Raw genomic sequence first — 268,099 nt, 5'->3', positions numbered from 1 at the left:
TTTCAGGTTTCCTCTATACAGTATCATGTCATCTGCAAATAGTGAAAGTTTTACTTCTTCCTTACCAATCTGGATGCCCTTTATTTCTTTTTGTTGTCTGATTGCTGCAGCTAGGACTTATAGGAGTACACTGAATAAAAGCAGTAAGAGTAGACATCCTTGTCTTGCTCCTGACCTTAGGGGAAATGCTCTCAGTTTTTCCCCATGTAACTCCCGAACACTTTTGTTACCCCAAAAGGTACCCTTTGCCCATTAATAGTCATTCCCTATTCCCTCCTTCCCTCAACCCCTGGCAACCACTAATCTACTTCCTGTCTCTATGTTTTTGCCTAATTTGGACATCTTATATAAATGGAATCATATACAGCATTTTGTGCCTCACTTCATCCATTTAGTATAGTGTTTTCTACATTTTTCTATGCTGTAGCATGTATCAGTACTTCATTCCCTTTTTTTTTTAAGATTTTATTTTTTTTATTTGTTAGAGAGAGAGGGAGCATGCATAAGCAATGGGAGCAGCAGGCAGAGGGAGAAGCGGGCCCCCCACTGAGCAAGGAGCCTGATGTGGGACTCAATCCCAGGACACTGGGACCATAACCTGAGCTGAATCTGAAGGCAGATGCTTAACCCATTGAGCCACCCAGGCACACTAGTACTTCATTCCTTTTAATGACTGAATAATACTGCACTATATGAATATATAATGGAATTTTATTTATCCATTCATCAGTTGGTGGACTTATGGGTTGTATTTCACTATTATAAGTAATACTGCTATAAATGTTCATGTACAAGCTTTTGTATGAACATATGATTATTTAAGAAGATTTATTTCTTTATTTTGAGGGGGAGGGGCAAAGGGAGAGAGGAGGGAGAGAATGTCAAGCAGACTCCCTGTTGAGTGCAGAGCCTGACACGGACATGATGTGGGGCTTGATTTCAAAACCCTGAGATCATGACCTGAACTAAAACCAAGAGTTGGATGCTTAACCAACTGAGCCACCCAGGTACCCCTGAACATATGTTTATCAATCCTCCTGGTTATATACCTAGGAGTGGAATTGCTGGTAGCTCCATATTTAACATTTGGAGCATTTCTGGACCATTTCAGAATGGCCAAATATTTATCCACCATAGCTGCACAATTTTATATTCCCATCAGCAATTGTCCTCACATTCTTGTCAAAATTTGTTAACTTTTGTTATTTTTTTCATTGTAGCCACCCTGGTGGGTGTGAGTTAGTATGTCATTGCTATTTTAATTCACATTTTTCCTAATGGCTAATAATGTTGAGCATCTTTGCATATGTTCCAGCTTACTGGAAATTTGTGGGTCATTTGGTGATCTACTCTGGAGAAATACCTATTCAAATTCTTTGCTCCCTTTTTTTTTTTTATTAATTGTAAGAGTTATTTAGATATTCTGTACCCTAGACTCTTATCAGATATATGATTTGCAAATATTTTTCCCATTCAGTTCCCATTCAGACAACTGTCTTTTCATTTTCTTGGTAGTGTCCTTTGCACATGAAAGTTATTAATATTGATGAAATTGATGAATTATCATTTTTTCTTTGGTTTCTTGTGCTTTTGATATCATATTTAAAATCTGTTGTATAATCCAAAGTCATGAATATTTACTCCTATGTTTCCTTCTCTAAGATTTGTAGTTTAACTCTTACATTTAGGCCTCTGATACATTATGAGTTAGTTTTTGTATATGATGTGAGGTAGGGGCTGAAATTCATTCTTTTGTATGTAGATAGATATCTAATTGTCTCAGCACCATCTGTTGAAAAACTATTCTTTCCCAGCTGCCTGGTCTTGACACTTCTGTCCAAAATCAACTGACCACAGATGTATGGGTTTCTCTCAATTTTTAATGGCCAACTGTCCAAAGAGGTTTCCCCTCTGTAATAGATATGTACTGGTCTAGTTTATTAAATGCTATGTAAATTATAATGCTCACACACATATTAGCACAAGTAAGCAAGTGAAAAAAAAAACTATTAAGAAAACACACTAGGGGGCACCTGGGTGGCTCAGTGGGTTAAAGCCTCTGCTTTTAGCTCAGGTCATGATCCCAGGGTCCTGGGATCAAGCCCCATATCGGGCTCTCTGCTCAGCAGGGAGCCTGCTTCCTCCTCTCTCTCTGCCTGCTTCTCTGCCTACTTGTGATCTCTGTCTGTCAAATAAATAAATAAAATCTTTAAAAAAAAAAAAAAAGAAAACACACTAGAGAATGGGATGGAAGATGAGAAGATGAGATGGGAGATAAATGCAGGTTTGGTTCATATAGAGCCTTTTAGGCCGGGGTATATCATTTGGGTTTTATTCTAAATGCATTAAGAAGCCACTGGACAGTTTTGAGCAGGAAGGTGAGATCAAATAATTTACATTTTTAGAAGATTATCTAGATGTCAGGTAAACTTGAAACAAAGTGGCAAGAGTAGAAGCAGGGAGATCTTTAGAATGGTACTATTAGTATCTAAGTAAGAGATGATGATCACTTAGACACATGTGGCAGAAGTGACAAATGGGAGAAGTAGATTCAGGATATGTTTTGGGGATAAAGATCTGGAGGTAGAGGTAATGGTTGGGATGCTGAGGAGAGATAAAAAGAGGAATCAAGGATGATTTCTAAGTTTGTGGTTTGAATAACTGGGTGGATGACTGCTCAATTACATCCTTTCATTTGCTGAGATGTTTAAAACTAGGAGAGGAGAGGAACCAGTTTGGGGGGTTGGGTGAGCTTACTGGAAATTCATGTACAGAACAGGCCTAGACCCTGAACTGCACAGAAGAAGTCATCATAGTTGTAATTAAGTTGAATGTGCTCAGATGTGTCTTGTATGTTAATAAACAAGACACATGACTCTCACACTGAGAAGGTAAACAAAAGATGACTTCAAGGATGGGAGAAAGGCTTCCAGGGTTGGGAGAAGAAGAGGAGGAGGACAAGGTGGGGAGGGGCAGGAGCTGAGGGATAAGGATGTGTCAAAGGTAGAAGAGATAATATGGGGGGTGCCTGGGTGGCTCAGTGGGTTAAGCCTCTGTCTTCGGCTCAGATCATGATTTCAAGGTCCTGGGATTGAGCCCCACATCAGGCTCTCTGCTCAGCAGGAAGCCTGCTTTTCCCTCTCTCTCTCTCTCTCTGCCCACTCGTGATCTCTGTCAAATAAACAAATAAAATCTTTTTTAAAAAAGGAGAAGCGGTGATATGGTATGTGTGTATATGTAGAAAGAATTGTGTACTTTTCAATTCTGCATTAGGAATGCTGTGACATTCTGCATTAGGAATGTTGTGGCGCATTGCATAATCAAGCTACTCTTCAGGAGCAAATGATATATTGAATGTAAAGGGACACTAAATTTGTTCCATTACTCCACTGGGTCCTGAGAAACATTATAGGTATTCTGATCAATGATATGAATAGATATTAGGTAAGATAGTTAGGATACATATTGACAGTGTTGGTGGGAAGATTAAATAAGAGTATTATCATTTATTTTACTGTTTGGCATATAATTAATATATTAATGAATGGTAATTATTAAATGTCAAAAATAAAAGATCAGAATTAGCATAAATTAATGATGATGACAGCAATATGTTAGGAGGTGCATTTAATTATTTTGAGTTTTGTTCTCAGTTCCTTCTCTACGAAATTGGTACTTAGCTACACAAACAAATATAATAGCTATAATAAAACTAAACTAATAATATTAGTTTACTCTATGTATATATGCTTTATTTCTTGCATTGCAAGAATGAAAAATGCCAGATTCCAGGGCACCTGGGTGGCTCAGTCAGTTAAGAACCTGCCTTCAACTCAGGTCATAATCCCAGGGTCCTGGGATTGAGCCCCTTGTGGGTGGGGTTCCTTGCTCAGCAGGGAATCTGCTTCTCCCTGTGCCCCTCACCCTGCTCATGCTTGCGTGCACTCTCTCAAATAAATAAATAAATAAATATTTTAAAAAAGGAAAAGAAAAATGCCAGAATCTTTAAATATTTGAATCTTGTAGTGTTACTTATAAGAAAACTGTAAATAGTTAAACAAAATGGGACTAATTTAAGATAAAAAAAAAGATTTTATGTATTTATTTGACACAGAGAGAGAGAGAGAGAGAGAGATCACAAGTAGGCAGAGAGGCAGGCGGGGGGCGGGGGAAGCAGGCTCCCTGCTGAGCAGAGAGCCCACTGCAGGGCTCAATCCCAGGACCCTGAGATTATGACCTAAGCCAAAGGCAGAGGCTTAACCCACTGAGCCACCCAGGCACCAAGTAATCTCTACACCCAATGCAGGGCTCAAACTGATAACCCCAAGAACAAGAGTCTCCTACTCTACCAACTAAGCCAGCCAGGCACTCAGAAGTGGATTTATTTTGATTAGTTATACTTAAAATTATCGTTTCCCAAACAATTATTTTGTGAACTGTCATATATAATACTTTTCAGTACTCTTAAACTAACAGAGACAAAAACAAAAACAAAATATAAAACTAAAAAAACCCTAAGGTTTTTCCTTCAAACAAGGACTGCCTTCATTTAAATTACTACTTACCTGCTAATGACAAGTATTTTCATTTAAAAATTGTCTTTGACAACAAAATAAAAAGAACTAAGCACTATTTCCCACTATACACTGAGAAAAGATACCTTGATAACTGAGAAAACCTTTTCTTTCTCAGCAGAAGTTTGGCTGCACTTTTCCCCCAAAGCAAAGTGTACTCTTTGCAAGGTGTCTCTGCTTAAGTGGACTCATCTACTTGTTAAAGGGACAGGCATTTATTTTTAAAGTGTTACTTGAAGTTCATTAACGATAATGAAGATAATTATACTTAATTTATATTTATTTCTCACTTTTCTCCCCACTATTTTCTGTCTGCCATATAAATGTCTGTTTGCCTATTTTTGTGGCTTTTTAAAAAGTTTCTTTAATATTTTTTCTGGAGAAATACATCATCTCTCACCATCATCAAAAACAACTGAGGGGACGCCTGGATGGCTTAATCTGTTAAGCGGCTGTGGGGTCAGGTCGTGAACCCAGGGTCTTGGAACCAAGCCCCACATTGGGCTTCCTGCTCACAGGGGAGCCTGCTTCTCCCTCTGCCTTTGCTGCTCCTTCTGCTTCTGCTCCCTCACTTGCCCGTGTGTGCTCTCTCTCTCTCAAATAAATAAATAAAATCTTTTAAAAAATTGAGAAATGTATGCTGTCTTATAACCAATTATTCTCTCTTGATAACAAAAAACAATTTCTTCATAAAGAATAATAAAACTTGGGGCACCTGGGTGGCTCAATGGGTTAAAGCCTCTGCCATGGGTTAAAGCCATGACCTGAGCCAAGGCTCAGGTCATGATCTCAGGGTCCTGGGATCGAGCCCCAAATAGGGCTCTCCGCTCAGCAGGGAGCCTGCTTCCTCCTCTCTCTGTGCCTGCTTCTCTGCCTAGTGTGATCTCTGTCTGTCAAATAAATAAATAAAACCTTAAAAAAAAGAATAATAAAACTTTATTAGTCTAATTAGGAAGAAATAACAGGGATTAGGAATGAGAAAGGAGACATACCAGAGATGGAGTTATTGAAAGAATTCTAAGAGAATACCACATACAACTTTATGTCAACCAATTTGAAAACTAGGATAAACAGATAAATAGATGATTTCCTATATAAACAAAACTGACCCATGAAAGATGGCAAACAAAATAGAACAATTACTACAGATGGAATTGAATATGTTAAACTCTAACATTGTAAAATAAAACAAACCTATTTCTTTCTCTCTTTCTTTCTTTCATTCTAAGTCTATACCCAAAGCGGGGCTTCCTCTCAAGAACTCAAGATCAGGAGTCACATGTTCCACTGACAGAGCCATCAAGGAGCCCCATGATTTTTATTTGTTCCTTAAAGAGCATAAAATTTCAATGTTATTTAAATTACTCCAGGCTCTATTAATGAAAAGACAAAAAAGCCACTAACTCATTTTATGAAGTCAGCCAATTTTAACATTAATATTATAGACCAGTCTCATTTATGAATATAGAGTCACATTTCCTAGCTTATGAATATTGATACACGATTCCAAATAATTACATTTAATACAGTAATGTAATCAGGGCTTTCTTTTTTTTCAGATGGTTCAGTAATAGGAACTCTATCAATATAACCATTATATCAACAAATTAAAGGAGAAAAACTATATCATCATGTCAATAGGTGTTGATAAATGTCTGATAAAATCCACTAACCATTCCTAATTTTTAGAAATCTACATAAAATAGAAGAAAGCTCTTAGTAGACTACTTACCAAAAGCCAACAGGGAAACAGAAACAGGAAAAGTAGAAAAACACCACACTTCATTAAAATCAATAACTAGTTAGGGATGCTATATCAGTATTATCATTTAACAATGGCTTGGACAGTCTAGTACATTCAGTAAGACAGGAAAAACAGTAGAAATTTTAGGAGGGAAAGCAGATAAATTTCAAGAGCTGTGGTTAAAAAATACCAGAATTTATAAAAGAATTTGGTAAGATGACTGAAGACAAGCTAAACATATAGGAATTAATGGCTTTTCTCTATTCTTTGATAAGTATTTAGAAAAGGAAATGAAGTGAAATACTCCATTCATAATAAGAGAAAAACATCCAAATCACCTAAAGATAAATTTGACAAGAAAAGCACAGAACGTAAATGAGAAAAATAGTAACATCACATTTCAGAATATAAAACAATCTCTGAGCAAAAGGAAATGTATTCAGGCTCTTGAATGAGAACATTAATATTATTAAAAAGTCAATTTTCCCAAAACAATGCATAAATTTAGTAAAATTCTAATTAATACTCTAATAGAGTATGGGTGCAGGTTGGACTTGGACAAAACTGTAAAAGCTACATGGAAAAATAAATGACTGAGTATAGAAAACAGTGAAGGGAGACTTAGCAGATATTAGAACACACTGGAAAGTAACTTATCAAATTATTACAGAGCTATACAAGTTAGACAAACACATCAGTGAAATGGAATAGGAATCAAAGAGATCTTTGCATACATATGAAAAGTAATATGTGATAAAGGTGGTGGTTGAAATCATTGTGGGAAAGATGAATTATTTAATAAATGGGCCTAGCACAAGTAGCTACGTATTTGAAAGAAAATAAATTTAATGTAAGCTCTGTGCCCAACATGGGGCTGAACTCGTGACTCCAAGATCAAGAGTTGCATGCTCCCCTGACTGAGACAGGCAGGCACCCCCTAAAGAAAATAAATTTAGATCTCTATCTTGTACCAGTTATAAAAAGAAATGACAAAATGGATAAAATTCTTAAAAATCAAACAACAAAATCCTTAGGGGAAAGGGGCACCTCGGTGGCTCACATGTTAAGCACCTGACTCTTAATTTTTGGCTCAGGTCATGATCTCAGGGTCATGAAATCGAGTCCCGCATGGATCCTGCTTAAGATTCTCTCTTTCCCTCTTCTTCTGCCTCCCCCGCACCTCCCTCTCCAGCCAATCAATCAATCAATCCTTGGAGGAAAATACATATTTTATCAATAGGCAGGAGACACTGGAAAGCCTGAAGGTATAAAAGAAAAAAATAGACATATATGCCTCTATAAATATTTTCAACTTTCATATGAATAAATGTGAAGGAGGTACTATAATTTAAACTAATAGTAGATTCAGAGAAAATATTTATAATAAAGAGGAGAGATATTCAATAACCATAATATATAACAAGTTCTTACAAACTCAGGCAAAAGAGAATAAGATATTAGTAGAAAAGTGGCAAAACATTTGAAGACAATTCACAGAAGAGAAAAATCTAATGACCAATAAACGCATAAAAATATAGGAAACTTGCTAGTGGTCAGGTAAATGTACTTAAAGAAATGTACTTAACAAGAAGATATCACTTTAAATCTATTTGTCAAAATAATGCCTGTCGTTGGCAAGAATGTGCAGAGAAGGAGAGTCTCTCATACTTGTTGGTGGAAATTGGATGCATTAGAGGCTTTTTTATAAACAATTGTCAGTATCTATTTAAATTAAAGTTGTTTGTACCTTTTTCAAGTAATGTCACATCTGCTTTATATCCCATAGGAGGAAAAGCATCAATGAGTAAGATTACACGTTAAAAGGGTATTTTCTTCAGCTTTGTTCCATTGTAAAAAAAAAAAAAAATATAGAGCTCTATTAGTTGGCTTTGAGAGATTGCTAGGTATTTTTGATATTACTGAGGGAGAAAACACGATGCCTAATGTCAATTTGCCACCAAGTAACCAATTGGTCTCCTCAATAAATGATGCCACATCTGGGGTTCACTGCTGGTCTCTGAGATGACCAGTTGGCAGCAGTAGTTAGAACAGCCCTGGCAATGGGAGGCCAAGGTATTGGGCCTATGCATAACCCCACCCTCAGCCACCATGGCCAATTTGCTCATGTGCCCAAAGTGTCAGCCCTGGGATGTCCTATGATGTAGACTGACTGATGTAGACTGGCCTAATCATTTGGTCTCTTTGGCTATTGAATGTCTTATCCATGGTGAGTGCTTCCTGGAGGACATGAACATTTGATATGGAGATCTGCACACTTTGTGCCAACTCTCCTGTGTCTATTCATAAGACCTGTCCCTAGATCTCCTTGTATCCAATCTGTCAGGCTTTCCATCCTAGGGCCCTCATCACTGACCACTGCACAAGAATATGCATATATTCTCATCTTGGCCCACTTTCCCTTCCCCACAAAGTGGGTAATCAGTTGTACCACTCAGCTCTGGCTGCTGGGAAGATTTTCCCTGCCAACAATTGTTTAAGGCCATCCCTAAATGTGGACATAATGCAACCATATACATATTCAGTTTTTACTTGTGTACCTAGCTGACACATCCATGAGCCAAATTTGGGCTTTTCCTTCCTTCTTTAGCTGGTTTTACAGAACCTTCTCCCACAACATGGCCATAGGTATGAGTGAAGAGAGGGGTACTTGTGTAATTGTGGTGGGTGACATGAAGGTCTAGGCTACCTGCTTCTGTCTTTCAGTTCTGTTCAAGCTTGATATCAAATATACCATTTCAATCTTTTGATGGAATGCTGTGGGACCCATCTGACTTTATAACTTGGCAGGACTGATAAAACCCTTAATGGGCATTTCTGGACTCACAGCCCCTTGGTTCTCCATGGTCAGATATTCTGTCTCCATCAGGGCCCAGTAATGCACCAAGAAATGTTTCTCAAGGATGTATAATTCTCTCCTTCAGATAGCATGGCCTCACCGCAGAATGGTCTGCACTGTGATTCTTCCACTGGAGTTTACTTTCAACTCCATACTGAACAGATTTAAATGAAATGTGACCCTTCTGCAGATTTACCTCAAAACTTGGGTATGAGTAAAAACTGCAAGAATGGAGAATAATCTAAATACAGATAATATCCTATTACCAGAATCACTCTATGCAACACTGGCTCATGGCCCTTGACCCATCTACAAGTCATTCCAAGCCCTCAAGTAAATGGGCTACTGGCAGGCATGTCCCACCAGTCCTCCAAATACACTTGAATCTGAAACACTGCTTAGACTCCAGCTGGGCCTCTGCTATAAGAGAACACAGCAATATCTGACAAGAACAGTATAAAACCAAGCAGCTAGGATTCCCAAATGTTATTAGACCATATGACTAAAATGAAGACATGTTAACTGAAAATTCAAAATCACAATGGTTTAAGTCCCTACCAGTTGATAGTTTGAACCTCAGCAGCCCATATAAAGAAGCCTGTAATTATTTCTGGGAGTCTCCCAAAGGAATGCTTCCCAGGACCAGGCAGCCACATTGCCCAATTCCAGGGGGTGTGACTGATATTGTGTCCTGGGTAAATGTCACTCCCTGAAGCACAACTGAGATTTATACTGAACAAAATATGAATGGTGTCCCTGCAATAATGTAACATTGACCCTGCACCTTCCAGGTGTTCACAAACCAGTTCCCACTTGGGATCTACTGTGTTCTTCCTCTTCTGTTTCAGTTTCTCCTAGCAATTGTCCACTGTTTTTGACTTTGTCTGAAGGAGAACAACTCGTGCTATTGTTGAGGGTGCCCTTTGCAGGTTCTCCACTACTCATGCCGAAGATGCAGCCCACTGGTAGTCCCAGAGTCACTGTCTACACATTACCAAAACAGGCTGGGTTCTGTGCTGATATGGGGAGAAAGGCCTGCTCTCTACATCCATGGGACTTTGCTTTCCAGATTCTCAAGCCCAGGACCACAAAAAGACTCTCACCAAAATATCCCATCAGCTTCTCTCCATTCATTCTTCATCTCCTTTAAGCAACTCTCAACACTATCTCCCACTAACTAAATCTTTCTTTGCCACAGAAATAAGCAACTGGTAGGTATAATTCACCTCCATGCATAATGCACCAATATCTCCATGTATCTTCTCCAGCTGTCATCCAAAAGGGCAAAGAAACACATAACTAAATCAGAACACTTAAGATCCGTGGTTATTTTAATTGTAACTTTATATATGTATGTATGTACGTAATGTATTGAGATGGAAAAAATGGGGTACTTGCTTTATATCTAGACCCATTCTAGAAATGCAACTTCATAACTTTTAATTTTTATTTCCCACAGAGGATAATTAAATAAATCATACCCAACGATGTGTAACTAACTATACGCTGTAAACTTCCCAGTGAAATAAATCTTCAGGGAAAGAGAAAGGAAAACTGATTTTACACCTCCCATTACTTCAAGTTTTCAACATCCAGCAAAGTCAAATTACAAGGACAAGTGTCTTGAGGAAATTATAATGGCCTTGAAGTAATTGGTCCAGTTCCACATTATTAAAAAACCTTTAATAGTGTTTATTGCTCACAAACACCTTGTAACAGGCATGTCAATTCAATGAAGGGAGTAGATACCTTCAGACCCAGTAAAAATAAACTAGCTATGAAAACAGGTGATCCTCACCCTGGATGCTTCAATACTCAGCCACCCGTTCTTGAAGCAGAAGCATTTTAAATTTCTTTATTGTGTCAATCTTGGCTTTAGCTTACTCACTTTTAGCTAGAGACATCTCTAAGCACATTTCCATACAAGGTTGGGAGTTTCAGTCTGGATCTATAGACCAAAAAACTTCTGAAGGTGGAGTAATATTATGAAGCTACTGTCTAGATTATTAATCTTCTGTAAATCAGCAGCAGTAATAGCATCTGGTTGAGTCCAGGCTGGCCATCTGCCACCACTGTGGCCCTGGCCCCACCCACGGTCTCCTGCTTACAAACTTTATTTTTTATTTATTTATTTATTTTAAGATTTTATTTATTTATTTGACAGAGAGAGATCACAAGTAGGCAGAGAGGCAGGCAGAGAGAGAGGAAGAAGCAGGCTCCCCACTGAGCAGAGAGCCCGACGCGGGGCTCAATCCCAGGACCCTGAGATCATGACCTGAGCCGAAGGCAGCGGCTTACCCCACTGAACCACCCAGGCGCCCCTTATTTTTTATTTTTAAAGATTTTATTTATTTGTTTGAGAGAGAGAGAATGAGAGCAAGCGAGCATGAGAGGGGTAAGGTCAGAGAGAGAAGCAGACCCCATGCTGAGCAGGGAGCAGGACTCAATCCCAGGATTCCAGGATCAGGACCTGAGCTGAAGGCAGTGGCTTAACCAACTGAGACACCCAGGTACATATACACCTAGTTATATATCAATATATTTATCAAATTGTTAAATTAACATTTGACTAAGCCCAATATTGATTCATTATAGTAACAGAGCAAGAAGTAATCCTGGCAGATGCCAAAACCAGAAACCAAGATCTTGGAAGAAAAAGTTTAAAAAGTAACCAAATAATAAATAAAAGAGTTTTAAAAAGGAAAAAGTCCAGTTTTCCTTCTGAGGAGGACACCCAACATGCAAAAGATATGAAGATGAGGGGCGCCTGGGTGGCTCAGTGGGTTAAGCCGCTGCCTTCGGCTCGGGTCATGATCCCAGGTCCTGGGTTTAAGCCCCACATCGGGCTTTCTGCTCGGCGGGGAGCCTGCTTCCTCCTCTCTCTCTGCCTACCTCTCTGCCTACTTGTGATTTCTCTCTGTCAAATAAATAAATAAAATCTTTAAAAAAAAAAAAAGATATGAAGATGAAAAGACATACATTTGCCAATCTGTTGTTAAAAAACTTCAAATGTAGCTGGATTCAAATATTTAAAAAGATTACAAGGATTACCTCAAAGATTTTTTGTTACATTAGTAACAGAGAATATGAAATTAGTATTTATCTTTTTCTTTAATTTAAAAAAAAGTTTATTGAGATAAATTTAATATACAAAAAGTTGCACATATTTAATATGTACATTTTGATGAGTCCCCTGGGCATAGGCATACAGCCGGGATATAATATAAACAAGGTAATAAACATATCCATCACCCCCAAAAGGTAGTTTGTTGTTCTCTTGCTTTTGGGGGGGATTAGTATTTATCATTTTTCTAACTTTTTTTTGTTTTTTAGAGAGAGAGAGAGAGTGAAAGAGGCAGAGGGAGAGAGAATCTTTTTTTTTTTAACATTAAAAAAAATTATTTATTTATTTATTTGACAGACAGAGATCACAAGTAGGCAGAGAGGCAGGCAGAGAGAGAAATGGAAGCAGTTGTGGGGCTCAATCCCAGGACCCTGGGATCATGACCTGAGCTGAAGGCAGAGGCTTTAACCCACTGAGCCACCCAGGCACCTCAGAGAAAGAGAATTTTAAGCAGTCTCCATGCTCAGTGCAGATCCTGATGCAAAGCTCAATCTCACGACTCTGAGATCATGACCAGAGCCAAAATCAAGACTCGATGCTTAACCAACTGAGCCACGCAGGTACCCTAGTATTTAGTTATTTATAAAGATTTTATTTATTTGACAGACAGAGATCACAAGTAGGCAGAGAGGCAGGTGGGGGTAGTGGAGAAGCAGACTCCCCACTGAGCAGAGAACCTGAGCGGGGCTTGGTCCCAGGACCCTGAGATCATGACCTGAGCTGAATGCAGAGGCTTAATCCACTGAGTCACCCTGGTGCTCCCGTCCCCGTATTTATTTTTAAATAAGAAAGTCAAAAGGTGGTGGCACCAACTAAAATTAAAAAAGAAAAATAGAGGTTGAGCAGCTGTTAGAGCATAAAGTGGGGAATGTAGGGCTCAGTCCGGGATCTGGGGAGTTTGTAATGCCTGTGACACATTCAGGTAGAGACTTGAAGTACGAAGTTGGATACTAGAGTTTGAGCCCAGGTGGAGTTATCTAGACTGTGATACATATCTAGAAGTCATCATTGTAAATAAAATCTATGGTATGGTACAAGGGTAAAGGAGTTCTGTGAGGAAAGAAATGGGTAAAGGATGGAGTCCTCTTTCCCCAGTGAAACTCCCAATGGTGAAAACTGAACCCAAGAAGAAGCCAAGAAAGAACTGACCTTTTTTGAGAAGAACCGGGAGCGTGTGGGATCATGAAATCTCAGGCATTAGAGATTTTCAAGAAAAAGTAAACAGCTAACAGTATCAAATATAGAAAGAGGAGCAACACCTCATACTGTCAGGTAGGGAAGAATGTAAGAATGGTTAAAATATGCATAGACGTTTGTATTGGGGGGAGTTAGAAGATAGAGAGTTCATGTCTTAATGCCTCTTTCTTCTCTGTGATTTAGGCAGCAAGATCTCACAGAACGGTCTCTATATCTCAGAAGAAGACATAAAACAAAACACAGATTTGAACATCAGCATTAGAGACCTTAAACATGACAGTGATCGTTGTGATGTCTGTAACAGTTGGGAACTGTTAGATATTTGCTCTTTGACAGTCTACTGTGGGGGAGCACGGGTTGTTCAATCAGTTTAAGCTCTGACTCTTGATTTAGGCTCAGGTCAGCATCTCAGGGTCATGGGATTGAGTCTCATGTTGGCTCTGCACTGGGCATGGAGCCTGCTTAGGATCCTCTCTCCCTTTTCCTCTGCCCCTCCTAGTCACTCTCTTGCTCTCTCTGAAAAATAAATAAATAAAAATTAACCGACTTGCCTTAAGAACAAAAAACAAGAAACAGTCTAATGTATACAAGGCTCTCCCAGAACAATGGTCAATGTTTAGACAAACCAACAAAAAATCCGAGACTCTCATTATTCAGATTACATAAAAGCTTAGCATATTTCCTGGCACTCAGTAGGTATCCAGTAAGTATTTGTTGAGTGAACGAAAGAAATGAAGAAGGAATGAACTATGAGACACCATAAATATATCTTAAGAACAAGAAGTTACCAGAGAGGTGTTGCTACAAATGTTTATAATAAAAGTGTATTACAAATACATATGTAGAGTAATATAACAACATTTAAGATAAGAGAAGATCCCTATCTGATATGTAGAGATACATTATAGGGTCTTATTAAAACCTGAATGAGACACACCAAAAATTTTTCTTACCATTGATGAATCACAACACAAAAAGGTTTAAGTCCACAATATCAGAAAATATAAAGCGTTATAAAACTAGATTTCTCAGGAATAATCCTATGTAAGAGGACAATAAAGCTAAAAAGTAGGTAAAACCTAATGTAATATTAATAGTAGTAGATGACTAGCAAGTTTTTAATTGCCTGAAAAAACATTCCTTTGGAAACTGATGACAATGTTTTATTACTGTAAGTATGCACTGCTTTTATATAATAAAAAAGAAATTTCCTCCAACATTTATAAAAGATTTTATGTATTTTTTAAAGATTTGTTTATTTATTTGAGAGAGAGAATGAGGGTGAAAGCACCAGGAGAGGAGGGGAAGGAGAGGGAGAGAGAATCTCAAGCAGACTTCCCACTGGGCACAGAGCCTGACATGAGGCTCTATCTCATGACCTGAGTGGAAATCAAGAGTTAAACACTCAACAGACTGAGTCATCAAGGCACCCCTAAAGATTTTAATTTTAAGTAATCTCTACACCCAACATGGGGGTCAAACCCACAACCCTGAGAGGAAGAGCAGCTATATGCTCTACCAACTGAGCCAGCCAGGAACACCCCTCCAACATTTTTTTAAAAATACCAAATATACAGAAAAGTCAAAATAATACTGCAAATGACCATATCCTTTATCTAGATTCCCTAATTGTCAATAAATTGTTGCCTTTTCTTTATCACCATTTCTTTCTGAACCATCTTAAAGTAAATTGCAGATATAACAGTATTTCAGCCTTAAACACTTCACCATTCATCTTATAAAAATAAGGATATCAACATTAATTCACATTCATTCATAATTATTTTTTAATATATAACTCATGTTTAAGTTCCCCAATTGTCCCAAAAATGTCTCTTCTAGTTTATCTTATCCAGTATTCAGTTAAATTTCATTGCATTTGGTTGTTAAAGCTCTTTAATCTTTTTTTTTCGTTAATGTCTTTTAATGTGGAACAGTTCCTTTGACTTTCTGCCCTTGACTTTTTTGTTTTTCATAATCTTGAATTTTTAAAATCTTTTTATTTATTTTTTATTTTTTTTAAAGATTTTATTTATTTATTTGAGAGAGAATGAGTGAGAGAGAGCATGAGAGAGAAGAAGGTCAGAGGGAGAAGCAGACTCCCCAAAGAGCTGGAGCCTGATGCGGGACTCGATCCTGGAAGTCCGGGATCATGACCTGAGCCGAAGGCAGTCGCCCAACCAACTGAGCCACCCAGGCGCCCTTAAATCTTTTTAAAAAAAGATTTTATTTATTTATTTTAGAGATGGGGACGGGAGAAATAGAGGGAGCAGGACAAGGAGGCTCCATGCCCAGTGCAGAACCTGACATGGGGTTCAATCCCACAACCCAAGATCGTGACCTGAACTGAAATCGAGTCGGATGACTAACCAACTGAACTACCCAGGTGCTCCCATGATATTGAATTTTTTTTTTAGATATTTATTTATTTATTTGACAGATCACAAGTAGGCAGAGAGGCAGGCAGAGAGAGAGAGGAGGAAGCAGGCTCCCCACTGAGCAGAGAGCCCGATTCGGGGCTCAATCCCAGGACCCTGGGATCATGACCTGAGCCGAAGGCAGAGGCTTTAACCCACTGAGCCACCCAGGTGCCCCCATGATATTGAATTTTTGAAGAGTTAGAGTTGTTTGTCTTCTCTAATCTCCCACATTCTGGATTTGATGGTTTCCTCATGGTTATGTTCAGTTTAACATTATTTGGCCCCAATACTACATAGAATGTGCACCACATCAGGACTTGTCGCATAATGTTGAATTATCCCCCATCAGCTTGGTTAATGGAGGGACTGCTATTGTAAATGTGCACTTCCCTCTTTATAATTAGTGAAGGGTCTGTGTGGTAGCATTACGAAACCATAGGACTCCCCTGATCCCCAACACTCTTTTACCCAGTAAGAGTTTCAGCAACTATTAATGGTCCCCACCTGGAGTAATTGTTACACTGGCAGTGGCAAAATGGTGATTTCTTCCTAATTCTATCATGCCCTTGCTCTGGAGTACACCAAGGTGCGTACTGTACAAGCTCAGTTTATACATTTCCTGTCCCAGATCTGGAATCAGCCATTTCTCAAAGGAGCCCTTATTACTTATAGTGGAGAATGGCATTTCAAAATCAAGAACCAGGCACCAGTATATCTACTGATAACTCCCAGGCACCTCTTCAGTGCACAGAGCTAATCTATATCTACGTCTATATATTTATATATACACACACACACCATATATATATAGTACACATATAAATACCTATATATATTATATCTAGGTATAAATGTAAATACAGATACAGATTATATAAGCATTTATAAGTATATATACTTACATGGCATATGTATTATATAGTATACATCTCTATCATCTTCTCTGTATAATAACTAGCATATATTCTTCTTAAACTATACATACACATATGTTCACAGACACATTATTTTTCTCTAAATCTTATATCAATACAATTATTACAATTCGAATCTAGCATCACAGGGTTCTTCTTCAATTTCTGTTCATAATGTGTTTCTAACCTTTTCTATTGTAAGAACCTTGATTCCCAACATCATCATATGTACTCATTTGTTCTACCCACAATAAATACAAATTGTTTCAGAATTACATAACCAAAAAAAAAAAAAAAAAGAATTACAAAACCAATGTCACTACCAATAATAAGCCTCCTAATAAAGTTAAAGATTCATTTGTAGTGCATTTTGCTCTTGGAACATATTCCAGTCAGTATTTAATCAGAAGCAAAAGTGTTAAGATACATAAATAATAAGAATGTGTTACAGAGGGGTGCCTGGGTGTCTCATTTGGTTGGGCGTCTACCTTCAGCTCAGGTCATGATCTCAGTGTCCTGAGACAGGGTCCCACAGCGGGCTCCCTGCTCGGCGGGGAGTCTGCTTCTCCCTTCCCTCTGCCCCTCCCCCTGCTTGTGCTCTCTCTCTTTCTCTCTCTCTCAGATAAATAAGTAAACAAATTAAAAAAAAATATTTAACAAAGGAATATATTACAGAGCTTTGGTCTCCGGCAACCACAGAGCTGGTTAAACAGTCTAGGTGAGGCTGGTGTTTGTGGGTCCGCTGCTGGATCCAGAAAGTCTTCAGCCAGACAGTCAGGAAGAGAAAGACAGAGGTAAAGTGGGAGAAACAAGGCAAAAATGAAATCTGTGAGGTTGAGCTAGAAGCTATGAGGAGGGACTGCAGAACAAGTTAGACTGTTACTACCTTGGGCTGTCATTACAGTGTCAGTGATGGGGGTCCTGCAGGAGAAGCCTATCATCATAGAGTTAAACATGCATTCCATAGAAATGGTAGCAATTATTGTTATTTCTGGCTTACCGACGAGAGCCAGCAGAGAGCTCTAAGAGTTCCCCTCACAAATGCATTATCTTACAGCGCTGGAGAAGAGAGTTTGCTCTGGACCATCTCAGGGGATATATTTTGGAGTGAGTGAGCAGGTCACACATGATGGAAGAGGATTCTTTCCGGCAAACGGTGCCAGTTTAGCTACTTTAACACGGCATAAGTTCATTATACTCTATAGTCAGAAAATGACATTCAAAAGCCACTTGAATTAATCACTTTTTCTGTGTGGTTGCATTATGAATTTGATATACCATTAGGTTCATTTGGTTAGATTTTACTTTTATTCACTTACTCACATGTCCCATAAAGTCAAACTATCTTAAAAGATATACTCAGAGAAGTCTCATTCTCCTCTACACCATTCTTACTCATCCCTTATCAGGTGCCCTTTTCATTATATATACAGCTTCCCCTTGCTTCTTGCCAAAAGGTAGCATACTGTATATAGTCTACTGTACCATGCAATAAAAGCAAACTTAAATTTTAATTATCCAAATTACCAAATTCACAAAGAATATTTCAAAGAACTCTGTATCTTATTAACACACGAAGGGTAGTATAAGCAAGATGTTATAACATGAAATAACATACTGATACAAATATCCTTTGGTAAATGTTAAAAATATAATATCAAGGGGTGGTGCCTGGGTGGCTCAGTGGGTTAAACCTCTGCCTTCAGCTCAGATCATGATCCAGGGTCCTGGGATCGAGCCCTGCATCAGGCTCTCTGCTCAGCAGGGAGCCTGCTTCTCCCTCTCTCTCTGCCTGCCTCCTTGACCACTTGTGATCTCTCTGTCAAATAAATAAATAAAATCTTTTTTTTTAAAGATTAATCTTTTAAAAAAAAAAAAGATTTTATTTATTTATTTGGGAGAGAGACAGTGAGAGAGAGCATGAGAGGGGAGAAAGTCAGAGGGAGAAGCAGACTCTCCAAGGAGCAGGGAGCCCAATGTGGGACTCGATCCCAGGACTCTGGGATCATGACCTGAGCTGAAGGCTGTCGCCTAACCAACTGAGCCACCCAGGCACCCAAGAAATAAAATCTTTTAAAAAATATAATATAAAAAAAAATAATATCTAGGGTACTTTTTGGAGTGATGAAGATGTTCTAAAATTAATTTTGATGATGGTTGCCTGACTCTATGGATATACTAAAAATCAGTGAATTGTCTATCATATGCTTTCACTCATTCGGGGAATTTAAGAAATGAAACAGAGGAGCATAGCAGAAGGGAGGAAAAAAATAAAACAAGACAAAACCAGAGAGGTAGACAAACCAAAAGAGACTCTTAATCACAGGGAACAAACTGGGGGTTGCTGGAGGAGAGGGAATGGGGGGAGGGGTAGTGGGGAGATGGGCATTGAGGACACGTGATGTAATGAGCACTGGGCGTTACATAAGACTGATGAGTCACTGAACTCTACCTCTGAAACTAATAATATATTATATGTTAACTAATTGAATTTAAATTTTAAAAAATGAAAAAAACAGTGAATTGTCTACTTTATTTATTTTTTAAATAGGCTCCACCCCCAGTGTGGAGTCCAACACGGGGCTTGAAGTCATAACCCTGAGACTGAGACCCTGAGATCAAGACCGGAGCTGAGATCAAGAGTCAGGCACTTAAATGACTAAGCCACCCAGGCACCCTATGAGTTATCTACTTTAAATCCATACTATATGTGAATTATATCTCAATAAAGCTGTTATTTTAAAAATTCAAAAAAGAAAGAAATATAATATCTAATACCATTCATGAATCTAAAAGGAAAGTCTTCCCTCAAGAATTAAAAAATCCTGAGGAATGTGAGTTCAGTAGAGGGGATGACAACAGTGCCTAATTCATGACATGACAACAGGGGATGAGAGAAAACCTAGACTTGATGCAATAGCATTTTATTAAAAAAAAAAACCACAAAGTTTTTTTTGTTAACTTCAACTTCATAGGTACCATTATTGGTACCTTTTGGTACCAATTGGTATGGTATTGGTATGATTTTTTATTTTATTAACAAAAGCATGGGACCTAGGTTATTGCAATCAGAGATTCTATTCTTTGTCAGTTGGAGCAAATCTGAAATGGTGTTCAATGCAAAGGACCATGTTTTTTTGTTTGTTTGTTTGTTTGTTTGTTTTTTAAAGATTTTATTTATTTATTTGACAGATAGAGATTACAACTAGGCAGAGAGTCAGGCAGAGAGAGAGAGGAGGAAACAGGCTCCCTGCTGAGCAGAGAGCCCGACGAGGGGCTGGATCCCAGGACCCTGGGACCATGACCTGAGCCGAAGGCAGAGGCTTTAACCCACTGAGCCACCCAGGCGCCCCCAGTTTGTTTTTTTAAAGATTTTATTTATTTTTCTGACAGAGAGCGAGAGAGCACAAGCAGGGGGAGCAGCAGAGGGATGAGGGACAAAGCCTCTGCTGAGCGGGGATCCAGACACAGGGCTTGATCCCTGTACTCTGAGATAATGACCTGAGCTGAAGGTGGACGCTTAACTGACTGAGCCACAGAGGTGCTCTGGGACCACGTTTTTTTGTTTTTTTGTTTTTTTAAAGATTTTATTTATTTATTTGACAGAGAGAGATCACAAGTAGACGGGGAGGCAGGCAGAGAGAGGGAGAGAGAGAGAGAGGGAAGCAGGCTCCCTGCTGAGCAAAAAGCCCAATGCAGGGCTCGATCCCAGGACCCTGAGATCATGACCTGAGCCGAAGGCAGCGGCTTAGCCCACTGAGCCACCCAGGCGCCCCCTGGGACCACGTTTTAAGAGGAAAATTGAATAGTACACAGGAAGATGAGAAAATGCTTTGAGGAAGAACTAAAGGAAACAGAACTCCCTTCAAATATTTGAAAGCAGTTACACAGAATAAGAAATAGACTTGTCCTGTGTTCCTCTAAAGGCAAAACAGACCAGAATATAGATATCATAAAGAGGAGGGTTTCAATTCAATGTCAAGAAAAAAAGTTACCATTTAATGTACTATTTTAGTGAGGTCCCCATCACATTTGGATAGAGTTTGAAATTCCACTGAGAAGATTCCAAGTATCTCTCTGCAGGAAGGCTGCCCTGCATCAACTCTATGACTCTGTTTTCTATTCATACCTAAATAGCTTCTGAGAATAGCCTTCTATTAATACAAGATGTGTAATTCACCATGATGACCTTGATTCATAAAGAAAACATTAAATTGTAATCAGCTATATATCACTGAATGTGGCTGGAGCTGTAGAAGCTTCCTAGAAGCTGCTTGCTTGTTTTCTAGGAGTTGACCACATTAATGTGGATCAGACCTGACTGGGCAGGTCCAGAGTGGGACTATCCAGTACCTATTAGAACGCAAGATTCAAGATAGAAACACAAGTCAGAAATAAACTGGAAGAGGGTCAGACATAGGAGCAAGACTTCTTGGGTGTCCCAGACATTAATTGGAGCAAAGGTCTGAGGAATGCCCCTCACGTAGATGTGTCTTTTAGCTTCCTGTGAATACAGGAATGCCTAAGGGCATAAGGGGACTGTGAACAAAACCTAAAAGAACTGCATTGATTAAACTGTCCATATGGGATAGCTGGGTGGCTCAGTCAGTTAAGCATCTGCTTTTTGGCTCAGGTCGTGATCTCAGGGTCCTGGGAGTACTGCATCAGGCTCCTTGCTCAGCAGGGAACCCACTTCTCCTTCTGCCTGCTGCTCCCCCTGCTTGTGCTCTTTCTCTGACAATAAATAAGTAAAATCTTTTAAAAAATAGATGTATTAAAAAATAAACTATAAAACTTTAGAATGCGAGATAATACTGATTTGATGCCCATATGATACACCATAGCACAAGGAGGAGGTGTTTTTTCTGTTTCTGTGCAGATCACAAACTGGCTTAGCCCATTACATGCTCCAAGAACACAGTACCATACTTTTGGGTAGAGAGTTTCAGCACAGCATCCTGCCTATGGAAGCACTGGGATTTGCAGGGGCGTGAAGTACCCAAGAGAAGACTGGCTGTATTCTATGGTCAAGGACCTGCATTTATTTTTGCATGCAGTGGTAAGAAGCTAACGAAAGAAGGTAAAGGCTTCTTCGTTATTATACTGAGATGGTTCTTATTGATTCCCAATAATAAAAAGGAGGAGAATTTGAGTATAGAATACCCTCTGGAGAAGGTGAGGATAAGTAACTATTTCTAGAATAGCTAGTTCTTTATTCGAAACACAACGTGTCTGTAAATTAAACACAACTGTAAATTCTTTGACACTTCTTCTGTATACGATCTCTACGCCTTTGCCTTGAATTTGGGCTAGACTTAATGACTTACTATATCCAAAATAAACAAAATAAGATAAAAATAAAATAAATAAATAAAATAATAAATAAATAAATAAATAAAATGCAACAGAAGTGATACTGTGTGATTCTGGAGGCTAGGTCATAAAATGCAATACAGCTTTCACCTTGCTTAGAGGAACACTAGTGTTTGGAGCCCTTACCTTGACTCGTAAGAAGTCTATTTTGAAGCAATCATGCTATAAGGAAGCTCAAGCCACGTGAGGAAAGAATGCTTGGATATTGTGGCTGACTGCCCCAGCTGAGGTACCAGCTTCAATCACCCGGCATATGAGGAAATATGCCCCCAGATTATTCCAGTCTCCATCCATTGAGACACCTCCAAGCACTGAGCCTTCCCAGCTGAGGATCCTAGACATCATGGAGCAGAGACAAGCCATTTCTGCTATGCCTTGTCTGAATTCTGACTGAGAAGGTATTGATATTTTGTTAAAGGAAAATCTATGTTTGATCTTTGCAATGATACAGTTAGGCAGGTTGGGCTGGCATTATTACCACCTTCTTTTTATAGATTAAGACAACAACAACAAACAGAGATTCGGACTTACCTTCTTTCAGATTATACAGCCAAGATGTGGCATGTTGATACTGATCTTTGTATTCCAAAGTTTATGCCTTTTCCATATTTTCCCATCCAGATCCTGTAGGGGCTTTAGAATAGCCTAGGGAAATCAAATAAGATATATCCAGAATTTAAAGACAAGGTCAGAGAATATTGAGTGAAGAGAAGCTAAGAAGAATCACTATTAAATGGATGAGATCAGTCATCCTATGGAGAAATAACTATGTAGGATATGAGCTACAGATTGTTGCTGATAAGGTTATAATTTAAAATGGAACCAATGAAAACAAATCTTAGAACTTTGAATGTTATGAGGAAGTGTCATAATGACATAATTTTTTAGTGTCTGATTTAAAAAAAAATGAAATAGGACTGTTGAAATGAAAGTGCTGCAAGTTGTTTTTGATAAAATCAAGGGTAAAAGGTGCCATGACTGGCTAGTGGTGCTATTTTGGTCACTTTAGAAGTATGTCCTTACAGTAAAGAAGAGTGCTTCAGAATAGTGTAGCTTGATGACATTAACCCTTATGATAATTTTCATTTACTCTACTTTTGCCATACCTCTTTAAAAAAATTTTTTATTAACATATAATGTATTATTAGCCCCAGGGGTACAGTTCTGTGAATCGCCAGGTTTACACACTTCACAGCACTCACCATAGCACATACCTTCCCCAAAGTCCATAACCCAACCCCCCTCTCCTTGCCCCCTCCCCCAGCAACCCTCAGTTTGTTTTGTGAGATTAAGAGTCTCTTATGGCCAAACCTCTTTTTGATTTATATTTAGTTCTTCAAGGAGACTTTTCTACTTGGAAGAAAAAGTACAACAATGCTAACAAATCTATCATGCCCGCTTGATAGTCTCTACTTTCCAATTTTCATTGTAGAGAAATATTAATATTCTGATTAATCAAGCAGCCTCACACACAATGCCTTACCTCTAGAGTACCTGGATTCACAGTGACTCTATCAATATGCAGACATTCAGCTTCAGGAGTCAGTAGGACAGCTTTCTATCTCTTTAATCATGGTGAATACTGTAACGTCACTGGTGACTTCCCTCCACATGGGAAGTAAAAAATGTAGTTCACTCAAAGCTTCTCATGACTTGATGTCTACTGTTACTTTGTACTTTGTACTTTGTACACCATCAGGAGCCCACAGTAACTGCCATTATATTCCTTTCCTCTATTCTCCATTCCTTTTTTCCCTGAATATTCCCTTTTCCTTTAAGATAAAAGTATTTTTTAAGATAAAAGTATTTTTAATAATGAATTGGGTTTCCTTAATTTCGTTTTGTAATTGGGCCTGACAAAGGGAATTGAACTCCCCTCTTGTTTTCATGCATATTTTGCACAGCTAACACCTTGGAATATTCTGTTCATGCAAGGCACCTAGTATTTAAAAATGTTTTGAATAATTATCTTGAAAATAAAAATTATTAAAGTTTTGATGCTCCAGATGTCTAGAATGCCGTGCCTTGTGTAGGCACTAGCATATGGAAAGTTTTCCATTTCCAGAATGACTGGAAGATGAAAAGCACACTTAAAGAAAACGTTTTATTTCTCAACGATGGGGATAAGCTTTGAGACTTCCATTTAGACCCTCTTTAACAGGCCAGATCCTTTAATGAAACGGATACAAAAATCATTCTGATGATTTAGCTGCTCTTAAATACATTTCTATCAAATTCTCCTTGAATGTTTCCACCTTGGGGTTTCAAATCTTATTTTTATGACACATTCGCTGTAATGGAAAAAACACAAGTAGCATGGGCTTTCCCGTCTTCCTCCCTCTAGGATTTTAACTTCTCCTCCAACACCACCCATGCTCTTCTAGTAAATCCCACATTACAGAACAGGTTTAAGACCGAGAAGAGAATGAAGTAGGAAATCGGAGCCATGGAAACCGCGGAGCCGAGGAAACGCGCGCGCGCGACGGTGGGCAGGAGGGGAAGGAACCCTCCCCTGACGACGGCGGGAGGGCGCTCCTACGATTACGTCACGCACCCCGGGTGACGTCACGGCCGTGACACGGGGGTGACGCCGTTGCCGCGGCGACTTCTAGTCGTCTCCGCCCCCTTCCCCCGCCCCCCGCCTAGCGTCCTTCCCCCAATCCCCTCAGGCTCGGCTGCGCCGGGGGCCGCGGGCCGGTTCCTGAGGTGGCCCAGGAGCCCTCCCGCCGCCGGCGCCGCCCCGGCCGTCCCTCCCCAACCGCCCCCCGCCCTCCGCCTCCGCCTCCCCCCGCCCCTCCGCCCTCCGCCTCCCTTCCCCCTCCCCGCCCAGCAGCGGTCGCTCCGGCCCCGGGTCTCGGTTATAAGATGGCGGCGCTGAGCGGCGGCGGCGGCGCGGAGCAGGGCCAGGCTCTGTTCAACGGGGATATGGAGCCCGAGGCCGGCGCCGGCGCCGCGGCCTCTTCGGCTGCGGACCCTGCCATTCCCGAGGAGGTGAGTGCCGGCGCACCCTACACACCTCCGAGCTCTGGGCTCGGCTGGCTGGTGTTTTTTGGGGGGAACGAGGTGGCGGTGGGGGCTCTGGTGCCCTCAGCCACCTCCTTCTTTGGGTTCTGCGGGGTGGGAGATGGGCATCCCCGCCTTGTCCCTCTCCGTCATGCAGCTCCTCGCTACGTAAACACACACAGTGGCCCAGGGGGGTTTCCCTGACTCGCACCCCAGCTTGGGGGATTCGGGCAGCATTGGTTGAGCAGGAGGCTATCAGTAGGGGGCGAGACTCAGGGTTGGTCCGAGAAGGTCACGGCTGGCTGAAGGTAGCCAGGCTCTCGTCTCTTCGATGTTTTCATTATTTTGGGGGTGGGGGGTAGGAAAGGGTGGTGGCATCCAGGTGCAAAGATACAGGTTAGTAGCCGGGGCCGGGACCCCAGCTTGAGTTGCTGTTGTAATTATTACATGGTCACGGGAGTGATGGGGCGCATCATACCCCTCCTCTCTCCCTGATGTCCCCCTTTTCAGGCCGCTGCCCTCCCCTCCACTTTTCCACTTGTTAAGGGGATGTCTCTTCACCTGTTTTACCCAGCGGATGGTTTTGATTTAATCTTTACTTTTTCAGCCTTAAATCCACTGTTTCCGTTCTCCTTTTTTATCCCGGTGTCAGGCCCCCAGTTCTGTGCTCTGTCGCTGAGTGGTAACCCTCCCCCCAACCCATTCCCATCTGCTGCTCTGCTCTCTTGCCGGTTGTCGGACCTGCCAGCCTTCTAGCCTTAGTTTCTACTTAAAACCATTTTTGCACTTCTCTTACCCTAGTTCTCTTCAGGCCCTCTGGATCATTCTACTGCTTCCTAACATTGTTATCTATTATCTTTACAAGTCCGTCTGGACGCTTTGGAGCTCCTTCCTTACTTTCTGAATCCTAAAGCTGTCAGGATTCCGTCAGGTTTCTTTTGCATTACAGGCACTTTCTGGTTAGTCTTACATTGTGTATTCACACCTCTTTATTTTTTCCTACCCATTTTTAAATAGATTTGATTGATTTCTTTCTGTTGTCCTCCTTTTTGTCCCAGTTTTTACCTTTCACTTTTCCCGCTTTGGCTTCTCTCGGCCTGTTTTTTGCAATATTCAGCCTCTTACCACTTTGTCAAATTACTTACGTCCGGTTTTTAGGGAAAATTTATTCCATTTAGTATTTGGCGTTGTACTGTATAAAATAACAACTTTATTATACTTTGCAAATTATGAGATAATATTTAATATAACTGTGCTTTGTAATTGATTAGATAACGTGAGTTATTCCGTTGACTTTGCTCAAAGTTCTCTTTCCTTCCTACTGCTTACATTTGGTTTCCCAATTCTCAACGCCTCATTCTTGTCTGTGCAATGCTTCTTTTCCTGCTTCATCATCTTTACTTTGGAAATTATCCTATATGCTTGCTCTAGTTTGTTCACAATAATAATTTTTCAGCCTCTTATACCACCTCCATCTATGCGCATCATGTGTTCTATATCATCATTTGATCTAAAGTTTTCATATCTTCTTTCTTTCTTTTTAAAAAATTAACATATAATGTATTTGCCCCAGGGGTACAGGTCTGTGAATCATCAGGCTTACACAATTCACAGCACTCACCCTCCCCAATGTCCATAATCCAGCCACCCTATCCCTACCCCCCCCCAACCCTCAGTTTGTTTCCTGGGATTAAGAGTCTCTTATGGTTTGTCTCCCTCCTGATCCCATCTTGTTTCATTTTTTCCTTCCGTAATTGCACGACTTTCCACTTAATTTTTAGTTTGCATTTTTGCTTGGATCAGTTTCCTCTAACATCTGTTCATTTTCCCCAACTTCTGGGATTCTAAGGATAGAGCTCTTCCCTTCTTCCATTTCCTAGTTTATTCTGATTTCCTAGTCGCCCGTTGCCATTCATTTGGCCTTGTTTCCTGGCTTTTGGTTCTTGACTTGCTGAAGCTTCCTCTTGTCTTCCCCACACCTCCACATTCCTTCTTATTTATAAACAGCTTTGTTCCGTTGACATGGAAATTTATTTTTAGGATACATTGTTTTTAATAGCTAAATACTAGGGGTCACATCTGCTGTCTATTTTTTCCATGAATCGGATATGCCTTTGTCTTACCAGGCACAGGTGCCTCTGGGCTTGCTTTACTCTGTAGTGTATGTGTGGTTTTGTTGAATTGTAACTTTGAAGACTATTACAGAGTAGAAGAATGGAGAAATTAATGGGTATGGTTCATGAAATTGTAATTCTCTGATTATAACATTGTTTACATTGAGAACTTTAAGACTTAGTAGAACAGTTTGCAATGATGTAGAGAAGTCTTTTGTTAAGTACAGTCGCTGCTATCTTATTTGAAAGGGCCAGATTGTTTTTGAGTTCTGTACTCAAGATTCTGATTCAGTAGGTGAGAGCGCCGTAAGTTTCAGTATTTTGGCACACTTCCTGGGCAGTTCTCATGTATCAATGCTTGAGAACCACTACACTAATGAATTTAAGTTTAAATTTGCCAATCATTGGAAAGCATATTGGTATCTCCTGAAACTACAAAGGATACTCCTAACTAAATTCAATTAGAAGTGTTTTGTACTGCCTCCTCCTCTAAGGTTTTAATGTTTAGTGATGAATAGTTTTCCCTCTATAATTTCTTATAGGAGCTGATAATAAAGGTATTCGCATCGGGGAGGAGGGGAATAAATGATTAAAAGTGGATCTTTTTTGAATATAGACATCAGTGTTATGGATGGCAGAAGAAATTCCTCCAAGAAATCATTTAAAATTTGAAGTTGTATTGTTAATCCGGTACAAACTGATATGTACTGTGGTCTTTTAATTTAACTATCTTCCTTCTGTGTACTTGAAGAGATATAATTGCCAAGTGCATGGAAACAAATGAAGTTATGCTTGTGTAAAATGACACATTTTATACTAAAGAATTCCCTTGCCTGACAGTAAAATAGTTTTTTGGTTTTGTTTTTAAAGTTTCTCAGAAGGGAATTTCAGCTGCATTAAAATTTCTGTCTATAGAGGGAAAGCACATTCATTGTTGAAAAATTAGAAAGCTATAAGTACAAAAAAAAAAAATCTGTAATCTTGCCACTAGGATATAATTAGTTTAAACATTTTGGTATGTATCCAAAACTTTTTTAATGTTTGTACAATACAGTATATGTGGTTTTATAATATTTTTAAACTTAATATAGCAAAATATTTTACATTTCATTAGGTAATATTTTGATTTTTTAAAACTAATCATTTTTCTTGGATATTAGAGTTTTTTTAACTATTTGTTATCAAACATTTTGAACATAGAATGTAGATTTTAGTTTTTAAATTGTTTTGGGAAGTGAACAGATTTCATGTCCTGTATTGTATTACTTTGTAGATGTCAAAATAGAATATTCTGGTAAATAATAGGAGCTTATTAGATATTTATGAAATGAATGTGCTTACACTTTGGGCATTACACCTTTACTTCTGATCATTTATATTTCCCCAATGTTTCTTTCCATGACCATATGGTATAATATGGGATAATATGACTATATGATATAATAAATACATTTATTTTTTTAAATGTGTTCTACCAGAGTGTGATATTTATTAACTATTCTTCTGCTGCGTTTCTGTAGAAGGAGCTTCTTGCAGTTGCATTACAATTAAAATTACATTGTTTTCAAGATCTCTTATCACCAGTCTTAGTTAAGTTGTGTAATTATAATCATTGACTAGGCAGTATTCTGGGATGGGATCTTCTTTATCTTGTGGTCCAGTGTATTAAAACACATCTTTATGAGCCATGTGAAACCAGGTTGGATTACCTCATACTCCTAAAAGGGGGTAGTCCCGTTAGCGTACTGTGTGCTTGTGGAGTTGTGGTTTTGCTGTTCATACTTTGTCTAGGTATTTTTGAAGGTGGAAAGAACATAGCTGTTAAGCATAAAAGAGCTGTTTGTCTTTAGCATTTCTGGTTGTCTCTTTGTGTTCTCTTTCTCTCTCCTTCACTGCTTCAGGCTTCCACTCCTTTTATATAGAAAACTGTCTGATATCAGTCACTTCCACATGCTGGCTGTTAAAGGAATCATTTATCAGTAAACAGATAAGAAAGGAATGTTGGTGCTGGATGCTCAGATCTTTGAATGTAGTAAACCTAAGAGCAAACTTGATTTAATCTTGTTTGGATAATAGGCCAGAAAAATTATATTTGGCTAACAGGCCAGAGAAGTTTGACTTTTCTCAATTCTCTGTCCTTTGCTTTCTTGATAAGGATGAATAGGAAGCTGTTGTAACAATTGTTAACCTATGTTCTGTGAATGGTGGGGAGGATCGGAAAGGAGCAGGCTGCATCGATATTTTTTGTGTTTTTGTTTTTAACGTTTTCTTAAGACCTCATGCTTACCTGTTGAAGAATGAGGCAGTTGCTTAGCTTTCTTCCTTTTTCCTTTCCCCCAGTAATAAAGTTGTCTTCTCCTTTAGAATTGAAAATGCATTTTGTTTTCTTAGACACCTTGATATTATTAATTTAGCTGCATACTTAGTGAAGATTTTGTATCACAATCCCCAACAATGTAGTATGTTGCTATGCTTCCTATATTTCTTCCTCAAATTGTCATTACTGTAAACCTTTATTATCAGTAATTCTTACTTGATTTTGTCTTCCTCAGAAGTTGAATTGAGTCTTCTACTCATTCTCTGTTTTACCTACATTGGTTATTCTGTGAGGTCAGGATCAGCAATAGTTAGAGAACTGAGTTCAAAATAGGTGAGCCTGTATAGGAGCTTTTCTGTTTTTTAAAGGTAAACAGTGCTTTTATAGTCATAATGTTATAGATAACTTAATATAAGAACCAAAAAGATAGTTTCATTTGTTCCATTCCTTTGTTAAATATTTGCTGGAGGCATTGACGTATTCTGGGAGGTAGTCTTTATTTTTTAGTTTCTTTTGGCTACCAACCTACTTTACTATCATACATAATTAGCATGGTAGAAGAAATGCTTAATACAGCCTACACCCTAACATTAAGCAATTATTTTTTCTACCCTCTACCCTCTGAGATTATTTTGGTTTCCATGTTTTCTCTTGGGCTTAAAAAACTATTAGTCTTGTTTCTTCTCATATCAAGACTATGCATATAGAGGGAAATTGATGCCCAGTAACATTACATTCCTTTCTGGGTCTTGGGAATATCCTTGATACAGAATATAAAAATTGCTCTGAACTCAATTAACTTTGTCTTCTGGAAGCTCTGTAACATCAAATGAAACATCATTTTCATTCTTGTAATGTGGCTGTAGTTATTGACAGCACTTTGGGGACAATTGTTCCATAGGATGATAGTTTTTACAGGGTAGCATACCACTGTGAGAAATTCAGGTTTTAAGTTCCTCTAATATGTGCGTAGGAGAAATAGATTTTGTCTGTTCTGCACATTTTTTTTTTATCTTCACCTTTTGCAATAGTATCTGGCATGTAGGTACCCAGATTTTAGTGAAAGAAATAGTGAATGGAACCTTAATACATATGATGTGTTCTGTTTTTCTGTACTTTGCAGTTCTCTTTTTCTTTTTTTTTTAAAGATTTTATTTATTTATTTGACAGAGATCACAAGTAGGCAGAGAGGCAGGCAGAGAGAGAGGAGGAAGCAGGCTCCCCGCTGAGCAGAGAGCCCGATGTGGGACTCAGTCCCAGGACCCTGGGATCATGACCTGAGCCGAAAGCAGTGGCCCAACCGACCAAGCCAACTGGGCACCCTGCAGTTCTCTTTTTCTATGCTACTTATAAGTCAGTTTACTAGATTGACAACCAGTTGGTTCCAAAGGGCATTTTTAAGAACACTGCTTTTGGGTTTCAAAGGCCTTCTTCAGAGGTTAACTGAAGGCTATGTTCAGTCCCCTTACATCTTAACTCTTGAAGTTCTTCATTTTTCTGCTTTACATGTTGGTTTCCTTGGAAAAAAAAAAGAAGTGTTTTATGGCTGTAGAAATTTTAGAGTTTCTGTGTATGAAGAGAGATGTGTACTGGCATGAATCTTCTCAGTTGTAATAATCTGCGTGGGAAATTTCAACAACATGTGCCTTGACAGTGTTCAGCAAACATTTTTTTTGTAAAGGGTCAAATAGTAAAATTTTATGCACTATGGGCTTACCTGCTTTGTCGCTGTCAAAATAACAGACTCAACAATGGCATTATAGCACAAAACCAGCTAGACTGTGTAAGCAAGTGAGCATGACTGTTCCAATAAAACTGATGGACACTGAAATTTGAATTTCATATAATTTTCACGTGTTGTGAGTACTCTTGATTTTTTTTCAACCATTTAAAAGTGTAAAACTAGTCTCATGGGCTAGTATTAAAATAAATGATGGCGCAGATTTAGTTCATGGGCCAACGTTTTCAGACTCCTGGTCTAGGGGAGACTGAATTATATTAGAGGTTCTGAAATTAAGGTGTAGGTTAGAGGTATATAGAAAGTTCATAATTGCTTTTTGAGGAAAATCAGGTTGATTTGGTTGTAATTTACATATATCATAATGTACCATTCTAACTGTACAGTTTGATGAGTTTTGACAAATGTAAATGATCCTCCAACTCCTGCCACAATCCAGACACAGAACATTTCCATCATCTCAAATGTTCCTAGTTCCTCCGCATTCTGTCCCCTTCCCTGACCCTTAGTTCCTGGCAGACACTGGTCTGATCTCTAGTTTTACCTTTTCCAGAAAGTTATATGAATGAAGTCATGCAAGTATGGGGTTTATGTATTTGGCTTCTTTCATTTAGTTTGATGTTTTTGAGATTCACCCATGTTGTATGTATCACCAAATAGTTTCTGCTTATTGTTTAGTAATATTCTGTTGTATGGATGTGTCCCAATTTATTTATACATTTACCTGTTGATGAGTAGTAGGGTGGCTTTTACTTCTCAGCAATTATAATAAAGATTGCTATAAACACATGGGTTCAGGTTTTTGTTCAGGGTTCAGGATATTTGTTTCCATTTCTCTTGAGGAAGAACCTAGAAGCAGGGTTGATTGATGGGTTGTATGGTAAGTTTATATTTAACTTTATAGGAAACTGCCAATCCAATTTTTAAAAATGGGCAGAGGATATGGACAGACATATCTCTACAGAAGACGTAGAGATGGCCAATAGACACATGAAAAGACGCTCAACATCACTCATCAGGGAAATGCAAATCAAAATCACAGTGAGATATGTCACACGACACCTTTCAGAATAGCTAAAATCAAAACTCAAGAAACAACAAGTGTTGGTGAGGATATGGAGAAAAAGGAACCCTCATGCTCTGTGGAAATGCAAACTGGTACAGCTGCTTGTGGAAGACAGTATGGAGATTTCTCACAAAAATAAAAAATAGAACTATCCTGTGATTCAGTAATCACACTCCTGGGTATTTACCCAAATAGTATAGAAACACCAATTTGAAGAGATATATGCACCCCTGTGCTTATTGCAGGATTATTTACAATTACCAAAATAACCAAACTGTGGGAGCACCACAAGTGTCCATCGACTGATGAATGGATAAATAAGTGGTGTGTGTGTATGTGTGTATATATAGTACACGGGTATAGTATTAATCATAAAGAAGAATGAAATCTTGCCATTTGCAACAGCACGCATGGATCTATAATGCTAAATAAGTCTGAGAAAGACAAATACTGTATGATTTCACTCATATGTGGAATTTAAAAAACAAAACAAATGAACAAAGAAAATAAAGGCAAGCCAAAAAAAAAAAAAAACAGACTTTTTTTTTCCATCTAAGATTTTATTTATTTATTTGTGAGAGAGAAAGCACAAGAGCATGCTTATGGGCAGAGGGAGAAGCAGACTCCCTGCTGAGGAGGGAGCTGATATGAGGCTTGATCCTGGGACTCTAGAATCACGACCTGAGCCAAAGGCAGATACTTAACCAACTGAGCCACGCAGGCACCCCCAAAAGCAGGCTCTTAACAATAGACAACAAACATGGTTACCAGCGAGGAGTTGGTACTGCTACCAACTCTTGATGAGCACTGGGTAATATTTGAAACCGTTGAATCACTATATTGTGCATTTGAAACTAATATAACAAGGTATGTTAACTACACTGGAATTAAAGAAAATGCCAAAGTAGGACCATTTTGTATTGTCACCCATAGTGAATGAGTGTTGTAGTTATTCTGTATCCTTGTCAGGATTTGGTATTGTCATTGTTCTTAGTTTTAGCCATTCAAGTAGGTATGTAATAGTTGTTCATTGTGGTCTTGATTTGTATTTTTCTAATACCTAATGTTGGACATCTGCTTATGTGCTTATTTACTATCCACATATTTTCTTAGGTTAAGTCTCCCATTTAAATCTTTTTATTCAATATTTATCTTCTCGTGGAGTTGTAAGAGCACTATATTTATATTCTGGATTTAAGTCCTGTATATCAGTATGTGTTTTGCACATGCTTCCCTGTCTGTGGCTTGTCTTTTTCATTTTCCTAATTACCTTGTCCATTTTATCATTTTTTTCTTTTATGTTTCCTGCTTTTTGTGTCCTATTCAGTAAATCTTTATCTAACTTAAGATCATAAAATTTTCTCCCTTGTTTTTGTTCTAGAAATGTTGTAGTTTTAGCTGTTACATTCAGGTCTGTGATCCATTTGGAGTTCATTTTTATATATGTCGTGAGGTAAAGGTTAAAGTTTCTTCATTCTTTTTCATATGGGTATCTGGTTGTTTCATAGGTGTTGAAGAAACTTTTTTCTATCAGGCTACCTTGGCACCTTTATTGAAATCAGTCGATTGATTACACTTGTAGTCTCTTTTAGTGACCTCTATGTCTCTTCTTTGGCCAGTACCACACTATCTTGATTACTGTAGCTTTATAGTTAATTCTTAAAATTAGGTAGATCCAATTCTTAGGTTTTTTAGAACTTTAAAATTTGATTTTTAAAATTTCTTGTGTTAACTATACTTTTGGAAGGAAAAGGTCCATAATTTTCTTATTCTCAGAGGTGTTTTCTACCCCAAGATTCACTACTATATATAAATAGTACACTCCTATCTTGAATTATTTGGTGGGGAGGTTCATGAAAAATGGCAGGTAAAGAAAACCTATTATATCCAAAATTAATTTCTCTATAAGAAATGAAGGGGATGTTTCAGTAGGTTGCACAAAAAAGTCAATACTGTCCTTTTTACCATATTGCAAAAATTTTTTTTTTAAAGATTTTATTTATTTAGTTGACAGACACAGTGAGAGAGGGAATAGAAGCTGGGGGAGTGGGAGAGGGAGAACCAGACCTCCTGCAGAGCAGGGAGCCTGATGGGGGGCTTGATCCCAGAACCCTAGGATGATGACCCACACCAAAGGCAGACGGCTAATGACTGAGCCACCCAAGCGCCCCCATATTACAAAAATATTAACTAATGAAAATACATACAGGTGAAAGTGACTATATTAAGATGTTTACTCACCAAAGAAGTCACTGAAAATGTCAGTTGGTGGAATATACTAGTTAATACTGTTATTCTCCATCTTCATTTTAAGAGTTCTTTCATTTGAAACCCATGTCATGTTCTGTGATCTTCCAGAATTAGCACCTTTATTAATCTTAGAGTCATCGTTAAATTGTTTTTACTAAGGATAATGCATATGGTAGTTGTTGGTCATATTTTACCTTTTTTCATTGGGGGCACATAGGATCCTTCATTTTTTGTTGTTGTTGTTGTTACACTGGTGAAAAGTTTTTATGGCTTAGCTTAAGGGGAGCCCCTACAGTAAAAAATATTTCTGGTCATGCTTTTCATTTAGATATTGAAAAGCAAAAACATCAGCAAATGTGTTCATAAGTCATAAATACCTGACTAGTACAGGGCAATGTGACAGTTGGTAAGGTAGATACCATCTAGACTTTTATCCATGTTACAAGGAGTGTTATTCCAGTTGTATTTGATTACCTTGCAAATTTTGAAACTGCCCTTCCAGGGAGAGAGAAACTCAGCATTTTGGCAGACCACTTTCAACTGTTGTTCCAAAATTAGTGGTTCTTAAGGTTTTTTTTTTTTTAAAGATTTTATTTATTTATTTGACAGACAGAGATCACAAGTAGGCAGAGAGGCAGACAGATAGAGAGAGAGGGGGAAGCAGGCTCCCTGCAGAGCACAGAGCCCGATGTGGGGCTCGATCCCAAGACACTGGGACCATGACCTGAGCCGAAGGCAGAGGCTTTAACCCACTGAGCCACCCAGGTGCCCCGGTTCTTAGGGTTTTTTGTTGTTTTGTGTTCTTTTAATGCTTTTCCTAGGGTGCCTGGGTGGCTCAGTTGGTTAAGTGTCCAACTCCTGATTTGGGCTCCGGTCATGATCTCAGGGTCCTCAGATGGAGGTCCCTGTGGGGTTCACACTCATTGGAGAGTCTGCTTTTCTCCTTCAGCCCCCCACCCCACCCCACACTGTCTGGCACTTATGCATATTCTCTCAAATCAATAAATTTTTTTTTAAGATTTTATTTATTTACTTGACAGAGAGAGAGATCACAAGTAGGCAGAGAGGCAGGCAGAGGGAGAAGGGATGCAGGCTCTCTGCCACGCAGAGAGCCTGATGGGAGGCTCGATCCCAGGACCCTGAGACTATGACCTGAGCCGAAGGCAGAGGCTTAACCCACTGAGCCACCCAGCTGCTCCTAAATATAAAATCTTAAAAATATATATTTTTAAAGATTTTATTGATTTATTTGATAGAGAGAGATATCACAAGTAGGCAGAGAGGCAGGCAGAGAGAGAGAGGAGGAAGCAGGCTCCCTGCTAAGCAGGGAGCCTGATCCGGGCTGGATCCCAGGACTCTGGGATCATGACCTGACCCAAAGGCAGAGGCTTTATTTAACCCATTGAGCCACCCAGGCGCCCCAATCTTTAAAAAAATATTTGAAAAAAATATTTGAAATGCTTTTCCTTATTGTAAAAGATACTTTGTGTTTAAATTGAGAAATACTCTATTCTTACATTTTTTCTTGTAGTAAATATATAGCTGTTAAATTAATAAAAAATGACTTTTTAGAACGGCTCAAATTAGTTGAAATTTTAAGATGCTTTAAATTAGTCACTTTGAGTATTTTGAAGCAGTTTAAAATACTGCTTGGGTGTGATCCTCTATTGCTGTAGGATTTTTTTTTTTAAAGATTTTATTTATTTATTTGACAGAGAGAGATCACAAGTAGACGGAGAGGCAGGCAGAGAGAGAGAGAGAGAGAGAGAGAGGGAAGCAGGCTCCCTGCTGAGCAGAGAGCCCGATGCAGGACTCGATCCCAGGACCCTGAGATCATGACCTGAGCCGAAGGCAGCAGCTTAACCCACTGAGCCACCCAGGCGCCCCTGCTGTAGGATTTTTAAACTGTATTTTCTACATTAGAATATTTGGAAAATACATTTCTGTTTGGTCTTATAGGTGGAGTTTTTGAGACAGAGTGAGTGTGAGGAGGGTGTAGGGACAGAGGGAGAGAGAATCTTAAGCAGACTGCATGCCTAGCATGGAGCTAGATGTGGAGCCTGATGCGGGGCTCCACATGGGGCTCAAGATGGGGCTTGATTTCAGGACTCTGAGATCATGACCTGAGCTGAAGTCACGTGGGTGGTTTAACTGACTGAGCCACCCACGTGCCCCTAGATGGAATTTTGAGATTAAAGGAGGATTCATAGCTCCAACAGTAACATTACAAATAGTTCTTTGAACCTGTATGTTTTATATTCAGCCTGGGTCTAATTGCTTTTCCTCTGTTTTTAAGTTTATATTTTCTACTTAGAAATCTTTGTGTAACTTAGAGGAGAAGAAACAAACAATTACTAATTTAAGAGTCTTACGTAGGTATTATTTTTTAGAGTTCTTAGCATAATTTCTGGTAATGTTATATGGAGGCTGTTTAATTCCCATTCATTATAAAAGCGTCTTATCTTCTGTGAATACCAGTTATTGCCTTTATAATTTTCTTTACTATAAAAAGGTAAAGTACTGTTGTTATTCCTAAATAGCTCAAAGTTGGTTTCTTACACGATTGTAATTCCATGGGTGTGGTATCAGAACTTCAGATAGGAGATGACAATTCAGTGTAGTTGTTATATTTCTGTTGTACAACCACTGAAAGTGTTCATTTTTTTTTTAAGATTTTATTTATTTATTTGACAGACAGAGATCACAAGTAGGCAGAGAGGCAGGCAGAGAGAGAGGAAGGGAAGCAGGCTCCCTGTTGAGCAGAGAGCCCGATGCGGGACTCGATCCCAGGACCCTGAGATCATGACCTGAGCCGAAGGCAGTGGCCTAACCCACTGAGCCACCCAGGCGCCCGAAAGTGTTCATTTCCCCTTAGTTTTTACATGCTTCTAACATTTGAAATATTCCACCTATATCTTCCTGCAGGTGTCTTCTCATATTAACATTAAATTATGTAATCTTAAATTGTTTCATTATGCATAAAAATTTAGTGTAGTGTAATCTTTTAGTACTCTATTACAGAGGATTTTTCTGCTGTTGAATTTGACACTTAAGTTTCTATATGTATTTATGAAGGAAGGGCGCTTGGGTGGCTCAGTCAGTTAAGCCACCCGCTCTTGATTTCTGCTCAGGTCATAGGATCAAGCCCTGGCTTGGCTTGGTAGAGCCTGCTTGGGGTTCTCTCTTCTCCTGCCCCTCCCCTACCTCTCCTGCAAGTGCACTCTCTCTCAAAGAAAAAAAAAAAGGAAATTTTTGGTTACTGGTTATCATGGATGGGTCTTTGAAAGAACGGTTTAAATAGTTACAGCAACTTTTCTGTGTCATAGCCATTCATACACTGCTTGATTTTCTCTCTGCCTCCCATATGGAGTGGTATGAGAATAAAAAGAGATGGTGAACATGTAAAAGCTTTCACAAAATTATAGTAGGGTTATTTTTCTGTTTTCAAGACAAAAAATATATTAAGATTTTCCTTTCAGAAGTCTTTATGGCATTTTTAAGAATGTTCAGTGACAGCCCATGGCTCTACTTGTTACAAACTTTTGGTGGTTCTTAATATAAGATTATTGATGGACTCTTTGATAGGACTGTTTAAATGTTGATTGTTTGATAGAACTGTTGACTGTTGATTTAAACCACTACTAAGTTAAAGAAACAAAGTGCCAACATATTGATTCTTTTACTAAGCATTTCATAGGAAAGAGGTATAATGTATTAATATGATAGTATGGAGACTGTCTTTAAAGTCTATAAATTCTCATGACTTTATAGGAAAAATATAAGTGTTACGACTTATGTTAGACTTTGGTATTTTTAAAGCTATGACCCACCATTTTCCTTGTCATCCTTCTAAAACTGTATTGATGACTTTTGTATTAAGTCATTTCATAGGCCAGTAGGTATTCAAGTATTCAATAAATATTTGAGTGCCTACAATATACTAATTAGTACTTTAGGTGCTTATGAGTACATTTGAATGATCTCTACCCTTATCTACCTTATCTAGGTTATATGCTGGTGGAGGTGTGTGTATGTACTGGGGGAGGGGCAGACACACACAAAAAGAAAATTATATAGTATGTTTGAAAGTAATAAGCATTATGGAAAAATAAAACAGGACAAGGTTTGCAATTTAAAATAGGAAGATTAGGGTAGGGCTTTAGTTGAGAAGGTTAATGTGAGTAAAGATTTTAGAAGGTAAAGGAAAAGCATTTCAGACAGAAGAACCAAATTCAAAGGTTCTGAGTCAGGAATGTGCCTTGCCTATTAGAGAAATAGCAAGGAGGTCAAAGTTGCTGCAGTGGCTTAAAGAAAGGATGCAAGTAGTAGGAGGTGAAATCTAAGTGGTGTTGGAGTAGGAGGGGGAACAGAAGCATGACCAACGGCCTTTGACGTTTGCTTTAAGTGAAATGGGTAGCCTTTCAAAGTTTGAGCAGTCAGAACAGAGTTACAGGAGTTAGTTACGAACAGAAATGTTCCAGTGGCTATATAGAGAACAGACTGTAAGTGGACAAGGGTAAATGTAGGGGAACTAGGGAGGAAGCCTTTGGAATTACCTAGAAAGTGGTTTAGACCACATTGGAAGCAGTAGAAGGATTGAGAAATGATCAGATTCTGGATGTTTTAAAAGTAGAGCCAACAGGATTTGTTGATAGGTTGAACGTGAGGTGTGCAAGAAAGAGAGGTGTCAAGGGGGAAAGGAGGGCACAGATTAAGAATTCAGTCTGGGCTATGTTAAGTTTGAAATATCTATAGTTTGGGAGTGAGGCCTAGTGACAGAAACTGTTTGCCATATATATGTCTTACTTTCTTCCTGAGTATACACTTAGACACTTCTCCTTAGTACTTAGGTGTCATGGTCATATGATTAAGTTCTGGCTAGGGTAATATAAGAACATGCAATATATACTAATTCTAGGTCTGGTCTATACAAACACCTTCCTTCCTGTTTTCCCTTCTAGTTGGTTGAAGCATGATGATCCCGAGGATAAGTTGGAAGCCCTGTGTTGTAAATGGTAGATTGACCATTAGCCTAGGTTTCTGAATACTGCATGGGTAAAGACCACCTTGCTAACCTTTTCAACAGCCTAGTACTATTAGATGGATAAGAAATTAGCTTTCATTGTATTTGAGTCCTTATGCCTTTTGAGTGTATTTGTCATAGCAGTTAGCAAACCCCAAATTTGGGATTTGGGTGGCATTTAAAGCTGTGATATTGATGTGATTATCAAGGGAATGAGCATAGATAGGAACAAAGAGAGCCGAGTTTGGAGAAAAGAGGAGAGCCTGAGAAGGAGCAACCAGTAAGGTAGGAAATTGAATGAAGAAAGTTCATTAGTAGAGAGTGGTCAGTCATGTATGCTGCTAGATGAAGTAAGATGCTAAGAATTCATCATTTGAGCTAACAAAGTAGAGGTATTGTGATCTGGACAAGAATAGAACATTGAGGGGTGCCTGGGTGGCTCAGGTGGTTAAGCCTTCGGCTCAGGTCTTGATCCTGGAGTCCCAGGATCGAGTCCTGCATTGGGCTTCCAGCTCCATGGGGAGTCTGCTTCTTCCTCTGACCTTCTCCCCTCTCATGGTCTTTCTCACTCTCTCAAGTAAATAAATAAAATCTTAAAAAAAAAAAAGTAGAGCGTTGAGATGAGGTTCCAAGGGAGATAATTCTGATTGAGTGATTTTTAAGGAAGAATAGAAGGGGAAGTGAAGGTAGTGAAGAATTTTCCTATAAAGGGGAACAGAGAAATGGGGCAATAGCTAGTGAGGGAAGTAGGGTCGTGGAATTTTTTTTTTAACGATTAAAAAAAATGAGGACATAGGGTGATAGGAATGAATCCTTACAGTGTAAAACATTAATGGTTTCTGGAGAGAGAGAAGGAAGGGTGAGGGAGAGAGGGACACCGCTGGAGTCCTCTCTGAAGGAAAGAGGAAAAGGGATTTAGTGTGCAGGTGGAAGGATTGGCTCTCAATAGGAGTGGATACTTGATGATAATAAGTGGTAAGGCAGAGTGTAGATACAATGTTGATGGGTAGGTACATGCGATGATGGGAGTCCATATGTGTTCTCTTCCAGTTGCTTTATTCTTTTTCAGTAAAGCTCAGGTTACCAGCTGAGAGTGAGTCATGGGGGTATGTGCATTAAGAAGAGAGCTGAAGGTCTTAGAGTTGTTTGGGGACACATGAGAGTGAATGGACTAGGGACAAAGAGTAAAATTGATAAGCAATATTAAATTATTTTTCCTGTTGTCCAGACACGGTATGGGACTTCTGACTTTGTGGTACAGGTCCTCAGATCAAAGTTAACTTGCCAAGGTAGTTTAAGAATTGATATGAGTCATTCTCATTTTGACTCACAGACATGGAATCATTGGGAAATAGAACATGAATTATTACTTCTTCATGAAGTACCTGTCATTATTATGCCATGAATTTAAACTAAATTTGGAGAAGTCTGGTTACTAATTTTCTTCCCAAAAACAATTCTTCTTTCTATACTGAAATTTTATTGAATGTTTATTTTGTCTACATAGAATAGCATCCTCATCATTGTGGTTTAATTTTTAAACTGTACAGTAAAGCACTTATTTTCCTGTTACTTTCTTTCAAATGCCCTCCAAGTTTGACTTGTCTTTTGCTCATGTTTTTCCTGCTGCGTGAAATATAAATTCCTTCCCCTGTCGTCACCCTATCCAGACCTTTTGGACTTAGCTCACTTATTGCAGGAAGCCTTCCTTTACCTTTCTTCAAGGCTTAGTTAGGTTCTTCTACTTTTTGCTTTCATAATATGTCAAAGTATACTTGGTATCGTTTTATTTACTGTATTAATATTTTTTTTGTCGGTATCTTTGCATTCCCTTAGACCATTGTCATTCAGTCAGAATTTCTGTCACAAGAAATGTTCGGGGCTGTCGAATATGTCCGCTGGTAGCTACTGTGCGCTCAGAATGTGTATAGGACTGAAGAGTTGGATTTTAAAATTTATCTGATTAAATAGTCACATATGACTACTGTCTACTTTGGACCTTTTTATTTATTTTTTTTAAAGATTTTATTTATTTATTTGACAGAGAGAGATCACAAGTAGACGGAGAGGCAGGCAGAGAGAGAGAGAGAGAGGGAAGCAGGCTCCCTGCTGAGCAGAGAGCCCAATGCGGGACTCGATCCCAGGACCCCGAGATCATGACCCGAGCCGAAGGCAGCGGCTTAACCCACTGAGCCACCCAGGCGCCCCTACTTTGGACCTTTTTAAAGTCGAGTCTTAGGTGGAATTCATATTTATTTTTCATTGCTTATTAGTACTTACTGCCTCTTAAATTACTGTGCTCTTTCTCAGTAGTCTTAGACCCGATAGTTATCCCTCACCTGGAATATGGCAGTTTTCTTCTCTACTTCTGTTCTTAACCATAACTTTCTGGTTTATGCAGCAGTAAGTTATTCAGTATTATAAAGCTAGGGTTTTTGTTGTCGTTCTGTTTTGTTTCTCTTTCAGACTGAAAAACTGGGTACTGTGAGGATACCTCAAAGAATTTCTGAGGGTTAAGAGTAGCAAGGAAGAGACTCACTGGGTTTGTGGAGGGTGGGAAGGCAATCTCTGCTTCAACCAAAGTAGTTCCATTTAATAAGTTGCTATATTGAAATTGTGCTGGAGATTTCATATGGTGGGGGAAAAGGCTTCTAAAAGATAACACCTTTTTTTTTTTTAAGATTTGATGTATGTATGTATGTATTTAGAGCATGTGGGCATGGTGGGTAGAGGGGGAGAGAGAGAATCTCAAGCAGACTCCCTGCTGAGTGCGAAGCCCAATGTGGACCTCAGTCCTACTACCCGTGAGATCATGACCTGAGCCAAAAACCAAGAGTTGGACACTTAAGCAGCTGAGCCACCCAAGCACCACTAGAAGATAACACTCTTGATGGAGGAAAGAGGGCATGCACATGGCAGTATGTGATTAAGTGCCTGAGTGGATGATGGAGGAGCTCAGAAATGGAATGTTTTTGTAGGCTAATGAGGTCTTCATAGAAGTTAGTGTTTAGGGGCACCTGGGTGACTCAGTTGTTAAGCGTCTGCCTTTGGCTCAGGTCATGATCCCAGGGTTCTGAGATCGAGCCTCGCATCGGGCTCCCTGCTCAGGGGAAAGCCTGCTTCTCCCTCTCCCACTCCCCCTGCTTGAGTCCCCTCTCTCTCTCTTTCTCTGTGTCTCTCTGTCCAATAAATAAAATCTTAAAAAAAAAAAAAAAAGTTAGTGTTTAACCTAGAAAGGTTGAAGGAAGGAAAAAATATAAAACATAGTGTGAATAGACTTTGCAAAGAACTGGAGTTAGAAATATATATGGTACTTTTGTTTAAGGAACAGGATCATCATGTTTATAGTTGAGTGACTTGTATGAAATAAAATTTGGCTATACTAGACAAGATTGCATTGTGGAAAATAGTTATAGACTGAAAAAAATTTTATAAATTTTTAAAAACATTTATTTATGAGAGAGAGGAGAGGGAGCTTGCACAAGGTTGGGTGGTGGGGGGACACAGAGAGAGGGGGAGAAGCAGGATCCCCGCTGAGCAGGAAGCCCGACTGAACTTGGAGCTTGATCCCAGGACCCTGAGATTATGACCAGAGCTGAAGGCAGTCACTTAACCGACTGAGCCACCCAGGCACTTTTAGACTGAAAACAATTTATCTTTGTATTATGTGCAGTGAGTTGAAATTGGAGGTCTAAAATAAATGATGAGGGACACCTGCATGGCTCAGTTGGTTTAGCATCTGCTTTCATCTGCTTTCGGCTCAGGTCATGATCCCAGGGTCCTGGGATTGAGCCCCGCATCAGGCTCCCTGCTCAGTGGAAAGCCTGCTTCTCCCTCTGCCTGCTGCTCCCCCGCTTGTGCTCTCTCTCTCTCTGTCAAATAAATAAAATCTTTAAAAAAAATTAAATTATGAAACCAGTGTTTAAGGGTGATTGAATTGGTAAGGGTTTATAGGATAGATAGATTTAATATGGGATAAGGTCAAACCACCAAAAATGTTTATGGAAAAACTTAGCAGTAAAATGTACTATGTCAGTGTTGAAGCTTGGGTTCTTTGATGGTAAATACTGAGACGCTGTTTGCAGTGCATGATATTTCGTAGGAATCAACGCCTGTGAAGGAATAGGCAAGTTACAGGATTGGGCACAGGATGAAATTGCGTTGTGATACGGGCCTCATAAATCTTTTGCCTATTAGTGTGGAGCTTTGGACTGAGGATTGCCTGTCAAAAGAACGTGAGCCAAATGGCTGAGCCTCCTTGCTTGGATGTGGGTTGCAGTTAAGGTGGGCTGTGAAGGAGGTGACATTTGGAAGCTGTCTGCTGACTGTCTTCATAGCTGGACAGTAATTCCTTCCATAAAGGTGGAGCTTGGTCATGCATCTCTTTGTCTTCTGCAGACAATGGGTCTGCGTGCAGGCAGTTCTTCCCCAGGGGGCAGTTTTTAAATACTTGGAGGTGTTTTGGTTGTTACCAATATGGGGGAAGAGGATGGCATTAGCCTTTAATGAGCAAGGACCAGGGAAGTCAGCTCTCTGAGTGTTCAGGACAGTCTGCACATTTAAGAATTGTTTGAATAACCACAGGACTTAGAGTTATTTTTTGGAATTTTTTGGTGAAAAAAGTGGTAATAATGATCTGATCTTAGAAACGAACTTTGTTTTAGGTATGAGGCATTGTTTTAATATACACAAGAAGTTGCAGGCATTTAGTTATCACATAAATTTTAGGAATTTTAAAATTTTTGATCAGAACTTTATCAGGAGTTCTTTACCGCTTCAGAAAATCACATAATCGGTGGCAGTGCCACTTGCACACTATTGGGTGACTCAAATACTTTCCCACTCAGTCTGTAGTTGTAGCCACTACAGTTGTAGTGATTCTCTGTATAGATATAAGCATCGGATACCCTCACTATATTTAATAATAGCATGTGCATTTTGAAATATCATTTTATTACTAATTTATTTCTTTCATATGATTAAAAGTATAATTGGGGTGTTACTGACTTTTAAAATTTCACTTAGGCAGGCCATCTCTGTTTAATTTTAGGATGGTATGGGGGTGTTACAAATAGTTGTCATAAAAAAGGGGAAATTGATTTCTGTTTTCAGTAATGGTGGATTGCATTATTTCAGATCAACCCTTTTGATGAAAACAACTAAAAATCTTGGGAACAATCTTTTCAAAATTTTTAAAGGAATTAAAGAGCTGAAGAGGGAGTACGCAGCTGCAAGGCTACATTCTAGGAAAAAGACAGGAACCTAGGGAAATAAGTAGAGGAGGAAGGAGCTTTTGTCTAAGGGCAGTTGCCAATCGATTTAGATTTGGGCTTTGGTTTTGGTATGCTTAATGGGTTATAGAGGATAGAAGTCAGGGCCTAGAGTTCATCCAAAGGGAGAGTCAAAAAGGAGAGGAACTCTCTTTTAAGATGGCATCCCAAGGACTCCGCTATTTGGTAAGGGTGAAATGGAACTAAACTGTCTGCCCATTCCCATAGCTAGGGGACTGTATATTTGGAGCAGGGGAAGAAAAAGGAAATTAAGAAAAATAAATCCTTCAAGTTGTGACCACAGTTTTAGCTCTCACACTGATTAACAGTTTAGATTTGTCTTGCCTGGGTGGTCAGGGACCCTCAAACCATTTATCATAATTCCTGGTTTCAAACTGGTAGTACTCACAAGGACTGTCAGAATGAAAGCAAATTATCTTTGGAAAGATTCTGAATGGGATTGCCACCAATAATTTTTCAAGGGCAGTAATTAGTGCACTGTCACAAGTAACCAAGTATAGTAAAACACACGCACAAGTTAAAATTAACATGATATATGTGTATCGAATTCCTCAAGTAATATAATTTAAGATTTCGGTAGTGTTTTAATGGAGATGTAATTGACATATAAACGTGTAGTTTGCTTTATGTTCATGTACCTCAAAATAAGTTTTTATTTTTATTTATTTATTTTTAAAAAAGATTTTATTTATTTATTTGTCAGAGAGAGCGAGGGAGAGAGAGCGAGCACAGGCAGACAGAATGGCAGGCAGAGGCAGAGGGAGAAGCAGGTTCCCTGACGAGCAAGGAGCCCGATGCGGGACTCGATCCCAGGACGCTGGGATCATGACCTGAGCCAAAGGCAGCTGCTTAACCAACTGAGCCACCCAGGCGTCCCTCAAAATAAGTTTTTAAAAAGAAAAATATAACATGCATGGAAATGCCACTGTGAATAAGAAACAGATCCAAAAAAACCTCAAATATCAGATTTAAAACAATTGCTACTTGTTATGTTTAAAGAATAAAAGACAAAATTGAAGACAAGCAGAGAACAAGAGACTATAACAAGTTCCTTAGTAAACTTGAGAAAACCAAATACAAAGTGCAGAAATGAAACTATGCCAAATATACCGAAGGGAAAGGTTGAGCAGATTATTTCTTTTTTTTTTTTTTTTAAAGATTTTTTATTTATTTGACAGAGAGAGATCACAAGTAGACGGAGAGGCAGGCAGAGAGAGAGAGAGAGGGAAGCAGGCTTCCTGCTGAGCAGAGAGCCCGACGTGGGACTCGATCCCAGGACCCTGAGATCATGATCTGAGCCGAAGGCAGCGGCCTAACCCACTGAGCCACCCAGGCGCCCGAGCAGATTATTTCTAACTGAAGAAGAATTAGTTACCTGGAAGATAAGACAGGAGAAACTTTCCTGACTGCACTGCTAAGAGTCAAAACAATAGAAAATATTGAAGAGAGATTGCATGATAAGAAAGAGTGAGATCTAACATATTTAAGTTTCATAAAGAGAGGAAAGAGAGAATGATGCAAAGGTAATATTTGAAGAGTTATTTCTGGCTGAAAATTTTCTAGTTCTGTTGAGAAAACAGTTGATAGGAAGCTCAATGAATTTCTGATAGTATAAATAAAAAGAAATCTGCACCCAGACAAATCAGTGAAACGGCATAAACCCAGATACAAAGAGAAAAATCTTAAAAGCAGCCAGAGGAAAAAAAGACTTCTTTCAAAGGAGGAGTTATGCACTGATAGCTAACTTCTCAACAGAAAGGTATGTCTTGGGGCGCCTGGGTGGCTCAGTGGGTTAAAGCCTCTGCCTTCGGCTCAGGTCATGATCCCAGGGGCCTGGGATCAAGCCCCGCGTTGGGCTCTCTGCTTAGCGGGAAGCCTGCTTCCTCCTCTCTCTCTCTCTGTCTGCCTCTCTGCCTACTTGTGATCTGTCTGTCAAATAAATAAATGAAATCTTTAAAAAAAAAAAAAGGAAGAAAGGTATATCTTTTTTTTTTTTTTTTTCAGAATAATTGCCAATGTATACTTATAAATTCTGTACTTAGTGAAACTATCCCTTAAGGATGAGGTAAAAGTTTATTTTAACAAACTCCATCAGTCCTTTCTAAGGGAAATTATGAGGGATGTACTTTAGGCAGAAAGATTCCAGATAAAAAGTCTGAGGTGTGAGGTGAAGTGTAATGAGCCTATTGAGGTGAATTAAAGAAGACCTAAGGGGGAAAATATCATGTACATGGATTGATAGACTCAATATTGTATAGATCTTATTCTCCAAATGGATTTGTATTTTTTTTTATTTTTTTTTTAGATTTTATATATTTATTTGAGAGAGAGAGAGAGAGAGATTGAGAGAGGAGAGAGGTCAGTGGGAGAAGCAGACTCCGTGCCGAGCAGAGATCCTGATGTGGGACTCCATCCCGGGACTCCAGGGTCATGACCTGAGCCATAGGCAGTCACTTAACCAACTGAGCTACCCAAGCAGCCCATGGGCTTATATAATTAATATAATTCCAGTCAAGGCATTAAGTTATTTTTTTGGTTGGTTGGTTCATTTTGTTTTTTGTTTTTGTTTTTGTTGTTTTTCGGGTGGAACTTAAAAAGCTGATTCTTTCTAAAATTCTCTGGAAAATCAATAAAGAGCCAAAGTAGCTAAGACATTTTCAAAGAGGATAGTTTGGGGAGACTTATTTTACCAGTTATTGACAGTTATTACAAAGTATAGTAATTAAGACACTGTCGTGAGTAGTCTAGTCTAGTGATAGATGGATGGACCAGTGGAACAAAACAGAAGAAAATCTGTAATTATAGTTTACCCATTTTACCTCTGCAGAAAATTAGAAGTGACTCCCCGTGCGGAGCTTGCAATGTATCCTTTATCTCCTCGCTCCAGTGGCTATTCCTGATTCTTAATCCTACCTTCCTTTTTTTTTTTTTAAATGTCCTTCTGGGGGCGCCTGGGTGGCTCAGTGGGTTAAGCCGCTGCCTTCGGCTCAGGTCATGATCCCAGGTCCTGGGTTCAAGCCCCACATCGGGCTTTCTGCTCAGCAGGGAGCCTGCTTCCTCCTCTCTCTCTGCCTGCCTCTCTGCCTACTTGTGATTTCTCTCTGTCAAATAAATAAATAAATAAATAAATAAATCTTAAAAAAAAAAAAAATAAATAAATAAAATGTCCTTCTGGGGGCGCCTGGGTGGCTCAGTGGGTTGAGCCGCTGCCTTCGGCTCAGGTCATGATCTCAGGGTCCTGGGATCGAGTCCTGCATCGGGTTCTCTGCTCGGCAGGGAGCCTGCTTCCCTCTCTCTCTCTCTGCCTGCCTCTCTGTCTGCTTGTGATCTCTCTCTGTCAAATCAATAAATAAAATCTTTAAAAAAAAAAAATGTCCTTCTGTATTTTGAATGACAACCATCTTAGTCTTTGTATTAAATGCCATTCTGGTTGAAATATCTAATATATAGCTTTTTCTTTTCTGCATTGAGACCTGATTAATAATTAAAAACAAAACAGGCTTAATGATTAAAACAGATGAATTAATAGGTTTATAAAGATTAATAAATTTTTATTGGCTCAAAGAATCTTTTAACATTTAATTATTTTGATTTTTAAAAACTATATTAATATTTTAACCATTTATAGATGGTACAGTTCAGTGGCATTAAGTATATTCAAAATGTTGTTAACCATTACTATCTATATCCTCAGTTTTTTCATCATCCCCAGCAAAAACTCCACCAATTAAAAAAAAAATTCCAGGGGCGCCTGGATGGCTCAGTGGGTTAAGCCGCTGCCTTCGGCTCAGGTCATGATCTCAGGGTCCTGGGATCAGGCCCAGCATCAGGCTCTCTGCTCGGCAGGGAGCCTGCTTCCTCCTCTCTCTCTGCCTGCCTCTCTGCCTGCTTGTGATCCCTCTCTGTCAAATAAATAAATAAAATCTTTAAAAAAATAAACAAATAAAAAAAATAAAAAAAAATAATAAAAATAAAATTCCACCACTTAAAAAAAATTCCTTCTTCCCTCCCCAGCCCCTTAACCTCTCTTCTATTTACTGTCTTTATGGATTTGCCCATTCTGAGTACCTCATATAAGTGAAATCATATAGTATTTGTCGTTCTATCTCTTATTTCACCTAGTGAAATGTTTTCAAGGTCCACCATGTTATGACATATATCAAAATAACTGCCAAATTGTTTTCCCACAAGTATTCCATTTATATCCCACCACCCGTCATCAAATTCCAGCTTCTCCACATCCTCCCCAGCATCTGCTATTTTCCTTTTCCTTTCCTTTCCCTGGATTATAGTTCTTCTCATGGGCGTGAATTGGAATCTCATTGTGAATTTTGTATTAACGTTATTCTAGTGGAAATTTCTCACAAACTAAAAGTAGAATAACCATATGACCCACAATTCCACTTCCAAGTATAAATACCCATAAGAATAAAAAACAGACTTGAATAGATACTTGCATACTGATGTTCATTGCAGCATTATTTATAATAGAGAAAAGGTGGAAACAGTCCAAGTATTTGAATAGATAAAATGTAGTATTAGTCATAAAAAGGAAGGAAGTTCTGGGGCACCTGGCTGGCTTAGTCAGTAGGGCATGCGACTCTTGTTCTCAGGGTTGTAGGTTTGAGCCCCATATTGGGCATGGAGCCTACTTAAAATAAAAATTTAAAAAAAAAATTCTATTACATGACATAACATGGGGAAACCTTGAAAACATTATGGTGGAGCACCTGGGTGGTTCAGTCATTGGGCATCTGCCTTCACCTCGGGTCATGATCCCAGTGTCCTGGGATCGAGTCCCTCATTGGGCTCCCTGCTCCCTGGGAAGCCTGCTTCTTCCCCCCAACCCCCGCCACTGCCCCTGGTTGTGTTCCCTCTCTTGCTGTGTCTCTCTCAGCATAAATAAATAAATAAATAGATAGATAAAATCTTAAAAAAAAAAACCAAAAACCATTATGGTGAGTGAAATAAGCCAGACACAGAAGGACAACTATTGTGTAATTACGCTTACATAAAATATATCTAGAATAGGCAAAATTAAAGAGACAGAAAATAGAATAGAGGTTACCAGGGACTGGGAGGAGGGGGAGTGGGAGTAATTCCTTAACCTGAGAAAGATCAGAATTTACTGTTGAAAGAACCTAGTCTTACCTCTGACACAGTACAAAATTTCTTCTATAGCATCCCTGACAAATCATGAAGTATTAAATTGAATTTCCTTAATAAAGCAGTTTGTTCTTTTGTTAAATATCTCTATTATTATTAGGTGCGCCTGGGTGGCTCAGTTGGTTGAGCAGCTGCCTTCGGCTCAGGTCATGATCCTGGGAGTCCTGGGATCGAGTCCCACGACTGGCTCCCTGCTCAGCAGGGAGTCTGCTTCTCCCTCTGACCCCTCCCCTCTCATGTTCTCTCTCTCAAATAAATAAGTAAAATCGTTTAAAAAATCTGTATTATTATTATCATCATCATCATCAAAGATTTTATTTGAGAGAGAGCGCAAGTGATAGAGAATGAGCTGGGTGGAGAGGCAGAGGCAGAGGGAGAAGCATCCTCCCTGCTGAGCAGGGAGCCTGATGCAGGGCTCGATCCCAGAGGACCCTGAGATCATGACCTGAGCAGAAAGCAGAGACTTAACTGACTGAGTAACCCAGGTGCCCTGAAATATCCCATAATGCGAAGCTAAAATATATTTTCTTGAACTTCTGTCTCTGGGTTCTAACATCATCCTAGTTTAGTCCTTTGGGACAGCACAGGACAATCTGTCTCTTCCTTTTATCTCATATCCTTACCCTCTCACTATTTGACATGCACACACACACACCCTTTAGATGTTTCTTTGACACTGGTTACTTGCTGTTTGCCTTCAGATGTATCCAGGTCATTCTATACGAAATCAAAAATACCTTCCCTGACTCTGATACCCCTGTGAGCTTTTGTTTTTTCTTTCTGGTCGCTACCTGCCTGTCTTAGGCATTCAGACCTTACTTCTTGAAAGTCAGTCTTCATTTCTTACTGCAGAACTGAATCTGTTCTTTCATAGGCCACTATGCATCCTTAACAATCAGGCTACCCTCTGAGCTAGTGTGTCCATCCTGCATTTCCAGTGGTCTCCTGAGTATTTTACTTTAATGTCTCACTGACATCACAAAGACAAGTCCTAAACTGAATTAGTTATCTTTCCCTTTAAATTACTTCTTCCCCTCTTGTAATAATATTTCCCACTTATCATAATTTATACTTGAAACCCCAGAGCGTCTTTCATTTCTCCTATCTCCTTACTTTTCCTGTGCATAGCCCTCATGATTGGGATTCTTGCTCCTATAGTTAGCACATCCCTTCCTGCATACAAGATTTTAGCTAGAAAGTACCATCAATGAACCGCAAAAATGGGTCTTCACCAGACACTAAAACTGCTGGCACTTTGATCTTGGACATCCCAGTCTCCAGAACTGTGACAGACTCTTTTTTGTTTGTAAGCTAACCCAGTTCATGGTGTTATTTTTATAACAGCCTGAATGAATGAAGACTGCTGCTTTTTTTACTGAGGCTTATGAGATTCTAGCCTCCAGGTGATTAAGGGCTATCACTACAGTATTCCTGATGCCCATTACATGATGGGACAACTAACATTAGGCTTTTATAAAAATATATGTCAAAAGGGTGATTTACTTTTAGAATTGGATGCTTATGCACGTAAGCATTCAGTATAGTATTGTGCCCAACACATAGAAGCTACTCAATAAACGGTAGTCCTTTTTCTTATCAGACAGTTTGTACTTTATATTCATTGAGAACATTTATTCATTTGCTTAAAGTTTAAAAATAAATATTGAGCTCCTTTGTGCTGGTTGTGTGGTAGGTACTGTGATACAGAAATGATCATCTCAGGAACAAATAAATCAAGAATTAAGGACACTGTGCTATGTTTAAAGTGTGCCCCAGGTACAGAGAAATCACAGAAGAGGAGTACATAATTCAGAATGGGTTTAAGTGTCGGAGGACAGAAAGATTTCCTAGGAAAGGAGATAATTAAAGTGAACTTTAAATATTTAAGATACACATGCCTTTATAAAAAAAAGTAATTACACTTTATTTAGACACATACAGGAAGACCTAAATAAATGAAGGTACATACTGTATACTAAGAATGAGTTAGAAGAGTTAGTATGGTGAAAAATGTCAGTTTTTTGCAAATTGATCAGTAGATGTATTGAAATCCAAATGTCTGTAGGCTTTTCTGTGGAACTTGAAACTTGATAAACAGTTTCTGTGGAAGTAAAAAGAGGCAAGAATTGACAAGTTATTATTAAAGAACAGTAAGATAAGACTTCCTTAACCTATTTTTTCAGTCAACAAATTTGAATGCTTGTTACATATGAGGCACTGCTGGGCCCTGGTTATTACCTTAGTGAACATGAGACGGACATGACTCTTACCCAAAGATCCATTTCTAGTGATAGCTAAGATTTTTAATATACCACTTTGCAAAATATCACATGAGTGCCAGGACAACCAACAAACTTATCACTTTAATTTTATTATTTGATTTTTATATTTAAAAATTTTCCTGATTATGGGGTGCCTGGGTGGCTCAGTCAGTCCAACTCTTGATCTCAGGGTTGTGAGTTCAAGCCCCACTTGGGGCTCCACACTGCGCGTGGAGCCTACTTAAAAAAAAAATTCCCACTTGTTTTTTCTTTATATTTTCTTTTATTATTTTTAATTTCTTTTAACAGTATGAAACTTAGAAGTGGGCAGGTTTTACTTTAAATAGATCCTTAAGAATGTCAATTGGATTATAGCCTTGTTAGAAAGGGAGGGAGGATCTGCTTTTGAATGATGTCTTGAGTAATTATGTGATCTTGAAGAGTGCATGAGGGAGGGTGACTTTGAGGGTCCCACAAGCCTGGTTTCTGAGACCTAGCCTGTGTGTCAGGTGTCTGAGGAGCCTACAAAAAGAAAAGGGAAGATGAGTAACAAAATGACAGGTGAGCCAAAATAGAGCTTGCTAATGAATTTTATATGCTTATTTTGAGGTTTATGGGTGAATATTAACTGGTGAATTAGTTGGGAAAGGATATACTTGTTTAGAACACTTGCTTACTGTATTAAATGAAGTTCAACTCCCTCTTACTATGCACAAAAATCAATTCCTGGCAGATTTAAGGTTAAATACAAAAAGACAAACTCAGAAAGCTTTTTAAAATCTTTTATTTTATTTTTGAAAAAAGATTTATTAATTCCAGAGAGATATAGAGAGGAAGTAGCAGAGGGAGAGGGAGACAAGTAGACTCCCCACTGAGCAGGGAGCCCAACGGGGCTTGATCCGAGGATCCTGAGATCATGACCTGAGGTGTAACCAGGAGTTGAACATTAACTGAACTGACTGAGCCCAGGTGCCCCCAGAAAGATTTTTTTTTTTTTTTTTTTTTTTGTAAAGGAGGATACATTTATGAGCTCAAAGCAGGGACGGATTTCTTAAGACTGAATACACCAGGGGCACCTGGGTGGCTCAGTTGGTTGAATATCCAACTCTTGGTTTCAAATCAGGTCATGATCTTGGGGTCCTGGGGTTGGGCTCATGGGGAGTCTGCTGGAGATTCTTTCCCTCCTCCTCCCTCTGCTCCCCATCCACACTCTCTCAAATAAATCTTAAAAAAAAAAAACTGAAAACCATAAAAATAAATAAATTTGACAACATTGAAAATAGAAACTTCTATTTATTCAGACCCCCCTAAGAAAAGACCAAGGTACAGAGTAGAAGGTATTTGTAATATACTGGTATTAATTACCTATGGCTATGTAATAAGTTATCCCAAAATTTAGTATCTGAAAACAGTAAACATTTATCCTACAGTTTCTGTGGGTCAGGAATCTGAGAGCAGCTTAGCTGGGTGGTTCTAGTTCATGGTCTCAAGAGGCTGAAGGCAAGGTGTCAGTCACCGAGGTCCTTAGTTTTCTCAAGGCTGGACTGAGGGAGAATCTCCTGTGCCTCCTCATGTGGTTGTGGCAGGGGCTTAAGAAGATCGACATCCAAATTCACTCACATGGGTCACCTCACTGAGTGGCAGCTGGGTTTTTCTAGAGTGAAAGATCCACAAGAGAATGAGAGAGACTTCCCAGCATAGAGGCCACAAATAACTTAATCTTAACGAATGGACAACTGGTATGAACTATATACCTAAGGAAGTATGAATCACTAAGGCAAAGACATAACACCGAATAGGAAAAAGGGCAAAAAACTGGAGCAGGCATTTAAATTAAAAAAAAATTAAACAACTAATAAGCATATGCAAAGATCATTAATCTCATCAACAGGAGAACAGAAATTAAAACCATGGGAGAACTTTATATACAGATTAAATGAGCAGAAATGAAACAGTTGAACAGTATCAAGCACTGGTGAGGATATGGAGCAGTGGAGCTCTTCCACTGCTGGTGGGAGTATAAATTAGAAGAACCATTTTGGAAAATAATAGGGCGTTCTACAACCAGCAATACCACTCCTGGGTATTTAACCTAGACCGGTGGTTGTCAAACTTGAGTGTGCATCAAAATTCCCTGGAGGGATTGTTAAAACAGGCTGCTGGGCCCCGCCCCCGGAGTTTCAGATTTAGTAGGCATGGGGTGGAGCCTGATAGTTCCCAAGTGATGCTGTGCTACTGGTACAGGAATCATAATTTGAGAACCAGCCATTGCCTTAGAGAAAATCTGGATATGTGGACCAGGAATCATGTGGATATAACTCTTCATAGCAGCATTATTCATTTTAATTCCAAAATACATAGAAAGAAATCCAAATGTCTATTAGCAGTGGATTATGTAGATAAATCATAGTGTATTCACTTATGGAATAAAAATTTGGTTCATCACTTCTTGGCCTTTTGGCTAAGATCAAGTGTAGTATCTGTTCTTACTAGTTTAATAAAAACTTAGTTCAGATGGACCAGGAAAAAACAGTTCCTTCACCAATGTGTATGATCCCACAAAGGTAATACTAGTCAAACAGTAGAAGTCACAAAAAATTAAATGCAACATGATTCTATTTATAAAAAGTTAAGCAACATGGGATTAACTGTATTGTTCAGGAATGCAAATATAGGTACAGAATTATAAGGAAAATCAAGAGAATAGTTATCATAAAAGTGAAGAGTAATATTTACCCCAGGAATGGCAAACAGTGGATGCAATTGAGAGGGGACACGTGGGAAGCCTTTAAGGTACTGGCAGTGCTGTTTCTTAACTTTATAGTCATTCTTTAAACTTTAGATACGTTTATCAACTCCTCTCTACATAGTTATATAACAAAATTTGTGATTTTAATGTAAATATATGTTTTATAGATGAAGAAACTGACACTTGGGAGTTAAGTACTTTGTCCAAGATTACAGCGCTTATAAGTGTCAGAGCTGAAATTCTGTTTTTAAAGCTTGTGCTCTAAACTATTATACTATACCATATATTTTCACAAGAGCCATAAGAATTAGATATTTTAATTCTCACTTGGTAGATGAAGTAGTAGGTTTAGAAAAGTTAGGCAGGGGCACCTGGGTGGCTCAGTGGGTTAAGCCTCTGCCTTCAGCTCAGGTCATGATCTCAGGGTCCTGGGATCGAGTCCCACATCGGGCTCTCTGCTCCACAGGGAGCCTGCTTCCTCATCTCTCTCTCTCTCTGCTTGCCACTCTGCCCACTGGTGATCTCTCTCTGTCAAATAAATAAAATCTTTAAAAAAAAAAAAAAGAAAGAAAGAAAGAAAAGTTAGGCAAGTTGGCCAGGGGTATATTGCTTATGTGGAAGATCTGGGATTTGGACCCAGACACTGTGATTAGAGAGGCCATGCTCTGTAATGCCTCCCCACTTGCTGTTGTATTATGTACAATTATTCTTCTTTGGGAGTTTATTAATCACAATTAGCAGCTCATGTTCTTTTTTTTTTTTTTTAAGATTTTATTTATTTGACAGAGAGATCACGAGTAGGCAGAGAGGCAGGCAGAGAGAGAGAGAGAGGAAGGGACGCAGGCTCCCTGCTAAGCAGAGAGCCCAATGCAGGGCTCGATCCCAGGACCCTGAGACCATGACCTGAGCCAAAGACAGAGGCTTTAACCCACTGAGCCACCCAGGCGCCCCTCCCTCATGTTGTTCTCTTTTATACTTTTGGCACCTTGGTTTTCAATCTGGATTATTATCTTGAATCAATTTAATATCCTAGGTTGTGCTTGTCCTAAAAAATAAAACATTTCTTCTTTTTCTTTAAGATTTTATTTATTTATTTATTTATTTATTTGAGAGAGCACATGCATGAGCAGAAGGGAGAGGAAGAAGCAGACTCCCTGCCAAGCAGGAAGTTTGATGAGGGACTCGATTCTAGGACCCTGGGATCATGACCCGAGCCGAAGGCAGATGCTTAACCGACTGAACCACCCAGGCAGCTGAGGATAAAACATTTCTTTACCAGATTCTTTTAGCCAGGAATTTAAATTAGAATTTTGATGAACTCTACTTATGTTAATATACTGATACCTCTTTATTAGCTTTCATTGTTTGAATCTTCAGACTAAAAATTTTTGTATTATCAGTAAAATTCATTACCCCCACTACATCTCTGTCAGTCTTATAAATCATGTGTGTTCTGTACAAAAATAAATTTTTAAAAGCTAAGTTAAAAATGAAGGGAATTTCGATGGTTTTGTTTATCTCTGGCTCATAACTCAGGCCATTACACCATTATGGCAAGGTTCATCATTAATGATAGTGGATACAAATATGTATTTTGAATAATCTGGAAAATTTTTTTTAAATGGCTAGTTTCTTATCAGATCCAGTTAGGTCAGGATTTCTCAAACTGGGCACTGCTGACATTTGGCCTGGATACTTCTTGGCTTGGGGAGCTGTCCTTCACATTATAGGATGTTAAGCAATATCCCTGGTCTCTACTTACTAGGTGCCAATAGTATCTTCCCCTCAATTCTAACAATCAGAATGTCTTCAGACACTGCCAAGAGTCACCCGGTGAGAACCACTGGATCAGATCATTGTTTTAGTCCTATATTGTGGCTGCCAAAAAGCTTGCACTAGGAGCACTCAACATGGCAGCTTTGCCTTTTCCTCTAGCAGCAGTAGTGTTAAGTTCAGTAGGAGGTTTGAGATGTTTTGGTACGAGTTCCTTTCAAGCTTCATGTCTATTTCATAAGGTTTACTTTAGTTAAAACTAGATAATAACCATCTACTTAACTCAGTATTTAAGCTGTAACATGTCACGGTAAGACAAATGTGCAAAGAAGAATGAGAACACCACCACCATCAAGTGCTCTGCTATGTGGAATGCCGGGTCTTCCACGTACTCTCAACTGTATCTGACATAGCTATCTATAGTAACCCTAAGTGAGGGTGGCTCTGGAAATAGTAAATATGAAAAATCCGGATTTTTCTTATTTTTCTTGATGAATACATTACTAAATAATGTTGTCTACCTACAACCCTCATAAAGAGTCTCCTCTGTGCCCTCCTAGGTGTAAATCATGCATTTGGCCATCACACTGTAAATTACTATTCACTTTGCGTCATTTCAACTATAGTATTCAAAAGGAGAAAATAGTTTTAAGTTCTCTTAACTGACTTACACTTAATCAATGCATCAGGTTAACTGGTAGTTCCCTTTTAAAAAAAAATACTTGCCATCAGATTAGGTGTGGGTTATATTTAAAGGAAGATCCCTTGCCCTATATCAGGATTGGTCAATAACTGTTCATTTTACAGTTTTGTTTTGTTTTTTTTTAAGATTTTATTTATTTATTTGACAGAGATCACAAGTAGGCAGAGAGGCAGGCAGAGAAAGAGAGAGGGAGAAGCAGGCTTCCCGCTGAGCAGAGAGCCCGATGCGGGGCTCGATCCCAGGCCCCTGGGATCATGACCCGAGCCGAAGGCAGAGGCTTCAACCCACTGAGCCACCCAGGCGCCCCTCATTTTACAGTTTTAAGTGAAATAAGTTGTTTAAGATTCTATACTTGCTTATGATTCTCTGATTTAACGAACATTTTCAGTTACCCAACCATAAGACTTTATTACATTGAATAAAGGGGTTTCTTTTGTACCCACTTCAGTATTACAATTGTGGTGATTTACTTTGTGAAGTTGGTCATCTAAACTCATAGCTGTATTATTATATGAAAAGTTTTAAAACTTTGTCTTATGGAATGTATATTTACTCCCTCAGAGCAACCTTAGCTTCCTCCTTGCTACCTTACAGGATTATTGTGAGGATATTAAATCTATCAGCAGTAGTTCAGACTCTCATTACTTCTTACCTATAATTGTGGCATGTTTTTAATGGTACTCTTTGCCTCTAGTGCCTCTCTGGCTTATTAGTTGACCTAAACATTGTTGCCAGAGTAAACATCTAAAATATATGTCTAATCAGATCAAAAGCCATTTATAACAATAAAAACTGCAATTTTTTTAAAAAATTACTATATGTGCTGGCTTAGATGTGGTCTCTGTAATCAGAAGATGTCCATTAAACAAATTATTAAAAAAATACATATGCCTAGATTCTGAATTGTGATTTTATGCCCAAAGGAAAAAATGCTAGGTACTGTGGAGTTAAATGTGTATCCAGTGTAGACTGGGGGAGAGTGATCATTCTTTGAGGAAGTGAGATCTAAAGATCTCTTCTATCTGGAAAAGCTGTGCTTGTTTTCAAAGTGCTTGATAAGAGTTTTCCAAGAAGAAGAAATAGCTTGTGTAAAGGCTTTCCTGCTCTGTTGGATGGTCAGTGTGGTTGAGTTTATTGAGTAAGGGATGGGAAGAATAGTGCCTGATAAGGCAGGAGGTAGGCACTGTGGCATCATTTAGGATCTTGTAATCTGCTAAAAAGTTTAGGTTTTATTTTGAGTCACTGGGGAGCCATTAAAGGTTTAAGCAGGGAAAGTAATGTGATCAGATTTGTGTTTTAGGGATTTCACTCTGACTATGGAGAATGGGTGAGAGAGGAATGGGAGTAGGACAGAGGAAATGGTTAAGATGCCTTTGTAAGTAGGGGTACCTGGGTGGCTCAGTTGGTTAAGCACCTGACTTTTTTTTTTTTTAAGATTTTATTTATTTATTTGACAGAGAGATCACAAGTAGACGGAGAGGCAGGCAGAGAGAGAGAGAGAGGGAAGCAGGCTCCCTGCTGAGCAGAGAGCCCGATGCGGGACTCGATCCCAGGACCCTGAGATCATGACCTGAGCCGAAGGCAGCGGCTTAACCCACTGAGCCACCCAGGCGTCCCAGCACCTGACTCTTGATTTAGGCTCAGGTCATGATCATGGGATTGAGCCCTGAGTCTGACTCTGTGCTTGATGTGGAATCTGTTTGTCCCTCTGCTTCTCCCCCGCAGCTTTTCTCTCTCTCTCTCCCTCAAATAAATAAATCTCTTATTTTTCTTAAGATGCCTTTATTAGTAGTAGTTCAGGGGGAAAGGATAATAGTTTAGAGTAATGACAGTAAACAAAATAACACATAAAATTATGATCTCTTAAATACATTACAATAGCCATGTAAAGTATGAGCAAAATTAAGATCTGGAATAAACATATCCAAGCCCATCTAATAAATAGTAGTATAAGGAATTAAACCATGGATGTTGACCATTTGGCTTTTGTCTCTAAAACAGAAGCCAAACTTCATTGAAGATTTTTCAACTTACCTTTATTACATATATCTCCTCCTAAACTCTTAACCTACGCTGTAGCCAAACCGTACTATTACAAGACTTATTATGAACATAACTTGTACTTAGATGCCACTGATGATTGTTTACTGTGGCTGGAATACTCTTACACCCACCCACACCAACCCACCTTTAACAAAATTCTAAGTATCCTTTAGGATCCAAGTCAAATAAGAAGGCTTCCAAATTTGTTTCCAGACACATATTGCCCATTTACCCTCTTTTAACCACAATGGTTTCTTTATATTATTATAGTATGATAATTCAGTAGATGTTTTTGTGACGACTAGGTGTTGGACACAGTGTGTAGACATCGTGGACATACTCATGTACAAAAACAATCACTGTGGAACCTATAATCTAGAGGTAACACAGACCTTGAACAAAATCTGTGCACACAAATGTAATTATACATTTTTGAAAAGTGCTGTGAAGGAATAGTAAAGGATGCCTTGAAGGGCCCTTGAGTTCAGAACTATTTTCATAATAATGCTAAGACGTTTGTTTGCCTCATTCTCTCATGAGGATCCAGTGATAAAATGTGTGATAGTGCAACAGACTGGATGCAGAAAATAAGAGAATCCAGATGTCTTCTGTTAAGACAGATAGTAATGATATTATAAAAAATATAAGAAATAGCACTTTCTCTTTTCATTATTTTGTTGTTTTGGAATTAAATATAAAAATTTCTTGGTTATAATTTTTAATATGGTAAACATTGAAAGCTATGACCTACAAGAATAAAGCTCTGAAAAGTCCTCCATACTTTTAAGATTATAGAGAGATTCTGAAACCAGGAAGTTTAAGAAGGGGCTCCTGGCTGGCTCGGTTGGTAGATCGTGCAACTCGATCTCATAGTTGTAGGTTCAAGCCCCATGTTGGTTGTAGATGTTACTGAAAAGTAAAATCTTGAAAGAAAGGAAGGAAGGAGAAGAGAGAAAAGAAAGACAGGAAGAGAAGAGAAGAGAAAAAAGAAAAAACTAGGAAAGTTTAAGAACTTCTGTAATGGGGAGCTGACTTAAATTGGGGTCTTCTAGAAAAGTAGAAGATAGCTTATATCTCCTTTTAAACTGTTACCTAAAAAATAGAGTCTGATTATCTCCATGTCTCCAAAGCCTCTAGTTCTTTGCATATAATGGCTGTATTGGTTAAATCCTGTTTTATTGTCAAGGTCTACTGTAAATGGTCATTGAATTTGTGACTTGTTTGAAGCCTTTATTGAAAATACCATATTTCTTTCTTATTACTGTGTGAGATGGATCTGGATTCAAATCCCTCTTGGTGTGAATGTAATGAATAAATGAGTCAGAGTGTGTGTGTGTGTGTAAAACTATAATCTGACTTACAACCTGATAGGCACAGAACAATAGAAATAAAATGGCTATCTTTTTATTTTACATACACAACATATTTGGATTAGTTCTAGTTAGTGGGCCAAGAGGTTTGTGGATAAATCAGTATATAATTAAGTAATCACCATTTGAATATATATAATAGTTTATCAGGAAGGGAGAAAGCCAGAATAATCCATTGTGTGGTTATTCATCTTTAGAAAAGGGAACTGGAACAAAATGTGGGCTTAGAATAGTTTAAATAAAAGTAACTCCAGTACATTGAGTTTTATATTTCTGGCACTCCAACAAGTGCCTCACGTTTACTGAGTATTTAAACAATGTTAAATAGTTAGAAATACCTAAAAATATTTTTAGAAGCCTTGAAAAAATGTATACCATAGTTTAAAGGTCAGGTCTTAAAATAACTTCACTTAGCTAACTGGAGAAGTAAATAAAGGAACCTGGAGGAAAAACAGAATTGCCCTGGGGGAATAGCATGGTGTTCTAAGGTGTGATTAAACAGGATCTAATAAGATGGTACAGAAGGGCATCTTGTGATGGATTCCAAATGTAGTGGTTAAAATCTTAACTGTACTCCTCAAGATTACAGTGCAGAATGTTTGCCAAGGGATGGCAAGGAAATAGGAAGATCACCTGACTGCTTTGCTTTGCTTTTTGTAGCATAGAGCTATAGGAAAACTATCCTTTACGTGTTCTCTTTTGAAGCAGGTGGTTCAGTTGTGCTAAAAAGGAAAAAAAACAAAACAAACAAACAAACAAACAAACCCAGTATGGTGACAGGTGGTAGCTACACTTGTGAATATAGCATAATGTATAAACTTATCAAATTGTTATGTTGCATACCAGCAACTAAGGTGACATGGTGTATCAGCTATACTCAAGAAAAAAAAATATATATATAATACTGTTATTCCTCATTTGAGATAAAAAACAAAGTTGACGAAAGCAACAGGGAGGTTTGGATCTAGAACTTGCTTATATTTTAAATAGAGCTATAGACATTCTGTTCTTTTTACAACTACTAGAAAGGTTTATAGGAACTACATGTGTAATTACCTCTTTTCTTTCTTGTTTGGATATTTTATCAATTTAAGGTTTATTTGAGTTTTCACAGATTATTAATATGTATTACCTCCACAGCTGTGATCTTTGAACTTGAGATGTCCTTTGTTTAAAGAGCAAACAAAAAGTATGTTGCTATTTACATTTGCTATTTAAGTAGATGCTTGTACTATGCAATCAGTACTAGCAGTTGGTTGTTAATTGAAGATGGTTAAAGTGGAAAAATTTCTAAGGAAAAAAGATATAAATACCATATTTTAATTTAAAACATAAAAATGTATTGTCCTATGCCTGTATTTTGATATAGGGCCAAAGCCTTTTGTTTGATTAAAATGCTCTGAGTGGAGTTCCATGTGTTTTTGCTTGTGTCAACCATACTTAAAATGCATTATCCACAATTTCCTGTTTTCTTTTTACTCTATTCATCTGTGAGTTCAGTGAACAAATCATTGGAGATTCTAGGGGAGAGATGATGGTCACTTGGGCTAAGGTGATAGCAGGGCAAGTGGTTAAGAAGTAATCTTATGTTTGAAATATGGACCCAGGAGAATTTTCTCTGGAACTAATCCCCAAATGTATAAATTTCAGAGACAAACTGAAAAAATGAAATCATGGCTAAGAACCAAATTTGTGTGCTACAAGATCAAGTAAGATCTTTTTTTCTTCATATCCAGGTACCAGTCTTTTAGTGAGTTCCATTGCCACTGCCTTTGAAATAGATCTTGAACTGCCACACCACTTCTCACTACTTCCCTTGCCACCGCCTTGGTCATAGCTACTTTCATCTGCCCAGTTACTGCAATAACCTTCTAAATGGTTTTGCTGCCTTACAGTCTCTTCTCTACATAGCAGTGGGAGTGATCATTTAAGATGTAATTTATGTTACTTCTTTGCTTAGAAGACCACATTTCAGGGAAGCCTGGGTGGCTTGGTCAAGTTGTTTTGGTGTCTGCCTTCGGCTTAGGTCATGATTCCCAGGGTCCTGGGATCCATTCGCATCAACCTGCTTCTCCCTCTCCTGCCCCTTCGCCCCTCATGCTCGCTCTCTCAAATAAAATCTTAAAAAAGGAGAGAAGAAAAAAGAAAACCACATTCATTTAAAACAGAACCTAGACCTTTTAACTGTGATTCTAAAGGTCTGTATAATCTGGCCCCTGCCAGCCTCTGTCATTTTATCTTCTAAACTAGTGATTCTTAAAATGTGGGGATAGTCAGCGGCCCTTAAGGCTCTTTCAGAGGATCCACAGGAATATAAAAATACCAAGATGTTATTAATATAAAACATACCATGATGTTATTTAATTTTTAGTTGGATTTTCATGAGTGTAAAATGGAGTTTCCACCTGTTTATTGATGTGTGGTTATTGCTGTAGATTAATGTAGAAACATTAGAGTTCAGCTTTCTATTAAGCTAGTCATTAAAAAGAATTGTAAAGATGTAAAAGTGTCATTCTTCTCACTAATTTTTTTTTGTTTTGGACAATGTACTTTAAAAAATGTTACATAATAGGTTTCTTATTAAGTTAATAGTTTGACTATTTCTCAGTCTTATTTTCTAGTATGGTAAATATCAATAAATGTAGCACACATAACCAAAAGCTTTTAGAGATCCTCAATAATTTTTAAGAGCATAAAGCGATCCCAAGACCAAGAGGTTTAAGAACTGTTGTTTTACACTATCTGCATTTTCTTAACACCAGCTACATTGGCTGTCCTGGGTTGTTTTTTGTTTTGTTTTGTTTTTTGGGTTTTTGTTTTTTTTTTTTTTTTTGTGATCTCCAAGGTACACTTCTAACCTAGGGCTTTTCTTAGTAGTTGCTGTTTTTTTCTCTGCCTGAGGGGTATTCTCCCAAGCTTCCCCAGGTCATTCTATCTGTTCAAGTGTTATCACCTCTGACAAAATCTTTCTTGACCACAAACTGCTCTTTCTAAAAGAGCCTCTCCTCTACTCTCTCTCCCTTACCTAGATTGAATTTTCTTCAAAGCACTGTTGGAAATTAAGTGATATGTTTATTTTCCTATTTGTCTGTTCCCCTACCTGAATTTATACTACTCTGTGAGGGCAGGGATTTTTGCTGCTATGTGTCTAGAGCCTAGAATAGTCTTGGGTACATAAGTGATTAATCATTAGTATTTGACAATGAAAAAAGAAAAAATACACAGAAATGGAATTCATAAGTAAAAATGTGAATGACTTAAAATATATACTCAGGAAATGTAATATATGAATGAAGGGACTTCTAGAAGGAAAAAAGCAGATAGAGAAGTAAAAAACAATAGAAGACTTAATCTCTGAGCTGAAGAAAGAAGAAATAACAAGTCAAAGTTACGTTTCCTGATGAGATTCCTGAAAATCAGGGTTACAGATGATCAGAAGCTTGTAGACAGACCAGAAAGGAGATACAAGTCAACATTGGCATTTCTCTCTTTGGAGAGAAGGAAAGGAAAAAAGTGCCTTTAAGAATTCCATATCTGGCCATGGTATTATCACATATAAAAGGAACCAATACAGATACATATCCCATGTACACTAAGGAGATGTAATTAAGTAAATTGGAAATCAACATCTATAGAAAAATGATCCCATATACTGTAACATTGATTTTTTAGAGATTAAGAAACATTCTTTTAATTCTGAATAAGCGGTTCTAAAAGGGAGGTGCCCACAATCAGCAGCAGCAGCATTACCTGGAGCCCTATTTTTAAAAATGCAGGCTCTCCTGCAGATATACTGAATCAAAACTCTGGGCATGCGTCTCTACAATCTATATTTTAACAAGTTGTTTAGTGAATTTGAGCATGGTAAAGTTTGAGGACCGTTGTTAATTCTAGGTCTCACGTAATAAAAATTTTGAGTAATTCTGTGTGTTCTGTCCTAAAGTTTTGACATAAATTAATCCCTCCCCTAACTACTTTATGAAGTAGGTACTTTCATCATTACCATTCCATAGTCGAGGAGACAAATTAGTAACTTGCCCAAGTACTCACAACTAGTTAATGGTGAAATAAGATTTTATTTATTTATTTATTTATTTATTTATTTATTTATTTTTAAAGATTTTATTTATTTATTTGACAGAGAGAAATCACAAGTAAGCAGAGAGGCAGGCAGAGAGAGAGGAGGAAGCAGGCTCCCTGCTGAGCAGAAAGCCCGATGTGGGGCTCGAACCCAGGACCTGGGATCATGACCTGAGCCGAAGGCAGTGGCTTAACCCACTGAACCACCCAGGCGCCCCTGAAATAAGATTTAATCCAAAGTATTATGACCACAAGAAAGCTTAGCCACTAGAAAGCTCTAGTGCTTTTCTCAATTTGGAGGATGGAGCAGAACTAATAAGCAAGTTAGGAAGGAAATCCAGGAAGTATAAAGGAAAAGATCGGCACATTTGAATATATAAAAATTCAGGATCTTTGTAAGAAAACAGTGTGCACATAAAAGCAGAAGATGTGACATACAATGGAAGACCTGACGCTTGGGCGCCTGTGTGGCTCAGTCAGCTAAGCGTCTGCCTTCCACTCAGGTCACGATCCCAGGGTCCTGGGATGGAATCCCACATCAGCTTCCCTACTCAGTGAGGAGTCTACTTCTCCCTCTACTCTTCCCCCAGCTTGTGATCTCCCTCTCTTTCTCTCTAAAAAAAGGAATCTTCAAAAAAAAAAAAAAAACAAAACAAAAAACCTGACACTTAACAAAGGGTTAACAGTTCTAAAATACAGAGCGCGCTCACAAATTGATAAGAAAATGGCACTACATTAGAAGTGGACAAAAGATACAAACCTATAATCCATAAAGCTAGACATGCAGATTCATAATATCTGAGTAGATAATCTCATTAGTAGAAAAGGAAGTTGGTTTTGGTTTTTTTTTTTTAAGATTTTATTGATTTATTTTACAGGAAAGAGAGTGCATAAGCATGGGGAGCAGCAGGCAGAGGGAGAGGGAGAAGCAGGCTCCCTATGGAGCAGGTACCCCGATGTGGGCCTCATGATTGCACAACCCTGGAATCATGACCTGAGCTGAAGGCAGACACTTAACCAGCTGAGCTGCCCAGGTGTCCCAGGAAGGTATTAACAGCAAGATTACCGTTTTGTCCATTGGTGTGTAGCAAAAAAAACTTAAAAAGTTAATAACATCACTTGTTAGCTGGAATGTAGGAAGATCAGCAACCTATCAGCACCTGTTTGGGTATGATGAGACTGAGTTGCTGATAGGATTGAGATACAGGTACTGGTTAAGGATGGGGAATTTCTAGGGATGCTCAGTGGGTCGCTCAGTCGGTTATGTGTCCTACTGTTGGTCTCAGCTTGGGTTTTCATCTCAGGGTGGGGAGTTCAAGCCCTGCATGCTGGGTATGGAACCTACTTAAAAAATTTAATAAAAAAGGATTAGTAATTTGTAAAGCCTTTTGCAAAAGTATATGTTAATGTTTATTACAAATTTTAAAAACTGTGTTTGTGTCCATCCTCTAATACGCAGTTACCCTTTAGGGAATCTATCTCACAAAAATAAAAGCCCTGGTAAATGTTTAAGTATTGTGTGTTGCAGCATGGTTGAGCAAAATGTTCCAGAAACCAGGATATGTATGTATGTCTTAATATATGGTTGAGTGAACTTGAACACAAAATTACCAGAACGATGATAGTTGCCAAGTAATAATATATCGAGTATAATCCTGGTTTTGTTTTTAAAAAGAACATAAAGGCAGAGAGAAAAATATGGAAGAACATGACTCAAAATGTTAACTTTGATTATTTGAGAGTCGTAGAATTGAGGGAAGGTGGAAGGGAAAATTACAAACCGATTTTTTTTTAATGTCCTTATTTGACTTTTGTGGAACGAGGTGTGTGTGTGTGTGTGTGTGTGTGTGTTTTAAGTCTGTGGATGAAATGGTCTTGGATTGGTCCAGTATCAGTATTTTGCTTGCAAAATATAGAAACTTTCAAGTTTAGAATGTTAGATGTAGAATGATGGTTATGTTCCTAGAAATTTCAGAACGTCTTCATTTGGGGGTTATTTTTTTGTTTTGTGATTCATAGTTAGCTGGCTTATTTCTAAAATATGGGTAAGATTACTGGGTGAGGGACATTAGGGAGGGCTATGTGTTGTAATGAGCACTGGTTTTTTGTTTGTTTGTTTGTTTTGTTTTTTTGGATATTTTATTTTTTTGTCAGAAAGAGAGAGGGAGAGAGAGCAAGCACAGGCAGACAGAATGGCAGGCAGAGGCAGAGGGAGAAGCAGGCTCCCTGATGAGCAAGGAGCCCGATGTGGGACTCGATCCCAGGACGCTGGGATCATGACCTGAGCAGCTGCTTAACCAACTGAGCCACCCAGGCGTCCCAGCACTGGGTTTTATATAAGACTGATGAATCACAGACCTGTACCCCTGAAACAAATAATACATATGTTAATTATGTTAATAATACATTGTTAATTAATTAATTAAATTCAACTTAATTGAATTTAAATAAAATTCACAGAATTATGCACCCAAAAAATATGTGTAAGATCATAAAATACACATGAGTGTGTATTACTATTGAAAATTCTCCTTAAATGTTAAAGTAGGATGACATAAACTGGATCCACCAAAAATGACCACAAAACATTGTAGATTAATTAGATTTATCTGATATGGGAATATCTCTTCAGAAATATTACTTTCTTATAATCTTATTTAAATAAGGAGATTTCAGGAGTTAAACGTTTTATCTTTAACCTTTCTATTTGAATATAAATTCTTTACGTGGTTAATACTTGGTCTTGATAAGCAAACAACAACAAAAAAAAAACAACAAGAAAAACTTAATAGAGTGACTACACTGATTCATTATGGCTTTAAATTTATGTATAACTTTTAAAATTTGTAACTAGTTTTTATTAAAAATTTCCAAAAAAAATTTAAAAATACAAAAGCATATGCAAGGAAGGGTGACTTTAACTTCCATTCTGATAGAGCTCTAGTCTTATTTCTCACATGTAACCACTGTTAGTAGTTCCCGAGTTTGTTCATATAAGCCATCTGTTGGTGGGCTTTAAATGACTGATAAAAAATCATTTTAAAGTGTGTACTAGTAGAGTTTAATTTGTTCACACAGTTGTCATGATGATACTGTCTTCCATTTTATTTCTCTTCAGCTATATTTACTGTCCATTATGTATGTTGGAGCTGGCAATAATCAAAGATAAGCAGAAAAGTGAATCTGGCCTTTTGAGCTGTTTGGTTCTTTTGCTGTCAACTTTAAAAATTGTATAAATTTTTGCTGTATTGATTATGTAAATTGTTTTGGCTTTAGTCTTTATTGGGAAAAAATCAACAACATTTAATCAGTGCCCAGAATATTTTTGATCTGGGGAACCCTTTGAATTTAACTTTAAATATATATGTATTTATTATTATTATTATTATTATTATTATTATTATTATTATTGACATATAATATATTATTTGTTTCAGGGGTACAGGTCTGTGATTCACCAGTCTTACACAATTCACAGCACTCACCAGGGCACATACCTTCCCCAATGTCTATCACCCAGCCACCCTATCCCTCCCACCCACCCTCTGCTCTAGCAACCCTCAGTTTGTTTCCTGAGATTTAGAGTCTCTTACGGTTTGTCTCCCTCTCTGGTTTCATCATGTTTTATTTTTCCATCCCTTCCCCTATGATCCTCTGTCTTGTTTCTCAAATTCCTCATATCATTGGGATCATATGATAATTGTCTTAGCATAATACTCTGTAATTCCAACCACGTCGTTGCAAATGGCAAGATTTCGATTTTTGATGGCTGCATAATATTCCAGTGTGTGTGTGTGTGTGTGTGTGTAAAATCACGTCGTCTTTATCCATTCATCTGTTGATGGACAGCTAGGCTCTTTCTATAGTTTGACTATTGTGGACATTGCTACTATAAACATTGGAGTGCAGTTGCCCTTCGGGCCACTACATTTGTATCTTTGGGGTAAATACCCAGTATTTAAAGATGGCTTTTATTTCTTTTTGTTGTCTGATTGCTGAGGCTAGGACTTCTAGTACTGTACTGAGTAGCAGTAGTGATAGTGGACATCCTTGACCTTAAGGAGAATGATATTCACTGTGGTTTTTTCATAAATGGCTTTTATGATATTGAGATATGTACCCTTTATCCCTACCCTATGAAGACTTTTAGTCGGGAAAGGATGTTGTACTTCATCAAATGCTTTTTCTGCATCGGTTGAGAATATCCTATGGTTCTTGTTTTTTCTTTTATTAATGTATTGTATCACATTGCTTGATTTGCGGATGTTGAACCAACCTTGAAGCCCAGGAATAAATCCCACTTGGTCATGGTGGATAATCCTTTTAATGTACTGTTGAATCCTGTTGGCTAGTATTTTGGTGAGAATTTTTGCACCCATGGTCATCAGGGATACGGGTCTGTAATCCTCCTTTTTGATGGGGTCTTTGTCTGGTTTTAGGATCAAGATAATGCTGGCCTCATAAAATGAGTTTGGAAGTTTTCCTTCTATTTTTTGGAACAGTTTCAGGAGAATAGGTATTAATTCTTTAAATGGTTGGTAGAATTGCCTTGGGAAGCCGTCTGGCCCCAGGCTCTTATTTGTTGGGGGATTTTTTTTTATTACTGCTTCATTTTCCTTACTGCTTATGGGTCTGTTCAAGTTTTCTATTTCTTCCTAGTTCAGTTTTGGTAGTTTATGCGTCTCTAGGAATGCGTCCATTTCTTCCAGATTGTCTAATTTACTGGCATATATAGTTGCTCATAATATGTTCTTATAATTGTTCGTATTTCCTGGTGTTGGTTGTGATCTCTCCTCCTTCATTCATGATTTTATTGATTTGGGTCCTTTCTGTCTTATTTTTGATTGAGTTTGAGCAGGGGTTTATCAAACTTACTAATTCTTTTAAAGAACCAGCTCCTAGCAGTGCCTGGGTGGTTCAGTGGGTTGGGCCTCTGCCTTCGGCTCAGGTCGTGATCTCAGAGTCCTGGGATTGAGCCCCTCATTGGGCTCTCTGCTCAGCTTGGAGCCTGCTTCCCTCTCTGTCTTTTTCTGCCTCTCTGCCTACTTGTGATCTCTCTCTCTCTCTCTCTGTCAAATAAATAAATAAAATCTTTAAAAAAAAAAAAAAAAGAACCAGCTCCTAGTTTTGTTGATCTGTTCTACTGTTCTTTTTGTTTCTATTTCATTGATTTCTGCTCTGATCTTTATTATTCCTCTTCTCTTGCTGGGTTTAAGGTTTATTTGCTGTTCTTTTTCCAGCTCCTTTAGGTATAGGGTTAGGTTGTATACTTGAGACCTTTCTTGTTTCTTGAGAAAGATTTGTATCACTATATACTTAGGACTGCCTTTGCTGCATCTCAAAGATTTTGAGTAGTTGTGTTTTCATTTTTATTTGTTCCCATGAATTTTTTAATTCTTTAATTTCCTGGTTGACCCATTCATTTTCTAGTAGGATGCTCTTTAGCTCCATGTATTTGAGTTCTTTCCAACTTTCCTCTTGTGATTGAGTTCTAGTTTCAAAGCATTGTGGTCTGAAAATATGCAGAGAGTGCTCCCAATCTTTTGGTACCCGTTGAGACCTGATTTGTGACCCAGGATGTGATCTATTCTGGAGAATGTTCCATGTGCACTAGAGAAGAATGTGGGATGGAATGTTCTGAATATATCTGTGAAATCCCATCTGGTCCAGTGTGTCATTTAAGGCCTTTATTTCCTTGTTGATCTGTTGCTTGGATGATCTGTCCATTTCAGTAAGGGGGGTATTAAAGTCCCCTACTATTATTGTATTATTGTCGATGTGTTTTTTTGATCTTGTTATTAATTGGCTTATATAAGTGGCTACTCCTGTTTTAGGGGCATAGAAATTTAATATTGTTAGATCTTCTTGTTGAATAGACCCTTTAAGTATAATATAGTTTCCTTCCTCATCTCTTATTATAGTCTTTGGTTTAAAATCTAATTGTCTGATATACGGATTGCTACCCCAACTTTCCTTTGATGTCCATTAGCATGGTAAATGGTTTTCCACCCCCTTACTTTAAATCTGGAGGTGTCTTTGGGTCTAAAATGAGTCTCTTGCAGACAGCATATCAGTGGGTCTTGTTTTGTTGTTGTTGTTGTTGTTGTTGTTTTATCCATTCAGATACCCTGTGTCTTTTGATTGGTGCATTTAGCCCATTTATATTCAGGGTAACTATTGAGAGATATGAATTTAGTGCCATTGTATTGCCTGTAAGGTGACTGTTACTATATATCGTCTCTATTCCTTTTTGTCTATGTTACTTTCAGGCTCTCTCTTTGCTTAGAGGACCCCTTTCAATATTTCTTGTAGGGCTGGCTTGGTGTTTGCAAAATCTTTTAGTTTTTGTCCTGAAAGCTTTTTATCTCTCCTTCTGTTTTCAGTGACAATCTGGCTGGATACAGTATTCTTGGCTGCGCATTTTTCTCATTTAGTGCTGTGAAAAATTGTGCCAGTCCTTTCTGGCCTGCCAGGTCTCTGTAGATAGGTTTGCTGCCAGTCTGATGTTTCTACCATTGTAGGTTACAGACCTCTTGTCCTGAGCTGCTTTCAGGATTTTCTCTTTGTCTCTGAGACTTGGAAGTTTTAATATTAGATGATGGGGTGTTGACCTATTTTTATTGATTTTGAGAAGGGTTCTTTGTGCCTCCTGGATTTTGATGCCTGTTTCCTTCCCCAAATTAGGGAAATTTTCTGCTATAATTGGCTCTAGTGTACCTTCTACCCACCTTTCTCTCTTTTTTTCTTCTGGAATTCCAATTCTAATATTGTCTCATTTTATGGTATCACTTTATCTCTTGAATTCTCCCCCTCGTGATCCAGTAGTTGTTTATCTCTTTTTCTCAGCCTTTTTATTCTCCATCACTTGGTCTTCTATATCAGTGATTTTCTCTTCTGCCTCATTTGTCCTAGCAGTTAGAGCCTCCCATTTTTTTATTGCACTTCATTAATATCCTTTTTGATTTTGACTTGGTTAGATTTGGGTTCTTTTATTTCTTCAGAAAGGGCTTCTCTAGTATATTCTATACTTTTTTTCAAGCTCAGTACCTTTTTTTTTTTCAGCTTGTCTCTTTATGATGGTCATTCTGAACTCTAGTTCTGACATCTTACCAATGTCCATATTGATTAGGTCCTTGGCAGTCAGTACTGCCTCTTGTTTTTTTGTTTTTTTGTTTTTTTTTTTTGTTTTTTGTTTTGTTTTGTTTTTTTTGAGGTGAGTTTCTCCATTTTGTCATTTTGTCCAGAAAAGGATAGAGGAATGAGAGAACAAAATGCTAAAAGGGTAACAGCGACCCCAGAAAAATATACACTAAGCAAATCAAAAGTGACACAAAACCGGGGAGAAAAGAAAGGGGAAAAAAAAAAAATGTGATCAGGTTGGTGAATAGAACAGAGCCACACAGTAGGTTTTTGGTGTATTTTGATCTAAGAAACTGCCTCCCAAATTAAAAAAAAAAGTAAGGGTAAATATGATGAACGGTTGGAATATGATTGTAAAGATGTAAATCAAAAAGAAGTTCGTTGAAAAAAGAAAGATAAAATTTTTTAAAGGAGAGAACGTGATCAGGCAGGAGACTAGAACAAAGCCATACACTAGAAGTAGGGTATATTTTGGTTTGCTAGAAGAAACTGTATCCCAAAATTTTGAAGAAAGAAAACTTACCTGTATACAAAAAATAAGGTTAAATACAATGAAGGGGTAGAATATGACTATAAAAATGAAAATTTAGAAAGATCTTTAAAAAGGAATTGATAAGGGGCACCTGGGTGGCTCAGTGGGTTAAAGCCTCTGCCTTCGGCTCAGGTCAAGATCCCAGGGTCCTGGGATCGAGCCCCATATCAGGCTCTCTGCTCGGCAGGGAGCCTGCTTCCCTTCCTCTCTCTGCCTGCCTCTCTGCCTACTTGTGATCTCTGTCTGTCAAATAAATAAATAAAATCTTTAAAAAAAAAAAAAAGGGGGAATTGATAAGATGTTGGTTGAAAAAGGAAAGATAATTTTTTTTAAAATAGGAAAAGAAAAAAATTAAGATTTAAAAAAATTAACTTTAAAAGACTAAAGAATCATGGGGGGAAAGCCATGAGTTCTATGTGGTGTATTCCTCTATCACTGGAGTTTTGCATTGGTCATTGATTAGTGAACTTGGTCTTGGCTGGATGTTCTTGCTGATATTCTGGGGGAGGGGCTTGTTGCAGTGATCTCAAATGTCTTTGCCTGATGTGGAATTGCACCACCCTTGCCAGGGGCCAGGCTAATTAATCTGCTTAGGTTTGTTCTCAGTAGCTTTTGTTCCTTGAAAGCTTTACAGTTTTGGAGGACTAGAGAGAAAATGGCAGCCTCCAATCTCTGGCCCTTTAGGAGCCAAGAACTCGGGGCCTCACTCCTCAGTGAGCCCTCAGAGAAAAGCAGTTAATCACTCCTGTCTTCCTAGTCTCTGGCCACACTCCATGCTCACCCAACCTCTGACAAAACATTTCTTTCTCTGGCACACGACCCTGTTTGGAGTTTCCAAACCCAGCTGATTCCTGCAATGTGCTCCCCTGCCATTCCTCTCGGGGGAGGAAGGGGAATCTCCCCAAATCTGCCACTTGTTGGGTCCCTGCTCAAAAGAACAGGGGCTCACCTGTGCCACAGATCACGCTTTATGGCAACCCCAAGGCAAGAGCCCACTCCTCAGCTCTGTCTTTGCAGCCAGCTTTCCCACGATGATTCTTGGGAGCTCTGTCACACTCAGGTACCCCTGGTCTTTCTGTGAACCTCAGGGTCCTGAGACCACACTGTCCCAGCTAGGGTTCCACCCCCCACTTAGCCACTGGAGTGATGTCCCTCAGTGGAGCAGACTTGTAAATGTTCTAATTCTGTGCTCCACTGTTCTATCCCTTGCCAGTAGCCAGGTGACAAAGGGTCCCACCCCCACAGTCTGTCTTTCTATATATCACCTCAAATTCACTTCTCCACACATCCTACCTTCCAGAAAGTGGTCACTTTTCTGTTCATAGAATTGCTGGTATTCTTTGCTTCTTTCTCCTGTTGAGTTTGTAGGTGTTCAGAATGGTTTGATAACCATCTAGCTGAATTCTTGGGACCAGATGAAATTTAGTTCTCCTACTCTGCCATCTTGCTCTTCCCCACTTTTAATATATTTTTTGAACATTTTATTTATTTATTTGACAGAGAGTACAAATGGGGGAGCAGCAGAGGGAGAGGGAGAAGTAGGCTCCCCACCAAGCAGAGAGCCTGATGGCGGGGTCTCGATCCCATGACCCTGGGATCATGACCTGAGCTGAAGGCAGGCACTTAACAACTGAGCCCCTATTTTGTTTTCTTCTAAGAGTTCATAGTTTTAGCTCTTATGTTCAGGTCATTTATTTAAGTTAATTTGTATATATGGTGTGAGAGGGGGGCATTTACAGTATAAATTTCCTACTGAGGACTGCTTTTGCTGTATCCCGTAAGTTTTGATATGTTGTGTTTTCATTTTCATGTCTCTGAAAGTATTTTCTAATATTCCTTGTGATTTCTTCTTTGACTTTGCATTTATATTCAAAAGTGATATTGGTGTGTGGTTTTCTTTTTTTGTACAGTCTTTCACAATGGTATAAGGGGATGCTGGCTCTATAAAGTGAGTTGGCAAGTGTTTCCTCCTGTTCTGTTTTTGGAGGACACTGTGTAGAATTAGTCTCATTTCTTATTTCTTTAAACATTTTATAGAACTTGTCACTGAAATCATTTGGATCTGGAGATTTCTTTTAAGGAAGGTTTTTAAAATAATCCATTTCCTTGATGGTTTTAGGAAATTGAGATGATCTCTTCCACCTTGTAGGAGGTTTTGTGCGTGTGTGTGTGTGTGTGTGTGTGTGTGTGTGGTTTTTGAGGAATTGGTTCATTTCTTTTCAGTTTTTGAATTTATGTACATTTTGAGTTTTTTATAGTATTCTCTTATCAATCTCTAAATGTCTTTGAGGGTCTCTAGTTTCTTCTTTCATAATTAGTGTTGGCAATTTGTGTCTTTTCTTTTTTCTTTGTATTTCTCACTAGAGATTTATAAACTTTTCTTGATTTTTTAAAAAGAACTAGCTTTGGTTTGTTAAACAAGATTCAACTGAGTAAGTTTTAGAAAATTTATTGCCTTTATTCAACCACTCATGCATTGGGCAGCATCACATCTGACAGAAAGGAGCTACAAAGAGCTCTGCAAAGGGAAGACTTTTATAGCAGAAGGAGGTAGGACAAGGAAATTATTTTGGCAGAAAGCTGATTTTTTTCAAGCAAGGTCAATTTTCTTTTGCTGGGGGGCAGGGACAGCGTGGGTTTATCGGGTAAATTACTGACTAGGTATTCCAGGCTGACCAGATAAGGTTACATTTCTGGGGCAGACCAAAACTGCAGCTGTATCAGGTATTAAGTCTCAGATGGTGCTGTGGGGTTAGCACAAGTGATTCCTCTTTGAGCCTGTTGTCTTTTTAATTTTTTAAATTAATTTATTTATTTGAGAGAAAGAGAGTGCAAGAGAGGACAAGCAAGGGGAACAGCAGAGGGAGTGGCAGAGGCAGAGGGAGAAGCAGGCTGTCGTGACCTGAGCCGAAGATAGACTTTTAGCCAACTGAGCCACCCAGGTGTCCCCCACTGTCTCTTCTAACAGTTTAATTTTTAAAATGTACTTTCCCCTCTTTAAAAAATTTAATTGATTTCTTCTGTTCTTTATTATCTGTCCTACTTTCTTTGGGTTTATTTTGCTTTTTCTCTAGTTTCTTAAGATGAATTTGAGACTTATTTTTCTTTTCTAATACAATGATATAATTTTAATGGCATAAAGTCCCCTTTAAGTACTACTTTAGCAGCATCCTACAAATTCAGTATGTTGTATTCACATCTTTACTTCTTTTTATAATTCCTGGATTATTTGCTAATACATTGTTAATAATTTTTGCATCTTTGCCTATGAAGGATAATGATCTCTGATTTGGGGGCTTTCTTTTTGACCCAAGGATTATTAAGAAGTGTGTTGTTTAATTTCCAAGGGTTTTGGAGGTTTTTGAATTATCTGGGTTTTTTTGTTTTGTTTTTTACAATTTTTATTTATTTATTTGACAGAGAATACAAGTAGGCAGAGTAGCAAGTAGAGGGAGAGGGAGAAGCAGGCCCCCCACCAAGGGGAGAGCTCACTCTGGGACTTGATCCCAGGACCCTGGGATCATGACCTGAGCGGAAGGCAGATACCTGACCAGCTGAGCCACCCAGGCACCCCAATTATCTTTGTTTCTAGTTTAATTCTTTTATGATCAGAGAACATAGTTTATGATCTTTTAAACTTGTCAAGGTTTGTTTTATGATTTTGCATATGATCTATCTTTGTGAAATTTCTGTGTGCACTTCACAAGAATTTGTATTCTGTTGTTAAGTAGAGTGTTATGTAAGTGTAATTTGATCTAGTGGATCGAAGATATTCATTTCTTCTGTATCCTACTAGTCTTTCTGCTAGTTCTGTTACTGAAAGAGGAGTGTTGAAGTCGAGTATAATTGTGACTTTGTTTTCCTTTCATATTTTGTGAGTTTTTAATTACGTTTTTTAAAGCTCTGTTAGTAGGTGCACAATAAGATACTTGTGTCTTCTTTGTGACATGACCCTTTCATCATTGTGTAGTGTCATTTTTTTCTCTACTTTCTTTTCCTTGAAGTCTACTTTATCTGATATTAACATAGTAAAGCTTTTTTTTATTATTAGTTTGCATGATAGGTATTTTCCCATCCTTTTATGCTATCTATGTCATTAAATTTAAAGTGAGTTATTTGTAGACACCATGTAGTTGGGTATTTTTTCATCTCTTCTGTCCGTCTTTACCTCTTAATTTGTATCTATAGGCTATTTACTGTAATGTGATGTAATTATTGATATATCTGGACTTAGGTTTACCAGTTTAGTTGTTTGTTTTATGTTAGTTTTCTCTGTTTTTCATTATTCTCTTCCTCCTTTCTTGCCTCCTTCTGGATTATTTGTACATTGTTTAGTATTCCATTTAAAACTTCCTTTGTGTGGTAATCCTGTGTATATTTCCTTAGTGATTGCTCATGAGATTATAATATACATACTAAAGTCTTCACTGTCTGCTTAGAATAAATTTTTTATCCCCTTAAGTGCATTATTAGAAATGTTACCATTATATAGGTCTCTTTGTCTTCCTGCCCCCTTTTGTTATTGTTGACGTGGATGTAACATTTCTCTTCATACAAACCCCCTTAGGCAGTGTTATATGTTTTCTTTTTCAACTATTATACATATTTAAAGAATGTAAGAGGTGAGGATTAATATATTACATTTACCATTTCTGTTAGTAATTCTTACAGAGCAGGTCTGTTGACAACAAATTCTCTCTGTTTTCATTTATCTGAAAATATCTTTGTTTTAATTGCTGAAAGATATTTTCACTGGATAGAGAATTCTAGGTTGTCAGTTCTTTTTTTTTTTTTGGTCCTTGAAAATGTGCTACTTTCTTTTGGTCTTCATGGTTTCTAGTGAGATCTGTAGTCATCTGAAATGTTGTTCCTTTACAGTTTGTGGGTAATTTTTATCTATCAGCTTGCAAGATAATTTGTCTTTGGTTTTCAGCATTTAATTATGTATTTGTGTTTATTTCTATGTATTTATCCATTTTGGGATTCACTGACCTTTCTGACTCTTCAGTTTTACATGTTTTGTCAAATTTGGGAAAGTTTCAACAATTATTTTTCCAAAAATGTTTTAAAGATATGTTTGTTTATTTATTTTAGAGTGAAAGCATGCAAGAGAGTGGAGGGAGGGACAGAGGGAGGGGAGAGAGAATCTCAAGTAGACTCCCTGCTGAGCGCAGAGGTGATGAGGGGATCAGTCTCATGACCCATGAGATTATGACCTGAGCCTGAATCACAAGTTGGATGCTTAATTGACTTAGCCACCCAGGCACCCCTCACTGTTCACTTTCCGTTCCTTTTGGAGTTCAGTGACACAACTCTTAATCTTACTGTTGTTCCATAGAACCATACAAGTTCTGTTTTTTTTTTTTTTTTTAATTTAAATTCCTCCCCTGCCCCCGCTCTTAAAATTGGATAATTTCTATTGATCTGTATTCATGTTAACTGACTCTTCTATCTTCAGTCTGCTGTGAAGTCCATCCATTGAGTTTTTAAATTTGTGTTATTTAAATTTTAAGTTGTAAAGTTTCTGTTGGTTCTTCTGTCTTTACTGTGCTGAGATTCTCTAGTTTCTCATTGGTTTCAAGAGTATTTTTTTCAAAGATTTTATTTGTAAGTAATCTCTACACCCAATGTTGGGCTCAAGCATATAATTCTGAAATCATGAGTTACATACTGTAGTGACTGAGGGAGCCAGGCACCCCAAAAGTATTTTTGATCACTTATTGAAGCATATTTATTATAGCTGTTTTAAAGTTTTTGTCAGATAACTTAAACATTTGGGTCATCTTGGAGTTAGTATCTTTTGGTTGTCTTTTCATGTGAGTTGGTCATTTTCCTGATTCTTTGTATGATCAATAATTTTGAATTGTTTCCTGTTCATTTTGAATATTATGTTAAGAGAATTACTCTGACTATGAAATGATAGCCATATAGGTTCACACTGAGGCATAGAAATATTTTTTGCAGCACTCTTTCTCTCTTTTTTTTGTTTTGTTTTGTTTTATTCAGGAAAGCAAAAATTTAGAGCAGTTGGAATATAGGCTAAAGCCTTTTTTTTTCTAGTTACCTGAGTCAGAAGGATGAACTCATTAGAAATTTGGAAGTGAAGAGAGCTACCTGTAAGGATTTACGAAGTTAAGATTTTCTGGAACCTTGGAGCTGAGCAAATTCTTCAGGTAGGGCCTTATAGTTTTAAGAAAAGTTAAGAAGTCTCAGAAACAAACTAAAATTAATAACATTAATGAGACAGTAGAGAATTGCTTTTTTTAATGTTTTAGCATATTTTAAAGCAGTTTTTTATTATGTTAGTAGCATATTTTAAAATGTAGTTTTGAATGGTATTTTTGAAATGTTCCCGTTTTAAATTTTCTTAAAAGTTAAAATAAGGAAGTCCATCAGCATATTACAGCTGTGGGTTCCCTGTCTAAGAAGAACAGTGCAAATCTTGCCAACACCATGTCTCCTTACCCACAAGTTTTGCAGAGCCTCAGTTTTGGTAGTCTGTGGTGGCATGCCCTGTAGAAGCCTATATTATAGCTCATGGAGAGGGCATATTGTTTTTTTAGTATATGTGCTGCTGAGGTGAGCACAAGGTGTATTGTTTTCTGGTTATCACAATAGATTCCTTTAGTATGTAGAGGAAAGAATTATTACTGTTTTTAAAGATTTATTTTAGAGAGAGATAGAGTAGGGTTTGGGGAGGAACAAAGAAGGAGAATCTCAAGCAGACTCCTTGCTGAGTTTAGAGCCTGACACAGGGCTCAGTCTCACAACCCTGAGATCACGACCCAAACTGAAACCAAGAATTGGATGCTCAACTGACTGAACCACCCAGGCACCCCCAGAGGAAGGAATTATTAACTTCATTTTTTTTTTTATTGAAGGGGATTTTCTTAAAAGTTTACATTGAATCACTATACTGTACATCTGAAACTAATATTACATTGTATTTTAACTAACTGGAGTTTAAATAAAAACTAAAAAGAAAAAAAAATTTGTGGTACACAAGAGAGGTTGGGAAGATGATACAGTAAGAGGACTCTAAGTTCATTTCACTGGTACAAGGTAATACTCACATCAGCATATGTAACCCAGGAAATGACCTGAAGACAGTAGAATAAACTCCACAACTAAAGGGAGAGAGAGGCCACAATGAAGAGGGTAGAAGGGTGGAGATGCAGTAGGAAGTTCGATGGACTGTGGCCATCTGTGGGTAGGGAGCCAATAGCTAAGAGAATGGGGGGAAGCAGAATAGGACATGGGGGAGGCTGCATGGGAAAGACAAATCCCCATAACTTGGTGTTGAAAGCAAGGGGCTGAGTTTCATGAATTCATACAACAAGCAGGACTTAATGCCTGGAATGTTAAGAACAGTGAGCTTTATGGCTCTGGGAGAGCTTGGAGGGTGATAGGATGCTGAATCCCTGCCCTTAAAGAGATAGCAGGACAGACAGCCCACAGATTTATAGTGTAGAAGCAATAGTTTGAAAAACACCAGGGATATACTGGGAGGGGAGAGTACTTTACTCATTTCAGAGTGTGTCCTTGAGGGATAGTGATGGTTAAGGAACCTCTCTAGGAACAAAGGAGCTGGCAGGTGCCATCTCCCTCCCCTGTCCCCAGCATAAACTATATATACAGCCGCCTGTGTGAACAAGCACTGCTCTCAACATTCACTTTCTAACCTGCTTATGCCGGGCCCCATTCGCTATGCTTCAGTGGATCTGTCTTTCTAGTCATGCCTCCATCCACCCTCTTACCTGTCTATATGCTGCTTATAAGACACTCATTTCAGACCTAAAGACACATACAGATTGAGGGGATAGAGAAACATTTATCATATGAATGGATGTCAAAAGAAAGCCAGGGTGGCAGTACTTATATTTGGACAAAACAGACATTAAAACAAAGAGAAGATTACTATATGGTAATAAAGAGGATAATCTAACAAGATGTAACAATTGTAAATATTTATGCACCCAGCATGAGAGCACCAAGATATATAGAGCAGCTCGTAACAAACATAAAGGAAATAATCAATAGTAATACAATAATAGTAGGGGACTTTTATACCCCTTACATCAGTGGACAGGTCATCCAAACAGAAAACCAACAAGAAAACAGAGGCTTTGAATGACACACTGGACCAGATGGGTTTAACACACATACATAGAACATTCCATTCTAAAACAGCAAAATGCACATTCTTTTCAAGCAAACACAGAATATTAGGCAACAAAACAAGTCTCAACAAACTAAAAAGGACTGAAGTTGCCATGCATCTTTTCTGACCACAATGCTGTGTAACTAGAAATCAAGTACAAGAAAAATATTCTGGAAAGACCATAAATACACGGAGGTCAAATAAGATACTCCTAAACAATGAATGGATCAACCAAGAAATCAAAGAAGAAATTAAAAATTATGTGGAGAGAGATGAAAATGAAAATAGGACAAACCAAAATCTTTAGGACAAAGCAAAAGGGGTTATAGGAGGGAAGTTTATAGCAATCTAGACCTATGTCAAGAAGCTAGAAAAAGAACAAACAAAACCAAAAAGCAGCAGAAGAAAGGAAATAACAAAAATGAGAGCAGAAATAAGTGTTATAGAAACTAAGAAGCAGAACAGATCAATGAAATCAGGAGTTGGTCCTTTGAAATGATCAGCAAAATTCTCGACTCATTAACAAGAGAGAAAGAACGCAAACAAAATCACAAATGAAAGGAGAAATAATAACTGACAGCACAGAAATATAATGAATTGTAAGAGAGTATTATGAAGGATTACATAGAAACAAATTTGACAACCTAGAAGAAATGGGTGAATTCCTAGAAACATGTAACCTCCTAAGACTGAAGCATGAAGAAGTACAAAATTTGAACAGAAACAGAAATTTGTCTGCAAAACCAGAACAGCAATGAGATTGAATCAGTAATTGAAAAACTGCCCATAAACAATTACCTGGGACCACACGGCTTCACAGGGTAATCCCTACCAAATACTTAATGAAGAATTGATACCTTTTCTTCTCAAACTTTCCCAAAAAATAGAAGGAAAATTTCCAAATCATTTGATAGGCCACCACTACCCTGATACCAAAACCAATTCAAGACACCACAAAAAAAGGGGAACTACAGGCTGATATCTCTGGTGAACACAGATGCAAAAATCCTCAACAAAACATTGGCAAACTTAATCCAATAATACATTGAAAAAATCATTCACATATCAAGTGGGATTTATTTCCAGGGTGCAAGTGTGGTTCAGTATTTGCAAATCAGCTGACATGATGCATAACATCAACAAGAGACAGGATAGAAACCATATGGTCATTTCAATAGATATAGAAAAAGAATTTGACAAAGTACAACATCCATTCATGATAAAAACCCTCAACAAAGTAGACTTATAAGGAACATACCTCAACATAATAAAGGCCACATGTGGAAAAACTCACATTTAAGATCATACTGGGGTTGGGGAATGGATTGACCTCTTCTGCGGAGGTCAGGAACAAGACAAGGATGTCCACCCTCACCACTTTTATTCAAATAGTACTGGAAGTCCTAGCCACAATAGATAAGAAAAAGAAATAAAAGGAATCCAGATTAGTAAGGAAGAAGTAAAACTTTCACTATTTGCAGATGATATACTATACATAGAAAACCCTAAAGACTCCACCAAAAGACTACTAGAACTAATAAATGAATTCAGTAAGGTTGCATAATACAAAATCAGTATGCATAAATTGATTCCATTTCTACACAGTAATAATGAAAGAGCAGAAAGAGAAATTAAGAAAACAATCCCTTTTATAATTGCACCAAAAATAATAAAATTCCTAGGAATAAACTGAGGAAATTCAGACCTGTACTCTTAAAAAGTATAAAACACTGATGAAAGAAATTGAAAGTAACACGAACAAATGGAAAGATACTGCATGCTCATGGATTGAAAGAACAGATACTGTTAAAATGTCCATACTACCAAAGCAATCTGCAATCCCTATCAAAATTCCAGTAGCATTTTTCACAGAACTAAAACAATTTTAAAATTCATATGGAACTACAGAAAACCCTGAATAGCCAAAGTAGTCTTGGAAAAAGAATGACAAAATTGAAGATACCATAATCTCAGACTTCAAGATATACTACCAAACTCTGTTAACCAAAACAGTATGGTACTGGCACAAAAGAGGACACATAGATCAACGGAACAGAATAGAGAGTCCAGAAATAAACCCATGATTATATGGTCAATTAACCTTTGACAAAAGAGGCAAAAATATGCAATGGGGAAAAGATAGTCTCTTCAACAAATGAGGTGGGGAAAACTGGACCACTTTCTTTCACCACACACAAACTCAGCATCAATCAAAGATGTAAATGTGAAACCTGAAACCATGAAAATCCTAAAAAAGAACATAAACAGTAATTTTTCTGATAATCGGCCATAGCAATATTTTTCTGGATATGTCTCCTAAGGAAGGGAAACAAAAGCAAAAATAAACTATTGATGCTATATCGAAATAAAAAGCTGTGTCCAGTGAAGGAAACAATCATCAAAACTAAAAGCTTATCGAAAAGAAGATATTTTCAAATGACATACTAGATAATAGTTTAGTATCTTTATATAAGAATTTATACACATCAACAACAAAAAAATAAATAATCCAATTTAAAAAACGGGTAGAAGACATGAATAGGCATTTCTTCCAAGAAGACATACAGATGGCCAACAGACAGATGAAAAGATGGTCAGCATCACTCATCATCAGGGAAATGCAAATCAAAACAACAATGAGATACCACCATCTCACATCTGTCAGAATGACTAAAATCAAAAACACAAGTAACGTGTTGACAAGGATCTAGAGAAAAGGGAACCATTGTACACCATTGGTGGGAATGCAAACTGGCACAGCCACTGTGGAAAACAGAATGGAGGTTCCTCAAAATTTTAAAACGAGAATTACCATGTGATCCAGTAATTCCAGTATTGGGTATTTACTCAAAAAATAATAAAAATACTTATGTGAAAAGATACTTGCACCCCTTTGTTTATTGCAGCATTATTTACAGTAGCCAAATTATGGAAGCAGCCTGAGTAGCCAATGATAGAAGAATGGGTAAGAAGAAGTGGGGGGTGTATATGTACATATATGTATATGCACACGTGTATATGCATACATATGTATATATGTATGCATATATGTGTGTTTATACATACATACATACATGTATATGTATATATACACACTGGAATATTAGTCATAAGGAGGAATGAAATCTTGCCATTTGCAACAACATGGACAGAGTAGAGGGCATAGTGCTAAGTGAAAAAGTCAGTTAGAGAAAGACAAATACCATATGATGTCACTCATGTGGAATTTAAAAAACCAAGGGAAAAAATGAGAGATAAACAAAAAAACAGACTTCTTTATAGAGAACAACCTGAAGGTTACCAGAGGGGAATTGGGTGGGGAGGATGGGCAAAATAGATGAAAGGGATTCATCGTACACTCATCATGATGAGCACTGAGTGGTTTAAAGAGTTGTGGAATCGCTATGTTGTACTCCTGGAACCCATATAATACTGGATGTTAACTGTACTGGAATTAAAGAAGGGGCAAAGGCTGTTAAATGTGGATGGTGTTTGGTAGATGTATGTAATATATTTCCTTATTTCTTCTATGACATGTAGTTATCATCAGTGTCAGGTTATCTTTCTGTAGTTTTCTTTTTTTTTTTTCTTTTAAGATTTTATTTATTTATTTGACACAGAGCAAATGAGAGAGAGAGCAAGCACAAGCAGGGGGAACGGCAGACGGGAGAAGGCAGCTCCCCACTGCGCAGAGAGCCCGATGCGCGGCTCAATCCCAGCACCCAGGGATCGTGGCCTGAGCTGAAGGCAGCCACTTAACAGACTGAACCACCCAGGCGCCCCTTTCTTTTGTTTTCTTATATATATTTCTAGATAAATCAGTCTTCTGTGGTAATCGTTATATCCAGTTTTCCTATTCTGGTTACGCAGAAGGCCATGTGACTAGTTTTCAGCGTGTTATGAACAGCAATGTCTTGTGTCTCCTCATATCTTATGTCTAATTGCCAATATTAGTTCCTCCAAAGCTTCCCCACCGCCCCCCTTCTGCCCAGCCTAGTGATTGACATTGTTCAAAATGGTGGCTGCTCTTTCAGCTTGAATTCCTGAATGACTGTAATAATCAGAGCTTCCCGGTCTCTCTGAAATGGACAGATAGCATGAACAAAAATAAACCTTTTTTGTTTTAAGCCATTGGGGATTCCTTAACACAGCATAATGTAGTCTATCCTGGCTAGTACACATTCTGTGGAAACTGCTCATTTGATAGAACTTCTGTTGTGGGCCTTTAAACATTTAATGGTGATATCAGTACCTAATGGTTGTGTTTTTAATTATGTCTTAAGCAGTCTGCATAGTGCTTTATAAATATCTCACTAAATTTTTGCAATTCTCCTATGACGGAAGAGCTATGATGAGGTAGGATCTTGCCCTGGGGTCTGTCTTTCCATTTTATAATCTTAAATATCATCTCTTATTTTTCACTGAATCAGAGATACATTTGGTTGTAAGATACACTGTTGTTTTATGTACCACAAAAAAATAGTAAATTAAACTTTTTCAGAACTTATTTTCACTTTTTAAAAAACTTACCTCTTCCACCCATATCAAATTTATCCTCAGCCATCTCTTGTTTTTGGCCTTTCTGCATACATAATAACTTTTGTTTCAATGGAGAAACATAATCTTTCTGGATATATTTTACAGTGGCAGTTAACGTCAACATATGCAATACCAACAATGCTCATAAGTTAGTTTACTGATGACCATCTGAATAGAGTTCATCAAGTTGTGCACATGTAGGCAATGAGAACTACATTGTGCTCACCATCTGGACAACAGCAATTTTAAGATGTCACCAGTTGTAAGATGCGTTCTGATTTCTGTTACAATGTAAAAGAAAAAGTGTCATTTAGAATGAGTGAAAATCATGTTATTTCTCAATTTCCAGATTTATATCTCTAGCCCAGGCCTTTTAATTTAATTCCAAATGTAGATATCTAGGTCTTATTTAAGTTACCTACTCTAATTATTTTAATAAGTACATTTTCAAGATTTGTTCATGTTATAGCATATATCAGTATTTTATTTCATTTTATTGCCAAATAATATTCCAGTGAATATTACCACATTTTATTTATTTATTTACTAGTTGATGAGTGGTTGGGGTTGTTTCCCCTTTTTGGTTAATTGTGCATAATGCATCTATGAAGATTCATGTATAAGTTTTTGTATGTTCTATTGTATATTGTTGTGCTCTTCTAACACAGTGCATTAATTATTTATGGTATAACAAACCACCCCAAAGCTTAGTGCTTCACACAACCACTGTGAATCTGTTAGCAGGACATGGGGCTGAGCTAACCTTTGCTAAACTCTTTTAAGTTTCTTTGACCAAACTGATGGTTTAAGAAGGCTAGCTGGTCTAGGATGGCCTTGAATGGCACAACTTGGTTCTAGGAGGCTAGCCCAAACGTGTTTCATAGCAAGGCATAAGTATATGGGCAAGCAAGTTCAATTGTGCAGGAAAGCAAGAAGTTTGTGTTTGCATTTTAAGCATCTGCTTGGGTCATGTTTCCTAAATCCTGTTGCCTGAAACAAGTCACTTGGAGAAGGATTAGAGTGGAAAAGGATTGCAAGTTATTGAACAGAAGGTATGCCTACAGGGAAACCATTAATTGGGGTCATGAATGCAGTCAGCCTGTCACCAATCCATTCTCCTATCTTAATGCCTTGCATTTATTTTCCGTCTGATTTTCTTTTTATACACCTACATGGCAAGTTTGCTCCCTCACTCCCTCAGGTCTCCATTCATATATTATCTTATCAGTGAGTCCTTCAACTCTAACTACTTTATAGAATTAATAGCCACCCACTTCCTTCCTGCTTTCCAGCTTTTTCTTAGAGCTTCTAATCACCATCTGACATATTATGTTTGTTTTGTGCTTATCTTTCCTCAACTACAATATCAAGGATTTTGGTTTAATTACCTGATGGTGGAATTTTTCTTCAAGTAGTCCACTTCCCCCCTTATCCATGGAGGATATGTTCCAAGATCCCCAGTGGATGCCTGAAACTGTGTATAGTACTGAACCCTATATATACTTTGTTTTTTCCTGTACATACATACCTGTGATAAAGTTTAATTTATTAAATTAGGCACAGGAAGAGATTAACAACATTAATAATAAAATAATTCATTATAACAATATACTGTAATAAAAGTTAAGTGTTGTCTCTTCTTTCTCTCTCTCTCTGTCTGTCTCACAATATCTTATACTGTACTTATCCTTGTGATGGTGTGAGATAAAATACCTCCATGGTGAGATGAAATGAAGTGACAGGCACTGTGATGTAGCTTTAGGCCACTAATGACCTTCTCACAATCTGTCAGAAGGAGGATTAGCTCTTTTCAGTCTGTGGTGGATCACAGGTAGCTGAAACTGGAAAGTGACACTGCAGATCGGGGGTGCCTTCTGGCCTTCTCATAGACACACAGGCCATGCAGTATATCACAGTTGTTCTACCACTGATTAGCTGTCTGACCTGGGCCAGGTTCGTTTTTTCACCTGCTTGCTTTTCTTTAAAGTAAGGATAATAATAGTTCCAAACTAAATAACTTGAGTTATTAGGGGGAGTTGAGCCAGTTTAATATATACTATGTGTGTTAACAGCGCCTGGTACAAAGTAAATGCTAGAAAAGTACAATATTCTATTGGCATAATATTCTTATCAACTCTTGTTATTAGAGTACCTGGCACTGGGAAAATGGAATTAGAAGCTGGAGAGATCTTATACTGAGAGAAAAATTGTAAGATTGTTGAATACTCGACAGTGTATTTTTTGCGGGAAGGGGAAAAGCCCATGAAGCAAAGGAAATAGGTGATGTTTTTCCAATGTGTGTATGGTAATATTGTATCCTGAAAACACTCACATACCATCAAGTGCTCTTCATAAAATATTATTCATTATTTCAGATTTACTAAAAAATACCTAAAATTTGTGAACATATTTTTTTAACTCTGCCTCTTCTGAGAGTCTCATAAGCATCATTCTCTGTACATCAGAGAGAATGCCTTGGACTCACACTTGGTACATTAGGACTGAATTCTTTCATGGAGCTCCATTTGAGAAAGATGGAAAATATTTTGACTAAGTTGGCTCCTACTTCTCTGACCTGTGAACTACCTGCTTCATGCTAGTGTTCTTAGGTGCTGGGAATAAAATAGTGATCAATGTGGTATTGATATTAATTTCACTGAGCTTACAGTCCTAATAGGCCACTATGCCCTAGTTATTTACTTATGTTTTCCCACACATCTTTTACTGTAGAATTGTAAGGCTCAGTGCTCTGGAATGGTGTTCCAGGGTTTTGGAGAAGTGAGAGTGACTTGTTTTTGAAGTTAAATAAATTTAGTGCATGATCTTATGGACAGTTTAAAAATAGTTATTTTGGGGGGCACCTGGCTGGCTCAGTTGGTGGAGTGTGCAGCTCTTGATCTCGGGATTGTGACTTCAGGCCCCAAGTTGGGCATAGAGACTGCTTAAAAATAAAATCTTTTAAAAATATAATAATAAAATAGTTCATTTTTGGTGCTGTTATGTTTTGTTTTTCCAGGATCCCTGAAACTACTAAGGTATATCTGCTTTTAATTAGCCAGGAAAAAAACAAAAACAAAAAGTCTTTCCTCCTTTTATTCCATTTTGGATAATTTTAGATTAATTTCCAAGTTTAACTGAAAAGCCAGGATACTTTCTGCTTATTGATTTCAGGAATACTACTTCCCTCTTTGTATTTCTCACTCACCTGCCCAAAGTTATTGTGGAACTATGATCAATAGACTCTTAAATCCTCGACCTCTTTTTTATTATTATTTTTTATTTTTTAAATATTTTATTTGTTTATCAGAGAGAGAGCATGAGCAGGGAGGAGATGCAGAAGGAGGTTCCCTATGAGCAGGGAGCCTGACTCAAGGCTCTATCCCAGGACCCTGAGATCATGACCTGAGCCACCCAGGCACCCCCACCCACCAACCTCTTTTTTAATCTTAAGAAGATTCCAGACACCTGTCTGGCCCCTGATTATAGCACTTCTTCAGCCGTGAAGTGAAGTGAAACTGTCTTTCACTTCACGACAGTGAAACTGTCTTTTCACAGCCCACCAACTTTAGGACCAGGGAATGACTATAACAATTACTAATATCCCTGACACTCTCCCCTTTCATTTTATGGGCCTAACAAAATACCAACTGTGTGCCCTCTGTCTGCCCACCCTCAGGCAGTTGTATGTACCACTTTAAATTTATGCCATAAACCTCAATAGGCCTTCACCTGTGTCTGCCGGCAGTGCTGCTGCTGCTGCTTCACTTTGCCTGTTAAGACTTCGTTTCCACTCATTGCGAACTTCTTACAGCTCACTCTCATCTGTGGGCTTCACCTCAAACTTTGTTGAGAAGTTAGATGCAGCTCTTATCTCACCACCAAATCTACAGACCTATCTGCATTGGGCTTCTTGTTCTCTGTCTTCCTTTCAGTTGTTACCAGAGACCTTCCCTGACAGTTTAATTCCTCTTCTTGTGACTCAGGTTGCATCTCTTCTTACTGTCTCTGGGACTTCTTTCCTGCAGTTAGCATCTCTCTTCCACATCATCAGTTTCTCCCTCTCTGTTGGATGTTCCTTTTAGCCTGCAAACATGCTGTGTTATCCCCCAGGTCAGGTATTTCTGCAAATGTGTGTAAATGTGATGACCAGATATATAAAATTCCATTCTTCTTAGTGTCTTCTTCCATTATTCTTGTTCCAGTTTTTGTCCAATAAATTTTCTTCTCTGAATAGTTTTTCACCTCCTTCAGTGTCTGTTTCTTCTCAACCATTTTTGTGGTTTCTGGTTTTTTTGTTTGTTTGTTTGTTTGTTTGTTTTACTAGTCCTCTAAATATTGGTGGGCCTTACGGTTTATTCTTTGCCTATACTCCCTTGGAAATCCGCTTATTACTGTGCTGTGACACCTGCCTGTATCTCCTGCCTCATCTCTCCTTCTAAGTTCTAAAATGCATGGCCAGCTTGCCTTCTTGATCATTTCATTGACCTCTGCTGTTGGTGACACATAATGCTTGCTAACTCTCCCTCTTGATTGCCCCACTTCAGTAAATGGCATCATTGTCCATCCTGTTGCTTATACCAAAATTTTGGCTCTTGACTCTTATTTTTCTCTCCCACCCCTTCCCCATATCTAATTTGTTAGTAAGTTTTATTTTCTCTACTTTTTTTTTTTTTTAAAGATTTTATTTATTTATTTGACAGAGAGAGATCACAAGCAGATGGAGAGGCAGGCAGAGAAAGAGAGAGAGGGAAGCAGGCTCCCTGCTGAGCAGAGAGCCCGATGCGGGCCTTGATCCCAGGACCCTGAGATCATGACCTGAGCCGAAGGCAGCGGCTTAACCCACTGAGCCACCCAGGCGCCCTATTTTCTCTACTTTTAAAATATATCCCAAATTCCGTTTTTCTGCATTGCTTCCACCGTAGTTCGAGCAATCATCTCTTGCTTAGCCTACAACCATAATCTCAACTGGTCTTCTTTGCATCCACTGTTAACCTTCCTATAATCCATTCTTCACTAGAGTGATAATTAAAGCCATTATAATATTTACTGCTCTGGATTTCATTATCTTGAATTAAATCCTGACTCCTTATTGTTTACCTGCTCTGTGGCTGTGAGCAAAATACTTAATACCTCTGTGCCACAATATTCTCATCTAGAAAATGGGATGATAATTGTCAATAATAAGATACCAGTCAGATTATGTCACATACACACTCATACACATGTACCCAGTTTTGAGAGTTTGGGTTTTCATTGGACCTAGTGTAAAATCCAAACTACTTACCAGTGTTTTCAGGACTTCTTCATAATCTAGCTTCTTGCTTAATTTTTCTGACTTCTTGTTTTCATGTGCCTCTTGCTTACCATACTTACTCTACTAAAACCACACGTCCTATCTTTTAACCTTTTACTCTGAAACATTACTTCTGATGGGGTATGTTTTCCTTTCTTTCTTTTTTTAGACCAGTTTTTTCATGTTCATGTTTTTTGTTTGCTTTGTTGTATGTAAAGGTAGTGCCATTTTAAAAAAATCAGTTGATGTTTTTTCGCCTGGTGACTTATCTTTTTAAAGGCTAGAACCAAGGACCTACTATGTTTTTCCAGTTTTGTAGGAGATTTGGAAATTCCTTGAAGTGGAATTGCTAAGTCAAAGGGTAGGAATATTTTCAGACCTATGATTCCTATTGAAGTAAGTTCTTGAGACTTTACATGTCCTATTACATATTGCTGCTGTGGTCTTTACTCATTCTGTTATTTACCCTTTCTAAAATTTTTTCCTATAACAGTATTTCCACTTTCTCCTTGCCTGGTCATTCTGTTCTTTGTGATCTTTTTCTTTCCTTCTGTTGGATTTTCGTGGTATCTTGTGATTCTTTTCTTTTTCGTCTCTTTTTTTTAAGACAGAGATTGACTTAATTAATTTAAATTTATTAATTAAAATTTTAATTAATTTTTATTAATTTAATTAAATCAATCAATTAATTAAATTTATTAATTAATTTAATTAATTTAAAGTAGGCTTCATACCCAACATGGGACTTCAACTCAGGACCTTAAGATCAAGGGTCATATGTTCTACCAACTGAGCCAACCAGGTGCCCTCCTTTTTTTTTAATGGAAATATAATAGACATATCAGTTTTAGGTATACAACGTGATTTGCCATTTGTATATATTGACAGATCATCACCACAGTAAGTCTAGTTAACATCCGTCACCACACATGGTCACAATTTTTTTTCTTGCGATAAGAACTCTTAAGATTTAGTCTTAGAAATTTTCAAATATGTATTACAGTGTTATTAACTGTAGTTACCATGCTGTTCATATCTTGTGATTCTTGACTATTCATATTCATGAATAAAGGACTGAGTTGATTAGAGGGTTTTGCAGTTAAATTGGTCTAGACTTTTGTAAATGAGAAGTCTGATTGTGAGTTCTCTTTAAGTTTTTGTGTATTCATTGGTTGGTTTTTTCTAGAACACAAGGATTGGAGTTGGCAGGTTTAGGGCTACCCTAATTATAAGTGGAAGGACAGCTTTTAGTATGAAAGGAGCTAAGCAACTCACCACCTCAGTTTCCTTCTTCATTCTCCCCTTCCTTTTTTCAAGCGTAAGAAAAGCATAAGTACAATAATGTTGATTTTGGGGGCCCTTGGGTGGCTCATTCAGTTAAGTGTCTGTCTTTGGATCGGGTCATGATCCTGGGATCCCAGGATGAGTTCCACATCCAGTTCTTTGCTCAGTGGGGAACCTGCTTCTCCCTTTCTACCTGCTGCTCCCTCAGCTTGTGCTCTCTCTCTGTGACAAATAAATAAATGAAATCTTTTAAAAAAGATAATGTTCATTATCCATGTACCTATAACCCAGTTTTTTTGAATTAAGTCTTTTATCATATTTACTTCAGATTTTCTAAACAAAATTACAGACACAGATAAAGTACCTTACAGACCATCAAAGGTAATTGGAGCTTATCCTTTATCCTGTTCCCTGCCCTCTTCATCTTCAGAGGTACCCATTATCCTGAGTTTAGTGTTTATCATACCCATGCATGTTTCTAAATTTTTAAGAAATTTTTAATTTAAATTCAGTTTGGTTAAGGGGCACCTGGATGGTTCAGTTTGTTGTATATCTGACTTTTGATTTCAGCTTGGGTCATGGTCTTGGGGTTGTGGGATTAGGCCCCACATCTGGCTCTGTGCTCAGCACGGTATCTGTCCCTCTCCCTCTGTTCTACCTCCCTCCCCAACTCATGCTCGCTCTCTCTGTAGAATAAATAAATAAAACCTCTAAGTAAATAAATAAATTCATTCAATTTAGTTAACATATAGTGTATTATTAGTTTCGGGGTAGAATTTAGTGATTCATCAGTTGCATATAACACCCAGTGCTCATCATATCAAGCACTTTCCTTAATGCCCATCACCCAGTTACTCCATTACCCACGTACTTCCCCTCATTTGTAAATTTTTGCCATGGGTGTATATCCATAAACAATATTAATTGCATATTTTAAAACTGTATATGCCTTGGAACTTGACTTTTTTCATTCAGTGTTACATTTTTTAGATGTATCCATGTCAGTATATTTAGCTCTAGTTCCTCATTTTGACTTACTATTTTACTTTTGGTTTTTTACCCATTTTTCTCTTAGTATTTAAGTTGGTCCTAATATTTTGCTATTATAAATGTTGCTGCAAAGAATACTTCTTATACATATGTTAGTAGTGATATAGTTAGATGATAGTATAATGCCCATCTTTTTTTTTTTTAAGATTTTATTTATTTATTTGACAGAGAGAGATCCCAAGTAGGCAGAGATGCAGGCAGAGAGAGCGAGGAGGAAGCAGGCCCCCTGCTGAGCAGAGAGCCCAATGCAGGACTCGATCCCAGGACCCTGAGATCATGACCTGAGCCGAAGGCAGAGGCTTAACCCACTGAGCCACCCAGGCGCCCCTATAATGCCCATCTTCAGCTTAACAGGATATTTCCAGTTTATTCTCATGCATTTATATTATAACCACATGTAGAATTGAAAAGCACCTATTGTTGTATGTGGTTAGACCTAAATTTTTTGCTGGTCTCATGGGTGTGAAATGATTTCTTATTTTAATTTGCATTTCTTTGATTACTAATTAGGTCACTTATTTTTTTTAATTTTTAAAAGATTTATTTATTTGAGAGAGAGAACATGATGAAGAGGAGGGGCCGAGGGAGAGGGAGAAGCAGATTCTCCACTGAGCAGGGAGCCTGACATGGGGCTCAATCCCAGAACCCCGAGATCATGACCTGAGCCACAGGCAGTCGCTCAACCGACTGAGCCACCCAGGGGCCCCATGAGGTCATTTATTTTATCATGTGTCTGTTGGATAGTCTGAATTCTCTTTAGTTCAGCTACCTATTCATAAATCCATTGCCCATTTTTCTTTTGGATTATTTGACATTTTCTGTAAGGATAGCCAGTTACCCCAGAATTATTTATTATATAGTCTATGAAACATGGATAGTCTTACTGTACATATGGTACATTCTTATTCTCATTATTTAAAGTAATTAAAAGGCTATCATTTTACAGTGCTTTTGTAAGAATTTTAGAATCAGTTTGCCAAATTCCATGGGGGGAAAAAATCTCAGGATTTTGTTTATTGTCTTTCACTGAATTAATTTGGGGGAAATTGAGATTATTATGATACTGAGTCTTCATACTAAAGGGCATTTATGTTAGTCTTTGTCACATGAAGGGTTGGGCCATGCACCTGCACACATGCATCACATAGCATAAATGTGAAATAAGATTTAGTGGGAAACAGGAAGTGCCAGAGCACACATAATCCTGAGCTCTATTATCTTCACATAGATGTGTACTTAGAGTAGACATAACTAGAATTAATATACCAGGGAAAGGGCTCCTCAGTAATAATTGGAACTTTGAGGTTGATGAAATGGCCTTATTAGAAAAGGGAGCTCTGTGTCTCTCATTAGTCTTTTCTTGCATCAAGTAAACTCAGACCTGCTGAGTCAACTTGTTGATAGGTACTGAGAGGAAGAAATTAACCTTCGGAGTCCTCTGAGTTTCTCTTCTCAATCTTCTTTTACGCATTTGGATATTATTTTCTTGTTCTGTCTACAAAGGTCTTGAAATTTTTTATTAGATTTATTCCTAGGGGCTCTAAGCTGGCTCAGTTAGTGGAACATGTGACTCTTGATCTTGCAGTTGTGAGTTTGAGCCCCACATTGGGTGTAGAGATTACTTAAATATAAATAATCTTTTTTTAAAAAGGATTTATACCTAGATTCTTTTTTTTTTTTTTAAAGATTTTATTTATTTATTTGACAGAGAGAGATCACAAGTAGATGGAGAGGCAGGCAGAGAGAGAGAGAGGGAAGCAGGATCTCTGCCGAGCAGAGAACCCGATGCGGGACTCGATCCCAGGACCCTGAGATCATGACCCGAGCCAAAGGCAGTGGCTTAACCCACTGAGCCACACAGGCGTCCCTATACCTAGATTCTTTGTGGTCTTTGTTGCTATTGTGAAGGCCATGGGTCCCACCCCCATTTTATTTATTTATTTATTTAGATAATTTATTTAAATTTGTAAATAAATATTTATTTATTTATTTTAGAGAGGGAGGTTGGCGGAGGGCAAAGGGAGAGGGAGAAGGAGACTCTTAGGCAGGACCCATGCTTAGCATAGAGCCCAGCGTGGGGCTGGATCTCATAGCCCTGAGATCATGACCTGGGCCAAAATCAAGAGTCAGACACTTCACCAGCTCAGCCACCCAGGCACCCTGAATGGCATCTTTTTTTAATTGGGTCTGGCCGATGCATTGGAATACTATATAATGTCTGTGTACTTCATCTTATATCCGGTCATCTTGATAAACGAATTCTACATTAGTTTTTATAGATACTAGTTATTAGTCCTAATGGTTTCTAGGTTCTCTTTGGCTTTTCTATAGATATCATATTTCCTACAAATAAATTTTTATCTCTACTATTACGATTTTTATGTCCGTTTTCATATGCTCTCCGTACTATTAACTATAACCTCCTCTGTATGATATCAGTGATAACAGGTACCTTTGTCTTACACCTGACCTTTCACTGTGATATTTTGCTGCAGGTTTCTTATAGATGTATTTTATTAAGTTAAAAGATCCCTATTTCTAATATCAAGATTTTTTTAAAAGATTTTATTTATTTATTTGACAGACAGAGATTATAAGCAGGCAGAGAGGCAGGCAGAGAGAGAGGAAGGGAAGCAGGATCCCTGCTGAGCAGAGAGCCCGATGTGGGGCTCCATCCCAGGACCCTGGGATCATGACCTGAGCCAAAGGCAGAGGCTTTAACCCACTGGCTTTAACCCAGGCACCCCTAATATCAAGATTTTTAAAATAAGTGAATGTTAAACTTCTCAAAATATATTCAGATTTTGTTACTGATTTCTAAATTAATTGCCTCATGATAAAGGAATATGGTTTGTCTGATAATAGTTATGAAACATGTTTTATGGTCTGGAATGTGACATGTACATAGAGGTAAAAAGAAAGAATAACAAAACTTGATCAGTTCTATAGAAGTCGAAAATCAAGAAAAAGCAGTGTAAGTGGAAAATACACAATATAAGATGGTAGAAATAAATCAGCCACAAAAATGTAAATGAACTAAATTGTTTAATTAAAACATAAATATGCTTAAAACAAAACAGGCTAGCAAAAAGAACTATGCATAATTCATTTATAGCAAACACACAGTGGTTGCAAGTAAAAAGATGAGGGGGTGCCTAGGTGGCATAGTCGGTTAAATGTCTGACTCTTGATCTCAACTCAGGTCTTGATCTTAGTGTTGTGAGTTCAAGCCTCATGTTGGGCTCCATGCTAGGCGGGGAGCCTACTTAATTAAAAAAATAAGGTAAAAAGATGAGAAAAGACATATCAAGCACATAGTGATAGAATGCTGGTGTACATAGGTTTGTATCACAAAATAGACTTTAAGAGAAAAAGCATTGTTAGGAAGAAATAAAGGAAAATGAAATAAAAAGTATAGGGAAAAACTCAAACCCACAGAAGAGTGGAAATGACAGTACAATGAACACTTACATAGGTATTACTTATACTGCCTAGCTTCAACAGTTAACATTTTGCTAGATTTATAGATCCTGGAAGATTATTTTACCTGTCTAAAATATTGTATTTAAGGAGATTAACAATTCCATAATTGCATGAAGTCCATGTTTAAATTTCCACAATTATCCTAAGTGTTTTTTATGACTGTCCTCCATCCCTGAACTAAGATCTCCTTTTTGTGCATGCATTGAATTAGTTTTTTTTTTAATAATTGTTGTCTTAGAGTCTTCAACTGACCACCCACCATTTTGTTTCCAATGACATGATTTATTAGGACACTTGTCCTGCAGTGTCTCATATTTTGGATTTCTTTGGTTTTCATGGCTTTGACTTTCAAAGAGAGAGATAAATGTCTTGTAGAATGTCCCATATTCTCTGTTTTCCTGATTATTTCATTTTGGTACTTTTAGCCTACTTATTATTCTGGATGTTCCTTCTAAATTTGAAGCTAAGTATAAAAGTTTGATTTGATTCTATATAAATGTTTTGCAGGTATACTTCATGGGTGATAGATAATGTGTCATTTATGTTGCATCACATTATGTCCCTCTATTAATGATTCTGAGCCACATCTCCTTGTAAAGGTGGTGTTTCCCTTTGTCTTTAATATGCGGAAATGCTTTAACATTATATGTACCCTGTTCATCAGCTTTTCACCTAATGTCTTTAGCCTCCTGTGATCTTTCCTGAATCAGTGATTTTTATATTAGCTGGCATTTTTTTTGTAAAGAGGGCTTCCCACATCAAACAGGAGTAAGTAGAATTTTTCCCCGCAAAAGGCAAGATAAATTCGTGATTCTTTTCTAGTAATGTTTAGTTTTCTATAGATGGAATAGTCACTAACAGTGGTGGCAAACGTTGCCCAAAACATACTTTCTTACTTTTATGGACTAGTGAGTTTTTATTTTATGTATGCAATCTGTTACAGCTCATTGTGGTTTTTACTCTTTTTGCTGATTATCTTCCGAATTTGGGCAGTACAACTCCCTTTAGGCTGACTCCTGTGTTGTTTTGACGTCTGTCTGGCACATGAAGATGTTCCAGGATCCCTCTTGTTGAATAATAGGTGGGTCTTAGAATGCTTTAGTGCTGGCCATTTTCCCCCAGTAGTTGTTATCATTGTTTTTGTTGTTTTATTTAGTTTATGCTTATTTAGATTTATCCTTGTGTTTATTAGTTTCTAGGTTCCCCATTTATATCAGTTTCCTACAGTTGCTGTACCAAATGACCACAAACCTGGTGTTTTATAATACCACAGCTGTGTTCTCTTAATAATTCTGAAGGCCTGAGGTCCAAAGTGGGTTTCACTGGGCCAAAATCGAGGTACCAAAAAGAAATGCTTTTCCTCTGGAGCATATTTCCCTGCCTTTTCCAGCTTCTAGAACTGCATTCCTTGGACTCTTTAATTTATAGTCCCTTCTTTCAACTTCAGGGCCAGCATTGCAGCATCTTCAAATCTCTCTGGTGGATCCTCATGTTATCTAATCCTCTGTAATAAAATCTCCCCCCAATTCCATTTTATAAAGATGCTTGAAGTAACATTTAAGGCCCATGCAAGATAATCTCCCTAACTCAAGATACTTAATTGCAAAAAGAGAGAGAGAGAGAGAGACTTAATTACATCTACAAAATTCTTTTTGTCATATAAGGTAACTTAGGTTCTGGGGTTTAGAACGTAGATATTTGGGGGCTGTTGATCAGTCTACCATACCCATTGCCATTCTTTCTTTTACATTATTCTGGGTTTAGTTCCTTTTTCTAGGTTGTCAGCTGTCTTCATTTGTATCTTGAAGTCATTTCATTATCTTCTGGCTTCTTTTATTGTTAAGAAATATGATGTCTGATATATTTTTCTTTTCTCTCTGGTTGATTTTAAGAACTTTTATGCACTTTAACTTCAACCTGTATGGTTGTGGATTTAGTTTTATCTGTCATGGTCAGAACACAGGACTCACTGTGCTACTCTTTTTTTTATTATTATTAATTATTTTTATTAACATATAATGTATTATTTGCCCCAGGAGTACAGGTCTGTGAATCGTCAGGGTTATACACTTAACAGCACTCACCATATCTCATACCCTCCCCAATGTCCATAACCTAACCACCCTCTCCACCCCTCCCCAGCTCACTGTGCTACTCTTGAGTAATTTTTATTTTGAACTGTTCTGGAAAATGACAGCCATCTTCTCTTCAGATATCTCTCCCATTGTCTGTTTAACCTTCTGAATTTACTTAAATTCCATTCTTTGTCGTTCATATTTTCCATTCATTTTTCTCTGCCTTTGGCTAATTTTCTCTGACTCTTCTAGTTCTTTAATTCTTTCTTCAGCTCTAATCTGTTTACTTCAACTGAAGTTTTATTTTAATGACTATATGATTAAAATTTCAAGTCTTTATCATTTTCTCATGCTTCCTTTTTATATGTGCTATCTTTAAGCTTGGAGATATTTTAGAATTATCTCAGTAGAAAACTTCCTTATGTCCTTTGGTCTGCAGTTTATTAGCTTTGATTTCTTTCTTAAGCTGATGTATTTTTTTTTTATTTTAGAGGAAGTATTCAGAATTTTTTTCACTGAATGTTGCTCTAGCTTTCTTTCTTACGGTACCATAATTCTTGTAGCGATTCTTCTGAAACTTTAGGACCATGTCTCTCTTTTTTAAATTATTTTAAATTTTTTATCTTTGGTAATAGTCATTTTTTTTTTGGCATCTATAATCTGTAATTTTCTCCTTCGACCTATTAAGGTATTATTTCACTGGATTTCTGATGAATGACTAGCATTAATGTGAGAGAAAGAGCGAGAGGGAGAGAAAGGTTGGGGGAAGGGAGAGGGAAGACCGTTTTTCCTATCCAGAGCACCTGGGTGGCTCAGTCAGTTAAGGGTCTGACTCTTAATTTCTGCTTAGGTCGTGATCTCAGGGTTGTGATATCGAACCCCTCCACCCCTCCATCAGGCTTCGTGCTGAGCGTGGAACCTGCTTAAGATTCTCTCTCCTCTCCTTCTGCTCCCGCCTCCTCTGCCTCTCTCTCTTCTTTTGCCTTTCCCTCTCTCTCTCCCTCTCTTTTAAAAAAAAAAAAAAAAAAAAAGGTTTTTCTTTCCTCACAGGTTGGATTATTGTGGTTTTCTTTTTCTTTTTGTATTATCTATGTCAGGTTTGGATATCTAGATTTTGCTAGTTTCATAAAATGAATTTGGAAGACTTTTCTTTTTATATTCTATTATCTATTAATAATTATTACTATATTTTCTTTAAAGGTTTTATAGAAACCGATCATATAATAATCTGGACTTGATGCCTTTTTATTGAGAGGAAGGAAGCCAGTGGCTGTAGTTTTTTGTACCATTGTTTCCCTGTAGTTCCTTCCTTAGTAGTTTGTCTGAATTTATTTTTTAACATAGGCATCTTCAGAGGTAGGCTTTTAAAAAAAAATACCAGCCATTTTTAGGGGGAGGAAAATTTGCCATTTGTAAAGTCACTAGACATGATCGATTGTTTACTGTAATTATTTAGTTGCTATGGTCCACTGAAGAGATCAAAACAGGAGAGTAAATCTAGTAAATCTAGTGCCTTTCTTGAATTTTGTTATTGTTTTTGTTTTTAATTCTTTCATTTTCCTTTTAGGATTGTTGAAAATAGATTTCCTTCATTTTTTCTAAGAAGGCATATTAAGGCCAAAACTTTATCTCCTTTTAGTTTTACAATATCTTATTCTACTTTTTAAAAAATTACTTATTTTTATTTTTTTAAATTTATTTTTATTTATTTTTTTAAAAGATTTTGTTTATTTATTTATTTGACAGACAGAGATCACAAGTAGGCAGAGAGGCAGGGAGAGAGAGAGGAGGAAGCAGGCTCCCCGCCGAGCAGAGAGCCCAACGCGGGACTCGATCCCAGGACCCCGGGATCATGACCCGATCGGAAGGCAGAGGCTTCAATCCACTGAGCCACCCAGGCGCCCCCAAAATTACTTATTTTTAGAGAGAGCACATGGATGCGCACACACATATGTGGCAAAGGATGAGGGGCACAGAGGGAGAGAGGGAATCCCAAGAAGAACCCCCTCACTGAGCACAGAACCGGTTGCAGGGCTCGATCTCAGGACGCTGAGATCATGACCTGAGCCAAAAATCAAGAGTCAGATGCTCAACCAACTGAGCCACCTAGGCGCCCCTCATTATACTTTTTTTTTTTTTAAGATTTTATTTATTTATTTGACAGAGCATGAGCAAGAGAGGGAACACAAGCAGGGGGAGTTGGAGAGGGAGAAGCAGACTCCCTGCGGAGCAGGGAGCCCAATGTGGGGCTCGATCCCAAGACCCTGGGATTACAACCTGAGCCGAAGGCAGACGCCTAATGACTGAGCCACCTGTGCGCCCTTCCTTATTCTACTTTTTAATATATTTTTATTTTATAAGTATCATCCAAGTTCTTTCTCTTACTCTTCTGGGGAAATCTGAAAGAATCTAATTTCAACTAGGGCTCATAGTGATTTTTCTTCATTTTTTGGATATAAAATTACTTTTGTTTGAGGAGATAAGTCTTATATCTGGACATTCATGGTCTGGCCCTGCCCTCTTGTCACCATACCAGTCATTTTCTACTGCCCAGCAAAAATATTTATTCTAATTAGTTTTGATCAGCTCCATTCCCTCATTTTCCTCATACTCATTCTCCTTTGCTAATCCATTTTTTTTTCCCCTTTCTTTCTCCCATCCCTTGGGGGAGTGGTTCTTTACCCTAACTGCATATGAGTTTTATCTATGGAGTTTTTAAAGGGGCGAGGGGACAGGTTGCTGTGGGTTATAAAGTCTTCAGTTTGCTGGACTGGAAAGAATCACTGAAGCAGGATTAATTTTTTCTCTCTTCCTATATTCTAAAGACAGCTTGAAATTTAGTACTAATTGAATACCTGTTTATGACTATGACTCAAGATTAGTTTTGAGACAAAAGATGAATAGAATATGTTTCTGATCTCAGAGCCGCTAGTTGACATGAAAAACATAATCAGTTTTAGGATATCAAATTCTGATCATAAAGCTGTTCTACCTGGGTGGTCAATGAACTCATCATAGAAGGAGATTACCATTTTCTGAGATGAAGAGACAGTAGGAAAAAGAAATTTGGGGAGGGTTGTGGGTTAGATCAGAAGTTAGTCTTTGAACATGTTAATTTTGAGATGTCTGTTCGTTTTCTTAGTAGAGATGGTCAGTAGGCATTTGGACAAAAAGAGTCTGGAGTTGAGGGGACAGAGCTGGATTTTAAAATTTGGACTGCATTTGGAGGAGGATAAGGATTAATATATAAAATATCTAGCCTAAAGGGTATCTGTACATCAACAAGGAAAAATGGAATTTAAAAAATATGGATAGGGAATTTACCAAAAAGCAATGTAAATGTCCAATGATCATGAAAAATGTTCAGTTTTCTGGGAAATAGAAGTTGAAGCGACAAGATCACCTTTTCCCCTTCAGATTGGCAGAAGTTTCAGAGTTTGATAATACCCAGTGTTGATGAGATTATGGGGGGACTTAGACCTTCCTAATGAGGCTATGACTTAGTACCTTTTTTCTTTTAGAAGACCATTTGACACATTTATTAAAATTTTTTAATGCACATAACTTTCAATTCAGGAATCCTATGCTGTGATATCTAAAAGGGAAACTTGTACCTTTTCCCAGAAAGGCAGCTCAGAACTATTCATTGAAGCATTGTTTGAAGTTGAGAAAAGTGGAATAATCTAAATGTCCTCTAGTAAGGGAATTATTAAATAAACCATCTGTCCTAAAACCCCCTTGTTTATCTGTCTATTCCCTCTTGTACCTTTTTAATTATCTCACATTTTAAAATTATAGCAGTTGTTTAAAAGGCCATAATTTCTAGTATGTATTGTATTTGTGCTGTTCATATTTAGTCACACCTTAGAATTCCAGATTTAGATCATAAAACTCATAGAGTACCTAGCATACAGTATAATTTGCAAAACATGTTCTCTACCCAGATAAATTGGACTCGTTCTTCATCAAGGAAAAAGAACTGACTTCTTTATCTTAAACATGTAATATGTGCATGTAGTATAACCACCTGACCTCTAAATTCTAGGCTGGCTGGCTGGCTGGCAGGCTGGCTAAATGAATAAGGCTTAGAACCCTGCCAAGAATTTATTTAATTGATAAAGGCCTGATTTTAATCAACCCCCCCCCCCAACTTGCTGTCCCTCAAGGGATTTTTACCTCTTGTTTGTTAGTTACTTTGAAGTTTATACATCTCAGAATAGTGCACCTTAATAGGATTCGAGAAGGATAAGAATTTTGCCTTTCTTTTATAGAGTGGAGAATTACAATGTGGTGATTTTAAATGGAGAGGAATAAAGGAGAAATGGTTCTCAAAACAGTTCAGTTAGAAAGAGTACATGTAGGGCGCCTGGGTGGCTCAGTGGGTTAAGCCGCTGCCTTCAGCTCAGGTCATGATCTCAGGGTCCTGGGATCGAGGCCCGCATCGGGCTCTCTGCTCAGCAGGGAGCCTGCTTCCCTCTCTCTCTCTGCCTCTCTGCCTCTCCATCTACTTGTGATCTCTCTCTGTCAAATAAATAAATAAAATCTTTAAAAAAAAAAAAAAAAGAAAGAGTACATGTAGACATCGAAGATCTGGAAATTGTTTCTCCTAAAATCGCCCATGTCTGCTCAATCTTAGGTTGCTGTTGAAGTTTGAAGACCATTGAGATAAGCAGTGTTGTAATATTACGAAATGAATGTATCTATACTTAACAATTTTAAGGAAGTGAGATTGTATGTCTTGAAAGAATTTTGAGGCATGTTGTTCACTGAAAAAAGTGTTAAAAATAATATTTTATATATAATGCTTATGTGTTTGTATACTTTGTATGTGTATATATTATGATATTTACTTGAATAAAAAGGAGATGTGGAAAGGATACATAATAAACTGTAAATTGTACTTAATGTTTTTGGGAACGTGAAAATGATTTTCATCATTTATTCTGAATACTTACGTATTGAGTTTTTTACAGTTGAGAATTTATTGTATTACTAGTGTAGAAAGAAGTTTTAACATGTTTAATAATAAATGGGGAAAATTGCTATATTAAACAGTTCCCTAAGCCCTAAATTTCAAAGAATACTGGCAGTTACTACAATATTTTGATAAAAATATTTTAATAAAAATATTCTAATTCATATCCTAAATGATTTTTACTTACATTCTTTTAAAATATTTTTCAGGTGTGGAATATCAAACAAATGATTAAGTTGACACAGGAACATATAGAAGCCCTATTGGACAAATTTGGTGGGGAGCATAATCCACCATCAATATATCTGGAGGTAAGCTATTGAGTATCCTATCTGTTGTAATTTTGAAAATAAAAACATGAACTTATCACAGGTATTTGTACTGGTATATTGTTTCTCTTAGGGGATGAGATGAGAAAGGGGAAGGTGAATTACCTTCATCTTTCTTAAGCTTAATATTTTTTCACTTGTTACAATCATATGCATATTTGTAATTTGGAAAAAGTCAACACTAAAGGAGAAGTCATGTATAAACTTAAAAATATTACCCTGGTGAAAAATTTATTTAAAAGAGAGAGAGAGGGAAGGCATGGAGGTTAAGAAACTAGTTACCATATTAGGAAATGGGGCAGATTTTGTAAAATACGTTTTTTCCTGGTAAAATATCTTTTTTCCAGAACAAATCCCTCCCCAAATTGGTTTTTCCTTTCTTAATAAGTAAAATATATAACATTTAAATTGCCTAGCTTTACTGTTTAATAGTGCTGTTAGGCTTTGTATCAAGCTTTGAGCATCACTGTAAATTTGTAGAGTAGTTAGTCATTGTTCTTAATCCTTTGAGGTAGTAGTTACTATTACTTATTCACAGATAAGCCTTCTTGGGATTGCTTCCTTCTGTAAGTCACTTGGGTTCCATGACAAGCATGCTGTTAGGGAATCCAGGTAGTGGGGCTTCATAGCCAACACTGCTCACCACTGCTCCTGCTTCCTGTCTGTGAAAGCTGGCTCCAGCTGTAATCGCTTGTCATACAGGACTATAACCCTAAATTACAAATGGTCAGATTACCATTTGCCTTCAGATGCCAGAGATTTTTAGGCATGGATTGATAGACTCCTAAACTAAATTTCTAATTTAGTAATCTAATTGCTTGTAAAGGGCACATTAAATCTAAGTTTGCATTTCTAAAATAAATTTGGAAGTTTAGAAATAACCACTAATAAACTGTTGTCTTCTTCATATGGCTTATCCCAGAGCACACTGACAGATGTTAGTACTAGGACTAGAATTCATACCTCTGAAGACTAGTTAGTGTACTTTCTAATATTCTGTGCTGATTTACTTTTATGTCTGAGGAGGACAGGAATAGGAGTCGTAAGGACACAGATCTGGTGAAAAAGGTAATTCTTTGTTAGTTAGAACTAGACAACTTAACCAGCAGATTTTCTGCCAGCCACTTAGTGTCTTGGGAGACTTCCCCCCATGCTTAGTTGTAATACATTTATATCAATAACCGTGTTTGAGTATAGTGAGGATTCACTGCCTCCTCCACACTCACACTCTTCAGGCTTTTTACTGTTGAAATTACATCTAACTAGGATAATACACAGCAGACCATACCTCATAGATTATATCATTAGCATGTAGATCCTTATTTACAGGGACAAACACTACACAATTTCTCTGTAGAAAGCACTATAATGTAGTAGTTAAGATGAACCTTGGAGTCACACAGGCCCTTTGGTTGAATCTTAGCTTTGTCTTAGTTTCTGCAGTTAGGTTACCCAACCTTCCTATACCTCACCTCATTGGTAAAATGGGAGTACTATCACACATGGGGTAATTGAAGGTTTCATTAAGTTTATAATTACAAAATAGCCTCATTCTTGATACATATGGAGTGCTCCATAAATTTTTGATTCATTCATTCAGCAGGTATTTATTGGGTGCCTGCTTATTTTTATGCTTTTCTAGCTCTGGCGATATAGGAAAAAAAATATTTGTCTTCATGCAGCTTTTATTTTTCTCAGGGGATGGGATTACAAACAATAAACATGGAACTTACACTACTTGATATACTATGAAGAGGAGCCTGCCTGGAGATGACAATATTTTTCCCTAAGGAAAGTTGACAAGGCCCAGGGAAAAGGTCTCTGGGTACTGATATGTGAAGGCCCTTCAGTGAAAAACCAAGTCTCCTAGTTATCCGCTGAGACCCACCATTCTGATGTCTTTATGAATTTGACTACTCAGATAAATAGAATTACACAGTATTTGTCCTTTTGTGACTAGCTTGTTTCATTTAGCATAATGTCTTCAAGGTCCATCTGTGTTGTAGCATGGGTTGAAATTTCTTTTCTAATTAAGGCTAAATAATATTGCACTTTTTTTTATCCATTCATCTATCAAAGCATACCATCAGTGGTTGGTCATTTATAACTTTTTGTTGTCATAAGTAATGTTGATTTTACTCCTTTTGACTATATACCTAGAAGAGGAGTTACTGAATCATGTGGCAATTCTGTATTTAATTTTTTAAAGAATTGCTATATTGTTTTCCACAGCAGCTGCCTTTTTCATTCCTATTAGCAATACATACAAGAGCTCCCATTATGCCACATTCTTGCCAACACTTACTTTCTGTATGTGTGTGTATGTTTGTGTATATGTATAATGGCCATCCTAATGAGTATGAAGTGGTATCTCATGGTTTTGATTTGCATTTCCCTGATGACTAATGATGTTGAGCATCTTTTCATGTGCTTATTGGCCATTCGTATTTCTTCTGTGGAGAAATGTCTAAGTCTTTTCACCCATTTTTTAATGGAGTTATTTACTTTGTTGTTGAGTTGTAGAAATTCGTTATATATTCAGAGTATCAGTCCTAATTGGACACATGATTTGCGGATATTTTCTTCTAATCCACGGGTTCCCTTTTCACTCTGTCGATTATGCCCTTAGTGCATAAGATTTTCTTATTTTGATGACGTCTGACTTACCTCTTTTTCCTCTTATTGCCCGTGCCTTCGGTGTTACATCCAAGAAATCATTACCAGATCCAGTGTCATAAAGCTTTTATTCAGCTGTCTTCTAAGATACATAGTTACAGTTTTAGCCCTTATGTTGAGGTCTTTGATCCATTTTGAGTTAATTTTTCTGTATGGTATAAGGTAAGAGTTCGGCTTCAGTCTTTTGCATGTGTATATCCAGTTTTCCCAGCCCCATTCGTTGAGAAGACTGTCTTTTCTTGTTGTATAGGCTTGACATGTGCCCTTGTCAAAAATCATTTGACCATGTATATAAGAATTAATTTCTGGGCTCTCTTTTCTTTTCCACTGGAAAAGTTATGTCCAACTTTATGCCAGTTTATACTATACTGATTTTATTACTATAGCTTTGTAATAAGTTTTGAAATCAGGAAGTGTGAGACCTCCAGCTTTGTTTTCCTTTTCAGGGTTGTTTTGGCTATTCAGTATTTTTTGAGATTCATATGAACTTCAGGGTAGATTTTTCTCTTTCTGAAACACATTGGGATTTTGATAGGGATTGCACTGAATTCAGAGATTGCTTTGGGTAGTATTGGCATCTTAAGAGCTCTTAAGTCTTAAATATAAATGGATAGCTAAGAATAACCAGATATTGGAAGAAGACTTTTAACAGGAAAACTAATAGCAAAAATGGCCAAAAGAAACTCAGAAACAGTGCAGAGAACAGATGAAAACCTGAAAATAGGGCACCTGGGTGGCTCAGTGGGTTAAGCCTCTGCCTTCAGCTCAGGTCATGATCTCAGGGTTCTGGGATCGAGTCCCACATCGGGCTCTCTGCTCTGCAGGGAGCCTGCTTCCTCCTCTCTCTCTCTGCTTGCCTCTCTGCCCACTTGTGATCTCTCTCTGTCAAATAAATTAAAAAAATAAAATTAAAAAAAAAAAAAAAAAAGAAAACCTGAAAATAACTAGAATTAACATCAGAGGTAAGAGAAGACAGTCCATTCTTGTTTCATGGCTGTTCTAAAACAAGTCTTAATGGAGCACAAGAAAGAACTCTTGCTATTAAAATAATTAAAATAGTATAATAGCAGAAAATATAAATATATGTGTGTTTGTATGTCTCTAGGCATATAAATAAATGTTGTAAGACAAAGTTAAGGAAATCTCTAGAAAGCAGAATAAGAACAAAGATGGAAGATAATTAAAGGAAAGATGAAAAAAATTAGAGAATAACTCTAGTAGGAGATCTGTAAAAATTACAAATGCTTTTAGCTATAGAAATACAAAAAACCACTTAGTCACAAGTTTCACAAACAAATAGGAGTTTTATTTTCCCCTCCAATAACAAGAAGCATGGAAGTAAACTATTTTAACCTTGGTTTTACAGCTCAAAGTTGTCAGATGCTGGGGTGGATCTCTATAGTCCTTTGGCTTTTTGGTCATGACTGCAGCAGATTTTTGTGTTCTCATAGGACACGTCATAGAGGAAGCTGGGATCACAGAGGCTCTCTTGTGTACTGAGTTCTTTCAAGGAAGAAAATTTTCCCTTCAAATCTCCTACAAGTCTTTTCCTTTACATCTCATTGAGTGGAATGGGGTCACATATATCCCTACACCAGGACTATGTTTACATTTCTTCAAATAAGAGGCTAAAAAGTCCATTTCCCCCCTTTTCACAATTCGGCTTTAGATTAGTTTGAGACTGGCGAGTAGAAGTTACGCTAGTTATGTCAATCCATAACATTTCAACGTAGGAAATAATGTTTCCTGTATGTTTGATGTTTCCATAGGAAACATCTTTAGCTATCCCTGTGTTTCTTCTTGTAGCAGAACAGAGTGAATTCAGTTATATTATCATCAGAAATTTTCTTATCTTTTTTCTTGTAGTAATTTATTTAAAAACTTTTAAGGTGTTTATTTAAGCTTTTAAGTTCTAGATTTTCTATTACTGGTGTGAATAATTAAAATTCTGTTGATTCCTTTGATGATAACTATAGTGAAATGAGCTGTAGTACTCTCAAGAGTTTTAAATTTGTCTTTTTAATCTTTGGTCCCCTTTTTAAATCATCGTCCAGAGGAAGAAAAGATAAGTCATTTCCCAGAATTTTTTCTTTTTCTCCCAGTTTTTCTTTCTTCACTTACTCACCAAATTATTTTAATGCTTTCTGTGTATAAGATACAATGCTAGATACTCTTCCAGTAGTAGATTCTTCTTTTTGGACCTGATATATATTGGATTCCAGAAGTGAAGGAATGGTGTTTGTGGAATCACCCTACTTATCTAGAGTTACAAACTAAGTCCTAGCTACCACAGAATTTACGTATATTCTGGGGTTCCCTGCAGAGAGAGAGATGGTAACAGTAGTAGCTCCTAACATTCATTGAGTACTTGCTGTGTACCAGGCACTGTTCCATGCATATAGTAGAATATTTACTCCTCAATCTACCCTATGGGTTATACTTCCTGTTCTCATTTTCATTTTATAAAGATGAAGAAACTCAAGCACAGAGAAGTTTAATAACATGGTTAAGGCTACACAGTTAGTAAATGGTATAGCCAAACTTTGAATTTAGACATTCTGAATTCAGATTCTGTTCTTAACTGCTCTATCATTATAATGATGCTGACAGCGTTTTTGACCTTTAGTCTGTATCTTTTTAGTAGAATCCAGGATAATGCAGAGAAATTTTATTAAAACAATTGAAAATACTGGAAGCAAGGTGCTGCCTGTGGAATGCAAGAGTGGCTCATTAAATACCACCTGGAATTTAATGGTCTTCAAGATTTCATTGTTATCTTTAATTTTTTTAATTTTTTTTTAAAGATTTTATTTATTTATTTGACAGACAGAGATTACAAGTAGACAGAGAAGCAGGCAGAGAGAGGAAGGGAAGCAGGTTCCCTGCTGAGCAGAGAGCCCGATGCGGGGCTCGATCCCAGGACCCCGGGATCATGACCTGAGCCGAAGGCAGAGGCTTTAACCCACTGAGCCACCCAGGCACCCCCATTGTTATCTTTTAAAATGAAGTTTAGTAAGAATAAATTTAATGAACTAATGACAAAAAAAATTTCAGGGTGCCTAGGTGGCTCAGTTGGTTGTCTGCCTTTGGCTCGGGTCATGATCCCAGGACCCTGGAATTGAGTCCCAGGTCTAGCACCCTCCTCAGCAGGGAGTCTGCTTTTCCCTCTGCCCATTCCCCTGCTTGTGATCTCTCTCTCTCTCAAATAAAATCTTTAAAATAAAAATTTTATTTCACTGCTTTTCCTGTTTGTCTAAAGTAAATCCATAGATAGTTTTCCTCCCATTTTTATTTTATTTATTTTTTTTTTAAGATTTTATTTATTTATTTGACAGACAGAGATCACAAGTAGGCAGAGAGGCAGGCAGAGAGAGAGAGAGAGAAGATGAAGCAGGCTCCCTGCGGAGCAGACAGCCCGATGTGGGGCTTGATCCCAGGACCCTGGGATCATGACCTGGGCCGAAGGCAGAGGCTTTAACCCACTGAGCCACCGAGGCGCCCCTTTCCTCCCATTTTTAATTGAGAAATGATTCACATACTATAAGATTCGCTTTTTTATTTTAAAGTGTACCACTCAGTGGTTTTTTAGTATATGCACAAAGTTGTGCAATCATCATCAATTCCATCACTAATTCCAGAATATTTTCATCACCTGAAAAGGAAACCTTTTACCCATTAGCAATCATTTCCTTCAGCCCCCAGCAACAACTAATCTGCTTTGTATTTCTATAGATTTGCCTTCTTGGATACTTTATGTAATGGGATCATATGTGACGTGGCATTTTGTGACAGGCTGCTTTCACTTAGTGTAATATTTACAAAATTCATCCGTGTTGTAGCATGTAGCATTCAGTGTAGCATTCATTCCTTTTTATTCCATCATATGGATATACACATTTTGTTTATCCATTTATCAATTGTTGGACATTTGGGTTTCTTCTTTTTGGCTGTCATGAATAAAGCTATTATGAACATTCATATATAAGTTTTTGTGTAACATATGTATTCAGTTGTCTTGGTTATATGCCTAAGGATTGAATTGCTGTGTCCTGTGCTAACTTGATGTTTTTAACTTTTTGAGGAACTGCCAGACTTGTATTCCAAAGTGGCTGTTTCATTTTACATTCCCATCAGCAGTGCATGAGGGTTTCACTTTCTCCACATCAGTACCAACACTTATTTTCTGCTTCATTTTTTTATTTGTTTGTTTTTTGAATAGTCATGCTGGTAGTTGTGAGTTGGTGTCTCATTGTGGTTTTGGTTTGCAGTTCCCTGATGACTAAAGATGTTATGCATCTTTTTTTTTTTTTTTTAAGATTTTCTTTCTTTATTTGCCAGAGAGCATGAGAGAGTAAGAGCACAAGCAGGGGGAGCAGCAGGCAGAGGGAGAAGCATACTTCCTGCTGAGCAGGGAACCTGTTGTGGGACTTGACCCCACGACCCTGGGAGCATGACCTGACCCAAAAAGGCAGACGCTTAAAAGACTGAGCCACCCAGGCGTCCTGGAGAGAGAAAATCTTAAGCAGGCTCCACGCCCAGCACAGAGCTCCATGTGGGGCTCAATCTCACAACCCTGAGATCCCTTTAAACAGCTTTTTCCTGTGCTTGTTAGCTATTTCTATATCTTCTTGGGAAAAATCTGAATTCATCTTTTTTGCCTATTTTTTAAACTGGGTTATTGTTGAGTTGTGGGAGTTCTTTGTATATTATGGATAATAGATCTTTATCAGATATGATTTGTAAATATTTTCTTTTATTCTGTGGGATATATTTTTCATTCTTTTGGTAGTGTCTTGAAGTACAGAAGTTTTAATTTTGAGAAGTGTAGTTTGTCTATTTTTTCTTTGGTTGCTATGCTTTTAGTGTATCATATCTAAGAAATTATTGCCTAATCTGGCATCATGATGGTTTACTCCTATGTTTTCTTCTAAGAGCTTTGTAGTTTTAGCTGTAAATTTTATGCATATGATTAATCCATTTTGAGTTAATTTTTGAATATAATGTTAGGTAGTAGTCCAGCTTCATTCTTGGGCATGTAGATTTTCGTTGGTACCAGCACCATTGTTGAAAATCAGTTACCCATAAATGTAAGGCTTTGCTTGTAGACTCTCATTTCTATTGTGTTGTTCTATATGTGTATCCTTATTCCAATATACATGTCTTGATTACTGTAGCTTTATTGTAACTTTTGAAATGAAGAAATGTGAATCCTCCAGTTTTGTTCTTTTTCGAAATTATTTTGGGTATTCTGAGTACCTTGCACTTACATAAGAATTTTAAGATCAGCTTGTCCATTTCTGCAGAAAAGCCACTGGGATTTTGATAAGGACGGCAGTGAATCTGTAAATCAGTTTGGGGGAATATTGTTACCCTAATGATATTAAGTGTTCTTGTATTCTTTTATAATTTAATTAGTTTATTTATTTATTTGAGAGAGAAAAAGAGCATGAGCAGGGTTGGGCATGAAGGAGAGAGAGAGTGGGGGAGAGAATCTTAAGTAGTCTCCACATCGAGCATGGAGCTGGACACAGGGCTCAGTCTCAAAACCCTGAGATCATGACCTGCACTGAAATCAGGAGTCCAGCTCTTAAACCACTGGGCCACCCAGGCACCCCTGTACCCTTTTATTTAATTCAAAAACATCTGACATGATCTTTGCCTTCAACTAGCTTATAATTTAGTTGAATCATGTTAACAGAGTTAAGTAATATAGTGATAACAATAATAAACATAACAGGAATTACCAGTACTACTTATTATTACTAATAAGAATATTTATTGGGTTTTTGCTATATGGTAGTCTCTGTAATAGTCTTCTTTTACTCGTACTATCTCATTTAATCCTCACAAAATTTTTTCATACATGAGAAAGAAATAGTCATATAAAGAAGAATGTGGTAATACTCTAAAGGAGGTAAAGACAATACCTCTTGGGTTTTATCAAGCAGAGCTTTGAATCGGACTTTGAAAAATAAGTAGGTTTTTTTTTTTTTTTTTTAGATTTATTTATTTCTTTGAGAGAGAGCTCACAAGAGAATGTGCATGGGGGGCCGGGCAGAGAGAGAGAATCTTCAAGCAGACTCCCTGCTGAGCATGGAGCCTGACAAGGGGCTCAATCCCAAGAACTATGACATCATGATGTCAGCTGAAACCAGGAGTCTTGACGTTTAATTGACTGAGCCACTCAGGTGCCTTGAAAAATAAGTAGGATTTTGATGAGAAAAAATAGGGCTTGGGGCAAGCTGCATTCTGGAAAAGTATGTAGAGCTGCAACATCTTGAAGAACCACAAGAATTTTGTTGATGGCAGTGTTGGTGGCTGAGGTGTGCATATATGTGGGAAGATGTGTTCACATTTGCTGGGTAAGGAAACAGAGGAAAAGGTTGGAAGATGTAAGAGAGAATAGGGATTACAATGTACCAGGGCCTGAGGCTCCAAACACTCAGTGCCAGCACTAAATTAAGAACAGAAGAGGGATTGGGAAAGATGTGGGGAATTGCTTAGACAAAGACAGAAGAGGAAGCTTTAATTTGATGGCTTTGATCTTTAGAGTAAATTTGAAGTTAATGCTTTTTTTCTGAGTTAATTAAAGATTGAGAAATGAAGGTAAGGAACCAAGGAAGCCTAGAAAAGATTGGAGTAAGTATTGTGAAAAACATAATGTGGTGATACTAAAAATAAGTAAAATTTTTCAGGTAGTTGTGTGAAGGACTAATTCCATGAATTGTTTATAGAAGTAATTGGCTTTGTCTTATTAATGTCTTCTTTAGCAGTGTGTAGTAACCTGAGAGAAAGAATGGAGTAATTGAATTTAAGTAGGATTTACTTAATATTTGTATTTGACAAGCAGGTTGGTTAATGAATAAGAATTTAAGTAGGATTTACTTAGTATTTTTATTTGACAAGCAAGTTGGTAAAAGAGGGGTGCTTGGGTGGCCCAGCGGGTTAAAGCCTCTGCCTTTGGCTTAGTTCATAATCCCAGGGTCCTGGGATCAAGCCTTGCATCTGGCTCTCTGCTCAGTGGGGAGTCTGCTTCCTCCCCCCCCCCCCCACCTCCGCCTGCCTCTCTGCCTACTTGTGATTTCTGTCAAATAAATAAATAAAATCTTGTTTAAAAAAGAAAAAGTTGGTTAAAGAATAAGAAATAGCCAGAGAATCAGAGATGTTACTGGTGGCATTATTGAAATGGTGAGCCACAAAGAAGGGAATTAAGACAATGAAGGCCTCACTCTAAGAAACTAAGGGATTAATGTTGCTCATGAACAGATTAATGTAGTGAGATGGAAACTTAAGAAGGTGTGCTCAGAGACAAGGTAAGTTACAAATTGAGATCTTGTCATCGTTTGGAACTCGTGGATCTGGAAGGTAGAGTGAAAATAAATACCTTTAGAAATAAGATATTTAGAGAACTTCAAGGCAGGAGCGTTGAAAGAGTAATCCACACTGAATGCAGCAGGAGTAGCAGGAAGAAATGAGCTAAGCCAGGTACAAGTGCCTTGATAGATTTTGGCTGTGAGGATGAGGTAGGTGGAATAAGTAAATGCCTTATACTTGAGAAGAGGAAGAGCTGTTGGTAAATGCAATGAAATAGTTTGTAATCCATAATAGAGGGAACAGTATATTTTCAAAAATTAAGACTAACATTTTGATAAGTAACATCTTGAGAATTTATTGTTTACATTTATTACTTTTCCTAAGGCTAACTTTGTGTAGTAAATGTACTTGTCCAGATGATAGTAAATAAGATTTGATCTACGCAGGAGGTAATTTTATCTCGTAGAATACTTGTGTATGTTCTTCCAAGGGTAGGAATTCTCAGTATTTTTGTAGTTTGAGCCCCAAACAGTGCCAGGCACATATATGTTCACTATTACTAATTGACTGGTATTTTTTTTGTTTTTGCTTTTTGGTGCTTCTTCTTCTTCTTCTTTTTTTTTTTCCTAGAGAGAGAGGGAGAGAGAATGAGTTTCAAGGGAGGGGGGAGAGGGAGAGGGAGAGAGAATCCTGAGTAGAAATCCTTGACCTGAACATAAATCAAGAGTAGATGCTTGGGGGGCACCTTGGCGGCTCAGTTGTTAAGCGTCTGCCTTCAGCTCAGGTCATGATCCCAGAGTCCTGGCATTGAGCCCTGAATCGGGCTCCCTGCCTGGTTCTCCCTCTCCCATTCCGCCTGCTTATATTCCCTGTTTCAATGTCTGTCTCTTTGTCAAATAAATAAATAAAATCTTAAAAAAAGAGAGAGAGAGAGGGGACACTTAACTGACTGAGCCACGCAGGCGGCCCTTAATTGACTGATTTTAAAGGCTCAAAAAGTGGATCATATTGAAAGAGACGCCCTTAAGTAATTAGATCTGGCAACTGAAAGCTAAATCAAAATATAGCTTAGAAAATTTTGAATTTATTTGGTTATAATGTCCTGAAATGCTATGAAACATGTGCGGAATCAGGATAGGGCATCCAGTAGGGTAAAGGAGAGGGCATTTTGATGTACTTTAGGCCCTTTACCTCAGTGGCTCAATTTAGTATTTTTCCTCTTTTTTTTCTTGAAAATTATATTTTAAGAGCTAGCATAGTAAGTGCAGTGGTCTTTATTGAAACAAAAATTCTCCTTCATTCCCTTCTATCCTTTGATAATTCTCCCTTGCTTGTGGAGTAAAGTTTAGGCTTCATGGCATGGTATATACACCCTCTAACAAGCTAGTCCTTTACCCGTTTTCCCAGCCTTAACTATTTGCTTCCCTCTATTGCTGTTTTTCATTTAAATACCACAAGCATATATTGATCCGTTGCTATTTCCCAGATATTAAAAATACTAGTCTGTACTTTTCTCTCTATGCCTTAAAATTTCCTACCTCTTTAAGATTTTACTTGTTTGAGAGCAGGAGGTGGGGGGGAGAGGAGCAGAGGGAGAGGGACAGAGGGAGAGGGACAGACTATGCACTACCTATGGAGCCGGACAGAGGACTTCTTCCCAGGACCCTGAGGTCATGACCTGAGCCAAAACCAAGAGTCAGTAACTTAACCGACTGAGCCACGTAGCTGCCACAGAATTTCCTATCTGTTTACTTTATGGCAGAATTTCTCCTATACACAGTACTCTCTTTTCCCCACTTAACTCCATCTACCTAATTGCTAACATTTTGAGGCCCTTTCCTTCCTCATTCTCACCTTGTATCAAAAGTATTCTTTATTTCTCATATACAGCACTTAAATAAAAATACATCCACCTGCTTCTGTGCAGCCCAAAAATAAACTCTTTGAGGAATAGGAAATGCCATTTTAAAATCTCTGATTCTCCTTTGTAGCCTTTTATAAATGTTTGTAGTTACTGCATCTATGTATGGTGGTAGACAGAAATGGTGGACTATGGTGTGGGGGAGAGTGATTACCACTGCCTTAAAGAACTATGAACCATAGGGGCGCCTGGGTGGCTCAGTGGGTTAAGCCGCTGCCTTCAGCTCAGGTCATGATCTCAGGGTCCTGGGATCGAGCGCCGCATCGGGCTCTCTGCTCAGCAGGGAGCCTGCTTCCTCCTCTCTCTGCCTGCCTCTCTGCTTGCTTGTGATCTCTCTCTGTCAAATAAATAAATAAAATCTTTAAAAAAAAAAAAAAAAAGAACTATGAACCATAGATATATATATATTCCAATTCATTCCATCTCTTTACTTTCAATGTTACTGTTTTCAAAATTCTTGTTACTTTTAGAATATGATATCTTATGTGGTCATTTGACTTTATAGCCTTAGTCAAATGAAACTTGTAGAAAGAAACCCTGATGGATAATGGCCCCAGAATTTCTCAACTGCAGGGTGTAAACCATCTTTTTAGATAAAATTTTATTCTCTAAGCAGTATTTGATGGGATCATCAGAGATCCATAGTGAGGAGAATAAAGTATTTTAACTAACAGCTATTTCAGAAAGAAGGTGGCAGTTATACATCTTTTAAGTCCTATTGAGTTTTTGGTGGTAATGGAGAGATCTGACACTATACCTACCAGAGTCTTACTTTTTGATAAATCTCTTCTAAGACCTCATCTCCTTTTCAACCTCTGTTTCTGTTCTTTGAAAGGGAGAAAGGTATGAAACTTTATATACCTACAACTTTTCTGGAAAAAAATAAATTTTTAAAAGAGATTATACTTAACCCTTGATATAGTATGTAGTATTTTATCTTATGTTAGATACGTGGTATGGGAGGTAAATTGCAGTATGACCAGAATTTGTAAAGACTGCGTTTTTTAAATTAATATTCATGGCTATTCTAGACATTTATATTTTTTTCAGTTTCTCAATGCAATGTAATATCACAAAAGATTTATAAATATTAAAAGTGGAAGTATTAATTTATAGTACTTTTAGCATTTATTTTGTAACTTCTAACTTAAAACCCTGTTAGTTAGATTATAAAAAGATTATAAATCAGGCTTAAATTTCTTACTTCCTTTTGTTATTGTCAGGAGAAAGTCCAGATTCAATGTAAGTCTGCTTTATTTTATAGGCCTATGAAGAATACACCAGCAAGCTAGATGCCCTCCAACAGCGAGAACAACAGTTATTGGAATCCCTGGGGAATGGAACTGATTTTTCTGTTTCTAGCTCTGCATCAACAGACACCGTTACATCCTCTTCCTCCTCTAGCCTTTCAGTGCTACCTTCATCTCTTTCAGTTTTTCAAAATCCCACAGATGTATCACGGAGCAATCCAAAGTCACCACAAAAACCTATCGTTAGAGTCTTCCTGCCCAATAAACAGAGGACAGTGGTGAGTCAACTTTTAATATTATCATTGCTTTTTCTTTATGTTTTTCAGAAAGAGTAGTTGTTGAAACTGAAATACATTACCACACCATACTCCATGGTCATGCAAATGGAAGCATCCATTTCAAACAGGAGTTAAAGAGACATAATTATTTGGTGCCACTGTCTGTGTTTCTTAACTGGAACAAATAGTATTGTGTTTAGTGTCTGATTTAACATTTTAACCTGTCTACCAAACTTGAACCACACTCAAGTCTAAGTATGAGTTTAGAATCAAAAAGAATTTCAAGACTTGATCTTATTTGTTGTCTAACATATGTCAGGTAAGCTTTGTTCTTTGCCCTTGAGAAATCCCTATTTGGACTTATTATCAAATGTTGGATTTTTAGTGTGCTTGATTTTTTTTTTTGTTTACATAACTTCTGTTGATGATAAGTATTACCATTGGAACAGAGTATTCTAAGTAACATTTAAAGCAGGGAAATCTGTACAATTTTATGGGTGGTCTATAATCCTTGAGTGCAACAAGTACTGTCATTGGATTTAAAAATAATACACCTGTATACATCACTACTTTTTAAAAATGTATGTGATTATTTTGAAACTAATAAAAAACCTTTTCATTTCCAAATACAAGTGAAATCAAAGTAGTTTTAATTTTTTCCCCCTTAGTAGTAATGCTTGATTTTCATGGAAAAAATACTACAGTGGCCTCCAGTGAGGTCAGTGTGTCACCTTGTGCAACAAAGGGATGCGGGTGTCGATGTGTGGGGATGTAAGACTAGGCCTTCAACCAGTGTCACAAAGGGTAGTTGGAATGCAGATCCTCACATAAAGCTGAGCCTTTGAAGAGCTTTACCTTCAGCAAAAGGGTGAACTAGAAGAAAATCTACTTACTCAGTATACATTAATAACAATGAAATTTGTTTGTCTTCACCAGCAGTCTAGGTAAAGGTTAAAGTTTCCCTTTAATTCTTAATTATAGGCCTGTCCTCATCATGGTGTGGCGTTCATATTTATACTTATGGGTGCTGTCTAGGAACTTTCAACCCAACAACTCGTCCTGGAGAAGTAATAGCAGTCAGGCACTAGACAGAAGTAAATGCAAAATCTCTTTGGCCTATCTGGGGCTCGTGGAATCCACATAGATAATGCCCACTGATAAGCTCAAAATTCCATGTTATAGGATACACAGGGAAAGAGTTTATCAGTGCATTAGAAGACTCAAGAACAACAGGGCTCTAAAGAAAGAACCAAATAGAACTTCAAGGTGGTCCTAAAATTTTAAAGTCAGTGAGAATGACTGTTATCATCTGTGAAGTATTCCAGCTAAAGATGACTGTGTTGTTAAGCTTCTGAACCTCCCATTTTACAAGAAATACAGGGGATAAAGTAAAAAGTTAAGTGCCGTGAAGAAAACCGACAGGTTCAGTATTTGGACATTCTATAAGACAGATGGACTGGACTCAGTGTCACAGAGGACAGAAAAGATTGGAGATTATTCTACACTAAACAAGACTGAGGAGTTGTAAGCAAATGCAGTGTGTGATTCTAGCTTCAGCTAGGATGGGAAAGAGCTCTTATAAAAGGCATTTTGTGTTGGGAAATGGTGAACATTGATTAAATACATTATTATAAAATTATTAATTTTCCTGAGTGTGATAACAGGTATGTGATTATGTAGGGAAATGTCTTTATTCTTAGGAAATACATTTTTCAGTATTTAGGGGTAAATTGTCATGACACCAACTTTTTCCACCTTCCTTTTTGAAATAACAGCTTACACACAGTAAAGTATACAAATGTCAAGTATACAGTTGCGTTCCCTTCTACGTACTTAACTGCTGCAGAGATCAAGATAGTGAACATTTCTAGTGCTTGAGAAGGGTTCTCCCATGCCACCGCCAATTCAGTAATCACCTTCAGGGGTCATCACTATTCTTACTCCTTTCTCAATCAATTTGGAACTCCATTTCAAATGGTAAGATGGAAAGCGAAGTGTTAGAGAAAATAAATAAGAAAAAAAATTTAGAATCTAAGTAGAATTTGGATGTCAATTTTTATCATTCCTTCTAATTTTCTGTGAGAGAAATTTTTCATAGTTGAATTGGGAAAATTCAAACAACTTAGACCAAAGGAAAAACAAAGTTCAAAAGAAACAGTTGTCACTAGGGAAAAAAACTAATGAATATAAATTGATACTGATTTGAGGAATTGGCAAGGTAACTTTAAATAAAATCTCAGTATGTCAAGTAATTACAGCATATTACAGAAGTATCGAAATGCTAAGTAAAAATCAGAATATTTTAAAAAACTAAGTACATGAGGTAAAAGATTAAAGGGAAAATTAGTAAGCTCTAAAAAGCAAGGAAGGAGAGTTAAAAAAAAAAAAAAAACTCTAACAGGATAAGAGATATGAAAGATGGAGTGAACAGTTTCATTATGTGCCTTAGAGGAGTTCCAGAAAGAGAATAGAAACATGGGATGCCTGGGTGGCTCAGTTGGTTAAACGGCTGCTTTCGGCTCAGGTCAGGATCTCGGGGTCCTGGGATCGAATCCCACATCGGGCTCCTTGCTCAGCAGGGAGCTTGCTTCTCTCTCTTCTTCTGCCTATCACTCTGCCTGCTTATGCGCTCTCTCTCTCTCTCTCTGTCAAATAAATAAGTAAAATCTTTAAAAGAAAAAAAAGGGGCGCCTGGGTGGCTCAGTGGGTTAGGCCTCTGCCTTTGGCTCCGGTCATGATCTCAGGGTCCTTGGATTGAGCCCCACATCGGGCTCCCTGCTCAGTGGAGAGCCTGCTTCCCCCTCTCTCTCTGCCTGCCTCTCTGCCTACTTGTGATCTCTGTCAAGTAAATAAATAAAATCTTAAAAGAAAAAAAAAGAAAGGAGTAGAACAAAATTCAAAGAAATGATGGCTATCATTTGTGAAAGATGAAAATCTAAAGATTTGGTAAACAAAGGCCCTAGATAGAATAAAATGAAAGGATAGTATTTTAAAATAATTCAGGAAAAAAATTACCTTTAAAAAAATCTCAGATTATCAAAAAATTTTCATTATAGCAGCTATGGAAGCCAGAAGACAATAGACTAGTATATTTAGAATGCTGTAAGTTGCTTAGCTAAAGTATGAGTTGAAAGTACAAAAAAGGCCTTTCTAGATGTGAATTTGCCTTTCCCAGGCTTTGCTGGAAAGAACTATCCAAAAATTAATTTAGAAAGAAAGTTGAAAACGAAGGAATGAAAAATAACGTGTTCATAAATTGGACTTCATTGAAGCTAAAAACTTAGGCTCTTTAGAAGACAGTGTTAAGAGAATAAAAAGACAAACCACAGACTAGTCTTTGCAAAAAACACGCTTGAGTAAGGACGTGTATCCAGAGTATACAAAGAGCTCTTAGAACTTAATAATAAGAAAGCAAGGGGCGCCTGGGTGGCTCAGTGGGTTAAAGCCTCTGCCTTCGGCTCAGGTCATGATCCCAGATCCCGTATCGGGCTCTCTGCTCTGCGGAGAACCTGCTTCCTCCTCTCTCTGTCTGTCTCCCTGCCTGCTTGTGATCTCTCTCTCTGTCAAATAAATAAATAAAATCCTTAAAAAAAAAAAAAAGAAGAAAGCAAATAACTCAGAAAATAGGCAAAAGATTTGAACAGGTACTTCACCAAAGAAGATACGTAGATAGGGCGCCTCGGTGGCTCAGTGGGTTAGAGCCTCTGCTTTCGGCTCAGGTCATGGTCTCAGGGTCCTGGGATCGAGCCCCGAGTCGGGCTCTCTGCTCAGCAGGGAGCCTTCTTCCTCCTCTCTCTCTCTGCCTGCCTCTCTGCCTACTTGTGATCTCTGTCTGTCAAATAAATAAATAAAATCTTTTAAAAAAAATGAAGATACATAGATCGTAGGTAAAATATGAGAAGATGCTCAACATCATTAGTCCCTGGAGAAATGCAAATTAAAGGCACAAGATAATACCATACACCTACTAGAATGGCTAAAATGAAAGAGTAGGCATACCAACTTATTGGCAAGAATGTGACATAATGAATTTTCTTTCACTGCTATTGGGAATATATAATGGCACAGTCACTTTGTAAAACATGTCAATTTTATTTGATACAGTTTTACTTAATTTTTACTTAATATAGTTCCTTTTATTTAATACAGTTCCTTTTAAAATCCCAACAGCTTTTTTTTTTTTGCAGAAATAGAAACATCCCTCCTGAACTTAATGTGGAGGTTTAGGGAATCCTGAAGGGCCAGAAGTTTTGGAAAAGAGCAAAGTTGGAGGTCACACGCTTCCTGATCTCAAAACTTAGTACAAACCCACAGAATAGCATAGACATAGAGACATACAGATCAGTGAAATAATGAGTCTAGAAATAAATTCTTTCTTTTTCTTTTTCTTTTTTTTTTTTTTTAATTTATTTGACAGAGATTACAAGTAGGCAGAGGCAGGCAGTGGGGTGGGGGGCGGGAAGCAGGCTCCCCGCTGAGCAGAGAGCCTGATGCGGGACTCAATCCCAGGACCCTGGGATCGTGACCTGAGCCGAAGGCAGAGGCTTTAACCCACTGAGCCACCCAGGCGCCCCAAGAAATAAATTCTTACGTATATGGTCTAAGGATCTTTGACAGATACCACAACCCCTCACTGGGGGAAAGGACAGTCTCTTCAGCAAATGACACTGGGAAAACTGGATAGTGCATATGCAGATCAGTGCAGTTGAACCCTTACCTTACATTACATGCAAAGTTCTCTCAAAATGGGTCAAAGATATAAATGTAAGAGCTGAAACTATAAAACCCTTAGAATAAAAGAGAGGGAAAGCCTCACAATGCTGGATTTGGCAGTAGTTTCTTAGATATGATACCAAAGGTACAGGCAACATACATAGAAATAGAGAAATAGGACATAATTAGAAACTATGTGCATCAAAGAACATAATCAGGACTCCTAGGTGGCTTGGTTGGTTAAGCATCTGCCTTTAGCTCAGGTCATGATCTCAGGGTCCTGGGATCAAGTCCTGCATTGGACTCCTTGCTCAGTGGGGAGCCTGCTTCTCCCTCTGCCTGCTCTGTCTGCCGCTCCCCCTGGTTGTGGTCTCTCTCTCTCTGACATAAATTTTAAAAAGAAAAGAACACAATCATCTGAGTGAAAAGAGAGCTTCTAGAATGGGAGGAAATATTTGCAAATCATATCTATGATGAAGGGTTAATATTCAGAACGTATTTTTAAAAACTCATACAACTCAAACACACACACACACACACACACACACCCCAAACAACCCAATTAAGAAAAAGAGAGAGGACTTGAATAGACATTTCTCCAAAGACAATCTACAAATATCTAGCAAACACATGAAAAGATGCTTAACAGTAGTCATCAGAAATATGCAAATCAAAGCCACATGAGCTGCCACCTCACACCCATTAGAATAGCTACTATCAAGAAAGGAAGGAGGGAGGGAGGAAAGAAAAGACAAAGAAAAAGAAGGAAAGAGTAAAGAGTGAATAGCAGCTTGGCAAGAATGTAGAGAAATTGGAACCCTTGTGCATTGCCAGTGGGAATGTAAAGTGGTTTGACCACTATGGAAAACAGTGTGATGGTTCCTCAAAAAACTAAGAATAGAATTACCATATTATCCTGCAGTTCTGCTTCTGAATATATACCCAGGAGTTGGAAGGGTTTTTTTTTTTTTTAAGATTTTATTTATTTATTTGACAGAGATCACAAGTAGGCAGAGAGGCAGGCAGAGAGAGAGCGCGCGAGCGAAGCAGGCTCCCTGCTGAGCAGAGAGCCGCATGCGGGACTCCATCCCACGACCATGAGATCATGACCTGAGCCTAAGGCAGAGGCTTAACCCACTGAGCCACCCTGGCGCCCAGTTGGAAGGGTTTTAAAGAGATTATTTATACACCCATATTTATAGCAACATTATTCATAATAACCAAAAATGTGTAATCAACCCAAGTGTCAATCAACAGATGCATGAATAAACAAAATGTGATATATGCATACAACGGAATATTATTGAACCCTAAAAAGGAGGAAATTCTGGCACATTATATAGCATTGATGAATCATGAGTCAGTCACAAAAAGACAAATACTGTAGTATTGCACTTATTTGAGTTACCTAGTCAAATTCATAGTCAAATTTGTAGCCAAATTCATAGAAAGAGAAAATAGGGTTGTGGTTGCAAGGGGGTGGGGAGGGGAGGTGGGGAGTTGTTCTTTCATGGGTATAGAGTTGGAATTTTTCAAAATGAATTGAGTCCTGGCTTTTGGTTACACAACAGTGTGAAAGTGCTTACCATAACTAACTGTATACTTAAAAAATATTGAAGGTGTTAAATTTTATGTTATATGTATTTCACCACAATTAAAAAAAATGAGTTTGGCAATTTTGTAAAAAGTTAAGCATACACCTAGTATATGATCCAGCCATTCTACTTCTAGGTATTTACCCAAAAGAAAATAAAGCATATGTCCATACAAAGATTTGTACAGAGTTGTTCTTAGCCCCAAATATTCATCAACAGATGGTTAAGCAAGTTGTGGTATATCCATAAAATGGAGTACCATGTGGTACACAGGAATACACTGCTGATAGACACAACAACATAGATAAATCTAACAATAACCATGCTAAGTCAAAGTAGCCAGACAAAAATGAATATGCATTTTAGACTTACATAAAATTCTAGAAAATGCAAACTGTTCTATAGTGATAGTGTTAGATCAGTATTTGTCTGGACCTCGGCCTGGGGCAAGAGGGAGGAATTACATAGGAGTGCAAGAAAACATTGAGAAGATGTATTGGGGTACATTATCTTGAATGTGGTGATGATTATGTGGGTATATTCATAATGTCAGAATGTATCAAACAATATACTTCAATGTAGTTTATTGTAGGTCAGTTAAACCTCAGATCTGTTTTGTAAAAAAAAAAAAAAAAATGAAGCAGGGCACCTAACTGGCCTAGTTGGAAGAACATGTGATTCTTGCTGTCAGGGTCATGAGTTCAAGCCCCACGTTGGATGTAGAGATTACTTAAATAAATAAAACTTGAAAAAAAAAATGAAGAGCTGTTAGTAACCAAAAGAAAATTGGTAGTGCTATCTAAGTATTATATGAAATAGACTTCAAAGAGAGAAAAAAGTGTTAAGGATGAGGAGGGTCATGGTCTGGCAGGAGAAAAAGACTGACCTTTTACCTTATACTTAAATATTTTTTTTCACAGAGCTGTTTCTTTCTTTTGTTTAAAATTATTGTTTAGAGGGATTATTTATAACTTATTTAGCCATTTTTCATGATGGATAGTTAAGTAATACTGTAATATACATTTAAATACCTGTGTCCTTAAACACTGTTGGAATATTTTTATGTTAGATACCTAGAAATAATTATTGAATAATGTATGCATTAGCATACATTCTTAATAATATATGAGACTTAATTTTACCATGAGACTCTGGCCAACACTGAATGTTAAAATTTAGAAGATATTATTATTGATCTAATAAAATTTAAAGTATTTTAAGCCTGGGATACCCTCTTTCATATAAACTTTTCTTTTCTTTTTTAAAGATTTTATTTATTTATTTGGCAGAGAGAGACACAGCGAGAGAGGGAACATAAGCAAGGGAAGGGAGAGAGGGAGAAGCAGGCTTCCCGATGAGCAGGGAGCCTGATGTAGGGCTCCACCACTGGACCCTGGGATCATGACTTGAGCCGAAGGCAGATGCCCAATGACTGAGCCACCCAAGCGCCACAATATAAACTTTTCAATACATACGTCATACAACAACAAAAGGTTAACAAAGTATTAGACTCACCCAATTACTCTGAAACACGGCTTGTCCTAAGCATGCCTTTTAGAATTCACAACTTAAAAGAATTTTTTTATAGATTAAGACTTCAGTCACATATTATACAGTTCACTTATTCAAAGGGTGCAATCCAGTGATTTTTAGTCTATTCACAGAGTCACACAAACGTCACCACAGTCAATTTAAGAACTTTTTTCAGGACTCCAAAACAGAAACCCTATATGCGTTAGTAGTCACTTAGCATTTCTCCCCAGTCTTCCCAGGCCTAGGCAACAACTTACTTCCTTTTATCTCTATAGATTTTTCTATTCTGGACATTCCATGTAAATGGAATCATGGAATGTGTGCTCTTTTGTGACTGGCTTCTTTTACTTAGCATGTTTCCAGTGTTCATCCATGTTGTAGTGTGATTCGTCCTTCGTGCCCTTTTGTGGCTGAATGATATCCTATTGTTTGTATATGCCCCATTTTATTTACCCATTCTGAGTGTTGTTTCCACTTTGGCTATTGTGAATAATGCTGCTGTGAACATGCATGTACAAGTTTTTGTGTGGACATATGTTTTCATTTTGTTGGGTATGTGTTTCATTTTTGTTGGGTATAATAATCTTTTGGGGAACAGCCAGAATATATCCAAAACAGCTGTAGCATTTTACTTTCTCACCATTACTGAATGAGATTTTTGGTTTCTCCCATCTCCTCACCAGCACATTTACTGTCTTTTTGATTATAGCTGTTCTAGTGTGTGTGAAGTGGTGTCTCATTGTGGTTTTGACTTGCATTTTCCTGATGGCTAATGATATCAAGCATCTTTTCATGTGCTTATTGGCTTTCATATATCTTTTTTGGAGAAAGAATTTCTTTTTATAAATAGTTGTACATGGCATGCAGAGACAAAATAAAATACCATAGATTTAAGAATAATTATCAGAGTTGATGAGCAATGTTCTAATAATAGAAATTAGATAAAAAAGAGAGAATAGCCAGGATTATTTCTTCTAGAGATAGCAAAAGGTGCATGTTCTAAGATTAGATATGTATATTTTAGAAGGAGAAAGAAAAGTAGAGATTTTAGGAATAAAATGGAATGCATTTCGGGTCTGAAAAGAGAACTATAGAAGGCAAATAAGTCTGAGATTGGGAAGTAAAAGTAAGGTAGACTAAATGAAAGGATTATAATACTAGGAATGTGATAGTAGCTAGCTACTAGAAGTTTTCTTTTATGGCTGTAAACCAGTACTAAACAAAAAACCATGATTAAAAATTGGTGACCATGTCACCAATTTAGCATTTAGAAAAGAATGTTCAGGGACGCCTGGGTGGCTCAGTTGGTTAAGCAGCTGCCTTCGGCTCAGGTCATGATCCCAGCGTCCTGGGATCGAGTCCCACATCGGGCTCCTTGCTTGGCAGCGAACCTGCTTCTCCCTCTGCCTCTGCCTGCCACTCTGTCTGCCTGTGCTCACTCTCGCTTCTCTCTCTATGACAAATAAATAAATAAAATCTTAAAAAAAAAAAAAGAATGTTCATAAGGTTTTTAAAAATTTTGTATTTAGAAAATATATTTATATGGAAAAGTATAAAGGACAGTATATTAAAATCTGTGTTTAGTCACCTCCAATAAACAAGTAGGAGTGTTTGTTATACACTGCACACACACACAGACACACACACACACACACACATGCAAATGTGTGCCAGTTTATACAAGGAGATCTCAAGGTATCATGAAGTTTACTTAAAGAATATAGTAAAGTCTGCATTACAAAGAATTTAAACTACCAAATTAATCTACTAGCTGAAATAATATGTAATAATATTGGTGGCCTCCTGAATTTTGATGGCCACTCCTTTAAGGTCTTTAAGCTTTAAGAAAACCTTTTATTTTATTTTTAACTTGACAAAAATCTTTTTTTTTTTAAGATTTTTAAAATTTATTTATTTGACAGACAGAGATCACAAGTAGTTCAGAGAGGCAGGCGGGGTGGGGGGAGCAGGCTTCCTGCCTGAGCAGGGAGCCTGAGGCGGAGCTCGATCCCATGACCCTGGGATCATGACTGAGCTGAAGGCAGAGGCCTTAACTCACTGAGCCACCCAGGTGCCCCAAGAAAACCTTTTATTATGGAAAATTTTAAACATATACAAAGTAGAGTAGTGTAGTGAGTCCCATGAACCCATTGATAAAAGATGGTTTATATTCACTTTAAAAAACTGATGTGAAAGTTTAGAGTAATGTATTTTGTTTTGCTCTAAATTATCCTTTGCAAAAATACTTAGGCAATTTCATTGACTCTAGCTTTTTATTAAGATAGGGTAATTACTTTAAAAAGTCAATAGAAAAAAATTGTTCCTGCTTTGATAGCCTAATCAAGGACATTTAATTTTAGAATCTGGAGAAGGTGCATAAACCTGGTTCTTTTGAAAGTATCTTTTCAGCCTTTAAATATGAGGCAAACCTCTCCTGCCCTTTTTCTTTTCAATCAGGTAATTCTTTCATGTGGTATTTAGATAAAGAAATTTTGTTTCTACCCTGTTTCTATATTCTATACATCTAGGTTCCCATGAACTTTTTAGGTCACTATATTTCTTTGGGGTGTGTATGTATATTTTCTGGGTTTGTTTTTTTTTTTAATGTAGCTACAGGCAAATACAAAAATATTTTTTTTCTCATTTCCCCACTCCTCTTTGTATACACAAGCCATCATACCATATATATCATTCTGTATCTTAATGTTTATGTAGACCACCCTGGAAATGTTCCATTTCCATATATAGAGAACTTTTAAATACTCTTTTTATAGCTGTAGATTTCAATGTATAGATATACTCTAGTTTCCCAGAATACTGTAGTTATATCAAAAGTATGCTTGCCTGGGCGCCTGGGTGGCTCAGTGGGTTAAGCTGCTGCCTTCGGCTCAGGTCATGATCCCAGGTCCTGGGTTCAAGCCCCACATCGGGCTCTCTGCTCAGCGGGGAGCCTGCTCCCTCCTCTCTCTCTGCCTGCCTCTCTGTCTACTTGTGATCTCTCTGTCAAACAAATAAATAAAATCTTTTAAAAAAAAAAAAAGGTATGCTTGCCTGGATCAAAAGGAAATTTATGTGTGCATTTCTGATAGATACTTTGAAATTTCGCTTTGTAGGTCTTGCTTAATTTTGCGCTGCCCCTGGCAGTGTATGAGATGCATACTTACCATAGCCTGATCAACAGAACATGTTAGCAAGCTTTTGGACTTTTACCACTCTGATAAGTGAAAAATATTTTGACAAGTGTGAGTTTGCTTTGCTCCTCGTGAGGTTGACCATCTTTTCATGTTTGAACACCATTCCTGCTTCTGTTTGTGTGAACTGTATTTCATATACTTTGCCCATTTTTTTAATTGGTTGTTAGAAAAAAAAGCCTCCTGGCATAGGGAACTTGTTTACAGTATGACAGTACAGTATGAAAATCTCAGATTTTCAACTCTTTGCATATTAGGAGGATTACATTAATGTTAAGTGAGTGCAGATAGTTTTTACCAGTTTGCTTTCACCTTATGACTTTGCTTTTTAGGTTACAAATATATTTCTTCATGGTTTATATTTGTCTTTAGACTGCTTATAGTTTGTTTTGCCTTATAAAAATTAGTTTTATGTAGTTGAACTTAACATTTTTTCTTTTATGGCAGATTTTGCATCATAATTATAAAGTCCTTCTTAACTTGAGGTTATAAAGGATTTTGCCATGTTTTCTTCCAGTACTTTTATGGTTCGTTCCTTCCTTCCTTTTTTCAACATTTAAGTTCTTTGATTCATTTAGTTTACCCTAGTATACAGTATACTACGGATGATATATACAGAAGTACGGACCTTTTTCCTAAACCAGTTCAACAGTCTCAACGTGGACATTTTTACCCTTTTTCAGATACTACCTTTATTTTAATTTCCTTTATATATTAGAGTTTATATTGGTCTATCAGTCTGTTGAACTGGCACTATCAATGAAGGAGCAAATAGTTTCAAAAAACCAGCCTGCAGTTGTAGAATGAAGGACTGACTGATGACTTTCCCTTATTAATGAGAGTAGAAGGTATTTTTGTCTGCTGATGAAATATACATACACTTTGAAATTAAGCATACCTATATTAGAAGATACATGACAGGAGTGCATGAGGGAAATTACCAAGGGAACTGAGAGGTGTAGTAAATAGCCACGGTTCACTCATGACCTTATATGCCGTGTTATAGAATTTTAAATTTTCCCTATAAAGAACTGGAAAATTTTGAGGAGTATTTGAATTTTGCCCTATAAATAATGAAAAATATGAGCAGACTACTGAAAAATAAAATTACATTTTAGAATGGAGTCTAAATCTCAGTTCATTGAAAGTTGATACATGAGCTTCAGGTTCGGTGAACCTTCTGAAATTATACGTTTCAGAGAGAGCATCTAAGACTTTCTTCAGAGTCTCAGAAGTCTTTTTTTTTTTTTTTTTTTTTTTTTTTTTAAGAGGCAGGGGAGGGGCAGAGGGAAAGAGAGAATTTGAACAGGCTCTGTGCCCAGCACAGAACCTGATGTTTGGAGCTCAGTCTCATGACCCTGAGATAATGACCTGAGCCGAAGTCAAGACTCAGAAGCTTAACCGACTGAGCCACCCAGGCACTCCAAATTCTCAGAAGTCTTTGACATACACACAAGTTAAGAATAACTTCTTTAGGGGCGCCTGGGTGGCTCAGTGGGTTAAAGCCTCTGCCTTCGGCTCAGGTCATGATCCCAGGGTCCTGGGATCGAGCCCCACGTCGGGCTCTCTGCTCAGCGGGGAACCTGCTTCTTCCTCTCTCTCTCTCTGCCTGCCTCTCTGCCTACTTGTGGTCTCTCTCTCTGTCAAATAAAGAAATAAAATCTTTAAAAAAAAAAAAAAGAATACCTTCTTTAGAAAGATTCCTCTGGTGACATGGGATAGGGCTTAAAACTAGAGATAGGGTTGTTGATAAAGAAGTTTTTGTATCAAGTATACAGAATATGAGTAGCAGAGGGTAAAAGTGAACTTTCTCTCTGTTCATTATTTCTGGAAAGTACAGCCAGTTTTTAATATTTGTAGTAGTTATGGTCTATAAATTCACCAGAAACACTGAATTAAAGAATATTAGACCGTTGCTTCTAAGGGAAATGAAGGGTTACTATTATATAAATGAGCCAATATGGCTTTTGTATATTGGCCCCTAGGTTATTTATTTCTTCACAGCTGGCTAGGGTCCATTAGCTTAAAAGCCTCCTGGCATAGGGCACTTGTTTACAGTATGACAGTGAGAACAGGCAGGCAGGATATCACCTGCTCATCCTCAGATGGGAAGGTGTACATTGGGCAACTTAGATTTTTTACTGCTCTGCACATGTCTATAAGCACTGCACATGTTGATTTTGAGAATACAAAAAAAGGAAACAAATTTGCATATATGGAATCCACAAATAAAGAGAATCAACTGTACCAGTCCAGGCTCTTGAGTACTTCCAGTGATGAGACTGTTCCCTCATGTCTTCTCCAATATTTCTTTTGCTGGATGGTTTGAATGGTGGTTATATTAAGCTAAAATCTTTCTCCTCTTTTTTCTAATCCTAGGTCCTAATGTGGATTTCTGAATTGTTCCTTCTTCAATGTACTGTTTAGGTCATCTTGTATTTACCTTTACACTGTTTCTTCCCATGTAGCCCAAAGATTTTCAGTTTCTTTGGCAACTTATGGTTTGCTAAGTACTTTAGTGATTTAAGAGTGGAACCTTGAATTTTCTTGTTAGTAACTAACACATCACCTCTCTCTCCACTCCCCTTCCCCCTTAAAAACTGACCAACCTGAATTCCCACTGCCTCATTTGAGTGCATACTGTATTTGTCAGTCTTTTTCAGTTGTAAAGTATTCAGATTCATCTGGAAGGATGGGGCATGTGTGGAAAAGACCAGGATAGAGGAATTTCAAATATACAGAAAAATAATTTTTATCTCTTTCCAGTGCCTTTTCACTCCACACTCCTGATGTTACTTTTGCTTCTCCCTTGGTTAGCTTCATTCTGTAACTAGATTTTCTCAGTGTAGTAGGGAGGATGGCCACGGACAGCTCCAGGTTTCTATCCTGTTGGCACACTGTAACTATCAAAACAGAAACTTTCTCAGCCAGTATGCATTAGTCAATTTAGGGACAAACTCTGTTTGGGTCATATATCTAGGCCTGGATCAGTTGCTTTTGCCAAGGATATGGGAAACTGATTTACCAGCTTATGTCTCGTGTAGCCAGAAAAGCAGTGACCCTTGATTAATATGCTTACTGGTGTCATGTGGATTTTTAGTGAAGGGCAGGCTCCCAGAAAACACAGGGATGTTAGGCAAGTAAACAACAAATACCAATTATACATACTAAGATAAGTATTTTATTCCCACCATGTTTAGGAATAGCAAGACATCTTTTGAGGACCGTTAGTGTGATTGAAGGATTACATTGATTTTGCTTTAAATCCTCAACAATATATGAGCAAAACATATTCAACAATACATTAGAAGGATCAGTCACCATGATTAAGTGGGATTTATTCCAGGGATGCAAGGGTGCCTCATTATTCACAGACGATCAACATGATATACTACATCAACAAAGTGAAGGATAAAAATCATATGATTATCTGAATAGATGGAGAAAAAGCATTTGACAAAATTCGACATTTGTTTGTGATAAAGACTCAAAAAAGTTGGTTTGAGGAAAGATACTGAAAAACTCAAAGCTAACATCATTGTCAGTTGTGAAAAAGAGAGCTTTCACCCTAAGATCAGGAACAAATCAATGATGTCCAGTCTCACCACTTTTATTCAACATAGTACTGGAAGTCCTATCCTATCCACAGCAGTCAGACCAGAAAAAGAAATGGGGCATCCATATTGGTAAGGAAGAAGTTCACCTGTCTATTTGCAGATGACATGATACTATACATAGAAAACCGTAAAGACCCACCAAAAAACAAAACCAAAAAAAGCTACCAGAGGTAATAAATAAATTCAGTAAAGTTGCAGGATATAAAATTAATACCCAGAAGTCAGTTGCATTTCCATGTGCTGGTAATGAAGTGGCAGAAGGGGAAATTAAGAAAACAATTCCATTTATAGTTCTACCAGAAAGAATAAAATACCTAGGAATAAACTTAACCAAAGAGGTAAAAGACCCATACTTTGAAAACTATAAACATTAATGAAAGAAATTGAAGGTGACACAAACAAATGGAAAGATATTCCATGCTTATAGATTGGAAAGATTAATTTTGTTAAGATGTCCATACTACCCAAACCAATCTATAGATTGAATGTAATCCCTATCAAAATGCCAAAATTTTTCACAGAACTAGAACAAATAATCCTAAAATTTGTATGGAACCACAGAAGATCCCCAAATAACTAAAGGAATCTTGAGAAAGAACAACAAAGCTGGAAATACCACAATTCTAGAATTCAAGATATACTACAAAGATGTAGTAATCATACCAAGTATGTGGTACTGGCACAAAAATAGACATATAGATCAATGGAGCAGAATAGAGGGCCCAGAAATAAACCCACGATTGTATGGTCGATTAACCTATGACAAAGAATGCAAGAATAAACAATGGGGAAGAGACAATCTCTTTAATAAATGGTGTTGGAAAAACTGGACTATTTATACCATATACAAAAATAAACTCAAAGTGGATTAGAGACCTAAATGTAAGACCTGAAACCATAAAACTCCCAGAAAAAACATAGGCAGTAATCTCTTTGATATCAGCCTTAGCAACATTTTTCTAGGTATGTCTCCTTAAGCAAGGGAAATAAAAGCAAAAATAAATTATTGAGACTACACCAAAATAAAAAGCTTTTGCCTAGCGAAGGAAACCACCAACAAAAGAACAAGGTGACCTACTGAATGAGAGAAGATATTTGTGAATGATATATCTGATAAGGGGTTAATATTCAAAATATGTAAAGAACATACAACTCAACACCAAAAATTCCAAATAACCTGATTAAAAAATAAGCGAGGACCTGAATAGATATTTTTCCAAGGAAGACCTACAGGCCAACAGACACAGGAAAAGATGCTCACCATCAGTAATCATCAGAGAAATGCAAATTAAAACCACAATGAGGGGGCTGCCTAGCTGGCTCAGTCAGTAGAATATGCGACTCTTGATCTTGGGGTTATCATTTTGAGCCCCGTGTTGGGTGTAGAGATTACTTAAAAATAAAATCTTAAAAAAAAAAACAAAAAACCAATGAGATAACACCTTACACCTGTCAGAATCACTAAAATCGAAAGAAGTGTTAGGATGTAGAATGTAGAGGGAAAAAAAACTTTCATATGCTGTTGATGAAAATGTAATTTGGCACAGCCACTGAGAAACAGTATGGAGGGTCCTGAAAAATAATAAAAATGAAAAGAGAAATACAGACAAAAAGCAGAATCAGAGAACAAAGTGATGGCTGCTAGAGAACAGGAGAATTGAGGGATAGGCAAAATGGATAAAGGGAAGTAGGAGATCCAGGCTTCCGGTCATGGGGATGAAAGGCTTAGGGAATATAGTCAATGATACAATGATATTATAGTGTTGTATGGTGATGGATAGTAGTTACACTTGCGAGTATAGCATAATGTATAGAGAAGTTGAATCACTGTGCTGTACACCTAAAACTGATATAATGTGTGTCAACTATATTCAAATTATAATTTTAATTGCTTTTGCTTTAAATGTTGACATGTTATTTCTCAGTGATGGGTCCATAGGAATCTGTTATATTTTCTGTTCGCTTTTTATATGTTAAAATACTTCATAATTTTAATAAAAAGCAAAGTCAGTTTTGCTTTAAGTTGGTAAAAGTAGATACTTGAGTCATAATTTTCCTTTAATGGCAGATTAGCGTTACAAATAATGTTGTATTTGACATACTAATCCATATGATATTTTAAAGATACTATAAAGGTAAAGTATTGAGCTTTTTTAAATGATGCAAAAAAATGTATGATTTATTCCCTTTACCTCATACCGTATATTTATGATACCATAGGTACCTGCAAGATGTGGAGTTACAGTCCGAGACAGTCTAAAGAAAGCTCTGATGATGAGAGGTCTAATCCCAGAGTGCTGTGCTGTTTACAGAATTCAGGATGGGTATGGTTTGTATGTGATGTGAAATTTTCTTTAAAAAGGAAAAAGAAAACCTCACACATTAAACTTCCGGGTTTTCTGTAGCAGCTTTACCCAAACCTGGGGTATTGAAATTTAACTTTGGAAAAAAAATATTAAGTTAGCCTAAAGAAAACTTGCAGGCCTTTTGAGGAGTTAACTTAGATATTTTGTGTGATGATAGTGTTTGTTACTCTGATCAAATACTTTATTTGGAGTGTGAGATTCAGTGTGGCTTATTTGAATAATGGACTCTTCCCCACTCCCCTGTTTTTAATATACACTCATAGTTTCACAAAAGGGTTATCAAAATTAACATTTTATATTAAACTATTTTTCTTTCAGAAAAGTATCTAAAATTGTGCCAAGATCCCAGCCCCCCCCCCAAATGAATCCTATCTAAAATATATATATATATCCTTTTGGGGGCATGTTGTCCCTTGAGTGCTCTTTTTTTTTTTTTTTTTTTTAATGGATAGATAAATCCGTGCCTCTGATTTTATTTTATTTTATTTTATTTTATTTTATTTTATTTTATTTTATTTTATTTTTTTGAGGAGGGGACCCTAGGAACAATCAATTTTCTGCTGTTGTAGGTCTTTTCTGGAGCTGGCTTGAAGAAAAGAGTACATCTCTTTACCCTGCTGTTTGTCCAAGAGTGATACATTTATTTGGGGTAAACTTAAAAATTAATTTATTGCCATTTAAATTTCTAACGATGGAAGACCAGGGAGCCAACTCTCCCTCACCATTACTAGCCCCTCAATAACCAATTTTCATGTCTTCAGCATGAGGTATATGAAGATTTTTAGATATGATAACCAAGAAAAGCTATTTCTATACTTTTCAGAGAGAAGAAACCGATTGGCTGGGACACTGATATTTCCTGGCTCACTGGAGAGGAACTACATGTAGAAGTGTTGGAAAATGTCCCGCTTACCACACACAACTTTGTATGTACTTTTACATTTTTTCCAAATTTCAAAAGCATTCAAATTCTTGCATATGAATTTTTGTTTAGGGAATATGAAATATGGATGCATAATTTTGAGACTGATATTTTACCTAAGTTGAAAATCAGTTCTGTTCTTTAAAAAATTTGTATTTAAACTAAAGAGTTTTATTTTCTTTTTAATTTGAAAAAGTAATAGATGTCTTTCAATAAAAAGAGCTGAAAAGAAAATCTGAATGGTACAAAAGTATATCAGATGAGGAAAGGAAAATACCTAATAGGGTAAACACTTGTTAATTATTGTGTAGTCTTCCAAACTTTCTGCTTGTACAAACGTGCTTATACTTTGAGAGCCCAAAGTTCTCTCCATTCTCTTTTTTTCTCCCTTCCCTTCATTTCCATTTCTTTCCTAAAACTAAAAATGGAGTCCTGTTCTGTGTGATAGTCTTCACCTTAACCAAAAAAAAAAAAAAAAAAAAAAGATTAAACAGTCCATCATGGATGTCTTTCCACATCAGTACACTTGGCTTTATGTTTATAGTGATTGCATAATAGTCCATAAGAGTATGAATTCAGTATATTTATATTTAACCATCCTCTATTAACAGACATTTAAGGTTTTTTTTAATCTCTTTTGTACAGGGCTAAACAGAATCTTTTTGCATACATCTTAATACACTTGTGTAAATGTTTCTGAAGGGTGAGTTAATGGAAATGGACTAGCTGTCCTTGAGGACCTCTCCCTTCATCTGGTTTTTGCATTTGCTGGAATCTAGCCTAAACTAAGTGTCACCAGCATGATACCTGGAATGTGGAGCATCTCCATCTTAGAGAGGAGGATATAGTGCCCAGAGCTTGAGAACCTACCCTCTGAAAGGGTAAGGCAGAAGCCAGGAGTAGAATGATCTATAAGGCAGGAATGCTTTTCTTACTTCCTATTGGAATTTTGACCATAGTTTATTTTTTCTAGATGGATAGATAGCTAGTTATTGCTTCCCTTTCGGCATCAAGCGCTTTCCCGTGTGCTTTGGTGATCAGTATAGCTGGACTCCTAAAGCAGACGAGTAACGAGCTGATTTCCTTGGGGATTTGTGTTTTCAGGGCTCCATTAGTGGTGAATAAGTGCCTTCAATAAGGCATCTTTTCAATGAGTGTTGTCAGTCAGATTTACTATGTAGCGAATAGTTTTGTAATGATGACCTAGCAAGTTCATTACTATTGATTTTTTTTAATTTGTAGAATTTCAGATGGATAAATCTGAAGATAATTTTAAGTTTTTAGGAATCCAAAAACAATAGAGGTTACATTTCATGAAGATTACTACTCTTTTTCCTAATTATTTTTCTTGGCTAGAAAGTAGCTGAGAGGTAAGAGACCTAAGTTAACCATAAAATGGTGTTAAAGTGGTGCCTCAAGAAGATCCTTGCTGGAAGAGGATAATGAAAATAAGCTGCAGCCTAGTTCCAGAGTATGGAAATCCTCACAACACAGTTGAAGCCCTGCCACTAAATATTAAGAACTTTCCATTTGCCAACACAGTGTCTGATCTGGGACTCTGACAATGAATAAGAACAAACAATATCCCTGCCTTCGAGTAGACAGGTTTTGAAAAGAACATTTCATAAACACTCTTAATTACTGTGTATGTATAAAGTACAGTAGATGCACAGAGTAGACTCCTAACCTAGCCTTTGGGGAGTGAGGAAGGTTTCCCAAAGGAAGAACTCTCTAAGCTAAGGCCTGAGAGATGAGGGAATAGCAGATGGAGGTAAGGGAAGAGCACTCTCACCAGAGGAAAAGAGGGAGAAAGCATGGGACGTCTCAGTCTTGAAAGAAGTTCAGGGGGAATGGTGTCAAGTTGGAGAGGGGCTGGTTACAGTGTAGCAGGAGTTACAGGTAGAGTAAGAAGAATCCAGCTCCTAGTAGTCCTTGTAAGGCACATTAAAGATTTACACTTCCCTTTAAAATAATTGGAAATTGATTGTGATCAAGGGAGACATGTGGGTTTGTGTTTTAGAACAATTGCACTGAGTGTCATGTAGAGGCAAGAGTAAAAGCAAGTGTTCTACTTAAGAGAGAGAATTCCTTTGCTTCCCTGTGCTGGATTTCCTGGCAATTCAAGGAATGCTGCTTATCCTCCCAGTTTCCTGGAGTCCATTATAAAAGCAGTTCCTATGGTATTCGCCTACATTTCAGGAGTCCCTGGGAACTGCCAGGGTGGAGGCAGCAGGAGAGGTAGAAAAACAAGAAAATATACCTTCCTGTAATCACTTTTATTGACAAAGGTATATTCCCAGGTCCAATTATATGTCACAATTTATACTCAAATGCATTCCCACATTTGTTTCTCCTCATTTTAGCTCCTCTCTGCTTTCTTCTCTCCTCCCCTCCTGCCCTATTTGGTTTTCTTCTTCACATACACAAATAGTCTGGTACACGTAGTTTTCAAGTAGAATCAGTAGCTGGAAGAAAGACTGCAAGCGAGTAGATTAATGAAAAGAGAAATTAGAGCTTCATGAAACTTAACAGATTATTAGGTGAGTGAGAAATGGAGAGGATAAGGGAGGCTCAGAGGACTGTAAAATGCTGATTCCTGGGAACACGTTTTATATTTTTCTGTGCTTTATTTTCTGAAATTCCGCAAGAAATACAAAAAAACACTTGCTTTGACAAATATTAGCTAACATAAATGTTAAAGATTTTCTAATTTCTTTTATATCCAGAGACAAACAGAACAGTAACAAAACTAAAAACAGGCAGTTGCCTTTGTATCCCCTAGAAAGTGCTACATACCCCAAAAGGTAAAGCAAACAAGAGCCACTCTTAAAATTACCTGAATGTTGCAAAAACCCTAGAGTGCCTGATGTGCTAAGATGTCATTTTCCTGATGAGACATTATTTTTGAAAACTTTTTATCCTGTTAAATGCATGTTTACTGAAAAAAGTTTGGTAAACTGTGGGTATTGAAATCAACTTAATGGATCATAAAAAAACATTCCCATATAATAGGAAGTCCTGATATATATTATATATAGTCAGGGTAAATTTTAGTGTCTGAATATAGGGGTGTCCTGGGTCATGATGTAAAATGTGTTTCTTATTATTGTTAGTGATGAAAACTATCTGAGAAAAAGGTGAATAAAGAATACACACAGCAGGGGCGCCTGGGTGGCTCAGTGGGTTAAGCCTCTGCCTTTGGCTCAGGTCGTGATCTCAGGGTCCTGGGATCAAGCCCCACATCGGGCTCTCTGCTTAGCAGGGAGCCTGCTTCCCCCCCACCCTCTCTCTGCCTCTCTGCCTACTGGTCTCTGTCAAATAAATAAATAAAATCTTTAAATACACACACACACACAGCAAAGACAAAGGACAAAATAGAGTCACGCATGCTCTCACCACTCTGAAGTAGCCACTGTTAACATTTTGGTGTTTCTCTTACGTTTTCTGCTTATTCTATACCCAAAACAGATACACTAAGAATAATTTCTGGCTTCAATAGTTATTGTAGTAGAGCCTCCCTAACACCATTCTTTTATGTGACCTCTGTGTAAGTCATTTGCCTTCTGACATGGAGTTCTTCCATGTTGCCTTTTAAGTTTCCTGGAGAGGAGTGTTCACAAATTGAGGTGTTCTAATCCTCTAACAAACCAGTAATTAGTTAGAAGTGGTTCTTACTGTCTTTTAGGTGATTTTCCTGTCCTGTAGCCTTGTTAGTTTCTGTTTTGAAAGCTCTTTGAGGGGCGCCTGGGTGGCTCAGTGGGTTAAGCCGCTGCCTTCGGCTCAGGTCATGATCCCAGGTCCTGGGTTTGAGCCCCACATCGGGCTTTCTGCTCAGCAGGGAGCCTGCTTCCTCCTCTCTCTCTGCCTGCCTCTCTGCTTACTTGTGATTTCTCTCTGTCAAATAAATAAATAAAAATCTTAAAAAAAAAAAAAAAAGAAAGAAAGCTCTTTGAGTGATTATCTTCCCATTACTAAGTAGTTACTTTAAGCCATAGTTTCTTGCTTTACCAACTTCAGCCACCATTTACTGATTCCAAAGGGAATTAGTTCATTTGTAGCATTACATTTCTTCTTTCTTCTTCCCCTTCTGCAGTGTGATTTGTTGGTGGTGGTGGTTGGTTTTTGGGGCGGGATCCTCTGTTGGATACCTTTGTATCTTTAAGTAATAGAAGGATACCATTGCTTCTTGTTCTGTCAGCACCAGTAAGCATCTCTTAACTCCTTTCTTTGTACCATTACTAAAGTATGCCCTTACCCTTCCTTTCATCCCTGATCCCTCCTTCTATTCATCATCTCTGTTTTGACTTTTATGAAGTCAAGCTTGAAAATAGTTTCCAGTTATCATCTCTGTTTTGACTTTTATGGAGTCAAGCTTGAAAATAGTTTCCAGTCTTTTACTCACTTTACATCTTCTCGACTTCTGAGTTTTATAATAGTAGTATTGGGTGGGAGATAAATACATATAGTCCATCTATTGTCTTGAACCCCTCCCCGGTTTTCATTTTAATATCTTCTTATGTAAGGCACTCTCATGATATGAACATATTAAAGATTTGTTATTTTAAGCAAGAGAGTAAATAAGTTGATTTCTGAGAAGATTCTTGCAAGTTTTTGAAATTCTCTATGGTGTTTTTTACTTTGCAGGTACGGAAAACTTTTTTCACCTTAGCATTTTGTGACTTTTGTCGAAAGCTGCTTTTCCAGGGTTTTCGCTGTCAAACATGTGGTTATAAATTTCACCAGCGTTGTAGTACAGAGGTTCCACTGATGTGTGTTAATTATGACCAACTTGAGTAAGTAATCAAAGAAGTCTCTTTTCTACCGACATTTTACTTTTCTTTATGTGAAACTAGTGTATATTAGAGCCTGGGAACTTTCTGTCCAGTAGAGTTATGGGGAATTTAAAAAGGATGCCTGGAGAATATGCTGTAGTATAGCCATTACTGCTCTCCTGAATTGTAATTCTGATTAAGCTATACATCTCATTTATGTCTTAAACCCTCTTTTAATTAATAAAGATCCCTTGCCCATAGACATCATTTTTAGATGGTTTTTGGGAGGAGAGTGGGTGTGATTTCAATTAAGTTAACCATTGTATTTTTGGATCACAGATCGGGGTTCTGGTTCTATCACTATTTTGTAAATTATATGTATTCTCTCTCTCTCTTTCTCTCTCCGTCTCTTTCTCTGTCCTTCAACCTCCCCTGCCCAGTTTATTTAAAAGTAAGATATAAAATCTTTGTACCCAGTGTATCTCTTTCTAAAATTTCTATTTGCTTTATGCCGGAGTTTCTGTAATAGACTAGACTAAGTCTATCGTAATCTTTTTTGTTGTTGCTGCTACTACTGCTAAGGTCTTTTTACTTTTCTCAATCACTTGAGCAAAGAGAATTCAGCTCTATAAAGTATGTTATAATGATGTAATCTGAGAGGGTAGATATATTTTCTTCTAATTCCTTAACCATACAGCATGATTTTTCCTCTCTAATATATAGAAATTCGCTGTATAGAGCAATTAGTTTTAGATTATAAGCTTGCTTTTCAAAGTACAATGTAATTTTTTTTTTAATAAGCCTTCAGGCAAAAACACAACTAATTGAATTTAACAGTCATTTCTGAAAGTAGAATTTGATCCCAAATATTTCTGTTAACTCTATAATGTATTCTGGTGTATGAAGCTTCTGGGTTTTGCACAAGTTAGGTTTGTTTTGTTTTGTTTTTGTTTTTGCCTCACAGTTTGCTGTTTGTCTCCAAGTTCTTTGAACACCACCCAATACCACAGGAGGAGGCCTCCATAGCAGAGACTGCCCTTACGTCCGGATCATCCCCTTCTGCTCCCCCCTCCGATTCTACTGGGTATGACTTGACTCCTGCTGTTCAATGACAGTGCTTTTTGAGCTGGTTTCTTTTGGATCTTTTGGTTAATTATAAACCTTTCCAACTACTTGGATTGTTAAATTAAGGATTTTTCTTCAGGTAACTTATTTTATCACATCAGGCAAATTCGTACATGCATTTGTTAAGAGTCCCTGCCTTGTGCTCATCACTTTATTAGGTAATGTTAAATATAGAAGTATATGACCCCCCGTTTAGAAAAGTAGCATTGACCAGTGAGACAATGGCAAACAATTTAAAAATTGTATATAATTATAGTCTACAGTTTCTCAGATGCTATGATATTTTAAACCATGTGAGGACATAAATATGATCATGTTTCCCGTAAACAGGAGAAAAGCAGAGTAGTCAAAAATATTTAATGAAGAAATGGGATTTGAACTGAACTTTGAAGAATTCTAGAATCTGAATGAATCCAGGGAATAAAAAGCATGGTGGTGGGTTGGTGAGGGAGAAATAGCATAAACAAAGGGAATGGGGAGAAAGGATGGATATGTGTAAAGAAAAATATTAATAGTATTAGTTGTGGAAGATAAAGGTAAAACTGACTTTAAAGGTGATATAAAGCACCATATATTCAAGCTTCATAGGAGGGAAAAAAAAAGATGATGATGAGTAACAGATATTAGTGTTTTGGAGAATTTCTTACGTAGGTCTGCTTTCTCTTTACCTTTTGGATTTGAGACAGAATAAATTATGCTGTATTTGGAAGCATATGTTTTAAAAAAATGTCCCCACATACCATTCTGTTCTATAATATTCCAGAGATCATTAGTTAAGATCATGAATATTTATTGTCAGTTTGAACCCTACTTCCTTCCTCTCTTTACAATGTAATGCTATCTTTTCTGCCTAAAGACAGAAAAAAATAAGTGGACGATCCTGAGACCTGTAATTTTACAAAGCCAACCTTTCTAGAGGTTTCATAGGCTAGAAAAATTAGCAAAAGATTTGTATTAAAGACTGGATGCTTTTATCTACTTTGGAACACTAGAAAATGCAGTCTTTTTTTTTTTTGGTCAGGTTGTAACAGTTACCTGGTCTGTTGGAGTCCTTTTATTCCTACTGTCTCTATTGTTAGTTTTATAGTACCTGGGTCTTTCTTAGATCAAAGTGTTGTTATTGTTTGTTTTGGTTTTTAATTAATATTTTGGCTATGGCATTTACTCCTGGCAGGTCCCAGTTCTGTGAGCAGCGTTACAGAACACCACAATGAAATTAACATGGTCTTTCTGAAGGTTTATAATGGTAATGATCCAGACAGTTACCTTCCATTGAAAGGTTGCTATCTTAAAACTGAGAACCATTTGCTTATGCCACGAGTATTTTATTTATAACTAAACCAAAGTACATTCTGGTCTTGAGCAAGTGATAAGAAAGGTGTTCTAACTTTGGTTTTCCTGATGCTTTTATGTCACAAGTGTCTGTATGTGCCTATGAAAAGATAGAAGCCAATCCTGTCTATACTGCTTTTCCTTTGCATTTTGTTAATAGTACTTATAACAACTGTAGTGCTCATGAAATACATATAATAATGGATGTAACCAAGAAATATTGAAGTGATACATTGGCCAGTTTGTACCTCCATTTCTGCTTTTTAAAAATGCTGTGGGATGTTTGAGTATTTGAAAAGTCAGTGTTTTAAAATTTGCATATTGCTGAACAGAAGTAGTCACTTTGCTTCAAAACTTTTAATACTCTTAAAAAAACTTTTAAGATTTCTAGATTGAGGGACGCCTGGGTGGCTCAGTTGGTTAAGCAGCTGCCTTCGGCTCAGGTCATGATCCCAGCATCCTGGGATCTAGTCCCACATCGGGCTCCTTGATCATCAGGGAGCCTGCTTCTCCCTCTGCCTCTGCCTGCCATTCTCTCTGCCTGTGCTCGCTCTCTCTCCCTCTCTCTCTCTGACAAATAAATAAAATCTTTAAAAAAAAAAAGATTTCTAGATTGAAAAATGAGATATAAACTAACTGGTAATTTGCTGAAGGGTTTTAAAGGTAACATTTTTTCTCTTTTTAATCTAATACTGCTTTGAAGAGGTTTGCAGCAAAATAGATAGAGGTGTCGGGAGAAAACCAGTTTGCTGGCTCCCAACATATTTCATAGGGTATAAATCGTCTTGGTCCAGGTAAAGACATCCCAGTATGGAAACTGAATTTTATCAGTTCCCACAAATGATGAGAATTATTAGAGATAAAGTGGTTTACAGTGACCGGAATTTAGAAAAGACTAAATCAGAATTCCAGGTAAATTCATTTCCATGAGAAATATAGCTGTGTATAGACCAAAGTTCGTATGTTGGATGGAGCAGACTCTGTCTGCTTTTAGAAGATATTTGTGACAAACCAAATTATAATCCAAAGATTGCTTTTGTTAAGCATGGGATTAGTACATGACTCAGATGTTTAATGGTACCAGGACATAGCTACTTGCAGTTTTATCCAGAGTTATATATTTGCTGTCAGGGCTAGGAAGATTGACCTTATATGCCTTCTACTGGGTGGTGGTAGATACCAGCTGTCAAATAGACTCTTTCTGAGTTTGTGTAATATGCAAGATATCATCTTTTTCTTACATATCTGTTCATCTCTTTAGGTAATAAAATCGCTCATATTAAATCCAGGTTTTGCTTTTCCTACTTCTGGACCAGTGCCCTTTGAATACATGTTCTGCTTTGTTATAAAACTACACATTGCAGTAAAAATCTTAATTTAGTGACTTTCAGGAATGACTGGCTATCATTTAGGCCTGTGCCAGATCAATTATATTAATTAGACTCCCTCTACAACTGTAGTTAATTCAAGCTCTTTCCACTTTTAAGTCCTAACTTAAACTAACTATGCTATTGACTTGAGACTTTAAATCAGCTATGGTTTTTTAAAAGTAGGTGCATTTTCCAAAACTTTAAAAAAAAAAGTTTTGTGATTTTTACATTCTTTTTACATTCTGTTCCCCAAACACCTCAGCACAAGGCATATGTTGGCTGCCTAAAACAAAGAGAGCCCTGTCACAAACTAAAAATTTCTCAGTAATTAATAGAGTAAAAAGGACAAGTGGAGCATGGTAACTTTTCTGAAGGCCAGATCCATCAGTTTTAGCCTGTAATTCTCATTGGGTGATACTAATTTTTTAAAGTACATAATCTTTTATTTTATTTCAGTTCTAAGTGGACTCCATTTATAAGAACAGATAAACTCAAAATTTCTTTCTCTGCCCTTTCTCTTCAGAGAGTCAAACTGTAAACTGGTGTGGTTCAGGTTTTGTTAATGTGCTTTATTCAGAACCTTTTAAAGATTTTATTTATTTATTTAACAGAGAGAGAGCCATCACAAGTAGAGAGGCAGGCAAAGAAAGAAAGGGAAGCAGGCTCCCTGCTGAGCAGAGAGCCTAATGCTGGGCTCGATCCCAGGACTCTGGGATCATGACCTGAGTCAGAGGCAGAGGCTTAACCCACTGAGCCACCCAGGCGCCCCTATTCAGAACCAAAAAAAAAAAAAAAACAAAAAACTTTTTGTCGTTGTTTGGCTTCTTTGGCCCTTCAAACCTCTGTCTATTCCTTTTGTACTATATTTTCTTCCAATTCCTCTCTAAACCCTGTCCACTCACAAAATGTCTTTGTATTCCTCCACATTGTCTTTCTGGCTATGTCTTAATAATCACTTATTACAGAGATTGCATAAAATGGGGTAGAATGATAACCAATCTCTATGGAGAGGCTGTTAGCATTGTGTCATTCATTGGTCTTCATGGAGCTCACTGAGACAACTGTACCTCCTCTATCACATGATATCCCCCTCCCAATTCCTTGGCTATCCCTTCTGAGGGACCTAGACTCCTCACTGATGTTTACAATCTCTTTGGAAAACTTCAGTGTGCTCTGTGAGTGCCAGGTTCATTTCAGGGCCGTGAGATATCATAGAATTTATTATTTATCTATAGTACCAAAATCATTCTGTTACCTATTTTGATGATCTCATCAAAAAGCAATTTATTTTTTTTTAAAGATTTTATTTATTTATTTGACAGACAGAGATCACAAGTAGGCAGAGAGAGAGAGGAAGGGAAGCAGGCTCCCTGCTGAGCAGAGAGCCCGATGCGGGGCTCGATCCCAGGACCCTGGGATCATGACCTGAGCCAAAGGCAGCGGCTTTAACCCACTGAGCCACCCAGGCGCCCCCAAAAAGCAATTTTTAAAAAAGATTTTCTTTAATGCTTAACATGTGATTCTTTTTTGTTGCTCGGTTATTGGACATGGTAAAAAGTTTAAAGTATGAGAGATAACACTATAAGGGTCATCTTTTGGATTTGCAAATGGTCTTTTGCTATTGTTCAAGACTTTAATTCAATGCTATGTAAAGCAACAGATACATCTTTCAGGCCCTGAAATCCACAGGTGTATTTTCAAAATATTCATAATTTCCTAATACTTTGCATAAAAATCTCATTTTAGTAACTTCAGCTGTCAGGAAAAGATAAAGGTAGAATAAAATAGCAGATACTATTCAGTCAGTCTCTAGTTAGATACTAGGGATTTTTGTGTAACTTTAGAGAGTTCCTTTAGCTGAGTAACCACAGGTAATTTCTCACCATTTGTAGATTTCCCTGGAGTTTTTTGGATAAGAATCAGTTACCACTCATAGTCCCCAGAGGATCTGCTTGAGCCAAAGCAGCTTTGTCAGTATTAGCTGTAGGCATATATTAGTTTTTTTTAACCCAATTACTGCTAGGTTTTGAATGCTTTATAAGGAAATCTTTATATCATCCATTTTTTTAATGTTATTATCTCTGTAAAGTTGCTCTGAATCTTATCTTTCAATGACTTGATTTTTCCAGGCCCCAAATCCTCACCAGTCCGTCTCCTTCAAAATCCATTCCAATTCCACAGCCTTTCCGACCAGCAGATGAAGATCATCGAAATCAATTTGGACAACGAGACCGGTCCTCATCAGCTCCAAATGTGCATATAAACACAATAGAACCTGTCAATATTGATGTAAGTAATCCAGCATTGTTAGAACTAAAAAAAATTCGAGTGTATTTCTTTTTTGGTGCTATACTTGTAATATAGATCAGAAATGCATGTCAGTTATTATTATCAATAGACTTTTTCATGAATTACTGATCAGAAAAGCTTTGTCATCTTCTCTGATGGTATTAAATACTTAACTGGTGCCGCACTATGGAGTTGTTCTGATTTTTTCCTTACGACATTGTTTGTGCAAAAATCTTATCTTCTTCGTTTGTTTAACAGATAGTCCCTTGGCCATTTTATGGTAACGAAATAGGAATACAACTGCAGGTTTTCTATTAAGATCAATTTGAGATCTTTATCTAAATCTCTAAAAGTACAACTTTGAGTTAAATAACCCTTAAGAACTAATCATTACTTTATGTACAAGACATGCAAAACTACCTTTTACCTTCCTTACTTTTTTGACTCTACTGTTGTATTCCATCTCTCTATATATCATGAATATTTGCATTTTTTTGGTAAAGTTTCTCATTAGATTTTAATCTTTCGTTTTTAAAAACGTATCTTCTCTTGTGTAATCATTGTATCAATTATTTTAACCACCCTTTGGCTGGTCACTCTCGATGTTTTTACTTTTCCACTTTTATCTTGCGCACTGTAACTTACCTTAGTTGCTTCTTCAATTAAATCTTCTTGGTGGCAGAAACCATTCCTAATATTAGCTCACTTGGCCCCTGTCTTAGAACTAAATGCATAAATGATCATCAAAAAAATGTTTGTTTCAGTAAAAGGGTAAGAATATGAAACAGGAAATTTCCCATATTTTAGACCAGGGATCAACAAACTTTTTCTTAAATGGCTAAATACTAAATACTTTAGCTTATGGGTCATATGCTCTCTAATGACAGCTGTTGAATTTTGTCATTGTAGTGTGAGAACAGCCAGATATAATACATTAGAAACAAATGGGTGTGGCTTCATTTCCACAAAACTTTCTTTACAGGATAATCCGATAATTGAGTTACAGAAGATAATAATTTGCCCTTGCTACCTGAGCTGTAGTGGGCTGAGGATCCTGATCTTAGAATTAGGAGTCTCTTCTCCCAGAATTTGTGCTTTCATAGAAAGAATGTAGGTTATCCTTAATCTCTGTAATAAGCAACAAAACACAAAACCCATCAAGCTTGTTTGCCTTGGAAAGTAATTTGTATTTTAAAAGGAAATTAAAATAAATAATAAAAATAATAAATTTTAAAAATGATAAAAATAAAAATAATAAAAATAAAAAGGAAGTTAAAACTGTTTCCCCAGGTAAACAGGGTATTAGAATTAGTGAGGTGATTACTAGTGTGTTAGAAGATGGGAATTTTTCTCATTTTATAGGTATTCCTTATGTGAGTCCTCATAGTTACGAGGTTGGGTAGAGAAGCAAAAAATTGTCCTAACAGGAAAATACTCACTTAGTAACAGACTACTTTAATATTAATCCCCCCACAAACATCCCTCCCCATCTAATACATGGAATTTGCATTCCAGTCCCTTTACATTATTATCCAACATTTCAATGAAAACATAGTGCAGATTGATTGCAAATCTGCCCCCCCACAAAAAGGAAAGATTTTAAAGCTTTTATGAAGACAGTGAAAAAGGACTTTGAAGAACTACTGAAATTACGAAAAGCCACTGAGAAATAAGGAATTCAGTAGAAATAAATTAGTCCAGTTAACAATAGAAAAGATGCAGTGAAATGACAATATAATAGGCTGTTCAAATGAAAATTATTTAAGTATCAAAGGATTGATAGAGACCCTTCAGGGAATTGATGAGGCCCTCTAAAATTTTTATAAAGATTTATTTATTTATTTTAGAAAAAGAGAGCATGAGCAGGTGGAGGGGCAGAGGCAGAGGGAGAGAACCCTCAAGCAAATTTCCTGCTGAGTGTAGAGCCCAACACAGGGCTCCATCTCAGGACCCTGAGATCATATCCTGAGCCAAAACCAAGAGTTAGCCGTTTAACTGAGTCACCCAGGTGTGCCTACAATTTTTATAAAAATGATTATGCTGGGGCGCCTGGGTGGCTCAGTGGGTTAAAGCCTCTGCCTTCAGCTTGGGTCATGATCGCAGGATCCTGGGATCGAGCCCCACATCAGGCTCTCTGCTTCTTCCTCTCTCTCTGCCTACTTCTCTGCCTACTTGTGATCTCCGTCTGTCAAATAAATTAAAAAAAAAAAAATGATTATGCTTGTGATGTAAAAGGTGAATATGACATTGAGGATTTTAGTTCGTGCTATCACAACTTTTGTATTAAGAACAACAACAACAAAAAAAACCTTGATGTCTAAGAATTAGCATTTGAAATTATAACTTAAAGTTTGCTGGGGCACCTGGGTGGCTCAGTTAGTTGCATGGCCGACTCTTGATTTCAGCTGAGGTCATGATCTCTGTTTCCTGGGATCAAACCCTGCATCGGGCTCAGTACTCAGTGTAGATTCTGCTTCAGGATTCTCTCTGTCCCTCTTCCTTTCCCCCACCTTCTTTTTCTCAAATAAATAAATAAATCCTCAAAAAAAAATTTATTAATGTAAAAGTAAAACTTTATTATAGATTTTAATTTCATTTTTCAAGATAAATTTCTAAATTCTGGACTTTGTTCCCACTTTTTTTTTTTTTTTGAGATTTCATTTATTTATTTGACAGAGAAAGAGATCACAAGTAGGCAGAAAGGCAGGCAGAGAGAGAGGGGGAAGCAGCTCCTTGCTAAGCAGAGAGCCCAATGTGGGACTTGATCCCAGGACCCTGAGATGATGACCTGAGCTGAAGGCAGAGGCTTAACCAACTGAGCCACCAAGGCACCCCTCCCACTTTTTACTTTGAAATTTTTTCTCTATTTTTATTGGATTCATTTTAAGTGGCCTTTTCCTAATATCAATTTTTCTCAACTAATAAAGTCTTCCTTTATCTAACTAGACCTGAATACAAAGGAAGAAAAAAGTAGGAGAGGGAAATATGGGAATAATGAGATTGTGAAATAAGAAATCAAATCTTGGGGCACCTGGATGGCTCAGTCATTAAGCATCTGCCAGTGGCTCAGGTCTTGATCCCAGAGGATCAAGCCCTGCCTCAGGCTCCCTGCTCAAGGGGAATCCTGGTCCCTCTCCCACTCCCCCTGCTTGTGTTCCCTATTGCTGTCTCTTTCTCTCTCTGTCAAATAAATAAAATCTTTAAAACAAATAAAATCTTCTCAGGTCTGTTCTCATGATATTCAAAATTATAGCCATTTTTACTTTGAGTACTAACATCCTTTTAGACTATTACCCTCTGGACTTTTTTACATCTCTGTCATCATCTGTTTCCTTGTTCGAAAACTTTGATTGACTTCGCACTGATTATAAGATAATGTATAAATTCTTTAGCATTTTCATTCAATTCAAGTCATTTCATTCAGCTCCAATCATCATTTATCATTTATCATTCTAGTAAACAAGATTGCTTTGACTTGTTTTTGACATACTTGACAGTACTGACTCTGAGAGAGGCAGTATGACAGAATTGGGAATTAAGGATGAATTAGCACAGTCTTTGACCTCAAAGAAGTTACAGTCTAGTGGGTGAATCAGACATATAAATAAAGAGACATGAAGAAGAGGGTAATAAACTCTTAACTTGTTGTATATAAGAGTATTTAACAGAGAAAGGGTAACATTTAGATCACATTGTAAAAGGTGAATGTGTAGGAGTTGATTAAGGACGCTTGGTGGGGGTTTTAGAAGAAAGGACAGTTAAGGACATGGTACGTGCAAAAGTATGGAAGTATCTTTGCATGGGATGTAATTAATAGTTGATATTGTAGGAGTTTAGGGCTCAGGAGAAGGGTGAGGAATGGTAGAAGACAAAACTAGGTAGGTAGAGTCCATACTGAAAGGCGTTGTGTCTTACTTTAAGGTCTCTGTAGGAGTTGGTAGTAGGGAGTTCGAAAAATTTCGAGTGGGAGAGAAAGTGCTCAGCTCTATATTCTGGAAGAATCTTTTGAATTCATGAGAGATTTGTAGGCAAGACTTAGGAATGATATTGAAAATGCCTACTGTTTATGAACGCTTACTTTATGGCAAGTAGTGTACTAAGTGCTTTGCATAAATTTTCTTATTCTGTCCCCATAAATACTCATGGGTTAAGTACTATTTTTATTCTTATTTTACTGTTGAGAAAATTAGATTTGGGGAGGTTAAGAAATGTCTCAAGATCACATCACTGATAAATTATTGAAATGGAGTATAAAACCTGCTCTTTCCTGCTTATGCTTAACCACTGTTCCATAAAGTAATAGAAGAAAGAGGTGAAAGAGATGAGAGGTGGAAGATAATGCCAAGATTTCTCTGGCTTGGGTGAATAGATGGTATTCATTCCATTCATTAGGATAGGAAATACCAAAGGAAAAAGAACAGGACTTGTAGAAATGAAAACTATTTCATTTCAAAACTATTATTTTGAACATACTGACATTAAGATGTCTGAGGGACTTCACTGGTTTAGAAGTCCAGTAGCAGTTAAATATAAAGACCTTGAGTAGAGATACAGATTTTGGAGTATTTGTCAGTTAAAACCGTGAGTGTAAATATTACTCAAGGAGTATATGTAAATTGCCAAAAGGATAGAATATGCGGCCCCATTGAATATTACTAACATTTGAGGCCCAGGCAGAGACTTTGGTTCTGTGTCTCTTTTGTGGGCTGCTCTTCCTAATTTTAACTTCATATGAGTAAGAGTAAGTAGTGTTGCAGAAGCCAAAGGGAGAAAAGGGGCTTCAAGAATGCTGAAGTAGTTGATGTTAGTTGCCAGTGAGACTCAAATGTGAGAATGACTGAAAATGACTTTTGGACTATGTCATTTTGTCATTTTGATTTTGTTGAGAGCTGTTTGAGAGGGCTGGTGGAGAGCAAGGCAGGCAAAGATGTGAGTTAAGTGTCAGTTTTGAGAAGCTTGGCTGTAAAGGAATAACAGAGGTGCCATAGATTAAAGCAGGGTTGCGGGACAGTTGTTTTTAATGTGAGAATCTTTTTTTTAAAGGTTTTATTTATTTATTTGACAGAGACACAGCAAGAGAGGGAACCCAAGCAGGGGGAGTGGGAGAGGGAGAAGCAGGCCTCCCACCGAGGAGGGAGCCTGGTGCGGGGCTGAATCCCAGGACCCTGGGATCATGACCTGAGCCAAAGGCAGATGCTTAACGACTGAGCCACCCAGGTACCCCTTAATGTGAGATTTGTAACTTGAGGGAAAAAAGCAAGTGAAGTGTGAGAGATTGAAAATAACAAGATATGGAATAATTGATATAGTAAAGTTCCTTTAATGTGGAAACAATGTTCCTCAGAGGCTATGAGGAATTAAAGAAGAACATAGCTAGAGCTCTGTAGCTCTTTACAGGCTGTACGATCTTGGGCACATGACTTAACCTTGAAGCTAGCACTTTCTACCTCTTACAGTGGATTGAAAATTCTTATTGTGCCTTGCACATAGTAAGAATTCAGAAATTGTGGCTAACATTACCATGCAAATATTCATAAATACAGGGGCAAAACAGAATGTTCTCTGATGGCTTCTGTTTTCTCTATCATGCTCAAGGGAAAAAATAATAAGAAAGGAACTACGGGAGATGAGAGAATTTGAAAGAGCCAGTATTGGAATAATAGAAGATCCTCTTTCACCTACAACAAATAAAAAGGTTGTCAAAGAACTTTAAGAATAGATTGAAAAGTAGAAGTTTATGGTGCAGGAAGAGTGGAAAAAGCCAAAATTGGCTGATCCCTGGTTATGGGGAGTCACAAGGCTAGTGTAACAAAAAGGAAAGCAATGTGGCCTTTCTGCCTTTGTCTCATTCTTTCTGTCCAGTGGGTCCTCTGGTTCCCGCCCCCCTACATTCCTGTCTATCCCTCAGACCCCAAATAATAGCTCATCTCTTGAAATGCTTCACCAGTGATAAGGTCTTACAGTTATTTATCCTTTGAACTTGTATAGCACTGAGGCACCTGAGTGGCTCAGTCGGTTAAGCCTCTGCCTTGGGCTCAGGTCATGATCCCAGGATCCTTGGATCTAGCCCTGTGTCGGGCTCTCCGCTCCATGGGAAGCCTGCTTCTTCCTCTCCCTCTGCCTGCTGATCCCCACTGCCTGTGCTCTCTCTCTGTCAAATACATAAGTAGAATCTTTTAAAAAAAATCTTTCACCCATACTATTTGTTTGGCAGTTAACTAAACCTCTTTGGTACCTCTTTTGTTTTCTTAAGCTATTCATTTTATTATTTAACTTCCATGTTTGTATGTCTTTCTGCCACTTAGATTACAAACTCTCTCGGGAACACAAAGTTAGTGACACCACTAGGATTTTGTATTTATTGGTAGCCACACAACCCCTAATGCCTAGCACCTTGTTTGCCAAATATATAAGTATTTGTTGGTTATTCTGTAGAAGATGTTGAAGGCTTTATGTAATACATGATAGAAATGCATCTGTGGAATTTACTCTAGGTCTTAATCTATAAACAGAAAGCTGTCTCTTTGCAAAGATCCTTTGAGCCTGTTTAGAGACATTTGGGGCCATTCGATCCTTCATATTTAAGTTAAACTGGATAAAAAATGAAGTTCTGCCTTGAAGGTCCAAGCAATGCCAGTAAACTTTTCGCTCCCCACCCCCAATATTGTCTGTTGTAAAAAAGCTGTGTTTTAATCATAAAGACAGATTTTGACAAAACCCTTGTTTGAGCCATTTTGATTTTCTCCCTTCTCATGTTTCCTTATACATTTGTATTTTTATAATTGTAATCCATGTACATTTAATTTTTTATCATATTGTAAACATGTCTCATGATACAAGCTTCATAATTATTTCAGTAGCTGCATAATACTTACTAAATTGATGTGTCATAATTTACTCAACCCAAATGTCAGTATGTCTATAATAGGGAAATAATTATTTCTGATTTTTTAAGTATGATGGATAATGCTGCACTGGACATCCTTGTGCATATCATTTTTTCTTCTGAATTATTTCCTTAGGAAAAATTCCCAGAAGTGGAATTACAGGATCAAAGGGTATGAACATTTTATGGCTCTTAACATGTGCCGTTAGAATTTTTTTTAAGAAGTGACACAGCCATTGGTTTTGAATAGCCTGAACTGGATTTCAGCATTTGATCAGGACTAATAATCCCTTCAATATAGGGTTAGTTTGGTAGGTGCTTCCAAATGTTAATCAGGTTCACCAGCTATTTTCATATTCTTTCTGTTTTGTGAAGTCATTAGAAGATAGGTATTATTTTGAATTAACCTTTCTATTAATGGTTAGTGAAAAGTTGAGTGTTGTTATTACTTTCTTACCATATTCTTTGAATAAATATCCATTACTGTTTATTTGTAGGACTTGATTAGAGACCAAGGGTTTCGTAGTGACGGAGGTAAGTAGTGATTTCCATTTAAAAAAAAAAAAAACCTCAGGGAAAAATGCAATTGCTTTGCTGCTTGTCTCCTTTATATTTGCTTCTATCATGAAACACAGACACAGAGAAAAATGTGTAGAGAAAGCCCCAAATATTTTTTGCTTTACTTTATTATTTGTCATTTATATATAATACAATATTAACTGATTTACAAGATGAGTAGAGAAAAAGAGGACATAAAAGGGAGTCTTAAATGTATTATCCACAATTTTAAAATCATCAAAGAGAGGGTCTTAACTATTTTACCCACTACTGGTTTCTAACCATCTCCAAAACTCGAGATGCTAAATTTCCTTTGGGAGCCTCCACTAATACCTCTACTTGTTAATGATTGAGCTTAGAATCAGTTAAAACTTGATTTTCCTTAATCATTTTTAGGGAAAATCCCTTAGGTTGCCTGTCACAACTTCTCAGTTTGATAGAATTGTCAGCCTCTTCTCTTCAGGTTTCTAGAAGGATTCAAAATGTACATAATACAGAATGGACCCTAAGAATGGACCCTAAATCCTGTTGTCCTCTTATTCGTCCAGTAAATAAAATGAGCACTTGAGTTGAGATTTCTTAGCAGAATTTTCATCAAATATTCACTCTAGCACTCTGTGAAAACTGGGGACATAAAACATTGCTTAAGAATGTACTTTTAAAGTAAGATTTTGCCCCATATAAGGTTTTCCCGAAAATGATATTTAAAACTGTCTTAAAGATTTCTTCCAGGTGGTCCTCCATGCTTGCTTTTTCAGCTGTCTTCTGTCTAATAAAGAAGACTTGGCAAAACCTGTTTATCTTATTGAGAGTCAGTCTCTTCACTGTGACCTGCTTTATCTTGAAAATATCTAAGCCCAGACTTAAAGATATTTTATATTGAATAAACGTTGTATAAAAAAGTTGTGGTTTTTTTCCATTTGTTATTCTGTGAACCTGCCAATTAATGTTGCTGCAAGTTTGACTTTCATATGTCTTAATGACTGTGGCTTTTGATAATTTTGCCCAGTACATCCAGCATTTAAATGTTGCCATCATGTTAGCATCACAGAGTTAACTTAGTCATACAAACTGCCTGCCTAGTAGCAAAAATCAAATGGCATTTCTTGTCCTTGTTATAAGTCACTTTATAAAAAGTCATCGGGATTTTATGAAAACAAGCAGAAATTTTTAGACATCCAGAATTACTTGGTGAAGCAGGCTTCAGCTCATTTATTCCCATGACTTCTTTCATTTCTTCTTTGTGTCTGTCTTCCTGTGTTTGCCTGCCCCTCTCTTTCTCTTCTAACAGCCCCTTTGAACGAGCTGATGCGCTGTCTTCGGAAATGCCAATCCCGGACTCCCAGTCCCCTCCTACATTCTGTCCCCAGTGAAATAGTGTTTGATTTTGAGCCTGGCCCAGTGTTCAGAGGTAGTTGGGCTCTTCTTTCTTGTTTTCACCCAAAGCAAACTAAATATAAACTACAGACACTGTTTGTGCCTCACCCTCACAGCGTGTGTTTGTAAGTGTGAGAGTTTTCAGTACTAAATTTCTGCTTGGCCTGGCTGGAATGCTCTGAATGTGCCTCACACATAACTCACTACCACAAGCTTTCTGTATGCTGTCCGTCATAAATTTCTAAAAGCAAGAAAATTCTGTGCTGAGATGTCCATCTTGTTTTTTGTTATTTCACTTAGTTTTTGCTCTTGGTAACTTCTTAAACTCAGTGGGTTGCAATAAATAATGTATGCTGGGGCAGGGGTGTCCTTCAATTTGAATTACTTTTATTTTAATCCATTTAGGCAGTAGCCTTCATGACTATTAATATTTGTTATCAATTTGTGTGGTTTTTAAAAAAGTAAAAATGGAAATTCCAATTATGAGATTTTGCTAGACTTTTGGCTTTATTTTTCTGTAAGAGCAGTATTCTTTTTTTAAATGTAGGACATGTACATTTTATATTAAAGGTAGGGAGCCTTAAAAAAGGTCTATAATATATTTGGGGTACTTTAGCATACTTTAGAAAATAGGAGGATTGACGGTCTCACTTATACCCTAATATGAGGGGGAAAGCTAATAGTATAATTGCACTCTGAATTTTTAAAGATTTAAGTCAAAATTCAGACAGATATCTTGCTGTAGATATTTTTAAAGAATTCCATTTACTGCCTTTGCTACTTTCTTTTACTTATTCTGAATTTAGTGGTGGTGTTTCAGATTTTTGCTCTCTACCTATTGCTCATAAAATCCACAGAATGGGCTAGAAGTCCTGCCTGAGTGCTGAGGAGTGTGACCGAGATAAGTAGTTGAGTGCCATCCTCAGTAGATAGTAGTGTGAGGCCTGAGCAGGCAGTTAAGGCTTTAGGATGTTGAAAGTTACCAGTGAAAATGGATTATCCTCTAGTTACAGACATTCCAGATGCCATTTTCTTTTAAAAAATTGCAAGTTAGATCATGGAAATTCTATGTGATGACATGTGTGATATAGTAATGATAAAATTCTATAGTTTTAAGATTGAGATGTATGCATTGGTGTATCCTTATTCTTTGAAAGATAGTGACACCTCCCTACCTCCAAATAGTAATTTTCTTTAAAAAAAAGAAAGAAAGAAAGAAAAGATAAGATTCTCTGGAAATCTTTTTGTTCTGTATATGCAAATATTATTGGACATCTCAGTTCTACTTAGCTATACTTAGGCCCTGCTAGGAGTCATTGGCCTGAACCCCTCTAAACCCAGTAGATGAACTTGAGATTTTTGCTTAGCATTTGGAAAAGGATGTGGCCCTGCCCCCTGAGTCTACTTTCAGTGTATCTGTTGGGCTCACTTGGTTGATAGGATGTTTCCATTTGTAGCAACTTGGCCAAGAGGCCATAGCATGCACTTTGTTCTCACGCTGTACAGGTGGCAATTTTTCAAAAAATCTTGAGAAATCTGTTTGGGTTTGTTTACATTAATTAATTAATTAATTTACATTAGTTTGTTATGCGGGTAACAAATGATCTTTGTTTAGTAGACTGGGAATCCAGGAACCAATGAACTCACCAATATTTACAACTAAGAGTTAAATAGTATAAACAGTATAGGATTTTTAAAGTTTTAGTGGCTAAAATGATAGAGCCAGATACTCTTAACATTAAGGCCATTATTATAGTATGTTTCCTTTTGGGAGTTTCCATCTGTTTTTATATTGATTGGCTATAGAGGGTAACATAAAATAGTTACAGAGTTTTACATATATATAAGCTTTTAAATTGATTTTACTTTTTTAATCATCAAAGAAACCAAAACTTGGGAGTATTGTTGTAGTATTGAACTCTTATTTTAGAAGGGTAATTTTTTTTTTCTGGACTCTGTACCAATAAACAAAGTTTGTATCTGTAATCAGATGTTTTAAGAGTCATTAAATTAAAAAAGAAAAGTCATTAAATAAGCCAGAAAACTTAAAGAAATGGTAGTGCAAATCACCAAATGAGGCTCTTTTTTGGCTGTCATTTCCAAAAGGTGTATATTTAAAGATCTGCTGCATTTTCAAAAGAAGTCTAAATTTCTCCCCAGCCTTTGCCCCCAATAAATTAATATACTTGATCCTCCTTTAATAGATGTATTTTTCGTTTCACTAACTTAGGATCAACCACAGGTTTGTCTGCCACCCCCCCTGCCTCATTGCCTGGCTCACTCACTAATGTGAAAGCATTACAGAAATCTCCAGGACCTCAGCGGGAAAGGAAATCATCTTCATCCTCAGAAGATAGGAATCGAATGGTAAGAATATCATATCTTTTTTTCCTCTAAGTTCTTTTGTTTTAGAAGTCATAACTAGATGTAATACCACCTTTTAGACTATATGATATATAGTGATGTATGATATGTCAATATGTGACACAGAATTCCCTTAATGAAATAAATATAATTATTATATATAATCCTGTAAGTTTTCTGCTTAAAGGATTCCTATACACTGATTGTTGCTCTCTCTTTTTTGTTTGCTTTGGCTTGACTTCTGCACAAATTTTATCAAGAAAACACTTGGTAGACGGGATTCAAGTGATGATTGGGAGATTCCTGATGGGCAGATCACAGTGGGACAGAGAATCGGATCCGGGTCATTTGGGACAGTCTACAAGGGAAAGTGGCATGGTATGTATCTAATACAGTTGTATACAAGTTAAAACAGGACATGTTTAACATTTCAATAGAAAAATATCAAAGGGAATATTTACTGGTTGCAACATTAAGCTATTTTATTCAGATTCAAGAGTCCTCCAAAGGGTTTCTTAAGATACTATGAGAAATAAAAACTGGATTCCCAGCAACCAGGACTCATTAGATTTTTTTTTTAATATTTTATTTATTTATTTGACAGAGAGAGATCACAAGTAGGCAGAGAGACAGACAGAGAGAGAGAGAGGAGAAAGCAGGCTCCCCGCCAAGCAGAGAGCCAGATGCGGGACTTGATCCCAGGACCCTGAGATCATGACCTGAGCCGAAGGCAGAGGCTTATTAACCCACTGAGCCACCCAGGCGCCCTAGGACTCATTAGATTTTAAAGATGACAATTCTCTAAGAGAGCTGTACCTCGAGATTTTTTTTCTTTTTGAAGTCTTTTTGCTGGTTTTCTTTGTAGTATAAATCACAAATAAACATTAAAAGCATACTTCCCAAAGGAGGAAATAGCCAGTAAACATATAAAAATGTTTAGCCTCTCTAGTTATCAAAGAATTACAGAATCAAAAACCAGAAATCATTATTTGCTTCTCAAGTGAACAGATTCTTTTTTTTCTAATTGATCATGTTTATTGCTATGATTGTGACACTGCTAATAGGAAAATAAATTGTTACAAATTTTCTGGAGGGCAGTTTGTCAGTATGTATGTTGAGCTAACAATTCCATTTTTAGAACTACAACTAATTGAACAGAAACAAATGTATGTGCAAGTATATTCATTAGAGACTATTATATTAATGAAAAATGGAAATAAACTTACCTGTTCATTAATAGAGGACAGGGTGAATTGATAATCTCCATATATGATTATATAGGCATGAAATAGTGTGATCTTTATTTGTTGATTCAGAAAGGTGTCCATGGTATATTGAATTTTACAAAGCAGCATGTATAATACTTCATATTATGATACTGCCTACCAATAAATATAACATAAAATTAAAAATGACCATCAGGGGCACCTGGGTGGCTCAGTGGGTTAAAGCCTCTGCCTTCGGCTCAGTTCATGATCCTGGGGTCCTGGGATCAAGCCCTGCATCGGACTCTTTGCTCAGCAGGGAGCCTGCTTCCTCCTCTCTCTCTGCCTGCCTCTCTGCCTACTTATGATCTCTGTCCGTCAAATAAATAAATAAAATCTTAAAAAAAAAAAAACCCATCAGTATTTTACTATGTATCTTTTTAGGTTATCTTTTCATGTGTATTCATAAATGTTCACATTGCATACATATAAAAGCCTAATATGATGTATTATCAGTATGTTAACAAAGATCATTTCTGAGTGACAGATTATCAGAGATTTTAATTTTTTTATGTCCTCAAAATATTTTTTCATGGGCGGCCTGGGTAGCTCAGTTGTTAAGTGTCTGCCTTTGGCTCGGGTCATGGTCCCAGGGTACTGGGATCAAGTCCTGCATCAGGCTCCCTGCTCAGTGGGAAGCCTGCTTCTCACTTTCCCACTCCTTCTGCTTATGTTCCCTCTTTCCGTGTCTCTTTCTGTCAAATAAATAGAGTCTTTTAAAAAAATTTTTTTCACTATATTACTTTGGTAATCAGGAAAAATCAATAATTATAATCAATAATTATATCAAAGTATAGTATATCTGCAAAACAGTGCAAGATTCATCTGTATTATTGTGTGTAGTTGTAAGCCATCCTCTGTGTAGTATTGATTATGTGCCTATAACCGTGATTTCTTTTTCGAACTCTACTATATGATGAGCATTTGAATAGTTTCCAATTTGGGGCTATTACAAGTACTGCTGCTGTGAATATTCTTAGTACATGTTGTTTGGTGAACATATGTTTCATTTTTGCTGGGTGTATACCTAGGAAAGAATTGTGGGACCACTGGATATACATATGTTCAATTTTAGTAGATGTTTCAAGTGGTTGTACCATTTTACACATCCACTGGCAATGTGTAAGAGTTCTGCCTGTTTCACATGAAATTTTTCTTTAATTATAATTTAAATAATTTTCCTAAGCAAAAGAATGAGATCAGTGGATTTGAAAAACCATGTTAAGTACTCTGATAAAGAAATTTTGCAGTTTTCTCTTTCAGGCAAACTTTACTGGGACTGTCATCGGTAGTTTCAACATTCAGTTAATAAAAGCATCTAGTTTAATATTGTTAAATAACTAGGAAAATACCATGGGTACTTAACTGGTTAAACTAAATTTCCAGGGGAAAAACAATGTTGGCCCTTTTTCTGGATTGGTTTTTTGTTTGTTTGTTTGTTTGTTTGTTTGTTTGTTTTTTAAAGATTTTATTTATTTATTTGACAGAGAGAGAGAGAGTGAGAGAAGGAGCACAAGGAGAGGGAGTGAGAGAGGGAGAAGCAGGCTTCCTGCCGAGCAGGGAGCCTGATGCGGGGCTCTATCCCAGGACCCTGGGATCATGACCTGAGCCTAAGGCAGATGCTTAACAACTGAACCACACAGGCACCCCTGCATTGGTTTTTTGAAATACTAATACAGGAATTTCGTTCCCTTAGTTTTTATCCTTAGAAAAGTAATGCATTTTGGGAGGTTGAGATATCATTGTTTGCTCTTTAATAATGGTATGGAAATAAAGCCATGGTAATTAGTGGAAAATACCCAACAGGGTTGGGTTTGTTTTTTTTTAATATATTTTTTAAGTTTAAAAAAAATGGAATGACATTTGGAATGACCATTCTTTTTTAGGTGATGTGGCAGTGAAAATGTTGAATGTGACAGCGCCCACACCTCAGCAGTTACAGGCCTTCAAAAATGAAGTAGGAGTACTCAGGTGAGCATGTGTGAATTACTCTTTTCCAGAGAAGTTACCTTCATCTTCTCTTTCCCAGTGACAGCTGATGGTGGCTTTACAGTTTTACTAGAAGTGAGTAAAATGGAGTTTGTCTGAGTATATTTTGTCTTTATATTCTTCAAGTGGTATACAGTGTTATGTGGTATAAATGATGGAAAAATTCATCCTAGACTGAATTAATAGAAATAAAATATTCTGTTCATGGGAAATCATATCACCACGTAGCAAAATAATACTCTCAAAATTCTAAATTTATAGAACACATTTAAAGATTGTATCAACCATGGAACTTGAGGGTCATTAACAAACTAAAGTATATCCAGGCAAGGACACTTAGACGAGGAGTATTCTGGTACTATAACTTAGGGGAAAAACAATTAACAGAACTCAGGGTATTTGGGTCCATTGAAAGCCATTATTTTCAAGAGGGTACAAACTTACTCTATTTTATTCCAGAGAGCAGAAAAGGAAAGCCAGTGCTGGAAGTTGTAGGGAAATGATTTTTTCTCAACCCCAAAGAATTCTAAGACTAGAATCACTTAAGAAACAAAAAAAAGGCGGGGGGAGTGGTGAAGGAAATAAGCTACAATCTCAGTGATGAACTTCACATAATTTAAGGTATTTAAGCAACCTCCAGTTGCCTGTCTGAAGTATATTAAAATTTAAGGCCTTTCTGAAAGGGGTAGGATGTTAGACTGGACGATTCCTAAAGTCATTTCTTAATTTATCCTTCCATTGTCCTTTTTTTTTTTTTAAAGATTATTTATTTTAGAGAGCAGGTGTGTGCGCACACACGAGTGGAAGGAGGGGCAGAGGGAGAGAATCTCAAGCAGACTTCCCACTGAGCGAGGAGTCCACTGAGCATAGAGTAGGAGGTGGGGCTCCATCTCACCACCCTGAGATCATGACCTGAGCCAAAACCAAGAGTCGAATGCTTAACCGACTGAGCTACCCAAGCACCCCTCTGTTGTCTTTTTTAAAATACTTTTTTCGGGGCACCTGGGTGGCTCAGTGGGTTAAGCCGCTGCCTTCGGCTCAGGTCATGATCTCGGGGTCCTGGGATCGAGTCCCACATCGGGCTCTCTGCTCGGCAAGAAGCCTGCTTCCCTCTCTCTCTCTCTCTCTCTGCCTTCCTCTCCATCTACTTGTGATCTCTCTCTGTCAAATAAATAAATAAAATCTTTAAAAAAAAAATAAAATAAAATAAAATACTTTTTTCTAACATCATCTTGCTGATAATTAGTCTGTTTTTGGACTTTTTAAAGATTTCCTGAAGTTTATCAACCTTTAGTATTTACTGACATTTTTCCTTTTACAGGAAAACTCGACATGTGAACATCCTACTTTTCATGGGCTATTCAACAAAGCCCCAACTAGCTATTGTTACCCAGTGGTGTGAGGGCTCCAGCTTGTATCACCATCTCCACATCATCGAGACCAAATTTGAGATGATCAAGCTTATAGATATTGCACGGCAGACTGCGCAGGGCATGGAGTAAGTTCCATTCTGTTAAATCTCTTATAAAATATTTTTGAGACCACTGATGGCATTTTAAAGGTTTTAGCTAATACTCTTTTGGGTTCCTTTTTAAATTACTGTCTGGTAACAAATGGACACTTTTAACTAATGTCTAACCATGTGATATTAAGAAAGAGTATCTCTAGTACAGTCTTCAAAAACTATCTTCAAGTATTTGATAGCAAATACATGACTGCAAATTTATGTTTAGCATGCAGTGCTTTAGCAGTAGAGGTTCAGAAAACAAAACAGGCCAAAAAACCCAAAAACAAAACAAAAAAACCCTACTGAAAAGTCATTAACAGTTACTGAAGTGTACAAAATGATTGTTAAGTTACCCTTTCAAATTATTTTCTCCATATACCCATATTTATCTTTACGAAATGGTCACCTGAGTGAAATAAATTTAAATGAAAATCTGCATTCTGACCCTTTTTGGGGATTTCAAGCTGAGTCGTTCATATCCATTGAATTTTGCTATGTAATTTAAAAGATCAAAGGTTATTTGAATAGAATTTATCATCAATCAAAATAGGGAACCAACTGGGAAGGATAAATTTTGCATGCAACTCTTAAGTACAAATGAAAAGATAAATCAAGTAAAACTTAATAAATTTTGAAAGCATTTAGATGAATTTTAAATGGTAAGATACAAGTTTGAAAGCTCTATGGGTAGTTTAAAAGTATGTATGTATCTTAAATTTACATTTTATAGTATACAAATGGCTTTCACATGCATTGATCATTATGTCATTTAATCTTTATAATGCTTTTATAAAGTACATATTTTTATTTGCTTCTATAGATAAGGAAATTCGGGCTTTTAAATGACTGTCTAAGGCTACACATTTAATAAGCAGCAGCAAAGGTGTTTAATTCAGAATCCTACTCCCAAGCCATTATTCTTTCCCCATATTCACTATGCTTCTTTTACATTTTAAAATTAGAATAAAAGGGTAAAAGTGTATCTGTGTACTGCTACTAGGGTCATGACTCAAGATGACAGAGCAAGTAAGCATAAGACCAGGACTCAAAATCAGATCTGGCTTTTATGTCTTCCCGCTGAACTATCACCCTCTTTGTGTCCAAACTAGGCAGTATGTCTGTAATTTGGATTGCTTACAAGCCTGTGTTCAACCAAAATGCTCATTGCAGCAAATGATAACCTATTCAGTAACAGTCCCACTTATCCACTAGACTTAAAACAATTTCAGCCTCTCATAGAAGTTAGAATCTGAGTCTGTTCAAATCTGAAAGGTATATTAAAGTCTTGTAGAGAGGGGCGCCTGGGTGGCTCAGTGGGTTGGGCCGCTGCCTTCGGCTCGGGTCGTGGTCTCGGGGTCCTGGGATCGAGTCCCGCGTCGGGCTCTCTGCTCGGCGGGAAGCCTGCTTCCCTCTCTCTCTCTCTCTGCCTGCCTCTCCATCTACTTGTGATCTCTCTCTGTCAAATAAATAAATAAAATCTTTAAAAAAAAAAAAAAAGTCTTGTAGAGAGTAAACCATGGCAAAAATAGTAAACATTGATAGAAAAAAAAAGCTTATTCTGCTCCCATCCCAACAGTCCCTTTGCTGTTTCTTTAGCAAGCCAAGCCTGCTGCCTCCTTATAGCCTTTGTACCTGTTATTTTGCTCTTTGGGGTACTTAGTCCACAAATATCCATAGAGCTTCTTCCTTCTGTCTCTATTCAGACAGCACCTTTTAAAAGAAAACTTCTCAGGGCACCTGGGTGGTTCAGCCGGTGAAGCATCTGACTCTTGATCTCAGCTCAGATATTGACCTCAGGGTCTTAAGTTCAAGCCCCGTGCTGGGCTCCACACTGGGCGAGGAGCCTACTTTAAAAAAATAAAAAATAAAAGAAGCCTTCTGTCATCACCTTATATAACTAGTGTTCCTACCCCACCTATGTCATTTTTTTACTTCTTCCCATTTTGTTTTACGACCTAGCTCTATATGACATAGTTGTTTATTGTCTGTCACCCCTACTAGCATAAAAGCTTTATGAGATGAGATGAGATGAGAGACTTTGATTTGCTCATTGTTTTATCCCTAATGCCTAGGACGGGGCCTGGCCTATAATAGATACTCAATACATATTTGTTAAATGAAAGAATGATTGCATATATTATTGATAGATTTACCTTCTGGAAGAGAGAGAGGCCAAATCTTTCTCGTATCAAAACAGAAGTGTTGGGGTGCCTGGGTGGCTCAGTGGGTTAAGCCGCTGCCTTCGGCTCAGGTCATGATCTCAGGGTCCTGGGATCGAGTCCCACATCGGGCTCTCTGCTCAGCAAGAAGCCTGCTTCCCTCTCTCTCTCTCTCTCTCTCTCTCTGCCTTCTTCTCCGTCTACTTGTGATCTCCCTCTGTCAAATAAATAAATAAAATCTTTAAAAAAAAAAAAAAAACAGAAGTGTTAGGGCGCCTGTGTGGCTCATTTGGTTAAGTGTCTGCCTTGGGCACATCATGTGGGATCGAGCCCCGTGTTGGGCTCCCTGCTCAGCGGGGAGTCTACTTCTCCCTCTGCTCCTGCCCCTCCTCAATCTCTATCTCTATCAAATAAAATCTTAAAAATTTTTTAAAAAAATCAAGGAAAGGGAAAATAGTCAAAGAGTAATAAAAGAATAACAAAGGGGAAAGGCTTTTGCTATACACAGAAGCAACAAAAAAATAGTATCGGAAATTGTGATTGGAGGTGGGGGGGCGCCTGGTGGCTCAGGGGGTTAAAGCCTCTGTCTTTGGCTCAGGTCATGGTCTCAGGGTCCTGGGATCGAGCCCCACATCGGGCTCTCTGCTCAGCATGGAGCCTGCTTTCCTCCTCTCTCTCTGTGTGCCTCTCTGCCTGCTCGTGATTTCTCTCTCTGTCAAAAAAAGAAATAAAATCTTAAAAAAGAAAAAAAAATTGTGATGGGGGGCACCTGGGTGGCTCAGGAGTTAAGAATCTGCCTTCAGCTCAGCTCATGATCCCAGACTCTTGGGATGGCACCCCATATTGAGCTCCCTGCTCAGCAGGAAGCCTGCTTCTCCCTCTCCCACTCCCCCTGTGTGTGTGATGGGTCAGTGAACTGCCAGTACAGATAAAGACAAGAAGTGACCACAGAGATAACATTATCAAAATGGAGTAGTTCTCTAGTCTGGGGAATAGTCACTGAAGAGGCAGTATGTTCCCATTGCGGTACAGTCTGAGTTTTATAAGCATAACCTTGACTTCTGTCTACTCTGAAATACTTGGTAACCAACTATATAATGAGTATACCTGGTTATGAATGCAGATCGTCCTATCAGTTTATCCCAGTTTTAATAGCTAAAAAAGTGTTAATTATAAATTTTAAGCCTTCTAGCAAGAGTTGTTTTATTACCAGCTTTAACCAAAGAAGATACATTTCCTGTTTTTCCTTTCCATTCTTAATAAGGCAGTAACACGCAACTGTAGTTAAATATACTAACACATCTTTAGTTTCCAAAGGCTCTGGCAGATGTGGGTTTTCAGTTAAGGTGACAAATTTTTGCTGTCTCTTGAAACTCCACTGAAACTATAATCAAGGAATTGTTTTAAGCCTGAACATATAAGAATGGAGACAACAGAGAAGAAGGAAACAAACAACATTTTGAAAGCCAGAAAGTAGACAGAGAAGTGGTAATGGACTTAATACACCTAAAAAAGCTAAATCCCTAGTTGTCAGTGGGGAAATAAAAACCAGCCTTATTTATACCAGCGATTCCTCAGAAGTCTCAGGAATTGGCAGTGTCAGGTATCTTTAGAAGAGGGACAGCACGTAAGTGAGAAAGCAGTCTTCTCTGAATCCCGTCTCCCACTCTGTGTCACTGGGTGACTGCCTCATGCCTTCCCTGACAGTAGACTTTTATTCTCAGGAGAGAGGAAAACCAGTTATGTCTGGACTGGGAATAGGGACTTGGGTACTTTGCCCGCAATAGGAGGATTGAGTGACTGATTTCTGAAGGATGGATGGAGAGTTCCCCAGGGCTCTCTTTTCAGTGATTCCCAGAATGCTGGCTGTGAAACCTGCCCCTTCAGGCAGGAGATTGGGAGAGTCTTCTCTGAAGAAACTTACCAGCCAGGAGGACAAACCCAGAGGTAGTGACATCAGACATTCCCCCTAGACCAGTACAGGAAAGTTCAAAAACAAGAAGCCCATCTGTACACTCAGACCTTCCAGGCAGTTCACTGGACCTCACTCAGTCTGAGTAAGACATTATCTCTGGATCATCAAACATCAGGTGCTAAAGTGTTGAAGGCCAGTGACAGAGACCAAAACAAATGGGAGTTAAAAAGGCAATGAGGGGGACACCTGGGTGACTCAGTTGGTTAAGCATTTGCCTTCAGTTCAGGTCGTGATCCTGGGGTCCTGGGATTGAGCCCCACTTTGGGCTCTCTGCTCATTGGGGAGTCTGCTTCTCCCTTTCCTCTCTCTCCCTCTGCTCTCTCTCTCTCAGATAAATAAATAAAATCTTAAAAAAATAACAAGGCAGGGTGCCTGGGTGGCTCAGTGGGTTAAGCCTCTGCCTTCAGCTCAGGTCAGGATCTCAGGGCCATGGGATCAAGCCCCACATTGGGCTCTCTGCTCAGCAGGGAGCCTGCTCCCCTCCCCCTCGCCTTCCTGCCTCTCTGCCTGCTTGTGATCTCTCTATCAAATAAATAAAATCTTAAAAAGGCAACTGGGGATAAACAAACACAATACAAGGAGCAGAGATGCCCCTCTCCCCCCAAAATCTATCCGTTTCCTCAGATAAAAGAATTTTTATTCAGAAAGCAAGAACAGATGGTTTATAAGGAACATTTGGATAATAACAACAACAGCAACAATGTTAAAATGTTAATATCCTCATCCAGTGCAAATTATATGCTTTGCAGTTATTTAAACTTTTAAATGTCTGATCCCTCCTTCCCTGTCCACCCGCATCATTTCACAAAGGACAGACAAGCTAAATGCAGCTGACCGATCAGTCCACAGACTATTTAAATAGCTACCTAATAATAATAATAACAACAACAACAACTTCTCTGCAAAGCCCTCATTTAAAATAGTCTGCCCCCTGAGTGTTTTATAGATGTTGTTGATCTTTTGTGACTCCTTTCTGAAATGTATTTTGAAGTCAGAGGGTATAGCAGAATAAGGAGCATACTAACTCATTGTATGAGGTGCTGGGGTTACAGTCTGTCGTCAGATAAAACCTTCAGTAATTAGGAAGGTTGAATCATTGGGAGTTTCAAGTGTGTCACCTTTATTGGATTATAGGATATAAGCAGATGGGGGACATTTTTTCTTTGTGGTTGTGTCTTCTTCATCAGTGAAGGATCATTTCTGATTCCTAGGTTTCCCTGTAGAGAGCGAAGCTGTTCTCAGGGTAGAGAGTGACAGTCCCATTCTAGGAATCAGGGTCAGTATAATATGTTTATCATCTTCTCACCTGACAGTCATTGATTCAGCCTAAGGGCCAAGGTATTTTAAGAATATTGTTACTAAAGAAATTTCAAGAATGGTCAATTTGTCATGCCATTTCTTTGCCAGACTTTTAATTTTAGTATAATATTTATGCTATAATTTTTAATTTAGCTCTGTCAGAAAATTTACTAAATTTTAAATCAAGACAAAATTGTGGTCTGTTGTTATACACAAAAGTGTTATATTCTGAAGAAAGATAATAAAAAATAATTTGGGGACAAATCCTCACAATTTGTTTTTTTTTTTTAATAATGAAGAGTATGCCTTCCTTATTTAAAAATAAGCCTAACTGAAAAAAAGACAGAAGGGTAGATTAAAGCTGAAAAGATGGTGAACGTGTATTTATGATTGAAAACAATTCCAGTCAATCAAAGAATAAATATAGTGAACATGATTTTCTAATGAATAAGAACAAGAACAGAAAAGAGGATGCTGGTAATCAGAAAAATACAAACTAGGCGCGCCTGGGTGGCTCAGTAGTTAAGCATCTGCCTTTGGCTCAGGTCATGATTCCAAGGTCCTGGGATCGAGCCCCGCATCAGGCTCCCTGCTTAGTGGGGAGCCTGCTCCTCCCTCTCCCACTCCCTCTGTTTGTGTTCTCTTTCTCGCTGTATATCTATCAAATAAATAATCAAATCTTTTTTAAAAAAGAAAGAAAGAAAAATACAAACTAAAAGAAGTACTATTTTTAAAAAATAATAATAAAATAAAATAAGTACTATTTTTTGCCCATTGGAATTAACAAAATACCAAAATTCTGACAAAATCACGTGTCAGTAAACATGGGGGGAATTGCTGACTGGCACACACCTGACGCAGCCAGCCATGCTGGGGACACTTCAGAAGTCTCTGTTCAAATAGGAAATCCCTGAGCTACCCCCAGGAATTACCAGGTTTTGTTCTAAGAAAGATGTATATAGAAAGAGATGTGTCACAAGAAAATATGTAAAAGTGAACAATTAGAAACATAAATGTCCATCAGAGGACTTGGATAAATAAAATATTGCAGAAATGAATTACGTATGTATCAGTATCAGCTTTAAAATATAGGGCACCTGGGTGGCTCAGTCATTAAGCATCTGCCTTCAGCTCGGGTCATGGTCCCAAGGCTCTGGGATCCAGTCCTGAATTGGGTTCCCTGCCCAGTGGGGAGTCCGCTTCTCCCTTTCCCTCTGTGCTTGCTCTCTCTCTCTGTTGCGATCTCTCTCGCTCACTCTCTCTCGTTCTCTCTTAAATAAATAAATAAATAAAATCTTTTTTAAATTTTTAAAAAATATATAGTGTCAAGTGAGAAAAGCAAGCTAAAGCATGAGACCACTTAAAATTCTAAAAACAAAACATAAATGTACATGTGTAATTTTTTAGGAGTGGTGTGTGTGTATACACACACACACACACATGCACACACACATACGTGCACACGCGCGTGTGTGTATGCATACAAAAGTATTAAAATAGGGGTTAGCAGATACATACTAGATTCGATAGTAGTTGTCTGCAAGAATGGTGGAAGGGGACAACTATCAAGGAGACCAAGGGCTTTTTAAAAGCTTTACCTATAACATTCTGATTGTTTCTGTCTTTCAATTAAAAAAAGACTCCATGTTGTATTTTACTTTCATAAGTTTTTTATAAGTATAAACTTTGAAGAAAGGCCTATGTGTAAAAATTTTGACAGGATTGATGATGGTGAGAAATATGAGTGATTGCTACAGTGATTGCCTTTGATACAGTTTTTCTTAATTTTAAAATAGAAGTTATTTTAGGGATACATAGTCACTGTAGAACACTCAGAAAATATATCTTTACTGGTCAGTAAGTATGTGGTGACCCCACCTCTGCTACATACTAGTAAATTACTTTCTCCCTCTGGTTTTTTGATACCAACTGTGTCTTTGGTTTTTTTTTTATATATGTGGTAATGAATTTAGCAGGTACTTAACTATGTGCCAGACATTATGTGTCTTTTATGTACACTAACTCATGCAGCCCTCAGCGGTCTTGTGAGGTACATCCTGTTAATATCCCCATTTACTTACGAAGCAGCTAAGGTTTAGAGAGATCGTGTAACTTGCTCCCGATGCTTCGGCTCCAGGGTACACTCATCTACACCTTGCTGCTTCTCTATTTTAGTCAGTCCTTTCAACAACTCAAGTGGGCCCTTAATGTAATACAGCAACCACACTTCTTTCTTTCTTTTTTCTTTTTTTTAGATTGTTTGTTCTTCCTCTCTCCTAGATGATGTCCTACCTTCTCTTTCCTCAAACCTTCAACACCTCTCCGCCAAGAACAGTCAGCTGGTGACCTTGCTTGCCTTTTCATTGAGAAAAGCAGCCCCACGCACCACATCTACCCACCCACCTATATTCATGCTCGGTTTCTGGCTTGTTAAAATAAGAGTGAAAGGGGCGCCTGGGTGGCTCAGTGGGTTAAGCCGCTGCCTTCGGCTCAGGTCATGATCCCAGGTCCTGGGTTCGAGCCCCACGTCGGGCTTTCTGCTCAGCAGGGAGCCTGCTTCCTCCTCTCTCTCTGCCTGCCTCTCTGCCTACTTGTGATTTCTCTCTGTCAAATAAATAAATAAAAAATAAAAATAAAAATAAGAGTGAAAGCCATCCCTTGCATTTAGTGTGCTAGATCCCCATCCTCTTTCCCTTACTCACTAACATCTTTTGAGTAAATCCCCCTTATTCATCTTCAGCTTTTCCTTATCTACTGGATTTTCTCCTATTTGAAAAAATTTTTCTTGGCGTGTGTGGCTGGCTCAGTCAGAAGCGCATACAACTCTTGATCTCAGGGTCGTGAGTTCAAGCCTCATGTTGGATGTAGAGATTACTTAAATAAATGAATAAATAAAAACTTTTAAAACATAAAATAAAAGTCTTTCTTACATGGCGCCTGGGTGGCTCAGTCATTAAGTATCTGCCTTCGGCTCAGGTCATCATCCCAGGGTCCTAGGATCAAGGCCCACATTGGGCTCCCTGCTCAGTGGGGAGCCTGCTTCTCCCTCTCCCACTCCTGCTTGTATTCCCTCTCTCGCTCTCTCTCCTCTCTGTCAAATAAATAAATAAAATCTTAAAAAAAAAATCTCTCTTAAAATGCGTATTTGACTGTTGAATCTAGGCGGTTAGCATAGGGTGATTATTATACTGTTCTTTTCCATCTTTGTTCTTAATAAGTTCATAATAAAAAAGTTGTGGAGGCCCCTTCCTTGATTCCAGTTCCCACTCAAGCTATCACCTCATTCTTTTCTTGAAACAGTAAAACTTCTCAGGAGAGTTGTTGATATTCACTCTACAATTTCTCTTTCCCCTTTTATCTTGGACCCCACTGCAGTCAGGCTTTTACCCCAATACTCCAGCGAAAGACCTCACAGTAGATCAGTGGTTAGATGCACAGTCCTCCGTCTGTTCGTGCTGCAGTTGATCACACCCTTTTCCAGTGAAACCCATCTTTCATCCTTTACTGCTTAGGATCCAGTCTGAGTGGCATCTGTACCACCTGGGAGCTTTTAGAAATGCTGAGTTTCAGGTGCCACCCCAGACCTACTGAATTGGAGACTGTATTTTAACAAAATCCCTAAATGGTTTGTATGCATGTTAAAATTTGAGAAGCACTGCTTTAAGATATATTCTCTTGGTTTTCTTTCTAGTCACTACTCCTTTTCAGCTAGCCCTCCCTCAACTCTTCAACCTCTCTAAATACTGGAGCCCTCCAGGAATCTCCGTTCCCTTGGTGATCTCATCCAGTTACATGGCTTGAAACACCACTTAATTACCGTTTGTATGCCAGTCTCCAGCCCCTTCATTTCCTCTGAACTCCAAACTGTCATATCCAACTGTCTCCTCCACATCTCTTGATTATCTAATGGATATCTCAAATTTAGTATGTCTCCTACTGAGGACCTGACCTTTTCCTTCAAGCCTGCCCTTCCTGCATTCCTTTCATCTCAGTAACTGGCAACTCTGTTCTGTCAGCTGCTAATGTCTACATTTTGTAGTTATCGTTGACTCCTCTCTTTTTCTCACACCATACAACCAATCTATTATAAATTCCCGTCCTGGGGCCCCTGGGTGGCTCAATTGGTTAAGCATCTGCCTTCGACTCAGGTCATGATCCTGGAGTTCCAGGATCAAGTCCCACATCGGGCTCCCTGCTTGGCAGGGACTCTGCTGCTCCTGCTGACCTTTCTCTTCTCAAGCTCTCTCTCTCTCTCATTCTCTCTCTCTCTCAAATAAATAAATAAAATCTTTAAAAAAATAATAAACTCTTGTCCACGCTATTTCTCCCCCCCGCCCTTGCCCCAGATTTTTTTTATTTACTTGACAGCACCAGTGAGCAGGGGGAGGAGGAGAAGCAAGCTCCCCGCTAAGAGGTGAGCCTGACATGGTGCTCCATCATGACCTGAGCCGAAGGCATACTCTTAACCAACTGAGCTACCCAGACACCGCTCACTCCGTTCTGTAAAGTGTATCTGGAATCTTACAAGTTCTCATCACCCTTTCTGCTATTCACCCTGATGGAAGCCACCATTATCTCTTTCCTGGATCAGTGCTCTGCTTCCTCCCTTACCTGCCTTCAGTTGATTCTCAACACAGCACCCAGAATGGTCTTTTCGGGACTTAGCTCGGATTTTGTTGCTCCTCTCCCCTTCCAGTGTCTCACATTTCACTCAGAAAGAAAGTCAAAGTCCTTATAATAGTAATTCCTCAAAGTAACCATCACCACAACGCCCCCTGCTTTCTTATTACCTCTCTCAATTCATTTACTTCTCTTTGCCCTCTTGCCATTACTAGAACATGGGCCCTGCTTTAGGGTCTTGCCCTTGCAAGTTCCTTTGCCTGCTATACTCTTGTCCTGTATCAGCATGACTCTTGCCCTCCTCTCCTTCCAGTCTTTAATCAAAAGGTCCTTTGAGGGGTGCCTGGGTGGCTCAGTGGGTTAAGCTACTGCCTTCGGCTCAGGTCATGGTCTCAGAGTCCTGGGATCAAGCCCCGCATGGGGCTCTCTGCTCAGCAGGGAGCCTGCTTCCTCCTCTCTCTGCCTGCCTCTCTGCCTGCTTGTGATCTCTCTATCAAATAAATAAATAAAATCTTAAAAAAAAAAAAAGTCCTTTGAAAAGAGGCCCTCCCTGCCCTAGAATTACAACCCCCTGCAACTCAGCATTTCCCCACTTACAGGATATTGTATATTCTACTAATACATCTTTTTTCTGTTCTGTCTCTGTACTAAAATGTAAGCACCTTGGGGTGGAATTTTCTGCTTTAGTTCCAAGATTAGAACAGCTGTTGCTTAGCACACAGGGGGCTTTCACTAAACATGTGTTAAAAGAAAGAACTCCTTCAAGATCATTATTACCTCCATTTCTTTGGTTAGGAATTTGAAGCTAAGAGTGATTTTGTAACGTACCCATGATCATATGGCTAATAAGAGATGTAGTTAGAATTTGAACCCAAGTCTTGTGTGCTCAAAACCCATGCCCTTTCCCCTACAACTCTCTGGTTTTATGTCATTTAAATCTTCTTGGCTGTGGTTTTCCCATCAACATAAGTAGAATTATTGCCTTTTTGCTTGCCTCACAAAGAAACATGAAGGTTATGAAACTTACAGGATACAAAAGGATACAAAAATACCCTGAAAACTTTAAAATGCTATATGTGTACATGAGGGTGGTGGAAATTGTTTTCTTTTAGAAGTTTCATAGTTTTTGCTTTTGGTTTTAGGTCTTAAATCCACTTCAGATTGGTTTTTGGGTTTGGTATGAGGTAACAGTTAAAGACTTTTTTCCCCATACAGATATCCCAGCAGTATTTATTGAAATGACTGTCCTTTCCTCCATTGAGCTACCCTGCTCTTATAAATAAACACACACACACACACACACACACACACATATGTATATATATTGTGCTTCTGATCTTGGACTTGTGTATGTTTGAGATGAATTTTTCAAAGAGTAATGTGGGTTTTTTTTAAGGATTTATTTATTTGAGCAAGCAAGTGAGAGCAACGGAGAGAGAGAGAGCATGAGAAGGGGGAGAGGCAGAGGGAGAGGGAGAAGCAGACTCCCCACTGAGCAGGTAGCACCATGTGGGGCTCGATCAAGGACCCCAGCTGGGATCATGACCCGGGCCAAAAAGGCAGATGCCTAACTGACTGAGCCACCCAGGCACCCAACATGGTTTTTTATATTGCATATTTATAATGAATTCTCTTTTATATTTTTTTAGACCTGTGTTTTACTTTAGAAGGTCTGATTTTCCAAAGGGGGATTATACCCTCTCTAATGTAGGTCCCAGCTAGGAAACAAAAAAGACATAGAAACATCATGTTCATGAGTTAGGAAATTCAATATCATTAAGATGTTATCCTTCCCAAATTGATCTGTAGACTCATTGTAATTCCAATCAAAATTTAAGCAGGTTTTTTTGTAGGAATTGACCAGTTGATCATAAAATGTATAAAGAAATGCAATGGCTAGAACAGTCAAAACAATTTTGAAAAAGTTGAAGGACATTTCGTGTTAGATTTCAAAAGTTTGTATAAAGCCACTGTAATCAAGACCATGTGATACTGGCATAAGAATAAACATATAAATCAAAAAACAGAATAGAAAGCCTAGAAATATATCCATAGGTCTATGGTCAGTTGTTTTGGGGGGAAAAGAGGAGTTAGTTGATTTTTTTTTTTTTTTTTTTTTTTTTAACAAGGCACTAAGGCACAATTCATGTGGAAAAGACAATCCTTTCAACAAATATTCTGGAACAACTGGACATCCATATAGAATAAATGAATAAATCACTTCCCCTTGCTGGACATAAGACATTAATATTTACTTGAGATGGATCAAAGACTAAAAGCTGAAAATCTAAAACTTCTAAAAGAAACATAGGAGAAAATCTTTGTAGCCTAAAGAAGGGCAAAGATTTCTTAAGACACAAACAATAAGGATCATATGAGAAAAAATTAATAAACGGGATTTAATCAAAATTTGAAACTTGCCTTTTGAAAGACAGACACTTTTAAAAAAAATGAAAAGATGAGCTACAGATTTGAAGAAAATGTTTGCAAGATACATTATCTAATTAAAAGACTTGTATCTGAACCATCTAAGAACTCTTACAATTCAGTAATAAGAAAAACTGCCTAACAAGAAAATGGACAGAAGATTGGGGTTCTTTATTAAAAAGGCATAAGAATGGCAAATGAGCACATGTGAAGATGTTCACTATCATTAGACATTAGAGAAGGGCAAATTAAAACTATGAGACGCCGCTACACACCCACTAGAATGCTTATAACCAAAAGCAGCTATACCCAGTATTGGCAAGGACACAGAGCAGCCAGAACTCTTACACATTCTTGGTAAGGATCTTAAATAGGAAAGCCACTTTGGCAGTTTCTTTTAAAGTTAAAATTGCCACATGAGCAATTCTAATCTTACTTATTTACCCAAAAGTGAAAACATAAGTCAGCAACAGAGACTTGTACTTGAATGTTTATAGTATCTTACTCAAAATTGCAAAAAATGAGGAACAACCCAAATGTCCAGCAGGTCCGTGGTTAAGTTGTGGTATATCCATACCCTGTAATGCCGCGTGCAGCCAGTGTGCGAATCTTCGAATCATTATGCTGATCCAAAGAAGCCATGGATTTTGTTTATATGAAATTCTAGAAAAGACAAAACTAATCTCTTGTAACAGAAATCACTATCAATGGTTGCCTGAACTGAGGAGCATTTCATTGCAGAAGTTCATGAAAGTCTGGGAGGTGATGGATATTCTTCATGTTGATTGTGGCTGGTCATTATACAAGTGCATACAGTTGTCAAAACTCAGACTGTACATAAAATTGGATGCATTTTGTGTTGTATACAAGTTGTACCTCAAATCTGGTTTGTTTGTTTTTTAAGTAAAAGAAACTGAAAACTCTAAAAACAGAATTTAGGCCACTTTGGATCACAGCTAGAAAAATGTGTGAACTTCACTTCTTAGGGATTTTAACTGTTCTAAATGATTATTGACTACAGAGGAGTAGCAGAATATCATTCCCTGCAATCTTGCTCACTTTCCACATTGTGATTATGAGGGGAGAGAGCATCAAAGTAGGAGGGAAACTGTGATTGAAACAGCTTGGATCAGATATCATCTTGTCACCACCATCATGCATCCCAGTCCAGTCGGCTGCTGAGTTCTCTGTAACTGGCTGAGGAGAGAGTGTGCTATGTGAAGTCTGATGCACTCTTTGAAACCATGTCGTATTAGTGAAAGAGGACTGAAATGCTAATGTTTCGTGGACCAGTTCTTTGGTTGAAAAACAGTTGAAAATATAAGAAAATAACAGTAAACTTAAGTGAGAGACACTTGGCTATTGTAAATAGACTTGATAAAGCAGGCAAATACTATGGCGCATGTAGCCATAGTATTTGAATTAGAGCAAGGTTTTTGAATATTATTTCTCATGATACTGTTGCACATATGATCAAGAGATGCAACATGCGTGGAGAATTCGCCTAGATTCAGAGCTGTATAATGATCATACCTGAGACTACTAAGCTAGAAGGAGATTTTCATTTCATTTCTTTCTTGACCGTGACTAGCACATTTACAGAGAACTTAGATGGGGGCTTCATTAACACACTGGTCTTTTAAAACTTATTTTTTAGTGAGAACTAAAATTTTAATAAGCTGGAATTATAGGCCATGTCTACAGAATATGACATCCAGTTCCAAAAAAGAGAGAGAGATAAATACCAGTCTAGGATGGGGAAACTGTTTTGTAGGAGCAGGACAGGAACAGCTGCTCTGTAGGGTTGTAACTGAAAGTAATTTTAATAGGAGTCAGTACAGTGACTCTGGCTGCCATAATAATCACAATAATGGCTGATAAAATGTTTTTAATCCACCATAAGGAAGGTGAAGGTGAATCTGATTTTTGTTTTGTTTTAGATATATATAAGTGTGTATATCTTATACATATATACATATATACATATATATGTATAAGATACATATAAGTGTGATCACATGGTATTTGTATTTCTCTGACTTATTTGATAATGCGTAATGCTCTCGGGGTCCATACATGTTGTTGCCAGTAGTAGGATATCCTTTTTTGTGGCCGCCTAATATTTGTGTGTGTGAGTGACATTTTCTTTATCATTCGTGGGCACTATTATTCTTAATAATACTGCAGTAAACATGAGGATGCAGATGTCTCTTTAAGATCCTGATTTAAGTTCTTTTGGATACCAGAAGTGGGATTGCTGGATCATATGATAATCCTGTTTTTAAGTTTTTTGAGGAACTTACACACTGTTTTCCATAGTGGCTGCACCAATTGTGTTCCCTTCATCAGTGCACAGGAGTTCCTGTTTTTCTACATTCTTGCCATCACTTGCTATTTCTTGTCTTTTTGGTAATAGCCATGCTAACAGATGTGGGGCGATATCTCATCGTGGTTGTGATTTGCATTACTCCGATACATAGAGATGCTGGACACCTTTTGGCCATCCGTATGTGTTCTTTGGGAAAATGTCTGTGTTTTAATCAGATTGTTTGGGTGTTTTTGCTAGTTAGTTGCACGTGTTCTTTGTATTTTGGGGATATGTCCTTATTAGATATATGATTTGCAAATATTTTCTCCATTTGGTAGGTTGCCTTTTCATTTTGTTGGTAGTTTGTGTCCTTTGCTGTGCAGAAGCTTTTTAAGTTCTGTGTAGTCCCACTTATTTTTGCTTTTGTTGCCTTTGCTTTTGGTATCAAATCCAAAAAAAATGACTACCAAAACCATTGTCAAAGAGCTTGCTAGCTGTGTTTTTTTCCTAGGAGTTTCATGGTTTCAGGTTTTACGTTCAAGGAGAAAATGAAGATGAGAGTCACTCTAGTTTATGTTCATCAGATCACATCTTAGAGTTGGGGCACCATATTAAACTATAAAAAGAATGTTAGAAAACTGATTCTTGCATAATAACTTAAAAGAAGTAGAAAGAACAAATTTTACTAGACGATTGCCCAGCTTTCAGATTAAATGATTCTGTATGTGGATACTTCTTTTTTCAAGGAAAGAAACTCCTAAGAGAAGCCTTTCGAAAGGATATCATATTCATTTGGTTTATAGAATGCTTTTTCTTTCCTGCTGCTTTTATAAACCTGTAAGGTTCTCTTTAACATCTTAGAAAAGTTAAGAAGGACCTCCAGTTTAATTCCCCTAAATAATAGATACACTTCTGTGTCATCTGTAGTAAAGTTAATTTCTTCTTGTTCCCTTCCCTACCCTCAACCAGTTATTTTTCCTTTGTCAGCTTTCATTATAACTGATTGGTGCTTAGAAAATGATGTTTTAGGGGCGCCTGGGTGGCTCAGTGGGTTAAGCCTCTGCCTTCGGCTCAGGTCATGATCTCAGGGTCCTGGGATCGAGCCCCGCATCGGGCTCTCTGCTCAGCAGGGAGCCTGCTTCCCCCTCTCTCTATGCCAGCCTCTCTGCCTACTTGTGATCTCTGTCTGTCAAATAAATAAATAAAATCTTTAAAAAAAGAAAATGATGTTTTAGTGTCAGCCTTTATAGAATTATATAGGGTAGTAATTACGCTGGAACATTATATTATGTACAGATATGGGGTATGATACTCATTCCATTTTCCCATCTAGGGAATTTAAGTACCTTTTCTTTCCAACCATCCATTATATAGATCTGGATTTCTGCTTTTTCACTGCTTTTCTTGCAGAGGTGTTACAAAAAGAGAATTAAGTGAAATAAAAGAAAAGTAGTTTATAAACAATAAAGGATTACACAAGAATAAGGTGGCGCTGTTCCAAGTTACAGCTATATACAACATTAGTCTATAATAGATTTATGCTGTCCAGCTTCTACTAAAGTTATATCACTAGCTCAGTAATCATATCTTGCTAATTATCTAGTATTTTCCTGGTCAGAAAATTTTTCTCCTCAACCCTCTAGTTAATTGCTATCTACCTTACTCTTGGCTATATTTCTTTGTATCAGATTTGCTGAAAAGATTGACACCATCAAGAACACCTTTATCTTCCCTTATAACTTCATCATGCCTCAACATATTCATATCTACCACCCATTTGTTGCTGTTTTTAATTTCATAGGAGACAGAATCTCTATTCAAAGACCAACACCTGTTCCATGCACTAAAGACCAGATCTCTGACCAAAGCACTGAGCTCCACCACTGAATACCGGGACCACTTGTTCCCCTTTCTTTCTTTTTTTTTTTTTTTTTTTTTTTTTTAAGATTTTATTTATTTATTTGACAGAGAGAAATCACAAGTAGGCAGAGAGGCAGGCAGAGAGAGAGGAGGAAGCAGGCTCCCTGCTGAGCAGAGAGCCCGATGTGGGGCTTGAACCCAGGACCTGGGATCATGACCTGAGCCGAAGGCAGCGGCTTAACCCACTGAGCCACCCAGGCGCCCCTCCCCTTTCTTTCTAATGGAGATCGGGACAAGGTCGCCCCATCTTGAAAAAGCTTGTGATTGAGGCCCCGGTTTCTCCGTCTGTGCCATTCTGTGTCACTACAGAACTTTTTAAGCAAATGAAACCTATAACTGATACCATATTTTCTTCCAACTTCGGAGAGACCATGTGATGTAGTATGGGACAAGACTGGACTTAAGAAGTCATGACAACAGTGGTAAATGCTGTGGAGGACATAAACAGTGATGTAGGAGAGTAATTGGAGGAGAAGGGGTTCCTTTGTATCAATAGTCATTTGAAATGAAAATTTTATCTGAGAAGAAAGTTTTAAAACCTTGATCTTTGGGAGAATGGGAACTTTACATGAAGATGAGAAAGCATAAATAAAGCTTAATTATTATGATTCTTCAATTTTTAAGTGTTCATTACATAATTTTGATTATATACCATTTCAACTTTAAATTGTCATTTTAAAGCAAAATTTATTTCCTGATGGTCATTGTCAAATTTTAGATGTCTCCTATATCTGTCCTTTCCAGTATTAAATGAAGAAAAATTACTTTGACTAGGATATTATATGCATTTCATTGTAGTTGATTCAACAGACATGTTGAATACTTAACCACATGCCAGGCACTGTGCTAGGTGGAGATTAAACAAAAAACTAGGCATAGCTCTTACCCTTAGTGAACTCAACTAAAGCAGTTTTTAGGGATAACATATATAATTTAAACTTGTCATTGACTTTAAGATAGATCACTCTGGACATTATGTAATGTAGCAGGTTTGCTCCTCACTATTTCTGTTCGCTTGTTTTGAAAATTTATGTTACTCTGCATTATTTAATTTTCTCTTATTCTACTCTCTTTTTAGACTAATTAACAACAGAGTTATTTACTGTGGCCATTAGTAACTAATTGTAAGACTAATTGAATGATTACCGTGTGTGGTAAAAGCTCCTCCATATTTTTAAGAAGTTATTTTAAGAATGTATAATTACTACCTTTAAAATTATCAATCAGATTTTCATATTCTAGTGGAGTCTGTGTTCTGAAAAGAAAATGAACCATAGAGGGGAAAAATACATGAATCAAGCTGATTAAAAATTACAATATAACTCAACAGTGAAAGATCACTTTCAGTTGAGTTAGTCATGGCAAAGCTTCATCCAGGAGTTAGAATGTGTGTTCAGTCTTAAAGGATAGATGTGAATAGGTGGGGAATAGCATGAAAGCTGATTTGGGGTTGGGGTTGAGAGGGGAGCATTGATCGCAGAGGTGGGATTAAATATCAAGGTATATTTAAAGAACTTGGATAAATGGGCTTGACGGGAGTGAAAGGTTTGTATTGGTAAATAGTAAGAGATAAAGCAAAGTCTTTTAGTAGAGCACAAGGTTTGGGCTGTACCGTAAGAGTAATATGTTCCTATAACCCTAAATTCATATATAATTTAAGATTTCTTATGTAAAGGGGTTATCACAATGTACAGTTTGCAATTGTGTCATGATTTTGATTAAGTCTTTATTTACACCCCTAAATATGTTCTATAGATTTTGAGGCCAGAGTCTTTACCCCTACTCAGGTTAAAATGATGTTTTGTTTTTCAGTTACTTACACGCCAAGTCAATCATCCACAGAGACCTCAAGAGTAATAGTATCCTTCCTGAAATTTGTCTGCGAAGTTTGAAAACATCCTGACTTTTTCTTCTGCATTTTGTCTTCACATTATGTAAAAACAGTTTTCATGCTAAGTTCAATATAATGTAAAGGGAATTAATGAGCGGGTTTGCATGAGAGCATAGTAAAGCAGGGTACTACAACATGCTTTTGGTTTCTGAACATTGGAGCATTACCAAAAATTCTGCCAAATCTTTCTAATAGTAGGACTCTTAGGATTGTGTGCTTACATTCCGTCAGCACCAACTCGTTTCTTTCAGTGCTCTGATGCTGCTCTGCGGTAGTTGAGATGTACCTGAAGGTTCTTACTTACAATGAGGTGAGAAAACCATAATGTTTCTTCTTCTTCCATAAACCCAGATCAAGACCCTGTCTGCCAACTGACTTCATTCCAGTGAAGAACCTTTGTAGCTTTCCCAGCAGTGCCAAAAGCATATCTGGGTCTATGCTACTAAAATCTAGTGGGAAAGTTTCAGGGTTTCCCATAATTGTAGGTAGGAAAGCATCTCACCTCATCCTACCACATTTCTAGCCCTAAAAATCTTAAAAGCAGGTCACATAGGCCAAATAGAACCATATTTTTTAAAAATGTATTCATTAACTTTAGAAGGAAATATGAAGTACTGTACTTTTTAAAGGAGTATCAGTTTTACCCAAAAAAAGAAAATCGTATTACAGAATTCCAGAAATTAGATCACTTACCTAAAATTTTTATAATGCTTGCTTTGCTAGGAAAATGAGATCTATTGTTTTCCTTTACTTACTACCCCTCAGATATTTTTCTTCATGAAGACCTCACAGTAAAAATAGGTGATTTTGGTCTAGCCACAGTGAAATCTCGATGGAGTGGGTCCCATCAGTTTGAACAGTTGTCTGGATCCATCTTGTGGATGGTAAGAATTGAGGCTATTTCTCCATTAATTAAATTTTTGGACCCTGAGATGCTGCTCAGTTACCAGAAGATCTTTGAAGGTTTCAACTGTAGTATTTTCATAATTCCCAGTATTCACAAAAATCAATGTTGATCTTATTTTTTATGTAAATATATTTTAATTTTTTCTTTATCTTTAAAAAGAGTATTATGAAACCAACTCATTATATCTCAAACAAGAAAATATGTATTTTATAATCACTGTTTAAATTTTATCCAGAATTGTCTCCTTAAAATATTTTATGTTCAAAATAGTCTATGTACCGTTTCCAAAATAAAAAAACAAGTGTGCAATTTCAGCAGGTATGATCTGCAGCAATTATTAAGGTTTTTACTAAGAGAACTACTCCTTTTAAGAGAGAGGTGGTTTCACAATCTTATTTAAGCCTCAATTGGAAAGTTACTTCCTTTAGACTAGAAAGAACCTGTAATTATGGGGCAGCTGGGAGAGGAAAGACCCAAAAAAAAAAAAAAAAAAAATTAGCACTGTCAGCCATGTACTGCCCTGCATAGCTCTTTCTTTTTCTTTATTCCTGTTTCTGCTGTGTGGAAAAGAAGGGAATGAAGATGTCTGTGCAGTTACTTTCAGCAGGCTGTGAAAAGGGCAGGTATAGGAATCACCCTCTAAGACAGCAGTTCTCAAAAGGGGCCCTAAGACCCTTTTGGAGGTCCCCAAGGTGATCTCTGTGTGAGACCAGATGTTTCTTCATATTCTTCAACTAGAATGACGTATTACAACAGATGGAACGCAGAAGCAAATACGTGACCAGAACTGGCTGCTGTTAAACCAGTCAAAGAGAATTGCAGTAGTATTGTTCTCTCTGAACTTTTTTTAGTTTTGAAAACATACTTTTCATTAAAAATGGGTGATGTGTGTTAACATCTAAAGGCTGTTGTTTTATTATTTATGAAATTACTAAATATTTTAACAGTTTCCCACTTAAGTTTAAATGTGTTAAATACCCATAGATATCATCCACATAAAAGTTCCTTAGGGTCCTCAGTAATTTTCAAGACTAAAAGAGTTCTGAGACCAAAAAGTTTGAGAACTGCTGTGCTAGGTTAAATATAGAATGTCCCCCAAAGTTGAAACTTTAAATGATTGAATCTGGAAACAGGGAAGCTGCAAGGGCTCTTGAAGCCATGTTTGCATAAATTCCCTGAATCTGTAGCCGTCTCCAAGAGGGGAATTGCAAGATAGACATCTGAACTAGTCAAGTAAAACATAGGGTTAAATTCAGCTATGATTTCTTATAATAATAAATGGAGTGTAATGCCCAGTGCTTATCACATTATGTGCCCTCCTTAATGCCTATCACCCAGCTTGATGAATCATTGAACAGTATATCAAAAACCAACGATGTTCTATACCTTGGCTAATTGAGTTTAAATTTAAAACAAACTTAACTGGAGTGAAGGCAAGTAACAAGGTGGAAGGGGTACATTGGACTTAGAGTTAGGAGATCTGTACTCTAGTGCTATGTTTGACTCTCAACCTGTGCATTTTTTAACCTCCTCCACGTCTCTCCATCTTTAATGTTGGTTAGACTAGTGGATTTCTAATGCCTTTTTTGTTTCTAAGATTCAGTAATTAGAACTAGCTAGATTTGTTTCTTTAATAAGTTTTAATTGTTTTAGTAAATCATTTTATAAACAAGAGGCTAATTAATCGTTGTAGTCTGGATCTCATGCACCTTTAAGGCACACATCTTGTTAAAAGATGGCAGTGTATCACAGGAAGGGCCAGACTGGCAAAGTTTAAGTACTGAAATTGTAAAATCTAAAATTAAGAAGAAACAATTGATACATGTTTTAAAGTGTGTTTAACTAGTGTGGGAGAGAGGTTCGGTTAAGTCTCCAGATTTGTCCTTTTTCAAAAACCTTAGTTTATATAGTTAGCAGATTATTATACATAAAGTTGTGTATTTTCTTCTGATTTCTATTTTGTGGATACCTAGGTCAATTGGTTCATCCTTTATTCAAGCAAGCTGAGCTTTAATACAAGAGATTAACCGGTAGTACACTTAACTGTTGGGTTGTACACTCAACTTTTGAGTTGATACTGCCTTCAAAACCAAATATGGAGCATCCGTAGACTAGTAAAGAGCAGTTTGGTCAGAACTAAGGTTATGTAATTATCTGAATTCTTCTCAACCTTTTTTATTTACCTTAGAGGGGAAAGAAATCTTTATGAAAATTTTGACAAATTAAATCACTAAATTAATTGAGGATCAGTCATGCATTTCTTATAAATAGATGACATGCAACTTTTCATCAAGCCATCTACCAACAACAGTAGAGGTAAAACTAAATTTTAAAAAGCCGTTTAATTCTTTTTATTTATTAAATTTCATTTATTACTCTGTTCCTCTCAAAACTGTTCTGGCTTTTAAAATTATGCCTGTATCATAACCAGCCTCTCAGTATTCTAACTTGTTCATCACATCACAGTTGTATGTGGCTTATTTTGTACCTTATTACTAAAAGCAGTCAGCAATAAAATGTTTGACAAAAGTAGACAGTCTTCTCCTTCACCCCCCCGTTCTTCATCAGGATCTCCCACGCATCTTCTGTCAGTGGTTCTCAACCTCAGTTGGACATTAAAATCATCTGGGAGCTATAAAAATAAGCAGTGCTTGGATCCCAACAACAGATGTAATGTTGTCATGTTATTGGGCTGGAATGTAGTCTGGACACTGAGAGGTTAAAGAGCACGCAGGTGATTGTGATTTGCAGGTGAGGCTGAGCACCATTGCCTGCCTCGTGAGATAGTCTGACCAGTGACCAGGAATCTTGTCCCATGTCCGCTAGCCATTTATGCAGTTAATTCAAGCTTAAGTATCAGGGCTTTCACAGAGCTTTTACTTACACTCTGCAGTTTCTCTAGTGAAACAGTTCTTCCAAATGGAACAGTACGGAAGATGCAAGGTGAAAGAACTCTTTTAAGTTTATATTTAGCCAACCATTTAATAAGAAATTAAGCAGTAGAGTACAGTGAGTAAAATGTGCAAAAAATGTAGCAAATATGGTTTGATCTTTATCCTTGCCCAAGAAGCAAGAGGCCAGGATCTTTATACCAACTTCTAAATCGACATCCTGTCTCTCGCTTTTGTTAATAAAGCGTTCGTGTTGATAATGCTTTTGGAACGAGGAAAGAGGTTTGAGTTTGTCAGTCTTGAAGGTGCCCTGAGACGAGAACCATTGTACCAATGGGAAAACTTAAATTCTGAGGCCAGCAGTGTAGTGGTAGTGCTACTCCCAAACCCATTAGGACCACAGTTCGGTATTTCTTTACTGAATCAGGAATGGGAAACAGGAACTGATTCTTGACAGGGCTAGTCCTGGGACAGATTCAGATAGCAATTTTTGTGCAGTATTTTGCACAGTATTTTGTGACAGTGTTTTGTGCAGAAGGAGGATGGCCGATAAAATTATAAAGTCTTAGTAATTCATATGGAATCTCAGGTAATACTGCCTCTTGCACAGGTCACTGAGCATCTTTTTTCTTAATCATTTTTATTTCTTTGCCCATTAATAAGAGAATGGGCTGCATATTAGATGAATTATCTAATGACAAAAGCATTGTTCTGGGAATTGCAATAATTTGCTTTTCAGTCTTTTTAGTTGAAGAATAAACAAGAATATTTTTCTTCTTGTGTTCTAACAGGCACCAGAAGTGATCCGAATGCAAGATAAAAACCCATATAGCTTTCAGTCAGATGTCTATGCATTTGGGATTGTTCTATATGAATTGATGACCGGACAGTTACCTTATTCAAACATCAACAACAGGGACCAGGTAAACATTTATGGTCTCTTGGGGTTTATTTTACTGTTTGTATAAAGACTGTACTTTGTTTTAGAAGTGTTGAATCCTGAGTGGACATGAAGGATGGTTATCTTGATCTTTGTTGCATTCGTGGAAACCTTTGGTGGACTGTTGGCAGTGACAGCATGTAAGGCCTTCCTTGACATGTCAGTGCCAAGTGTGGTCACAGAGTGCAGCTCCTGATGTTCTGACTAGAAACTAGATCTGCCACCATGGAGATCGCTCACATCTCTTGACCACACAAACCAGAAGGAAGGGCTCTGCTGCGGTGGCGTCTGGGCTTTGTGCCTTCTGTTGGTCGTGCTGAGCAGGCACTCGGCTGTGCACTTCTTTGTAGCCAGTTCTTTTGAAATTAGTGAGGTTTCTCCTTTTTTGAAAGACTAATGTATCATGCTTTCATTTTTCTATAATGAGGATTCTAATAGGAGGGAATTATTTTTACTTCTTTCTTCCTAAGTTCCTGTTCTCTGTCCTTCCCCAGAGTCCTGAACAGAACCTCATACAGCTCTTTGCCTTTTCCATCCCAGCCACATTTGATTCACCAGGACTTTAACACTGACCAAGAAAAAGGAATTGTCTTTACTGATGTTTTTACATTGTACACGTTAGGATTTAAAAAGTGTGTGCGTGTGTGTGTGTGTGTGTGTAGAGAGATTGAAGCAATTCCACTGTTAATATATTAGAAAACAATGATTGACGATATAAACTGTGGTTAAATAATATTTATATTTTATGCTGTGGGTTGCGTCAGAGTTACGTGGGTAATTTGTTTAAAAATAGAGATACTGGGGTGCCTGGGTGGATCAGTCTGTTAAACATCTGACCGTTGATTTCGGCTCAGGTCATGATCTCAGGATCACGAGATGGAGCCCCACACAGGGCTCCACACTGAGCATGGAATCTGCTTGGGATTCTCTCTCTCCCTTTCCATTTGTCCCCCCGCAACCCACGCCACCATCTTTCCCCTTCCAAGGGCTTGCTCACGTGCATGTGCGCTCTCCCTCTCTCTCTCTTTCTCTCCCTCTTTCAGAAAAAAAAATAAAAATGGAGATCCTGGAGCAGATTCTAATTCTATGGAGTAGGATCAGAGTACTTAACATTTTTAATAAGTTTCCCAGGTGATTTTGATATATACCAAAGTTGAGAATCACCAATTCAAAAAAAAATTTTTTTTAAGTGAATTTTTAAAAATATTTTAGTTATTTGACAGAGAGCAAGCACAAGCAAGGGGAGCAGTAGGGTGAGGGAGAAGGAGAAGCAGGCTCCTCACTGAGCAGGGAGCCCAGTGTGGGGCTTGATCCCAGGACCCTGGGATTATGACCTGGGCCGAAGGCAGACACTTAACCAGCTGAGCCGCCCAGGCACCCCAAAAGTGTGAATGTTTTATGTGTTTTGTCATAACCTCCTAATCTAATGAAATGATGGTTTTTAATGTATAAATGTGTTACTTCATTTAAGTAGTGTATGTATTTTGGTCATCAGCTCAACTCTCTTATCTTTTTGACAATAGCTCTTAGTATCTTCCTTAACGAAGAACTTCAATTATCGTGTAGTTTCAGAGAAGTAATCTCAGTTGTCACGTACTTTGTGTGTATTTACTGAATCACCATATAGCCTCTTACCCAGAGGGTCCTGATTTTATAGTTCAAGAATTTTTTAATTTTTTTTTAAAGATTTTATTTATTTATTTGACAGAGAGAGAAAGCAAGAGAGGGAACACAAGCAGGGGGAGTGGGAGAGGGAGAAGCAGGCTTCCCATTGAGCAGGGAGCCCAATGTGGGGCTTGATGCCAGGACTCTGGGATTATGACCTGAACCAAAAGCGGACGCTTAACGACTGAGCCACCCAGGCGCCTCTCAAGAATTTTTTTTAAAAATGACTATGTTCCGGGGCACCTGGGTGGCTCAGTTGGTTAAGCATCTGACTTTGGCTCAGGTTATGATCCCAGGGTCCTGGAATCAAGCCCAGCATTCTCCTAGCTCAGAGGGGAGCTTGCTTCTCCCCCTCCTCCCAGCTCTCTGTCACTATCTCTGTCTCTTTCTCTCAAATAAATGAATAAAATCTTAAAAAAAATAATAAACAAACAATAACTATGTTTCTACCCAAGTCAGCACAAAGCTAATTGTTTAGTTTCTGTTTGGTCTTTCTAACCACTACATAACTTTAGAATGTTATATACTACTTTATAATGTGGAATCCTACTTTTGAGTGTTAAAAAAATCTGTGACCTGGTTCCTAATTACCTGGTATTTTAAACCTACATGAAACTTAGATTCAAGATAGACCAAACTGCTACTAGCTAAGGAACATAATGGAAACCTTGCACCTATTGGACTTGTGACATCCTAGGTAACTGAGATGATTGATTTGATGACGGCAGTCTGAATAGCAAGGTTGTTTCTTTTTTTTTTTTTTTTAATTTATTATTATTATTTTTTTAAGATTATATTTATTTATTTGACAGGCAGAGATTACAAGTAGGGAGAGAGCCTTGCAGAGAGAGAGGGGGAAGCAGGCTCCCTGCTGAACAGAGAGCCCGATGCGGGGCTCAATCCCAGGACCCTGGGATCATGACCTGAGCCGAAGGCAGAGGCTTTAACCCACTGAGCCACCCAGGCGCCCCAGCAAGGTTGTTTCTAATTTGCAAGTTTCCTGTGCTCTGCCTTTTATAGTCTTATTAACTCGACCATATAACATCATACCCTGTGCCATGTTTACTTTTCTTTTGCATATTACTTCTTTTTTTTTTTTTTTTTAAGATTTATTTATTTATTTTTAGAGAGAGCAAGAGCGTGAATAGGAAAGGAAGGGCAGAGGGGGAGGAAGAGAGAGACTCAAGCAGACTCCCTGCTCACCACAGAGCCTGATTCGGGGCTCAGTCCCACGACCCTGAGATCGTGCCCTGAGCCAAAATGAAGTTGGACACTTAACTGACTGATCCACCCAGGCACCCTGCATATTACTTTTCTATAGGAATCTAGGGAATTCTAGTTTAGTTTTAGTTGATTTATTATAGAGACTACAAATAAAATTTTATGAATTTAAGATCTGGATGAAATCCAGTGAATACGTTTGTTTTAATGAAATAAAATTATATTATGGAAACAGATATTATTATTTCCAAAATGTGGATAAAAGCATCCTAGAGTTCTATGCTCATCCGCATCTTGGCATTTTAAGTGCTTTGTCTTCCATGGGAATATGATAAATGATGTGGCAAGAGCTTACTCTCCATGAGAAAAGTGAGTGAGTGTCCAACAGAAGGGTAAGGCCTTTACTAGTTAATTCTTTCTGGTAATACAGGTAGAGCCTTCTGGAATTTGCCAGTCTGAAGCCACGTTGGGTGTTTGATGAAGAAAAAAGAGGTAGAAGAATGATACACTCTTCCCATCACCTCCAGTCTACTTCATTTCTTCTTAGTCTGCTTTCCTCAAATGGCGCTTTCCATGGGCCTTCCTCTTGGGAATCAGTACCTCTTCAGTGAAGTAATCCCAAGCTTTGCTTCATCTATTCCCCTTGATTTGATTCTTCTCTTTCTTTTACTATGATCTCTGTGGCTCTCAGATTGGACTTCTTTGTGAAAATTTAGGAATATTCTTTTTCATAGGGGATAGGACAACTGTGTCTTTACTTTGCAATGTAGGAGCCATTCCTGTACACGCTCCCCCCACCATAGTCTGAGATGGCAGCTTTTCCCAGCAAATTTAAAGCAGGACTCTGATTAAGCAGCCCAATATAAAGAATGACTTTGGGGACTACTCATGACCTGCATGACCTGGTCACTTTACCTCTTCTGGTGTCTTTTTTTTTTTTTTTTTTTTTTTTTTAAATAAAAATAAGAAATTCAACTAAAGAATTCCTTATCATTATAAAAATCAGATTCTTTCCTAAAGTACGTCTCCTAGCTCCTCAGGGGATGGCCATCCCTATGTTACTTTGCAGAATAGCATTGATTTTTGTTTTCCTTAATCTAGTGCTGAAGTCTGAGAAACTGCTGTCATTTTTTCCCCTCTTGATCCTTCTGTTTCACTCTCTGATCACACTAATCACACTCTTCAGTGCAGCTTCTCTAAGTTGGGATTAGTGATGCACTCATTTGAGCTAGGTGTATTGACACTCTGTCCTCTTTCTTTTCTTGGAGCAGAAGTGCTCTGTCATCTTAGAAAAAAATAACAGATAACTTCTGTCTTATTTTAAGTATATTTCAGTTACTGTTACTGTATAATAAACCACCCAAAATGTAGTGGCTGTAGCAAATTATGAATCTGCAGATTGGGCTGCCGTCAGTAAGGAAGGTTTATTTCTGTGTCACGTGGTATCGCCTAGGGTACATTTGTCGGGTGTTAAAGGATCCACTTCCAAAATGACTCATTCACACATCCTACAAGGTGTCGTGCTAGCTGTCCACGGGAAGCTCAGTCAGGGCCAAGGGCTGGGGGCCTCAATTCTTCCCCACCTGGGCCTTTCTGTCGGGGGTACTTTGTAGAAAGCATGGACTTGGTACAGCCTGGTTGCTAGGTTCTTTTTTTTTTTATTATTTCCCCCCCTGGTGGCTGGGTTCTAAGCATAAGACCTCAGGAAACAAGAGATAGGAAATGATAAGTGTCTTATCAACACACAAGTTATTTTAATAAAAAATTTTCAGGGGCGCCTGGGTGACTCAGGCATTAATCATCTGCCTTCGGCTCAGGTCATAATCCCAGGGTCCTGGGATCCAGCCCCATATCGGGCTCCCTGCTCACTGGGAGGCTTGCTTCTCCCTCTCCCACTTGTGTACCCCCTGCTTGTGTTCCCTCTCTTGTTGTCTCTCTCTTTCAAATAAATAAATAAAATCTTTAAAAAAATTAAAAAAAAAAAACTTTTCAAAACTACTGTATAGGAAGCACTGTGGGATACAGAGGGATACAAAGATGAATAAAGCACAGGCCGTGCTGTTAGTTGTTAGTCTGCTGAGGCGGCGCAGGGGGATGAGCAGACGCTGCTCCAGTCACACAGAGGAGGGCATGAAGGGGCGGAGATGCCGGGAGGGCTGAGTGTGGTTTGAGAAGGAAGGTAATCAGTCCCAGAATTTCAACTGGAACTACTGATTTTATTGTGTCTGTGACACTTAAATCTTCTGTACCCGAATTATCCAGGTACAGAATTATTCCCTTCAAGTTTAAATAATTGCAAAGAATGTGATTTCCTTTGTATTATATTAACATTTCAAAATAAAGCCATTATATCCTTTTCAGTGTATCCAGTGAAATCTAAAAGCCATTCTGACTTGATACCTACTATCACTTGCTTAAAAAATAGATTCATTAATTTTTGGAAGTTTTTCTCTTTGAAGAAACATTTTTAACATTTTTTTTATGCTTTCAAGGCTTTTTCTTACTGGCCATTCAAGTCACATCTTTGCAACAAAAATATGTATTTACATTTAGAATTTGAAAAAATCTTTTCCTGTAACTTTAATCTTTGAATATTAATTTTTAAAATTCTGAATTATACTGCTGTTAATAATTATTAGCATATAACTGATGAAGGTGTAAGTGTTGGTATATAGAAACATAGAAGGAAAATTTTTCTGGAAATGTGTGTCTTAACGAACAGGGCTTTTCTTTTCAGTTCATTCATACATTTGTGGATAAGTAGGCTTTTGCTAAATGAGGTAGGACTTAGCATCAATTCCTTTCTTTGTTTTATTTTTTTTTTTTTTAAGATTTTATTTATTTATTTGTCAGAGAGAGAGAAGGAGAGAGAGCGAGCAAGAACAGGCAGACAGAATGGCAGGCAGAGGCAGAGGGAGAAGCAGGCTCCCCGCCGAGCAAGGACCCCGATGTGGGACTCGATCCCAGGCTGCCGGGATCATGACCTGAGCCGAAGGCAGCCGCCCAACCAACCGAGCCACCCAGGCGTCCCTTTGTTTTATTTTTAAAGAAGTATGCACTAAGAACTCTTGTTAAAGTAGATACAAAGATGGAAAATTCAGGTGTTTGTTGTACTCATCTGCACAGATCAGTGATCCCCTAGACCACCCTCGGATTCAGCCTTCAGTAAGTCTCAGAACGCCCTCCAAGTTGCCCTCCAGGTTGCTAGTACTTAGAGTTACTGTTCATTACAGCAGCCAAGGGAAGAGGCACAAGGGAAGAATCCAGGCGAGTTCCACATGTGGAGGTCCTAGTTGTCTTCTCCCAGTGCAGCTGTGGATAGCACTGAATTCTCCTGGCGGCTGTGTGTGACAACATGCAAGTGTTGCCAGAGTCACCGCCAGGGGCGGGCGGAGTGAGTGTGGCCGACCACCTCTGCGGCTGACCTTCATTTTAGCTGATACTGCTTGACTCAGCATCCCTTCTATAAATCCGTTCGATAGCACAGACTGTCTGGTACAGCCCAAGGCCCCCAGGTAAACAGAAGGACTGTTATCAGGCAGGACCTGCCAGAGGCTTAGGGATTACCTCCCACGAGACAAAGGCAGAGGCCTCTCTCTGGGCAAGATTTAATTCATGTATCACTCCGTTAATTTGAACTAATTTCTGTAATGTACCAAAAATTACATAGTAATTTATCAATAAATTTTACAGTTAGCCGAAAGCACAGAACTGGAAACCAGCTGTCTTGCAAAGGAATTTGTCACCCGTTCATTAGAGCCTAGTTAAATACCAATATGTGACAGTGTCCCGTTGGCACCCCAGCAGTTTTACACCTTGGAACAGTGTGTATTATTGTTAAATTTCATGTGGGTGAGAAGGTGAGCCCTTTATAAGGTAGGAGAAGGGCAGTTCTGACAGGGGCAATGGGAAAGGAGGATAAGCTTTACACCTCCGCTTTAGTGGGGCTCGGGCAAGTCAGCATATAGCTCAACAACAGTTACTATGGCACCAAACAGGAAATAATATAAAGTTAGGTTATCAGACTTGAATGTTCCTAAAGCTTATAACCTCTGCCCCGTCTGTAACAGGGGATCTCTTACTGGCTATCTCCGCCCAGCCTCTGGTCCGTGCATGTTGGACCTGTTCCCTCTAAGATCAAAATCCCTCTCTCTTTACAGAAGAGTCCCAAGACTCCTAAAGTCTGTCTCTCTCCATTCTCAGAAGAGCCAAAAATTAAGAAAATTAAGAAGTCATGAAAAGTGTACCTCTCTGCACCCAGAGAAGACAAGCCTTTTTACTTTATGAAACAGAAAATTTAATTCCCAAGTGGTTTACTTTCTTTTTTTCAGAGGAGGCTCTGTTTCTCAGACCTATATAACTAAATGCCCCATTTCTTCCATTCCCTGAACAAATGAATTTTTAAAATGCAGATGCTGAGCGCCTGGGTGGCTCAGTTGGTTAAAGCCTCTGCCTTTGGCTCGGGTCATGATCCGGGGGTCCTGGGATCAAGCCCCACATCGGGCTCTCTGCTCAGTGGGAAGCCTGCTTCCTCCTCTCTCTCCCTCTCTCTCTGCCTGCCTCTCTGCCTACTTGTGATCTCTGTCAAATAAAATCTTCAAAAATAAAATGCAGATGCCAAAACAACTGCTAAAAGGTTAACTTTTTTGGTTCCTGCTACATATATATAAAGGGCTTAGTGTGATGCCCAGCAAGTACTCAATAAATTACTTTTTAAGTAGAAAAAGAGGTACAATCCAATGTGTCTCATGATTACCCTGGCAATGGAAAATGGATTGTGTAAGGAGAGACTGGAAGCCTGGGGAGCAATTAGGAGACCTTTACAATACTCCACAGGTCCAGAAGATTTCAGTGTACAGCCCATTAAGTATTGGTTCCCCACGATGTGATACATAGGAATCAGAATACTAGCATTGTGTTTCTTAACTTTTTGTTGATATACAGTGTACATGCAGAAAAATAACCACGAATGCACACAGCTTGCTGAATTATCAATGTTTGTGTGTTTTTCAGCTTATCAATAAGGTTGTATGATTTGGTTTTTTTCTCTTCCCAGATAATTTTTATGGTTGGACGAGGATATCTTTCTCCAGATCTCAGTAAGGTACGGAGTAACTGTCCAAAAGCCATGAAGAGATTGATGGCAGAGTGCCTAAAAAAGAAAAGAGATGAGAGGCCACTCTTTCCCCAAGTAAGAAGCAGCTTTATGTGTTACTTACGAGGACAGACTAATACTCAGATGCAGATTTTTAAATAGTTTCTAGAGGACACAGTTTGTACTTTGTGGATTTGGATTCCACGTGATGATGTGCAGGCAGCAGATAAGTAATCACAGAAAGATAATTATATAAAGGTTGAATGGTAGGATATCTAAAAACTCAGAACAAAATATTCAGAAAGACTTTACTTTTGTCTAGCCGTTCTCAAACATTTTGGTCTCATGCCCTTTTACACACTTAGAAGTTATTGAAGGCCCCCAAAGAGCTTTTGTTTCATATAAGTAATAATTGCCATTTTAGAAATTAAAACTGTTTTTAAAATACTTATAAGTTTATTTAAACATAATAAAATCATTACATGTTAACTTTTTTTTTTAAAAGAACAGTATTTTCCCGGACAATAGAATTAGTGAAAAGAATGGCATTGTTTTACCTTTTTTGCAAATCTCTGCAAAAAGAAGACATCTGGATTCTCTGCATTCATTATGTTGCAGTGCAATATTTTACATCATTTAGCCTCTGAAAACTCCACTTAACACTTGTAAAATAATGACCATAAAAAAGGCAAGTAATACCTTAGTGTTACTATGAAAATAGTTTTTCCACAGACTACACTTTGAGAACTGCGGCCTTAATTCTTCCTAGTGGTAAAACAAACAAATTCCAAGCATCCCTTTAATACCAGGTCTTTTGGAGGAGCCAAAAAGATCTTTATATTTTCTATAAAAAGAAAGGGCACCTGTTGGTACTGTCTACCTTTCTCTCATTCTTGGAAAATTACTATTGCTTTTTATCTTTTCATGGTATAAGGCCAAAGCCCTTAAGTTAACAATCTTTCATAAGCCTCAGGAACTAAAACTAAATACCTGAACAAGCTTAGAAGGTTTGAATTCTATAGATACTATAATAGAAATTCAATTTTTTATGATGCTCATGAAGTTGTGGATAACTCTACATAAATGGATCTTGATAAATCAGTACAGCTTGCAGGTGGGAAGAGCTGCCTCTAGTAATTACTCAGCTACCATAATTACTGAGTTGGTCTTTTGTGGACCTTATTAATGCCTTTGAATACCCACTCCGAGCTGGCTCTTTTAGACAGAAGTCACTGCTACAGAAATGAGTGAATCTTTTATTCCTGTCTGAAGAATTAAAGATAGAATTTATAATTTTAACAAGTCTCTCATAGGCTTTCTCAGGGTGGGTAGATACATGTTTTACATATTGGAATTCTAAGTTACTACTACTTTGAGGAAGAGTAGTTTTTTTTAACCCAGAAAACCACTGGCTTAAGACTATCGAAGTAAAAGGACAGGTATTGTTGGCCAATATCAGCAGGACCCTGTACCACATTCTCTTCTTTATAGTCCAGGTACTAGAGTTTCCTGTTTAACCTACGTGATGTACATTAATAACGCAAGTTATATCCAAAAGCCCACTCTTTTTTTTTTTTTTTAAGATTTTATTTTTTTAAATAATCTCTACACCCAACGTGGGGCTCAGACTTACAACCCTGAGATAAGAGTTGCATACTCTACTGACTGAGCCAGCCAGATGCCCCTATAGGCCCACTTTTTATGTGGTATTAAAGGGGTTAAAATGTTCATATTTCTAAATGTATGTAACATTTTATTCTTTGCATGGTGTCAGAAAATGAAATGCGTATCTGAATTTTTGAGATTATTGAAGGCTACTCCTTTTAAGTATTATTTTTAATTTTTCATTATAGGATCTCTTTTCACACTGTATATACATTTCACATGCCAAACACAAATTTCAGATGGCTAAAGATTTATATGTAAAAAACTAAACTGAAAAATAGGAAGTCATTTTTACAACCTTGAGGTAAGAAAGGCTTTCCTAATAAGCAGAGATAAAATCTAGAAGTAATAAAGGAAAAGATAGTGTGACTACATTAAAAGTTTTTAAACTTCTATATAATAAAAATAATATTGTAAGGTAAACACGAAAAATAATTGCAGCATGTATAACAAAATATAAATACTGATATTATCCAAAGGCCTCCTACAAATCAATAAGTAAAAAATAATAATAAATAGAAAATGAGCAAAGGAATGAACTGGTGATTCACAAGGAAATATAAATGCTGAATAAATTTAGGTTGTTTAAAGTTCTGTGACAGTCCATAAAATGCATAGTAACAGTGAAATACATTTTGATTTTTTTCTCTCAGATTGGCAGTATCCAGCATTGGGAACAGTGTTGGGAAGTAAGGAAGAGCCCTCCTTATAAATTTTTTAACAGTGTTGTTGGGAATGTAAATTAGTTTGGCCTTTTGAAAGGACTTGGTAGAATTCCTAAACTTGAAATTTATATACTTTTTGCTCTGGCAATTCCACTCCTAAAAATGTATGCTATAGAACCTGATTCCACAAGTGCTCAGATATATATCTATATATATATATTAAAAAAAGACTTACCATAATAGGAAAAATTAAAGACATAAAGGTCAGGATAGCTGTCTAGATGGCATGGATGTTAGTGAGGGGAAATAAAAGCAACGCAGAAAAATATGTGTAGTATAATACCACTTTAAATGGTGATGAGGGTGGGGATGGGCTCTGTTTTCATATGTGCATGTTTATGCATAGGAAAGGTCCAGAAGAAAGTATAGACTCTTTAACAGTGGTTACCCCTGGAAGGTAGGACTTAAACTTTTTCTGTATTATTTGAATTTTTATTGTGTGTTATGCTTGTAATTTAAAATGTTTTGTAACATTGCTTCTTTGCCTTATACTAATCATACAGATTACAGTTTAACTGTTTAAAAAGTTTTCATAGCTCAGAAAAATAATAATAGTAATGGCTGCTAAAGTTGTATTGAGTACTTAATATATGCCCGGCATTGTGCCAAGCCTTTTACATGTATGTCTCATGATTGTGAATGTCCATTATCATACTGTTTGCCTTCAAGAGTCATAACCCATTTCTCTGTGCCTTAAACTATGCGGAGTTTCTATGTTTTGTGTACTGGTGTCTATTTGTAGTTTGCCTGTCTTCTCCACTCTTGGATTGTCACCTGTCACTTCTCACTCCTGTGTCACTAGCAGCCTGGGTCATGGGGGTCCTACTTTTAATTATGTATGTGGAAGACATTTCCCATTACTAAGTTTCTTAAAGAATGAGTTGCTCTGATGATTCTGTTGTGAAGTCATTAGTGCTTTACTGATAGACACTCCGTCTTCTTCCCCAAAAGCACTGTGGTCTGTGAGAGGCATTTCACTGGTTTAAATTTTTTTTACTATTTACTGTTCCAAGGCTGGCAAATGATCTCAAATGTAAACAAAAGCTAACTATAGGTTATTTTCTCCATTCATTTTACAGAGATTAAAGCTCTAAGAGTTTGATCATTTACTTTTCTTTGTAAGGAAAAATACCAGTTATTCAGTATTTTTTTAGACATTTAAGATAATACCAAAGTGTAAGATTTCAGGTGCTTTCTTATAAAGTATGATGAGAATTTTAAAGATTAATACCACCTAGATTTTCATTCTACTTTCTTTTTCTCTTTTTTTTTTTTTTTTTCTTTTTTTCAGATTCTCGCCTCTATTGAGCTGCTGGCCCGCTCATTGCCAAAAATTCACCGCAGTGCATCAGAACCCTCCTTGAATCGGGCTGGCTTCCAAACAGAGGATTTTAGTCTATATGCTTGTGCTTCTCCAAAAACACCCATCCAGGCAGGGGGATATGGTGCGTTTCCTGTCCACTGAAAGAAATTAAATGAGTGTGCCAGTAGAGGGGAGTAGGGACCGAGGAAATGAAAATATGTTTGCTTATATATTTGCTAAATTGAATAAGATCTTTTTTTTTAAAAGATGAACCAAAGAATGTGTAGGTTTTTAAAAACTAGATACAATTATTTCCCAATCTAAAATGTAAACTTAGCATTGGATTTTCAACATCCGTGCTTGTTATAAAATGCACGGACCTTGCTAAACATGTGCGGTCCCTCTTGCAGGGGGCTTACGTCCTGTTCCAGATTTGCTTACTGGCTTATTCTCATTTTTAAGCTTCATTTAAACTTTTCTCATGCATCTTTTGTTATTAGCTATCACATGTCCATCAGGGACTCCCAAGAGCAGCACATCCCTGTGCATGGACTTGCAGGTGGAAGGTGACAGTAGATTAGCCTGTGTTAGGCAAGGCAAGCCAAACAGATCTAATTGAAAAAGTCACTTGGGTTGAATAAGTCACTTTTATTCTAAATATTTTTTTTGTAACTTTTTATTATAATGTGGAATATATGGATGTCCTTTATTCCCTCAAAGCAATAGGCTGACTTTCTTTTTATAAGCTGTGGGTGCAGGTAACCAAGGTTACTGGTTACCTGAGGAGTGTCATGTTTGACATGAGTGATATGGTTGAACTTGAGTTTTTTAGTGGGCAAATGTTAAAAATCGAAGTTCCTTGTAAATAATACTTACCCATATATCAAGGATGTCTTACACACAAAGAAGTTGAATTTCTTCCAAATGAATTATTTCCTCCTCCCCTACAAAAGCTTCACAGAATTCTGTGAGAAGTTTTGGCTTTGTTTGTTTAGATATCTTTAGCTGCCAAACAACCAGGTAATGGACTTCTTAAAAATTATTATTACATTAAATTATACTTACCTCTCATGATGCCTCTTTTAACAATCATGTTATCCATGTGTCATAAAATTTCTGTGCTCCTTCTGTTCTTATTAGGAGTGAAGGCTAATTGTCTTTTCTTTTTTTTTTTTTTTTCTGGTTTTGTTTGTGTAGCCCACAGTATGAAATATTTGGTAGTGCTTTCTAATACTTAAATTTTCTTGTGTAGAAGATGATTGTACTGTGGCAGTCAGTGTATTCTTACTGTGAGCCAGAATCTTACTGGGAATCAGAAATGAAAGAAGCAGTATCAGTGTCATCTCATCAAAGAAATGACCATCTCCACTTCAAAGTTGGTAGCAAAAGTCCAGCCTCTTAGATACATTTTCACTCAGTTTGGAACTCAAAGTGGATGAAGGACCTCAATGTGAGAAAGGAACTGTGGTGATTTTTAAATACAACTGACAGTTTGGGGTTTTTCAGGCACACAGACATCTGTGTAAATACCATCCTTAGAGCCAATAAAGAAGAAAATCGGGAAGACCTTAATGATAATTTAGTTTTTAAGTGCCACAGGTAAATTTCTAAAATACTTTATTAATTGGAATGGATGAGATTTCATCCAGGAAAACTTCTCAGTAGGAAGCATGGCATACCTTTCGCCCCTCATTTGAGTAGTTTGAAGTAAGTAATGCCATTCATGTTCTTCAAAATTGATTCGCGCCTTTCAATTAGGCAAGAGTAATGGAAAAGAACCCCTCTTGTGTTTTCAAAAATAAGAATGGGAAAGGCATGAAAGAATGGAACATATTGGAAAACATTAAAGTGCTGGATTTCTAAATCCTCTAGTGATATTAAAGATAGGATTATTAGTATTACTAAGTAGGGTTTTATTTATCACGAACTGAATAGCAAGCGTGTAGCTAACAGAGTTCTTACATTGGTCTGTGGAATGCCAAAAGGTTTGGGCATTTTAAGGCACAAGAGTCAAAGGATCTTTTCCTTGATATAGCTCTTCTATAGTTCCCCAGTGTACTCGTTTCACTCAGATTGTCCTTTCTGTGCTTACTCCTCTTTTTCGCACCCCCCCACAGCTCCCCACACTGACCACCGGCCAGCCCCCCACTATCTGCATTTGACTCCTTTCCTTCTCCTTTGCCAGAGGGCATTGCTGAGCTCTTAGAACTGCTCAGAAAGTTATTTATGCCATCTCACGTGTTCCAGTGTGCCTCCAGAGGATCACCTAGTAGTTTTCTGGCCAAACTGGGCCCACTGGAAGTGTTGGTGAAAGAACATGAACAGTCTGGCAGGGCGAGATGTTTAGGTAGCGCAGATGCGGAGAAGTAGGGAACATTAGAAGACGTATGGTAGTCTCCCTTTCTGTTGTTTTTTTATAATGCATTTTAGATATATTCTTCAAATAAAGAAAAACATTTTCTAACCGCATGTAGAGTTAACCTAACTAGATAATTGAAACAGAAGGACGTTCATTCTCTTGTGACTGACCGCTTTTACTCCTAAAACGTCAGCCCCCAGATATTTTTATTAAAGTTGATTTCCTTTTTCAGCAGGAACCCTTTTTGCAAAATTTGTTTTACATTTTAGAATTTTTACTGGTCAGTGATGAAGACTACGATTTTTCTTCTTGATTTTAAGTAGTTCGGAATCACAGCATTTAATCAAATGCTTTAGGTTTTTTATTTTCAGATATTAAATATTGTACTAGTCATTGACATACTAAAACATTAGTTAAATTTTCCTCTTTAAATAGTGACCATTTAACACAGCAGCTTAAATGGCTGTCCCAAGTGAGTCCCTCAATTTAAGGAAATGGGCTGCCTTTTTTTTAATAATATGAAATGGGTACTTCATGACTAAAACATTTTGTCAGTTACAGTCTTATTAGATTGAGAATTATTAAGCATTTCTAGAGCACTTTTTTTTTTAAAAAAGATTTTATTTATTTGACAGACAGAGATCACAAGTAGGCAGAGAAGCAGGCAGAGAGAGAGAGAAGAGGAAGCAGGCTCCCCGCTGAGGGGAGCCCCGATGTGGGGCTCTATCCCAGGACCCTGGGATCATGACCTGAGCCGAAGGCAGAGGCTTTAACCTACTGAGCCACCCAGGTGCCCCTCTAGAGCACTTTTTAAATTTTACTCAATATTTCATCTCTCCTATGGTAATTTCTCTTAAGAATTTAACAAATCCAGTGTGTCTGTGCCAGAATGTTTATCATACTTTTGAGACTTCCTGAAAGGACACCACAAAGAAAGAATGAGACTTACTCTGGTTTCAGATGACTGCCCCCCACATCTAAAATGGTGGTTGATTTCTGTGCAAATCAATTTTTCATAGCATATTTTATCTTTAAGAGGTATATAGCAAATTATATGTATTAACAGCCACTGAAATACGTTCAATCTGGGAATAAAAGATAATTATGTAGTATCTTAAAACTAGCTAATAAAATCCTTAGCTTTCAAATAAACAGATCTTGATATTTGAGGTATCTAAAATCACAGGCCCTTCCCACATGTCCTCTACCTTAATCTTAAATAAAGTCAATTGAAAAATAGAACTTAGGTTATTCTCAACGAGTCAAGTAAAAAAAAAAGTTTCATTTTGTCCTTTGATTTTTCAGGCAGTAATTAAATTAGTAACACCGAGATTTCCGAAGTCACACAGGGTTCTGGATGTTCCACCTCAAATAAAATTGGGTAGGAGGCGGCGTGATAATAGATAATTTTCAGACATGCAAGAAGGAATATGCTTTTTTCCCCAAAAGCAGATCCATTACCTGTTATCCCCATCTTTACTTAAATTTCTCCATGATTTCAGGGACATATATAGAAAGAGTTTAATTTTATTGATCTGTAAACTTTTGAGTTCTTTTTGTCTTTTTTTGTTCCTGGACCTTCAGTCTGTTTAGGAAGAACTGCTTTCCTTTAGAAGCGGTAGACAGTGGCAGGGCGGTCTTCAGGGTTGGCTTTATTGGTGTCTGATTTGGGGTTTCTTGGTAAGAGTTTATACTCTGGGAGGTTGTTTTGTGATTTTTTTTTTTTTAAGGCTAACATTTAAGTTTGTAGAGTAGAACACTACAACAAAGTGAGGAGTGTCTAATTATCATAACTAGTGGAAAAACATCTGAAGATTTTTTAAAGTTATTTTTTCGTGTGGTATATAAGATTTAACATAGAATTTTATCACTTTTGATATTCTCAGTTAATAGATTATTAAGATTTTGATATTCTCACTTAACAGAATAGCCATTTTTTTTAATTAAAGATTTTTTTTTTTTTTTTTTTTGACAGACAGAGATTACAAGTAGGCAGAGAGGCAGGCAGAGGGAGAGAGAGGAGAAAGCAGGCTCCCTGCTGAGCAGAGAGCCCGATGCGGGGCTCGATCCCAGGACTCTGGGATCATGACCTGAGCCAAAGGCAGAGGCTTTAACCCACTGAGCCACCCAGGCGCCCCCAGAATAGCCATTTTTTAAAATAAAGATTTCTCAGTAAATCCTATTTTCACATTGGCTTCCTTTAATGAGATTTAGATATTCAGTGATTGCTAATTAGAATGTTGAAAATCGCTCTAAAGAAATGTATTAAAATAGTGGAAAAAATAACAACCTTCAAACCATAAGCAAAGGTAGTATAAATGTTTATAGATTTCTAGAGTCTTTGTTAACATAATAGCCCTCTGTGGTTTTGTGCTTCATGTTTGGCTCTCCGAGGTCTTAGTAATGTGGCTTTTTTCCATCAATGCCATACTCCCTTCACAGTCTTTTTAATTTTTAAATATAAGAATAATTCTTTTACCCTTCTTTGATCTTTTGACTCACAATACCATGGTTACTTGCTTAGTAGACGGAATGCTTTAGATAGAAAGAGATAGTATCACTATCTGCAGTCCAGTTAGTAGTAATATCCGGAATGGGAAAACAAATGGGTAATTACTGAAAATTATTTAGGGGTGTATTCATTGTTGAGGACCCCCCACCCCTGAACTTGCATTTTAACAGTGTCATTTTCTAGCTGTGAGATATCAGGCAAATTACCTCACCATTCTAAACCCCCAGCTTGCTCCTCCATAAATTAAGAGAAGTAATAGTACCTGCCTTACGGTTACTATGAGGCTTAGATGCCAACATATATAAAGCACTCAGGCACCTGGCATGTAGCAGGCATTCAGATAGTCACTAATATAATCAGCCTGCGATCTGAGGGTTCAGTCAGCCTGTCATTAGCAATCTGTTGTTTGTTGGGACACACCAGTGTCCCCTAGTAGTCAGTTGGACTCCACTGGCAGAGAATGGACAGGTCACTCCTAGATGAAAGAGTCTGTTCGTGTCAGTGACTGGACCCACATCACAGGTTCTCATTACGGAAAATGAATGTTAAGGCCAACTACATTCTGATAGTTGTCGGTTACCAACCAACCCCCAGAAATCAGCTAGAGTGCATGTAAGGGGAGGAACCAGCCTATAGTCACAAGTAGAAGATGTGAACAAAATGCTGGGTGAAACATAATAGCACAAAGCCCTCAAATTCAGGAAAGTCCAATGACACATACCCCCATGTAATTGTTTGGTGGTTTGAAAGGGGAAATGAACTAGAAAATGGATAGTCTAGATTTTCTTTCCTTCAATCAAATGTGTGATGTGGACAAATCATTTGACCTCTTAATTTTATCTTCTGCAAATAGGGGATAATTCCTGCTTCTTCCTTTCTATTAGTGGCATTAAATAATGGAAATGAGTTGATAACTGGGAGTAGAGTATTCAAATCAACCTTACTATTTTACAATCTGTTTTTGAGAAATTTTGTTCATTGGAATGGTTTTCAGCATAGCATGTAAAATCCAACTGGGAAATTACCTACAGACTCGATATTTAATTGATAGAACTGAAGCATATTCTACATATTATAAATTATGTATTTCAGCCATTTTTGCTTTTAAATTAGTGATGGTGTCACTAGATTTGTAATAATAGCGAGTCACCTTTCAGTGAGATTTCAGTGAGGCTTGTCTAGGTCTCTAGGTTATTTGAGATAACTTTTTTAAAATTAGCTCTTGTCCTCCCCCTACAGGAGAATTTGCAGCCTTCAAGTAGCCACACCATCATGGCAACATCTACTCTTATTTCTTAAGTCTTGTGTTCGTACAATTTGTTAACATCAAAACACAGTTCTGTTCCTCAAATCTTTTTTTAAAGATACAGAATTTTCAATGCATAAGCTGGTGTGGAACAGAATGGAATTTCCCATCCACCAAAAGAGGGAAGAATGTTTTAGGAACCAGAATTCTCTGCTGCCAGTGTTTCTTCTTCAACACAAATACCACGTGCATACAAGTCTGCCCACTCCCAGGAAGGAAGAGGAGAGAGCCTGAGTTCTGACCTTTTGATGGTCAGGCATGATGGAAAGAAACTGCTGCTACAGCTTGGGAGATTGGCTGTGGAGAGCCTGCCAGTCAGCTCTGGCCTTCTAACCGCCAGATCAGTGTGCGGCTGGTCACCTGACGGGGCGGCTGCAATCGCCAAGCATCGTTCTCTTTCCTGTTCTGGGATTTTGTCGCGGAGCTCTTTTCCCTAGTCACCACCGGTTCATTTCTGAGGGATGGAACAAAAATGCAGCATGGCCTTTCTGTGTGGTGCATGTCCAGTCTTTGACCAATTTCTATCAAGTGAAGCTCTTTTATTTAAATGGAGCATGAGGCAAGGAGGAGATATGATTTGGTGTAGAGGAAAAGGGAATGCTGCATCTTTTTCCTGACCTACTGGGTTTCTGGCCTTTGTTTCCTTGCTCACTGAGGGTGTCTGCCTAACCAAGCAGGCTGGAAAGTGCTGGCACACATTGCCTTCCTTTCTCACTGGGTCCAGCAATGAAGACAAGTGTTGGGGATTTTTTTTTTCCTCCACAATGTAGCAAGTTCTCAGGAAAATACAGTTGATATCTTCCTCCTAAGCTCTTCCAGTCTTCAAGTACATACGTGGCTACTTTGTCCAGGGCACAAAATGCCATGGCAGTATCTGATTCAGAGCCTACAAAACTGCTTGATAACAGTTTTGAATGTGTGAGACATTTATGTAATTTAAATGTAAGGTACAAGTCTTAATTTCTGAGTTTTCTTCTATTATATTTTTATTAAAAAGAAAATAATTTTCAGATTTAATTGAATTGGAATAAAAGAATACTTCCCACCAGAATTATATATCCTGGAAAATTGTATTTTTGTTATATAAACAACTTTTAAAGAAAGATCATTATCCTTTTCTCTACCTAAATATGGGGAGTCTTAGCATAATGACAGATATTTATAATTTTAAAATTAATGGTACTTGCTGGATCCACACTAACATCTTTGCTAATGTCTCATGTTTTCCTCCAACTTCCTCTACACTACATCCTCCATCCTCTTTCCAGTCTTTTATCTAGAATATGCAACCTAAAATAAAAATGGTGGTGTCTCCATTCATTCTCCTTCTTCCTTTTTTCCCAAGCCTGGTCTTCAAAAGGTTGGGTAATTTGGCAGCTGAGTTCCCCAGGTAGAGAATAGAGCAATTTTAGGTGTATTGGGACTGAGGGATGGCGTGTGAAGCCTAACATCAGTTGTTTGTATAGAGAGAGTTGCTGTGGTATTAGAAACATCATTCTTTATCTTTGCATAAGTTGAAGATAGAAAACCCAGTCGTAGCTTCCTTTGGCCTTTACTAAAGGGTGGCATAAATTGCAGTAGTAACAAAGTGACTCTGGACGTATTAATGACAAATACCTCCCTTGTCGTGAGGCTTAGCATCTCTTGCCAGGATTTAGGAATGTAAATCAAATCAAATGTACTTAGCCCAACCAAGCTATGTAGCCAAGACTGTAAAGAAATTAGGGCCCATAAAATAAATCAGGGAATTAGAAGCTGTTATTTAAAGATTTCAAATTGTAATTGATCCCACCGTCTGTCAGCCTCTTACGCTCCTTGCCATTCCATGCTTTTTGCTAAAATAACTGTATTCAGAGGAAGGCCTACTGAAAATTCCAAAGCCCTGGGAAAGGTTGTCCTCGTAAAATGGAAAATACCCTGAAGTTAATGAGTTTGAAAACCAGTGTGTTCTGAAGTCCCGTGTGAGCAGAGCAGCGTCTTACAAAATTCAGAAATTGCGAAGATTCATGCTGATTGAAGAGCATCTTGTGTGCTTAATGCTGCTTCTCTTTTAAAAGCATCATTTTTCTTTTTAAATACATCCCCAGACATGCTTTTCAACTGGCTTTTGTGTTCCCCTCAAGATCAGAGAGAGCTCGGTCTGAGCAGGAGGCAGATCCTGCAGAGTAGGTGGCGCCTGCCGTTGGGCTGGCGGCTTGGCTGCAGGACGACCTCTGGGGCCGCCTGGGGCGGGGTGGAGGGGGCAGGAGACCGCATGGGTGCCAGTGATGGAGGAGGCTTAGCGCCAGAAGGGCCACACACTGTCCCCTTCCAGCCTCTTTAGGTTGCTGTCTCACTTGAAAAGGGGGAACAGACTTGGTCTCAAATGAAGCTGTGCCCAGTCAGAAGCCAGGCTCAGGGTCTTCTTGGGAGATTTGTATAGAGCCCTTAAAAAAGAAAAATAAAAATTTTGCATTCCTCATCCCTTTTTTCCATTAAATAGTTTTCTCTCTAGTTTACAGTGACATGATCAAGGGGTTTCCTCTTACTTTTTGATGCTTAGACTACAGATAAACTTGAGCTCCTAGAAGGTACAAGGAAGAAGTCCTTATTTGTGCAAAGCACTTTATGAATAATTTGTACAGATAGTGTGCGGCTGCTTCACGGACGATCCTGTAAGGGTGGAGTTTCCTGTCTTTTCCCTCAAGTGGCTGCGGTGCCTTCTATAGCGCATTTTCTTTTGGGTATGAAGAGGTGAAGCCTTCTGAGAAATTGGGGAGCAGACGCAAAAGATGGTCTCAAATTATGTAGTATTCCCAGTGGGCTTTTCTGTCATCAAACTAGAGCTTACGGTCTAGTACTTTTGCCACTGAAATAACATGGACCAAAAAGTAGTTTATAGAAGAGATTGTGAATAGAAAATCCAGTGTGCTCATTTGTACTTCTATGCACCTTAAAAGAAGATTCTGTCTAGCTGTCAAATTCTGGTTCCTGAACATCCAGTCCCCGCTTGCACTTAACAATCTTGGAGGATATACTGGGGCAGCCTAAAAGATAAAATGCCATATAACATACATGTTATATGTTATATGTGTGTTGGTATTGGGAGAGAAAGAGCATTACACAGTTATAAAGAGGCAATCAGGACTTCAGCACTGTCCACCGGAAACTCTGTAAATACTTCCCAGATTCTCCTCCGGTGTGATCCTCGCTCTCTCGGCACCCGGTGTTCTCTCTCAGCAGCCAGTGCGGGAGCTGCTGCCCCCACTCCCAGGACCTCACCTACCCCTCCTGCGCACTCGCTCCCCAGCCTTGTGCCAACCCCATCTGGCTTTAGTTGGAAGCACATTGCAGGGTTCAGGTGACCTCTTCAAAATACTACCTCCTCAGAATGAGGAAATGAATAGTTATTTATTTCAAAATATGAAAAGTCGGGAGCACTAGGACATGAAGATGATTTAAGAGGTTAACTTTGATGTGTGCTTGAACTTGAGCCCTCTTACTTTGTCTTAAAGGGCATCATGCATTTCAGCAGCAGCAGCAGCACCGAAAGAGGTAGCTCAGAGTTTCGGAATGTTGCTGCAGGTTGCACCGGCGTCGGTTTCGGGGTTCGTTTCAGAGTCTTCACCTTACGTCAGCAGCATGAAATGAAGTAGTTACGGTAACAGTTCACTAACCGTGATAGAACTTTAGTCTGCAGTGGGCTTGGCAGGACCATCTTCATGATGACTTAGTCGTAGCTCCATCACGTGCACAGACACTCCTGTCGAGAGCCTGCCCAGCTAAAAGGGTAGAATGGTTCCACGTGATTCTCTTCTTTGTCCAAGTTGGCATTGTTAGCGCTAGAAAATCAGCACCTTGGGACCAGCGGATTCCAACCATTAGGCTATTAAAAAAAAAAAAAAAAAAGTAACCTGACATGGAAAGTTTACTGTGAGCGTAAACAGCACATCGCTTACAGGTCCTACATTGACATGTATAGGTGAGGCTCTAGAAGGATACCTTGACAATTTGCCAAATGATCTTTACTGTGCCTTCAAGATGCAATAAAAAAAAAAAAAAAAAGCTTAAATTTTAGCAGAAATCAGTGATTTGCAAAGAGAGCAGCCACTCTGGTCCAATCTATGTTAATATTTTTTAGAGTGCAATTTAGACTGCAGAGACAAATGCACTAAAGGGTTTATAGCCAAAATCACATTTAAAAAAATGAGAAAACACACAAGTAAATTTTCAGTGAACAAAATTATTTTTTTAAAGCACACAATCCCTAGTAGAGTCAGATATATTTATCACATAGAGCAACTAGGTTGAAAATTACAGTTCAGTGACCTTTCTAGAGAAACTTTTTCTACTCCAATAGGTTCTTCAAAGCATGGAACTTTTATATAACAGAAATGTTTGACAGACATTTTAAAGAATTGCTGTTGTTTGGGGGTTCAGAAGTACTATATGCTGGACAGCAAATACTTCTTAAGAGTGAGAAGGAAGAAACTAATGTAGAGGACAGAATTGGATTTTATCAGTTTCAAGAGTACTGCTGCGAACCTCAACAGTGATTTTTCAGAGTCTAAAATGTAAACTTGCCTCCCAGGACGTGTTTACAAAATAAGTGGGACCGTCCTAATGCTGTTCAGGGTGCTCTGGAGACCAGACGGGGTCTCTGGGGCCCCCTTTGGAATAGGTAATGACGTGGCCAGTGGGTATGACCTGGACACACTCCATGGTGTGCTTTTTGTATCTCGTTGGCATTTCTTCCCGCCCCGGGGGAGGGCGGTGTACTGTCTTCAGCACGTTCTCTACATGTTTTTCTGCGTTGTATTGCTGACGCCCGTAAGTTGGTGAGCGCCCTAGGAGGACAGTGGCATCTCCGCCTGATTCATATATTGGCCAGAGGAGAATGAAGGGGCCAGTGTATTGCTAGCTCTGGTAGAATTGAAAACACTGGTAAGATTTTTGTTTTATCAGCACACTAGAGAGTAAGCTCTTTGTTGTTTTCAGATAGCTTATTTTCACTTCTGTTCAGGCAAAGACAATGAAGTTGAAATTTAGTCCTAAATTTTGCCAGTGGTGGAAAGGGTAATTAATGGTTTCTATCAGGATTTTTAAGGTAAAGGAGGACAGAATCGTTAAGTCTTAAAATCTTAAGATTTTATCTTAAGATCTTAAATCTTAAAAAGTAAGGTTAACAGTGCTTTAACATGCATACTGATGGTTCGTCCTCACCTCAAAGTGATTACGTAGATCTTTTATTTCAACATCCACAACTCAAGCTGTTAATTTTTAGTCCTTTTTTAATTTAATTTTTTTTGCCCTTTGACTCCCTTTATCCAACTGTTAGTTTTATTAATTACTAAATTAGTTTTCTTAAAATGTTTAATTTTATTAAAATATATTTTATTTAACAAAATTCTGTTTTGACTAATTACAGTGATATAACCAGTTGTGTGTGAGGACACAGCCAGTGTATCTGTGTGTGTGTGTGTGTGTGTGTGTGTGTGTGTGTGTGAGGGGTTTGTTTTTTAAGAATTTTGTAGATTGATGTACTCTTGGCAAACAACTAAAATCTGTTTATTCGTGTTAGTATCAAAAACAAGACTTGTGCGAACCATCTGCTGGTCTCAGGCAGGCTGAGCTCCCTGTCCCGCACTCCTGATCAGCTAGCTGTCCTCACGGTCTGTAGGGAACTGGGAAGGAAGTTGGCTAAAGAGATGCAGCAGGGAAGGGCTCCGTTTACAGGGGTGGGGATGGGGGATTGTAAGTTGCTTAGTACGAGTTTGTGTTGAAAATTATTCTGTGTTGCATTTGTGTGTTAAGCCTTTTTTTAACCCACATGTATCTTGGTGGAAGAAACTTCAGACTAGCGTAAGCAACAAAGCTCACAGAGTAGGCACAAATGTAGAGAAAGTGGACCAAAATGGGAGGTGGGAGGGTGTGGGCGTAAGTCTGGGGCTAGGGGGAAATTGATGTGACAGTGGGAAATAAACTATAATTACCTGAAATAAAATGTAAGAGTGCAATAAGTGTGCTTTTTATTCTAAGCTGTGAACAGTTTTTAAAAAAAAAACATTCCTTCCTAATACATTTGTATATGTTCCATAGCTGATTAAAACCAGCTATGTAAACATACAACGCCTTTTTATTCATGTTAATTACCAACATAAGTGGCTAACCTTATGTCTTATTTATCTTCATGTTGTATTAGTTTACATATGGAGTGTGCGTGTGTGGGTGTCTGTCTGTGTCTGTGTGTGTGCTGTACCCTTTCCCTCCTTCATTTGGAAATGCACTCATTGGGTCCTCTGTTCTTCCTTTGGCCATGCCACAGGTTATGGTCTTGATTGGGCCTTCATGATATTGCCGGATTTAAAGGACTCTTATCACACAGTGGTATGTTTTTGTGGTGATCTCATTTGTTGATTGTACCCTCTGACCCTTTCCTCCCTCAGCAGTGGCCTTCTTAGGAGCACACAGCTGATCGGGGATTGAAATTTGACCATTCCTCAACCTGTGTCCCTTTGAATCCTGGTTCAGTATTTAGGATTGCTCTTTGGTTTAAACCAAGAAAAAGGAAAACACCCCCCTTTTCATTTACTTCTTGGTTTGAGGACAACTCTTGAAAGGGAAATCCTTTGTGTTTTAACCACAGTGAATTAATGGCTCCTGGTTTCCCACTCCAAACCTAATGGCGATTCGCACACACATTCCTCTCTCTCTCGCTGCCAAAGGTTTGGGTTTAGTTCACTTCAGTTCCACTCAAGCATTGAAAAGGTTCTCATGGAGTCTGGGGTGTGCCCAGTGAAAAAAAAATGGGGACTTTTAAATTGTCCAGAGACCTCTTTATACCTGCTTTGCAAAAATTACAATGGAGTAACTATTTTTAAAGCTTATTTTTCAATTCATAAAAAAAGACATTTATTTTCAGTCAAATGGATGATGTCTCCCTGTTGTCCCTTAATCCTCAATGTTTGCTTGAATCTTTTTTTTTTTTTTTTTAATTCTCCCCCATACCCACTTCTTGATACTTTGGTTCTTTCCTGCTCAGGTCCCTTCATTTGTACTTTGGAGTTTTTCTCATGTAAATTTGTACAATGGAAAATATTGTTCAGTTTGGATAGAAAGCATGGAGAATTTTAAAAAACTGAAATTCAGATTGAAGAGATTTATTTCTGTGTAAAGTTATTTAAAAACTCTGTATTATATAAAAGGCAAAAAGTTCTATGTACTTGATGTGAATATGCGAATACTGCTATAATAAAGATTGACTGCATGGAGAAGTCTTTATCAAGATTCTTTTTCTATCACTATCACGCTGGTTCCGACAGTTCTTCCCGGCAATGCAGAGACTGAGAAATGTGCCTTTTGTTTCATGTCAGTTACGGCTGGGTGGGTAGAAGTTACTTGTATGAAAACTATTTGTAGCAAATGGTCCAGGTAAACACCTGCTACCTTGTACCAGCTGCACTCCGGTGGTGGGGACAGCCTCTGTCCACTGTTGGTGATGCCTCTCCGTTGTTTTAGGACGCTGGACCTGACTGCTCCCCTGCAGTGGCTCTGTTGAAGTGTGTGCAGTAACTGAGTCATTAAAGTTCAGAGTCTAGTCTGGAGGGGCAGCTGGGTGGCTCCATTAGCCTCTGCCTTCAGCTCAGGTCCTGTAGGATCAAGGCCTGCTTCGGGCTCCCTGCTCAGCAGGAAGCCTCCCTCTGCCTCTCCCACCTCCCCCGCCTGTGTTACCCTCTCTCACTGTCTCTGTCAAATAAATAAAATCTTTAAAAAAAAAAAAAAAAAAGTCTAGCTGGAGAAGTTCCCCTGAAAATGGTCTTTCAATTTTTTTTTTTTTGACACAAATTTCCAATACATTTTCTGTGGGAACACAGAATGTACACAGATTAGATAGATAGATAGGTAGATTTGAAACTGCATTGTGTTTTACACTGTTTTTTTTTTTTTTTTTAACAATGCTGGTTACGCCAGTGAGTTGATTTTGTGCATGTGATTTCATGACCTCAAGTTTGAAAGACACCTAGAAATAACTTCAAGCTATGTCAGGTAACTGGGCTGTTACCAGAAGAGAAGTAAACCATTTTATCTTATTTTAGATTTTATTTATTTGATAGAGCACAAGTAGGCAGAGCAGGAAGCAGAGGGAGAGAGAGAAGCAGGCTCCCAGCTGAGCAAGGAAACTGACTCGGGGCTCAATCCCAGGACCTTGGGATCATGACCCGAGCCAAAGGCACCCACTTAACCGTTCGAGCCGCCCAGGCACCCCAAAAGTAAACCATTTTCAAGCTTCACCAGGAAACCTTATGTCCAAGAACTATAGGAAGGAACAGAAAAGTCTTCAGGATGGCACTTTATTTGAGGCATCTGGTTTCTGGCCTTCATGCCCCCCTCCAACTAATCATAAAGTTCTGTGGAGACAAGAATTTTCTCTGAACTACAGATTTCTCATGTAAAAACTGTAATTTTGTAATACATTATACAAGCTTTTTTTAAAGAAATTCATTTTTAAATAAACTCCATACATGATTGGGGCCTTATTTTTTAAGAATGTATTACTCCACAAGAGGTTTTCCTTAAAATTTAGTCCAGAAGATGAATGCTTTTTGTTACTGTGATAAAATTCTATTATAAAGCACTCTATCTTACTAGTTCTGAAATTTTACCAGGGGCCGTGACCATTGGACCTGCTGCGTCGGTTATGTAGTTCTCCAAGGCTCATAAAATGTTAGTGCCGAGGGAATCCTTAAGGATATTCTGGTCCAAGTCCCTTCACCGTCAGTTACTGACTAGGATTCCCCAGGGATGACTCCCCTAGGTTCACGTAGCCAAGACTCAGGACCTGTTTCCAACAGCAGTAGTATGCGCTGTGGGTTTATTATATATAAACTATGTATTTTATTTATATATATACACTTAAATATACAATTGTTACAGTTGTAACGGCTGTAGCAAAATTTGGATAGAAATGGGTGTTGTGCCAGATCTCCTCCACTGGCCCCTGCTGTCTTGGCCATTCGGGCAAGACCCCGCTCGGGCAGGTGATAGAAGGCAGAGGCCTGGCTGCTGAGGCAAGTCGGCGGTAGCTCAGGCCGCCTCAGATTCCTCCACACCTCACTGTGGCCACACTGGTGCTTCCGATGAGGTGGTGGCAGCAGGCAGTCAGGTTGGCCTCTTGCATGGACTAGTCCTGGGGCAGGCGGCACGGAGCTGATCTCGCTACCTTCCTGTAACACACACACAACCAGGGGCTCCCCACACGGTGCCTCCCGTGTTATTTGCACTCAAGGTTCCATAGGAAACTAATGGTTAGAAATCTGTGTTAAAATTTGACACTTGATTTGATGCCATCAGTCATGTCTTCGCCACCTGCCTTTCCATTTGTGAAGGCCACACCCTGCCTCCCTGGGCGCACAAGACCCCCTCCACGCCGGCCCTGCCACTGCTGGAGTATCTGTTCACAGGCTTCGTCGGGGCTTTGGACACAAGTCAGCCTGGGATTAGTGGAAGACAAGGGGTCACCATAAACTTGGCTTAGACCCGGTGGTCTAGAAAGAGCAGTTGCTTCCATTTAGAATTATTTCCTTCATAGCAGATGTGGTTCTAAGGGCTTTGTGTGCGAACACAATTGAATCCCTTTTACAAATCAGGAAGTTAAAAGCTCTGGGCCGGTTCTGCAGACCAAAGGCTGCGTCCCAGCGGCAGGTAGCAGAATCAGCCTCGAGCAACCACTCTGTACACAGGCTGGAATAAGAGAAAGCAGTGTCACAGGTACGTGCAGCTTCACACAACTTCTGGATTACACACTCACATGGGCATGTACTCTAGGTCACGGTGTAAGATGATCTGTGAGCAGGTCATGATCAAAATTACATATGCTGTACTGACTCTCCGATAATCTGACTCCGCCTACAGCCAGCCAGCCAGGATCTGAGCCTCAGCACCCCCGTATGACCCTGGGCAAGTCACCTGGCTATAGTTCAGTGTCCTCATCTGTAAAACGGAAAGAATGTGCACTTATATATAAGAACGCATGCGGGACACCTGGGTGGCTCAGTCAGTCGGTCGGGCATCTCCTTTGGCTCAGGTCATGATCCCGGGGTCCTGGGAATCGAGTCCCACATCGGGCTCTCTGCTCCGCAGGGAGCCTGCTTCCCTTCCTCTCTCTCTGCCTGCTTGTGCTCTCTCTCTCTGTCAAATGGATAAATAAAAAACATCTAAAAAAAAAAAAAAAGGAATTAACACATGCAAAGTTTTTACCACAGTGCCTGGACCACGGTAAGCCTGGAGTTTCCTCTGTTCAACTGTATGTAACTGCCAATCAGATGTACTTACTCTTTGGGGCCCTCTGCCACTTTATTTTCCTATAAGCTGCACAGCTGACTCTTGAACGTGAGTTTGAACTGTGCTAGTCCACTTATACGTGACTGTTCTCAATAAATACAGTCCTATAAATGTTATTTTCTGTTCCTTAGGACTTTAATTTTTTTCTCTAGCTTTAAGAATACAGTATATAGGGGGTGCCTGAGTGGCTCAGTGGGTTAAAGCCTCTGCCTTTGGCTCAGGTCATGATCTCAGGGTCCTGGGATTGAGCCCCGCATTGGGCTCTCTGCTCAGAGGGGAGCCTGCTTCCCCCTCTTTCTGCCTACTTGTGATCTGTCAAATAAATAAAATCTTTTTAAAAAAAAAGAATACAGTATATAATACATGTAACATACAAAACATGTTAGTTGCCTATTTATGTTCTCAGGAAGGCTTCCGGTCAACAGTAGGCTGTTAGCTTCTGGGGGAGCCAAAAATGATACCAGGACTTGCGACAGCTCAGGGTTGGCGCCCCAACCCCTAGAGTGTTTTGAGTCAAATGTGGCAGGGTGGAGGTCATTACTCAGAAGGCTGAGGACAATTTCTGCATCGGCTCAGATTGGTTTCGCAGCCCAGCTGTGAAAAGGAAGCACCAGGATGTGGAGGCCACACTGGCTGAGTTTAGAAGACCACTGTTTTTAAAGTTTCCTTTCATTCCAATCAAGCAATTCTGAGTGATTTCTAAGAGAAAGAGCTCATGGCATTACCCTGCTTGAGTTCACGGTTATAGTGAGTACACACGAATAAAATGCTGTTGGTGGAAGACAACAAAAATTAGACCTAAAAAGTACAGAACAGAGATGGGCTTTATTTTTTAAAAGATTTTATTTATTTATTTGACAGAGAGAGAGATCACAAGTAAGCAGAGAGAGAGGGGGAAGCAGGCTCCACGCTGAGCAGAGAGCCTGACTCGGGGCTGGATCCCAGGACCCTGGGATCATGACCTGAGCTGAAGGCAGAGGCTTTTTTTTTTTTTTTAAAGATTTTATCTATTTATTTGACAGAGATCACAGGTAGGAAGAGAGACAGGCAGAGAGAGAGGGAGAAGCAGGCTCCCTGTGGGGCAGTGAGCCCAATGTGGGGCTCGATCCCAGGACCCTGGGATCATAACCTGAGCCGAAAGCAGAGGCTTAACCCACTGAGCCACCCAGGCACCCCCTATATACCTATATACCCAGGCGTCCCCAAAGATGGCCTTTTAAAGAGCTTCGTATTTTCAGCTGAGCCAAGACTGCTCTCACCCACCTGAGGAAACAAAAGCAAGGGTGGTGTCTCTAGCGCTGCGGTGTCAGGCTCAGGACTGCTGGAGCCGGCCGCGGGGAGGGTGGAACTGGGCCCCCTGCTTCCACTTGGCTGCCACTGCGCCCTCTGACAACGGAGAACCAAAGGGGAGTGGGAACCCAAGCATGACCCTGTTCAGAGCCTGCCAGAGGCTTCTCTCCGCACTTGCCATAAAACCTAAACCTGCGACCATGACCTATCAACTAGTCCCCATCTTCTCTCCTGCTGAAGCCCAGTGCACTTTGTGTTCCTGAAACACAGTGACCTCAGTCCCATCCTAGATCTTGGTTCTTGCTGTCCCTTATCCCCAGAGCACCTCCCGTTAGAACCCCGGCCAACTAGTTCCTCCTCCCTGCTCAGGTTCCGCCTCCCCAAAGATCAGCACCCACCAATCTCTGGCACATGACCCAGTGTTATTTCCTTCAGCACACTCAGTAAATCTCACATAATCAGTTAGGGTCTGTCTTCCCTTGCTAAAATCTAGGTCCCTTAAGAACTGAATCATCTGGGACGCCTGGGTGGCTCAGTTGGTTGGACGACTGCCTTCGGCTCAGGTCATGATCCTGGAGTCCCGGGATCGAGTCCCGCATCGGGCTCCCAGCTCCACGGGGAGTCTGCTTCTCCCTCTGACCTTCTCCTAGCTCATGCTCTCTCTCACTGTCTCTCTCTCAAATAAATAAATAAAATCTTTAAAAAAAAAAAAAAGAACTGAATCATCTGTCTTATTTAGTGTTGTATTACCAACAATTTGGTGGTCAAAAACCTAAATTAAAAATATGAATAGTTATGCTCTGGGCAAGTCACTAAGCGACTCTATACTGCAGATAAAAGAAAATTCTGGGGCACCTGGGTGGCTCAGTGGGTTAAGCCGCTGCCTTCGGCTCAGGTCATGATCTCGGAGTCCCGGGATCGAGTCCCGCATCGGGCTCTCTGCTCAGCAGGGAGCCTGCTTCCTCCTGTCTCTCTGCCTGCTTGTGATCTCTCTCTGTCAAATAAATAAATAAAAATCTTAAAAAAAAAAAAAAGAAAAAAAGAAAAAGAAAATTCTGTCCTACCTCCTGAGAACTGCAATACTACAGAAAGTGTGGAAGGACAAACACATTTTAGAAAAAGGGGGAGGGCGCCTGGGTGGCTCAGTGGGTTGAAGCCTCTGCCTTCAGCTCAGGTCATGATCTCAGGGTCCTGGGATCGAGTCCCGCGCCCGGCTCTCTGCTCAGCAGGGAGCCTGCTTTCCCCTCTCCCTCTGCCTGCTTATGATCTTTCTCTGTGGGTCAAATAAATAAATGAACAAAATCTTTAAAAAAAAAAAAAAAGGAAAGAAAAGATAAAAGGGGAATATCCTATTTCACCCATACCTCCCATTCCTCCAGCCCGAAGAATTCCTAGTTAGACGTGCACCTTATGTCCACTAAAGGCCACTCGGCACAACGCCCAGCCCACGAGAGATACATTAATACAAAAGTGGACTGCCCGGACCTCTAGCGTCTGTCCATCACGGCAGGACGACGCCGGCCGTAAAGACGCGGCGAGAGTTTCCACACTGTCAACATACACAGCACTAAAACGTGCCCTAGGAGGAGGGCATCTGGCACTGCAGTCAGGCGTAGGGTCAGACCTAATGTCGCCACTCATCCGTGTGGGACCCGCAGGCAGAGTGACTTCATTGCCTTCGGCCTCAACTGCCTCACTGGTAAGTGGAGCGAGTATCTGTCTACACTGGGGGGTGCCCAAGAGGACCCACTGAAAGGGCCTGGAACCAGTCAGGACAGCAGCTGGGAGCACAGGACATAATCCAGAAAGGGTGGCGGTCATTATGAGAAACATTCAGAACTCCGTTCCTTACTGTTGACCCAAACACTTTAATTTTACAACTTTCATGTACAATATGATGTCCATAAACGCTTGAAATTCCCACCTGGCTCCTGCAGGGAAACAAAAGTAGAAACTTTAAGTACTTTTATTTTCAGTAATTCAAATTCATCATTTTGGTTCGTTCAATTTTTCAAGCACTCGCTGAACACGGACTGTCTGAGGGGTCTTCCTGAGAAGCAAAGTCACCTCGCTTTCTCGAAGGGTTTACAGTCTCATCTTTTTTGTTTGTTTGTTTGTTTAAGATTTTATTTATTTATTTGACAGACAGAGATCACAAGTAGGCGGGGAGGCAGGCAGAGAGAGGGGGAAGCAGCAGAGAGCCCGATGCAGGGCTTGATCCCCAGTCCCTGAGATCATGACCTGAGCTGAAGGCAAAGGCTTTAACCTACTGAGCCACCCAGGCGCCCCTACAGTCTCATCTTTAAAATAAGAAATGGTGGGGGACACCTGGGTGGCTCAGTGGGTTAAGCCGCTGCCTTCGGCTCAGGTCATGATCTCAGGGTCCTGGGATCGAGTCCCGCATCGGGCTCTCTGCTCAGCGGGGAGCCTGCTTCCCTCTCTCTCTCTCTCTCTGCCTGCCTCTCTGTCTACTTGTGATCTCTGTCTGTCAAATAAATAAATAAAATCTTTTAAAAAAATAAAATAAAATAAAATAAAATAAGAAATGGTGGGGCGCCTGGGTGGCTCAGTGGGTTAAGCCTCTGCCTTCGGCTCAGGTCATGATCCCGGGGTCCTGGGATCGAGCCCCGCATCGGGCTCTCTGCTCAGCAAGGAGCCTGCTTTCCCTTCCTCTCTCTCTGCCTGCCTCTCTGCCTACTTGTGATCTCTGTCTGTCAAATAAATAAATAAAATCTTTAAAAAAAAAAAAAGAAAGAAATGGCTGTGTGGGAGCATATTGGGAGATCCACAGGAAGAGGAGAGGTTAGTGCTGGCAGACATGTTACGCGGGGAAGCAGGGTCCACGGAAGGACTGGGACCTCTGACTGACCCAGAGTAAATCCAACAAGTGGTAACACAGCTTAACTGTCTGCTCTTTGGTGACATTTTTTCCTATTTCCCTGCTCCCTACATACCCCCAAACTACTGTAATTTTCATGTCAATAAGTTACTTCTAATTAAAATTGTAATAACAATACCAATAATATGATGTAATAGGAACGCTTTTTTATTTAATGTTTCCTAGCCTTTAACGTAATTCCAAAAATACATAAATAAAACAATTTCCAAGTCATTTTGAGAGATGGCAATTATTTATGTGCAATGATTAATTTAAAAACACATCATGTGAGAGTGTCTTAACTCCTGAGGGGTTTGTGGAAAATGGGACTCCTTTTTCTAGTACCTACTCCTAATACCTCCCTTTGGAAAGAACAAAAACTCTGATTCCTAATTTGGAAAAATGAAAGGGCGATAACCTTTTACTGTTTAGGGTTAATTTCCACACAATTCCATACCATAACATTCCCATATGCTGGAACTTTTTTTTTTTTAAACAGTTTTTGTTGTTGTTGTTGTTGTTTTAAGATTTTATTTATTTATCTGACAGAGAGACAGCAAGAAAGGAAACACAAGCAGGAGGAGTGGGAGAGGGAGAAGCAGGCTTCCCGCTGAACAGGGAGCCCGATGTGGGCCTTGATCCCAGGACCCTGGGATCATGACTTGAGCTGAAGGCAGCCGCTTAACGACTGAGCCACCCAGACGCCCCACACTGGAACTTTCCATTTAGACACTCAGGGTGGGGGCATCTGCCTTCAGCTCAGGTCATGATCCCCGGGTCCTGGGATGGAGTCCCACATCGGGTTCCCTGCTCAGCAGGGCGTCTGCTTCTCCCTCTACTTTTCCCCCCTACTCGTGATCTCTCTCTCTCAAATAAATAAAATCTTTTTTTTGAAGATTTTATTTATTTATTTATTTGACAGACAGACAGAGAGCACAAGCAGGGGGAGCAGCAGAGGGAGAGAGAGAAGCAGGCTCCCCACTGAGCAGGGAGCCCGATGCGGGGCTTGATCCCAGGACCCTAAGATCATGACCTGAGCTGAAGGCAGAGGCTTAACCCACTGAGCCACCCAGGCGCCCAATAAATAAAATCTTAAAAGGAAAGGAATTTTTAAAGAAGTCTTTGATCAGGACCCTAAATTGTAACAAAACTCAGGAAGAGAATTTTTTTTATAACAAATAGAGAAAAGGAAGAGGAGACCAAAAGAAAGGGATCGGAAGACAGCAGATACAAAAATACTAAAAAGGCAGAAATTAGACAGGCTATAGTTAACTGTCCCTCATGCTTTTAGAAAAATGTACTGTCGGGGCGCCTGGGTGGTTCAGTGGGTTAAGCCGCTGCCTTCGGCTCAGGTCATGATCTCAGGGTCCTGGGATCGAGTCCCGCATCGGGCTCGCTGCTCAGCAGGAAGCCTGCTTCCCTTCCTCTCTCTCTGCCTGCCTCTCTGCCTACTTGTGATCTCTCTCTGTCAAATAAATAAATAAAATCTTTAAAAAAAAAAAAAAAAGAAAGAAAAATGTACTGTCTTCAAGACCATGATAAAGTCAAACATTTTTATCGACACAAGATAAATGACTTTAAAAGGAGTTTGGGGCACACCTGTTTGCAGAGAGCTCAGTCTTCATCATCAGGGAGGATACCCAGTTCTTCATCTGTCCACTGGGAAGGATCTGGATATGCAAAGTGACCCTGGTGACAACCATTAAAAAAAAAAGTAAAGAATCTATATTCCATACAATGAATATATATACATATATATGTATCTATATGTATGGTAAGGCTGTCACACACACAGCCCTTGACCTGCTACAGAACAAATTCGACTACTCTGAACTACGGGATGGTCCAGCTGTTCTCCGATCCACTCACATGGGCTGCGGCCTGAACTTTAAAAGGCCGCTGTGGGGCCACCAGCCTGAGCCAGGATTTCAGTGTGTGTTTATGATGGAGGAAGGGAGACAACAGATTTCAAAGATCTCCCACATCCCGACAATGTGTCGAAGCCCCAGTAAAAGAGAATGTGTCAGAGTGTCCTGTCACCGCTGCCGACCTGGGGGAGAGCTGGGAGGCTCCGGCGGGCGCGTGCAGCGCCAGTCCTGATCTAGGACGTGTCTGGCGGCATCATCGTCTCAGGCCAAGCGGCCACATGGCCTCCTGACAGCTGGCCTACGGCGAGCTAAGGGTGACTACGTGCTGCCAATTCACAGACACTGAGCAGCTCCCTACTGGGTGACAAGGGCACAGAGAAGTTATAAGAGAAATGATGTGTCTAAGATGTGGATGCTGAAGATGCTTTTCCTGTCCTATCTGAGTCAGCAAGCACAGATCTCGATGGCTTAAAGGCATAATGTCCTAGAGAACAGGGTCTGTGTCAAAGTCATGAAAGCTTAGTCAAGGCTGATGACATGTCAGAAAGTTACCACTAGCTACCTTCTCTCCTTGGGACAAGCTGGCCCACATCTCTCCCACCCCAATTTGGCTGCCCTGGGCCTCTAGACAGACTAGATGACATTCAGCATTTAAAGAAATTTAAGTGTGAAACTTAACCCACTGCTGAAGCCCTTGTTCAGAAAGTAAAACAATTCGTTTCTAGTCTTCCTTCCAAATACGGCAACCTAACAGAAACCGTAAGAGATGGGACTACGTACACACGCATCTGTGAGTGGGGAAGGTCAGAGGTTATGTATTTCATCAAGTAACAGGATTCCTGCACACACACAAAGACAACATGGTAAAGGGATGTTATCTAGACAGAAACACAGTCTATAAGCAGGAAGGAGGGGGGGGGAAGCTAAGCTATTACTATTTAGTAATAATCCAAGTAGTTACAATACTCCATCAGTATATTAGAATTACTCCCCTGCACTTACCAACACAGCATCTGAGTCATGCCAAAAACGCCAGAGAATCCAGAACCACATGGTCCCACTGAATATCTCAGCCTGGATCACCTGGGACTTGGTGAGCTGGGGAAATTGTCTATACCGCGGCTCGATATGCACACCACCACCGGCACTACGAGACAGAATAAAACGTCATGCAACCCGGTACCTCTTCCACGTCTGAAGTCATCCAAAACTTTTGAGTTCCATCTAGAAACCAAATCTAGCGTTTCTCATCTCCTCCACAAAGTACAGGATGACAGAGCTCCATAATCCCTCGAAGCTCGTCTTCCATAAGCTTGCTTTTAAACTCGTTTGGCAGCAAAAACTGGCCTACATGGATGAGACACGATTATTTCCCTTTAGTGAATATTCATGGATTTTACAGCAGAAATAGGAACATGTTAATAATGGGGTACTGGCCCCAAAGTTTCAATTAAGGGATGTGAACCTGGGGTAGTCAGTCACTTAGCTTATCCAGAGAAACAAATCAGGAAATTAATCTTGTTTTGTTTAGTCATATCTATTTCAAAGGCAAATTATGTCCTCTGCTCTATTACAGTCTTTATTTTTTTTTTAAAGATTTTATTTATTTATTTGTCAGAAAGATAGAGCACAGGCAGGCAGAGTGGCAGGCAGAGGCAGAGGGAGAAGCAGGCTCCCTGCGGAGCAAGGAGCCCGATGTGGGAATTGACCCCAGGACGCTGGGATCATGACCTGAGCCGAAGGCAGCCGCTTAACCAACTGAGCCACCCAGGCATCCCAGTCTTTACTAATATAAAGAATATTATATGGAAAAGAGGACTCATCAAATCTTTTTTGGTAAGTTGTTTTTTTTTTTTTTTTTAGCAATCTCTACACCCAATGTGGGGCTCCAACTCATGACCCCGACAGAGATCAAAATTTGCATGCTCCACCGACTGAGACAGCCAGGCACTCCAGCAAATCCTTTTTAATAAGCTAATAGTTCTGAACAAAACAAAGAGCCTTAAACAGTTCAGTATGAACAACTTTTTGGTTTTTGTTTTTTTTTTTTCCATTTAGATTCTGTTGACAAATTGTGGGACACAATCCATGAGGTCTGCAGTCATTTTATTCAGTTAGATTATAATTATTATTGATCGAATCTAACTTAATATAATTCATACCTAATGGCATTACTGTCAAGTTCTATTTAGCAGCTATATACATATTCTACTATACAAAAATACAGAGTTGAAAGAGAATTCCCATAGAAATGTATTCACAAACTTCATTTCAGGGGGCACCTGGGTGGCTCAGTTAAGCATCTGTCTTCAGCTCAGGTTCCTGGGATGGAGCCCCACATGGGGATAGAACCCCATATCGGGCTCCCTGCTCAGCGGGAAGCCTGCTTCTCCCTCTCCCACTCCCCCTCTGCTTGTGTTACCTCTCTCGCTGTGTCTCTGTCAATAAATAAAATCTTTTTTAAAAAATCTCATTTCAGGTAAGAACAGCTTGTAATATGGGCTCTTTTGTGCAGCAAAAACTACCAAACTGCACTGTCATTTCTCCCAAATGTACTGTAGATCTGTGAACACAAATACATCTATGGTCCCTGATACATATTACGTCCTACCCTTTTTATTAGCCTGTCCTGCTCTTAAAGATTATGAACAGTTATTTACTGAGTGTTTACCATGTGCCGGACACTACATGAAGCATTTTATATGCATTATCATTTATTTTCATAACCCTAGGAGACAGATCCTATGGTTCTTAATGTTTACAAATGAAAACACTGGGGTATTATATGGAGGCAAAGCCTAAGCTCTTATATATTGCCTATAAATAATACTAATTATTTTTTCATTTTATGAACCAAAGACACAGTTTTGTTTTGTTTTTTTAAGATTTTACTTATTGGGGCGCCTGGGTGGCTCAGTGGGTTAGGCCGCTGCCTTCGGTTCAGGTCATGATCCCAGGTCCTGGGTTCAAGCCCCACATCGGGCTTTCTGCTCAACAGGGAGCCTGCTTCCTCCTCTCTCTCTGCCTGCCTCTCTGCCTACTTGTGATTTCTCTCTGTCAAATAAATAAATAAAATCTTTAAAAAAAAAAAAGATTTTACTTATTTATCTGAGAGAGGTCACAAGTAGGCAGAGAGGCAGACAGAGAGAGAGAGAGAGAGAGGAAGCAGGCTCCCTGCTGAGCAGAGAGCCCGATGCGGGCCTTGATCCCAGGACCCTGAGACCACAACCTGAGCCGAAGGCAGAGGCTTAACCCACTGAGCCACTCAGGCGCCCGCCAAAGACACAGTTCTTAATTAGAATTTCCATCAGCATGATACCACACTGAAATGATAGTTTCATTTTTATGTAAATATTTATTCAATATATTAACACTTTTATTTGGAAGGCTCTACAAAAAATATTGATAATTAGCTATGGATGGTGTAAGAGATGGTTTTTACTTTTTCATATGTATGTATGGGGGGGTGTTGTATGTGGTTTTTTTAAAGTTTTCATTTAAATTCCAGTTAGTTACAATATAGTGTAGTATTAATTTCAAGTGTCCAACAGAATGACTCAACACTTCCATACATCACCTGGTGCTCATCACAGCAAATGCCCTCCTTAATCCCCATCACCTATATCACCCACCCACCCCCACCACCTCCCCTCTGGTAAACATCAGTGTGTTCTCCAAAGTTAAGCGTTTGTTTCTTCATTTGCCTCTTTTCCCCGACCCTTTGCTCATTTGTTTTCTTAAATTCCACTTATGAGTGAAATCATGTTCTTCTCTGACTGACTTACTTTGTTTAGCATAACACTGTCCAGCTCCATCCATGTGGTTGCCAATGGCAAGACTTTTTTTTAATGGCTGAGTAATATGTTATCTTTTTTAAAAATAGTGAAATTTTTTTTAAATTTTTAATTTAAAAAAAAATTTTTTTTAAATAGTGAAAAAATATATATTTATTTGAGGGGCACAGGGGTGGCTCAGTCATTAGGCATCTGCCTTTGGCTTGGGTTGTGATTCCGGGGTCCTGGGATGGAACCCCACATTTGGCTCCCCAGTCAGCGGGAAGCCTGCTTCTCCCTCTTCCACTCCCAGTTTGTGTTCCCTCTCCGGCTGTCTCTGTCAAATAAATACATAAAATCTTTAAAAAAAAATCTCCACAGGCCTGTCACTAACCTGCCCCGATCCCTCCCCTGACCTCACCTCTACCACGCTCCCCTCTACTCAGCCCATTCCACTCTCACTGGCTTGCTTGTCCATCATCAGCAGTCAGAGCCTCGACACTTGTAGTCTCTATCTTTGTCTGGCTGACGTACCACGAGATCCTAGTTCAAATCACTATCAGGCCTGCATTGCTACATCATCCTAAGTACAATACCCCAACCGCCCCCATCCCAGGCACTCTCTACATTAATCCCCTGCTTTATTTCTTCATGTCACTTAACAGTACCTTAACATGTTCTACTTGTGTCCTCCCCAGGATGGAAGCTCCCTTACCTCTCTTGTATTCTGCTCCATCCCCACAACCTGGAAAGGACCCTGACATCCGGAAGATGCTCCATACGTATGCACTTTATTATCACACAACTGTGTGTGATAAAAATAAGGTGTGTTACAGAAGTAACAACACCTCAGTGAAGAGAGGCACTCTCCAATTTTTCCACGCAAGGTCAAGGGCTATGGCTGGGAGCTCTCCATCACTGTCTTTGTTTAGGTCACGCAGACCTTTTCCTTCTTACCACCTCAAACTTGTCCCAGCTCCACAGCTTTGAGAGACATGTGACTTTAAGCAAGTCACTCCTTTAATCTTCCTGAGTCTCCGTTTCCTAGTAACAACAGTTAAACAATACTGGTAAGGTCCTTACTAGGCAGCAGCAGCTGTCTTTCTTTTTCTTTTTTTTTTTTTTAAAGATTATTTATTTATTTATTTGACAGAGAGAGAGAGAGAGGGATCACAAGTAGGCAGAGAGGCAGGTAGAGAGGGGAGGCAAGCAGACTCCCCACTGAGCAGACAGCGGGCCTCGATCCCAGGACCCTGAGATCATGACCTGAGCCAAAGGCAGAGGCCCAACCCACTGAGCCACCCAGGCGCCCCATCAGCAGCAGCTGTCTTAAAATACTTTAGAGAATTGTCATTCACTCAGCTCCCTGGAAATTGACATTATAATCCCCATCATGGGGGTGAGAAAAGGAAAGCAATTAGAGATCATCAAGAAAGTTCTCCAAGGCCAAAGAGCTAGAGTGTGGCAGAGGTGAAATTTGAATTGAGGCAGTTTGGGGCCAGAATCCTGCTTTTAACTGCGATCCTGCACTGCCTCTTTGAAAAAAAATGTAGGTGATGATCTAAGGGGCCTGGAACATCACCTGTAAAAATTCAACGTTCTTTTGTCCATCCTGCTCTTACTGAATCTCTCTGCACTATCAATTTGTTTTTGGCGGATGAGCCCTCCCTTGGCATCCCGGCACTACGCTCTCCAGTCGAATTTTTGGGCTATTTCACAGGTGACTCCTCCTTTGCTCGCTCTCAATTCTGGTGTTGCAAGACTGAGCCCTAATACAAACTCCGGGATTTGGCCAATAATGTGCCAATCAATTCTACACTCTCATGGGGAATGTTGATAATGGGGGAGGCTATGCACTTGTGAGACAGGGGGTTATGGGAAATCTCCATACCTTCCGCTCGATTTTGTTGTGAACCTAAAACTGCTTCAACAAATGACATAGAGGTCTCCCGCGGCACCTCCGTGCCACTCCTTGCCTCCCACCTGCCGCTTGGAAACACAGGTACGAGTTCTTTCCTCCGCCAGAACGCCCTCGCTCCCCAACTCCCGCTCTTGCTTCCCAATGAGCTCCAGCTCTCCTCTACGATCAACTGAATTTCCCGACGACAGGCTCCCCTGCGCCGGAGTGGCCCAAGACAGTTTAAAACCTGCCAAGCAAGCCCACCGCCCAGCCCCCAACCCCACTCCTGCCTCGAGATCGCGGAGCCGGACTTCAAGTCCCAGCATGCCTCGGGGCGGAGGTCGCTGTAGGGACCCGGCCCGCTCCAGGCGCCCGGTGTCAAGGTGAAGGCGTCCCGGAGACCTGCGTTTTCCGTTAGAAGCACGGGAGGACCCTCCCCCAGCCAACACTCACTGACGAACTCCACTGCCTCCAGCCTCCCGCGAGCCGGGGCCTCTGAACAACCGGCCTCCAGCGCGAACGAAAGGCGCCAGGCGCGTCAGAGCCGACATGCCAGCTCGCGTCCCGAGAGCACTGCTCAGGCCGCGCCGCCTTACGCCACTTCCCCCCGGCGCCCCGCCCCCTGACGTCACGGCGTCGACCGGCTTGTCCCCGCGCCCCGCCGAAGGTGTTGTACGCGGGGAGGGAAGCGGTAATCGGGTCGCCGGGCTTCGGGCTCGGTTCCAGGAACCTCTGTACCGCTGTGCTTAGAAACCAGCACTGAGTCGGCTCTCGCTCCTCCCCGACTGCTGATCTAGGTAGTGTTTTCCCACCTCCGCCCGCTCCTCTGCCTGCTGCGCCTGAGTTAACTGCCTTCCGGACCCTTTGAGGCCGCCGGACCCTCTGAACCAGAGGACGTCCCCAAAGCTAGTCTTTTGTACTCTCCTCTCCTGCAAGAGGCTCACAACGGCCTCTATAAGGTCTTCATTGTCTTACTGTTTCTCTGCAAACTTGATAACGGACCGGTAGTCCATCGATGGTTCCCAAATATTCCTACGTGGGCTGGTGGCATCACATTCACCTGAGGAGCCCGACCTCAAATCCTCTGCAGTCTGAAGTAGGGCCGAGGAATCTGCATTTAAGCGTGGCCTCCGGTTTACGCCGCGCTCTGATTCCCTGATCCTGAGCCACGCTCTAGATTCTCGCCTTTTTCTCTAAATAGTGCTTTCTAGTAAATCCTGGATGGACCCCGAGCTTCTCTGGATACCCACCCCACGTCACTCCCGCAAATTCTTAGGGTCTTTACTGCTGTGTGGGTTACAGCTTTCCTAAAAAGTTCCAGGTTTGATTAAATTATAAGGTTAGCCTGCCAGCCTCACACCTTGGGGATTTCAATTTGAAATGGATCATATGCTCCTTCAGCTAAACACTGAAGAGGTCACACTCAGGCAAGAAAAATAGGGTACTTAGGGAGTTTAGGGAGTTGAGTGCCTTGACTATAAATGACACCTGTCCTTCTGTGCCAAGATGTGGGTCTCCAGGTGCCCTGTAACGGGGCAATCTCTCTCCGTGGAGTTAGGCTCAGGTAAAGCTTACAATTACACTCCCTGCGGCCTTCTGAACAGCCTATTAATTAACCCTCTGGCCCTGTAGGACTCTCTCCTGTTGTCCTGCCATCCTAACTTCTAACTTGGTATATAAATTGGAGGAGAGAATCCACTTTCTTCTCGATAAAAGTTGACTTTCTAGTTGATACACCAGCATGGCTTTCTTTGAGCTACCATTCATCACTTACCCTTTCTAGTGACATGAACGAGCCACTAAGATAGGAAGTTCTTGATTTGGGAAGACAGGGCTTTCCATCATCCTTCCTTGGCAGCTCAGTCCCCAGGCTACACAACTTCCCTGATCCCAGCAAAGAACGAATTTATGATGTCAAGGCCGGGGGGAGGGGAGGCACAGCTTAAACAATAAAAAAAGCGGGGGGGGGCAAAATATCTAGAGTTCAAACTTCAGTAAATAGTTCTATGGATTTGGACAAGTCACTCTACTTCTCTGAGTATCAGGGACCCCATCTGAGTGGGAGTCATTTAAGAGAGTACCTGGCCCACACCACACATTCAGGAAATGTTTATGCTTTGTTATTTCTTCCCTTCCTAAGCAGCAAAACCTTGATTCTGGCGAATTAAAATCCATCCTCACCCTCACCATCTTTCTTGCTGAATTACAAAAAAAAAACTTTTAACTTCAGTACTTGCTTGCACTTAAAGCAATATTGTTTTATAGATCACTTGTGGGGTCCTTGGCTTTAATGTCTTACATTACAAATTCTGGGGTTTTTTACTATAAAAAGTTTAGGGTCCAATCAGTAAACTATTTTGACTATGCAGCAGGGATGCACGTTCGTTCTGCAGACATGCTTTAAGAACGCCCAGGGCGTATATCCTTTACTGCTTTAGGCAGGTTGCATGATGGCTGCTAGGGGTTGGGCGGCTTCTTTTGGGTTCTCAGATGAGCACCCCATTTTTTTTTTTTAAGATTTTATTTATTTATTTGACAGAGATCACAAGTAGGCAGAGAGGCAGGCAGAGAGAGAGGAAGGGAAGCAGGCTCTCCGCTGAACAGAGAGCCCGATGCGGGGCTCGACCCCAGGGTCCTGGGATCATGACCTGAGCCGAAGGCAGAGGCTTTAACCCACTGAGCCACCCAGGCGCCCCCCCATTTTTTTAATTTAAATACTTGGGGTTTTTTTTTTAAGATTTTATTTATTTATTTGTCAGAGAGAGATTGAGAGAGAGAGAGAGAGCACAGGCAGGCAGAGTGGCAGGCAGAGGCAGAGGGAGAAGCAGGCTCCCTGCCGAGCAAGGAGCCCGATGTGAGACTCGATCCCAGGACGCTGGGATCACGACCTGAGCCGAAGGCCGCCGCTTAACCAACTGAGCCACCCAGGCGTCCCATGATGAGCGCCCCATTTGAAACAAGGATGCATTTCAGAAGGTGAGGGGAAGGATGCCAAACCCTGACACTGAGCTCTCACCGGCTACATGATGAATCAAATTCCCAGTCAAGTGTTAACAAACTGACAACTGCTAACGAAAGACAGACTCTAAATGACCTAACATAGAGCACCTAACCCCAAATCAAGAACCTATTCCACAGGGGTGCCAGGGTGGCTCAGTCGGTTAAGCATCTTCCTTCGGCTCAGGTCATGATCCCAGGGTGCTGGGATCGAGCCCCACATCAGGTTCCCTGTTCACCCAAGGAAGTAGCCATAGCCTTTTCTCCTTAAGAAGATGACTTCATGAATCAAGTTTTGCCTTTTTAATATGCTTAATTTAAAAATAAGCAAATTACCCATATTAAAGCAGATCTGTTGCCCATTTTTCTTCTGTTCCATAGAGCCTGTGTTCATTTTCTGTTGCTGTAAAATTTCCTGAGGAACTGAGGCCCTCGGTCCAACAGTCCATGGGGAACTGAATTGTGCCAACCACCATGTGAATGAGCTTGGCGTCAGACCCACCCCTGTGGAGCCTCAAGATACCCACAGCCCGAGCAAAACCCTGAGCTGGGACCCGGGAAGCGGCACCCAGATTTCGGACTTGCAGACACTGTGAGGTACTAAGTTTTGTTGTTTTCAAGCCACTAAGTTTTGGGTAGTATGTAGGCACTGATAGATAACTAATAAGTGTCACAGTGGTGTGAGTAAACCAATTGGCTTTTAGTTAAAGCTCAGTAGTGCTGGTGTGGACTCAGGGCAGTGCCCGCTCTGTGCCTATGCCCCCGTCACCTCACAGCATATGTGCACTTGACACAATTGCCCTGTGTCTGGCCGGAGTGTCCATGAAGGAGCGAAATGGTGCCACTGCCCCCTCCCAGCTACCTTGAGCCACCCTAGCTCTTTGAAAAAATCCGCCCCAAATGAACCTCTGACTAAACCTTAGTTGCTTCCTAAAAGACAGGGAGGAATTCTTGAGAAGGAAAGAATGGAAGAATCTAGTCCTGTGGTCAGAGCAGAACTTCCAGAGAGCAGAAAGCTTGACTTTCACTCACTACTTAGAGCAGTGGTCTCCAAAGCAAGCAAGAGAGTCCACTGGGATGTAGGAGAAAATGCTATTTCTTTCTTTTTTTAAAAGATTTTATTTATTTATTTGACAGATAAGCAAGGGGAGTGTGAGAGGGAGAAGCAGGCCTCCCGCTGAGCAGGGAGCCGGATGCGGGGGCTCGATCCCAGGACCCTGGGATCATGACCTGAGCCAAAGGCAGACGCTTAATGGCTGAGCCATCCAGGTGCCCCAAAAATGCTATTTCTTATCAAAAAAAAAAGTAAGGAAGGAAAGAAACAAACAAACTAGGGACGCCTTGGTGGCTCAGTTGGTTAAGCATCTGCCTTTGGCTCAGATCATGATCTCAGGGCCCTGGGATCGAGCCCCGCTCCCTGTCAGCGGGGAGTCAGCTTCTTTCTCTCCTTCTTCCCTTCCCCTCTGCTCACACTTTCTCTCTCTCAAAATAACTAAATAAAATCTGAAAGGAAGGAAGGAAATGAAAGAAAGGAAGAAAGAAACTAAGCTTTACTAGTACCTACTCCACCAGCTGACCCTGGCACCCACAGTGGGTATGGGCCGCCCACTGCCTGTGAGTGGGCCCCCTGCGGAAAGGTGGGCAGTGGCCGCCTTAATCCTTTGCTGGGGTGTCGCTGGGGCGCTACTGCAGATTCAAGCCCTGTTTAATGGGAAATACTGATTTTATTAACTCTATGTTAACATTAGCCAAAACTGACTCCAGACAAATGGAAAAGGGGCTGAACATGACTCAGAGAAACTGCAGTCTGAACGCTAACATGTGAGCACAGGGGAACTTGAAGAAAATGGCAGAGCCCATTCTGCTTCTGTCCCTGGTATCATTTTACCTTGTAAAAAAATTGCTCAGGACATCATCAAAAAATATTTAAAATTATCAAGATAATTTTGAAGTACAGCAAAATTTGCCCAAAGTATATACTATGCCTCCAGAGATTTCTAGTGGTGGTAGGACCTGTATAAAACCCATAAATAAGTGATACATGTGCACATATACATGTAAATACATGTATTTCACCAGTAGGGTATATAACCAGAAACATTTGGAAGCCATGGGTCTACAGGATTCTGTGACACTTTCCAACTTAAATCTCAGAGTCACGGAACACCCAGCAGGACCCACCTGATCCGGAAGCAGACAGGGTTAAAAAGAGAAGAGACAAAAACAAGAAAACAAAATAACTCAGTTTATTTGTCCTCCTCCACAGAACATTATTATCCCCAACACCAGGCCCAGCATCCATGACTGAATGGCTAGGAGTCTTCCCTCCCTTTACTTCCCCTAAGTAACCAAAGCTTTTAAAACAGATGCCTGAAACCAAGTCAGGGTAAAAAATGTGGTATGCCTTCCATGCATCCCAATTTTAAAATGTTCAGGCTGCCACAGGAGAGGCTGTCGGAAGTGGCCTTTAGTCCTGAGACGAAGGCCCACTGCTGCGGTCAGCGGGGGAACGCTGGTCCTTTCAGAAGGAAGGGCTTTGCTGCCTCCAGGATGTCCAGTTTGGGGTCCAGTGAGCGGCCAAGGCCCTCCAACACCATGATGGCGAACACAATGGAGGCAAAGTTGCTCTCAAGCTTTACCTGAAACAGAAAAAGACTGGTTCTTTCTAAAGCCCTCTGATCGAGAGACGGTATCCTGGGTGACCATGTGATTGTCCACTCTAAGCCTGCTGGGACTTCTACCATGTACCTGACACTCTTTCCCCTACCTCATCGTTCTCCCCACCATCTTATCTACTCAACCAACCTCCCATGTACGAGAAATATTAAGGGAAAATCTGGGGGATGCAGCGTGTACTTCTCTAGGGGTGGGTGTGTGTACATTTGAATGACTTAAAAATAATACAATGAATATTTCATAGCTAAACCAGAAACTATAAATATACACGAGGGTCATTCTTCAAGATCTGCAGTAGCCTTTTGAGACCATGCACAAATGGCTTTGCTCAAACACAGAAGAGCTTCTCCCCCCACCCTTTTAAAAAAGATTTTATTTATTTATTTGAGAACAGGAGAGAGCATGAGCACAGGGGCAAGAGAGAAGCAGGCTCCCTGCTGAGCAGGGAGCCGATGCAGGGCTCCATCCCAGTACCCCTGGGATCCTGACCTGAGCCAAAGGCAGACCAGGCACCCCAACTTCTTCCCCTTTGGAGCCAGGTTAATAGTAATAGCAATTTAAGTGAATTACTCAACTAATTCTCAAAAGTACTATCATATGGGGCACCTGGGTGGCTCAGTCGTTAAGTGTCTGCCTTCGGCTCAGGTCCTGATCCCAGAGTCCTGGGATCAGGCCCCACATCGGACTCCCTGCTCAGCAAGAGGCCTACTTCTCTCTCTCCCACACCCTCTGCTTGTGTTCACTCTCTCACTGTGTCTCTGTCAAATAAATAAATAAAAATCTTTAAACAAAAAAAAGAAGTACTATCATCATCCCCATTCTATTAAAAGGAAGCTCAAGCACAGGGTGGTTAAGTGACTTGCTCAAGGCCACTGTGTGAGGGGGAAGAGAGCTAGGCCTGAAAAGCTGTCTGGGGAGTTAAATGGTGCTTCAACACCACCGGAAATGCTTTCTTTCTTTTTTTTTTTTTTTTTAAGATTTTATTTATTTATTTGACAGAGAGATAGAGAGCACAAGTAGGCAGAGCAACAGGCAGAGGGAGAGGGAGAAGCAGGCTCCCTGCAAAGCAGAGAGCCCAATGCGGGGCTCGATCCCAGGACCCTGAGATCATGACCTGAGCCAAAGGCAGAGGCTTAACCCACTGAGCCACCCAGGCGCCCCAAATGCTTTCATTCTTAAGCTGAGTGCTGAGTTCTTCAGTGTTTGCTATATTCTTTCTACTCTGTGTTTCTAACAAATATTTCATTAAAAAATTAAGTGCCACATGAATAGACATTTCTCCAAAAAAGACATACAAATGGCCAGCAAGCCTATGAAAGAGGCTGACCATCATTAATCATTAGGAAAATGCAATCAAAACCACAATGAGATGCCACCTCCCACCTGTTAGGATGACCATCGTCAGAACGACAAGTGTTGGTGGGGATCTGGAAAACCAGATCCTTTGTATATTGATGCCAGGAAGGTAAAATCCTGTGTGGAAAAGCGGTATAGAGCTTCCTCAAAAAACACAAATATGCCATATAGTCTTGCAGTCCCACTTCTGGGTAAATACACAAAAGAACTGAAAGCAGGTCTTCAAAGACACCCTTGCACGTCCGTGTTCACGGCAGCATCATTCATAATAGCCAAGAGGTGGAAGTCGCCCAAATGTCCATGGATGGATGAACGAATGAAGAAAATACGATATACACACACACTATGAAATATTCTTTAGTCTTGAGAAAGAAATCCTGTGACATGCTACAATCTGGATGAACCTCGGCATCATGGTGAGGGAAATGATCCAGGCACAAAAGGACAAATCCTGCACAGCTCCATTTATACGAGATAATTAAAGTCACCCAAATCATGGAAACAGAAAGTGGAATGGCGGTTGCCAGGGGCCGAGAAGAGAGAGAAATTAATAGGAAGTTGTTCAATAGATACAGTTTCCATTTTGCATGTTCAGAAAGTTCTAGAGATTTGCCACACAACCTTGTGCATATGGTTGACACTGCTGAACTGTGCACCGGAAGTGGTTAGGGTAAATTCTGTATTTGTATTTTTAACTGTAAGTAAACATTTTTAAGTTTTTAAAAAAGCTAAACGCCGAGTGAAGTACCTAGAACACAGTCCTTGTACCAGACATTCTCTGCTCTTCCATTCCGGGAACAGCAGTGTGAATGGCAAAGCTTTAGGGAGCTTCTGCCCACTGTGTCCCCCACTGTGTCTCGGGAAGGCCGTGTCAGGACTTGGAGCACAGGAGGCAGGAGGACAAAGCCATACGAGTCCAGGTTCTGTGGTCAGACTGCCAGCACCCGGATCCTGAACCTGCCACAGGGGCCGTGTGGCTGCGGGTTTGTTGTCCGGCCTCTTGGCTTAGGTGTCTGCCATGAGGAACGTGGAGGGGCTTAAGAGGGATACTGACAAGTATGACACAGCTAAATCAGGCACTATGGGGTGCAGAGAGGGAGCTCAGCGTACACCCCCAAGACGACTCTCCCAGTCCTCCAGCCCGCTTTAGGGGCTGGGAGAGGCTCGTGCAGACCGGCGCTGGGGAGTGTGAGCCTCGACTACCTGCTCCACACTGCGTGCAACTGAACTCCCAGGAGTGTGTGTTCACTCCTCTTTCTCTCCAGCCCCACTCCCTAACAATGATTAAAGCTTTTCCCAAACCCACCAAGATATTAAAGTCATTTTTAAAACAGAACTTGTCAAAAGTTTTGGAAAGCATAAAGCTTTTTACCACAACCCCACCAACAAAGGCAACCCTAGAGCCGGAGACGGGTGCAGACCGTGGCTCTGCTGTGCACAGTCGGTGGGACGTGGGGAGCCACCTAACCTTTCGGGGCCCATCTCTTCATGCGGCTAATATGGCAGAGATCATACCTGCCCCGGGGGACTGTCCTGAGATTTGAATGAGACACTGGATGAAAAGCACCCAGCACAACCGATGCCAGGTGACAGGCATCCCACATGGGCTCGCTGGACCGGTTACCCCGCAAGTCCATGGCATACTTGGGGAAGCCCTAAGGCTGTGCGTCGGTTTTGTTCCAAGCACACAGCCGCTGCAGAGCAGAAGCGGAGCGGCAGGAAGAGCACAGGACTGAGACCCCCTAGTTGTGTGTCAAGTCTGGGCTCCGCCCACAAGGCCCAGGGAGGCAAAAGGACCACTCTGCCTCCATCATGCCTCCTGTAAGATGACGGCGCTAGGCCACACACCCTTCTGACTCTCAGCTGTGTGTTACAATCCTTGTCAGATAGCTGCCTTTTGATGGAAATATTCTGTACCTTGATTATATCAATGTCAGTCCCTGTTACAATATTGTAAGATGCTACCACTGGGGGACACTGGGTAAAGGATACACAGGAGCTCTCTGTATTATTTCTTACAACTGCATGTGAGTCCACAATTATTCCAAAATTAGAAGTTTAATCAAAAATATTTAATGTAGGGGCGCCTGGGTGGCTCAGTGGGTTAAGCCGCTGCCTTCGGCTCAGGTCATGATCTCAGGGTCCTGGGATCGAGCTCTGCATCGGGCTCTCTGCTCAGCAGGGAGCCTGCTTCCTCCTCTCTCTCTACCTGCCTCTCTGGCTGCTTGTGATCTCTCTCTGTCAAATAAATAAATAAAATCTTTAAAAAAAATAAAAAATAAAAAATAAAAAATATTTAATGTAATTTCCAAAAAAAAAAAGCTGCCTTTCCCATGCAGAGTTTCATTATCAGACTGCAGAACCTCAAGAGAAGCAACAGGAGAGGCCATCTTCAGAGGAGAACCTGGCCTGCCCTCAACACCTTACACCCTCGGCTGGCAGCTTGACTCTGGAGAGTGGCCCCAGACCGCCATCTGTCACAAGGAGACAGAGCCCGAGGTGAAGGCCGAGGTGAAGAACCATGAGGCCACTTCCCTCCAAGGGACTGGGCCAGGAGGCAAAGGCCCAGACAGCCCCCCTGCGACCTCCAAACGCACCAGAACAAGAGGCACCTCCTCTTGGGCTGCTCCGATCCCAGCCAAGAACTAAGCATGACTTACATTAAGACTAAGGATCAGTGATGTGAACTGAGGAGGGAAGAGGTATGGAAAGCCTGAATTAGTCAGTTTTTGCATTTGTAAAAACATATTCCTCCAGTGAGGGATCACGAGTACTGAGACTGCTAGACTAACAGGTACCACGACCAACTGTGGTCGTGCCGTGACCATGTCAAGAAACAGAAACAACACCCTTCACACAAACGGACTAGTACAGAAAATGTTTGCACAACTGAGGTGTCCTGTAGGAGAGGTCCCTCTCAGCACCCTGCGGCCCCCTTCCCGCCTCCCCAGACCCTTCCCCACCAACCCAACCAGAGCATGGGAGCTCGACTCCGCCAGAGGCCTCACCTTGTGAGTCATCAGTAACTTAAAGACATTTGACAGAAGGCTGGAAACTTGAAGCTGGAAAACAGAATAAAACTGACTACAGAGGCCCATCCACTGATCCTCTCCCTTCCAGCCCCGTCCCTCCCCATCCTCCCACCCACACCCGCTCACACCCACACTCACAACCACCCCACACACACACACACCAACTGTTGGACAAATTCAAGAAAGGACCGCACACACACCATCGTGGCTCCCATCACTGGCGGAGTTGAGCCTCGAGGCCCTGCTACCCCATCACTCCCATCACTCCAGCACACACAGAAATCCCATCCAAATCCATGAGATGGGAAGGGCCGGGGTGCAGCCGCCACTCCTCACTACCGGGGGCTCACTCCTTGCTCTGACTAGCTCCTGCCAGTGCAGACCGTGCACTCAGTGAGAAAAAAGTCAAGTTTGCTAGAACTGTGGCTAAAACACACACTGGGCTTCTGTTCACGTGTAAATAAAGAACAGCAATGTTAGGTATGTCCTTTGGCTGCTCAGGGGCCTTCGTCCTCCCTCCCTCCCTGCTCAGCTGAGCCACTGCTCCCGGGTGAAGCAGCAGAATGGCTACACCGGGGACAGGGAGGGGTTACGGCACTATAAATGCCACTGTGCCAGCAGCCACCAGGTCAAGGAGCCACTCTTGAGAGTCAGGGATGCCAGGGACCTGCTCACACCCAGAAGACGCAGGCAGAGGACAGGTTTGCCCTTCATCTGCCTTAAAACTCAAGGGCACCTGGGTGGCTCAGTGGGTTAAGCCGCTGCCTTCGGCTCAGGTCATGATCTCAGGGTCCTGGGATCGAGTCCCGCGTTGGGCTCTCTGCTCGGCGGGGAGCCTGCTTCCCTCTCTCTCTCTCTCTCTCTCTCTCTCTCTCTGCCTGCCTCTCTGTCTACTTGTGATCTCTCTCTGTCAAATAAATAAATAAAATCTTTAAAAAAAAAAAAAACTCAACGCTGCCTGAGACCTCTCCCATAAAGAGGGTCTACCTTCGACCTTTGCTCCATCCAAGAGCCTGGGTGGTAAACACCACCACGGCCTCCGCCCCTCGAGCGGCCTGCTCACCTTTTCCAGGGTGATGGTGTTCTTCCTGGCCTGGGTCACCAGTGTGGCCATCTCAGCCTTGAACACCTCCACGTCCCTACACTCGCTGGCCCGGGCGTGATGCAGGATGAGCTCAGCCACTCTCTGGCCCTACAAGACACGAAGGCAAGGAACTTGGTAGAGTCAAGAGAGGTCATAACACTAGACACTCTGCCCAGACCTCCTCCTATCCCAGTTGCTTCCACCCAAGGTTTCAACCATCCTGCCTCTGACCACCCATCCGTTTTTAATCTCACCCCATCCAGAATACATGGTAACCGACAGAGACTTTGAAATTGGTGGGAGCCCCCCCGCCATGCTATTACAGCCATCTCCTTCACCATCATCTCCTCCGCCTTCACCAGCCGCACAGGGCACGGCGCGAAGCCAGCGTCCTGCCACTCACGCTCCACGAGGCCCTGCTAACCAACCAGCCTTATCCCCAGAGTCACTGGGACTGGCCTCTGGACTGGAACAGCCACTCGCTTTGTGGACGCTCTTCTTGGCTGAGGAGAATTCCCTCCTCACACCTGACCCAGCCTCTGTGCTCCAGCCTTCCTCCTCCACCCTGGGCACCCTCAGACCAGAGCCTCCTAGTCTCCCTGAACACCCTAGTAGTCACTCCCAGAGCCTTTCACCTCCCACAGTGCAGCCCCGGGAGCCGAGCTCTTTCTCTCTGACTGTAACTTTCCTTCATCCCAATCTGTGCAGGGGAATGCCCCCCCCACCTGCCACTGGACCTCAGTGTTTAACCTTGACTCGGGGGACACTTTCAACTGTCTCAGACTCAAGCCTTTGGACTGTCCCCTCAGAAGGCTTCCAAATAAGCAGCGGCTCCCCTGAATTCTGCCTTTAAAAAAACAAAAACAGTTCTCTCTTTGCCAGGGTCTTTCTTGCTGGAAAATTCCACACCAGTTGGTCGGAGGGTTTCTTCTTGATCACTCTTGACATCATACTTTAAGTTGACTCAGTAGAGGTTGTGCCGAATCCCTTTCTGCAAATAATAATTCTTAACCACCGAAGTCCCTCGCAGCCACGGGGTCGGGAGTCAAAAACCAATCCAGATTCCAAGGGACCTTCCTACACTTGGAGTGGAAGTCCTCTGTACTGCTGCTTCTCACCAGCCTGATGGTTACTCAGACAAGAGGCCAGTGTTCCCAATGACCACCCACAGGCCTACTGGTGAGGGAAGAGAAACTACTGGTACAAAACAGCATTCGGGCTGGAGTCATTTCCTCCCCTCATCCCAAACCCTGAGCCGCTTGGAACAGGTGTCCCCCACGGGCATCAGCACATTCTGACTAAAGACCCCTTAGATGGCTTCATTTCCTCTCTCCTCCTCCCTCCCAGTCCTGCCCCTCTCGCTCCGTTCCACCCATGTCCAGCAGGAGCACCCGTGGCAAACACAGGCATTTGCAAGATTGACAAGGGCAGAGTCGTCCTGCAATGAAAGATCATCCCCAGCTCCCGCAGGCCCGCTGGGGCTCACCTGCCCCATCGCCACAGCCATGAAAACGGCCCGGAAGTTGCTCAGGTCCGCGGCCTGCAGCTCCGCCACGATGCCGGCATCCAGCAGCACCAGGCGCAGAGGGCAGCGGGCGGGGGTCATGGCCACCACCAGCGTGTCGCAGACATCCATCTGCTGCAGCGGTGCCTCTCGACTCTTGGAAGGACCGTCGGCACCCTGGACCAGGATGTTCCCTGGGTGGAGGTCTGCATGGACAAAGTTGTCCACAAATATCTGGAAGGAGATCGGTGCTATTCAAGGCAGAGGCAACCCTCACCACCCCAGCGGCACCAGGCCATTTGCAGAAAAGCTTCCAAGGTGACAGTAAGTGCCCAGGGATTGAGTAAGATGGTGGAGTACATAAGGCCTCACTGCTTATGTCATGCATTCAGAAGTTGTCCTGGGACAGGCCAGGTTCACATTTTTAAGAAAAAATAATTTCGGGTTAAGCATCTGCCTTTGGCTCAGGTCATGATCCCAAAGTCCTGGGATTGACCCCTGCATCAGGCTCTCTGTTCAGCGGGGAGCCTGCCTCTCCCTCTGTGATCTCTCTCATTTTCACTGTCTCTCAAACAAATAAAATTTTTAAAAATAATAATAATAAAAATAAAAAGATTATAAGGGAACATGAAAAACCAAAGACTGAACTGCATTTTAAAGGACTTATTTTAAGATTGATTAATTGATTGGTTTTAAAGACAGAGAGAAAGAGACCACGCACATGAGCAGGGGGAGAGGCAATGGGAGATGGAGAGGGACAAGCAGACTCTGCCCTGAGCATAGAACCCGATGTGGGGCTTCATATCACAACCCTGAAATCACAACCTGAACTTGGATTTAGTTTTATTCTGTGATTTTAGAAGTAATAATCTAATTCAGAATAATTATCTACCCATTGCTTGAAGATTTTCCCCAAATTCTAAGTTCTTAAAATGCATGGAACTACCTTTTTATTTTTATTTTATTTTATTTTTAAAGATTGATTTAACAGAATGAGAGCATAGCAGAAGGAGCACCAAGGAGAGGGAGAGAAGCAGGCTCCCTGCTGAGTGGGGACTGGGGTGGGAGGCTCAATCCCAGGACCCCAGGATCATGACCTGAGCTGAAGGGAGACTCTTAACCAACTGTGCCACTCAGGTGCCCCACAGAACTACCTTTTTATTTTTTTTAAGATTTTATTTGTTTATTTGACAGAGAGAGATCACAAGTAGGCAGAGAGGCAGGCAGAGAGAGAGGGGGAAGCAGGCTCCCTGCTGAGCAGAGAGACCAATGCGGGGCTTGATCCCAGGACCCTGAGATCATGACCTGAGCCAAAGGCAGAGGCTTAACCCACTGAGCCACCCAGGCGCCCCAGAACTACGTTTTTAAAAAAACATTTCCTAAATCAGACTTCCCCTCCATGACCTCCCTCTGCCCATCATAGTGAAGCCTAACTGTGACACCAACAGCCATCCTGGCACACAGAATCGGGTGTGCAGGGGGAAGTGGTTTTGAACCTCCTAAGCAGGAAAGAAAGCTCCAGGGACTATGATGGACAGAAGTCAGGTGTGACTTTGTGGGACAGGAATGTGCGTCCTTTGAAAAGTCATCTCTGCGGTCAGAAACCACCAGCAAGCCTTCCCAAGGGGAAGGAGAGCCCCAGGGGAGGGTGCAGAGAGCTGCTGCTACAGAGGTTCTCTGGGGACATCTGCCACAGCCCCGGGCCCCAGAGACACCCTCCTGGTCCTGGGTTCTGGCTCTGAAGGAAGTGAGAACGGCTGCTGCTCTGGTGAAAATCCTGAGAACTAGAGAAGCCAGGGCTGGCACGCCTGCCGGCTAGAGGTACAAAACACTGGTTGACCCCAGGGCTGAACCACCCGGCACATGGCTATCAGTTCGGCCCCCCAGCTTTCGCCCCCATTCTCGATCCTGCTATCTGGAGCCTGTTATGATCTCCTGTCTCCTGGGTGCTGCTTGGTGCTGCTTCTCCCATAGCTGCTCCCACTGCTGCTTCCCCTCTGGCCCAAGGTGCCCCTCGGAGCCCTGGGGCCTGGTTCCCCACTGAACTCCCACCACAAAGAGTTATGGTAAAACAGCACGCGCCGACCGAGCGGACACGCAGCTCTCCCGGCACGGTCCTCAGTCGGGGGTGGCTGACTTTCCACTCGAGGCTAGAGGTAGAGGCTGGGCCCGCTCCCTCTTATGCTTACCTCTTCCCACTGTGGCCACCGGCCTCTGCCCTCACCGTGCCATGTCAGTCACCTGGGTCCTTTCCTCCCACTCCAACCACACACCTGTTCCTTCTTACCCAGCTTCTGCGCCCTCCAGACTGGGACGCTCATCCTCTTTCCTGCCTACAACAAGCCATCCAGCCCCCGGCCGCTGTCACCCGTGCCAGCCAAACCCTGAGGCCAGGACGGGCCCCTCCTGAATGACCCTGTGGTCCCTATGTATCCTTTACTGATCTGTGGCCTGTCTTCCCAGGGAATGGTAGTTCCAGGAACATTGTAACCAGGTCCGTTTCGCTCACTGCCGTCTACCTAGCACTTAATTCCGGGCAGGACACAGAGCGGGGGCTCAGCTGCTGGACAAATGAACGAAATACCTCTGAGCGCACGGCGTCTCTGGCTGTTTGTCCAAACCACAGGCAACCTGGGCAGGGCCTGGGTCTGGCTCCCTGCTCCGGAGCACCCGGCATGGTGACTGGTGCACGCCCCAGATGCCGTGCTTAACAGAAAGGCGTATGATGAAGGGGCGTTCTGGTAGCCTCCGCTATATCTGGAGCAGACTCTCAACATGGTGGCTTGCTCTTTGCTCACCACCCCCCACCCTGACAGCCCACCAGGACCAGCGTCTCTGCCATCTCCTCATGACCCCGCGCAGGGCCGGAGCACTCCCTCCCAGCCCGCTCACCATCTTCAGCAGCATGTTGATCCCCAGCCGGGCAATCTGCTTCTTCAAGTCAGTGGGGATCCCCGCCTGCTGGTAACTGGACACAGGCACGCTCTCCTTTAAGGAATGTCAGGGGAGAAAGAGCTGGACCCCAGACGGCACCCCCTTGCCCTGCTCCCCACCTCCACATGACCCATCCCGCTGCCTTCCCATCCTTACTCTTCCCAAAGAGTTTTCCCTTCCTCACGATCCCTCTGAATCTGTCATCCACAAGTTAATCTGAACCTGCCCGCTTTTCCCTTAGGTAACACTTCTCAAAAACAAAAACAAAACGATTCCCCTCGGTTTATTCTGGAGGAAACCCGTGACTCTGCTGCCCACAGAGATGTAACGTCATGAGAGAAGACAAGGAGCGGGGCTCAGGAGAGCTAGTTTCTGATCAGCAATCAGCCAACAAGGCCATGAGTGAGCTCTGTGACCTCGAGCAAGAAAATGGAGAGAAAGGGGAGAAAGAGAAGGAAGGACATAGTAAATAACCATTTCATGTAGGTTAGTTTTTTATCCGCTGAGACAAGTGCCCGTTGAGATCGATCTTGTTCTTCAGCAGTGGCAAAGAGAAGAACTAAAGCCCAGAGAGTTTAAGGAACTTCCTCAAGGTCACATAGCCAGTAACATGGGCCTTTCGTGTCACTTCCCTGGATCAAACCTTAGCAGTTTTACAAAGGACCGGACCAGGCAACAGCTAAGGCCACTGCTGAGTACTTCCCCTGTGCAAACTCTGAAGGCGTTTTGCATTCAATATGTCACTGACTTCTGGGACAAGCCTGAGAGGCAGAGACAGGCACCCACTGTTACACAGGAGGAAACTGACATCACCAGCAAATAAAATGGAAAGGTTTTCAAGTCCAGAAAAGTCTGAGGCCACGTCCAGACTCCCAGCCACCTCCCTACACAGCCTCCCCACCCTGTGCTGCATCCAAACTCCCCTCAGCTTTACGGACAGTAATCCCGTGCTTTCTTGGCTTTTGTCTTTTCAGACGGAAGCCTCCAGGTGAAGCGGAGATGGACCAGCCCTGAGTAGAAGACACAGCCCCAGGAAGCAAGCTCTCACTTACTTCGTAAGTCTCCACCAAGACATCCCTGGTGACAAAGGGACGCAGGGGGGTGGGGAATTTGACAGAATTCACATTCAGGAAGTTGCACTGGAAGTGTTCTAGATTCCGAGCTTCATAACGCAGGTCGATCTAGAGAGATGTGGAAAGGGGACGAGAGGTGATCTGGGCTCGGGGCAGCAGCCTTTACATCACCATAGAGCTTAGCCAGTCCCCACATCCATCAGCCTCCCCTTCCCCACCTGCAGAATGCCCCAGGAAACCCTGGAGGGGTGGTCTGGCCTCCAGGAACTTCTGGAAGCTACAGCTGCAGATACCCCTGTAGCACCTGGGCTTGCCTGCCTCCAGTCCCTTCCCTCTCTGCTCACCCCCCTTCACTCCAGCCCCTGAAGCCCTTCCCCCATCCCAGGGGTTTACCTTCATGGCTCTCCAGCGGCCTGCTCCCCTCGGTCCACTGCACTGCTCCCTACACTCAGCAAGCCTTTTGCTTGCCAGACTCAAGGGACCACTCCCATCTTGATCCTAATGACCTCTCGGGGCACCCGGTACTGGTGCCACTGAGAACCCCCTTCTTTCTGAACAGCTGTCCTCCTGGCACCTGCTGTTTACTTCCCCCTATGATCCTCCCTGGGCCTCCAGCCGTTCGCTCTCGGTCTGGTCTCCCAGCCCTTCCTCCTGTGTGTGCCCCCCACGCGCGGACACTCTCTCAGCGGCTGCCCTTGGCCAGCCTGTGCTCCCGTGCTCCATCCCCTCCCACCCTCAGCTGACAACTCCTCTCAGGACCTAGGTCTCCTGGCCAGACCCCGCCAGCAGCTCCACACTTCTCTTCAAGTTGAAGCTTCACAGAAGCCCAAAGCCCCTTAAACACCATGTCTAAACAGAACTTACTGTCCCCACCTGCCAGGCGCCTGGGAGTCACTGCACATTCCTTCTTCTCTCGTGGCCTCCACACAGTGGGCCACTAACAGTGGATCTCCGATCTCAGCACGTTCAGATCCATTTCCCCGCTCTACCCATCTGCGGGTCCCAAGCTGACTGGCAACCAGTCACCAGACACCGGCCGTAACAGAGGCACCTGAGTGGGGCTCCCTGACTCCTGCCATCCCTCTCTCTAACCCTTCTGTGGGGTGCCTCCCTACTACCTGCGGGACGAAGTCTAAATTCTTGAGGATGACATCCAAGGCAGCTGTCTCTTCAGACCCATCTCTTGTGCCTCCCGTGTCCTCTCCGGCCCTGAACTCTAGCTTCCCCCAGTCCGTATGGCGCTTGACATCCCATCCTACCTGAGCCTCCCCCTCTCTCCTTTGCCTTCCTTATTCCCTCTAACGGGAATGTTCTTCCCTATTTGGTCCAACTGTAAACACCTCCCAAGACAGCCTGAGTCTGGGGAGGAGCCTTGACCCTCAAGACAGAAAGACCACTTCCTGTCTAGGCCCCAGCGGAACCCAACTGAAGCTGCAGAGACCTCTGCAGAGACTTCTACAGGAGTCTCTGAGATCATGCGCTACTTGCAGATATTTACGGATCAGCAGCCTCTGCCTACCATACATTCCTCACGGACGAGAAAATCGCACTCATCACCCCATGCTGTCCATCCGACATCTAGAAGGGGAACCAAAGCTCGCATAGCTGGTGGGACTGACAGTAATGTGGAGATGGCTGTGGGAGTAGAAGCTATTTTCTCTCTTGTAATATTCTTTTAAATACAAAACTACATTATTTCATAGCATACAGCAAAGCTTTTAAACATTAAAATGCGTCCCTGGGACTTAAAACCTTACGTCGGAGGACATAAATGAGGACCTAGCACCTTGCTTCAGAAAGACTGCTGACTTTCACACTCTCCAACGGGAGGCCAGGCTGGTTCCCTACTTGGAGCCCTGACCTCCCCCAAAGTGTGTTCCCCAAGTCTTGTTATTCAAACAAGGATTCTAAGGGTCCTGGACAGGATGGAGGGCCCTGTCTACTCAAGAGCCCTGGAAACGGAGCAAAGGCACAGTGCTAGAGTTCACAAATTCTCACCCGGGAGCTCGGCAGCCACCCGTGGCACAGGTAGTGATGCTGAAGGCCTCACCACAGCCCTGCACTTCCCTGCCATGAGCTAAGGAAGAAGGCTTCCCAAGCACACGCGCAGTCACACTGGGTCGTGGCAGTCAAGCCCTGGCCTGTGGACGAGGAAGGCCCCAGAACCCATACCGGATCCTCCGTGACCTGCTGCCCATTCTGCATGGACCCAAGATGATGCAGGTTGAAGATGGTCGTGCCCACCTTTGGACGAAAATGGGTCCCCAAGTCACTATGGAGTAGAGCTCCCTCTCCCTCCTTCCGTTCACCCACACGGAACTTTGCTACAAGCAAGAAATCGCCTTGTGGCATCCGGCGTTCCTTGTTACGTCAGTTACCACTACCTACCCCACTATCACACCACGCCGGCTGTGACACGCTGGGAAATCCCGCAGCCATTCAGTATTTGCTGAACAGCGGATGGAAAGAACTAGGTGACATGCGATTTGCAGTTGAGGGAAGGAGACTTCACCTGATGGACCATGAGCTTCTCAAATTCCTCCACGATCTCGGGCAAACTAAGCCACTTGACTCCCGGCAAAAGTGCCAGGACGCGGCTGCCCATCTTCATCAGCAGCAGGTCCATCTGTACTTGCGCCAGCAAGCCAGGGTGCAGCACCTGCCAGGGACAGGAAGGCATCAGGAGGGGACGATCACCCAGATGGGACCAGGGCCCAGCACCGGGGAGCCAAGCCAGCTTCTCATCAGAGCAGAACGGATGTGGGCCCAACACCTGGGAAGCTCCTACCTCCTTCGCCCCCGCATGCCTCCGCTGAGATGCCAGGGCCGGCCCCTCCGGGCTGCACTTGGCTTTGCTAGAAAGAACAGGCTGGCTTTTCCTTCCAAATACCTTAAGTTTAGGTCAGCAGCTCCCAAACCTTAGTGTGCATCAGAGTCACCGTGGAGTGCCCAGATGTGGACGGCCAGGCCTCCTCCAGGACCTTCTGCATCACCAACTCTGGGGATGGGGCAAGGATCTGCATTTTGCTGAGCACACCAGGTACTGGGTCGGTACCAGGGCCCGAGTCAGAGAAGCATCTAGAGTCACAGAACCCCAGCAAGGATGCACTGAGGTGGGATGAAAGAGTCTGCTTTCAAATGCCTGTTGGTTCTACCACTCTTTCCCAGTCTGAAACTGGCCAAGATATCAACCTCTCAGCCTCCTGTTCAGATTATTTATTTATTTATTTATTTATTTATTTAATTTATTTGACAGAGACCGCATAGGCAGAGAGGCAGGCTGGGGGCGGGGGGAGGGACGGAGGCTCCCCGCTGAGCAGAGAGCCCGATGCAGGGCTCAATCCCAGGACCCTGAGACCATGACCCGAGCTGAAGGCAGAGGCTTTAACCCACTGAGCCACCCAGGCGCCCCTCTTTTTAAAACATGGAGATGGGGCGCCTAGCTGGTTAAAGCGTCTGCCTTCAGCTGAGGTCATGATCCTGGGGTCCTGGGATTGGGCTCTCTGATCTGTGGGAATTCTGCTTCTTCCTCTACCTCTGCCCCTCCCGCCTGCTCGGGCTCTCTCTTACACTTTCTCTCTCTCAAATAAATAAAATCTAAGAACAAAACAAAACAGACCATGGAGGTAATAGTCCTTACCTGCTCCCCCACATCAAGTCCTTTCAAAAGCTGAGATCAAAGCGGCGATATATAAAGATACAAGTTAAGCCAATGCCTACCTCAAAGGCAGCTACTACAGACTAAATAATGTGTCTACCATGACTGGCACCTGTCCTGGTACACAGCTGGCATCCACTCCCTTGGTATACCACAGAGCAGAGGATATTTTGGTCCAGTATTCCCCAAACATGCCTGCTCATGGGAATCACTGGCAGCATTTATAAAAAGCCAGGCCTCAGGGGCGCCAGGGTGGCTCAGTTGGTTGAGCCGCTGCCTTCAGCTCAGGTCATGATCCCGGCAGCCTGGGATCGAGTCCCGCATCAGGCTCGGCAGGGAACCTGCTTCTCTCTCTGCCTCTGCCTGCCTCTCTGCCTGCTTGTGTGTACTCGCTTGCTCTCTCTCTCTCTCTGGCAAATAAATAGAATCTTAAAAAAAAAAAAAAAGCCAGGCCTCAGGCCTTGGAAAGAATGATTCAGTAGGTGCAAAGAGAGGGCTGTTTCCAAGGAGGTATAAGAGAGGCGAGGCATCAAGGGTACCTGCCACCAGGGTCTGCCAGACACCTGGGACCATGCTGAACGGGATGGAAGAGGGCGGAGACAAAAATGATGGAGCCCAGGGCGCCTGGGTGGCTCAGTGGGTTGGGCCTCTGCCTTCAGTTCAGGTCACAATCTCAGGGCCCTGGAATCGAGTCCTGCATTGGGCTCTCTGCTCAGCGGGGAGCCTGCTTCCTCCTCTCTCTCTCTGCCTGCCTCTCTGCCTACTTGTGATTTCTCTGTGTGTCAAATAAATAAAGTCTTTAAAAAAAAAAATGATGGAGCCCAGGCAGGGGTGACTAGAAAAGAAAAGTGACAGGAGGAAGCCACTTCTGTACAAATGAATACTGCCATCTTGGGTTCGCCCCAGCACGTCTGAGACTGTCTCTGACTTATCCTCACCCCAGAGGAGCAGGTCAGCTGAGTAGTGGTTCCTCCACCCACAGAGGCAACAGATCCCAAACCCTCTTCACACAGCCACTCCCTCAAACCAAGAAATACAGAGTGCACAGCATAGGCACACAAACAAAAGTCAAGCTAAGAAAAATCAGCAGAAAGCAATGTGGGGTGATTTGCAAATGGGGATGCCTGACCCAGGACAGCTCTATGGACATGGTAAAATTTTAGACAGAAAAAAGTGTCTGCTGAAGCCATCCAAGCACTTACTTTCACGGCCACAGGGATGAGGTGATCTGGCTCAGGTCGGTGGGCACGTGCTAAAGACTGAGACACGACTGCATTTGATCCAACCAGGTCAGCTTCAGGGAGGAGCAGCCTTTCTAGAAAGGACTGGTCAGCAAGACTTCCTTGAAACCCCCACGCCTTCTCCGGGGGTCCAAAGAGATCTCCCAGCCTCCCGACTGCCCCAGCTTCCGAAGAAGGCTGCAGGCTGGAGGCCTTAACAAGTCTCCGGACACTGTCATTCTCCAGGAAGGCAGGATTGGCACGTGCTTTGTACACTTGGGCCACACAGCCTGAACCCACAGGTTCCTTCTTCTCAAAGCAGAGGACCTTCCCCCAGTCTTCCCCAAACGCCTGCCGCAGGAAGTGTTCTGTGTGAGTCCAAGGGTGGGGCGTCACCCGGACATGCAGCTTGGAGAACTGGGCACAGAAAGCCTCTGAGAAGAGATCACGACGGGTGCTGGCCCATTGGCCCAGTTTGATGTAGGTTGGGCCTGAAGTCTCCGTGGCTTTCAGAAGCAGGTAGAGCCAGAGGCTGGAGACGCTGGGAGCCAGGTAGGTGAGGGGATAGAAGAGAAGGAGAGGGAAGAATTTCATCAAGAGAGCCCCAGCCCGGAGCCAGATGCGGAGGTGCAGAAAGAGGCCTCCGAGCCGCCCCTCTTGGGAGACTCTCTCCAGTGGTCCGTTTTCAGCGAGGTCACTCCAGCTGGCTCTTCGCTGGCACGCGCTCTCAGGGGCCCCCTCACCACTGTCCCCATAGGTCGAGATAAGTTTGGGTAAAGTACCAAGCAGAAGCCAACAGAGTCTGGCATTACGAGAGCATCCAGATGATCTTAAAAGGCCGAGTTCTTTTCTGAGCTCAAAACCCCTTAGGTGCGACAAGCAGACCCTGACGGAGAAGCGCCAGGGGGTCACCATCCTCTTCCAGAGGTCCTCGGGCCTAGGCTGCCTGCCCTCGACTTAAAGGGCACCCATCTATGTTCACGCTTTAGGCAAGGCTGACACAAGTCCAGGGTCACAGCTGAGTATCCCACTTAAAAGTGGGGTACCAGCGAGACCCCGCGCCGCTCAGACCCTGCGTGTACACTTAAGTGTGGGCAGGCTATGCGCAGTCTGGCTCTGCAGGGCGCGCCCCCTAGGCCGCGCAGCCCGGCCCCTCCGTCCCCGCTCCGCACCCCACTGCCTCCCCGTACCTCGCTTAGACCTAAGACCCGAGGCCGGCTGCGCCTTCGGGGGCTTTCAGAACCGCACCCACTGTGACAGCGGAAGGAGCCCAGCCAGACGCCCGGCCAGGCCCAGAGCGGAGACGCGACCTGCGCGAGGTGGCCGCGCGGGCGGAGCCAGAACCTGGCGACCGCAGGGTCACCCGAACCCGGGCGGGTGCCCGGGCACCCGCCGAGACCCAGAGCACGGAGAGGCTGGGCGGGGGTAGGGGTGGGGGTGGATGTGGGTGCGGAGGACCCGGGTGCCGGGAGCAGGAGGAAGGCGGAGGCAAGGGTGGTGCGGGGCAAGAAGGAAGGTACACCCGGGACAAAGGGTTGAGAGCCGCGGCGTGGGGGAGGGGGCAGTGCGAACCGCCGAAGACCCGGGCACCGGGTACCGCGGTGGGGAAGAGCCAGGGGCGGGGAGATGAGGGGTGCAGAGGTTCAAAGAGGAGGGTCCGAGGATCCGGACGCCGACAGCGGGAAGGGTGTGCGGAGGGCAGGCGATCGGAATGGAGAGAGCGGGGAGAGAGGGGTGGGGAGGGAGGGGAAGAGGGGCGCGGAGGGCCGGAGTCAGGCGGCCGCAGTCCGGCGGCGGTGAGCGGCGGAGGGCGCCTGGCCGGCGGGGGATCCGACGCGAAGGACGCGGGGGCCGAGTCTTCCGGGAGCGCCCCGCCCGCCCGCTCGGGCTCCGCCCCTTAAAGCGGAAGCGGCGCGGACACGCTCGGAGGCTAACCTGGCCAAGGGGTCCTGGATTCCATAAATAGATTTAATGCCCTCCCCTTCCCCCGTGCCTGTCAGTCTCCACCGACATCTCTGTAGCTTTCCTTACAAAAGGCGTGGAAACGCTGAGACGCGCGGTGAGCTGAAAGCCCGTTCTGCACACAGGCTGGGTTTTCAGCTAAGGAGAATGTGAGGAGGGACGGGGAGAAGTTACCCCTGGACCGGGAGTTCCAGGCAGCATTGATTTGGGGAATGTGTTTGGACCTTGAAGAGTGGCTCCTGAAACACCATGCTTATTCGTTTAGCCAATACTTTTTTTTTTTTTTTAAAGATTTTATTTATTTATTTGACAGAGAGATCACAAGCAGGCAGAGAGGCAGGCAGAGAGAGAGGAGGAAGCAGGCTCCCTGCTGAGCAGAGAGCCCGATGCGGGGCTCGATCCGAGGACTCTGAGATCATGACCTGAGCCGAAGGCAGCGGCTTAACCCGCTGAGCCACCCAGGCGCCCCTAGCCAATACTTTTTGAGCCCGATACATATTTCTTAAGCAGAATCTATTATTATCAAGGCTTCATAATATTATTGAATAATAGTATCATGCTGGGCCCTGGGCCTTGGAGACACACAGAGACACACATTCTGCCCTTACAAGCTGATGACTCATGAGGGAGACCCCACAGGGGAACGTATAATGTGCCATTTCAGTGCGGCAAGAGCACGAAAGAAGTGAAGAATTGGGAGAACCCCCGAGGATGGCAGCTACTTTGTAGAGGAAGGGTGGGAGGGTATTCAGATGTGTAAAGAATAAAGCCCTCAAGAGGAAGGAGTTGAGTGTAAAGCATTGCGGGGAAGGGGTGTTGGTTTGTTTTAACCTTGAAGAACCAAAGGAAGGTCATATAGCTCTAAACAGCAAGGGAGAGAGAAACAGAGGTGATGGTGGGGGTAGTAGGGGCCATAGCCCCTGTTAGAGGTGGTGATGGTGGTGGTGTTGCTGATGGTAGTGGTGGGGAGAGGGGAGAGGAGCTCTAGTCACCCAAGCAGGTGACTTTAAGGGATTCCTGGGGCCCCCATGTGATTGTCAGTGAGGAGAATGATGTCATCCATACTAAGGCACATGGGCAGCAAAATCACACCGTTTTATCAAACATGAACCCTAACCAGAATCTGTAAGGGCAGCCTTTAAAAATCACAGATGTTGGCCTGCAGTCAAGCTGCTTCTCACATGGGTCATTTTATGTAATCTGGTTCAGGATTAGTAACAGCACGAACAGACTCGATACACAAACAGACACTGGCAAGATACAGGACAGTAGAACTTGGACCCTCCGCCTGCCGGGGATAGTCAGGACTCCATCAATGACTGCCAACTTCTCTAATTTGCATCCCCCACTTCCATCTCAGGGCCAACCAGAGACAGCCAAATATCTTCTCCAAACCGATCACAGAGGATGCCCAGGCCTCCAGCTGCCTGGAGCCAACAACCTCCAAGCAGGGCACACCTGAAGTCTTTTAGTTTCCTCTAGAAATCTAGCATTTGAGTCTCCACCGGTATTTGAGTCTCTGCCACGTGCAAGTGATGGTGGCTGACTTCCTTGCTATAGAAATCTCTGAATAAATAGCCTCTTTTTATTCTCATTTGGGTGGTCACTGTTTTTCTTCCATAGAAATTTTCTTCGCAGCTAAGCCTATAAATACTTTCCAGTTCTTGGAGATGTTCCCGCTGTTGCTGTTAACCCCGGAACCACTAGGTGGCACCATTCTCTCGTGCAGCGCACCGACGCTCCCTCCGCGTCCCCAGACCCCGCGAAGAAGACTCGGGTGGGCGCGCAAAGGCCCCCCTGGCCGTGGTTATCTTTTCACAGGATCCCAGTGCCCGTGATTTTAGCATTTCCCACGTAATATTGTTACAGAGCAGATGCGATGCCGGGCAAGTACTTGTTCAAGACTCCCGGGGAAGGGGATAGAGATGGGCAACGGTGATTCAGCAACCAGCGCTTGTCAGCCTCAGCACGATTCACATTTGGGGCAGGATAATTCTTTGTTTGGGGGGCGGGGGGCGAGGGGAGGCGAAGCTGAACTGTGTATTGCAGGATGTTTAGAAGCATCTCTGGCCTCTACCTCCTTGAACCCAGACACACACACCCCCACCCTTTTCAGACTATGACTTTATTTTTTTTTTAATATTTTATTTATTTGACAGAGACAGATAACAAGTAGGCAGAGAGGCAGGCAGAGAGAGAGGGGGAAGCAGGCTCCCCGCTGAGCAGAGAGCCCAATGTGGGGCTCCATCCCAGGATCCTGGGATCATGACCTGAGCCAAAGGCAGAGGCTCCACCCACTGAGCCACCCAGGCGCCCCCAGACTAGGACTTTAAAATGTCTTCCAATTTCGCCAGGTGTTTCCTGGGGAGCAAAGTTGCCCCTAGCTGAGAACCACCGGGCTTAGCTCCCATGGGGGGCAGTTTTCTGTTGAGACCCTTTCAACAATTGCCCCCTCAAACACACACACACTCGTTTTCTTCAAAACGGTATCAGGGAAGGGAAGCCCCTGAGCTAAAACCCCCGCCCCAGGATCCCTGTGGGGAAAGATGAGACACGCGCCTCCCAACCCTGCCAAGACAAGGGGATTGTCAGACAAATAAAAAGTTCCAGGACTGACTCTACCCCTCCACCTCCACCACTCCCCCCACCCTTATCCCCACCCCACCCCAGATCCTGCTTGGTACACCTGGCTTGCAATCAGCTCCCAAGAGAATGGGCCCTTGGCAGGAAAATTCTGGCCCTGGGCCACCCACCTCCAGCTACTCCTCAAGCCTGATAGAGTAGGACTCTCCGAAACAGAAGTAGGACACTGGATCATGTTGGAGACACTGAGGGAGGAGACTGCTGCAGGCTCGCCCACCTCCCTCTACCCTCCCTCACAGGGCCCCCTGGCTCCCACTTCCTCCTTTCTTTCTCCTTAGTGGGGTTGTCATGGGAGTTTCTCCTCCCCTGCATCCCACCTTCTGGCTTGCTGGGGTTGCTCCCTTGTGCAAATGCCAGGTGGCCTGGGCAGGTCCCCTCCCTCCTCCATGAGGGGCTTGACGGTGCCCTCCTGTGAGGCCCCTTCCCACTGGGCTTTGCTGCTCCCGGGCCTTCCACATCCCCACTCTCAAGATGGACACGTGAAAAACAGTGGCTCCCGCCTGTGGTCCCAGTGGCCAAGAAGCAGGGGTTGTCCTGGGTTAGACTGCTGGGCCCTTCTGGGCTGTGGAACTCCTTTGCAGTGGCCTTGGGCAAGTCACCTACCTTCTTGTCTGTTTCTTCACTGATAAAAGAGGCTGATACTAGAACCTGCCTCCTAGGCGATCTCTAGTTTCGCTTGGCACACACTCAGCCATACAGGAAACAGCAGAAAGGATGAGAACTGGCAGCTGCTTTGTGCTTTTTTTTGCCTGTTTGAGCAGGCGGGGAGCTGGGTATGGCCTGTCTGATCTCTCCAGACACCTGAGACCCACAAAAGAGAGTAGCCAAACAGAAAGCCACACTGCTGTCTAGGCTGGTCAGATGGCACCTGGCTTGCCTTTAGGGCCGTATTTTTTATTTTGCTCTAAGTTGATCTGAGAGAGACAGGAAGTGGATCAGATATTAGGGCCTCCCAGAAACCTGTTCCTACAAAGGTATGGCCTCTGAGAGGCAGTGAGGTGATACACAGTTATTTGGAGGTCTGAAGGTTGAGATCAGGGATGGGGGGACATTAGCAAGCGGGGATGAGCTGGTGGGTTTTGAGTCCATGCGTGCAGCTCATGACATGTGATGAAAATGTTTGGAGGAATTCTTCCCCCCACCCCGCTCCGGTTTGAGGATGTTGTCTAGCCAGCCAGGAAGGAGGTCAGGGAAAGCTCTGAGAAGCAAGCTGGGACAGTCTCACGTCCTCAGCCCCGTGCAGAGCTGGTCCGACTGTCCTAGTGTGTTCTGGGATCACGGTGAACAGGAAGATCTAGAACTGCTCAGACGCAGAAATCCGTGACTCAAAAAAGGAGAATCTCAGTCACCACACTCTTCTTCCCTTTCCTGATGTTCAACTGGGTCTCCCAAAAGGAACAGAAAAGAATACGAGTAGAGGGTATTTGGCACGGCAGGCCTAACATTTGAGACTGCCTGATGGTGAACGCTGTGGAATGTCCATGACTTTGTTCTTTGCTTTCGGTCATAAACACACTAATCCTTGTACAGCTATGAATGCCTTAATTCTTTGTGGGGGGAAAAAAAATGACCCTCCAGAGCTAGGGGCATAGACATGCAACAGCTGCTTCTTAGGCAAAAATTATGTTATTGTGTTACTTGCCAATTCAGTGATGGAGATTTCCAGTGGTATCCTGACAAATGTTATTCACTCCACAGCACCCCCTAACGGGCCCCCACAGCTGCCCATCTTGCAGTCTCAGTACAGGAGGAAGAAGGCAGCAGAGCGCCCAGAGAGAGGAGGAGAGTGGGGGGGGGGGGGATCTCAGCCAAAGACCCGCCCCTCACAGCGGGAGAGGATGAAGGAGCCTGGAGCCCTCAGTCTGGGCCCTGCTTACTCCTTCCCTGGGTGGCCCCCGAGGCCCCTCCCACCCTCCCCCCTCTCTTCCCACACCTCCTGGATGACATTTGATTGGGACCAAGAACAAACCAAACCCGAGTTTGAGGTTTGGGTGGGATGGTTGGTTTGGTTTGGTTTCCTCAGAGGGAGGCACATGAGGGTTGTGGTGGCTGGGAAGGAACTTGCGTCCAGCTGTCTGTAGGCAGGAGAGAATGGGCCAAGGATGGAGAAGGGAAGGAGGGAGAGGGCCGCCTGAGGAGGACAGGAGCAGGGGAGCCCTGCTGCTGGTGGGCTCACATCAGCCACTGGAGTGGTGTGGAGGAGCTTTGCCAAGGGCATGTCAAGGTGAAGCTGTGGATTGTGGATTTTTCCCTGCCCCTCAAATAAATTCCTTCCTTGCTCGGCCACATCTAGATGTCACGGGCCTGAGTATTAGAGAATGATTGCTCTCCCCACACCAGCTTTCTGCATAAAAGAATAGTAACAACACCCAAAGCTCTCATTGGTTCTTTGCTGTGTGTATATCTTTCCATTGTGTGCTGGAAGGCAGGTGGCCGTGACCCAGAGGAGGGGTTGCTGTCACGCAAGGGCTGAGAAGGAATGGGTCCCAGTGACCCAAGCGGACACCCAGTGTCTAAGGAGCAGTGTCTGAAATTCCTGGAGGAACTGCACCTCCTGTGCCTTCCAGAGGAGGAAGCATAACCAGAACGTGGACTGAACGCTGATCTGGAAATTGCCGTGCAGAGTGGCTGGCACTGGGCAGAGCCCGGCTCTCAGGCAAAGCTGGTGTAACAAAGGACATGGCTTGAGGCAGACGGGCCTCGGCTAGTGTGACCTCAAATAAGGCACATAACCTTTTGGAAGTTCGTTTTCCCATCCATAAAATATTAGGGGAGATAGTTAATTGCTCACGAGTGTGGGGAGGATTCTGTGACATGACCTATGCAAAGTTGCTGGAATGAAGGACTCTCAGTAAATGTTTAGCAACCTAAGGGAATTTGAATAGAAAGAAAACAATTTGGGGGAGAGGAGTTGGTCAAGGCTCCTTTTCAGGCTCTCTCTCCATCTTATTTATTTTTTATTTTTTAAAGATTTTATTTATTTATTTGACAGACAGAGATCACAAGTAGGCAGAGAAGCAGGCAGAGCGAGAGAGGAGGAAACAGGCTCCCTGCTGAGCGGAGAGACGGATGTGGGGCTCGATCCCAAGACCCTGAGATCATGACTTGAGCTGAAGGCAGAGGCTTTAACCCACTGAACCACCCAGAACCACCTCTCTCCCCATCTTAAACCAGGCTAGCCTCCTTCTGGCCCTTGGCCCCCGGTTCTCCTTCACTTGGTTTAGAGGTGAGATGAAGCAGGATCTGTGCCCAATGAGGGGGGAGAAAAACGGCCTGCTCCCTTTTCTGCTGAACTCTGAACACTTTTCTCTTTGCTCCTGGAAAGAGAGAGACAGAGATTAGAAAAATAACAGGCGGTAACCGAGAGCGCCCCCAATGGTCCGGCCCAGTACTACCCCCTTTACTCGCTGGCAAAGTCGGTTATAACCATTATAACTTCTCCCTTACAGAATGAGACCCTGAGAATCCAAAGCAGAGCAACCTGCTCCAGACCCCACACTGCCCCCCAATAGGATGCTGAAGGAAGAGGAGGGAGGGGTAGAAGAGATTCTGCAGGACTCCTTGCTCGTTCTAGGTGGAAAAAGCAGGATTCAAGATCAAGGTGCGGTGCCTGGGTGGCCCAGTCCATTAACCATCTGCTTTCGGGTCAGGTCATGACCCTAGCGTCCTGGGATTGATTCCTGCATCGGGATCCCTCCCTCTCCCCCTGCTTGTGCTCTCTCTGTCAAATAAGTAAATAAATACAATATTAAAAACAAAAAAAGATCAAGAAAAGTCAACTCTGGCTCTCTCCTCCCATCGGCACCTTCCCTGACTTGAGGCCAGGCAGTATCTCCTACCCCAGGCCTCATTTTCTTTCTTTCTTTCTTTCTTTCTTTCTTTCTTTCTTTCTTTCTTTTTTTTTTTTTTAAAAGGTTTTACTTATTTATTTGACAGGCAGAGATCACAAGTAGGCAGAGAGGCAGATAGAGAGAGAGGAGGCAGCAGGCTCCCTGCTGAGCAGAGAGCCCGATGCGGGGCTCGATCCCAGGACTCTGGTATCATGACCTGAGCTGAAAGCAGAGGCTTTAACCCACTGAGCCACCCAGGTGCCCCCGGCCTCATTTTCCACCATGGAGAGGAGCCAAGGACAGACCGGGAGGGCTGCGGCCATGGTTGGAGCAGTCAGTGTCAGGAACTGGGAGAAGAGGGACCACAGAGAGGGATTCCCACGCTCCAGGGCATGGCCCCCACTGTGGAGGCTTGCCCGAGCTCTGGAGCTGGAGCTGGAAAACCAGGGCTTGGGATGGACCAGAGGTAGCATCAGCTGGGAAAGCTCCAGGGAACCAGCAGGGGCAGGGCCACACAGGGAAGGAGGGACCCTGCCTCATGGCGACAGAGCCATTGACTGGCCCAGGGACCGGAGCAGCCATGGGGTTGGGGCTGTGACAGGCAGGCAGGGATGGGAACTTGCAAAGCACTGGCCTCACATCACTCATCAGAGTCTGAGCCAATGAACTGAGGCAGGGAATTTTTCTAAAACAAGTTAGTGTCTAGAACTCAAAGATGATGGAGCAGATGGAGTGGCGGCCACTACTAAGGAATTCACCAGCCTCCTCTCTGGTTTGTCCACCGGACATGTGCCTGGCAGTTTGGAAGGCACAACATCCAAGGTGACAGGCCTGCTGCGCGCACAGGCTTGGGGGAGGCATCCAGCTGGGCTCTCAGTCGTTCTCTGCTTGCCATTTGCTCTACTTTGCCAGTTTGCCTTCGTGACGCCCCAGAACTCCAGTTCTAATTAACCTGGAAGAAGCCAAGTCTTTGATCTTAGTACCTGAAAAGGTATTAAATGATGTTTCAACAAGCAAAGCAGTAATTTAAATGCTTGTACTTTTGGGGCACCTGAGGGGCTCAGTGGGTTGAATGTCTGTCTCTTGATTTAGATTCAGGTCCTGATCTCAGGGTCATGGGGTCAAGCCCAGCAACCAAGCTCAGTGCAGAATCCGCTTGAGACACACACACTCTCTCTCTCTCCCCACCCCTGCCCCTCCCCCACTCACTTCCTTTCTATCTCCCTCTACAATAAATAAAACCCTTAAAGATTATAAAATCCTTAGAGATTTTTATTTATTTATTTATTTATTTATTTGACAAAGAGAGAGCAGAGCAAGAGAGAGAATGAGAGCATGAGTGGGGGGTGAGCGGCAGAGGGAGTGGGATGAGCAGACTCCCGGCTGATCCCAGGACCCCAAGATCACCACCTGAGCCAAAGACAGACGCTCAACTGACTGAACCACCCAGGAGCTCCAGTAAATAAAATCTTTAAAAATAAATAAATGTTTATACTTTTTAAAAAAGATTTTATTTATTTATTTGACACAGAGAGAGACTCCAAGTGAAGGAACACAAATGGGGAGTGGGAGAGGGGGAAGCAGACTCCCGGTTCAGCAGGGAGCCCGGTGTAGGGCTGGATCCCACCACCCTAAGATCACGATCTGAGCCAAAGGCAGACGGTTAACAACTGAGCCACCCAGGCACCCCAATACCTTTTTTTTTTTAATGCTTGTACCTTGCAAATTCGTATTCTGAAAGTTTATTTTGTTTAGTTGAAATGGGTATGGCATGATGGAGTTTTTAGGAAGCTTTAACAAGCCGGAAAAAAGTTTCAGAGATCTCACAGAATGAGCAAAACCCTTAGCTAAGAAGGAAACTATTTTCCTGTGACTTTCCTGTGACTGATCTAAATCAGTCCCTCAAATCTTGGGTCCCCAGTCCACAGGGACTGCCTAGACAGTATCTAATGTTCCCCGTGCCCTGCAACCCTTTCTTTTCTTCTCTCTCCTGCACCCCCCTTTCAAGGATACAGGCTAAGCCTCTATCTCCCCTCCCTACCCTTGCGTGAGCTTTAGACCTTTCCTTCTAGCCGCCCCCCCTCCCAGAGCTAAAAGAAGAGTGACTTTTCTCTGGTAGAGAGAGGAGCCTGGAGTCTCCCCCCCCCCCGCCCGCCCCCCAGGCCCATAAATCACCACTGACATCTCGGTCTCCCTTACATCAGGGAACTCCTAGGCTCAAAAACCCGGCGTGGCCCCCCATTGTCCTCAACATAAAAAGCCCACAGCACTTGGCGTGTACTTCTCATTTGGCAGTCCTAACTCAGGCGATCTGTGTTCCTTGGTTGTTTGAGTGGGGGCAGTGGACATTATAAAGTCACTGCCCCCCCCCCCCGGGGGACCTTTTCCTGACTCCCCTCCCGGAGCGGCTCGGGGGCCCGTGCGCCCCGCCTTCGGGACCCCCGGGGCTTCATTGCCTGGATCGCGGTCGTCTGCGCCCCCGCCGGACTGCAAGCTGCAAGGGGCGAGGGTGGCGGCTGCCTCGTTGTCTGGGGTGGCGCGGCCCCGGCGCCGCGCCTGACCCGTTGTAGGTGCCCCCACGGACACGTTGGGCGACCGGAGCGAACGGAGGTGGGGGTGCAGGCAGGGTCGCCGCCTCTTCCGTGCCTGCGGACGAGGGTCTGAGCCGCGGGCGAGCGCAGCGCGCGGATAGCTGCCCGGCGGAGACAGAGAACGCCGCGCCGCTGGGTCTCCAGCAAAGAAAGGGTTAAGCCGCCAGCGCCCCCCCCCCCACCCCCCGCCCACCCCCTCAAAGGCGAGGGGAAGAGTCCGGCAGAAGGTCCTGTTTACGGGAGCCGCTCGAGTCCGCGCAGCCCTGGGAGAGGCGTTGCCGTGGCAACGGGCCGGGCGCCCGCCAGCTGCGGATGAGCTCACTGGAGCGGCGGCGGGCGGGGGGCGGCGACGGGGCGCGCGGCCCGGCGGAGAGGACGCGGCAGCCGGCCGAGCCCGCCCTCCACTCGCCCACCGCGGCGGCCGGGCGGCGGGCACGCGAGCAGAGGGCGCGAGGCTCTCCGGGCGCCGGGAGAGGCCCGGCCGACAGCAGGGCGGAGGGCCGCGGGCCATGGCGCCCCGGGCCCCCGCCGCCCGCCGCCCCCGCCCGCCCGGGCGCCCCCGAGCTGCGCCTCGGAGACCGCGGAGCGGCGGCCCGCCGGGAGGTAGGGCCGGGCCGGGGGAAGCGAGGAGGGGACGAGGGGCTGGGGGTGGGGGCGCCGCGGAGGGGCACGCGCCTGGGGGAGGGGAGGCGGCGGTGGGAGCTGCCCCCGGCCGGAGAGGGGAAGTGGCTCTTTGCAGACCCACGGCCGGGGCTCCCGTGTGCGGACGTGGGGACCGAGGCGCTTCAGCCCGACCTGTGGGACTTGAGCAAAGTATCGGCCGGACGGCCTCCGGGGGCTCGGGACGACTTTCAGGGCCGAGTGGGGAAGCCGTTGTCCCGCGCCTCGGAAACCTGCAGAAACTGGGCAGAGCCGGCCCTCTGCCGGGCTGGGTCCCAGGGGCGAGAGTGTGAGAGTGAGTGTGTGGGTGGGGGTGTGTAGGGAAAGAGTCGAGTGGGGCTGAGGGGGCCGAGCAGCTAGACACCCCCCTCCCCGCTGTGGTCAGAATGTGCAGTCTTGGGAAAGCAGGATGGTGAAGATGATTGAATGATCCTGTTTCTCCCACTTTTCCCCTAAGGATGGAGTTGGGAGCAGATGGAGCCCAGGGGGCGACTCTTAACAACAGGAGATAGAATCAAGTTTGGGAGGGAATCCCAGAGAGCTGGGTTCGAACCCCTCCTCAGCGGTGGAGTCCTTTCCCGGAGGGGACGCGGTGGGGACGCGGGGCGGACGCGGGGCTGTGCACTCCGGGGCTTGGCCGGGGCGAGGGAAGAGCGGTGACTGCTCTCATCAGCCAGGGCTGGGGAAGGAGCCGGTGTGCGAGTGCTTCAGGGGTGTGACTTCTCTAACGCTCCCAAGGACCCAGGTAATAATGGCCCCAGGGCAGTAGGCTAATAAGGGGCTCCCTGCCGTGACTTTGTTACTCAGCTCTTGCACCCTTGGTTACAACCTAACAAAATCCTTTCTGCTTGCATCATCGCAGTATTGAACACACCAGAGGCGTGGAGTAGAAAGTCTTTGGGGTGGGCTGCTTTGGTGGAGCCACATTCTGTGAGAAGTAAAGGCAATCAGTAACTGGTTTTGACGACCGGTAGTGAAAAGTCTGGAGGAGGAGCATGGCCTTCAGGTCCTTTTATTGGAACGATTGGAAGCCTCCCTGGGTTGTGTAATCATTCACTTAAAAGCTATGTGTTAGGCATTGGGAACAAACACAGCAATGAGTAAGATATATCTCTCTTTCTTCCAGAACCAGCCATCCTGCTTGAGGAGTCAAAAAATTAAAAGCAGGGGCACCTGGCTGGCTCAGTCAGTAGAACGTGGGATTCTTGATCTTGGGGTTGTGAGTTCAAGCCCCACACTGGCTACAGAGATTACTTAAAAAAAAAAAAAAAAAAAATTCAAACCAGTCCTAGGCTGGCCTAGCTGAGTGCTACATGCTAGAGGAGCCCAGAGCAAGGCCACCCAACTCGGGAGAGGCCCACAGACGAGGTGATGCTGGGACTGAGCCCTGAAAACTTCTTCACTGGGAGAACAAAGCAGGGAAGGTGGTTCCAGCCTGAGGGAACAGAAATCACAAAATCACCAAGAGGGAACGGGGCTGGGGAGGGGAGGTGTAAGTGTGGGGAGAACTCACAGTGTGCCGCCAGAGGGAAGAGGGATCTCACTAAAGCTGGAGTGATAGGTTCCACCTGATGTCCTAGAAAGCCTGTTCTGGTTGTTGGGTGGGGGCCTGGAGGATGTGACCAAGGCCATGCAGCACCCAGGCCGGGCGTTACTGAGGCACAGACAAATGGCGATGCTGAGGTAGGATGGAAGGATCCCAGAGATAAAGAGGTAGGACCCGGTGACAGGCTCTGGTGCAGATGAGGTAACATAGACCGAAACTAAGGGCCCCAAAACTCAGGAGAAGACAAAGCAGAGCCAAAGGAATGATATTTTGAGTGGCCCGAGTTTAGCAGATTACAACACTTGGACAATGAATTTGGCTCTACATTTTCTGGCAGCTTAGAGACAAACAAAAATACACTGACTTGCGCAGTTTTGGATTTTGGACAACAGAAAGCTTACAGATTATTTTTCAGAACACAATTTTTCCTGGAATTAACTCAGCAGGGAATTTGTCATGAGGAACTTGGTGTAAAGACTAAAGAGTGACATAGAAAAAAAAAATCTTCATTGTTGGTGTTACAAAAGATTGGGAAGATAAAATTCCACTCGACTATCTTCCTATACCGTCTTCCTGTTATGGCTTGGGAGTTTACTGCCTCTCTGCGGGCTGCTGAGTGTGGCTCAGGCTTATGGGCCGTGGCAGGCAGCTGGAGCCAGGGGAATTCTGCATGGAGGAGCCCATTTTCTCAAGTGGAGGAAGAGGGGACACCAGCTTCGATGGATGGAGAGCGCAGAGGACGCACTGGGCGCCCATCTTGATGGGAAGGAAGCAAATCATAGCGTGGTCCACTGCCCACTGGGCTAGACTCTCTCTGGTCTGGTGAAGGGTCTGGTAGGACAGTGTGCATCCGGAAATCCTGACCAAAGGAAAATGGGGAGTGAGAGCAGCATTTGAGGATTCCATTCCGATGGACAAAGCACTTCCCCCACCGTGGTCTGGGTCTTTGTACCCTCAGACCTGCTACCTCTCAGCAGGAGGGGACGGGTGGGACTCAGGAGACAGGAGATTCACTCCAGTGCGAGTGCGGCCAGGGAGGGTGGGAATCTTTGTGTTTGCTGCAACACAAGGAATGTCACAGAAGAGCAGGGGTTGTAAGCCAAGCTGGGGCAGACCTTCTGCGGACTCAGTCCCCAGTCTCCCAGCGGGCCGGGCCCTTCCCTTTGCTTTCTGCAGAAGGGACGGAACCTGCAGAATCCATGTCGATGCGTGGCTGCTGTTGAAACCATTTCTTGCTCATTTTAGATGTCCTAAATTAGCATTGAGTAGGTATGAGATTCTACTCCCCCCACCCATCATGTTTCTTAACATTTTAAACTCAGGGTGCACTTTAGAACACTTTGATGTCCTGGGTGAGCATTTCTTTAGACAACGGGTGCCTCCACGCCCCACTTCCCCTGTGGATTAAATAAAAATCGCTGAGAATGGGCTCTGGGCATCAGGATTTTTGAAAGGCCACAGGTGATTTTAAGGTACAGCCAGAGGTAGGGGCGCCTGGGTGGCTTGGTGGCTTAAGCCTCTGCCTTCCGCTCAGGTCATGATCTCAGGGTCCTGGGATCGAGTCCCATATCAGGCTACCTGCTCAGCGGGGAGTCTGCTTCCGCCTCTCTCTCTCTGCCTGCGTCTCTTCCTATTTGTCAAATAAAGAAAAACAAAATCTTTAAAAAAAAAAAAAAAAAAAAAAAGGTACAACCAGAGGTGAGAGGGGCTGCTTTAACAGTCATATAAAGGATTCCTCACAGCTGGGGACAGAAACTTCAGATTCCAAAAGCAAGGACCCCATAAATTGAAATTAGGAAGCCTGTTACTCATGAAATCAAATGGTTGATCAGCCTTCAACATCAGGATTTAAAGTCAGCTTGAACAGATACAGATAAGAAGGCTAGTGGCAGACGCATTCATGTGAAGCTTCATGTTGTATGTGAAGTATTTTTAAAAAATAGAAATTCCAGGGGCGCCTGGGTGGCTCAGTGGGTTAAAGCCTCTGCCTTTGGCTCAGGTCATGATCCCGGGGTTCTGGGATCGAGCCCCGCATCGGGCTCTCCTCTCAGCAGGGAGCCTGCTTCCTCCTCTCTCTCTTCCTGCCTCTCTGACTACTTGTGACCTCTCTCTCTGTCAAATAAATAAAAAATATCTTTAAAAAAATAAAAAATAGAAATTCCAAAAGCATAATCACACAGCTTATGCAGTTAGATCTGTCTAATCCTATTGTATGCAGTGCCCAAACTGAAAAGCTTTGGCACCTTTCTCTTTTTGGCTGGAACCCACTTAAGTCTACTTTTCTTGAGTGCTGAGCTTCTGAGTTCTGGATTCTTTCTACTTGCCTCCTGATAGTCAAGTTTATTTGTTTTCTGACCCATGTCTTCTGGATTGGAAAAAAGCTGGGAGAATTAGTTTGCAATTGAACGTCCATAAAGTGACAATCAAAAGGAATGAATCTCTAAGGGTTGAATTCTGTACCTCTGACAGGATAAAATTTTGAGGCTTGATGACTTTCCCAACAACACTCAAATACACCTTGCAGGCATTAATTTCTTTGGCTGTGGGCAAAGTTGACTCAGCTTCCTTTACTCTCTCTGGAACCCCAGCCCCTTCTTTTTTGCTTCCTGAGGGCTCATGGAATGTCTCACAGGTACTCATGAGTGACCAAGGTTATGTCATGCCCAGTTTCCCGTGTCCAGGCATGGACCTTTCTTCCTCTACAGAGCCAGATGGCCTCCACAGCTACCCCAGCCTCTCATTTTTTTTTTTTTTAAAGATTTTATTTATTTGTCAGAGAGAAAAACCTAGCAGGGGGAGTGGCAGGTAGAGAGAGAAATAGGCTTCCTGCCAAGCAAGGAGCCTGAAGTGGGACTCGATCCCAGGACCCAGGGATCACGACCTAAGCTGAAGGTCAATGCTTAACCAACTGAGCCACCCAGGCGCCCCATCCCAGGCCCTCTTTAGCTCCCCGACATTGGCTACCCAACAGAAGGATTGACAGGCACATCTGCCCTTTTAATTATAGGAGGCAAGTCAGTGCCTGGAACTGAGGCGAGCGATTACCTCAGTTTTCTACATTTGATGTCCAAAGACAGAATATGTTGGGAAGCCAGAGTCAGACCATCTTTTACACTTGTGTTAAGACCATCGTATGATCTGAGCAGAAAGTCGACTCTCAGCTTGTCTAGAAGTTAAGCCCTTTGCCATCTGTAGCCCAGAGGGTCTTTGCCTTTGGCTTCCTTTTGACACATCCATCCTCAGCCCGCAGTTGGCTGGAAGAGAGGTGAGCCCCAGAGCCCCCACCCTGTCTAATAGGCTCAACTGCCAAAAACTGTGATCTTTTTCCCCCTGGCCTTAGGGAAGGAAGGGGTGAGTCACCTTCGCGGCAAGCTCAGGGAAAAGGTTAGCTTCCCTCAGTAGTGGGGAACCAAGAGGTTCCATGCTCCCCTTCAGAAGGAAATGAGAGCAGGATCGAGCTGGAGAGTGGGGTCAGGACAGGAGACTGTGACCGTGACCATCCTTCCAAGGTACCCAGGGCTGCATGTCTTATCAGTAGGGCTCGGCAGACCAGTTCAAGCAGCATCAAATACATTTCCTTTGGTGGTTTTGTGGTCCTAGAAAGTGTACTTTAAAATTACAAGATTGCTTTTATATAGATCCTTGTATATATACATATATTTTTCTGTGTAAACTGTGGAAGTTCTGCTTGTTGGAAAACATTTAAGCAATCCGTAAAAAGAACAAAACAAAAAATGAAAGTTTATCCTATACTATCTCCCTCCTTGGAGGCAATCACTGTTTGGTATATATCCCAAATCCTCCTTGACTTTCCTTTCCTTTGCATGTAATGTTTGCTTACAGAAATGGATACATGCTGTCACATTTGACAGAATAATTCCACACGGGACATACATAGTCCCGTCCTTCCCCGCCCTGCCACCTAGAGTTCTTCTGTTGGATGGCCTTCATTTGTTTAACACATTATCTATTTATGAGCCCTGGGTTATTTTCTGAGTTTAACTACTACAAACAGTCTCTGGCACTTGTTCCAATATTTCTATAAGATAAATTCCTAGAGGCGTAATTGCTAGATTAAAATAGATTTCAAAGCCACATGCATATTGAATATCTTTGGGCTTGGTGATGGACATTTCAAAAATGAGATTCCAGTGCTCTGTCTTAAAAAAAATGTAAAATATATTCCCTCCCTCTCCCTTAATCCAAGTGTTCCCACCCCACTGAATTTACTATGAGTTTCTATTTTAGTTACTCTGAAACTTAAAATTCACAGTGTGGCACATTCATAAAGAGAAACTACTCTTTGAGTTTTATCAAATTAAAATAGGCAACATATTAAATTTTAATTTCTAAGAGGATTTTTATGTTTTATGGGTTGTTATCCAACGAACTGACTTAATTTTTTCTCTGGCTGCTGGTTTGTGTTCCTGTAACCTTGATCCCACGTAACCACCATTCCACATATTGTGTAGGCGGAAACGTGGGATGGGTGGGGTGGGTTACACACAGGAGTCAACCCAGTGCAGTAATCCACGGTGCCTTCCCCTTTCTCCCTCGTGCTTCCTCGCTTCTCAGAAAGGAAGATGTCATAGGGTTGCATTTGACTTAGCACCAGGTTCTCTGCAAATCCACTGTGGGTCATGGATAGGGCAACCATATATACAAACTGAGACACTTTGAAAGTAAAAAGGGACTAAGATAAGTTGTTAATTGGCCTACAACAGGCCTACCCTGGGACTGTCCTTGGAAACTGCATCTTGTCGCTGCCCTGGGACAGGGTGAGAGCTGCCCATGTCTGTCCTTTCTCCCTGCTCATCCCAGTGTATTGACATAAGCAGACATGAGTGTCTACCATCCTCTGCCCACCCGCCCAACCTTGTTTAGCCCCCTCTAGAATAGAGCCTAAAACCAGGGAAGGAGGAGGGGTCAGGTGCTACATGTGAACTTTTCCTTCCCACTAAAAGAGTCAGAGGAGGGGCACCTGGGTGGCTCAGTGGGTTAAGCATCTGCCTTCCACTCGGTCATGATCTCAGCGACCTGGGATCAAGCCCTGCGTCAGGCTCTCTGCTCCGTGGTGAGTCTGCTTCTCCCTCTTCCTCTCCTTCTGTGATCTCTCTCGCTCTCACTCCCTCTCAAATAGATAAAGTCTTTTAAAAAAAGAGAGAGAGAGGAGATGGATACTACTGTCCCTGCCAACCCCCAGTTCACCCTGAGAAAAATAATAACTGTCTTTTTTCAGCAAATTAGAACCACTGAAGCAGGACACTTCTGTAATTTTATGTGCTTTTCATGTCTCTGGGATTTACAGGCTAAACCACCCCAGATGACCAGACAAAGGCATCTGTACAGGAGCATGCAGCAAATAAGGATTAAAACTGCACTTTGCATGATCTGATCACTGGGCAAGGGCGATGGGCAGCCTGAGATTTAGAACTTGCCTCCCCAGCAGCTGGAGTGGGCCAGTTTCTCAGCCACAGACTTGTTCAGGGGTGGTGACTGGGAAAGCACAAAGGAGCTTCTCGAAGCAGCTTATGGGTGCTCTGGGCTTCTCTGCCAGAAAATGTCTCTAGCCCTCTGAGGGCTCAGGGGGGTTCTCTACTTAATACTCTGAGTTGAGGTGAGAGGGGTTCAGATTTGGAATGAAGTGTGTGGTCATTCAACCCCAAGTAAAACTCCCTGGCATCTTGTGGCCACTGTCATCCTTTCCATCTGGTCCATGTCATCATCTGTGTTAGTGACAGTCAACAAATATGCACAGTCTCCCAGGACATCAAAAAGGGACCAGTGCTCTCTGTTTACCCTCCGGCTGAACCGATGCATCAGAGGGGGTGAAAAAATGTTAGAGGAGAGGGAGCTCCTTGATGCCTCCCAAAACCACGAGACTCGGAGGTCCCAGAACTGCCAAGATGAGGCCAAGAAGGGCTCTCCTCTCCCCTGAACACAGGACAGCCAAGATCCCTGGCCTAGGGCAGAGAGGAGAGAGCTGGGGAAAGGGTCAAAGAGGCAGCTCCGGATACACACAGCTCCAGGTGCAGGCTGCCAGCTGCCTGGAGGAAAAGAGGAGGATGCTCTCTGGGTGGAGAGATGGAGCAGCAGGAAGAGCCCCTGAGGCAGGTCCACCAGCCACTCCCCAAGGCCCTGAAATCTGGCGTCCTTCCTTAACCACCTGCTGACACCTATCCTCAGTTACTAATGATGGACCCAGTGGCCGGTTCCCTGTTCTTTAGCTCCCTGATGTACGTGACCTCCCCCCACCCCCCGAGCCAGGTCAAAGTCGATGTAGAACCGCTGTGCACTGATGCAGCAATCCACTTGTCAAAATGCTGACTGCTTCTGAGCTGCTGAGCTCCCAGGGTCCCACATTCCCCGGAACCCCAACTTCCCCAGATCCAGCCATGACAGGGTTAACAGTGAAGCCACTCTGAGTGGCTGGTGGCCCACCCACCCCTTTGGTAAGTGCTCTGAATAGTGCCTCCTCACCCAAGACCGCCATACTTTTTGGTTTATCCTCATTCTTTTTAGAAAAGGAGATCGCCACTGATTCATTTTCTTTTTCTTATTTGACAAGCATTTATGCCTCACTCATAGCAGACCAAGTGTGGGTTAGACACTGAGGAGGAATGAAAAGAAGCCCAAGGCCAGCGTTCTACCATCAGACTGCAGCGTCTGGTTGGCAGGCCCAGATAAACAAAAAGAAACTGAGGCAAGAATAACAAGGGCCCTGGAAGAACCGCCAGAGCCCGTGTCCCACTGCCCTTGTCTGCAGTTGACCCTCAGGGAACTCCTTCTTGTGGCCAAGGGTTCCCGGGCTCCCTCCCAGATTTACCCCTCTAGGGGGCTTCCTTCCCCAGACCCTTAGATCTTTACCTCTGACTTCCTACCCCACAAAGTTCCTCTTGAAGGTGCCATTTTAACCCTATCATGTCCAAAAGAGTGCTTATCTCTGTGATGTGTCCTCTTCATTTTCCCAGGATAGCCTGTCCTAACTCCTCCTCCTTGCTTTCAGGACATGGCCAAGTATAAGCCCCCAACTCACTTCATCTTCTCTTGGCTACTGTCACACATCTGAGGGCTTCCATCCCCCAAGTCCATGCGTACCTCCTGGGCAGGAGTGCGCCTTCTCGCTCTTGCCTTGCCTGGATCACGTTCTCCCTCCCCAGCTATTGGAACCCAGTCTAGTCCTAGGGGCCACCAGATCCAACCTCTTCGCAGCGGTCTGTGACTTCTCTGACTTCCATCTTCCACCTCTGCATCCCTCTAGTTAGAATTTGTATAGACCCTCTCCACTGTAGCTCAAGTTTAGTCCTCGAACCAATCTCCTGTTGTGATTTCTGTGGACTGTGTGTCAGGCACTCCTTGGACTGCTCCTGTCTTCTTGTCTTGAACAGTTGCAGTCTTTTATTGCCATTCGGTTGACTGGGTTCGTAGCTGTCATCTGCAGCTCCAAGAGGCAGGGACCATCCGTATGTTTGTGCATGTCCCAGTGGCACCTCATGCGAACTACTGTACTCAGCCCTCTGGGTTAATCCTATCGACTGCATTCAAATCCATCCATGCTGGCACAGATGAGCTAAATAAAATCACAGGGGAAGGGCCATTTTCCATTTCTCAAAACCTACTAAATAAAAGGGAACACGTTCCCAGGCACTGCACAACTTCCAAGTACCAAACACCAGGCACAGATAGTAAACAAACAGAAACGGGGCCTCAGAGTTCAGGGAGCCTGAAATGGAGGGGGAGGGGAGGGGAAAGGAGGGAGAGTCAGGATGAGCCTGCTGTGCTGATGGGGTGGGCTCCTCCTCCTTCCACCTCCAGCCCAAAGCTGAGCATTATCACGTCCCAGTTCTTACTGAAAAGGAAAGGGGGTCAGCTCCCTCTTACAATTTCAAAACCAA

General features: G+C 40.5%; 3 protein-coding genes, 1 long non-coding RNA gene and 1 pseudogene across 13 annotated transcripts; 3 read left to right on the top strand and 2 right to left on the bottom strand.

Moving 5' to 3' along the window:
* Positions 1-24,845: 24,845 nt before the first annotated feature.
* On the top strand, positions 24,846-203,521 carry BRAF (B-Raf proto-oncogene, serine/threonine kinase). Of its 6 annotated transcripts, XM_047694468.1 has the most exons (22): positions 25,071-25,194; positions 78,883-78,995; positions 103,892-103,993; positions 117,187-117,450; positions 134,320-134,423; positions 135,289-135,391; positions 140,032-140,180; positions 141,124-141,243; positions 146,116-146,275; positions 153,659-153,695; positions 155,011-155,130; positions 157,327-157,463; positions 157,721-157,838; positions 160,612-160,696; positions 162,036-162,212; positions 180,742-180,788; positions 181,586-181,704; positions 185,410-185,541; positions 193,501-193,635; positions 196,276-196,326; positions 197,221-197,374; positions 203,343-203,521. In XM_047694468.1, the coding sequence occupies exons 3-22, from the start codon at positions 103,910-103,912 to the stop codon at positions 203,363-203,365; spliced, it is 2,319 nt and encodes a 772-aa protein (XP_047550424.1). In that variant the 5' UTR covers positions 25,071-25,194; positions 78,883-78,995; positions 103,892-103,909; the 3' UTR covers positions 203,366-203,521. The 6 variants fall into 6 exon arrangements, with proteins under 6 accessions (XP_047550421.1, XP_047550422.1, XP_047550423.1 ...); XM_047694465.1 differs by lacking the exon at positions 78,883-78,995 and having other exon boundaries at positions 24,846-25,194; XM_047694469.1 differs by lacking the exons at positions 25,071-25,194; positions 78,883-78,995 and adding an exon at positions 54,090-54,171.
* Positions 54,874-54,992, top strand: LOC125081567 (uncharacterized; annotated as a pseudogene).
* Positions 203,522-216,867: 13,346 nt separating the features above from the next.
* Positions 216,868-226,060, bottom strand: NDUFB2 (NADH:ubiquinone oxidoreductase subunit B2). The gene is made up of 4 exons (XM_047694474.1): positions 225,892-226,060; positions 220,768-220,912; positions 219,497-219,586; positions 216,868-216,950 (listed from the first exon to the last, which is right to left on the bottom strand). The coding sequence occupies exons 1-3, from the start codon at positions 225,987-225,989 to the stop codon at positions 219,512-219,514; spliced, it is 318 nt and encodes a 105-aa protein (XP_047550430.1). The 5' UTR covers positions 225,990-226,060; the 3' UTR covers positions 216,868-216,950; positions 219,497-219,511.
* On the top strand, positions 226,045-243,472 carry LOC125080588 (uncharacterized). 3 transcript variants are annotated; one of them, XR_007121415.1, is made up of 5 exons: positions 226,045-226,397; positions 228,817-229,032; positions 237,931-238,411; positions 241,996-242,076; positions 242,975-243,472. It is a non-coding gene; the product is annotated as an uncharacterized LOC125080588 (long non-coding RNA). The 3 variants fall into 3 exon arrangements; XR_007121416.1 differs by lacking the exons at positions 237,931-238,411; positions 242,975-243,472 and adding an exon at positions 230,184-230,256 and having other exon boundaries at positions 241,996-242,103; XR_007121414.1 differs by lacking the exon at positions 242,975-243,472 and having other exon boundaries at positions 241,996-242,099.
* ADCK2 (aarF domain containing kinase 2) lies at positions 230,666-248,169 on the bottom strand. 3 transcript variants are annotated; one of them, XM_047694472.1, is made up of 8 exons: positions 246,955-248,169; positions 244,607-244,753; positions 242,074-242,202; positions 240,980-241,075; positions 238,070-238,321; positions 236,563-236,691; positions 235,476-235,529; positions 230,666-231,074 (listed from the first exon to the last, which is right to left on the bottom strand). In XM_047694472.1, exons 1-8 carry the CDS (start codon positions 247,885-247,887, stop codon positions 230,934-230,936), a joined length of 1,881 nt encoding a protein of 626 aa, XP_047550428.1. In that variant the 5' UTR covers positions 247,888-248,169; the 3' UTR covers positions 230,666-230,933. The 3 variants fall into 3 exon arrangements, with proteins under 3 accessions (XP_047550428.1, XP_047550429.1, XP_047550427.1); XM_047694473.1 differs by lacking the exon at positions 230,666-231,074 and adding an exon at positions 234,803-234,941; XM_047694471.1 differs by lacking the exons at positions 230,666-231,074; positions 235,476-235,529 and adding an exon at positions 236,089-236,224 and having other exon boundaries at positions 236,447-236,691.
* Positions 248,170-268,099: the final 19,930 nt, after the last annotated feature.

This window comes from Lutra lutra, chromosome 11, assembly GCF_902655055.1.
Source record: "Lutra lutra chromosome 11, mLutLut1.2, whole genome shotgun sequence".
In the NCBI taxonomy this organism is placed as follows: Eukaryota; Metazoa; Chordata; class Mammalia; order Carnivora; family Mustelidae; genus Lutra; species Lutra lutra.
This window is presented reverse-complemented; position numbering and strand designations above follow the sequence as displayed.

Bases quoted from the DNA above. Each gene is read 5' to 3' on its own strand.
- ADCK2 (XM_047694471.1), bottom strand. From the start codon at position 247,887: ATGGTGACCCCCTGGCGCTTCTCCGTCAGGGTCTGCTTGTCGCACCTA. The intron at 244,754-246,954 runs GTAAGTGCTTGG...TGTCCCTGGCAG, and splicing joins TCATCCCTGTGGCCGTGAAA to GTGCTGCACCCTGGCTTGCT. The intron at 241,076-242,073 runs GTAAGTGAGAGC...CATTCCTTAAAG, and splicing joins TCTTGGTGGAGACTTACGAA to GAGAGCGTGCCTGTGTCCAG.
- BRAF (XM_047694465.1), top strand. From the start codon at position 25,069: ATGGCGGCGCTGAGCGGCGGCGGCGGCGCGGAGCAGGGCCAGGCTCTG. The intron at 103,994-117,186 runs GTAAGCTATTGA...TTTATTTTATAG, and splicing joins CACCATCAATATATCTGGAG to GCCTATGAAGAATACACCAG. The intron at 157,839-160,611 runs GTATGTATCTAA...ATTCTTTTTTAG, and splicing joins CTACAAGGGAAAGTGGCATG to GTGATGTGGCAGTGAAAATG.
- NDUFB2 (XM_047694474.1), bottom strand. From the start codon at position 225,989: ATGTCGGCTCTGACGCGCCTGGCGCCTTTCGTTCGCGCTGGAGGCCGG. The intron at 220,913-225,891 runs GTGAGTGTTGGC...TCTGTCTCGTAG, and splicing joins GGAGGCAGTGGAGTTCGTCA to TGCCGGTGGTGGTGTGCATA. The intron at 219,587-220,767 runs GTAAGTGCAGGG...GGTTGTCACCAG, and splicing joins ATGACTCAGATGCTGTGTTG to GGTCACTTTGCATATCCAGA.